This window comes from Pseudorca crassidens, chromosome 14, assembly GCF_039906515.1.
Source record: "Pseudorca crassidens isolate mPseCra1 chromosome 14, mPseCra1.hap1, whole genome shotgun sequence".
Lineage (NCBI taxonomy): Eukaryota > Metazoa > Chordata > Mammalia > Artiodactyla > Delphinidae > Pseudorca > Pseudorca crassidens.
The window spans coordinates 89,573,883-89,859,033 of record NC_090309.1 but is presented as its reverse complement, the minus strand read 5'-3'; the positions used below and the strand labels follow the sequence as shown (position 1 = coordinate 89,859,033).

The window sequence follows — 285,151 nt, the reverse complement described above, 5'->3', positions numbered from 1 at the left end:
CGGACCGGAGCAGGGCAGCCTTCGCTCGCTCGGAGCGGTGCCCGGCTTTTCAGTCCGGCCCTTGCCACGCGGTCACTGCTTTTACACCTCGTTTCTCTCCATGGTAGAACGAGGTTGACTTGGGTCACTTCCGAGGCCCCAACCCTGCCCTTTCGCGTGGCCTCCGCTGGTTTCCTGAAGGTGCCGTGTGTTCTGGCCACTGGAACCGGCTGCCCCCCCATGCCCCTCCCCCCGAGATGCCACGCCCTTCGCTGCTCCCCCGACACAGCTCCGCCGCCTGCTCCCCCTGCGCTCACAGCCTCCCTCCTCCTTCACCCCAGGCCCTGGATTCTGCTCTCCTTCCGGGAGGCGGTGTCCCTTTTCAAATCCGTTTTTGTAAACCTGTAATTATGCAAACGTGCCAAGAAAGAAAGTTAGTTTAGCTCTTGTTTTAATGTATTTGAAATCGAGCTCTAATATCAAATTAAAAGGGAATAGGAGTCTCTGACCCTGCGACACACAGATAACCGATTATTTCAATTATGTTTTGGTTTTTAGCTTTGGTTTGTGAGGCTGGCACTGCTGGTGAAGCTGGGCCTTTTCCAGAATGCCGAGATGGAGTTTGAGCCCTTCGGAAACCTGGATCAGCCAGATCTCTATTACGAGTACTACCCTCACGTGTACCCTGGGCGTAGGGGTAAGGCTGGGGTGAACGTCAGTGCTTCTGCATGTGCTATGCTTTGCCTGCACTTATATCCAGTCCTGGTCATCAGACAAGCGGCCCGCAGTGGGCCTTGACCTACAGGGTGACCTCACTCTGGCTCCTGAACACACTGAGCTGGACAGACCCACTGACGCATCCGTCTGCCCGTTCTCGGGCACCTGATGTGCCGTGGCGCTAAGATCTGGTATGAGGATTAGGTGGTGACATGCAGACTGTGCTCCAGAGTAAAAAATAATCCTGTATCGTGACCTAGTGCAAACGTACACACAGAAATGAAACACAGACAGACAGTCATGCAGCAATACTGTGCCAATGATTCTGTGCCATTTCCTCCTAATTTCCATTCTGATTTATTTAATTTATTTAAAAGTCTGGTTGCAGCCCACCAATGGGTCAGGACCATCATTTGGAGACACTGGGCTGCAGCATGGGGTAATTGTCGGAAGGTGGCCAGAAATAAGACTTGGGGAAGGGAGAGGGCCGGTTACAAAGAGCCTTCTGGAGTAGCCTTGAGGTAGAACCAGAATGAACATCTCCTGGTGGAGAACCTTGTAAATATGTTTGAAACCCATCGAATGTTTGTATTAAATGTAAAACAATTTGGGAGGGCCTCTGAGAGGCAGCATGAGCAGGGGTACTGAAAGCCCGGGCTCTGGAGCCGCACTCCCTGTTACATCCGGGCCCCTCCTCTTACTGCTGTGTGACCTTGGGCCAGTGGTTCGGCATCTCTGCCCTGGTGTCCTTATCGGTACAACAGGGGTGGCAATCGTGCTTCTTCCTGGAGAGTCATGAAGAGTGAATGAGGTCGTATGTGTAAGTTGCTTAGAAGTGGCCGCACGTAGTAATCACTGCACTGGCTGTTTTTCTCATCTGTTCTTGATTCACGAGTGACACACCGTAGCTCGCTGCCATCTTTTGTAAGATTGGCTGGTCGTCGTCTGTTGGAGGCAGCAGTGGAGCGACAAAGAAAGGTCCTGGTTGCCAGGAAATGCAGAGCCTGATTGGGGAAGAAAATATAAAAACAGAACAAGAGACTACAAAGGCCCAATTAATAATAAAGATGGTAATTTTTGTAGAAGTTTCAAAAAATCAAAAATCAACATCTTCCTTAACTTGGTAGGTAAATGATGAACTAAGAAGACTAGAAGTGAAAACACGTTTCTCAACTGCTTTTTGTGTTGTTTTTCCTTAAATCTCAGATCCTGTTTCTTTGGGGGACACAGGGAAGGTTGGGGGGTTAGGCTTTCTTAGTCCTCAGTGCTTCATCCTTCATCATCTTCACTTTTCACGTCATGGGAGTTGGTCTGTATTGCCCTGAGTTTTCCCAGGCTTGAAGGAGGATTTTCAGCATGAGGTACTGTTAGACTTTTAGCCTCACTAGTGTAAAAATTCTTTTTCTTCTTTTTGACTAAAGGAACTCACCCCTTGTAGAAAAGGGGGAAAAAAGGTAGGTTTTAAAACCTACCACAGGGCAGAAATCAGACTGGTTGTCTCAATGAGGTTGGCTCGACTGAGTGGAAGTGAACTAGCCGTGCTATACTGCTCGGAGTCAGGAAGGGGGTGGCAGGGCTCCCGCCCCAAATTTGTGAAACTTCTTACCAGCCAGTGGCCTATCGGGTCCAGCTAGTCTCCGGAGGACCATGCGAGAAGGGCCCAAAGCCAGGAGCCCTGGTGAGCAAGCATTCAGGGTGTGGCCCCAGCAGCAGTGGCGGCTCCACAGGTTAGAAGTGGGTGGGAGGCCCCCCGGCCTTGCTCTCCCGCCCACGCTTCCTGCTCTGGGGCCCCGTGGCGTCTGCACAGGGCAGGCAGACACGTCCGCCTCCTCTCTTGGAAGGTCACCCTCCCACACTTGTGCCAGGAAGCCCCCAGCACTGGGGAGCAGGGCTGTATCCGTCCTCTCGCTCCGTAAGGTTCATCCGTGCGCCTGGCGTTGTAGGGGGGGTCCACGTCCTCCCGTGCTCGTCTGGAGAGGCCCAGCATCCCCTGGTTGTCCGGGGGCTACTCCCCCAGCGTGGGAGGTCCTGCGTTCCTTTCTCACTGACACTTCCTAGCCATTTGTGGTCCATCCCTTCCGCAGAAGGCGATGAGCGGGCTTCTACCCCAAATGAGGATGTGTCTCTGTTGCCACTTCTTAATAGTGGAAAGGTGTTCGATGGAAAGGTTAAAGGCCTGTTACGTGGGGAAGTGTGGGGATATTTCTGTTCAATAAATTCTACCTGGCAGCCTTGATAATCAAGAGACGGCTGTTTCCATGCTTCTGGTTAGGAGCAGCTATGTTTCCCTTCAGCATAGGAAAAAAATGTTTCTTCCCACCGTGGCTGACTGTGGCCTGGCGGCTCCCGTACTGGCCTGCCCATGGCCTCCCCCGCACCCCTGGGCCTGGTCACGCTCACGGCAGAGCGCGGGACCCTCCGCTGGGTCCGGGGATTGGCAGCTGGTGCCGACAGGTGTTTTGTCTGCTGCTGACAAAAGCTCAGAACTCTGAGCGCGCAGGCCATCGCCCAGTGGCTCTGTCCTGTGGCCACTGCGGCCCTGCTGGTTCTCCTCACGGACAGAGGTTCACGGAGGCGACGCCGAGTTTCCTGTAAAATGAGGAATCAGGTCCTCGGGTCCAGGTGTAGAACTCTGTCATCCTTCCCCTCAGCTCTTAGAACATCTCGTCCTGAGGATGTGCACACTGAATGCAGGCTTCTGATTCTGCCTGGAATTACATTGCACTGGGATGGGGATAAAGAGGAGCTGGTGGCCCTGCGTCACTAAGCAGCTCAGGTAGATTATGGAATAGGCAGAAATCCTACGTATATTTGAGCTAAAGCGTGTGAACGTTCATCCATGATGACATGCTGAATGTTTACTCATTTTTCTTCTCATTTTGTGGTGTAACAAGCCTAAATGTGAGATTTTGATTCATTCATTTCATTTTAGCTTCCAGTATATAAGCAAAGCAGGTCATTAAAATGTGGTTTTAAAAGGAAGCTATAATGATATAAACAAATAAATAACATTTATGAATGAGCTTTAATATATTTTATTTAAATATTGGGCATAATTTTTACCCATTCAGAATATTCATAACAAGTCATAATGAGTCATAAGTAAAAATCATGAAATTTTCTTTTTTAATTTTCATCTAAGAAAGGAAGAGTATTGTGGTCTTATAAATCCTCTAACATTTCTAGCAGTTTTTTGTTTGTTTTTTGCGGTACGCGGGCCTCTCACTGTTGTGGCCTCTCCCGTTGCGAAGCACAGGCTCCGGACGCGCAGGCTCAGCGGCCGTGGCTCACGGGCCCAGCCGCTCCGCGGCATGTGGGATCCTCCCGGACCGGGGCACAAACCTGTGTCCGCTGCATTGGCAGGCGGACTCCCAACCACTGCACCACCAGGGAAGCCCTCTAGCAGTTTTCATGGAGTTACTTTCAGGGAGTGTGTGTTTTCACACACTCAGGCCGCCTTTTAATCAGTTGTTTGGAATTCTCACTCTTGTTCGCAAGAAAGAATGACGGCAGTGGTTGTTGAACAGGCCACCGGAGGCTGGATAAGCCCCCTTCCTTGAACTCTCCTTGCTCGTCCCTCACCTGTGTCCTCCCTCTTCGCGCTCTCCGTCGGTTGCTGCTCCCCTCTTTGCTGTATATGCAGCCCTGTAATTCCAGGCCCGAGAGGCTGGGCCAGAAGCTGCTCGCATCAAGCATCTCAGACTGCCCACAGCGTGGTGAGCAGAGCTCATTCTCAGGTGTGGGGTTTAGAAGCCCTGGCGGGGGGCTGTGAACAGACAGCTCGCGTCTCCTCCTTGACGTGTGGTCCCCATACCCCAGCAGGACACACCCAGATGTGATACGCTAGGGTGACACCCGGCCACCGAGCTTCTCCACCTGTAACTGTCACACAGCTCGGGAAACCCAGAGCTTCAGCGCCGGTCGTGCCAGTAGAAGATATCAAGACAGTGGCCTGAGCCCGGAGCCTCAGCGGCACCGTGAGAACCCGTCCCCTCTGCCGGGCAAGGCTGTCTTTCCTGTCGGCGTCCCGCTGCTTGAGGGATGGCAGGCCCCTGTCTAGAGCTCTGACTGTGCTTCCCGCAGGGTCCTCACACACAGTTTTGTGGAGCCAGATGTCACCGGGCTGCTGGAATGGTTCCCGCAGGTGGGGATGCTTGATTGTTCTGTCACGCACGTCCTGGGTACTCTTACCCACCCAGTTCTGTCCTTTTTGAGTGTCACTCACGTCCTGTGTACTCTTACCCATCCAGTTCTGTCCTTTTTGGGAAGTCCTATGTTGGGATGCCTCTTGGTTGAATCCACTCTTTACTCAACAAAAATTAAATTTTTTTAAATGTCAAAAAAGAGTTTTATTAAGCACTCAGATAGTTAACAAATATTAACATGTTTTTCATATTTACTTCAGACTTTTTTTGTCATAAGCTCAAGTATTATTGATTCAGCCTTTAAAGCTCCCCATTTCCATCCCCTCCTAAAGCAGCTTAGCGTGAATTTGTGTTTCCATGTCATGTTTTGACATTTCCACTGCATACACACACATACACACACACACAATACAGAGAGAACCGCAGGCTTTTGAAATGTACATGAGGAGCGTATCTTTCTTCATTTTGCCTCTTTGTCCCACGTAACATTATTTGTATCCATAAGGTGAGCAGGTAGGATCTTTCCAGTTCCAGACCCTAATGAACGATGCATTGTGGTGCGTGTTTCTCTTTGGCCACGTGTTCCTGCATTTCTCTATAAATTAAAAGTGTCAGTGCCAGGCTGTGTGGTGGTCGTATTTCCAATCTTACAAGAAATGGTCAAATTACTTTCCAAAGTAGTTATACTAATTTAGATTCCCAAAACCAGTGTATTCAAGTTTTTGTTTCCCCACCTGTGAATAAGTCTTATCAATAAGACTTCTATCTGGTGGGTCTGAAATTCTACCTCTCATTACATCTTCTAGGGTTAAGTGGCTTTTGTGTGTTACTGGCTGTTGCAGTTTCCTCTGAGGGGACCCACTCCTTCATAATCTTTGCCCACATTTCCATTGGGTTATTTTTTGTTATTGATTTGTTGTAGTTCTTTACATATTTTAGGTACTTAATCCTTTATTTGTTATGAATCTTGCAAATATCTTCTCCCATTCTGGGAAATATCATTTCTAACCCTAAAAAATACCAACATAACCTTTTTGTCAGCTTAGCAAGGGTTCCCCACGCTCCCTGCCCACATCGTCTTTGGCCCTGAAGACAGACACCCCTGTACCACCCTACACAGCCCGCGGAGCATCCACCCCTCCCTGGAAACCTGCTCCCACCTCAGCTCCCGGGGAGAAAACAAGAGTGTCACGGATGCCAGCCTTTTCCCAAATAAGTGTTTTGGGTTTTGTTTGTCTTTAATGTTGACAAGTTCAGGATTACTGTTCCTGTTAAGGCTTTAAAGTACCTTTTCAAAACCCTTCACATTGTTTCTCTTTTGAGAGCCATTCTTCATACGTTTATAATAGCCTTCTCCCTTTAATTTGCTTTTAATCAAATTATTTTTGCTATTGTAATTGTTACACTAACACAGATTGCTTCTCCTATTGGGTTTGTATTCTTGAGAACTGTTTAGAGGGATTGTATCCATGGATAATATTACGAGATCATTTACTGTGTTTTTTTATGAACGTCTTGCTCTGGTCTGGTGCCTTTGTTACAATTGATAACCAGTGTTGATACATTATTATTAACATTACATTTGGGTTCACTCTTTAAGTTATGCATATTCATTGAAATTTTATCTTCAAAACAGATGAAATGTCCATTCCTGATGTCGTTAACATACCCATTCCTGATGGAGTTCTTTTCAGCCTCTTGTAGGAAACTAAGGTTTCCCATCCCAGCACCATCTTTTCTGTCTTTTGTTGGAATTCTGTCTCCTGTTCGAAAGAAAGCATAATGTTGGAAGTGAGCTTCAGGCTGTCAAAGTGCACCTCTGCGTAGGACAGTTCACTCCAGCTTTCTGTGCACCTGGAGGAAAACTGTGAAGCCACAGATCTCTCTGTTAGAAATGAAAAACATTTTGATTGTTGTTTAAGAAACGCACAGATAGCAGTGCCTCTTCTGATACTAAATTCAAATCTATGTGTTTCGTTTAAGATAATAGAGCTATAATGATTTCATATGAAGTCTTATTTCAGAACTTAATCCTTATGAATTACCGAGTCAGACCAAAGCTGATGAGACATGCACTCTGACTGACCCTCTGGCTCCCATCAGCTCCCTCCCCGCCTGGGTCAGCAAAGGTGAACTGTCACTGGGTCCTCCGTCCTTTTCTGCCCTCCCTCCAGAATCATGCAACTCACGTTTCTAGTTCTCAGACTAAATTCAGAAACTTTTTATCAACACATAACCATACATGGTGGTTCAGAATTGTTCAGCACATTTCAGATGTCTTACTTTGTTTTCCATGAGAAAATTAACTCATGTCTCAGAGTTAACATCTGCTGCTTAGGTTAGATTTCCAGTTTACTTTCCTCTGTGCCAGAACTCCTCCGAGTTTATCACTTAAGCCTATTTTCCTCGGTCTGAGAAGGCTGGTTAGCAAATCCTACAGCTCTTCACGTTGCTCACTCTCCTAGTGAACTCTGGCACGTCCAGTGTTTACTGGAACAGATGGTTAAGAGAGACGAAAATGTGCAATTCGGGGCGCCACCTCTATCGTCAGGACACCCAAGCAAAGCCTCCTGTAACCCGTCTCACGTGAGAAACGTGGGAGACACGTGCGTTCCCAGCGCCACCTGCATCAGACTCAGCGTTTCAGGCTCATGCAGAGGCAGTATGGACCATCCTGAATTCCCCTTCCTGCCTCAGGGCTCTGGGGCAGCACCGAATTACCCCTTTACTAGTAAGTCGTCTAGGACTCACTCAGGCTGGTGTTCTGTTTTCAGATGCAGCCTTGAAGTTGGAAGTGTCTCGTTGAGGGTTGTTTCGTGGCAGGTGAGGGACTCTGTGCTCTCTGCCAGGCACGGGTGTCCCCCGACCTGTGTCCTCATGGCAGAGCAGAGGAAGCAGGGGCTCCACTCCTCGTGTGCCGCCGGGTCGCAGGGGTCGGGGAAGGACGGGGGTGGGTGCCGGGTCCAGGGAAGCAAGTGCAGAGCAGCAGTCGGGCACCGGGTCCTGCTTGCCTTGACAGCGAGAGGAACTGCCAGGCCCCAAGGGGGAGAGCTGAGCCTGCCGACCGTGGGCAGAGGGTCCACGGAGTCTGCGCTCTGCTGGGCGTCCACCAGGCACCATCGCGTCAGCACGCTCGGGCCTCCCAGCAGCCTGGCCATGTCCCAGTCCCCTGTCCGGCTGGGCGGGTGGCCAGGAAAGTGGAGAGAGGATGCCACCCACCCAGCACACAGGCGAGTGGGTGGCGGGAGGGCCAGACCGTCTCCACGCCAGGGAAGTCCCGTGCCTGTGTGCCCCGCTGGAGTCAAGCTGACATTCCTCCTTTTGCTTTTTCTTTCAAGTTCGCTGCCCAGCACGGGGCCTGTGTGATTTCTGGTGCATCCCGCTCTGATTCTGTGGCTGCCGAGTGGGTCTGCAGTACTGCAGGGGACTCGATAACATGAATTGTGTAGGAGTGTTTTCATTTAATGTTTTCTAAATGATTAATGAGAGCACTTCTACCGTATTTATACCGACCTAGATTTTGGCAGGCCATGACTATATGTGGGAACTTTCCAGAAAAACAGAGCCACTGGGAAATACGTTTCCTTCCAGATTCTGACTTGCCCTCTTTTTCAAGGCGTGCTCTCCATGCAGGGGAGACAGGCTTCTGGCTGCTGTGGAGCTGCTGCGTATTTCATGTTGCTGGATTCTTCTGGCATGAAGGGCTTCACCGATTCCCAGTGACTCTTCACACAGAGCAAGGCTGGGTTTGCTAGACTGAGAGAATCAGTTTAAAGGTACTTTTATTTGCATTTCTTTAAAACAAACAAACAAACAAAAGCAGGAAAGGCCTGAGTTACGTTGAAACAGTTTCTGTTGTGTTTTACTGGCGAGGTTGTGGGGTTTGCTTGGGAACAGTGGTCACATCCCCCGTGACCAGCGTACGTCCAGCGCCTGTGCCTGCATTGGCACCTGAAACCCACTGAGTGACTGGCTGTTAACCTGTTCAAGCTGGGATTAATAGACAGCGTTTCTGCAGCTGCTTTTCTTGTTTTGGCTGTATGAACAGTATATTTTTCTAGAGAGGGGCATTCCTCTTTCTGATGTGTCATGAGGCTGTGTGTGTGCTTCCCTCTCGATTTCTGCTCTATGAGATTTTTAAGCAGTATGAGACCTTCCCAGTGGTACCAAGAGAGAAGAGGGGGAAACTGCTTCCCACTTTAGCCCTGGCTTTCTCCCGGACACTCCCAGGAAAGCCACGGGCAAGGGTGACGTGGTTAAGGAGGATCGGTGCTGGCTCTTCTCTTCCTGCTCTCGGCCGTCTGGATAGAGTCCCAACTCCAGATGCGAGTCACAGGGAGGCACGTGGAGTGTCACCTGTCGCCGGCGTCTGCCTGCGTCCACCTCCCAGAGCTGCGGGAGTCCAGTCCAGCACAGACAGGCTCTGGTGGAAAGCTCGACAGTTTGGGACAGGGATGTCTGTTACTCCATAGAAGACGGTGCCTGGAGAGAAGACGGTGTGAGGGCCCAGAGAAGACAGAACTGCAGGCACGTTCTTCTGGTCTTCCAAAGGGTCTTTGTTCTGTCTGCGTTAGTTAGGACTTCCATCAGCATGTTCAGTAGGAGTGGTAAAAAGGGGAGGGGCATCTCAGCACGATTCAGGACCTTAGGGGGAGGCACCTGGCTTCTCACCGTAGGTGTTTATAGATGTTTTTAGCTGTAGGTGTTTATAGATGTTTTTAGCTGTAGGTGTTTATAGATGTTTTTAGCTGTAGGTGTTTATAGATGTTTTTAGCTGTAGGTGTTTATAGATGTTTTTAGCTGTAGGTGTTTATAGATGTTTTTAGCTGTAGGTGTTTATAGATGTTCTTTATCAAATTGAGGACGTTTCCCTCTATTCATAGTTTGCTGAGAGTTTTAGTCATGAATGGGTGGTATATTTTGTCAAATGCTTCTTCTGCTTCTCTTGATTTATTGTGTGATTTTTCTTGTTTAGCTTGTTTGATGTGATGGGTTACGTTAATTCATTTTTGAATGTTGAACCAATCTTGCATACCTGGAATAAATCCCAGTTGGTCATGGTGGATAATTTCTTTTATACACTGTTAGTTTTGATTTGCTAATTTTTTGTTGGATTTGATCTAGTTGGAGTTGACTTGCTAATTTTGTGGAGGATTTTTGTATCTATGTTCATTAGCTATGTTCATCTATAGTTTTCCTTTCTTATAATACTGATTTTTTCCTGATTTTTCTATAATGCTGGCCTCATAGAATAAATGAGGGAGCATCCCCTCCACTTCTGTTTTCTGGAAGAGGCTGTAGAGAATTGGTACCACTTCCTCCTTAAATGTTGTATAGAATTCACCAGTGAAACCATCTGGGCCTGGGCCTGGTGCCTTCTAGTTTTGGAAGGTTACTATTTATCGATTTCATTTCTTAAGTAGATATTGGCCTATTTAGGTTATCTATTTCTCCTTGTATGAGTTTTAGTAAGTAGGTTGTGTCTTTCAAGGAATTGGTGCATTTCATCTAGGTTATAAAATTTGTTGACATAGATTTGTTCATAATATTCCTTTATTTTCCTTTTAATGTCCACGTGATCAGTAGTGATGACCCCTTTTTCATTTCTGATATTAGTAATTCATGTCTTCTCTCTTCTTTCTTGGTTAGCCTGGCTAGAGTTTTATAAACTTTATTGATTTTTGTCAAAGAACTAGATTTGGATTTTGATGATTTTCTCTCTTGATTTCCTGTTTCCAATGTCATTGCTTTCTGCTCTAACTTTTCTTTCTTTTCTTCTGCTTTTATATTGCTTGTTTTTATCTCGTATCCTACAGTAGAAGCTTAGATGATTAATTTTAGGTCTTTTAAATATATGCATTTAACACTGTAAAATTCCCTCTTAGCACTGCTTTTGCTGCATCCCACGAATTTTGATAAATAGTATTTTCATTTTCATTTAGTTTGAAATATTTTCATACGTTCTTTTAAATGCAAAAACTTCCCCAGGTCCATGGGCAGTTTCCAGGGCAAAGAGCAAGTAACTCCCGACCACCTTGTCATATATTCAGCTCATTTATAAATTGGGCTTGGGAACTTCACAGATGTTTTGTTTCTGCAATTATCTTATAAAGCTTAAAGTGTTGTAGAGATTCTCTCCCTGCAGGTAAATTCTAAACCACGTGGGAACGACTACTGCCTGTTCTCTGATGTACAGGGATGACAGACACAACTTATGTGTGACTCACCATGTTAGCGCGATCCCATTTTAGTGATGCCAACGGTCAAGAAATGGTTTCTAGGAAGCTGAAATGACTGATGCCAGGATGTCAACTCAGTCATCCGTCTTCTTCAGACGTGGCAATTATTTAGTATCATCAAAAAAAAATTCTAACATTTAAATTGAATAATTGTCATCTTTCTTTTCTCTAGGCTCACAATCACAATAGAAACGATTTTCCATAGTATTCCTTAGTTTTGTTTGTCCTCTTGACCTTTCTTCTTCCTATCCTTACTGAAGACCATAGAGCATCATACAGTTTTTCAAGCTAAGAAGCACAAACATGAAGCCACCTCAGTGTGGCACATGGTAGGCCCTCGCTGATGGTTGCTGGATGGACGATGGACAGACTGAGGCACAGAGAGGCTGAGCAGCTTGCAGCTGTCACACAGCTTGCTTCTAACCATCTTTAAAGTGTAGTCCAGGGGCTTCCCTGGTGGCGCAGTGGTTAAGAATCCACCTGCCAATGCAGGGGACACGGGTTCAATCCCTGGTCCGGGAAGATCCCACATGCCGCGGAGCAACTAAGCCCCTGCGCCACAACTACTGAGCCTGTGCTCTAGAGCCCGCGAGCCCTAGAGCTCACACGCCGCAACTTCTGAGCCCTGTGTGCTGCACCTACTGAAGCCCGCATGCCTAGAGCCCGTGCTCCGCAACAAGCCACCACGATGAGAAGCCCACACATCGCAACGAAGAGTAGCCCCTACTCACCACAACTAGAGAAAGTGCACGCGCAGCAACGAGGACCCAACGCAGCCAAAAATAAAATAATAATAAAGTGTAGTCCAGATCTAAGTATTGAGAGGCCCCTTCTGAATCTGTGAGGTTGCCCTGTGCTGGCTTTGTCACACCCTTTGAGTCGTTCATAGTCAGCACAGGCTGTTTGATTATTTGACGGCATTTATGTACTTACATACTTACTAAATTACGATATATACTGATACAGATACACATCCAAGTCATGTCAGAGGGGAACGCGACACTAACAGAAAGATTCCCTCACCCTGAGAGAACACAGCCACGTTCAGACACTGTGCAAAAGCTCATTTCAACTGCAGTCCTTTTCGGATCACTGCTCTCATGCCCCCAGCACGCTGATGGAGGTGGCACTGCCCAGAACTCCCTCCCTCCGGGGCAGCCCTGGGCAGTGGAGTCTGCAAGGCCAGCTGCCATGCCTTCCTTCCGCTGGGACAGCTCTGAGTAGAACTTTCACTCCAGAGCCACACACACACACACACAGAACTTTCACTCCAGAGCCCCCCCCCCCCCCCCACACACACACACACACACACGTCCCGGAGTCAGGCTGACGCTCCGTCCTCAGGACCTGGGCCCGAGGCGCACCCTCTCTCATTTCCCTCCCAGATAACCCGACCTATGCAACCTTCTACAGGAGTTCGACATCCCAAAGGAGTACAGAGAATCCATGAGTGTTCTGTTTTTTTTTACTGGAGCAGGCAGTGGTCTCTACCATTCTACTCATTTTGTGATAATTTCTACACGATTGTGGCGTAACTCTGGAAAAGCAGTGACAGCCAGCTTTCTCCTTTGGTCATTGTCTAGAACATACAGCTGTAGAGAGAAAACCAAGACACGTTTTATAATTGGCATCATCGCATACTTTACCAAGACATAAGGGATTCCGTCATCCCTTCTGCTAGAACATCTGCAGATTCCCTGCTGCATGGGTGCTCACTCTGAGAGGGTGCTTAGTTGTGCTCAGTTACAGCAAACAGACTCACTCTGCTTTGACTTTGGTTCTAGGCTCCATGGTCCCCTTTTCGATGCGGATCCTACACGCGGAGCTTCAGCAGTACCTGGGGAACCCCCAGGAGTCGCTGGACCGGCTGCACAGGGTGAAGGCCGTCTGCAGCAAGGTAACTGTCGCACCAAGTTGGGCCGCTGACCCCTCCCCTCCTGATGGAGGGCTCACCCAGACTTTCCCGCCCTCACGAGAAGCACATCACGCCACCCTGTACCCTTCCCACCACTGTGCTTCCCCCTCCTGAAAGGCAGGCTGACCCGGTTCCTTGTGACCGTGCAATTCACTGTTCTTGCTGAATTATTCTGGGGGGGCGGTGGGTGGTTTTCGGCAAAGCTTGAAGCCTGAAATCTTTCTTCCCGGTATTATTAGTAAATGAAAAGCAGGAGCGTCCCCTCTTGTGTAGAAATCACACACGTGGACACGTGCCGGGCTGCCCGACCACTCACGCATCCTGCAAAAGGCTACGTGCACCTGCTTCATGTCAAACGGAGCATCAGAGCAGCATTTAAAGAGATAATGGTTTAAAATGTTCCAGAATCAAAGCAAATTATAGTGTATCATGACAAGTGTCACTCGTAATACCGACTCCAAAGGCAGACAAGGTTCCGAAGTGCTTCCCGAGTTATTCTGGGTTGTAAAGTAACAATTACGTGGAAGGCATCAAGTTGTATCAACAGAAGATGAGATTTACTGCACTGAGTGATGGGAAGGAGAGATGTGGGGTTCAGAGTCTCCCCATCTCCAGGCAGCGGGCAGCCGCGCCCCCGAGAGCCTCCGTCTTCAGACTGGAAGTGAGCCTGCCTTTCCTACCCTCCTGGCAGCCTTGCTGTGTAGCTTAGCTGCAGCGTCGTCTGTGGAAGGGCTTCCATAGCTGTAACAGCAAGCAGTTAGGAGCGGCAGCATGTGACAGGTTTTTAAACGAGGTTATTTGTACTTGTCGAGTTCCTGCTTCAGTCCCCAGCTGCTCTATGGTGGACGTTCCTGGAGCTCCTGGGGGGTCCTCTGTGTTCCCGGCAGGGAAGTGGCAGGGCTTCCGCCCTCGCAGAGTGGATGCCACAGCAGGCCACCTGACACTCTTAAGCTTTGCAGCGGTTTTTGGCTTTTATAGCTTAAAAGATAAAAAGAAAAACTTTGCTCTCTTATAATTTGATCCGTTGATGGGGGAAATTGTGTCATCAGTATTTTTTAGAGTCTAACACTCCTTTCCTTGACTCTTAAAACATGGTTAAAATAGTTATTTCCAGAAATAGGAAAACAAAACTTGTAATTGGTACTGAATCAGTGATGTTCTAAATCACACACAGATGATTGTTTTTATTGCTTTTCACTCACCTCCGTGTCACATGGGACGTGCATATGAATTCTAAGGCTTTAACCCTAAGGCTGTCTCCCAAGGCTTGCCCGGCGGGCTCCACGCTCTCCATGCGTCTCCGGGTGCCCGCCTGCCACGCCTGCTGCCACGTGGTGCTGCCCTTGACGCCACGGGCTCGGAGGTCGGACACGGGGGTGGCGGTGATGGCGGCGGTGGCCACGGGGCTGTGCTCAGTGCTCCCGCCTACACGATGGGTGCTGTGCTCCGTGCTTTATGCTGAAGCTCCGGAAGTGCTCACGACGGCTGTACAAGGCGGCGCCATGCCTGATGTACAGACAAGGAGCCTCCGAGGGTTAAGTACAGCTGAGGTCCGGCCGCGAGGGGCCTGAACGAGAGCAGGTTGCCGGCTGTGACCCGGCCGCCGCAGCCCTTTTCCCCGCACGTGCAGCGTGTGCCCAGAAGCCTTGGAATGCGGCTTCGGCCTCGTGCGTCACCCTCCGGTGCCAGAGAGCGCCAGCCGCGCTTCCTCTGCCAAGAGCTGCTTTCAGTGGGTCAGGGGGCGCTGGGCTCCTCGCTGGGGGCGGGGGGGCGAGTCCAGCAAGGAAGGAGATGAGTCAGCCTGTGAAATAGTCTCTCCCAGGGTGATGCTCGCACCCGGCCCCCCGCCTCAGCTTCCCCTCCCCAGCCTGCTCGCCGGGCCTGGCCTCCTGCCCGCCCCAGACCCAGGGGGCCCAGGCTCAGCCAGCGCCCACCAGGCCTCCCAGACGCAACTGCCAGCTGGGGTGCAGCTGCGGCATCGAGCAGGGCCCACCCGGGCCGCCCTGGGGTCGTCACGGGGGCTGGGGCGGACAGGAGGCCGCGCCGGGGCTACCCTCTGGAGCCGCCGACCGGCCAGCGCCTTGACGGCGATCGAGGGCTTCACTCCACGCAGGCAGCGAAACCAGGGCGTCATTTCCGGAAGGAAAGCAGCGGCGTGGTCCACACCCCCGAAACGCTCTGTGCCCGTCGGTTTCGTTGCGCGTGTGGCGTCTCTCATTGCTCTGGAGGTCAGGGGTGGGCGTGGAAGCCGCGCCTGGGAAGGGGGTAAAGAAGAGAGCACGAAGGTTTCCGTCCTTAGTGAGAAAGCCGGCCGAGGCCCCGCTCGGTGCTTGGGAAGTGCACACGCTTGTCGCGGGTGCAGGTGTGTGTGCAGATGTGCTCGGAGCCCGCTGTTGGTCGCTGCCTCTCTAGCACACGTCAGGTGTTCACAGGTTCAGCCCCAGCGCGGGTTTCCCAAGTGAAAGGGGACGACCCGGGGTGGCAGCTAGAGTGAGATGAGGGCGGGCCCGGGGCAGCCAGGGTGGGTGAGAAGCAGACACCTGCCACCCGGTGGCCCTCGGCCCGGGCAGCCAGTGTCCCCCCCTGCAAAGGGACACACTGGGATAGAGGTCTCCCACTGCTTCCAGTCTGTGCCGCCCCGACCAGAGCAGCAGGGCACAGAGCCGGATGTCCCAGGGCACCGGGCTGGGGTGTGGGGACACGACACGGGCTCCAGATGGGTGTCTCGTCTCCACAGCCGTCACGTGGGAAGTGTTTAGGATGTGACATCCGCTGTCCAAGCCAGTCTGCAGAATTACAATTACAGGACGGCCTCTGTGAAGGAAGTAATATGCCCTGAAGGAAGAACACTCCAGTACATTAGAGGTGTGGGTAATGGGCTTAATGGTCATTTTTATTCTCTGTCCAGGTCTTAACAATGCACGTGTTAGTTTTATAAGTAGAATATTTTTCTATTGAAAAAAAATTAAATGAGGACAACGGGGCAAAGGGAAGATAAAATTCAGACAGCAGTACGGTCGGTAACGTACAAGGTTTATGCCACACACAGGTTGGCGCTGAGGGTCCAGGTAAGCAGAGCAGAGAGGGACATAACACCAGTTATGGAATCCCCGGCATCGTTTGCTCAGAAGAAGCTGAGCTTTTCCTTATACAGAAGATTCACTGGAGAATGGTTAGAGCCTGTGTATTCAACCTGATGAGAGCACTGTCTCGATTTTTTAGGTGCGGCCCAGTTTTAGCAGAACATTACTCATGACCTTTACAAAACGGTCCAGGGTTTTCTCTGCTGTCTTTGAAATAGAAGGTGACAAGTAAGAACCACGTGGTGAAGTAGTAAATGTTTGGTTCAGATGTAGTGGTATTGATGAAGAACAAAATATACCTCGATTTAAAATAAGCATGCCCCGTGGCTTAGGAGAGCCATCCCTGTCACGCCACAGCAGCGGTACCTCTGCTCACCATCCCTGCCCCTCGGCTTCTCTGCGGGCCACTGCACCTCTGGGTCCCGTCGGCAAAGAGCCAGGGAACACGTTTCTAAGCCCGTTTGCATGCGTCATGATGCCAGATCAGCGTGGCGTTTGGGTCGCCGCTGATGGGGACGTGCCGCGTGGGTTTAAGTTCAGTGCTGCCCTGCCCTACAATTCGAGTTCTGCAGCCTCTGCCCGCCCCACCTTAGCCCGGCTCGGGGCACCAGGTAAGGAAGTGCCCCTTCAGAGACCCTCACTGCCGAAGGAGCCCCTCGGGAAGGGACGTCGGTTTGCTCTGTTCTTGGTTGGACACCCTAATTAGGCAGAGGTGAGAGGGGCGTTTCTAGGAAGGGTTCATATCTTTACTAAAAAGGAATTCCAACAGATGGACCTGCTCGGTTATACTGTTTTACTTGTAAACGAAGTTAAGAACGGAAGAGAGAACAGACATTGTCCGCCCTCCCCCTGCCAGCCGCTCTGGGAAGCACCCAGCTGGGCGGGCCATCCGGCGTGACCACGCCCGCCGATGCCCGGCTTCACCAGACGCCCATGGTCCCCACGCCCCTCTGTCCTGCCCGCTCCAGCAGAGAAAACATTGACGGTGGCTTCATCAGATAAGATGGGAGTGGCTGGCAAGTGAGGGCAGGTGGTGGAGAAGGGGAGGTGATGGCTCCTAATCCCTGGGCCCGGGTGTGCTCAGAGGGCCCAGAAGGAGGAGGTGACAGGAGCGTCCCTGTTGGCAGGGTCGTTGCAGATCCCAGAACAGAGACTTGGGAATGTCGACCTCACCCCTCAGCAGCCCCAGCCCCGTGTGAAATCTGATGTGCCAGAGGTGACCCACAGCGTGCCGTAAGGTCACCCGAGTTGGCAGGCGGTCCCGCCCGACACCTGCATGATAGCCCAGCAACAGGCAGCCCTCGGTGGAACAGAGAGGTCTGGAATCTCCATCCTGGCATTGTTTACCTTGGCATCGAAGGTTCTCACTCTCTGACCTGCATGGAAAGAGAGAGCATTGCGTCAAGGTGTGATGCCCTGCCGGGGGGTGTCCACAGGCCGCGGCTGGAGGGGCTTTGGAGTCAGGCAGACGGGTGTTTCCAGGTGTGACCCTGACTCTTCCTGGTGGGGTGACCAGCCTGTGGAAGCCTGGGGAGGAGTGGTGTCACCAGCCACCTCCAGGCTGCTGTGTGGGTTAGATGACCAGCAACCTGGCACAGTGCGTGGTCCACGGGAGTGTTTAATATTCCTGCAGTGGCTTGGAGCAACTCCGAGAAGCCTCTTTTCACTTTGAAAAGCCTTTTTTCCAGAAGGTCCCCTAGGAGACTGGTAGGGCTGAGAAGGTCCCAGAACTTTCCAGAGAAATCTAAGCCCCTCTAGGGAGACCTGCTCTCACCTCAGTCTGAACACCGCAGGTCATTAGTGAGTCCTTGGGTCCTTGAGTTAGGGCCGGCCCCCAGGGGTCCAAAGATTGGACGCTTTGTGCATAAACGCGGTCGCTACAGCCACAGCCCACCCACAGCCCCGTGACAGGCTGACAAAGGACAGGACCAGGGCTCCTTCCATGAGAGCTTTCCCACAAACCGAGGTCCCCAGACCACCCATACTGGTGCTGCCTGGAGCCCATCAGAAGGGCCGGGTTTGGGCTGCGCCCTGCATAGGACTCAGAACCTGGAGTTTAAAATACCGGAGTCCAGGGTCATGCGTATGCACCAGGGCCCACGAACCCAAAAATGTTTGTAAGTGATCTTCCAAACTCAGGGTAACTGCAGAGAAGTCAGGGCATGGGTTTGTTCCCTTTAAATATGAGTAGGTGACCACATTGCCTGTTTGAGATCAAGTGGTCCTTTATTTATCTATCTATCTATCTATCTATTTATTTATGGCTGCATTGGGTCTTCGTTGCTGCGCGCGGGTGTTCACCAGTTGCGGCGAGCGGGGGCTACTCTTCGTTGCGGGGCGTGGGCTTCTTGTTGCAGTGGCTTCTCTTATTGCGGATCACGGGCTGTAGGTACACAGGCTTCAGTAGTTGCGGCACTTGGGCTCAGTAGCTGCGGCTCGTGGGCTCTAGAGCGCAGGCTCAGTAGTTGTGGCGCACGGGCTTTGTTCCTCTGCAGCATGTGGGATCTTCCTGGACCAGGGCTCGAACCCGTGTCCCCTGCATTGGCAGGTGGATTCTTATCCACTGCGCCACCAGGGAAGCCCTGAGATCAAGTGGTCTTGGTTACATATGGAGTCAGGCAGCTGGGATATTCGTACGAGGCGTATAGTTTTCTCCTTGGACAAAACAACCGAGCCCAGGCCTTCTGAGTCCTTTGTCTTCCCTCCGCTGCTGTCCAGAGTGTTGATGGTGTCTACATTGCTGGAGTGATGCTGCCCGTCGCAGAACCAATCCAGGACAGCCCAGGACCCGCGGGTGGGGCAGGGGGTGTCGATGCAGCCTCTCAGCTCTGGTCACACCCACCTGCCGAAAGAACACCGGGTCCAGAACCGTCTCCCAGGCCCACATTTCCTCCTGGCTGCTCCCTATTCATGTCCAAGCAGCATCTTCACACACTCAAAACCACTGTCATTTCAGTATTGTAGTTACTTTCGGAAGTACGTGGCTTGCCCAGAGCCCAGCTGCTGCCGACCTGCCACCCCATGCTCGCGTTTCCGGAGCATCTTCCAGAATGGGTGCCGTGGGCGCGGCCCGTCTTGGTCGTTCTGGGAAGCAGACCCAGAACTGCTCACGGGCGTCCGACCTGCACCTGGACAGGAGGGACAGGAGGGGCATGCGGCCACGTTTGCCATCCGAGTAGCTCAGGCTTTGGGTGGGAGCGTTTCTACACTTTACGGAAACAACCTTCGGTAGATCAGCGTGCTGTTACTGTGACTGTGTGAAGTCATACGGGTGGGAACTCTCTCCCCCAGACACTGTTCTCCTGTGATTTAGCTCAGGCTGGAGGTAACTGGCCCCCCAGGTGGGTTGCCCAGATGTGTGGAGAGGCCCTGCAGGGGGCCAGGACCACTCCCCGACCCCGCCCTCCTGGAGTCTGTGCTTCTGATGATTCTCTCATGCTCTTTTGTTGTGGTTGGTTTTGCTGTCAGGCCTGCCCCTCCCCCCACGTCCCATCCGTCAGCCCGTGAGTCGTGAGTCGAGTCGGGGCCAGGCCTCGGGCCCTCTGCACTGTGCGTGGCCCCCGGGGCTGGGAAGAGCCAGGCCTCCCGCGTTTCTTCTTCAGAACCGCTTAGTCCTTCTCTTTGTTCCTGTCCCTCCTCAATGGTACCTTCGAGACCTTCTTTCCTGGTCAGTGTCTGTTTTTATGATTATTTATCAGAAGACCGATTGGCTGAAAAGTGTCATTTGACCTTGTTTGGACCAACTAGCTCACCTTTGAGGTTACAGTTTTGAAGCCCGGGTGTGTCCTGAGTGGTCACGGTAGGACAGGCCTTCGTGTTCACAGCGAACTGTCGTCCACCTTTCGTGAAGCGCTGACCCTTGGCGGCAGAGGAGGCCCAGCTGGCCCGTCTCTGTGTGGATGGGACGAGGCCAGTGAAAGCCCGGAGCAGCTGCTTCGCTGGTCGTGAGCTTCGGCTCTTGAGGGTGGGCCGTTTGGGGCAGTGCTGCCTTGCAGGGTGGCCCACTACACAAGGGGGTGTCTCCCCAAAGCACGTGGCCTGAAGTCGGCCGTCAGGGAAGCATGAGACCCCCGTTTTCACTTAGCACGTCTTTCTTTTCCTTCCCTGCAAACAGCCTTTACTATTAACACGTTTTTCTCCTCACCCTGCCCTCCAAAAGAACATAGGCTCTGCTCAGATCACCGTGGTAGCAACTTCTTTCCTTTCAGGGAAACCAAATCACAGAGGAAGCAATTCAAGGTTATTAGCCGAACAGTAAAAACTATGTAAAGTGACAGATGCTCAGAATTTATCTGATACATTTAAAAAGGCTGCACATCTCAGGTGCCCTCGAGGAGCGAGCCTGATGTTTTCACAGAAGTTAATAATCGTCCTCTTGTGTAACATTCCTGATGCTTTCCTGACAGACAGAGAATATCTGCCCCTCGTCTGGGGTCTCTGATGCTTTACGAGCGTCATAAACCCAAACCCCCCACCAGTCAGAGAGCAGCTCCCTGTTTGCCGTCATCTCCGTGCCTTGTGAGCAGCGAAGCTTAAAACGTGTCCCTGCGAAACGCTCCTTGACAAATGGGTTTCCATACAGAGAAATCTGCTTCTTCTGGAGTATATTGTGACAACGTCTAGAAGCAAATTCACTTCTGTTGTTCTTCCTTCCATTTCCCGCAGATCCTGACGAACTTGGAGCAGGGCCTGGCCGAGGATGGCGGCATGAACAGCATGGCCCCGGAGAACAGACAAGGTCAGTGCCGGACTCGCCTTCCTTAGACAGTCAGCCGGCATCGTCAGCGGGCTCGGCCCCAGAGGTTTCTCTGTCTCATTCTTTTCCTTCTCACTCCGTAATGCACTCATCCTCTCATGCATTCATCTCCTCGGTCCTTTCTTGGACCAAGCCAGGCACCGTGGTTGGTGCTGGCATAAGGCACGAACCCCACTCTCGGGGAGCCCCGTCAGGCCGAGACCCTCCTACAGCAAATAACCCCAGAAATCAACGTGAGCGTCCACAGCAAGGTGGGTGCCTGGCCCGCCCGCCCGTGGGGAGCCTGAGGCCTGGGCGGAGCTGGAGAGGAAAGGAAGACGGGGCCCTGCGTGTGGAGCCTCGGGGGCCAGGCCATGGAAATGGGTCATTATGTGAGTGCTGGGCGGGCAGGGGCCGAACTGCGTTTTGAAAAGATTATCCTGGCTGAGATTTCTTGAGAACGTTAGAGAGAAGAACTTCTAATCATGCTTCAAAACCCAGCTCAGATGGGACCTCCCTGAGAGGCTGGCACCTCTGCACGTGAGCCTGTGGGCTTATGTGGTCTCCAGGGGCTCAGTGGTCCCCCGCTCTGCGCCTGACTTGGAGCGGCTGTCGGTGACCACGGGCGAGCACGGATGATGTGGGCAAGGGGTGGGCTTCCTCTGAAGCCACGCTGTGAGGAGACGGATGTGCCAGAAGCAGGAGAGGTGGCCTGAGAGGAGAACCCCCCGGGGCAGAGACCTGTGCCCATGCCTCGGGCATGGCGGGGCCCCGGGCGCCGTGCACCCCAGACGCGCTCGTGACCGTGGGAAAGGGGGAAGCATCCCAGGCAGGAGATGTCCATCCTCGAGGACCAACAGCTCTGGCTGCGTTTGTGCTTTAAACACAGATCCCTTTCTTTGAGAAATCCCAGGAGACCAGGTCTGTAGGTGCGATGTTCGTGCGTCCTTCTCAGTGATGTAAGTGCCGGTAGATAACAGGGGTCTGACGTGGGCATCTCCGTGCCCTGGGACATCCGCCCTCAGCATCTTTCCCACTCTGGCCATGTCATCCCACGGGGGGTCCGTGTTCTGGTGGCAGAGAGCAGGTAGTTGTTGGAGCTCAGGAAGCAGTGCCCGGAAACCTGACAGCTCACAGCAGATCAACAGATTTATAGGCAAAGAGGGGAAGAAAGCACTAGGAAGTCCTCAAAGATAGTCAAAATCAAATTCAGTTCACTGAGAATCCACATTTTACATTGGTTAAGGAAAGATATTCAGAATTTTTCTTTTCACGAAAATGATGTCATAAGGGGAATGTAAGCAGCTAATGTATATTTAATTGCTGAAAGGCAAAGTGAGTTACGTTCTTAATTCTGACAATTAAGTTTTGTGTCCTTTTCTCAAGCACTCCAGGAATAAGCGTCATTTCTAGGAGACTGTTATCCCAAAATTGACCCTTGGTCCCGGCAGGGGAGGAAGGTCAGCTTAAGGCAAGCTCGCCCAGTGGTCACCATTCACATGTGTCTGGGACGTGCTTCTCCCTGGGCCTGAGCTGGATGGCAGATTCAGCATCTGACCAAGCACCGGCCTCTCCAGCCTCCCCGCCCCGCATCCGCTCCACTCCCCCTGCCCTCAGAGCCTGCTGAGGCAGATGGGTTAGGAATTGTTGCTTCCACTTAAAAGGTCACAACACCTAGGCCTTGGGCAGGCAGGCCGCTGTTACCAGGGCGCAGCTGCTGACACCGGGGTGTGACCGTCCACCAGCCCTGCATCCGGGAGGCCTTCAGCCCATCCAGGTCACACCAGGAGTGGCCCCGCTGCAGGGCGAGGGCTGTCGTCTTGGCCGGCTTTTCCCATCTTTTGGACGTGCCGACCTGGGGACATGGCCCTGGTCGGCTCGTGGGATCTGTCCTCCCCGAGGCTGAGCAGGTCGCCAAGAGCACAGCCCAAGGTGTGGGCTGAGCAGCACAGGGAGCGGTGGCCTAGCCGGGTGACGGGGGCGGGGCGTCCATCTGTCTGGGTCGGGCCGGCGGCAGGACCCGCTCCCCATGCACTCACCGTACTCCGCTCTTGCAGCCTCCGTGCAACTGTGGCGGTCCCGCCTGGGACGGGTGACGTGCTCCATGGCCAATTGTCTGCTGCTCATGAAGGTATGATGTTCTCAGGGCGTGGGGGGGGGGAACCGCTGGGACCTCGAGGTGGTGTGCATGCGGGGGCGGTTATCGAGCAGAGAGGCCAGCGAGACACTCAGGATAAACGTCCTTTAATTTCTACTGAAAGAAATGTCAATAGAATGTAGAATTTACACTGCCAAGTTTAATTGTTCAAACAGGGGTCGAGATGATTTAATTGAAATCCTCCTCATGCTCTCAATTCTCTCTCCCTCCTGTTTTTCTCTGGATTCAGTCCCAGAGTTGGCCTCTGTTCCCCCCATTAGAGGAGGTGGTTTCCCTCGTCCTGACCTGACTTGCGCTCAATGGCCATGGCATCTGGGGACAGGCTTCCCCGGGAGACCTGCTCCTTAGCCCCGCACCCCCACACACAATGCCAGCCCCCGGGGAGGCGGCTGGGGGACGAGGAGGCTGAACCGAGGGCGTCGCTCCTTTGTTCCTCCATCCGTGCCTCCCTGGCAGGGCCCAGCGGCAGGGGCTGGAGGCTGCTGCCCGAATCAGTGAGCCGCAGACACCCAGAGCAGCTCCGTTAACATCTTCTGGGCCATTAAGAGGCCAGATCGTGGCCCTCCCACGGGCCAGCCCAGGGTCACTCCTGAGCTTGGTTTTAGCAGAGCAGAGCAGGCAAATGGCCGAGGGGAGAAGCGGGCTCTGGGAGCTGGTGTCTAACCCTGACAGGGCAGCCCCTTGAGGGGACCGCGTCCCGGGCCAGCTGTGGGTCCCATGCAGAAGGCCACGCTGGGTGTGCATTCGGCTCCTGCTCCAGGGCCCTGCCTTCCGTGCGTCGCTGTGACCCTGGGGTGCAGACTGCCTCGCGTGCCCCTCCCACCCCCAAGCCCCGGGGACCTCCCCGGAAACGAAGGCCCAGAAGGGATGCACTTGCAGCCCCCCTTGGACAGCGCCTTGGGGTTAAGGCGCTCTGGTTCTCTCAGCTCCTCCCTTCCTGCCACCGTGACCCCTGACACGGCGCCCCGTCCCTCCCGCGGGTGGAGGGAGCCGCCCAGGGCCACTGCCGCCTTCCTTCCGTGGAGCTCGCCGGCTCACGCGCAGAAACAAAGGACACATCGTAAAGTCACGGGCCGATCGGTGTCTCCTTGGTCACGGGCTGGGACACCTCAGGAGGGTCTCCTGTTCCACTGGTGGCTTCCTGTGTGCATTTTTAAGGCACATTAACAGAAAATTGTGGGATAAGAACACCCTTTGTCTACTGCTGGAGTGATGATACCACCAGGCGCCAGACTAAGTCTTGTACCTACGTTGTCGGGACTCAGTACAGAACAGATCACTGTGCTTCAAAAATACTTTTACCACAAGTGCAGTTTAATTTGAGATTTTAGATTATGCTTTCATTTCCACGAGTTAAAAAAAGGAATGAAAAATTTTGCGGCTGAGGCGCCAGCACGCGTGCGCATCCTGTCGCCACCTAGTGAGCGAGCCCGGAATTACAGCAGCGTCGGCCTCACCGGCGCGTCCCGTCCCTTCCGTTCGCGTGTGGGCGACGCTGGGTTACTTCAGCAGCCGCTTCTTATTCTGAATAACATTTCTGCTACGGCGACGTGAACGCTGATTCACCTTTTTAACGATGAGCAGTCTGTCCACACGCTTCAGCCTGAACGTGTGCCTGAAACACTGTCGCAGCCTGGGCACCCCAGCCCATCTGGGAGACTCAGGGCGCCGCGCCGCCCGCCTCCGTGCCCCGCCAGACGGTGCAGCTGCTGAAAGAAGAGGGGGAAGACGGAGCTAGAGCAGTCGGTCCCTGCGAGCGGCCGCGCCCGCCTGACCGCGGCCTGGACGGCGCTCGCCCTCAAGAGCGCCCTTCAGCCGGGGCCGCATTTCCTCCTTTCCTCCGGTAAATAAACGATTTCGTTAAATGGTCGTCCGCTGACAAGCTCTGGGCCGCGCTCCGCTCTGGTTTACTGGAGGCCGGGCTCCTTGGAACCGCCAGGGCCTGGGCCCGAGGCTGCAGCCACCCGGGGCTGCCACCCGGGCCCGGCGCCTCGTCTGAAAGCCTCCGCACGGGGTCCCCACGGCTGTGTCCGCCCAGCCGTGCTCTCCCAGGAGCGCCGCTCCGGCGGGACAGCGGCCGCATGCCTCTCCGTAGCAGGCCGGGGCGCCGAGACGTGGAGGTGTCAGGCGGCGACGCCGGCCACAGAGCCACCCGGAGACGCGGGCCGGGATCGGGGCGTGTGCACTGGCCTGACCCGGTGACACTTGGGCGCCGCCGGACACGAACGGCGAGGTGGCCTTCCGTTCGCCCTAAGCCTGAAGTGAGGCGTAGACGTTCAGCACAGTGGGTGATTCTCAGATGCTCCGAGGTGCCCCCGTCTCCCCGCAGAAGTCCAGGGCTCAGCAGCGCCGGACCCCAAGCCGGGCCTCAGCGTCCCTCGGGCCCCAGGCACCGGGGGTCACTGCCGCCCCGAGAGCGGGCTCTCGGCACACCCTCACCCGCGCGCTCCCGCTGGGCAGGGCGCGGGCAGCGGTGCCAGGAGCCGAGGGGGACAGGCAGGTACTGCCGGCTCGCCACCTGCACCAGCAAGTCCAGTTCGTCGTGAAGAGCTGCTCTCGAAGCTGCCAGAGTCTTTCCATTTTTTTTTTCTCTGCTAAACTGGAACGTTTCTTGTCGTCTGTCTTCATAACATCCAGTTAGCGAACTAGTAACGCCTGTCCCAGTTTTCATGACATTGGAAACGTAGACGACGAAGGAAAGAAAAGTACCTTGTGGGGTTTTACGAAGACTCAGTGAGGAGAACACTGCCGCGCGGGCTGCTGTTTGCTGACCCGGGAGACGCAGGGAGCTGTTCACACGAGCCCGGGACAGTGCCCACCAGCAGGCGGGACGGCGACCCTGCCGTCTGAGCTCGGGGCTGTTGGGGATTTGTCCTTGTGCCCCTGGCAATACGGCCAGGTGCCCCGGATGGCCTCCTCCCGCCAGAGCCAGCGAGCTCTCCCGGCCCAGCTGTTTTACGGGGCTTATGTTTGTCTGCATTTAAGAACTTTACCTCGAGTTTTAGTAAAGAAAATGTTTAAGAGACGCTATTAATAAATTCAGTTTCTGTGTCTGGCAGATGGAGGCAAGACAAAATTCACCAATTAAGGATTTTGTCAGAAAAGAAAGAGTGAGTCCAGGTGAAATACTAGTTGCTACTCAGAAGCTGGAAGAAGAAAGCCCCTCTGCCCTCAGTGCACAGCCAGAGCCCCTCGGGGAGAGGAAGGCTCTCAGGACCGTGGTTACACACAGAACTCAGAGCCTGGTTTGCTGGGCCATCTGCCGCCCTCACGGCGGTGCCACGTCCCACCTGCCCACGCATTCGTGTTCCCGCTTCACGTGAGAGTCTGCAGGTACCTGCGCTCCTGTAACGTGTAAAACAGCGTGCTCCTCCTAACTCTGGGATGCTCTCTGGGTCCCCCGCAGGATTACGTGCTGGCCGTGGACGCGTACCGCTCGGTCGTCCAGTACTACCCCCACCAGGAGCCCCAGCTGCTGAGCTGCATTGGCCGGATCTTCCTCCAGGTGAGCCGCGCGGCTGGCAGGGTGGGCCGGGGGTCGCCTTAGCGTGGATGCGGTAGATTGCAGAAAGAGAACAGGAAGTACATCAAGTCAGACTTCTGTGGCTGTAGAAGGGGCAGTTTTCTTGGTCCTGGCTTGACTGTGCTCCGGGTTTTGACGTGATTAGGAAGCCAATTGCTAGACGTGCATTTTCGTAGATTTTCATCTGGGAAGCGCTGAGATGGATTCCTTGAGAAATTGCCCTGTTGCAGGTAGAAGTGTGTTGACAAAACCGTCAGTAATCTTATTTTAAGTGGCTGCTAACGTCGCCAAAGCGCGCTTGAATCCACGTGCGTGGACAAAGGAGGTCCCGCTTGGAACCACGGTCCCGACAGTGCGGGAAGCCGGGACGTACCCGCTTTGCCAGGGATGGCGCTGAAGCCGGGACGCATTTGGTGCCGGGGTGCCGGGCGCCCGTCCTCGCTCCTGTCCTCCCCACGACGGCAGGCCCACACTCGCAGGCCGAGCGCGGGTGCCTCAGCCCCGCACCCTCAGTCTCAAAGGGTGTCGACCGTAGCACCCGCAGCCTGGGCGGGAGCCTGATGGGGCCATCCGTGGTGGTCAAAGCAAGGGGGATGGATGTGGGGAGGCGCTGACCCTGAGCGGGTGCCCTGCTGGGCCATCCTCCTCCGCCGTGTAACCGGCCCACTTTACAGAGGAGCAGACTGAGGCTTCCCGGGGCTCAAGTGACCTGCCTGAGGTCCCAGAGGTCAGGCCCACAGGAGGGATTTGAACAAGGTCACCCAGAGCCCAGGTTCTCTTCACTGATGTTGGTCCTGTCCTCCTGCACCTCCTGGCCACTACACACACGAATGCGTGCACACACGCACCCCACCTCCACCCCGTCCTCCACGCCACGCACAGACGCAAGCGCGCACACACACAAGCGCACACACGCCGCTCCCCCAGGGGGGCATCCAGAGACAACCCAACAGTGATGGCCGCCTGTGTGTCGTCCAAGTCCCTCCCAGGATGCCCGGTTTCCCTGCCCCAGTCTCTGAAGCTTGACCTTCACTGAGTAACTCATGGATGTTGAAGAACGCGTGTTCTAGCATCTGAAAGACCCGGGTTTCTGTTTGTCCTTGGTGCTTACCTAGCCTTGACCCTGGGCTGGCCACCCTCCTGAGCTGCATCCTCTCCTCTGTGCACCAGGTACGCTCGTGGCTGCCTCTTGGGGTCCTTGTGCCGATGAAACGAGGCAGCCATGTAAAGAATGCCGTGCCCGGGATCTCGTGGTGCCCGGTTATTGTCCTGATTCTCGTACTAAAAGAATGCTCTGTATCTGCTCTAATTTCTCACTACTCAGGACGATCTCAGAAACTTCATTTCTGTCTTAATTTGCATAATTTGAGAAATGTATGCTGGAGGTCCATCTAGGAACCCTGAAATATGAAAGCACAGTCTTTCTGTGACAGTCATGGACCTGACGGCCCAGGGGAGGGACCCTGATGGTCAGACTGGGGCTTGGTCGGTGCTTCCGTGGAGACGTTTCTGGCCACAGAAGTATTCACATTTGCGCCTCCAATACGTTGGGCTCCCCGGGGAAGTGTCCCCAGATCTCTGCAGTTATCGTTATAAGTGAAATTGGTCTGGGTTTGTGCGTGCGTATGCGTGTGTGTGTGTGTGTGTGTGTGTGTGTGTGTGTGTGTGTGAGCGTGCCCTTCTCAAAGCATTTGGTAGCTGTGTTCTGTCTTCATAAACATAGCTGCTTGCTTGCTTTCTCTGTCCTCTGGGATATTTTGGACACTCTGGAATTACATGTTCCTGGGAGATTTGAATAACTGATCTCAAAGAGGCCTCAGCCACCCTCCTAGGATTTGTTGGGTAACTTAATACTGTTACTAATGGCTTTAGTGTTCCACGCGTGAGGTTTTTTCTCTCTGTTTCTGGCATCAATTTTGGCAATTTAGAGTGCCAAGAAAATCACCTGTTTGGTCTGTGTATTCACATATGTTTTTGCTTAGAGTTCTGTAAAATATAGTCTTCTTTCATAATTACTTCAATTTCACTTTAACTACAGTTATTTCTCCTTTTACATTTATAATTGTTTACTCATGCTTTCTTTTCCTTGATTAGTTCATCCACTTATTATCTGTTCTTCAAATAACTAGTTTGGGTTTGTTTATTTGCTTACTAGATACTTTGCAATATTTTTAATTGCCTTTTTATATTGTTTAATTTTTTACGCTGCCTCTAAGTCTTAGAAAATCAGTAGGATTTTAAATCCTAATTACGTTTTAATAATTATGAAGATGTGGACTTCCCTGGTGGCACGGTGGTTAAGAATCCGCCTGCCAATGCAGGGGACACGGGTTCGAGCCCTTGTCCGGGAAGATCCCACACACCGCGGAGCAGCTAAGCCTGTGTGCCACAAGTACTGAGCCTGCGCTCTAAAGCCCGCGAGCCACAACTACCAGAGCCCGCGTGCCTAGAGCCCGTGCTCCGCAACAAGAGAAGCCACCGCAGTGAGAAGCCTGCGCACCGCAACGAAGAGCAGCCCCCGCTTGCCTCAACTAGAGAAAGCCCGTGCACAGCAACGAAGACCCAATGCAGCCAAAAATAAATTAATTCTTTAAAAAAAAAAAAAAAGAAATACAAGGATGTGAACTTACCTTCTAATGACCAGAAAAATCAGTAGGTGGCAAAGAAAATTCTAAGATTCCTTCGTTATCCCCCACTAGAAAATAGTTTCAGCGCAAGTCCTGTACCAGCTCCTTGAGGCCGTGCGGTGCAGAGGGCCAGCACGTGGTCTGGGAGTTGGACAGTCCCATTCTGTTATGTTAGCTTTGTGACCTGAGGAAACCGCCCAGCCTTTCTGAGCCTCATCTTTTTAATCCAGAGAGTGAAGAAAGGAGTGGGACCAAGAGCACAGCTTGTTAGAAGTTGTGAGCGGTGGGAAGCACTTAGCACAGCACCCAGCAGACATTTAGGGCTTGGTGCACCTTTGTTATCAGCTGGTGAGCGTCAGTATCTCCATCAGTATGCCCCTGGGCCCTGGAGGATGCAGGGTAAGTGAGCGCACTGCGGGGGACGCAGATGTTCAGGCCTCTTTGGGGGACCGCGGGTGCTCCCACCGTGTGCGTGAGGGTGGGGCCAGTAGACGCGCGGATGGTGCCACTTTGTTTCCTCCTCCTGGCGGGGTGTTTTTCGGGGCAGCATTGACAACAGAGAGGGGCCGGAGACCGTGAGGGTAGCTTGATGGGCGCTGGCTGAGGACTCGAGATCCCCGGGTCGGCGACGAAGGGCACTCATTACTCACAGCAGCAGCAGTGCAGCCAGTGTCTTTGTGTCACCAAACACCAGGCCCTGGTTTCCCAGGGTACCGTGAAGGGGCCGGGTGCTGCCTGCAGGGGTCTCACTGTGGAGAGTAACCCAGACCCTTGGTGCTGGGTGGTGGGCACGCCTGCCCTCGGCTGCAGGGAGGTAGTACGGGGGCTTCCCTGGAAGGAAGGAGAAGGGAACAAGCGCTCCCGGCAGGTGGCTGGAGGACCCCGGGAATCGGGATGGGGGTGAGTGTGCAGAAGAGGGCGCTGACACTGCAGCTGCGATGCTGTCCCCTCGGCAGATGCAGAGACACCTCGTGGTGTGTTGTAAGGAGATGCCCTGGAGTCCGCTGCTCCAGAGCTGCTCCTTTAGGCCTGGAACACAGAGGCCTTTGTTCTTCCTTCACCCTGGTCGTAAGGTCTTTGTTGTCACAGGGTTTTCATTTTTCCTGTATTTTGCAGTCTAAGCCTTAGATCACTGATCTCCTTCCTCGTGCAGAAGGAGACCCGATTCCCTCTTAACCCCCCGCCCCCCAGGCTGTGGTCCGCAGCGATGGCAGGACGGGGGAGGGGGTTTAGCCATCAGGACCCCCAGTGGCTCTGGCTTCATTCTAGAGGGAGCTGAGGAGGTCTCCGCAACCGTTCGCTAAGAGCGCGGCCATTTGTTCGCACGATAGAATTCTGTATTATTGGGTCAGAATAGGACTGAAATTTGTTAGTTTGATGATCTCTGTCATTTTACTGGTCACAAATAACCCCCCAATAATTGACTGGGAGACTGTAATATTATACCAAAAGGTAAATGTTGTACTTTTTTAGTCATTCTTTTTTTTTTCTTTTTTTTTAACGAGAATATCAAGTTTAATTTGCCAAATATACAAGTTGGACTTGTGGAGCATGTTTTGCCTGGGTGCTACAAGGCAGAGGTTTCTTGAAATGATCCACGGGCAGGTTTAAGAACGGGCCCGGGGCCTGGCCGGAGTCGGGAGGTATTTTTAGTTTTCATAATGCTATGCCAGGATTCCTTTTGAAGGGTACAAATTAAAAACTGTAAGAGACTTGTTAACATGCAGGTGTATTAACCACTCACTTGCTGACGTAGAGATAGATGTTGACGTCCTGCTGTATCCTAAATGGCTCTTACTTTTTTTTGGTAACAAAAAGTGATCATCAGTAAATGGTTATACCAGAGTTTTACCCTGCCTGATACATAACATGAGGAAACTGTGTATGTGGGTTTAGATTTAACATTTGTCAGCTGAACTGACTACATAATTTCGTCAAAGCAGATTGGAGACATAAAGACAGCTGAAAAGTACTTTCAAGACGTAGAGAAAGTAACACAGAAACTGGATGGACTGCAGGGTGAAATAATGGTTTTAATGAACAGGTATGTATTTTTCCTTTATTTTTCCTTCCAGTTTTACTGAGATATAATTACCTTACAGCCGGTGTAAGTGTAAGGTGTGCAGCATGGTGATCTATCTGATTTCCATACTGACATCATGGAGTGAGGACCACAGTAAGTTCCCTGAACATCCATCATCTCACATGTAACGTACGGCCGTGTTAACTATGATCATCGTGTTGCACACTGCATCCCTAGTACTTATTTATAACTGGAAGTTTGTACCTTTTGACCACCTTCATCTAATCCCCCCTCCCCCCTCCCCTCCACGGGCAACCACAAATCTGATCTTTTTCTGTTTGTTTGAAGTATAATTGCCTTGCAACACTGTGTTAGTTTCTGTTATACAACATAGGGACTTGATATTTCTATAGCTTTCAACCTATCACCACCATTAGTCTAATTATGACGTGTCTCCACACACAGTTCTCACATTATCACTGACTGCATTCCTCACACTGTGCATTTCAGACCCGTGACATGTTTATTTTGCACCTGAAGTTTGTCCCTCTATATCCCCCTCCCTTAATCACCTGTTTCTGTCCTCCCCTCACCCACCCCACTTCTGGCAACCACCTGTTTGTTCTCTGTGTCTGTAACTCTGTTTCTGTTCTGTGTTTGTTCGTTTTTAGATTCCACATATAAGTGAAATCGTACAGTATTTGTTTTTCTCTGACTTATTTCACTTAGCATAATGCCCTCTAGGTCCATCCATGTTGTCACAAATGGTAAGATTTCATTCTTTTTTATGACCAAGTAATATTCCATGCACTGCACGCACACCCCTTTATCCATTCATCTGTTGATGGACACTTAGATTGCTTTCTGTATCTTGGCAATTGTAAATAATGCTGCAGTGAACGTAGGGGTGCATGTATTTTTTTCTAATTAGTGTTTTTATTTTCTTTGGATAAATACCCAGGAGTGGAATTGCTGGCTCATATGGCAGCTCTATTTCTAGTTTTTTGAGGACCCTCCATACTGTTCTCCACAGCGGCTGCACCAGTTTACATTCCCACCAACAGGGCACAAGGGTCCCCTTTCTCCACAGCCTCACCACCACTTGTTACTTGTTGTCGTTTTGATAACAGCCATTCTGTCAGGTGTGAGGTGATATCTCATTGTGGTTTTCATTTGCATTTCCCCGATGATTAGTGACATTGCGCATCTTTCCATGTGTCTGGCCATCTGTATGTCTTCCTTGGAAAATTGTGTATTCAGGTCCTCTGCCCATTTTTTAATCAGGTATTTTTGATGTTGAGTTGTTTGAGTTCTTTGTTAACCCCTATTTGATATATACCAGTTGCAAATATCTTCTCCCATTCGGTTGGCTGCGCTTTCATTTTGTTGAGTTTCCTTCACTGTGCAAAAGCTTCTTGGTTTGATGTAGTCCTGGCTGTTTGTTTGCTTTTGTTTCTCTTGCTTGAGGAGACAGATCCAAAAAACTATTGCTAAGACTGATGTCAAAGAATACTGCCTGTATCTTCCTCTAGACGTTGTATGGTTTCAGGTCTTACATTTAAGTTTTAAATTCATTTTGAATTTACTTTGGTGTGAGTTAGGAGTCTAGTCTGATTCTCTTGCATGTAGCTGTCCTGTTTATCCAACACCATTTATTGAAGAGTCTTTGCCTCATTGTATATTCTTGCCTCCTTTGTCACAGATTAATCGACCATGTAAGTAGGGGTTTATTCAGGTCTTCTGCCCAGGTTTTAATCTTTTTTTATGTTGAATTGAATGAGCTGTTTATTTTTTTTAGTATTTATTTATTTATTTGGCTGCATTGGGTCTTGGTTGTTGTGGCACACGGGATCTTCGTTGCAGCAAGTGGGCTCTTCGTTGCAGTGCACGGGCTCTCTAGTTGAGGCATCCCGTGGCATGTGGGATCTCAGTTCCCCAACCAGGGATCGAACCCGCATCCCCTGCATTGGAAGGCGGATTCTTAACCACTGGACCACCAGGGAAGTCCCTGAATGAGCTGTTTATATATGTTGGATATTAACTCCTTATAGGTCATATCACTTGCAAATATTTTCTCCCACTCAGTAGGCTGCCTTTTCATTTTATCGATGGTTTCCTTTGCTATACAAAAGCTTTTAAGTTTAATTAGGTCCCATTTGTTTATTTTTGCTTTTATTTCCTTTGCTTTAGGAGACGGATCCAAAAAAAATATTGCTACTATTTATGTCACAGAGTGTACTGCCTACGATTTCCTCTAGGAGTTTTTTGGTTTCTGGTCTTATATTTAGGTTTTTAATCCATTTTGAGTTTACTTATTTTTTTGTATGGCATGAAGGGATGTTGTAATTGCATTCTTTTTTGGGGGGGGGGGCGCCTGGGGCCATGCCACAGGGCACAGGGCTTGCAGGATCTTAGTTCCCTGATCAGGGGTCGAACCTGGGCCCCAGCAGTGAAAGAGCCGAGTCCTAACCACTGGACTGCCAGGGAATTCCCTCTAATTTCATTCTTTTACATGAGGCTGTCCAGTCTTCCCAACACCACTTGCTGAAGAGACTTTTCTCTGCTGTATATTCTTGCCTCCTTTGTCATAGATTAGTCGACCATAGGTGTGTGGGTTTGCCTCTGGGCTTTCTTTCCTGTTCCATTGATCTATGTCAGTTTTTGTGCCAGTACCATACCGTTTTGATCATTGTAGATTTGTAGTATAGTCGGAAGTCAGAAAGCGTGATTCCTCCAGCTCCAGTTTTCTTTCTCAAGATAGTTTTGGCTATTCGGGGTCTTTTGTGTTTCCCTACAAATTTAAAATTCTTTTGTCCCAGTTCTGTGAAAAATGCCATCGGTATTTTGATAGGGATTGAATTAAAACTAACAGACGTCAGACCCAGTGCAGTTTGCTCCCCAGAATGCCCTGTCCCCTGCCATATCTGGAAAGCACTGACACCACCTGGCTCGGGTGACGCCTGAGGGGCCAATGCTGCCTGGTCCTCCCTGTGGGGTTCCAGTTCTGGGAGCTGCCCCGTCAGTGCTGCTGCCACGCACCTGCCCGCATCCTGACTTTCCTGGTTAATCCTCTGTGCGTTGCTTATTTCCAGAGCTTTCCTTCACCTCGGTCAGAACAACTTTGCAGAAGCCCACCGATGCTTCACAGAGATTCTAAGGATTGACCCAGCAAATGCGGTGGTAAGACACCCGAGCAGAGGCGGCTCCCCCCACCCCGTGCCCCCCGCCCCTCCCAACAAGTCTGCCGGCATCAGGCACTCTCATGGGGGCCAGGGAGGTCCTCGGGCCCTGTGAGGCCGCATCCAGTCCCGCGTGTCCCCCTCCAGGCCAACAACAACGCGGCCGTGTGCCTGCTCTACCTGGGCCGACTCAAGGACTCGCTGCGGCAGCTGGAGGCCATGACCCAGCAGGACCCGCGGCACTGCCTGCACGAGAGCGCACTCTTCAACCTGACCACCATGTACGAGCTGGAGTCGTCCCGGAGTCTGCAGAAGAAGCAGGCTCTGCTCGAGGCCGTGGCCAGCAAGGAGGGGGACTGCTTCAACACACAGTGCCTCAAGCTGGCCTAGTTCCCACCTGACGCCCGAGCCAACAACCCCCGCCCCGGCGTCTGCGAGCCGGCCTTCTCCATCCAGCCGAGGCCCAGGCCGCTCCGGCCGTTTGCACACGCGGGGTGAACATAACCCAAGGGAGGGAGGGGGTCCAGGGCGCCTCGGCCCCTCCTGTGCATTCCTGGAAGCTGACCTGCTTCGTGTGCTAAGCTGAGCCACGTAACACAAACTGTTCTCGCTCCGAGCCTGAATGTTCTAGAGGATTCACAGGTAGATAGATAAGGGGGAAGAGAGACCATTCGTCCCCGCCGGCGGCCCAAAGCGAACCGCGTCCACTCAGCTCCTTTCCCAGCCCGTGCTGCTCACCTCGGGCGGCCTGGTGAAGGGTGAACGAACCCGTCCTTCCTCCTCCTGCATTTGCACATCAGAGGGAGCGGGGGCGGGGACGCCTGGGGGTGGGTTCTGGAGAACTCGGGGCCCTACTGCACAGAACGAGGGCGGGCCTCACAGCGCGGACACTGTCCTCTCAGGTCTGAGGGTCAGGGCGTCTGCGGTCCTGTTTACACGGTCACTCCTGCTTTCAAAGTCTCTGAAGTACCTGAGTGCTTCTTCACTAAAGAACTCTGGCCAGGGTCCTTTAAATATCCAGCTATTCTAATACACTTTAAAATGGAATTCACTTTAAAGACTCTGAGATAAACATCTATTGCGTAGAGCAGAGCGAAGCTGTATTTCTGGTCATTTTTGTAATAGAAAGTAAAAATACAAGTGCAGCGTCTACTGGGCAGATGGTCCCAATGCAATTGTTGAAGTACAGCTTCATTACACATTAAAATAGGAGAAAAAGATGAGACCACCAAGAGGACTGTGGGATGCCAAGGAGGTTCTAAAATCGTCTCTTTTCAAGAAGAAAAATCAGAACTCCTTATGTTTCAAAAGCCCCAAAATACGCCATTTTAGTTTCTTCACCTTGAGGGTTTTCCTTCAAGTCTGGCGGCGGGTGCGGGGGGCAGAGGTGCTGGTTTACAAGGCTCGGCCTCCACCTTGAACCTGCGCGGGGCGGGAGGCGTCCGCTCGGATCCCCTCGGATTCCGGAACCGTCCTTCCCGGGTCCGCCGTGTACAGAGCGGGTAACACCGCACAGGCTCCCGGGGGCGGAGGCCAAGCCAGTCAGAAACCGGACTCCAGGTTCCCCAGTAAATCAGTATTTGCATCCTGGACGCACCCTCCCCGACCCCCATTCCCTCCGGAGGCGTCGAGACAGGCAGGGAGAGCACTAAACCCCTGCCGTCTGGGGCTCGCTGAGGCTCCGCACGTTTGCAGATCCTCAGAGGCAGCGAGGGAAGCGTGCCCCGGGTGTCTGTAAGGTCTGGGGTAACAGCTGTACCTTATCTAGTTCGCACTCCGTTTTCCCTCCGCCCATCACAGACTCCTGGGAAGCGCCCAGAAAGCTCTTCCCGCACAGGCTCCCCAAAACTCACAGTTTGAAGCCCTCACCCCAGCGTGACCGTCTGTGGAGACGGGCCTTCGAGGAGGTGACGCAGGTGAGGTGAAGTCACAGGGTGGGGAGGAGAGGCCACGTGCGGACTCGGCCATGGAGCGAGGCCTGGGAGCGGCCAGCCCTGTGGCACCTGGAGCTCTGACGTCCAGGCCCCAGAGCTGCTATTGGTGGCATCTGTCACAGCAGCTGAGCTGGCAAGACACCCACTCCCCTTCCTGCGCTCCCTGCGCCAATGCTGTGGGCAGCCCGCAGGGGAGCAGGGCCCCTGCCACCGCTCGCCTCCGCCCTTCCATGACCTGTGTCCTGGACGGCGCGGGGCGGCCTGTCCGCTGTGGCACCCTCGGGCCTGGGACGGCCCTGCAGCCGGTGAGCCCAGGAGTGACTGAGCCAGCACGAGCCAGTCTGAGCCAGTCCAAGACGGGGCCAGCCCCCCCAACCCCCAGCCAAATGCTCACTAGGCGGGAGACCTGACAGCCATGAACCTCGTGGGGATGCACACCCAGACCTGGCTTGTAGGAGCAGAAAGAGATGAGCTTTTCTGGAAAAGAAGTTTGCAACCGAGTCAAAATTTTACAGTAGGGGAGTGGTTTCACTAATTGCCCCATATTCCTAAGACGCGTTTATGCAAGACCATGTTTAAAAAGTTAATGACATGGAAAAGTACTCAAAAGAAATGTATATTTACATAATACGTGCATATGTTAACGGAAGGGACTGAAAAGTAATACTAGATGTTAAATCAGTCACAGCAAAAGGATGAGCACAATGGCATTTTTATTTGCCCTTCTGTGACTCTGAACCTCACATTTTTCCACATTGTGTGTGTGTGTGTGTTGTTTTTATAACCAGAGGGGAAAAAATCATCAAAATTGGTAAATGTTTTGCCTTTAAAAAATAAAAAGTGATTTAAAAATTATAGTGATAGTGTGACATGCTCTATAATTGAACAGTATATACAGCAATTAAAAGGAATGGTCTGGACATGTATTCACATGGACATATCCCAAACCTGCTCAAATAATCAAGATTAGGATTGTATATACAATGAAATGCCATTTATTTTTAAAATACAAACATTGTTTGTAGGTACACGTCTGCAGAACTGGAGAAAAACAGGTGCAGGGACCACGTGGCTCAGTGAGTGTCCCAGGGGAGCGAGGAAGGGGCTGGGGGATGGTCCTGGGAGACTCACCAGTGTCTGCAGAGCGCCAGGCCTTTTTTTAGAATGGTGGTTTTTTAATGTCATCCTTTATGCTTTCTCTCGATTTCTGGAAATACAAAGTAATTGACACCTGGTTGCAGATGGTTCCCACTGCTGCCACGGAAGGCCAGCCGGTCCCTGCGGGTCGGGTGTCATGACACAGGGACACTCAGACAACCTCGTCATCCTGGGGCCTCAGCGGCCCACGGGGAACAGCGCTAGTGCCCTGGGAGGGGCGAGGCCTGACCTGGCAGTGGGAGCCGCAGTGCAGGGCTTTCCAGGCTCCACAACCCTCAGGGCCCGGGGAGGAGAGAGCACACAGGAGCGAGGGGAGCAGAGTGAGGAGGGTCGCTTCACCAACAGCCTTGGCGGGAGCGCTGATGCTGCTGGACCGCAGGCGCCCGAGACCCACGGCCCACAAGGGTGTGCGGCACCCTTCGCGATCACGGAAAGCAAAGCCAAACCAAAAACCGGGACACAGCGTTAAGTGTCGCCCCGTCCGGAATACAAATACTTCAACCCATACCGTATACTCGAGCCACAGAGAAAACGTCAGTCATTCCTTCCACGTGCTGACGCTAACAAGATGTGCCGTCCAGGAAAGCAGTGCTGGGGCCACACCCAAGGTCTGCAGTGCATTTTCCAGGGGCGTGGCTGGGGCCCATCGCGGGAAGGGGCTTCACACGCTGCCTCGGAATTGTTCGGGATAGCGACGCGTGTGTTCATGTTCTGTGACACTCACTTGCATGTGCACATGCACACACACGCACACACAGGACAGGCCGTGCAGGACGATTCCCTCAAATAGACCTGTGGAGCCCGGGACGGTCCCTCCGTCCCCGTGAGGCTCGCCCAGGGCCGGAGCGGCCACTCGCCCTGGACCCCACGCAGCGCACGCTGCCAGCTGCGCGTGAGGACCAGGCCCGGCCGGCACGGAGCTGGGCTGCGGCCCCGAGACCCCGGCCGCCACCTGGGGGAGAGGGCCGCTCATTCAGCGAGGTCCGCTGGGCCACCAGCGCTGTGATCCGGTGCAGCTTCCACGGCCTTGGGTCCCCTCGCCTGGTCCTCACGGCCAACCCCAGGCACTCCCAACAGCGGGGCATCTGGCGGGTGCCGGGCAAGGTGGGAGAAGGCGCGAGAGAGACTCGCTTCAGCCAGGAAGACGACGAAACAGCCCACGGAGGACGCCCCCTCGAGACGGCGCCGATGTGGCCAGCAGACAACACAGGCGCCCAGGGTGACTGCGATGCCAGGTGGCCACGTGCGGCCAGACAGCAGGGTGGACTCCGGCCACCAGTCAGGAGCCTTCAACTAAGGATCCCTCCGGGAGGATGTGACCCGGGTGCACCCATGCGGGGGGGGCCGGGGACCAGCGGAGCCGGGGGACAGCGACAGGGGCACCGACAGACACGTTCCTGGGGCAGGACCGGCAGGGCCGGCGGCGACAGGGAAAGGGTTTTGGTTTCAGAGACGGGCGCTGTCCACCAGGACGACAACCTGGGACACCTGCGAGCAGTGCGGACGGTGCCCAGGGCTCCATCCTGGCCCACGGGTGTGCCGGGTCCTCCCCACACCCAGCACTGGGGAGACGCCGGCCTGGGGCCAGCCCTTGCTCACCGCCTGCACGACTGTGGGTGGAAAGCTGAACCCTCCCAGCCCCAGGGTCTCATCTGAAAGACTGGGTTAGTTTCCCGAAGCTGCCGCAGCAAATCACCACGGACAGGGCAGCTGGACACCACCCGTGTCCCCCACCTCACATGCAGGCCAGCGGTGCGCACCCCAGGCGTCTGTGAGCCCGGCTCCTCTGGGGGCTCCGGCTGCAGCCCCCTCCTCGGTCCTCAGGGGTCCTCACACGTCTGCCTCCGTGGCTGCTCTTCTTGTAAGGGCCCCAGGCCTCGGTTCAGGGCCCGCCCTCACCCAGGAGGACCTCACCGAGAGCCCTGTCCAATCACATCTGCAAAGGCCCTATTTCCAAATAAAGTCACGCTCTGAGCTCCCAGCTGACGTGAATTTTCGGTGGTTAGTATCCAGCCCACGACCCCTGCTGGTAGCACTCTCGGGAGGATTAAAGCGGATTTGTTAGATACCCGGGAACAAACCACCTGCCGTGCTTCTGGGTCCGCGCGGGCAGCCCCTCTGCCTTACACCCTCTACAGCCCCCAGGGAGTGTGGCTCTGCCAGCGTGTCCTTGTGTGCCCCCTCCGTGCCCTGCAGGGGCCATCGATAACGTCGGGGCACCCCACGTCCTGCCTCACCTGACAGCCATCAGGGTTAATTAACGATGGGGCGGGCCCGAAAACATGGGTGCAAAAGCAAATCGCATTGATTTCATTGTATCCTTTGCTCGGCTCCTGTATCACTCAGATGAGATCCCCTTCGGGTTTTAGAACTGGGGATTTCTTGGAAAAGTTTGTGCAAAACAAACACAAGCATCTTAAACCTGGAAAATAAAAGGCATTAAAATACAATAACAAGACGAAGACAAAGGAGGGGGTCTGAGCGGAGGGCTTCTTTCCTTGGAAAATCAGACCTCATTCCACAACAGGTCGCTGTGCACACAGGCCCAGGGTGCTGAGCTGCAGGACGAGCCAGCCCCAGACCCACCGACCTGGGTGCCCTCCTCCCATCAGGACCCTGGCCGCTACCGCATTTCAGAGGGTGCTTCGAAAAATAACGACTTCCTAAGGCAGAGACGTGAGAACACCTGGGAACTCAGAGAAGCAGCACCTGCTCCCTGGGAAGCTGCCGAAGGTTCTCCCAAAGCAGCAGGGCGCGGCTACGCCAACAAGCGGCCCCAGCCCCCCAGGCTCCTCCCCTGCCTCCAGAAGAGCCCCTCCCGCCCCAGGGCCCCCAAGCACACCGGGAGGATGCACGCTGGGAGCTGCAGCACCCTTCTCCGGGGCTGGGGTGCGCGCGCGCCCACGCTCAAACATCTTTGGAGGCAGAGTTCCCATCTTCGTCAGCAGGATTAGGGCTGTGCGATTCAGTCCCGGTGCTGAGCTGCCTGGCGGCCTCGGCAGCCAGGGGAGCCCCCTCGGTCCGCGGAGGGCTCTCCACCGCTCCTGGATGCCGGAGGCCGGTGTTCTGCGCCAACACGAGGAGCCTGACTTCATTTTCCAAGGGAAAGCTCTTCAGCTTCCGCTGTCAGTGTGCCATGGACCGGGCGGCCGCAGTGGGAGGGGCCCGTCAGGAGGGGCCCACGAGGGGTCGGTGCCGCAGACCCCAGGGCTGGCTCTCCCGCTGCGCCAGGAAGGGGCCCCCCAGAACCCGACCTGCCGGCCCCTGCTCCTGGTCTGCAGCCCCTGAGCTGCGGGAACTCGGGGCCTGTGCTGCGTCCCGCGCTGGTGGCGGGGACGGACGGAGACACAGGGCTCGGCCCGCCGGCTCCGGAGCGGCTGTTCCCCGCGGCAAGGCTTGCGGCAGCCCTCACTTCTGAGGAGCTGCAACCCGCAAAGTAAGCGTGAACCCTGCTCTGATCCGCCTCCAGGGGCTGCCGCCCTCGCCCGCGGGCTGCCGGGGAGGTGTGTTAGAGCCCAGGGAGACGGGCTCCCTCCTCAAGCGACATAGGCCGCGGTTCCTCGCCCTGGCGTGGAGCCCGAGCGGCTCCGCCCCACATCCGGGAACCGCGCGGCTCCTTCCGCACGTGGGAGACGCCCGCCGCCTCTCCTCTGAGCTCACGACCCAGAACGCCAGCCCCGGGAAGCGTGCGGCGGGAGCTGGGCAGAGACCCACCCCTCCCGGGCAGTGGGCTGCGAGCAGCGAGGCCCCAAACCCGTCTGCACCGAGTTCCCCGGCGGGGCTGACCTGCGGAACTGAGGGGCAGGCACCTGCCCGTCACCCGGATGCACTCCCGCCAGCCCTGCGAGGCCTGAGCTCCAGGGAGCAGCACAGGATCGGGGTCCCCGGTGGGACGAGGCCCATCACCTGGGCTAAGCCTCGTTAGCAGCAGGCGTCAGCCCTCCCCTCAGCACCCGCCCACCAGCCTCCACGTGACCCCCCGCCAGCCGCGGGCACCACCTCCTCCTGTCCTGCTCGCGTGTCTGAGCTCTGGCTCTGCCTGCAGGGTCGGGGGGCTCTGCTCCTGACTTCCGGCCAATCAGCCCGCACCACCACCTGCTGCGGCTGGGCACCGCCCCCGCTCGCGTTCCTACCAGTCACCCCGTCAGTACCTCCTTAAAGAGACTGACTCCACCTCCACTCAGGATGACTCCTCCCAAGGAAACTGAAAAGCCGTCTGGGGCTTACCAGCAATTTGGTCCGAACGAACGCTTCCTCGCAGTTCACTAAGGACTGCCACCAGCTTCCGGGTGTGAACGTCTGGTTTTCCTGAGCCTGGTGGGAACCGGAGGGTGGGGGGTGAGAGGCGGCCGGTGAGCAGCCCCCGTAAGGGCGTCGGCCGAGTGGCAGGGAAGCCACACTAGACAGACAGGAGGCTGCACCCGGGCTTCGCACATGCGACTGCCTCGTTCTGGCAAGATCGGCATCCGACACTTCCATATTTTAAAGCGCTGCTTTGGTGCAAGAATTCAACCTAGCAGCCGTGTTTTCTCAACCAAAACACTTACGACACGGGGCCCGGGGACAAGACACGAGAAACAGGGACCCAGAAAGCAAACCGAGAGAGACGTGGGGTGGCTGCGCCCCAAGCCCCCCGCAGCCCTTCCTGCTTCACCCCGGTTCCAGTCCTGACGAGACCACCACACTCCCTTCTGTTAGAGACCGACTTAGGAGTCTTAATGTTGAGAGTTCAGACGAGTAGCTTACTGTGTTCTTTGTAGACAAATTATCAACTGTATATGGACAAAACTAAAAACGTAACCAGTAATCTATAATTTTACTATCCAGAGAAAGCTACTGAGAATATTTTTTTGGGTGTAATGTATGTATATTGTTACCGAAAGGAGACTGCATTTTTTCTCTCAATAGATTATAAATAGCTTACATTTCAAAACGTATACAGTAATATCATTGGTACGTGAGTGAACACAGATGAAAGTAAATATAGGGAAATTCGCTGTAATATACTTACAACTTCTCTGTGGGTGTGGACGGAACGAGTAGATGAGAACGCTTATCTGAAGGGCAGAAACAGCTGAACGCCCGCAGCGCTCTACCTGCTTCTAATTAGCGACAGTCAGTGGAGCACCTGGCCGGGAGGCTATCTGCAGCAGGGGCGGGGGCTGCCCTGCTCGCCCACCACCCTTCCTTCTGGATAAACGTCAGAGACGACGGAGCCACGCCCACTCAGGACACACGGACGAAGCACAAAGAGCGGAACACCCTAGGAAGGCAGGAGCCTTAAAGGCTGGATTTCAAGCACGGAAAGTACCGAGCGGCTAAAACGTCAGTTTGCTACATGTTTAACCTGGATCAAGGCAGGACAAGGTTGGCCGTTTCCTGGCTTGGCCACGCCTGCCTCTGGACGGAAACCACGGCACGGGCCCAAACCCGGCTGTCTCCTCACACGGTCGGGGTGCACGGCAGACACCCTCAGTAGGAACAAGGGGAAAGCGGGCATTGCTTTAAAGTGCCGACACGTGAACCAGTGTGAAGCTACCCCCAAGGGCAATTAATTCACGTTCTGGCTCATCACATCCCAGCCGTAGCCGCCCTCCAGTAAGTGCTACATGCCTTTCAAGAGAGGACACGTTTGTAAAATAACACACGTGGAGTCGTGTCTTACTCAACAAGCGGGTGCACCTGGCTCCAGACGGACAGCTCAGCTCACAGCCGTGTGCTCCTGGGAGACCCCGACGTAGCGTCCTGACGACTGTGAACGCACGAAGGACCGTGCTCTCTAGCGCTGTGCCAGGCCTGCAGGAGCCGCCCTTGCTCCGGGGCGTCCCTGGGGCCCCATCAAGGGAAGACCGAGGACAGTAGCACGCAAGGCCCTGGGGGGCTGGTGGTGTTATCATCGTGCTGCCAGCGCACACGTTAATCCTAAAATTCAGAATTTCCTCTGTGCCGTGGACACACGCCCCCAAGAACAACGTGGAAGTGATGACAGATCGCTTTTCTTTTTTTTTTTAATTTGGCCGCACTGCCCAGCATGTGGGATCTTAGCTCCCAGTTCGATCTTAGACCAGACCAGGGATCGAACCCGTGTCCCCTGCATTGGGAGCGCAGAGTCTTAACCACTGGACCACCAGGGAAGTCCCGACAGATCACTTTTAACATAAAGATTTTTAATCCAGTTTAAAAGAAATACTTAAAGCAAACTGCCCTTCAAATATGAGGTTAATGTAGGGTTTTTCTATGATTATAACGAATTAGGTATAATTGTATCTCAGAATTGTTAACTAAAAAAAAGGTACAAGTTTTTCTGTTAAAATTCAAAGGCTTGATTGTAAAAGAGATTTACTGTAGGGAGTTTAACCTAGAAATCTCACCTGGAACAAGTAATAACCCAGATAAAATAAAAATTAATTGTACACACATACAATCCCACAAAGGATCTAACTGGGGTGATTTTAAGGAACCACATGTACCAGAATATAAGGGAACTCCAAGCCACAAGCATAACGTTAAGGCAGCTACTTTATCTTGAACAAAAACGTGGCATAATCAAGCGAGGGTCCCTAACACGCCAGCGCATGCCCCATGGCACCCCCTACCCAGCTTCCCCCGTGTTTGGGGAGAACAGTGTCTTCTCTCTGCTCACTCCTGTCATCCACTGTCACTCCTTCGCACAGGGCAGGCGTGGCCTCGCCTGGTATCTGCTTAAAGTCCAAGAATCGGGTCCAGATGGGGCAGCTAAGTGGCTGCGTTTGGGGCGCTGAAACTCACTGGGTCGCAGCTGAAGGCATGAGCTGACACAGGGCCACTGACCACTGATCCTGAATCAGAGAAAATGAGCGGATTTGCCCAGGTCTCCACAGGTGCTTCCACGTGCAAACCGGTTCTATAGCTGCTCCCATTAAAACGTATTCTGATCCAACAGTCTCGCAGAGGAAAGCTCACCTAGCCTCAAGTCTACAACACAAAAGCAAAGAGAATACGACTGCTTTTCTGCTGCATCAGGCCTGAGACCTTCACAAGAGGGGCCGGGGTGCGCCAGACCCCAGGGCACCGCTAGGCCGTCTGCGCCAGAAACTCTAGGTACTGCCCGCGGGCCTCGAAGTGGTCAGCCGGCCGGTTGTACGCCGTCCACACTGGGTCTCCCACAAACAGCCGCATGGCCTTCACGTAGTTCTAGAAAACGAGCAAACACAGCAGCAACGGTTAGACCAGCTACGGAGGTTAACGCTCCTTGCTGTTTTATCCCTGGGTCTTAGCACTTTCTTCCATCTTCTGAGAGGCAGCGTCGGTGCCACGGCGAGAAGGCCTCGTGCTCGGGCGGCCAAAGCATCTGCGGCTCCAGCTCAGCGCTGACCCTGCACTCTCTCGGCAAACACCCCAGCCGTGAGCGCTGACCCCGCCTGGGCGTGTGCCCCTCCTCCCCTCCTGCTTCCTTTGGTACCGGTTTCCCACGAATTAGAAGGGAGGGCAGCCTGCGTCACAGTAGAAACGTGCACACCTGTCCATCCAGGGTTCACTTTCAGCAATTTATCCCTCAGGTACACTCACATAAGTACAAAATGACGAATGTGTGAGGTTACTTATTACGGCACCGTTTACAACAGCAAAAAACTGGAAACAGTTGGCGTACCCATCTTTAGGGGTCAGCCGTCAATGGGCTAAATCAGGGTACGTCCCACAGTGGACACCAGGCAGCTGTAAACAGGAACGAGGCCCTTTACATCCTGAAACGAAACGATCCCAAAGCACGGCGAGCAGAAAGAAGGAAAATGCAGCCCCGCCTGCAGCAGTCGGCTGCCTCCCGAGGAAAAGGGAAAGATACTGGCTCACGTTCGCCTGATATGCGTGACAGCGCGCTAAGGAGACTTTTAAGGACACAACAGTGGTTACTTTCAGGGAGAGATACTGGGCGCTGGGAACAGGGGTGACAAGGCGACCCTTCTTCACACACCGCCTCATAATCCTGAGTTCTAAACCTAGTGCGTTCAGTTCCTAGCCAAAAATCGTGCTTAAATCTCAGATTCGTCCGAATCACACCCAGAGACCCTCAGAGCCGCCCTAGTCCTGCTTCTGTGGCCGGTCTCGGTGGCTCTACTGCACGACTGTTAAGGCCCAACTGAAATGCTCTTAAAATGACGAGGGAGCAGTGACCCTGAGACCCGCACAAAGCCGGACCCCTGGACGGATGCCTCCCGCTGACCTGCGTGCACGGGCCCGGGCGGGCGAGGGGCCCTGTGGCGCCGGCCACTCGCTCAGAGGTAGGTAGCATCCTCGCCTCCCGCCGCAGGGCTGAGTGTCCACGTCTGTGCACAGACCAGGCCCCAGCAGAGAAGACGAAAGGCCCACCTTCTCGTCCAGCGTGAAGCGGTGGTATATCCCGGCGGGGAGAGTGATCATGTCTCCTTTCTCCATGAAGATCCGGATCCACCTGTCCTCTTTATCCCTTACGTCGAAGTACCCACTGCCGTCCAGGATGTAGCGGATCTCATCATCCAGGTGTAAATGCTCCTCATAAAACATCTTAATCTAGAGCAAGAGGGGTTCTCGTGAGCCCTGAACACCAGGACTGAGCTGCCAGACACGTGCTCCACAGATAGGCATATCATCCTACGTATGAGGGGCAGGAGCTACAATGCTCTGTGGAGCCGACCGGTGGACTAGCGGGAAAGGAAAGAAGGAACACACGGCGCTTACCGCGTGCCGGGCAACGCTCTCAGTGCTTTATATGAATAACTCACTCAGGTGCTCTCTGCACCCCCCTTGGACAGATGAGGGATGTGGCTCAGAGAGGCTAGGTCGCCAGCCCAACATCACACAGCCTGGGTGTGTAGAGCCTAGACTCCCACGCAGACATCCTGGCTCCTGCAGCACACACGGCAGGCACGCTGATCGCACGCACACACACATCACGTGATCACACACCCCATCATGCTGATCACACACGCACACACACATCACGTGATCACACACCCCATCATGCTGATCACACTCGCACACACACATCACGCGATCAAATGCACACACCATCACGCGATCAAATGCACACAGCAGTCGCGTTGATCACACGGGCAGATCAGAAGCCACGTGTGCACCTGAGGAAGGCAGTCACCGTCTCAACAAACACTTTCCACCTGTCCAAATGTACTTCTGTGTTTTTCAGATCTTTATCCCTCTAACGTTTATAATAAAAATATTCAAATACGAACAAAAGTTGAAAGAATTCTACAGTAAATGCCCATCTTGCCTCGTTATGATCTCCCATCTCTCCCCCTCCTGCGCAGGAGTTTTAAAGCTTTCCTTGAATAATGTCGGCATGTTTCTGGAAAATCCACAGATGTTTGGAAAATCACCACTGACAGTGAGAGCACAGCACATGAACACCTCCCTGTCAACCCCGTGGGCTGGTGAGGCTGTGCGGACGGGCCCCCTGCCACTCGGGGCCCAGAGCCCCCGGAAGGTCAGCACAACTGAGCATACGCTGACCCCGCACCCCTTATGGGGTTCACCCTGAAGAGACGCCCTGGCGACACACAATGTGCACACGTCACTCCCTGCCGTACTGGCCGTAGGACACTGGGAACAATTCACAGGCCCAAGCAGAGCGGGAGAATACACAGCGGACGGGAGACACCATCACGACAACCGGAGGCCAGCAGCGCGGGGCACAGCGGGGTCAGCGGTACGGTGTGGAGGAGGCGGGGACACGGATCTGCCCTGTTGCGTAATTTTGGCTTTAGAACCTAGTTATGTTTTACAGAGACATAAATAAAATGAAAACAGGCTTGGGGGCGGTGGCGGGGGGCCATACGTCTGAAATCAAGAGAGACGCTCATAACCAAAGAAGGAAGAGAAAACTCATCTAAGTACCTTCTGAACACATTACTTTGACTACATCCTCAGTCTGAGACAGGACCACAAACAAGCCTGGAACTCCAGGGACCGGTCTGCTGTTCGTAACAGCGTGGCTGCAGCTGCCACCCCGGAAGCACGGGGTGTGTAGAAGGGCCCGCGGGACTGGAGCCGGGTTCTTGCTGTGGGAGGACAGAGACCCGAGTCTCTCTCTACAGACTGAGGAGTCGTCCCAGGAGTGTGACTGGACTCAGAGGCATCAGTGTGAACCAAAGACTGCTCTCACACGGACACGCACACACACGGGGACACACACACACACACGGACACACGGGGACACACACGGACACACACATACACACACGGACACACACACGGGGACACGCACATGGACACACACAGGGACACACACACGGACATACACATACAAGCGGACAAACATATACACACGGATACATACATATACACATGGGCACACACATGCACAGACACACACACATACAGACACACACAAACACATACAGACACACGGACATACAGATATACATATGTGCACACACATATACACAGACACACGCACACACATACATACATATGGATACACACAGATGGACACAAACGCACAGACACACATACGTACACGGACACACACATATACGCACACACACAGACACAATACACACACGGACACACAAGTACACATACACACACGGACACACACACACTCTCTCTCTCTCTCTCTCTCTCTCTCTCCCCTCCCTCATCCAGTTGGCAGAAGGACCTGGGCACTGACCCCAGAGTAGCAATGAGGGCACCAAGCGCCCTGTCTGGGTTTCTAAGTCCCCGGAAGAACAGCCGATTCCAGGGCCGGGTGGGGGGAAAAGCCTGGAACACGCTGACCCAGAAAGCACGGAGGTGCTGATGAGCATGAGGGGACACGTCAGGAGGGCAGGGGCCACTGACAGGGGTGCCCACTTGCCGAGTCTGGAACAATCTGAACATCAAAGTGGATCATGGCAGGAATGGACTACAGAGCATGAGGAAAATAAGACTCCATAAGCCTGTGTGGATGTAAATCAACAGCAGAGAACGGAGAGGCCAGCTCAGTACAGGAGGATGACGGCTGGAAGGGCACCGTTTTCACCCTGACACTGACACTGTTTCAGGCAGGAACCATCAAGATTTACTAAAATCACCAAGTCAAAGTTTGATAGAAAACACGATATTCACAGTCGAAAAGTAACTCTCGACAAATTTCTTATTCGTTACACAGGGAAAAAAATGGTCACTTCACAACGCAGAAACTTGATGGGCACCAGCCTAACCAAGTTTAGCATCACCGGTGACACAACCCTGACAGCACGTGCCACCCGACAGGGTACCCTGGGCAGACACAACACCACTTCTGTAGAATTCCTGCCAAAAACGCACAACCTGAGTCTAACCACGAGGAAACCTAAGGCAAACACGAGATAATCAGATAACAAAGAAGTTTGTTTTACAAGAACAAGAGAGATATGCCTGTATTAGGGACAGGGTTTTATTTCAGGAGAGAAGCTATTCTACAAGATGGTAATGATGAAAATAATCTAACTACTAGCATTTACAATATATGAGCCCCTTCTGTGGAAGATGGGAAGTCTAAAATTCCAAGTAAGAAAACACCATTTAAATCTCAGAGGATCTCATGACTCAGTAGGGCACTTGGTGAAAACTTCCGTCATTTTGTAAGGTGTTATAATATTTGTGCTCTGAGTGACAAGAATAATTTGATATAGAACAAAGTAAGGAGATAAAAAACACAAAACACATCTATTTTAAACAATTTTGGTGTCGCTGCACCACTTTCATTCTTAGGTCAACGTGCTAAGTGTTGGTTCACCTACTTATATTTTCTTTTTCAGGAACACACACAGAAGACATCCAAGCTAATGGAAGGGAGCCTTCCTGGCGGGTTCAGCAGAAAGAGCCTGAGACCAGGGGGAGGACCTGGGTTCTGGGCCTGGCTTTACCAACATGACCATGGGAAGCGGTCCACACCCCCTCCAGGTGTCCAGTGATAAGACTAAGAGGCTAAAGCTCAGTGAGCCATTTATTTTCCTCAGAGCTTCACAGTTCATAGCTCAGCTCGATGAAAGAAAAAGTCTTGGGACCAACGCAACTGCCAACTTTTTTTTTTTTTTTTTTTGCGGTACACGGGCCTCTCCCGTTGCGGGGCACAGGCTCCGGACGCGCAGGCTCAGCGGCCATGGCTCACGGGCCCAGCCGCTCCGCGGCATGTGGGATCTTCCCGGAACGGGGCACGAACCCGTGTCCCCTGCATCGGCAGGCGGACTCTCAACCACTGCGCCACCAGGAAGCCCCTACACAGCTGCCAACTTTTGTCAAGAAAGAAAAATTCTAAGACAACTATTATTGTCGCTATTGTTTCATAACGGAGTCACCTTATTCCTGAGAAAGCAAAGATAACAATTCCAAAAACAAGGCAGTCATTTAACTTATTAAAAACTCTGCACGTCTGTTTTCTCATTTTGCCAAGGATCAGTGAGTTTCTTTATTAACGGGCACCCGGGAATTACCATAAAACTAACAACTTAAAACAACCCTGACTTCACTTCCATATGAGACGGGGTAACAGAAACTGGATTTCCCCTCCCACCTCCAACAGTCAAAACAAACACAATATAAGAAATAATGGTTTGCAAAACACCAGACACCAGGAAAGGGAAGAAAGTGACCCGTGAGGCAGAAACAAGAGAGGGGAACCCTACTCCTGCTCTAGCTCACACCTTGAGAGAGTTCTCAGGCGGTGGTGCAGGGAGCGGGGGACCCAGGCAGGGCACCCTGAGCTGAAGAGCAGAGCTGAGCATCTGGGGAGACCAAGGGAGCTAGTATGCAAGACGGGAGTGCCCAAGGAGAGAGCTTCACAGAGAAAATCCCAAAGACCCGCAAAGGAGCTCCCTCCAGTATTCTGAGAGCGCATCTGAACGGGCCTAGGAAGACTACCTGAGGCTGGGAGAGAACCACTCGGATTCTTCAGGATTGAAAGGAGCAGCTCCTGGCACTGACACCGACCCAGGAACAGTGCCCCTCCTACCAGTCAGACTGGGAAAACCTCACTGTTCACGGGGCTTTGTGTGGTGTACACAAAGGAACTGTGCTTCCTTAGTGGGGAATAATTAGCTATAGGTTGGTCTACCTAACAAGTCTTAAAGGAAAGACCCAAAAGGATCAAATTGTTTCCAATAAGCTTACATGCATTCCAGAACAAAACTCAAGAATATTTATACTGATACAACAATATCCAGCACCCAAGGGAACAAAATCACAGTGTCTGGCATCCAATCAAAAATTACCAAACACGCAAAGAAGTGAGAAAACATGACCTTTAACCAGAAGATAAATCAATCAACCAAGACCAACTCAGACTTGAGTTTCCAAATGGAAACGGGGACTCATGCAACAGAGTAAGGAGCATCAGAAATGCTAACTATACGGTAATTAAAGAGTATTTTTAAATAGGATTTAAACCTCTTCACAATATAATTTACTACTTAAAAATGAAAACAGGGCTTCCCTGGTGGCACAGTGGTTGAGAGTCCGCCTGCCAATGCAGGGGACATGGGTTCGAGCCCTGGTCTGGGAGGATCCCACATGCCGCGGAGCAACTAGGCCCGTGAGCCACAACTACCGAGCCTGCGCATCTGGAGCCTGTGCCCCACAATAAGAGAGGCCACAACAGTGAAAGGCCCGCGCACCGCGATGAAGAGTGGCCCCCACTCGCCGCAACTAGAGAAAGCCCTCGCACAGAACTGAAGACCCAACACAGCCAAAAATAAATTAATTAATTAATAAAAAATAAAATAAATAAAAAATAAATAAAACCCTAAGGCAATCACTAAAACATTTTTTTAAATGATAAGCTAAGAGGAAAGAAAACAGAATCACACAAAATGCTCAATTAAAATCAGACAAGGAAGAAAAAGAGGAGTACATTTTTTAAATAATAAAGAACAAGTATAATAAATTAAAAGTTACAAATATGGTATATATCAATCCAACCACATCAATAATCAATTTAATGTGAATGGTCTAAATCCATCAATTAAAAGACAGAGACTGTCAGAATAGATTAAAAGCAATAAACAAACAAACAAAAAACCCTCTAACTATATGCTGTCTATGGGAAATCCACTATAAATATAAATACACAAATAGGTTAAAAGCGAAGATCTGGAGAAAGAAACACCATGTTAACACTAATCAAAAGAAAGCTCAAGGAGCTACATTACTTTCAGACAAAGCAGACTTCAGTACAAGAAACTCACAAGGGATAAAGGTGTATACTATGTAATGACAAAAGGGCCAAATCTCCAGGAGGACATAACAGTCTTAAACAAGTATGCCTCTAACAACAGTAAGGATACAGTTGAACTGAACAGCACCATCAATCAACTGGAAATAATTGACATTCACAGAATACTTCAACCAACGACAGCAGAACACACATTCTTCTCAAGCTCACATGGCGCCTTCACCAAGATGGACTATATTCTGGCCCATAAAACAAGACTCCACATATTTACAAGGACTCACATCATACAAAACACACTCTCTCACTACAATGGAGCTAAATCAGAAACTAACAGAAGACAAAGCTCTGGAAAAGTCCCCAAATAACTGGAAACTAACATATGTCAAGAAACCTATATAGTTCAAAGAAGAAATCAAAAAGGAAGTTAATTCGGAGATATTCTAAATTGAATAAAAATGAAAATTTGTGTGATGCCACTCAAGCAGCACACAGGGGAACATTTACAGAACTAAACACCTATATTAAAAAAGAAGAGGGGTTTCCCTGGTGGCGCAGTGGCTGAGAGTCCGCCTGCCAATGCAGGGGACACGGGTTCGTGCCCCGGTCCGGGAGGATCCCACATGCCGCAGACCAGGTGGGCCCGTGAGCCATGGCCGCTGAGCCTGCATGTCCGGAGCCTGTGATCCGCAACGGGAGAGGCCAAAACAGTGAGAGGCCTGCGTACCGCAAAAAAAAAAAAAAGAAGGAAGGCTTCACGTCAATGACCTCAGCATCCACTTTAAAAAATTAGAAAAAGAAGAGTAATTAAACCCAAGGTGAGTAGAAGAAGGCAAATAAAGACAAGAGCAGAATTCAAGATAATAGAGAACAGAAAAATAATATTGAAAAATCAATGAAACCAAAAGCTGTTTGGTAAGATCAACAAAACTGATAAACTTCTAGCGGAACTTGGGCAAAGGAGAGAAGGGACACAAATTACCAATATCAGGAATGAAGGAGACAGCACTACAGATTCTACAGATATTGTGAGGATAATAAGGGAATAGTCTGAATAACTTCATGCCAATGAATCTGACAACTCAGATGGAATGGACAAATGCCTTGAAGGACACAAACTACTTAAGATTATTCAAGAAACAGATATTCTGGATAGCCCTATATCTGGTAAAGAAATTGAATTCGTAGCTAAAAACCTTCCTACAAAGAAAGCTCCAGGCCCATATGACTTCACTGGTTAATCTGCCAAACATTTAAGGAAAAATGAAACCCATTCTACACATACTCTTCCAGAAACCTGAAAAGCAGGGAGTATTTCGCAGCCTATTCTATGAGGCCAGCATTACTCTGATATAAAACCAAAATGAAGACATTAAAAAGGAAAGAGAAGCTTGTGTTTATTAGTAGCAAATATAATGATTCCCCTCTTCAAATACTTTACAGCTCCCTCACCTTTTCTTCGTAATTTGGTAGTCTGTCTTTGCATATGGTTATTATGTCCATCCAGGAGTAGTTTCTCTCCTTTCGGATCTTCTCTAATTCCGGATCATTCTCGTATTTGTCGGCATCCAGCTAAAAGAGTTTAAAACACAAACAGGAGGCCACATGAGTGCATCGAGACATTCTCTCTCTGGATCTCCAATATCATACTCCAAATTTATCATCCAGTCCTTTGTCCATACTAAACCAACCTTTCTCCCCCTCCTTTCCCTATTTCTTTTAATGGTTTTCCCACTCTCCATAACAGCTAAAAACTACGCAGTTGTGTTTAATTCCCACCTCCCTTCTCCGCAACGGTCCTGCCTGGGGGATTCCAGTCCCACCGTCAGGAGCCCAGGGGAAGCTCTCATCGCCTCAAGCCTGTCCACACCGCCATGCCCTGTTCCTCTGCCACCAATCCGCTCTGCAAGTCTAACTGATCTCTCGATAGCATCTCTTTGGTTACGTTGTTTCCCTGGGCCAAAACACCTGAAGCTGTCAGAGCCTACAAATAAAAGGCAAAATCCTTAGACAGAGACAAGAGGCCTTCTACCACCTGGCCCGGGCTGCCTTTTCTACTCCTCTGTCCCTATTCCCTGTTTTTAAAACACCTACATTCTAAACCAAATGCGATTATGGGCTGCTCTTCAAAAACACCCGATGCTTCACAGCCCCACACCCCTGCTCCTGACACCTTCCTACGCCTGGAACGGCCTTTCCCTGTTTCCACTTATCACAATCCCATCAACTGTTTAACGTCCATTTTTTTTTTTTTTTTTTTTTTTTTTTTTTTTATTTTGCGGTACGCGGGCCTCTCACTGCTGTGGCCTCTCCCGTTGCGGAGCACAGGCTCCGGACGCGCAGGCTCAGCGGCCATGGCTCACGGGCCCAGCCGCTCTGCGGCATGTGGGATCCTCCCGGACCCGGGCACGAACTCGTGTCCCCTGCATCGGCAGGCGGACTCTCAACCACTGCGCCACCAGGGAAGCCCTAACGTCCAATTTTAAGGTCATCTTCTTCATGAACCACACCCCTGGGCCCCAAACACCATTACTATGAACTCCTCCTTAAAACTACTGGCAAAGAATTTCACACATTTTGCCTTATGTTGCAATAAAATGCGCATGGTATCCCAACTACTGAACAGCAAACTCAGAATACCTCAAAGTACTAGTCGGCGATACGTTAGCTGCTAAAAGACGACTCCCCAAATGAGCAGATCCACACAGTACGCACTAGTGCACCATCCACCTTGAAACCCTGAGCGCGTGAGCGCTTCCTACCGCCCTGCGGCGGCACTAACAGAACAGGCAAAAAGGCTCCCCCTGCTGTCGCCGCTCAAGCGCGGTGATTATTAAGAAAGGTACGAAAATACAGAGTAAACGAAGTTTAATTTCGACAGCCCTTTGCCTCACCATCCAGAGCACAACGAGAAGGCAGGAGAAACTGGGTTTGATCTCCTGGAAAACCGCAAAGGTGACTTTTACAGCGTCTTACTGTATCCTTTGGGTACATTCAGAAGTTGGCCACCGTCTCACACCCGCTCTTAAACTGTCACATGTACCGCGAAATCCGAAGTGCAGGGATTTGCAGTAAAACTAACTTATTTTCTTCTCAGAACACACCCGATACTGCCCTGAAGACACCGCCTTCCAGGAGGTCGTGGGGGGCGCCCCGGCTCCTCCCCCGGAGACCCGCACTCGCCGCGGGCCCTCCAGGGACCCCAAGCCCTCCCGCCCCGCCCGTCCCGCCTTCAACCCGGACGGCCGACGACCCCGCCGGCACCGGACCCTCCGCCACGTTCCGACGGCTCACACCCTGCCCCCGCCTCGCCCTGGGCGCCAACACCCCATCCCCCCAACCCCCCAACCCCGCTACTGAGCCTGCGCAGTGCGCACCACGGCCTGGACGCCGACCCCCGGCCCCGCCGCCGGGCATGCGCAGGGCGCAGGGCGCACGGGGTCCCATCATGGCGGTGGCCCCCGTTCCCGGGGGCGCGGGGCGCGCGGGAACTTAGGGATGAGCGGAGGGCTCGCCCGCCCGCGACCCCGCCCCAGAGCCCCCGCCCCGCAGGACCCCGACCGCGCCCCCGGTCCCGCGTACCTTCCAGTAAAGGACCCCGAGCCCGCGCAGCTGCTCCAGGCCGACCGGGCGCGCGGGCTCCCCGCGGTGGGGGCGCCGCGGGTCGTCGGCCGACTTGTCCATGTACCAGGCCTGCACCATGGCCGGGCCCGGGGGCAGCGTCGCCGCCTGACCCCGGACCTGCTCGGGCCGGTCTGAGCCCGGGACCTGCACCCGGGACCCGCGCGGGCTGCCCCTCCCCCGAACCCTCCCCCGGGAGCCGCCGGGAGGGAGGGAGGGAAGGAAGGAAGGAAGGAGGGAGGGAGGGTGGCGCGGGAAAGGAAAGCGGGAGGGAGGGCGGCGCGGGAAGGGAAAGCGGGCGGGACGCGCTCCGAAGGCCCCGGGCCGAGGGCTTCCTTCCCGCGGGCCGGCGGATGGGCTCCGAGCGCGGGGCAGGTGTCCCCCGAGGGCTGTCTGCCGGCTCGGCTCAGGCCCGGTGACCACCCGGAGCCGAACCTGAGCGGGGCCAACCGCCCACCCGTGGCTGTCAATTAGCTCCTCGTGCAGGAGGCCGAGTGTGGCCCGGCCCTGCGTGAACTCAGTCGTCCGAGGGAGGGGCTGCTTGGCCGGCACTGTGTTCCCGCTGCACGGGATCGGGTATAATTCAGCGCCCTCGAGCACCGCGCACATGCCTCGCGGGGTGAGGGCTACAGTCTCCTTGAACATCCAGACGCCATCTTGTGAAGCAATTTATACCGCGATTAAATAGTTTGTATTTTACAGCGAAGAAAGCAAATGCCAAAAAAAAAGTGATTTTTGTTAAGCCCGTGCCGCTGAGATGGTGCACAGCTGTGGCTTGAGGCCAGATCAAGTCACCACAGAGGACCCCCGGCATCATTCCGGGTGGGATATTGTACTCTCCGTCCCCCCATGTTTACAGTATCAGCAGTCTGCAATACCACCCTATAATTTTAAATTGCTTCCTTTTTCCCTTTTTCATCTCATCTCCTTTCCCTATATAATGTCATGTCCTAGAATAAATACAAGCTTCCCAATCCTTGAATTTCTAATCAGTTTAGCTGACAAGGGGGGAAAAATCCAGCTGCTCAATCAGCCTAGGTTTATCTCTTCAAATCGATCAATCAAAGAGATCAGCTTATCTCAGCCATTCACCCCAGTGTCTGTAACAGGGAATCAAGTAACTAGAACACGTGTGGGACTCAGGCTGGACCGCTCTCAGACAGCACATCCCCAAAGCAGACAGCTGACTCTAGAACCTCCAGAAATACTGTGTGAAGAGCACACTTTTATTTCAATTCGGTTCCGTTGCACCCTGACTGCAAACACAGGATGCAACGTGTGGGCACGTGCCCACATCCTTCTTAGAGAGCCTGTCTCTCCAGTGCCTCACTTGACAATTACTGCTCATCCTTCAGGGTTCCACGTGAGACATCACTGCCCACTTTTTTTCTGCCCCTCACTGCTCTCCCCTTCCCTCCTCACCCTTCTCACCACTCCCTCAGGTTCCCAGATCCAACCACAGCCTCTGTTCTCATCAGCCAGTTCATTACAGCCGCCACTCCCTGTTCCTTCAGCCCGCTCCTTACCCCGCCCCCCCAGTTGTGGCTCCTCTCCGCATGCCCACAACATTGTGGAGTGTCCCAGGGCTAATAAGTACCGCAAAACTAACGTGGCCAAACCGAACTCGAGTCCCGCACATCCAAACATGCCTCTCTCTATCCTTTGCCAACTCCGTAAACAGCAGCTCCAACCACCCAGTGCCTTGATCCAAAAGCCTCGGGGTTTTCCTATTTCCTCTCCCTCACCCTCAACATCCAGTCCTATCTACAGCGAATCCTGTGGATTTGAGCTTCCAAACACACCACAAATCCCCTCACATCCCTGCGTCCTCCTCCTCCTGCCTGTCGTCTTGCCTGATGGAGCTGCTGACAACTGGAATCGACCGCCTGCTTCCATCTCTGCCCCACTGCAGTCCGTCCTATGCAGAGCGTATACTTAAAAACACAAACCAGGGGCTTCCCTGGTGGCGCAGTGGTTGGGAGTCCGCCTGCCGACGCAGGGGACACGGGTTCGTGCCCCGTTCCGGGAAGATCCTACATGCCGCGGAGCTGCTGGCCCCGTGAGCCATGGCCGCTGAGCTTGTGCTCCGCAACGGGAGAGGCCACAACAGTGAGAGGCCGCGTACCGCAAAAAAAAAAAAAAAAAAGGCGAACGAGCATAATTCCCCAGTCCCTGTGAGCATGCTTCACGAACTGATTTCCTTCAAAGAGTGAAAAAGAAGGAAAAATAAATAAAAACTAACTAAAAAAAAAAAAAAAAACCACAAACCAGATCATGTCACTGCTCGACTTTAACCCTCCTTGCTAACTCTGCCCTGGCTCCACGGCCCGTGTGGCTGGCGCCTGACCACCTCTCCCTCTTGTTCTCTGCCCTCCGCCTGCCCGGGCCTCCACCTGCATCTCCCGCCCCTCCTCGCTGCCAGGGCTTTGACATGCAGTTGTCCCACCTTCCTTCTTTGCTCTTCCTTTCTCCAAGCACTTTTCTCCTGCGTACTTCCATTTTTCAGCGTAAATATCCTTTTTTTTAAAATTTTTTTGGCCTCATGGTGCAGCTTGTGGGATTTTAGTTCCCCGACCAGGGATCAAACCCACGCCCCCTGCATTGGAAGCACATAGTCTTAACCACTGGACCGCCAGGGAAGTCCTGTCGGTTGTTTTCTTAAAAGACAGGCTCGGGACTTCCGTGGTGGTGCAGTGGTTAAGAATCTGCCTGCCTATGCAAGGGACACGAGCTGGATCCCTGGTCTGGGAAGATCCCACATGCCGCGGAGCAACTAAGCCCGTGTACCACGACTACTGAGCCCACACACCACAACTACTAAAGCCCGTGCTCCGCAACAAGAGAAGCCACCGCGGTGAGAAGCCCGCGCACCGCAACGAAGAGTAGCCCCCCCGCTCGCCGTAACTAGAGAAAGTCCGCACGCAGCAACAAAGACCCAATGCAGCCAAAAAATATATATATATATATATATATATATATATATATATATATATATATATATATATATATATATATATATATAAGGCTCAGTTCATTTTGGGGAAAATGTCTGCCAAACACCCTGGTTGGAATAACCATAGTTATTTGGTGGCAAGCTCAGCTTGCAGCTCAATCATACAGGAGCTTTTTCCCTCAAAACAACCAGGGAACTTTGGCAAACAGTAGAGATGCTTTCTGTATGCTTCCTGCTTTGCCCCAGAGGTATTACAAAGATGTCTACTGGGGGGGGGGGGGTCAAGATTAATAAAATTAATAATTTTTACTACTTCATCAGGACAGTCTTAAGAGAAACGGGGCTTTGTTTTGCTTTGTCTTGTGAGGGACATGATCAATGCTAGTAGTTTTGTGCTGCGGCCCAAGCCACCCTCAGGCAGCAACAACGTGACCCACCCGGCTTCACCCCGTTCCTGCAGCGCGCAGCCCCGGGAGAAGCGGGTACTGTCCTGGCATCCTCACCAAGCTGCTCTCGTCCGCTCACCTGCCCTTTAAGAACGCAGCTCTCTGGAACAGACCCAAACCACTACGTGTAAAATAGAGAAGCAACAAGGAATTACACCCATTGTCTTGTAATAACGTACAATGGAGTATAATCTGCGAAAATGCTGAGTCACTATGTTGTACACCTGAAACTAACACTGTAAATCAACTATACTTCACTGATTAAAAGAAAAAAAATGCAGCCCTCAGCTCTGTTGTTTAGGGTGCAGGTGACTGAAATCCAACAAGCTGCTTAAGCAGACAAAACAAAACAGAGGTCCTGGCTCACGTTACTGAGAAAGGTTAGAGCATCCCTTGCCTTGAGCGCAAGTGGATTTGGGGCTCGGAGGAACTTAATAGCTCTGTCTGTCTCTGCCTGTGTCCGTCTGTCTGTCTCTCTCTCCACATCCCAACTAGCTTTTCTCTGTGCTTTGGCTTAATTCTCATCCACCGGGATGAGCTTTTTGTACATGTCAGGAAACAGCCACCAGTAGCTCTGAAACTGCTTGTAATTCAGGGAAAAGGAGCTCTTGATGTAGTGTCTGGACATCCAGTCTCATGGAAGTTTCCAGGTGGCCAAGCAAGAGCCACGTGTCCACGCCGTGGGTCTCTGTGGGAGTCCGAGGCCCGGTTGTGGCCATGTGGGCAGCCGTCAGGGAAGCCCCGAGCCTGGCAGCCCCATCACGGCCTCAGGATGGACAGGGAGACAGCGTGGCCCCAGGAAAGAAGGAACAGCTGGGCAGACAGCACAACGGATGCTCACGACAAATGCAAACTGCCAAATCCTCCTACTTTTGGAGAGTTTCTAATAAAGAGAATAAAAGAGGTGAGCAAAACGGCTCTCGGCTTCTCATCCTTCTGTGTCTTCAGCTCAACACCCGTCCCTCCCGGGCCCTCAGGCTAACCCCAGTCCAGGCGATGCCAGAGCAAACCCAATTCCACGGCGGGAGGCTGTGTCTAAACTCCTCTCCCATTAGGGCCAAACTTGAGCGAATGTCTTTAAATGGAAGAAGCTGGAAGGCTTTCCGGAACATATAGAAAATGTTCAGGGAGATTGGGCGTAATAAATAATGGAGGACATGGCAATAGCTAGAAGCTACAAAAGACCACCTGGGCGAAAAGCACTGTTTCAGGAGCGTTTTAAAAGAGAGAGCTAGAAATAAAAGTTTTTTGTGAAACACAAGGGTCCATCCATCAATAAATGTAGAGTTAGCAGTAAGACCTACGGAATGAAACCAGTGGGACGGCCCCAGATCCCACAAGTCAAGAAGACCTGGCAAGTTCACTAACTCCGCACATAAAAGGACAAGAACTTTAATAGAATGGAGCTGGGTGACTGAGAATTGGATGCCTATGAAACTGTTCTTTTTTGTGTGTATATTTGAAAAATTCTGATACTAATTTTTACAAAAAGTTCTGGGATTTTGAACTGAGAAACAAGCCATCTGTGCATGTAAATTTTTTCAGCTGAAAAAGGGAGCACGAGTCTGGATTTCTTAACAAAGAAGGAATGTTCAGGACCAGCTGCCTAGAGGCCCCAGTCAGCAAAATTTTGTTCAAACTAATTAAAAGGAAAACGTTTCTCTTGATCTTAATGCATCTCTGAAATGAGGTCGAAGACATCCACACAACCTTAGCCTCCTTTTCCTGGGGGGGAAATGCAGGCATATTTACAGCATGTCAGTGAATCATCCCAAACCTTCGTGCCTCCAGGATGAAAATAAAACCGAATGTTTATTCCAGTGTGAGGTCACCTCTCCCATCTTCACTTGTCATCTTTGGGATCCTAGTGTCCCCCAAACCCTTGTTCCAATAAAGCCTTTCCCCAAATGTGTTCCAAGTCACATATGTTGAGGAAACTGACTCAAAAAAAGGGTTTTGAGGTCAAACACTGAGGAAACTGCTGATGTTATCTCTCTTCTGAAAACTGGTGATGTTTGTCATGGAGAAATTGTCTAATGGTGACAAAACTTGTCCCCATTCTAGAGTGGCAACCACTAATGCTAAATGTGTCCCACAGAACAGTCTCTGGTAAACACTGTCAAACGTTCAGAAATATCAGAAGTGGAGCCAATGCAGCACCAGAGTGGTAATTAGTAAGAATTTATTGTGCACACACCAAAAAGAGCTTGAAAACCAGGAGGACTCCAACCAAAACACAAAAGGTGGAGAGGGGTAAATTGGGAGATTGGGGTTGACATATACACACTACTATATATAAAACAGATGAATAAGACCTACTGTATAGCACAGGGAACTCTACTCAATACTCTGTAATGACACATATGGGAAAAGAACCTAAAAAAGAGTGGTTATATGTATAACTGATTCCCTTTGCTGTACACCTGAAACTAACACAACATTATAAATCAACTATACGCCAATAAAAATTTAAAAACAAACAAACAAAGAAACACAGAAGGAAGCTGGGGTGTACGGTTATAAAGCAGCAGGTGTAGCAAGGAGGCCGTGACTGCTGACTCTTCACAGTGATTGGCTACAATACTAGAAAATTTTTAAAAGGTAGGGAATTGGTCAGTGGTTACCTCATAACCAATTTGGGGGAAACCATTTGAGTTTTGCCCGTGATTTGCAGAGTCCTAAGCAAGAAATGACCCAGGTCAAGGTGGTCTTGCAAAATAAGCTAAATGAAGCTTTGTTTGTGTGGCCAAAGTGGTTTTGTCTGCTCAGGGAAATTTCAGGGCTGGTCTCCGTTTGTTTTTGATTTTAACCCCGCCCATGTTGGGGGCAGGAAGCAGAAACACGAGAAGGCCAACTGAGTAAAGTATTAGGACTAAATCTTCTTAGTAATAAAAACCACAAGACTGTATAAATAATAGATACTGAAATCTGAACTATAAGGATAATTTTTCAGAAAGCAAATCTCACTCTGATGAAAAGTAAAACTTTTGCCGAAGTGACAGATTCCCACCGGTCAAGTATGCAGTGACTCAGCACATCTGGGCCCATAAACAGCTGATCCCCTAAACGCTGGGCTGGGTCCAGCTGTCCCTGAAGGAGTCAGCGGGGCGCTGGTGTCCTCTCAGAGCCGGCCGAGCCCCGCCCCACCCCTTCCCCCATTCTCAGTCTGCCTGCTCCATCCAGTTCCGAATCTCCTACTTCCGGCCGAGAGCCTGCCCCTGGTTTTCTTTTTTTTAAAAAAATAATTTATTTATTTTTTTAATTTTTGGCTGCGTTGGGTGTTTGCTGCTGCGTTTGCTGCTGCGTGCGGGCTTTCTCTAGTTGCAGCGAGCGAGGGCTACTCTTCGTTGCGGTGCGTGGGCTTCTCTTGTTGCGGAGCACGGGCTCTAGGCACGTGGGCTTCAGTAGTTGCAGCACTTGGGCTCAGTAGCCGTGGCTCGCGGGCTCTAGAGCGCAGGCTCAGTAGCTGTGGCGCACGGGCTTAGCTGCTCCGCGGCCTGTGGGATCCTCCCGGACCAGGGCTCGAACCCGTGTCCCCTGCATTGGCAGGCGGATTCTGCACCACCAGGGAAGTCCCTGCTCCCGGGTTTCCTGCTCTGCTCAGACCCTTCAGATAAGGCTCTGTTTTGCAATTCATTCAACAAATATTTACCGGGTACGTGCTCTGTGCCAGGCGCTGTCCTAGGCCCTGGGATGCAACAGTAAGCAAACAGGAAAAAAAACTCCCTGGCTTCACAGAGTGTAAGTTCGAATAAGGGGGACAAGCGAAAAGCAACGGCCTGTGGGTCAGATGGTGGCAAGAACATGACACAGGTGAAGAGGAAGAAAAGTGCCAGCCCCGTGCATGTGTGTATGCGCACACGTGTGTGTGACAGTGACAGAGAGGGAGGCAGGGAGTTGGCACTGGGGACAGGGAAACAGAATTGCACTCGTCTGAGGCGTGGCCAGGAAGGCTCCAGGTTAAATGACCTTTGAGTAGGTCTGGGGAGGAGGCAACGGAGCAGGTCCGCGGGCTGGTGGAGCCAAAGTGCGCAGCTGAAGAACAGCAAGGGCAGGGCCTGAGGGCGGGGTCCCGGCGCCCGGAGGGGCTGCGGTGCGGGAGCGGCGGAGGAGAGGGCGGGGAGGAGGGAGTGGAGGGGGCGTGGAGGAGGGGGAGGGGACTGGGAGGAGGGGAGGGGACTGGGAGGAGGGGAGGGGACTGGGAGGAGGGGAGGGCGGGGCGGAGGTAGGAGGGGAAGGGCGGGGAGGAGGGAGGGGATCGCGGCCCCCGCGTGCGAGGGGGTTTGAGCATAGCCTGCGGGGAGCCAGGACCCGAGCTGGGTCCCGGGCTGGTGGGCCTGCTGTGGTTGAGGGGCGCTGGCCCGACTCTGCATCCGTCTTACATGAAGGCCAACAGGATGCGACGGGGAACGGACCAGGCGTGGGCGTCAGGGCAGTTCCCAGGGTTTCGGCCTGAGCGCCCGCCCGGAGGGAGGGGATGCGCTGCGTTGAGATGGGGAAGGCTTGGGCGCGGCGGGCTGGGTGCAGGCAAAGCCGACTGCCTGGCTGTGCGCACGTCTGACAGGTCGGCCAGGGGTCTGAGGGCAGATGCCGAGGAGAGTCGGCCCGGGCTTGGGGAGGGTCCAGGCTGGAAACCCCGTGCCCATCGGGCAGCTGTGTCTCACAGGCGCCGGAGCCAACAGGGTGAGCGCAGGCGGGAAGCGGGCCGCGTCCTGAGCCCGGGGCGGCTCCCTGCTGTGGTGGGGGACGGGTAGACGCCGCCTTCTGCTGGGGCCCGGCTTCCTCTAGGCTCCGCCCAGGTTTTGTTCACTGCTGGCTCTGGGGTCCCTCCCAGCTCCACCCAAAGCCCCGCCCAGGCCCAGCACAAGTTCCCAACTAAGAGCTGGCAAACTAGAGGCCGGGGCACAAAGCCCGGAATTCTAGCTCTACATATGGGAGCTCTGTTTTTAGTGTTTTGAGAAACCTCCATACTGTTCTCCACAGTGGCTGCATCAATTTACACTCCCACCAGCAGTGCAGGAGGGCTCCCTTTCCTCCACACCCTCGCCAACATTTTTTTTTTTTTTTTTTTGCGGTACACGGGCCTCTCACTGCTGTGGCCTCTCCCGTCGCGGAGCACAGGCTCCGGACATGCAGGCTCAGCAGCCATGGCTCACAGGCCTAGCCGCTCCACGGCATGTGGGTCTTCCCGGACCGGGGCACGAACCCGTGTCCCCTGCATTGGCAGGCGGACTCTCAACCACTGCGCCACCAGGGAAGCCCTCTCGCCAACATTTTTAAAAAATAAATTTATTATTATTTTTTATTTTTGGTTGCGTTGGGTCTTCGTTGCTGTGCATGGGCAGCGGGGGCTACTCTTCGTTGCGGTGCGCGGGCTTCTCATTGCGGTGGCTTCTCCTGTTGCGGAGCACGGGCTCTAGGCGCACGGGCTTCAGTAGTTGTGGCGCACGGGCTTCAGTAGTTGTGGCTCACAGGCTCAGTAGTTGTGGCTCACAGGCTCAGTAGTCATGGCTCATGGGCTCAGTAGTTGTGCCTCACAGGCTCTAGAGCACAGGCATAGTAGTCGTGGCGCACGGGCTCAGTTGCTCTGCGGCATGTGGGATCTTCCTGGACCAGGGCTCGAACCCATGTCCCCTGCATTGGCAGGCAGATTCTTAACCACTGTGCCACCAGGGAAGCCCTGAGAACATTTTTTATTTGTGGGGTTTTGTTTGTTTTCGGCCTGGGCTGCGCGGCATGCAGGATCTTAGTTCCCCGACCCGGGATCAAACCTGTGTCCCCTGAGGTAGACGCTTGGAGTCCTAACCACTGGACCGCCAGGGAAGTCCCCATTTTTGTTCTTTTTTATGACAGCCATTCTGACAGGTGTGAGGTGATTCTTCCTCAGTGTTTATGTTCAATTTGTATGTGTTTGTATTAAACACGTAACACAAGTTAGTTGAGAAACTTAGCAACAATAACTCAGTCAAAAATCTGCAGTCATCATGACCCCACCACCTGCGGTCGCCGTTTCTATTTTGGAATGGAATCCTCCAAACGTTCATGTATGTATCTGCACCCGTCTGCTCGGGCTGCCACAGCAGAACACCACAGCCCCCGGGCCTTAAGCAGAGAGGCTTCCCTGCCCTTAGTCGTGGAGGCTGGGGCTCCAAGATCAGGATGCCGGCAGGGCTGGTTTCTGGGAGGCCTCTCGCCTTGCCCTGCAGACGGCCGCCTGCTGGCTGTGTCCTCATGCGGCCCTCCCGCTGCAAGTGCATCTCGAGCCCTGTGCAACGAGGGCCACCCAAACAGCCTCGTTATAATGCAACCACCTCACTGAAGTCTCAGTCTCCAAATGCAGCCACATTCTGTGCTGGGACCAGCGCTCTGACATACAATTTTGGGGGCACAGTTCAGCCCATGGCGGCACCCGTGCAGCTCCATATCCTCCAGCCGGGCCCTGATTACTTGACGTTTGTCTGAGAAGTGCTGTTTGCCCCTGACCGAGCCGCTGCGGCCCCCGTCTTGTCTTCTCCCCAAGTGGGGGCGGTTCTTCCCGCGTGTCCTGTCCCCTGGCCCTAGCCCACTTTCCAGACTCAGACCACATGGCCTCTGCACCCGGGAGCTCTCAGAACCTGGACCCCTCCAGGAGATGCACGGCGGCTGGGTCTGTTTTCTACTTGAAGCTCCTAGGACCACACTCAGGGCAGGGTGGGCTGCGGGAGGACCCCAGCACCCAAACCCGAGACACTGCCTGTGGACTGAGTCACCTATTCCAACACATCTAAGACCCCCCCAACCATAATAGTGCAGTTATTTCACGGCCCCTAAGGAGTGAAGAGACGGATAAAGAGAGACACATCCCTGACCATAAGACACCCCAAATTCAGAGATGTTGAAACCTCAAATAACGAGCATCTTCAAGCTGCTGAACTGCGGTGCTGGGATCGCCCTCCCTGGGGTCTCTCAGTCTCCATGACCCTCAACCTGGCGACACTGGCAGGGCCCACGTGGCACTGGGATGTGACAGGACACGTCTAAACCCCAGAGGGAACAAAGGTGCGACGGAGGCCCTTGTTACAGACACAAAATTGTAAAATCTCCCCCCAACAGGAAACTCACATTCCAACTGGAAAGACAGACAAGCAGGAAATGGTTTATATAGAACAGTAAGAAAACTAACAGGGGAGTCCACAGCTTCTGGAACTCTCTCCATTCACTGCAACCTTAATGTCTCAGTAAATGTTTTCATGCCCCCCCGCCAGGCCAAAACAAATGCCTGACAGTTCCTGGATGAATAGTTAGGTCTAAACAACTAATATTTATGCCCAGCAACTTAGTCATTAGAAAAGAGAATCCACATATATCAAAAGAAATTTGTTCCACTCCTTAGCAAACACACCTGTGGACGACCGGGACGTGGGCCCGGCGGACCCTTCCCAGGGTGGACGCGTGGCCTTCGGTCGGTCCTGCCAAGTACTGGCTTCTTATGGCAGCAGCCACCCCAACACCCACTTCGCAAGGGGGCGAGTCACTGGAAGGCGCGGTCTGACGCTGAACGCGAGCTTCCCCAGGCTGGATTCTGGCTGTGTTTCCCTCCGAACCACAGACTGGGAAGCACAGCCATTCAGCCAGGGCCACCGTGGTGCACACCTCCGGGCCGGGTGGCTGAGGTAAAGGAGTCCTCTCGATGAGAAACAGTGAGAAAGGAGAAAGCAGGAACCGCGGCAGCATCTGAAAAGGCAGGGAGCAGAGGCGGGGGGCTGGCCGTGTGCAGAACCTGGGCACCAAGGGGGCGTGAAAGGCAGAGGTGGAGGCGGGGCAGGGGACACAGGCTGGGGGCCATGGCGTCCGTGGGACTATCCTTTGTAAAATCGACTACAGGAAATAAACTCGACAGTGTGCTTTTGGATGGTGGGATACGCCAAAGATAAGCGTGAGACACCATCACACACTTGACAAGGTTGAAAGCACACGTAACTGAACACGTTTGCTCCGATGCCCTCCTTCCCCACCGCTTCTCACCTGAACGGGAAACAGTCAGGGAGTGCCAGGAGAGGCAATCAGACAGGAGACTGTAATAAGTGACATAACGTACAGGAAAGAAGAAACGAGATGATTGTTAGATGACGGGACTGTACACCTGGACAACTCGAGGAAGTTAATGGGAGCAGTTTTAAACATAGTAAGAGCCTAGTAAGCTGGAATTACTAATGTTTCAAAAGACAGTGGCTTTTCTATACGTAAATGATAATGTCTTAATAACTGCATTGAAAAGATTAACCTGGAAAACTTACTAGCGATTTTGAAGATGCTGTGGGAATACTGTTTCTTTTCCGTTTTTCTTTATTCATCTAACACATTGTTTGCATTTCTTGCAGCTCCCCCTCCACAGGTATAATGGACAAATAAAATTGTATACATTTAAAGTGTACAAGCCTGCTTTTAGAGCAGCTGTGGGTTGGCAGTAAAGAGGAAGGTACAGAGAATTCTCATGCCCCTCCCCCCCACAGACCGGCCCACTATCCATACCCCCTCCCAGAGCGGGACGTTTTTTACAGTCGATGCACCTGCACTGACCCAGCACCATCGCCCGCAGCCCACAGTTCTCCTAGGCTTCACTTTGGTGCTGTACCATCTGTTGGTTTAGACAAAAGGATAACGACATGTATCATCATTATGGTTTTATAGAGAGTATTTCCACGGCCCTAAAAACCCTCTGGGCTCTGCCTATTCCACGATCCCCCAACCCCACCCCCATAACCACTGATCTTTTTACTGTCTCCATAGTTTTGCCTTTTCCAGAATGTCATAGTTGGAATCACACAGTCTTTAGCCTTTTCTGACTGGCTTCTTTCACTTAGTCACACGCATTTAAGGCTCGTCCATGGCTTTTCATGGCTCGATAGGTCATTTCTTTTTAGCTCTACATAATATCCCATTGCCTGGATGGACCAGTTTGTTTATTCATTCACGTATGAAAGGACATCTTGGTTGCTTCCGTTTTGGCAATTATGAATAAACCTACCATAAACATCCATGTGCAGGTTTTGTATGGACAGAAGTTTCCAACTCCTTTGGGTAAATACCAAGGAGCACAATTGCTGGATCATATGCTGAGTATGTTTAGTTTTGTAAGAATCTTCCTCCCAAATTGGCTGCACCATTTTGCATCCCCATTAACAATGGATGAGAGTTCCTGTTGCTCCACAACCTCAGCAGCGTTTGGTGCTATTGGTGTCTGGATTCCAGCCACTCTAACAGCTGTGTGGTGGCCTCTCACTGTTGTTTTAATTTCCCTCATGACATATGATGTGGAGCATCTTTTCATGTCCTCAGTTGCCATCTATGTATCTCCTTTAGTGAGGTGTCTGTGAAGTCTTTGGCTCATTTTTCAGTTGGGTTGTATGTTTTCTTACTGTGGAATTTTAAGAGTTCTTTCTCTATTTTGGTTAACAGTCCTTTATTGGATGTGTATTTTGCAAATATTTTCTTCCAGTCTGTGGCTTATCTTCCCATTCTCTTGACCTTGTCTTCTGCAGAGAACTTTTAAATCTTAGTGAAGCCTGTTTATCAATTATCTCTTTCATGGATCGTGCCTTGATTTTTTTAAAAAATAAATTTATTGATTGATTTTTGGCTGCATTGGGGCTTCATCCTGTGTGTGGGCTTTCTCTAGTTGTGGCGAGCAGGGACTACTTTTTATTGGGGGGGGGGACTACTTTTTGTTGCGGTGCACCAGCTCCTCATTGCAGTGGCTTCTCTCGTTGCAGACCACAGACTCTATGCACACGGGCTTCAGTAGTTGTGGCTCACGGGCTCTAGAGCAAAGGCTCAGTAGTTGTGGCGCACAGGCTTAGTTGCTCTGCGGCATGTGGGATCTTCCCGGCCCAGGGCTTGAACCCATGTCCCCTGCATTGGCAGGTGGATCCTTTTTTTTTTTTTTTTTGCGGTATGCGGGCCTCTCACTGCTGTGGCCTCTCCCGTTGCGGAGCACAGGCTCCGGACGCGCAGGTTCAGCAGCCATGGCCCACGGGCCCAGCCGGTCTGCGGCATATGGGATCCTCCCAGACAGGGGCACGAACCCGTGTACCCTGCATCGGCAGGTGGACCCCCAACCACTGCGCCACCAGGGAAGCCCTGGCAGGCGGATTCTTAACCACTGTACCACCAGGGGAGTCTCGTGCTTTGATTTTTTATCTAAAAAGTCATCACCATACCTAAGGTCATCTAGGTTTCCTCCTATGTTATCTTCTAGGAGTTTCATAGTTCTGCATAGTTTACATTTAGGGAGTGTGAAAAATGTTGAGTTAATTTTTGTGAGAAGCGTAGATCCACTTTTCTGCGTGTGGACGTCCAATGGTTCCAACACCATTTGTTGAAGACACTATCTTTGCTCCCATTGTATTTCCTTTGCTCCTTTGTCAAAGCTCACTTGACTATATTCATGGGGTTCTATTTTGGGGCCAATGTGATGATCTGATATATGTATACACATATGTAAAATGATTACCACAATCAAGTTAATCAACACACCCATCACCTCAGGTACCTTTTTAAATGTGTGTGTATGAGAGATTTACTGTCTTAGCAAATCCAAGTATACCATATGGTATTGTTAGCTAGAGTTACCATGCTCTGCATCTGCTTCTTCTGAAGTACCCTGTAGGAGGCCTGAATAAAGTGATATCACCTTCTTTAGATGGGAAATCATGTATGCAAACGGCTGATAAATTTATAAAAAGATGTCCAGCCTCACCCTGCATCTTGGTCAAACCTTAGGATGGGATGCATCATAGCTGGCGGTCTCTCTGTCTTTGTAGAAGAAATGTCCTCTTGCCCTCACCCTTTGTCTTGCGTGTGTCTGTGTGGGTTCGGGGGTGAATGCCAAGGGGGGTTAGCAGGAAGAGGGAAAGGATTGTGCTCCCAAACTCAAGCTAATTCGTGACTTTGTTCACAGAGAAGTCCTGGGGGAGGCCCAGCAGATTCACTGCTACTGACAACGAGCCCTGAACACAGGTCCTTTGGAGGGCGAAGCTACATGGCCTTATGAAAAGACCCGTCACATTGTGTCACGATAACGTGGTGGCCAAGGGGCTGTAACTGAATGATCCAAGATTTCCAGAGCCTTTTAAAAAACACCATAAAGGGTGCAGCTTCTCTGGGGTATAATGGGGAGAAGAACCAGACAACCTTTCTATCCTTTCTTGTTTTGAATCCAACTTCTTTTTACATTTCATCCTCTTGCTGCCCAATAATCTCAATACAGGACTTGCCCATCAGACTTTAATAAACACACAAGAACAAAACATAAGACAAGCACTCATAACAGAAAGAGACAAACATCCCCATCTCAAAGTAGGGCCATACTGGGGGTCAGGTCTTCAACACAGGAATCTGGGGACACTAACATTCACTTGGCCCCCGGGTTCTAAAGTGTTAGGTTGAAGCATGTCGCATACCTGAATGGGGCACCCTGTTCATCATATAGACCCCCGGTACAGAGGACACCGTGGTGTTGGAGAAGGTCCATGTTTGGCTATAGAGGACGTGGGCTGAGAGGACAGAGGGTGGGATTCAAAAGCCTCAGCTGAGCAAGGACCCTCCTGGACCCAGGGATTCTGCCAGGGGGAATCCATAGCTCAGCACACCCCTTCCGTTTAACTGCCCTCTTTGAAAACAGACCTCTAGAGATATGTGCACCCCTATGTTCATAGCAGCATTATTTACAGCAGCCAAGACGTGGAAGCAATCTAAGACAGATAAAAGATTCAAGATAAACTGGCAAATACTGAAGATGGGTAAATCAGATTTCAACAGATAACAGGGATCCCCCCAAAAAGAAAACCAAAGCAAAAAATAAAACAAAGCACTAGGCCACAATTCAAGGAAACTTTCTTGAAACAGTAGATTTGAAAATACACACAGAAAAAGCACACCACATACCTGCAAACACTGACCCAGGGCCACCAACACATGATACATTCTAATAAAACTGCTGACTTGAGAAAGAGGAAAAAGCCCTTTGGACATCTAAGCACAAAGAGTACGTGACGTGGAAAGAAAATAAGATTCATCAGGCTCTTCATGCATCACTTTATGCTGGAAGAAAACAGAATATTTAAGACACTCAAGGAAAGAAAACGTAGGCAAGGATTTCGTATTCTACAAAACTTCAAGTATAAAGGACACAAGCTGAATTCAACATACAGAAGCCCAGGGAGTATGGTTCCCAAGCTGACACTGACCTAAACACTGGTTATGAGCATTAAGTACATGGAAATAAGACTAAATGAGGGCAGCGGGGAGAGATTTTCCTAAGTAACAGTTGACGGTGCGGCTCCAGTGCTGTTTTCATTGTAATTAATGGTATGTTAGGGTTAGCATCCACGTAGTACATGTTAAAGTAGAACAAGCAGGTGTGTAATTAGGAATATTCTGCTCCGTAGTCCCACAGCCTGAGAGCCGGGATCTCAGTGTAGGAGACACAGCTGTAACATGGAAGAGGCTGAATGTCCTGGAATCCTGAGTTTGTTTTACGACTGTCAACATGAGCTCAGAAAACACTTTCTCTTTAAATGTGGGTGCGCACATGTGTGTATTTTTTAGCCCTAGAAACAACAACCAACCCTGTAGCAATGAGCACCAAGGATCTGAAATACCTCTTTTTCCCATTAAAAGAAACTACAGATCCTTAGAGAAAAAGCCAATTCCAGGTCTAGAGCAGGAAAGTACAAGATGGGTCTAGAACACCCTGACACATCAGACTGCAAGAAAGCTCTCTATGACCGTGTGCAGTCTGTGCGTGAGTGTGTCTGTGTGTGGTCAGTGTGTGTCTGTGCATGCATGTGTACATATATGAATATCAAAAGAAATCAAGACCCAACTTGAAGAGGCTTGCTCCTATGGGCCAAAGCCGCTGCAATTTGGGTTCAATAAAGAGGAAAATTGCGATGGACTGAAACCCATCTAACAGGCTTAAGTACATGAGTTCATGACATATACGTAGGTTTACATGTTATAAAAATATATAAATAAAACCCCCTAATTGGGCTACCTATTTAGGATGACCGGGAGCCAATCTTAGCATTTATCCCGCCTTTTGTACGTGAATTCTACACTGGGCGCCAGCATCAGGTGAGGGGAAGTATCTTCTAAAACTGTTCCAGCCAATAAACGTAAGCAAAATGACAGTGTATCAGTATTCTAGGCCCTGAGCACTGGCAGCTGCCAACAACAAAAGGATGAAAACCGCTCTGCCTTCTGATGAAAGCACGTAACACATGTGCCCAAGGGGTGGAGCCTGACCGTGATCAAGCCTCTGATCCAGCCGCCAATTTGCAGGAAATCCCGAGGAGAGAGTAAAACGCTGGACAGCACCTCGAGACCGTGAGAGCGACAAAACTGACAGTGGGAAACGACGGGACAAATGGCTCAGGCTCTTCAACAGATAAACTGTAAGGAGAACAGAGATTGAGGCGGAAGCTGTAAATTAAAGAAACTTAAGAAATATCAAGTTAAGGGCTTCCCTGGTGGCGCAGTGATTGAGAGTCCGCCTGCCGATGCAGGGGACACGGGTTCGTGCCCTGCTCCAGGAAGATCCCACATGCCGCAGAGAGGCTGGGCCCGTGAGCCACGGCCACTGAGCCTGCGCGTCCAGAGCCTGTGCTCCGCCACGGGAGAGGCCACAGCAGTCAGAGGCCCGCGTACCACAAAAAAAAAAAAAAAAAAGAAATATCAAGTTAAAAAAAAAATACCAAGTTAAAAAAAAGAGTAGACTAGACTAAAAACTGCCACAGGGCTTCCCTGGTGGCGCAGTGGTTGAGTCTGCCTGCTGATGCAGGGGACGCGGGTTCGTGCCCCAGTCCGGGAGGATCCCACATGCCGCGGAGCTGCTGGCCCCGTGAGCCATGGCCGCTGAGCCTGTGCTCCGCAATGGGAGAGGCCACAACAGTGAGAGACCCACGTACCGCAAAAAAAAAAAAAAAAAACTGCCACAAAGAAAAGCAAGGAAGTCGGGATTAGTTCTGGAGGGAGGGAGGGGCTGTGACTGGAGGAGCACGTGAAGAGCCTTCTGGGCATCTGGCAAAGTTCTACTTCTTGACCTGGGTGGTAGTTACAAAGGTACTCACCTTATAATAACAATAATAATTCAATAAGCTATACATTTGTATCGTTTTCTGCATGTTTTTATGACAAAAAGGTAATAAAAGGTAAAAATAATCACGTCAAACTTTTTTTTTTTTTAACTTGCATAGTGCTTTTAACAAAAATAGCCACCCCCACCCCGCCAATTTTAAAACATTTATTTACAATCTTGGTCTTTAGAAGTTATGACTGTTGCTACCTAACGGTCGGGCAGCCAGGGCTGCCTGTGTGCAGGCGGCCCTATCACAGTGCCCCGCCAGGTAAGACCAGCCCACCTTCCCTCTGCCAAGGCGTGGGCCCTGGCAAGACTGTTCCCAGCAAGGGAGCCGTGCCTTCCTCCAATCCGCCCGTAGGCACAAGCCCACCTAAAAATCATGACTCAGTGTTGCCAACTGTAGGGCAAATGAACTCTTAGAATACTTCTAGGCTTCTTGCCTGCATTTTTAAACCAATGTTTTACTCATCCTTATTAAATCAAAGCCCTAACACTTTTGTCTAGACTGCAATAAAACTAATGAGAACAGTATCAAGCCCAATAAAGCATACTTCTAACAAAACCTCAAATAAATCTCAAAGGATGTTCAGTTTATGACACATCTAACCACCTTTAAGGCACATGCCACGGACCACTACCCTGCTTTTCCGATTTAGTCTGAAAGCTGTGTCTGCCCATCGACTGCAGTGGTCCAGCCTATAGTTTTATTTTTCACACCAGTAAGTAAAGGTGACAAACAGCCACTGGCTCAGGTTGTTCCAAGGATTAAAGGACCTGGTCAGTCTTCAGGTTGCTTCGCGCCTTGTCTTGCTAATCTGTCAGCTTCTTCGTTGCCTATAAATCCCGAATGGCCAGGAACATGCATCTGTTAAATAAAACGTTTCCTTTTATTTTTACTAATTTTTTACACAAGCAACACATGACTACATCCTCACTGTAAAACACGTCAACCGTTCAGAGAAGACGAGTGTGAAGGCTCCCTTCACAGCTCCTCAGCACGACGCACTTGTGCGCTGGGTACACCGACAGAAACCCCGTTTTGTTTCTCCACAGATTGGATTTTACTGTTGTATTGCCTTTTTCCCACGTAACGGTGGGACCTGGCAAGCTTTCTGGACAGAGATGTGGGGAAGGATCTGTATACGACATACACACACACCTGATTCTCCCTCAGTGCTGTTACAAAGGGATGCGCTCATGTGATTTCACCACTGTTTGCACTTACGTTGCTGAAAGGCAAGTTTTGGTTTTTTGTTTGTTTGTTTGCTTTTTTTTGTTACACAGCATGGCCTGTGGGATCTTAGTTCCCCGACCAGGGATCGAACTCATGCCCTTGGCAGTGAAAGGGAGGAGTCCTAACCTCTGAACAACCAGGGAATTCCCTGAAAGGCATGTTTAAATGTCAGGTTGCCAAACGGTCATCAGGGGTCCTGGGCTGGGAGAGGATGGTAGGGTTAAGAAAATGGTTGCCGTTTAACTTGCTCTGTATTGTTTGAAAAGGTAATTTTAATAAAAGTGACCTAGTGTAAGAAAAATACGTCCATTTTGGGGAAAAAAATCATGTTACTAAGGTCTAATCACAGAACTATATTTTTAAGAGGATACATCATAAATTAGCCTGAACTGACATTATAGCTGCTTCCAAAGAAACCAGGAGGCTGACGATCACAGGTCACTCTAACAGTGCGAGGTATGGCGGCTGGGTGAGGACGACGCGGAGAGCCCGGAGCCCCTCAGTCTCAGTGCTGGGACCCAGAGCTCCGCACGGAGGACCCGCCTGTTAGAGCAGCATTACTCAGATGATGGTCAAAAGACTCCACTGTGCTCTAACACACGCTACGACAGCAACTCCATGGACCCTGCTATTTTAACTGAAGTCATCAAATCACTCACAGAAACCATTAAACTGTCTAGCTAGTTTATTTCATTTGGTCATAACGGCCACAAGCGGTGACCACCTAAGACAACACTCACCCACTGAATGTCCATGCCTTGGACAAGCCTGTCCAGCACCATGAAGTCCTCTTTGTTGATCACCTCCTTCCCTGTGCTGGTCCTCCATCCACTCTTCTTCCAGCTGTGCACCCAATTAGTGATGCCTACAAGGAACACTCACAGATCAGTATTCTCGAACGTTCTGGTATTCTTTCCTCCCTAGACTCCCCTCTGACCATTGCTCCATGTGTACCTGAGGGGCTTTCTGGACTTTTCCTTTCCTTACTGGGGCCATGCTCTGGCTCGCCCCGTCCCTTTACTCTCACGCGTGTCTGCCCTGAGGCCGTCGGGCTGAGGCACTGCCCCCTCCAGCCTCATCAGAGCCCCCCAGGCGCCCACCCCACGGGCCCTACACAGCGTACCCCCAGAGGGAACACACATCTTCTACCTCACGGCCACGCCCTCGGCGCCTGGCAAAGCATGCCTCCGCGGCACATACCGGAGCAGCACGGGCTTCCCTGGCACCAGCCACACCCAACGCAGCCCCTTCACCGTCTCAGTCCTGCCCTGATGCCGCACCTCTTCCAGGGGAAGGAAAGACCTATTTCCCTTCATATGTACTCGAGAAACCCTAAAAGAAGTCAAACGTAAACGCTTACCATTGATAGTAAACATGCTGTCTGTGTAGAGAACCAACTTATTGATGTTCTGAGCCTTTGCCTGTTCGATGGCTTTGCAGGCTGCCTTGAAGATACAAATCAGTTGTCATGCTGCAGAAATTGTTCAACTTTCGACACTGATGTTCAAAATTACCAAAAAATTTAAAATCTAAATTCCTTTTCCTGTGCTAACCATAATAATATTGTCTATGTGAAATAATGCTACACCTACAATTCTCCTGTTTAGACACCTATTTGAAACAAGTTTTATAATTTTTCTAGAAAACTCCTGCTCTTCAGAACTGTTACTAGCCCCAAACTAAGTTTCTTCTGGACTCTGAGTATCTTATACACACAGAGGGTAGAAAGTACATTGATACCGTTCTAGTCAATGGTAAAGAATGATAAATTTACATTTTTAGTGGAAAAATACCTCTGATAACTTACATGAATCTCTGCTCTTTGGTTTGTTTGTCGCCCAGGAAGTCTAATTCCTACATTTCTGGTTTCAAAACAGTACAAAAGAAAATAAAATTATAAGCTAATTCTCAAAGTGATTCCTTAAGTCTCTTAATTGAAAACAGGCTTGTATACTTTTTTATTTGAAATAGGAAATCATACAAAAATCAAACCAACAATACACACAGTCTACTGAAAAGTGCCATGGTGTGGTCTTGCAGGAGAACTCTGGACCAGAAGGCAAAAGCCAGGTTTGATTTCTGGACCTGAAATACCCTAGCACGTGGTCCTGGGCAGGCACTAAACCCGCGGACACTCATGCCACCCGAGCTTGCCACCCCTGGAGGGTTCCAGGCTAAGTGAGACATCGAAGTGAAGGCAGGACTTACAGGCCAGGAGGCTCAAGAAGCTGACCTTGCTGACCGTGCTCACGCCCAGGGCTGCTCAGGCGCCTGGACACTGGGGAGTGGCTACTTCACAGGGGTCCAAGCCCTCTTTCACACTGAATTCTGGGGCTGTCAGTTACTACTCAAGTTCTTGCATATTTGGGGGCAGGTATATTTGAATGATCTCACGTCGTATCACCTTGACTTTGTGCCTTTTGAAAAACACGGGTCACCTCTAAGCTCACTCATCTTCAAGACTCGCAGGGGCACGCAGGGTTCCCAGTATGGCGACCTGCCCCTCGCGCATCCTTGCCAAAGCCACCTCCCAGGGACGTGGGACTCTTCCACTACCCCTGCCAACGCTACCAAATAATCAAACAGTAAGCGGATCCTGCCTCAGTCTTTCCCAAGTTTTGGAATATGATTCGGTTAACTGTGAAGCTTAATAAAAGCCAGCTTTTCTGGTTTACTTACAAAGGATGGCCTGGCCCCCAGTAAACACCGATTCCTGCTCGAGCCCTCCTCCGCCCATTACTGGAGCAGCAGCCGTCCGTGTAGACGATGACAGAGTGCCCTGTAAGCGGGAAACGTAGTGAGCGCCACTGGATCGCCGTTACTGAGAGCTGAAATTCACCTAAACACTTACTACGATTGAGTTAGCGTTTTAAACTGAGAGAGCACCTATGCTCTGGAAGCTTTCCGCGCAGGACACATTACCAACGCCTTATATGGGGGCACTTGGCGCTTTTTGCTTGGAACCCACTATTTCGGTTCTGCTTGCCGGGGGGAATTAAAGGTGAAGGCAATCGCCCTGTAAACCCAGACCCCGCTGCTGTTTACATTCCCCTGTTACAGAGGCCAGCGAACAAAGCCACTGCCCCTCTCTTCACGTGCGTGTGGGGGGCAGTGCGGGGAGGCCACGTTCACCCCCAGGAGCTGCCCTTGCAGACAACAGTGCCTTGATGATGACCTGCCTGCCGGAAGGTCAAGTCCTCCGACAAATGTTGGCCTAATTTTTTTTCTTGGTCCTTTTGCAACTAGTGAACTGTGGTCCCGCCTTTGCTTCTTCCCATCAAGACAGAGAGTCTGATCAACACACCAACGCGGTAAAGAGCAAAGGCAGAGAAGGAGTGACACGAGGCCATCCTCAGGCTGCTGGCGAGCAGCAGAGCGCCCAGCAGGGCGGACGAGAACTCGGGTTGCCGGGTGTCAGCGAGCAGGGCTGTGGAGCAAACAGAGGCCGTGCTCCGGGAGGTACGTGTTAAAAGGAGGGCAGACTGAACAGGCAGAGGCAAAGCGGGGAGGCGGTGAGATGTCAGCGGAGCACATCCCCAACCGGAGTGGGGCTGGGGGTCCGAGAATGCGGGCACTGGGCAGGGCTCCTCTGTTCAACTCAACGTGATGCCCAACACGACCCCTTCCTGGTCCCTGACTCCGTGTGACTGCCAGTGCCCGTCAGGCACTGTGTCCGGTGCCCTGGTGCTTCAGGCAACTGTTAGTACATTGAAAACGGCTCATCTCCCAGTCGCCCCACCAACATCTGCTTCAATTACTATCAGTAAATAATCAGATCAAGAACATTTGGTTTTGCTTTTCACATAACTGCAAAAATTGATTTATACAGTTTTCATACAGTTTGACCAAACATTTTCTACTGGTTTCCCTTGAAAAACTTAGAACCTACAAATACACTGACTTATATAAAAAATGCTATTTATTCTCATCTTCTATTCATACATGTAGAAGACAAAAAGGAGACTCACGTACCATTAAGTTACTTAATATAAACACTGGATTCCTGGAGCTAAAGGCAGAGGAGAAATTCACAATTATCTTGTTTCTCAGGATAGGGTAGGATCACTTCAGCTTTGCAAAGATTACATGTAAAAGGTTAAGATGCTGGTGCCAACCAATTATATAAAGGAGCTCTGTCCAGGGCCTTTCTTATTTGAAGAGCTGAAGTTTTTGCATTTTCTTAGTGACCAGAAATACTGTGTGTACAGGGAACACTGGTGTTTACAGAGATCAAAGCGTTTTTCATGCATAGCCTATATAACGATTTTCCTATGAATGTCCAAAATTCTAATAATTCTACACCATTAGATCAATTATAAAATAGTGACCTTAGGACTCCCCTCGTGGACCAGCGGTAAAGAATCTGCCTTCTAATGCAGGGGACGCGGGTTCGATCCCTGGTCGCAGAACTGGGATCCCACATGCCTTGGGGCAACTGAGCCCACACCACAACTACTGAGCTCGCGCGCTTCAACTAGAGAGCCCGCGTGCCACAAACTACAGAGCCCACGCGCTCTGGAGCCTGCACACCACAACTAGAGAAGGGAAAACCTGCATGCCACAACTAGAGAGAAGCCCACGTGCCACAACGAAAGATCCCACACGCCGCAACGAAGACCCAACACAACCAAATAAATAAATATGTAAAAAGAAAGGGGGAAAAAAAGAATGTTATACATCAGTTCAAATTTCCCTCATTAAGAAAGTGGGAAAAGTTTTTACACATGAATATACTTATACGATTACTGTATTAAAAATTTAAAAATCCAAGAAAGACATACCCATATAAGAAAACGTGTCTTTGCTCACTGAAGGCAGCGGCTCTGCGCTCTGTTTCATGTGCTTTGCACACGGCTCTGTGGTTTCACCTTCACCTTCGTCCAAGGGCTCATGAAGTCGCTTGTTTGCCTTCACTTGTGATTCCTGTACATGTTTATTTTTCTGCCCTGAAAGGTAGAGTCTACTCAAAAGCCAGAAACAATGGACACAACATGAAATAACTGAGAATCCAGAACTTCACTAAGTCAGGCTTAAATACCCCCTGTATGTGGCTCTATAGAGGGAAAGACTTAAGACAGAGGCCACAACACCTCAGACACCGACATCCTGGGAAAGTAAATGTTCCATAATAAGCTCAGTGAGGGCAATACGAAGACCAGAGCAAAGCTGCTGTTAAAAAAGAAACCTGGTTTCGATGGAGACAGAACAGATACCAAGGGTGCTGAACCCTTTAGCGCTCACAGACAGTTTGAAAATCTGAGGGGCTCTTTCCCCAGAGAAAACAAGGGTCCAAATTTCTTATCTAAGGTGAGAACAGATAATGGGACTTATTAAAAAAGGGAAATAGAAACCAAAAGGTAACGGGATTGGGTCCCTGCAGGGACAGCACTGCTGGAGAGCTTCCCTCCAGTGGCCCAGGCTGGGTGTACCTGAGGGTAATCCCCAAGGGATTCTCACACCCACTCAGGTTGTGTCTCACTCACTCTTTCATACAATTATGGCAGCTGACGCAGAAGATGAATTAGACCAGGATTCAAAAAACTAGTTTCAATTTGAACTTTACCTTTTATCAGTTGTGAACTCGGTCAACTGACTTAACCCCCCTCAGCTGCTATAAAATGGGGCCCAGCACTAGGTGATCTGAAACAGCTTTTCCTACACTACCCTTTTATAGAGTGGAACTAGAAACACACAAGGAGCAACTCATTGTATGTCCAAAATAACAGCCTCAACACTGCAGAGTGCACTGTTTGCTCTAAAGCCCTAAACCAGGGGTGGAGAGATGGTGCTCCAGCACGTATCGAGCACCGACTAGACAGGCATAAGCTGGAACTTCTACTGAGCCTGGCATAGCTTCTCAGCCCACACCTCTCCGAAGAATGCTAAGGTTAGCCAGGCAGAGCTCGAGGGGAGCGCCACCATGTCCAGAGCAATGCTGACATGTCCACTCTGCTGTACCGGTGTTACCTCACACTGACCTTGAAAATACTCCTGCAGGTGCTCTGCAGAAGTACCCCCAGAGGTACAGGCTGAAGTGCAATTTTGCAGAATTTTAATATTGATATAAATAATCGGTTTTATTTACTATAACAGAGAAAGTTAAATTGAAATGAAAGTTGTTGAAAAACAGATATGACTCTGAAGGAAAAGGATACTATGGTTGTCAGATAATTTTTCCTTCACAAAATTGTGGTTTTTCTTTAAGTAAATTAACCTAAAATCAACTTATATAAACCACAATAACTAGCAAATAGCTCAGTAATCCCCAAATAAGGATACATGTAATATTAAGAGAAAAACTGGGAAAGAGGCTAACAGGTTTGCTCTGGTACGGCTCCCAAACATTCACGATGTTAACCCCATTTATATACATTATGTAAGTCACTAACCGGAGGTCTCTGTAAAGTTTTAAGTAAAGCAGATTCACAGATATAAAAAACTACCTTGCCTTAAGACTTGGAGAACTTAATAAACAGAAACATACTGATACTGGAAGAACTGAGATATGAATAAATTACTAATTGGTTAAAACGAAAAACCCGTGAAAAGAAGTATTAAGAACCCAACCAAGACAAGAGTCATACTTGCACACTAGCTTTCTATGCCAAGCCGATTTCTCACCTGGGTAGAAAACGGAACTGTCACATCACACCCCCTTTAAAAGCTGCTGGGAAACGGAGGGTGAAGCAGCCGCACAGGGAGTGAGTGTCTCCTCTGCCTCGGAAACTTGCCTTTCAAGGAAGATTCCTAGTGTGATCTGCCTCTCCCTGAATCCTGCTTTGTCCAGAAGTGTCATGACACCCCAGAGGAGCACCTGTTCAATGCTCGAGCATCTCAGTGGGCTCGAGAGACTGTTCAAAAGAAGCTGATTTAAAATATCCTCCTCTCGGGCTTCCCTGGTGGCGCAGTGGTTGAGAGTCCGCCTGCCAATGCAGGGGACACGGGTTCGTGCCCCGGTCCGGGAAGATCCCACATGCTGCGGAGCGGCTAGGCCTGTGAGCCATGGCCGCTGAGCCTGCGCGTCCGGAGCCTGTGCTCCGCAGCGGGAGAGGCCGCAACAGTGAGAGGCCCACATACCGCATAAAAAAAAAAAAAATCCTCCTCTCAGTCTTTATCCACTGTAGTAAAAAACGTCTGTGAGTAAAGTTAATGAAAAACACTTCTTCAAGGTAGGCTACATTTTAAACCTTTGTGCTCTAAGGCAGCCAGCCTCAGTCTTGCCTACCTGATGTCCCTTATATTGGGCCCGAAACTTCAATTAAGTCTACTTCCAGTAACATGTGAAACTGGAGGAAATTCCGACTGTGTGACTCTATCCTAGGTAAAAATGAAACACCATACAGGCGCATGCTGTGAAAAGAACTACACTCATCATTTTACAACTAGAGCCCATTCAATCCAATAACAAGAATAAGTATTTTTAAAAGATGGAACTAAGTACAGCGAGGACACTGAATGGAACAGGAGATCTGCGTCCTGGCTTGTCTCCAATACTTTACAACAGGAGTCACTACGCTAAACTGCTTTCAGCCTGTTTCCTAATCTGTAAAATGGAAAAATGGAGACAATCATACTCTTCTCTATCTGCTTAGAGAGCAGCTATATAGATCAAGTGACACTTGGGATATGAAAGGCTTTGAATAGGTTAAAATGTTACAATGATGTGAGTCGTGACTACCTTCTGAACCATCAGGGTTTGCGGAGCTTCTCACGAAGGCCCAGGCTTCCTCTTCTGTGGCAAACTTCTTAAACCTGGCTGCAGGAAACCGGTCCACCTGGGCTCTGCATTCATCCCTGAAACAAAGTGCAGTGTTAAGCTCCTCCCTCCCTGTCACCCTATTTTTTCACGGATCCTTGTCTTAGGCTGGGAACAGTGTGACAAGGGCTGGGGCTGTCAGCTCCTTGGGGGCAAAGGGTCACACCTTACAGTTTGTAGTCTTATCTTGCACGTCCAACCCTTCACCCTGTGTCATGCTATAGGTGCCAGCCAGACAATACACCTGCACCATAGGGCTTTCCTCAAAGCATACTAGAATTTGGGGGTCTTCAATCATTTCATTACAACAGAAGGGCCAGCTTCTGAGATGCTTCTTCCTCAGTAGCCTAGCTGCACAGGGAAACACTATGCACTCACGTACACACACAAAGACTGATAATAAACCTTGATATCATACAGTGGGAAGAGTCCTGGTTATGGAGTCGTAACACCTGGGTTCAAGTCCTACATCTGTCACTTACTGGCCCCAAGAATTTCTTGACCCCGGTAACTACACCCAAAAATGAGAATAATCCCACCTACCTCAAAGGGCTGTTATAGGGATACAAACATTAGTTTACAAGAATTTCTCTTTTTAGGACGTCCCTGGTGGTGCAGTGGTTAAGAATCCGCCTGCCAATGCAGGGGACACAGGTTCAAGCCCTGGTCCGAGAAGATCCCACATGCCGCGGAGCAACTAAGCATGTGCACCACAACTACTGAGCCTGCGAGCCACAACTACTGAGCCTGCGAGCCACAACTACTGAGCCTGCAAGCCACAACTACTGAGCCCGTGCACCTAGAGCCCATGCTCCGCAACGAAGAGCCACCGCAATGAGAAGCCCGCGCGCAGCAACGAAGGCCCAAAGCAGCCAAAATAAATAAATTAATTTTAAAAAACTTCCCTTTTTAAAAACACCCGTAAGATTAGATTAGGCATTGAGTTCCACCACGTGTAACCCTGTGGAAACTCTTTCATCGTAACAGATGGGAAAAAGGATTAAGTAGAGGCCTCTGGCCACCCCAGACTGTAAGTGGCGTTTCTGACACTCCCAGCAAAAACGAAGCGGAGTCGAGGCCCCCCATGTCGCGGCCCCCGCGCGCCGACTCCAGGCCGAGGGCCGTGCGCTCCGGGGGTGGCAGCCGCCTCCCCGCCGCGGAGCCGCCCACCGCCGCCCTAAACCCGCTCCCGGGGAGGCGCGGCTCCCTCACCAGGTCAGGAAGACCCCGGCCTTGCGGCCCCTCCTCACGGCATAAAACATGGCGAGCCCGCGGCAGCTGCGGCCACCGCAACGCAAGGCAGCCAAAGCCACTCTGTCCGCCAGGCCCAGAAGCCTGGTCATCGCTCACTGCCGTTCACCGGCACCCACGCCTCATCCCGGCCACAAGCCCTCATCACACATGCCGGCCTTCCGGCGGCGGCGCAGGGAGATGACGCAACTAGGGGGCGGGACCTGGGGCGGGGCCCAGACTCGAGCTTTTCTGACTCGTCAATTTCCTGGAAGTCAGTGAGACAGTGGGGTCTGGGCCGAGGTCACGGGGGCGGGGCCTAAGGAGGGGCAGAGGCGAGGATAGGGTCGCCTGGGCGGGGCCCAGGGTGGGGCGGGGTCTGGGCGGTGGGGGCGGGACCGGTCGGGCTGGGTGGGAAAGCGGTACTGCTCTCGCCCAGTCTCCGCCGCCTGCAGCAGTTCAGGCGGCACCCCGCGCTCGGTGGGCGCTGCAGGCTCTGTGCGGTGGGCATCTGGCTCCCGGCCACGGGCCCCTACGTCGGCCTCCCGTGGTTCTGGGGCGCTCCCGCGGTGCGGGGTGCACTCAGGACTGGCCAAGCACTCGGATGGGCTGGCTTACTGGCTCACTGTTGTCGTGGCCGGAAAGACATTGGGGTTCATAAAGGGAAAAGAGGGTGGGTGCCGCTGAGGGAGAGGATGAAGGGGGTGTGAGCGCTGCATACCGCCGCCGCCTCGGTGCTCTGCTCAAGGGGGTGGCCCTTTTCCCCACCCCACCCAGGCCGGTGTGTAACCAGTAGGATGTCCAATACTTAACGCACTACGACCCAAGGGGAAAATTTAGTTAGAAAGGCAATGTCTTAGAATTCTGCCCAGTATTTCACATTTTGCTCTGTAAGCAAACCGACTTCCAAGTCCTCTCCATTGACAAGTCTTGCTTTTCAAATTAACTTTACTTAATTTTCTTGAAGTCTTCAGTTCCACAAACGTTATCAAACACGCACTGTGTGCTACCCAAGCCCCGGGGGATGCAGAATTGACTAAGGCAGTCTGAGCACCAAGGAATCCCGTGAGAACAAACAGAGGACATCAGCAAAGTGTGTGCCAGGCAGGGGAGAGTGCTTGCCTGGAGGGCCAGGGAACACAATAGTGCCTGAGTAAGGCTTTGAAGGATAAAAGGAGAGTTCATTCAGGTGAGTTAGGCAGAGAGAAGGAAGTAGGATATTCCAGGAAGAAGGAACAGCAAAGGTGTGGTCAGTGTGTTCTTGCCTGTGAACTCAAGGAACATCCATTTTAAAGATTTCAACTTTCCTTATTTAAATTTAAATTGGCTCTAGTCCATTCCTCAACCCTATCTTTATTGCACTTCAAGGTAGCTTCTTTCAAAAAAGGTGTTCTTAAAAATCAATTAATGACAGATCATCTCATCTCTTCTGTAGATATATGATGAAAGCTAGGGATGCCCCGGTGACTGCTCTCAGGATGACCGCAGCCCCTCTTTTCACGGTCATTCATTCCCCCTCTGCCCAGGGCCTCTGGAGCTCCTGTAGCCTCTGGATGAGCACAGGCCAAGCCTTGGAAATTTTCTTTCTGGACCTACTTTTCTTTAGAAGCATCTCTAGCTCATGTTCTCCTGGTGACACAGGTTAAGTTACGGACACAGATGGCACCTGGAAGCACTGATTTCTGATTAGGAAGCTGAAGTGGAAGTAAGTCAGGGTAGTGGGCCAAAAGCAAACATCTTCACTTCAAAGCTCTGAAAGAATTGGGATCCTCAGCCAGATATGAAACAATGACAGTTGTGTAGGGTATAGACACAGCTGTCAACTGCAGTATTCTCTGGGGGAGGAGAGAGGCTGGGCCCATGGAAAAGTGCTGCCTGACCCTATCCCGCTGACCTTGGGGTCAGACCTACTTAGGACTTGCTTTTTCATGTAAATTAGCTGGCTGTGGTCCTTTATTTAATTTATTTTATTTTATTTTTTTTGGCCCCACTGCATGGCATGCAGGATCTTAGCTCCCCGACCAGGAATTGAACCCGTGCCCCCTGCAGGGGCAGCACAGAGTCTTAACCAGTGGACCACCAGGGAAGTCCCTGTGGTCCCTTATCACAGAATACTCACGGTCCCTACAAAGTTGTAGTTTGGAATTATCTGAGTATGTTCAGACAATCATCCATGCGGCTTTCTACAATTACAAAACTGTTTCTTCTGGCATTTCATTGACTGATTACTCATCTGAAAATGTTTTCTATCTTTATCTCTGGCTCGCAGTGTGTGATCTTACTTATCCTGGGCAAAAACTGGCCCATTCTCCATAAGGTACTGAGCTCTGGACCAGAGTCAGAAGATACCTACCATGGGATATGTGCCCTCAGTCACATCCTTAGCCCTTGGAGACTTAATTCCATCAACTGGAAAATGGGAATGACGGGAATGAAAATTCCCACTGCAAAAGGGTTTTCTTTAAATTGAGATATTAGGTGAAATAATAAATTTTGCAAAGTGGATAATTTACTGCCTGGCATATAACATACTCATATAGAAATAGCTATTGTCATTTTCCACTGTAATCTGTACATGAGGGGTAACGGAACCATCTGCTGTTTCTCAGGGCCCACTGAAAAACTCCATAGGCATTTACTGAGTGCCAACAATATACCAGGCGCTCTTCTAGACCTGGCCACATGTGGCTCCTGAGCATGTGAAAGGGGACTAATCCAAATTCCACTGGATTTTGAAGACTGTGAAAAATAAAAAGAAGGTAAAAGTCATTAATTTTTCATATTGATTCATACTGATTGCATGTTGAGCTGATAATATTTTGACTATCTTGGGTTAAACAAATATATTTAAAATTATGTTTTGTTTCATTTTACTTTTTATTTTTTTTTTTTGTTTTACTTTTTTTTTTTTTTTTTTTTTGCGGTACGTGGGCCTCTCACTGTTGTGGCCTCTCCCGTTGCGGAGCACAGGCTCCGGACGCGCAGGCTCAGTGGCCATGGCTCACGGGCCCAGCCACTCCACAGCATGTGGGATCTTCCCGGACGGGGGCACGAACCCGTGTCCCCTACATCAGCAGGCGGACTCTCAACCACTGCACCACCAGGGAAGCCCTGTTTTACTTTTTAAATGCGACAGCTAGAAAAGTTTAAATTGCTCTTGAGACTTGAGTTCGTGAAGGGCACTGTTGTAGACACGGGTGAGATGACATGGAGCTTCTGCTCTAGGGAGGGGAATGAATTACTAGACACATGAGACAGGTACTTGACCATTGTTGTAAGGGATAAAAAGAAATAACCTGGGCAATAGGAAAGAGGAGTATGCGGGTAAGAGATGTGGAAGAAAGTGCGTTATAACAGTAGTGGGGTTTTGTCGACCAGTCATCACAGGACGTGGTGTCGTTTTGCTTTGTTGACATCAGTCGTAATGTGGTAGGGAGCCCTCTTCCTCAAGTGGTCAATCAGGAAAAAGCTTTTAAAAGGTATCAATTCTCGATGTAATCAGAAGGGACTTAAGAAGTTGTGACACACTTTTGCAAAGTAGTTGTACCAATTTTTACTTTCAGCAGGAAATTCTCAGAGAGCCTGCAGAACCCTACTCTCCCCATAACTGAGTTTTTCAGACTTTTAATTTATGAAAGTGGGTGTCAACGGTGTCTCACTGTGGTCTTCATGTACATTTCTCTGATCACCAGTGACAATGGACAGTTCATCAAAAGCGTTTCCTCACCTGGGTTCTTTTTGTGACGTGTCTGCTCAATAAATCCCAGCTGCTGCTGCCGCTGCTGACCTGGGACCACACTTTTTTAATTTAATTTAATTTAATTTATTTATTTTTGGCTGCGTTGGGTCTTCCTTGCTGAGTGTGGCCTTTCTCTAGTTGCGGCGAGCGGGGGCTACTCTGTTGCAGTGCTCGGGCTTCTCACTGTGGTGGCTTCTCTTGTTGCAGAGCACGGGCTCTAGATGCGTGGGCTTCATTAGTTGCGGCACGCCAGCTCAGTAGTTGTGGTGCACAGGCTTAGTTGCTCTGTGGCATGTGGGATCTTCCCAGACCAGGGCTCGAACCCGTGTCCCCTGCATTGGCAGGTGCATTCTTAACCACTGCGCCACCAGGGAAGCCCCAGGGACCACACTTTGAGAACCACTGCCCATAAAAAAGATTCCCCTGTATGTTTCACCAAGAGTTTTAAAGTTTTGTTTTTGACCTTTATGTCCTTGACATCACCTCTGAAAGTTAAACATTTTTATACGTTGTTATCTCACCACACTTGGAATTTCCTGGGTGATAGGGACGTCTTTTGTTCTAAGCAGACAACTCTTGGTGGGTTCCTTGCTGGCTTCAAGTCACCAGAAAGACCAAGCCGTGGTCAGAGGGTTGGAACTTTCAACTTCATCCTCTGTCCTCTGGGGAGGGGAGGGGGCTGGAGACTGAGGTAATAATCAGTCATGCCCACATGAGGAAGCCTCCGTCAAATACTTAAACGATGGAGTTCGGAGAGCTGTCAGGTTGTTGAACACGTGGAGGTGCTGGGAGGGTGGTGTGCCCAGAGAGGGCATGAAAGTTCTGTATTTTATTTTTATATGGTAAATATCAATAGACATAACCCACGTAAATAAAAATTCTTCAAGGTCTTCAATCATTTTAAAAAGGGCAGAGTCCTGGGGCCAAAATCTTAAGAACTGCTGACCTAGCAAAAATTATAGATCAACATAGGAACACATGTAACATCATATATTCAAACTATGTGCTTGTAACTCCAATTTACATTTTCCTGCAAATTATATTTTTTGAATAAAAATTTCTACCAGTCTATATATCATGTTTCTGTAAAACATGGTAGGGTTTCCCAAAATGTTTGATTTTGAATAGATAACTCTCTGAAGCCATTTCTTGCTTCAGAAATGAAGTATTTGTTTATTAGTACCCAGGAGTGTACAGACGCCACAGAAATTGCTTTCACATTGTCAGAACTGACATTCAGGAAGCCTGTACTAAGTAGTGTACACACAGCCATGACCGATCCCAACACTAACATCCCGTTTACAGAGAAGGAAGCTGAGATTTCAAGTGATTACGTACCTTGGCCACAGCCATGCAGACAGAAAGGGTGCAGCCAGGGCTCAGACCCCAGTCCAATGCCCACCCTGGGAAACCTAAGGCATCGTTCTCAAAGAGCGGTCCTTGGCAACAGCATCACCTGGGAACTTGTCAGGACGGATGCACCTGCACCACATCTGCAGAATGAGAACTGTGTGGGCGGAGCCCAGCACTCTGGTTTAGCGAGCGCCAGGTGACGGTGACGCACGCTCAGGTTTGAGACCACTGCTGAATGACGCCCGTCTCCCCCTGGAGCCGGCCATGTGTCTCCATTTCTGCGGCTCTGCGAGCTTCTCACCTCACCCTGTGAGGTCAACAGGCAGATCTTATGTTTATTTAATAAACGAAGAAACGAGGCTCAGGGAGTTTTAATGACTTGCCCGAAGTCAGCTAGTTAGTTTCGGAACTGGAACTTGATCCCAAATCTTCGGTCTCTTAATCTGAAGCCACGAGTAGCACCAACAGGGAATCCAGGGGCAGTAAGGTCAGAGCAGTAGCCAGAGACCTCATTTTGCTGCCTTTAGTCAAGGGGGAGAGAACAAGCACGGGTCCCCTCCAGGGGTCTGGCCCATTGTAGCCAGACGCTCACTGTGATGGCAGCCCCTGGGGCTCCATGTCGTCTATAGGCCGTTCACGGTTTGCTAGGATCTGCAGGGCATTCAAGACCTTAGTGCTCACACCCTGAGACCGTGAGTTACACTCATCACCACAGGAGTTAGACACACACAAAATCTGGATGCAGGTGTGGTTTACCATAGTGTCACCTTCTGACTTCCACCTCGTCACAGTTCTCCGTCATCCCATAGCACACAACCCCCGCGCCCACCGTGACACCAATGCCTGGGTGGGGGAAGCCTCGCCCTGGTGCAGGCAGCACCCAGGCGCCTGTTCTGTAGAGCATTTTAAAATGATAATAAAACCCAACCAAAATTTCCAAACACTGTCAGCGACAGATACTCCTCCCAGAAGAAAACCTCTCTTGTTGGCCTAGAAACGGTGTAGTTTCCCATTTTCACTACTAACCTTTTGTGAAAATGAATAAACAGGAACCTCATTCAAAACAACTGCAGCCTGAACAGGAAGACAATTACCTTGCATCTCCAGCAGGAAGATGGTTGTGACTTTACTGCCCAGCAGAAGGGAGGAAGAATTCCTCCTCGCCTGGCAACAGCCCAGCCAATGAGAAGCCACTACACTTCAAACTCCCAGTTTCCTCCAATGGACTCTTAGTTCAGAAGAGCCCCTCCCAGTTCCCCTACTCCTCTATAAAACACGTTCCGCTCCTCTGTTCCTAGGGCTTGCCTCTAGTTCCCCACGGGTTGCAAGTTTTGAATTGCAATTCTTTACTGTTCCTAAATAAACGAGTTTTGCTGGTAAAATAACTGGCTGTTTTATTGTTTTAGGTCAACACGTTTCACAAACGTTATATTTTACATGGAAGTTAATTCCAAGACCTCCCAGTCATACAGTTGGTTCCAATGCAAACGCACTCAGCTATAAAAAGTTCACGTGGTTCAGAAGTATAGATCTTGCTTCAGGCATGGTTCTTGCTTCAGGCATGGTTCGGTCCAACCCCTGCGGCACTGTGTCCTCCTGCATTTAAAAAGTATATTGGAAGTAAAAAAAATATGGGCTTGCCTGGTGGCGCAGTGGTTGGGAGTCCGCCTGCTGATGCAGGGGACGCGGGTTCGTGCCCCGGTCCGGAAGGATCCTGCAGGCCGCAGAGCGGCTGGGCCCGCGTGTCCGGAGCCTGTGCTCCGCGGCGGGAGAGGCCGCAGCGGTGAGAGGCCAGCGTACCGCAAAAAAAAAAAAAAAAGAAAAAGAAAAAAAAATATAGTAAGCCATGACTGTAAACACAAAGCAGTAGGACTTGAACTTCCATTACTTCACTTGTCATTCTACGTCAGCACTTATGTTTAAAATTTAAAACAATGAAAGAGAGCAGTGAGAACTACAAGGTGAAGTATTTTTGTTAAAGTGCAGATTTTAGTTTGTACATTAAAAATTTTACTAAAGTTGATAAATATCATTAAAATTGAAATTTATTCATCTTTTTGAATGTTAATTATTAGTTTTAAAAGAGTGAATTAAGAAACTAATGATTACCGGGACTTCCCTGGTGGCGCAGTGGTTAAGAATCTGCCTGCCAGTGCAGGGGACACGGGTTCAATCTCTGGTCTGGGAAGATCCCACACGCCGCAGAGCAAGTAAGCCCGTGCACCACAACTACTGAGCCTGTGCTCTAGAGCCCGCGAACCACAGCTACTGAGCCCACATGCCACAACTACTGAAGCCTGTGCTCTAGAGCCCGTGTGCTGCAACTACTGAGCCTGTGTGCTGCAACTACTGAGCCTGCGCTCTAGAGCCCATGTGCCTCAACTACTGAAGCCCCCGTGCCTAGAGACTGCTCCGCAACAAGAGAAGCCGCCGCAATGACAAGCCCACGCTCGCCACTAGAAAAAGCCCGCGCGCAGCAAAAAAGACCCAACGCAGCCAAATAAGTAAATAAATAAATAAGAGTTTATGTTTTTTTTTTAAAAGAAGAAACTATTACTAATGATAATCACATGATTATAATCAGAAATACTTCCGTCGACTAGAGGAGGGTGTTAAGATAATAACCCACCCTGGGCATCAGATGCCCTTGGGAGCCCCTGCCCACCACACTACTGGGTTTCTACTAGCTGTAGAAACAGTCCACCAGCCTGTCCCTCAGCTTGAAGAGCAGTACAAAATGCGCCCCCCCACGTCACCCAGAAAACATAGATCAAGTACTGAGCTAATGGCTTTTTAGTTGCAATCTTCCTGAGACAATGGACTTTTGTTATTTATTTAACCCATTTGCATGATGCCCTTGAAGATGGTCACCAAGGTCCACCTAACAGGGACCTGTAGATGGACGTGAACAGTGGTAGCAACAGAGTGACACTGAGGATCATTTCTGCAAGGCTTCGTCAAGGTTTCCTGACCTCAGTCCCATGGCAAGTGGGGGTCAGATTCCCTGACCGTGGAATTGTGGGGGTCTTGTGGGGCGCTGGGTGTCAGCGCACTTGGCGGGGCCTGGGTGGTGGAAGTGAGGAATTGCCGGTGCAACTCAGTCCCCGAATCCTGCCGCTCTCCTGTCCCTGAGCTATGAAGTTCACATATGTTGACTTCAAATTCCAGCTGCACGATTTCTAGCTGTATAAATTTGTTGAGTTGCTTAACCTCTCTGTTCTGTGCTTTGAAAAATGGCGATGACGGGGACTTCCCTGGTGGTCCAGTGGTTAAGAATACGCCTTCCAATGCAGGGGACCCGGGTTCTGATCCCTGGTCGGGAAACTAAGATCCCACATGCCACAGGGCAACTAAGCCCTCACGCCCCAACTACTGAACCCATGTGCCACAACTAGAGAGCCCGTGCTCTGCAAAGAGCCCATGTGCCGCAACGAAAGATCCTGCATGCCGAAATGAGGATCGTGCATGCCTCAACTAAGACCCGACGCAGCCAAATAAGTAAGTAAATAAAATAAAAATTAAAAAAGAAATCCAAGGGCTTAGCAGATGAAGAATTCTCAACAGGGTGTCTGAGCTGAATGGTGAACCACAGGGGTACTTTCACAAACACAGCAGGCCATATTCTGCTAAGTGCTTAGAGGATGAAGAATGGCTACTAAAACTAGCCAAGTTAGCACAGATTAAAAAAAAAAAATTGAGATGATGCCGCTGTGCACGGTGGCTGTGCATATCCACTGACTGCACATGCTCCTCTAACATGGCTGACATACTCTAACATGTCCTCAACGGCACACCAATTCTTTTCATCCTGTGCATATTTCATGAAGGTTAATGGGAAGGATGATGTTGCTTTTGATGAAATATATTGAAGATGAGCAAATTATCAGTTTATGATAAAAGTCAAAAGTGTAAATATTTCTATAATTTAAATAGTAATATGTGAGCAATTACCTTCTGTCTACTGATAGGTCACCGATGTCTAAAGGTCACATATTGTTATATAGGAAGAGTGACCTTGAGACTTGCCAGAAGAAGCCAGTGACCTTGCTTCAATTAAATGCACAAGATTCTCACCTTCATTTCAGGCTTGCACATTTATTTCACTCACATGCTTCTTACACTAGCTGATAGATAATAATAATAAAAACCCTGCCAGCAATAAGTAGAGGGGAGAGAAAAACCTTCTGGTTAAACTCAATCCATTAATTCTTGATCAGACAGGCAGGTCAATAAATTCATTTTACCTTCAAGGACCCATTGGTAACTCTTCTTCTGTCACTTTATTATTAACATTGGGAAGTGTGATTTGGAGGGGAAAGAATGACTTTGAAGTCCAGGCTTTCTCACCCAAACAACCTCTAGGCTTTCTGCCTCACAGAGCTGAGATAAAGCATTCCCAACACAGCATCCTTTTTCATGGGGACTTTTATACAATATAGAAGTAACTTTTTAGGGACTTCCCTGGTGGCACAGTGGTTAAGAATCTGCCTGCCAATGCAGGGGACACAGGTTCTATCCCTGGTCCGGGAAGATCCCACATGACGCATGTGCCACAACTACTGAGTCTGCACTCTGGAGCCCGTAAGCCACAACTACTGAGCCTCCGTGCCTAGAGCCCGTGCACTGCAACAAAGAGTAGCCCCCGCTCGCCGCAACTAGAGAAAGCCTGTGTGCAGCAACGAAGACCCAAAGCAGCCATAAATAAATAAATAAATAAAATAAATTTTAAAAAAAAGAAGTAACTTTTTAAAGGAGAACAGATCTTGCTTGTTTAACCGTGCTCCCTGCCCTGGCGGTATTCTGTCCTGGACCAGAACTACCCAGTGTAAAAAATTAATGGGCAGAATTAAATAGAGTTGGGAGACCAGAACGGGGAGCTCGCCTGCCCTGCAACAATGGCAGAGCCCAACAGGAAGAAGGACTCCCCTTCCCTCCAGGCAAGGACTCAGCCAATGAAAAGCCACAGACTGCCTACCACAGCCCTCCCGCCTCGCTCTTCCTCTCCATAAAAGTGCTCTTCCCCTCACCATGCAGGGCTTCCACGCGGCTCACCACCTCTCTGCTGATCCTGAATAGACCCACCTTTGCTGGAGAAATACCTGGCAGTCTGTTTGTTTGAGGTCATCACTTTTCTTGACCTTACAGGGACTGGAGGAGACTCCCAGCACCTCCGGGTGAGCAGACAGGGGTGGTACCCTCATTGCCCCATTGGGCTCACTGCTTTTCTTGCTGCCCTGGAGTCTGAAGGTACACCTTTCTCCTGGATCCAAGATCACGGCGTCTTTGTGTTTGAATCTCTCCAGCTTCATTCAGGATCTATTTAAGGGCTTCACCTCTCCAGTTAAGGCCTCACTCTGTATAAGGGTTTTCATTTGGCACTTCGGTCTAATCTTGAGGTCAGACTGTTTCAACCAAAGCTGGCTGAAAATGCTGTTGGCCCAATTCCTTTGGGAAGGGACTGCTTCCGGGGAAGCAGTGCTGGGTTTTCAGCCTTTGGCCTGTCCCTTCAGAAGGGCGGCCTCCTGAAGACAGGCTGAAAAAGACCTCAGCCGGGCTCCTCCAGGACCACGCTGTCTCCTTATGACTGGCTGGGACTGGCTTGCAAGCTGTTTGAATTGAGCCGTTTGTGCTGTAAACCATTTAAGCTGTTTGAAAATTGTTCTTTACTGTAGAGGAAAACCTCTAGGAAATGGAATCCCAGTTATCTAACTGAGTATTTTGAGGAACCCCCTGTACAGGGGCTCCAACTGGTTTTATGTTTAAAAACTGCATGCCTCCCTCATGTGTGTTTCTAACTAAATGGACTGATCTGACCAAAGGCATTCTAGAATGTCAATGGCCCTTATGGGAAACTTTTGAAATCCCAAACCTAATTTCCTCACAACCAAATTGGACTAAAATAGCTCAAAGTTTTCCAAAACTGAGTGGAAAGCTTATTTTAATTGGTATTTTGTGGCTTCCCAACATTATCATGGGTCTAAAATTGTCTCTCTGCAAAATAAGATTTTATGATCAATTGAGGCAACAGTGATTCGAGGAAGAGAAAGTGGCCCAGAAGCCTCAGGCTCCTCTCCTTGGCTTCTTGGTCTCAGGCTCCTGTCTGGCACCATCTCGAGTCTCTCCCTCGGCCCTCCTCGGGGCCACACTGCCTGCCTCCACCTCCCTCCTTCCCTTCTGTGCCACCTACCCTCCTCTACACCCTCAGTTCCCTCACACTAGTTCTCTCCTCGAACTTTTCTTTTGCTCTGAAACTCTCCCCACCCCCTCTCCCCTGAACTTGTCAGAAAACGTCCTTTGAAATTAAGCCTTTTGAGGAACCAAAGTCTAAACCCTTAATTTCATATGCTCCCTGGACTGAGGCTGAGCTGGGAGCCAGAGTCAAAGCTTTCCCAGAGTCACCGAAGATTCTCACAGATTTGCTGAGGAATTCAATATTGTCGTTCAAATTTATCAACCTGGTTCCTCTGACTTATATCAGCTACTTCATAGGCTCATTGGTGAAGGCCAGCCCAGCATTGCATGAAAACTGCTGATTGGGAAAATCCTGACAGGTCTCTAGAAATACAACTGAGATATCAGCCCACTAACTTAGATGATCAGGCTCGAGCAATCACTAGGCGACTTCACTGAGCAATTCCTAGGGCTTTTCCAAAGCCTATTAATTGGAACAAAATTCAGGCCTGCACACAAAAATCTGATAAATCTGTTCATGAATATTACAATCAACTTCAGATTGTTTTATTTATTTATTTGCGTTGGGTCTTTGTTGCTGCGCGTGGGCTTTCTCTAGTTGTGGCAAGCAGGGGCTACTCTTTGTTACTGTGCGCAGGCTTCTCATTGCGGTGGCTTCTCTTGTTGTGGAGCACAGGCTCTAGGTGGATGGGCTTCAGTAGTTGTGGCACGCGGGCTCTAGAGCACAGGCTCAGTAGTTGTGGCGCACAGGCTTAGTTGCTCTGCAGCATGTGGGATCTTCCCGGACCAGGGCTCGAAACCGTGTCACCTGCATTGGCAGGCAGATTCTTAACCACTGCGCCACCAGGGAAGCCCCTCAGATGATTTTTTTTTTTTTTTTAATTCTGCTTTTCCTTCAGATCTTGATTCCACCTGGGTAGCTTTAGCTCTATGTTGATTAATGGGCTGAACTGGGATTTTCCCCTTCTAGTAAAAAGCACCAGGATGGGATGGGGAACCATGTCCACTCCAGACTGAGTTACTCTGCAGACCAGCTCTCTCACACTAGGTGAGTCAAGTCCAAGCAAGACCCCAAAATTCTTCACCTTCAACTTCAGCAAATGAAGGCTCCTTAACAAAACCAAATACTCGTAGTTTCTGCTGTTATTGCAAAGATCCAGGACATTGGAAAGGAGACTATTACAAATTTAAGCATTTTAGGTGTCTCCAGTCTTTCTGACATCTTCCCACTTCTCAGTGGTGGGCTCTGAGGAACTGCGGGGGCTCTTCCCATTCCTCCCTCTTAATCAGCTTGGAGAAACATTTCTGCAGATTTGGGATGAATTACTTCTAGTCCTAAAGGACACTGGACCCACACGCTCAGTGCTCAACTTCACTACTTAAACAGCCCCTGCCTCGGAGCACTAAAACAGTTCACATAGTGGAATCTCTAATGAACCTCAAGAGGTTCCTGTGTCTGAATCTATTCCCTTTTGTTTAGACCCTTTGAGAACTATGTACCCTTTCAACCTTAGTTTCCCCACTCCTATCTATTTATTATGTGGAGGCTTCTTAAAGAAGTATCATGCCAGAATTTCTTTCTCTCAAAAGGGGGGAATAATTCTAGAACTTGACAGTAGTCATCACAGTAACTAATCCAGAGAATTAACTGACACTTTGACATCTTTTATTTGTTCCTCTCTGATGATACTAGAGCTGACCCTGAAAACACTGATCGTTTGTCCTATTGAATCAGCTACCAACCTCATTATGGGCAAAATCTCCAACTGATGTTGGCAAAACTCACAGAGAATCTGTCATCAAAATAGATCCCTCAAAAAACTCTTCCCAGAATTGATCAGTATTCTAAGTAAAGAAGCCCTTCGAGGCATAAAGCGCGAAGTACATTACAAGTCTCAAGACTTCGTTATCCCTTGTACTGGTCCCTGGAACGCTCTCTAAGGCCCAGGGTGGAGGTTTGTCCAGGACCTCCAGGCAATAGACAACACTGTTATCCTTCCACATCCTGTTGTTACTAACCCTCATACATCCATTCCCACCAGAAGTAAATCCTTTATGTAACTGATTTATGCAGTGTGTCAACTAAAAAATTTCACATCCTAAAAATTGAGAGTTATGTTTTATTTGGAGGACATAATGAGGACTTCAAGCCCGGGAGGCAGCATCTCAAGTAACCCTGAGAGAACTGCTCCAAGGAGGTGAGGGGGGAGCTAGGATATATAGGAGTTTTGCAACAAAAGATTACTGATAATAAAAGAAAACGATATCTCAAGTTAAGGAATTCAGCACTTTTTCTATGCATGGGAAGATGCAAGAGTCTGGGCTCACTGACATCATTCCTTGGATATCCACCTCAGCTATCTCAGCTACCTGGGGCCAGTATCCTGTTTTCACATGCTGAGTTTCACCTTCCCGAGTGGCTGCAGTCTGATGGCTGCTAGATGGCAGGTATTCTTTATTTCCTCCCGAGGTCCCTCAGGGCTCACTGCTCGCCTTCAGAGGTGGCTGCAATCGCTGATGACTGTGACATCATTTGTTTACTGATACGGCAGTCAATATTTTATTTCTCACGTGCATTCTTTAGTATTCTGGTCAATGAAACAGGCCAATACCTTTTCCCCTTCACTTGGAAGAAGAACGACTCACCTGGACAGTAATGCCTCAGGGTTTTACTGAGAGCCCTTATTTCTCACAAACCCGAAGGCTGATCTGGATGATATAAAATAAAGTTCCCTAAAGGTTCTACTTCGTTGCTTCATGTAGATTTGCTTCTTTGCTCTCTTTTCAAGCCTCTTCACAGGAAGATAGACTCTACTTGCCATAAAGGGATAGAAGACTGCCAAAGAAAGTGGCAGTTTTCCCAATCCCAGGTTCGACCTTAGGGCATCTGACATCAGAGCAAGGACTACACGTAGATTCAGACAGGCTTCATGCTGTCATAAGTTAACCAGCTGAGAGGTTTTCTTGGGCCAGCTAGTTACAGCTGAAATTGGATTCCAAATTTCTCTCTTATGGCCAAACTTCTATATGTTTTACTGAACAATAACAACCCTGACCCAATTTTATGGGAAGAACCAGATGACATGGTCTTCAAGGCCATGAAGAAAACTTTGTAGAACCCACCTGCCCATGGGCATCCCAGATATCAGATCCGTCCACCCCCTTTCCTTTTTCTACATGAAAAGGAAGGGGAGAAACTAGCAGTGCGGCCAAGATGGTGGGGCCGGAAGGCCCTGAGCTCACCTCCTCCCAAAGGAGGAGCAAAATCACAATTATTTACAGAGAAACTGTCAACGAGAATGACATGAAGACTAGCACAAAAAATTTATTTTAAAGAAATAAAGAAGGAGCCAGAGCGAGACCGGTAGGAGCGGCAGAGATGTGTCACAGTCAAGACCCACACCCCTGGGTAGACAACTACAAAAAGGAGGATAATCCCAATCACAAAGGTTGTCTCCAAGGAGCGAGGGGTCCAAGCCTGGCATCAGCCTCCCCAGCCTGGGGCCCTGCAGCGGGACCCAGAACATCTGGCTTTGAAGGCCAGCAGGGCTCGTGTACAGGAGAGCCAGAGGGCTATAGGAAACAGAGGCTCCACTCTTAAAGGGCACACACAAAATCTCACATGCTACAAGTCCCAGAACAGAGGCAGTAGTTTGAAAGGAGTCTGGGTTAAAGCCACTTGCTGCTGATCTTGGAGAGCCCCCCAGAAAGGCAAGAGGCAATCGAGACTCCCCCTGCAGACAAAGATGCTGGTGGCAGCCATTTGGGGCGCCCATTCTACCACAAGGACACTAGTGCTGATAAGAGGCACTTTGGAGTCCTTCCTCTGGCCTATTAGCAACAGAGGCTTGTCCACCCGCCAGCGGGCCAGCATCAGTCCTGAGACCCTCTGAGCCCTACAAGCAGGAACCCCAGGACCTAGCCCCACCCACCAGTGGGATGGCACCAGCCTGAGGACCCCCAATCCCCAAAGTCAGCTGTGACAGGGCCAGGCCCCATCCACCAGCAGACCAGCAGCCTCTGCATGAGGCAGGGCTACGGGGCAGGGGTAGCCCTACCTACCAGTGTGCTGACAATGGTCAGCCCTGCTACAACAAAAGGGCCCACACAGCCCACAGAGGAGGCACCCCTCGAGCATATAGCTCTAGTGAACAGAGGGGAGGGTCCTATAGGAAGGGTCCCTATAGGACGTCTCCTTCATAAGGCTACTTTTCCAAGATTGGGAAATGTAACAGACCTACCGGCTACATGGAAATAAAAGTACAGAATTAGGCAAAATGAGGTGACAGAGGAATATGATCCAAACAAAGGAACAAGGTCAATCCCCAGAAGAAAAGCTAAGTGAAGTGGGGATAACCAATCTACCTGATAATGGTTCAGGTAATGATCATAAAGATCCTCAGAGAACTTGGGAGGAGAATGGATGAACACTGTGAGAAGTTTAACAAAGAGTTAAAAAGAGAGAATGAAACAGAGCTGAAGAATACGATATCTAAAATTAAAAATATGCTAGAAGGAAACAACAGTAGATTAGATGATACAGAGGAATGGCTCAGAAAACTGGAAGACAGAGTAGCGGAAACCAACCAAACTGAACATAAAAAAGAAAAAAGAATTTTAAAAAAATGAGGACGGTTTAAGAGACCCCTGGGACAACATCAAGCATATAACATTTGCATTACAGGGATGCCAGAAGACGGGGGCAGAGAGCTTATTTGAAGAGATAATAGCTGAAAACTTCCCTAGCTTGGGAAAAGAAATACAGGTCCAGGAAGTACAGAGACTTCCAAACAGGATCAACCCAAAGACGACCACATCAAGACACATGTGATTAAAATGGCAAAAAATAAAGACAAAAAGAGAATCTTAAAAGCAGAAAGGGAAAAGCAACTAGTTATGTACAAGGGAACTCTCATAAGACCATCAGCCGACCCTTCAGCAGAAACTTTGCAGGCAAGAAGGGGGTGGCATGATATATTTAAAGTGATGAAAGGAACAAAAACAAGAATATCAGGCAAAGTTATCATTAAGATTTGAAGAATAGATAAAGAGTCTAATAGACAAGAAAAAGCTGAAAGAGTTTAGCTTAACACCAAGCTGGCTTCACAAGAAATGTTAAAGGGACTTCACTATATATGGCTATACATAAATCTATTGGTAACAACAATCCAAAAATCTACAATAGATACACATGCAAGAAAAGAGAAAAGGAGCCAAACATAACACTAAAGATAGTTATTAAATCACAAAGAGAGCAAAAGAAGAGAAAAAGAACAAAAAATAACTACAAAACAAGAAAACAATAAAATGGCGATAAGTACATACTTATTAATAACTACTTTAAATGTAAATGGATTATATGCTCCAATCAAAAGAGATAGGGTGGCTGAATGGATACAAAAACAAGACTCATTTACATGAGTCTGCAAGAGACTCACTTCAGATCTAAAGACACATACAGACTGAAAGTGAGGGGATGGAAAAAGGTATTCCATGCAACTGGAAATAAAAGGAAAGCAGGAGAAACAACACTTCAAATCAGACAAAATAGTTTTTAACAAAGACTGTAACAGGAGTCAAAGAAGGACATTACATAACGACAAATGGATCAATCCAACGTGGGAGTACAACAAATGTAGATAAATGTGCACCCAACCTAGGAGCACCTAAATACATAAAGCAAATACTAACAGACATCAATGGAGAAACTAAGGGTGACACAATAATAGTAGGGTACTTTAACCCCACTTACATAAACGAACAAATTATCCAGACAGAACATCAACAGGGGAACACTGGCTATAAGCAACACATTAGACCAGGTGAAGATATATGTGTAGAATTTCATCCCAAAGCAGCAGAATACACATTCTTTTCAAGTGCACTTGGAACATTCTCCAGGATAGATCATGTGTAGGCCACAAAACTAGTCTCAATAAATTTAAGAGGACTGAAATCATATCAAGTATCTTTTCTGACCCAAATGGTATGAAACTAGAAATCAACCACAAGGAAAAACCTGGAAAAACACACAAACACACAGAGGCTACACAATATGCTATTAAGAACCAATTGTCACTGAAGAAATCAATGAGGACAAATGAAAATGTGAACTCAACAATCCAAAATCTATGGGATGCAGCAAAAGCAGTTCTAAGAGGGAAGTTTATAATGATACAAGCCTACCTCAAGAAACTAGAAAAATCTCAAATGAACAACCAGACCTTACATGTAAAGTAACTAGAAAAGGAAGAACAAACAAAACCCAAAGTTAGTAGAAGGAAAGAAATAATAAAGATCAGAGCAGAAATAAATGAAATAGAGACTAAAAAAATAGAAAAGGTTAATGAAACTAAGAGGTGGTTTCTTGAAAATAGAAGCAAAATTGATAAACCTTTGGACAGACTTATCAAGAAATAAAAAAGAGACCCCCCCCCCAAAATAAAATTAGAAATGAAAGAGGAGAGGTTACAACCAACACCACAGAAATGCAAAGGATCATGAGGTTACTGTGAACTATTATATGCCAATAAAATGGACAACCTAGAAGAAATTGATAAAATCCAAGAAACATATAATCTCCAAAGATAGAAGAAACAGAAAATATGAACAGACCAATGACTAGTAATGAAGTTGAATCAGTAATCAAAAAACTCCCAACAAACATAAGGCCAGGACCAGAGGGCTTCACAGATGAATTATACCAAACATTTAAATGAGTTAACACCTATCTTCTTGAAACCATTCAAAAAAATTGAAGAGGAAGGATGGCTTCCAAACTCATTTACAAGGCCAGCCTCACTCTGATAACAAAACCAGACAAAGATACCGCAAAAAAAGAAAATTACAGGTCAGTATCACTGACTAACATTGATTTTAAAAAAGCCCTTACAAAATATTAGCAAACCAAATTCAACAAAACATTAAAACAATCATATATCATGATCAAGCGGGATTTACCCCAGGGATGCAAGGATGGTTCAATATCTGCAAATTAATCAATATGATATGCCACATTAATGAATTGAAGAAAAATCACATGATTATCTCAATAGATGCATGAAAAGCTTTTGACAAAATCCACATCCATTTATGATAAAATTCTCAACAAAGTGGGCAGAGAGGGAACATACCTCAACATAATAAAGTCCATATATGATAAGCTCACAGCTAACATCATACTCAAGGGTGAAAAGCTGAAAGCATTTCCTCTAAGATCAGGAACAAGACAAGGATGCCCACTCTCACCACTTTTATCCAACATAATATTGGAAGTCCTAGCCACAGCCATCACAGAAGAAAAAGAAATAAAAGGATTTTAAATTGTAAAGGAAGAAGTAACTGTCACTGTTTGCAGATGACATCATATTATACATAGAAAATCCTAAAGACACCACCAAAAAACCACTAGAACTCATTAGTGAATTCAGTAAAGTTGCAGGATACAATATTAATATACAGAAATCTGTTGTGTTTCTATACAATAACAACAAACTATCAAATAAAATTAAGAAAACAATCTCATTTTACAATCTTATCAAAAAGTATAAAATACCTAGGAGTAAATCTAAGAAAGTAAATATCTGTGCTTGGAAAACTATAAGACATTGATGAAAGAAACTGAAGATGACACAAACAAATGGAAAGATACGCTGTGCTCATGGCTTGAAAGAATTAATATTGTTAAATTGTCCACACTACCCAAGGCAATCTACAGATTCATTGCAATCCCTATCAAAATACCACTGGCATTTGTCACGGAACTAGAAGAAACAATTCTAAAATTTGTATGGAAATACAAAGACGCTGAATAGCCAAAACAATCTTATGAAAGAAGAGCAAAACTAGAGGTATCATGCTCCCTGATTTCAAGCTATACCACAAAGATACAATCATCAAAATAGGATGCTACTGGCACAAATTCAAACACATAGATCAATGGAACAGAACAAAGAGCCCAGAAATAAACTCACACTTATATGGTCAATGACTCTATGACAGATGAGGCAAGAATATATAATGTGGAAAAGACAGCCTGAAGACCCAAGTTTGGTTCAGTAAAAGAAGCAACTTAATTGTCCACTGGTAGATGAATGAATAAAGAATATGTGGTATATATAAACTTGACTCTCTGGAAGCTACAGGAAAACACCTCGCTGGTATTTCTGCAACAAAGGCTGCCCTTAAAGGGGCCAACAGCAGCCAAACCTCTGTCATGGTCCAAAGTGCTATTTCCCCAAATGATAATTTAGAAAAACTTGCTAGAGAGGCCCAAAAATTGGCTTCAGAAAAGGAAAAACAAGATAGGAAATTCAAAAATTACTGATTTGATAAAAAGATACAGTTCTGGTTTGGAGCAAATAACAACCTAGTTCTACCAGAGACTCTAAAATTCCCATTCCTCGGACTTCCCTGGCAGTCCAGTGATTAAGACTCTGCACTTCCATGGCAGGACGCACAGGCTCCATCCCTGGTCAGGGAAACAATATCCCACATGCTGTGCGGCACAGCGGAAAAAAAAAAAAATTCCCTTTCCTCACTATTGTACATGCATTTAGCCATTGGTATACTGACAAAATGATAGATGTTAGGTGGAAGCTAAATGAACCCATTAAAGAATTTTGGAGACTGAGTTGTTGAAGTTCTTTCCATTAACTGGAGGTAAAATAAACTCTTGTGTCTTCTGTCTAGCTGAAAACTACCCTGTTCTATGACCTTAGAACTATTAGTTGTTAGGATGTCAAGATTCCCAAAGTGGGGACTTCCCTGGTGGTCCAGTGGGTAAGACTCTGCACTCCCAATGCATGGGGCCTGGGTTCGATCCCTGGTTGGGGAACTAGATCCCACATGCATGCTGCAACTAAGAGTCCACATGCCGCAACTAAAGACCCTGCATGCCATTACGAAGATCCCGCGTGCCACAACTAAGACCCGGCGCAGCTAAAATGCATAAACAAACAAATAAATAACTATTTTTTTAAAAGATCCTTAAAGTGAAAACAATCTCAAATGATTGACCTAAACTCTCTATCAGAGAAATTTCAATACACACCAGAATGAGACATAATGTGGAACAAAGCAAACAAACTTTAAATCCTACTAGAAAATTTTTGAGTTTCATTAAGCAATTGTGAAATTAAGTTCTCCCCAAACTGAGTTCCTGTGCTGAGTTTATGATTAACCTCTTTATTTAAAACTGTATTATCTTTCTTGTCCCATCCCCTGCTCCTCTCAGGATGGAAAAGAGTCAAAGAAAAGGGGGAACTGAAACTGAGCAGGCCCAGTAGAGGTCTTCCCAGTGACAGACCTGTTTGTGTCCTCGCTTATTATTAATTGGGAAAAGAGGCTATTGAAATACACTGTGACCTCCTAGGCTCCTACATGTGGAACAAAGAACAGGCCCTAGCAGTTAATATTTGGGGAAGTAAAGAATGCAGAAACAAAGATAGGACAGTCAGGCAGGAGAACATCCATAACTTAAAAAATATATCAGTCACAATAACTCCCAGTTCTGTTTCAAAAGTAAAGGTAAGTCTGACGCACATTCTTCAGTTGTTTTGCAGATACTAAAACCCCAACCAGGTGGAGGAAGTTGACTGCATGCTGACCACCGGCATGCATGCTGACTGCCGGCATGCCGCCCCAAGATTGAATGGAACCAGAAAGTTGATGATGTTGACTCCTAAAATGCCACCCTGTTACCTCACCACCGACCAATCAAAAGGACATGCATGAGTCAATTACGCATCCCTTAACCCTCTCCCTCACCCTGTCTTTAAAAACCTTTCCCTGAAAGCCATCAGGGAGTTTGGTTCTTTCGAGAATGAGCCATCCATTCTCCTTGCTTGGCGTCTGCAATAAATTCTGTACTTTCCTTCACCACAACCAGGGGTCAGTAAATTGGCTTTGCTGCATGCAGCTGAGCAGACCCACGTTTGGTTCAGTAACAATTGTATGATTTATATGAATATTAAATTGTTATTTTTAAAAAATGTATTTTATTTATTTTTGGCTGTGTTGGGTTTTCATTCTGTGCACAGGCTTTCTCTAGTTGTGGTGAGTGGGGGCTACTCTTCGTTGCAGTACACGGGCTTCTCATTGTGGTGGCTTCTCTTGTTGCGGAGCATGGGCTCTAGGTGTGTGGGCTTCAGTAGTTGTAGTACATGGGCTCAGTAGTTGTGGTTCATGGGCTCTAGAGCGCAGGCTCAGTAGTTGTGGCGCACATGGCATGTGGGATCTTCCCAGACCAGGGCTTGAACCCGTGTCCCCTGCATTGGCAGGTGGATTCTTAACCAGTGCACCACCAGGGAAGTCCTGAATTGTTATTTTGAATTTGTTCTCTCATACTGCCAGATAAAGGAAGTAAGTAATTGTATTTACATGTTTAGGTAAATTGTGCATTAATGTTTAAGTTGTTTATTATAAAAGGAGATACAATTATATAGTCAAGGATATTAAAAGGAACTGTTCTGTTAGAACTGGACTGGAAATATCAATATGAACTCATGGCTTTATATGAAAAAACTATTGTAAAAATGCATCTTTTCTAGCCCTGTCTACTGAAGTGGTGTAAGAGGACCTCCATGATGCACCCTAGTACTGAAATTCCAGCCTCCAATATCACTTTTTAATCAAAGGAATCAAGGCTTTTTGGAGAAAGGGCTAATCCCATGTCTGAGACAGAATAGTACAAAATGAGCCTGGAACACCTCCTTATGCCAGAAAGTGAGAAGATGCATAGAGATTAATGGCAATCACAGGACACAGGAACTGATTTAAAAGGGGCTCCTTCTGGCCCAAACTGAGTAAGACAACTTCAACATTGAAGGAGAATAGTGGCTGAGGTTTGTTGATATAAAGTGAATATGAGTCAGAGGTCCATGATGATACACCAGAAAAAGGTTAACAAATTATCTTACAAGCCAGAGAATAAGACAGATCATATTTCTCTTGAGGCTTGTTACTCAATCACCGTATTACTGACTTATTTATTGTACAGTTAAAGAATAAAGAAACTAGCAAATGCATAAAAACCAGTTAGCAGGTATTATCTAACATAAATATCAGTAGAATAAGTTGTGACTGTGAGACTAAAAGCACCTATTTTTTAATTTTTATTTTTTTATACAGCAGGTTCTTATAAGTTCTCTATTTTATACATATTAGTGTATATATGTCAATCCCAATCTCCCAATTAATCCCCCCCTGCCATGGCTTTCCCCCCTTGGTGTCCATACATTTGTTCTCTACATGTGTCTCTATTTCTGCCTTGCAAACTGACTCATCTGTACCATTTTTCTAGATTCTACATATATGCATTAATATACAATATTTGTTTTCTCTTTCTGATTTACTCCACAATGTATGACAGTCTCTAGGTCCAGCCACGTCTCTACAAATGACCCAATTTCATTCCTTCTTATGGCTGAGTAATATTCCATTATAATATGTACCACATCTTCTTTGTTCATTCGTCTGTTGATGGACACTTATGTTGCTTCCATGTCCTGGCTATTGTAAATAGTGCTGCAATGAACACTGGGGTGCATGTGTCTTTTTGAATTATGGTTTTCTCTGGGTATATGCCCAGTACTGGGATTGCTGGGTCATATGGTAATTCTTTTGTTAGTTTTTTTTTTTTTTTTTTTTTGCGGTACGTGGGCCTCTCATTGCCATGGCCTTCTCCCGTTGCGGAGCACAGGCTCCAGACGTGCAGGCTCAGCAGCCATGGCTCACGGGCCTAGCCGCTTCGCAGCATGTGGGATCTTCCTGGACCGGGGCACGAACCCGTGTCCCCTGCATCGGCAGGTGGACTCTCAACCACTGTGCCACCAGGGAAGCCCTGTTGGAAGATTTTTAATCACAGTTTCAATTTCATTACTTGTGATTGGTCTGTTCATATTTTCTATTTCTTCCTGGTTCAGTTTTGGAAGGTTATACCTTTCTAAGAATTTGTCCATTTTTTCCAGGTTGTCCATTTTATTGGCACAGAGTTGCCTGTAGTAGTCTCTTAGGATGCTTTGTATTTCTGTGGTGTCCATTGTAACTTCTCCTTTTTTGTTTCTAATTTTATTGATTTGAGTCCTCTCCCTCTTTTTTTGATGAGTCTGACTAAAGTTCTATCAATTTTGTTTATCTCCCCAAAGAACAAGCTTTTAGTTTTATTGGTCTTTGCTATTGTTTCCTTTGTTTCTATTTCACTTATTTCTGCTCTGATCTTTATGATTTCTTTCCTTTTACTAACTTTGGGTTTTGTTTTTTCTTCTTTCTCGCATTCCTTTAGATGTAAAGTTAGATTGTTTATTTGAGATCTTTCTTGTTTCTTGAGGTAGGCTTGTATACCTATAAACTTCCCTCTTAGAACTGCTTTGGCTGCATCCCATAGGTTTTGGATCATCGTGTTTTCATTGTCATTTGTCTCTAGGTATTTTTTGATTTCCTTTTTGATTTCTTCAGTGATCTCTTGGTTATTTAGTAACGTATTGTTTAGCCTCCATGTGTTTGTGTTTTTTACATTAAAAACACCTATTAAATGTACACATGCAACATTCTCTCAGGTTCCAAGTTTTAAAAGTTCAGCACATGCCATGAGGGTTATGAATAAGAATCTAGGAAGCCTGTGTCCTAAATCTGTTAGTAGATAAGTCAATCAACTGGTTTTCAGGTTGGTAAGTAGTTTTCAGTCTGGGAAGATCTAGAATTTTGTATAGAAATGTCTATGAGAATTAGACCCATTGTACAAATAACTTTTGGTCAAGGGAGAAAGAGTACATCCTTGGTCTTTCTCTCATAACCACATGTAAGGGATAGTTTGGTCTGTTTAGAGTGACAGCCCAGTGGCAGTTATTTGAAATATATATCTGAGTAATTGGTTTACACTAATGATTTTTAGGTGAAACCTAGTTTAATATTGGTATATCTAAAGAAAGCTTTAGGTTCTTTAATATATGTTAATTGGATTTACAAGAAGTTGTTAGTTTTTAAGAAAGTTTTGTTACACAATTGTTTCTTGAGATACTAAAAAAATGCTTGAAGTGATGAAGATGCTGCATCTGTTCCCTCGGAAAAAGGAGGAACAACCTGCAATATGGGCACTTGACTCTATTCCTCATCAGCTGTACACAGGCCACTGGACAGAGGCTGCCTTGACCTCTGCTCACAGCGTCCAGGGCAGCCTGGGTTGGTGTCCTGGGGCCCCTCAATTCTCCCTCATGCCCTTGTCCAGATGCTCACTCAGTAGCATTCTTGGGGGTAGGGAGAAAGGACAAAATACCTTTTTAACATTTGGGTTTGCAGCTGGATTTCCTAATATAGTCATTTTTCATTGCTTGCTTCACCTACTTGCACCAGTTTAAGGCTTTCCTGACCTTCCTGGTCAGCAGGCATGTTTTAGTTGTAATGTGCCTATTCTTCCCACAGCCAAGGCTTTCCCCTGCAGGAAAACTAATGCAGCCTGAGGCTAGGAGGGAAGAAAGGCATCATTATGTTGCATCTGTGACTGATGCCAGCAATTGAGCAGGGCCCTGAGTGTGCAGGAAAATGGCTGTCATTAAGCCTCTACATATGCTGTGCCTTTCAGAGTGGACATGGAGTTAACTTCATGCCTGGATGAACAATGTAGTACAATTACAACTAATACTGATGTAGCAAGCGGGGATGACCTCATCTCCCTTGGTCACCCTTTGGCTATTCCCATTTGCAAAGGGCTTACAAGACAATGGATTGAGGTACTTGTTAGAAGTCGATATATTGACAGTGATGCCAATTTAATAACCAACTGTAAGGTAGATGTGGGCTATTTACGCTCCATTAGCTAACGAAAGTGTTGCTGTATTCCAGTATGGCAAGGACTCTGTGTTCATAACGGCACCTCTCCTGAATAAACAACTTAGAACTGTATTTCAGTTAGGCAGAGGCCTAAGCAAAATTTGACTCCAGTGCCTCCAATCTATACTTTTTCTATATTTCTTTTCTCCTGTTGTAAAACCTCTCCTTTCTAGGTATGGAGTGACCTTCCTCTGATCTCTGGAAGGTCAAATCTTCCTAAAGAAGGGGTGCTTTTCTGTCCCCCCTAACAGACTCCACTCTCCCAATCACTGCCCAAATGTTCTCTTATACCTCTTTTATCATGTCCCTGCTCTTCTGCTAAACTAACCCTGGGGGTACATTCTCTGTTTCCAGGTAGTATTTTCATTCTTACAGGAACTGGAAATAATGTATTGACTTGAAGGTTCCCCATGAAACCTACTTAAAAAGGTATCTTTTACTGTTATGAACATTAAAAGGATAATAAGGGGATATTATGAACAATTCTACTCGCATAAATTCAACAGTTTAAATGAAATGAACCAATTCCTCTAAAAGCACAAACCGCCAAATCTCATCCAATATGAAAGAGATAATTCGAATAACCTTGTAACTATTAGGAAATTGAATTCATAATAGTAAAAAACCCTGGAAAAAGAAATCTCCAGGCCCTGATGATTTCATGGCAGAATTCAACCCAATGCTTGAAGAATTAACACTGATTCTACACAATTTTTTTTCTGAAAATAAAAGACGAGGGAGCACTTCCCAAGTTATTTTATGATGTTCGTATTAACCTAATACCAAAACCTGACAAAAACAGTACAAAAAAGAAAACTACAGACCAATGTCCCTTGTGAACACAGACATAAAAAATCCTCATAGGGCTTCCCTGGTGGCGCAGTGGTTGAGAGTCTGCCTGCCGATGCAGAGGACACGGGTTCGTGCCCCGGTCCGGGAAGATCCCACATGCCGCGGAGCGGCTGGGCCCGTGAGCCATGGCCGCTGAGCCTGCGCGTCCGGAGCCTGTGCTCCGCAACGGGAGAGGCCACAACAGTGAGAGGCCCGCGTGCCACAAAAAAAAAAAAAAAAAAAAAAAAATCCTCATAAAAAATGTTAGTAAATGGAACCCAGTAATATGAAAAAGAATTGTATCCTATTTCCAACTGGGGTTTATTCCAGACATTCAAGGTGGGTTCAATATGTGAATAACAATTAATGTAGTCTACAATATTAACAGGCTAAAAAGAGAAACTCACGTGATTAATCGATGCATAAAATGCATAACCCCATTTATGATAAAAACTCTTAGAAAATAGGGATAGGAGGGAACTTTCTCAATAAATAAAGATAAAGAATATCTATGGAAACCTAAGGTTAACGTCATATACTTACTGATGAAAGACAGAATGCTTTCCCCCAGGGTTGGGGAACAAGGCAAGGATGTCTTCTCTCACCACTCCTCTCATCAAAGTACTGGAAACCAGAAAGTACTTTACTGAAGGCACTTTTGGAGTGCTGCTTTGGTGGAGTGGCTGACACAGAAGCCAGATTGAAAAGGCATGTAGAGCATTGACATGGAAATGGTTCATCAAGAGGGTTCAGAATGGCTGCCCAGATAAGACTGCAGATGCAGCTATACTTTCTCTCTTGAACAAGTCCCAAGCTGACTCTTAATTTTCCAGTGAGATAGTTAGTTGCCCTTTTTTTTGAAACATTATTAGAGAAGCATATACAGCTTTAAAAATCTGAGATGAACACAATCTTAGCTTATTTAAAGTTGTTGGAAATCTTAGAGATCACCTAGTGTATTGTTTTCAGCATTTTCCACAGCGCCTGGCCCATGTAGATAATTGCTGTTAAATTTGACAAGTGAGGAAACTGAAGCTCAAGTAGACTAAGTTATCTCCCCTTTGCCAGATAATGTGGCACAAGTAGTTCCCTGCGTCAGAAATGCCCTTCTCCCTGGTGACTACTCTTCCACATTGCTGGTTAATTCCATCTCTTCCAAAGAATTCCATGACTTCTTAAAGCATGAATCCTCCTGGCCACCTTTACTCATTTTACTGTTATGTGTTATTACAATTCATCATTATATATTTAGCCATACAATTTATGGGATATTATGTTCTCTAACCTGCAATCTCGCGAGGGCAAGGATCCCGTGGGTTTCCCTTATAACTAGCACCTAGGGCAGTATTAGCACGGAACATTCGCATTAACAATTATTTGTGAATTGTATTTTTGGCTCCTGTCTAGGGCAGGTAGTGCTTTACACATGAGTTTCAAGTGACAGGACGGTAGGCACTTTTCCAACAAAACATTCTTCTGTTGACTTCTTGGTCCATTCTAAGGCAATTCGCCATCTCTCACCACACCTTGACCACATCCGTTTCTCCAGCTCGAGCCCCGACTCTTCCCAATCATCTTTCCCCCGCTCTGGCCCTCCTCCTGGAATCGCGCGTCCTGCATCTGGCCCCCAGGTCTTCACCCCTTGGGGTGGTTCTCCTCCAGCTTCAGGCTGCCCCACCACCGCCGTTCGCAGATGTCTCAGAATTGTCGGCCGCACCAAGCAGTCAACACGAGAGCCACGTGTGGCCTGAAAATCACATTTATTTGTAAAGCACTTCGTTTCCAAAGAGCTTTCACAAATGTCATCCTTTGGGTTCTCTACACACAGAACTGGCATCCAAGTCTGTGACTCCTTCCCATTGCTTCAGCAGGGACTTCAGCTTCCTCGTGTTTTTTGTTTTTTAATTAATTAATTAATTAATTTTTGGCTGCATTCGGTCTTCATTGCTGCGCGTGGGCTTTGTCTAGTTGTGGTGTGCGGGCTTCTCATTGTCGTGGCTTCTCTTGTGTGGAGCAAGGGCTCTAGGCACGCGGGCTTCAGTAGTTGTGGCGCGTGGGCTCTAGAGCGCAGGCTCAGTAGTTGTGGCGCACGGGCTTAGCTGCTCCGCGGCATGTGGGATCTTCCCTGACCAGGGCTCAAACCCATGTCCCCTGCATTGGCAGGTGGATTCCTAACCACTGCGCCACCAGGGAAGCCCCTTCCTCGTGTTAAGTTACGTCCTAACCTCAGGGGTAGCCCAGGTTGCTTTTCTCGGGCCCGGGGCTCCAGCCCAGACTCCGGCCCGGCCACCCGGCTACCTCCTCAAACTTCCAGGGAACGCAGAAAAACTCCCGCAAACCGCCCGGAAGAGGAGGCTCTCGCGGGCGAAAAGCGTAGCCAACGCACTGGTCCTCCGGAGCCTCTTCCTGGGACTCTCTAGGCTTCCACCTTTTCTCAGTGGTTCTTCCGGTTTGTTGACTCGCACTATTCCCGCCTCTTCCCCTCTGCCGCCGGGATTTAATGAACTCTCGCGAGATCTAGGCCTCTTCCCAAGCCTACTGGAGTCGGCGGCTGCAGAGAGCGTTGGCCGCTTGGTCAAGGTATGTTGCCGGACGCTGCTGTGCTGGCCCGATGGCTTTGAGGGGCACACGTCTGGGGTCCCCGGGTGGAGATGCGGCCGATTACCCGGCCCGCGGGCCCCGATGGCGTGTGCGGGGGGAGCTGGGGCTGGGACCGGGGCCGGGCTGTGCGGGTGGGTGGGCGGGCGGGGTCGCGGGCCGCCCGGCTTGAGCGCTCCGTGCTTCCAGGTGCCGGCCATGTTCAGTTCCAGCGCGAAAATCGTGAAGCCTAATGGCGAGAAGCCGGACGAGTTCGAGTCGGGCATCTCCCAGGTGAGGGGGCGGGCGGAGCGCAGAGGCCGCGACGGGGTCCGGGGTCCGGGGTCCGGGGTCCGGGCGCTGAGGGTGCCCTCCTGCCTCTTCTCCCGCAGGCCCTCCTGGAGCTGGAGATGAACTCGGACCTCAAGGCCCAGCTGCGGGAGCTGAACATCACGGCCGCCAAGGTACAGTGGGGCTTCGGGGCACGTGCTGTTGGCGGGACGCCCCAGCGACTCGGGTGTCGAGCGTGTGACGGTGTCGGCGCGGCGCGTTACCGCTTCAGCTGGGCCAGACCGGAGGGGCGGCGGTGGGGGCCTAAGCGAGAGTGCGCCTCTCTGCTCTCTCTTTCCCAGGAAATTGAGGTTGGTGGCGGTCGGAAAGCTATCATAATCTTCGTTCCTGTTCCTCAGCTGAAGTCTTTCCAGAAGATCCAGGTCCGGCTCGTGCGGGAGCTGGAGAAGAAGTTCAGCGGGAAGCACGTTGTTTTTATTGCGCAGGTAGCTGTGCTGCTGCTGAATGCGCGGTCTTGCGAGTCCCGTTATACGTCGCTCGCGAGTGTGAAGAAGCTGTTCCCGGAGCTTAGGGTGCTCGCACTGGGCTAAAGGGAGGCGGCGCACGGCTGCTGTTAAGGCGAAGGCGGCTCTGTGTGTGCAGCGCCGTCGGTGCACCGGGGGTGCACACAGGTGATCGCGGTGAGACGTGTGCTTGCAGTGAGCCTGAGTTTTCAGCCTGATGGAATTGCCTGTCTGAGGTTCAGCGAGGTTTTCCTGCCTGGTGCGTCAGACGTAGGTTTGGGGAGGAAAAGAGATGCAAAGAAATGGTATGTAGGGAAAGTGGAACACGGTCGAGAGGTTTTGTTTTGTTTTGTTTTTAAAGTTACCTGGCCTTCCTGCAAACAGAAATCTATAGAAATTAAGTGCCCGGCTGATGAGGAATTAACGGAGTGGTATCCTGGCTTAGTACTGAAGTGGGTAGTGGGCCAGATGGGACGTGAAAAGGGGTGTGATCTTTGGGAGATCAGTCATATCATGGAGCAGCCAACATTTTCCAGTTGCATTTTAATGTAAGCCACGGATTCTGGAAGAATTACCGAGAAATCGGGGAGTACGTAAGAGGGTTTCTCAGTACCTTGTTGGGTCTATAGGTTGTTCGGCTTTGTGGAGCTTTGCATTTATTCAGCTGTGGAGTCCTTTGGTTTTTAAAGCAGGTTGACAGTGCTTTGTTTTCTGCCGACTTACTTACGGTCTTTTTTTTTGTTGTTGCGTGATAATTTTTACTTTACAGAGGAGAATTCTGCCTAAGCCAACTCGAAAAAGCCGTACAAAAAATAAGCAAAAACGTCCCAGGAGGTAAGTTTTAGCAGCATGAAAAACGCACCACTCTTGTCAACAATTCTTGACTGGCGTGTGTTGTTTATAGTCAGCTGGAGTAGGCTCCTAAAATTAAATGTTGTTAACGTAGGAAATCCATTCGCACGGGGACTTCTATCAAGTGACTTAGCTTTTTCTGTAATTATATGCGAAATGTTTTAAAAGTAACTCTGGAGGTAAGAATTACGTATGTTCACATAGGTGGTATAATAGGTTACTGTTATCACAAAAGATGAGATTGTTTCCTCCAGTTCTTTGGGCAAAGGGTAAGGAACAGTGGGGAGGAATCTTGAGTTGAGTGCCGTGGGGTAAAGCACACCAGATGTGCAGGTGGGCTGCGACCTGTCATCCTCATTGTTGACTTCTGCTGTGGATTAAGGCTGAAAGATGAGATTTTTCTGTTGCTCACATCACGGGTTGAAGGTGTCAGTGCAGTTGTAGTTGCTGGTGGACGAGGCTTTGTAAATTTGATCGAACTGCAGGTTATCTGACAGAAACTTAGATATTGCAAGTTGGCTCTTTGGGCCTTCTGGTATTTTGTTGAAGTCTCTGGTTTCATAGACTTGGATTATTGGATCGCTGCAGATCCTGCCCTTGGACCAGTTTGAGAAAACAATACTCAGGCATCCCTCTAACTGCCAGAGAGGCCAACCTTGTGAATTTGTAGTATTAGCATCCCTGCTTATGGGATGAGGAGACTCCCCCATCGTTTGCTCATTACAGCTAGCATTAGTGACGCTGGAATTTACAGTCAGTCTTGTTTCTAAAGTTCCTACAAAATAGGAAGTGATGGGTCTCCAGTGTTGTGGGTGGATGTGTTGTACCATATGCTGTGGTGGAGGGGGGAGAGGGAGTAGTGGTGAGCCTACAAAGGCCGGTTCCAGGTTTTCTGGAACTCGGAGTGTTGGTCAGTACCTTGAACTTGTTTTTTTTTTTTTTTTTTTTTTAAATATAAATTTTATTTATTCTTGGCTGCGTTGGGTCTTTGTTGCTGCGCACGGGCTTTCTCTAGTTGCGGCGAGCAGGGGCTACTCTTCGTGTTGGTGCGCAGGCTTCTCATTGCAGTGGCTTCTCTTGTTGCAGAGCACGGGCTCTAGGCACGTGGGCTCAGTAGTTGTGGCTCGCGGGCTCTAGAGCGCAGGCTCAGTTGTTGTGGCACACGGGCTTAATTGCTCCGCAGCATGTGGGACCTTCCCAGACCGGGGCTCGAACCCGTGTCCCCTGCATTGGCAGGTGGATTCTTAACCACTGCGCCACCAGGGAAGCCCCTGAGCTTGTTTTAAGTTGGAGTAGCTGGCAGTTGGAGTAGCTGGAGTAGCGTAAGAATTTAGCTTTTTTTTTTTATTCTGGACAGTTTGCAAGAGATCAAATACAGGGGATAATCAAGAACGTTTAGTTTGTTAATTATGATACTTAAAAAGTGGTTTTATAATCTCAGTTCTGACAACCCCAGTTAGTACTTGAGTATAAAGACAGATCCTTCGCTTCGCACCCAACTAAGGCACTGACTCCCAGATCTACAGCCTTAATTATCCTTCACCCCAAACCTGTTTGCACATTTTCTCAGGTAATGACTTCAGCCCATTCCTAGTGACCTGGTCTAGACATGGGAGTCTTCATTCTCCTGCAGTGAGGTCTAGTTGGGAGGCCAGAGTGAATCCACCCCTTTCCAATCTGGTTTCTTGCCTTCAGATTCATTTTCCTTCTCAGTCGTTATCTCTCTCCTACAGCAGATTAAATGCTGAGGTTTATGTTTTCTTTGGCTTCTCATCTGTAGCGGGGTTTCAGTTATTTTTCTTCTGAAGCAGATTAGTTCCTATGCTTTGTGATTATTAAAGTTGCGTTGCCACTGCTCCCCCTTAAAAAGTCTTTAGACTGGGTTGGAATTTGAGTTTGAGGCTAGCTTTGATTCCGTCCTAATTTATGTTTTGAAGGAAGTAATTAGCAAGTTTCCATATGTGTGCCTACCTAGTCCTGTAAGAGTAAGAAGTGCTTAATCGGTGGTTAGCAGCCATTTATCGATTGGGCCATCTATCTCATTTGCTTTTGGAGAGGTGATAAAGGCTTTGGAAAGTGGGTCCGCCATGGGGCAGTGAGGCCTTTGCAGTTATTTAGGAGCCCCTTCTGTGTGCGTGGGAGCTGCCAGACAGGAAATAGAAATGAGTAGAACATAGTGTCTGATCCACTGAGGGGTGAACAAGACCTAGACACGTTCCATGATACAGGGTAGCTGCATAAACATTGAGAATGAGAGCTGTCTTTTCGTTTGCTCATTCCTGATATCCTGTGGTACAAAGCTGATACTCTGAAGGTTTGGAATTAATTGAACCTTCTCATCAGGCAGCCAGATGGGTTGTGAACTTGAAGTGATACTCAGGAGAGGAGCATGGTTCCCTTGGCAGTTCGTGTGATGGGATGGGCTGGAAACCGGGGACCCTCATAGGAGGGGCCACATCCTAGAGCTGGTGATAGAGCTGTGTCTTTTGGGATGGGATGTCACCTCATTCCATCGCAGGGAACAAGGGGGGTTTGGTGCATTTTGGAGGCCAAGGGGAGCCCTCAAAGGGTCTTTAGTAGGTGAAGTGTGTAATGACATCAGTGATTATTTTGACAGCAACGGATGGGATAGTTTTGGAGAGAGGAAAGAGGTTACTGCAGTGGTTTAGTCGAGAAATCATACGACTGACAATAAACCTAAAGATAATGTGTAAAAATAAAAGTCATCGTCAATCTCCATCCCCTGGAGAAAATCAGTCATAATAGCTGGTGTATGTGTACTTTACAAGATAACACGTTTAAAATACTCTAAGCTTTTGAAATAAAATAATAGGGTGTCGGGAATTCTCTGGCAGCCCAGTGGTTAGGCCTGGCTTCAGTTCCTGGTCAGGGAACTAAAATCCCCCAAGATGTGCCGTGTAGCCAAAAAAAATGGGGTGTTTGTTAACCTGTTCTAGTTTGGTAATGGCACGTGGTGTGATACATTAAATGAAAGTAGATTACTTGAAAGCTAGTGTTAATCTGGTTTCAGGAACCTGGAGTTTGCCATTTATGTTTTTGACTTCAAGAGGTGCCCTTGGGGCTCCCAGGACGGCAGACCTTGCTAGGTTTCTCACTTTTGTCACTGTATTCTGTTCTTCAAGCCGCACTCTGACAGCCGTGCACGACGCCATCCTGGAGGACTTGGTTTTCCCAAGTGAGATTGTGGGCAAGAGGATCCGCGTGAAGCTGGACGGCAGCCGACTCATAAAGGTTCATTTGGATAAAGCACAGCAGAACAATGTGGAACACAAGGTAATAGGCCTTGTTTATTATGGAAAGATCCAGAACAGATAAGGGTAGAATGCAGCCTAACCCATCCCCATGTGGCAGCAGAACCAATCTTTGTGAACTGAGGGCCCACTTCCTCTTGGATTATATGTCAGGTTTTAAATTGGGGTGTTTTTTTTTTTTTTTTTTTTTTTTTTGGCTGTGTTGGGTCTATGTCGCTGCGTGCGGGATTTCTCTAGTTGTGGTGAGCGGGGGCTACTCTTTGTTGTGATGCGCAGGCTTCTCATTGCGGTGGCTTCTCTTGTTGCAGAGCATGGGCTCTAGGCTCATGGTCTCAGTAGCTGTGGCTTGCGGGCTGTAGAGCGCAGGCTCAGTAGTTGTGGCGCACGGGCTTAGCTGCTCCGCAGCATGTGGGATCTTCCCAGACCAGGGCTCGAACCCGTGTCCCCTGCATCGGCAGGCGGATTCTTAACCACTGCGCCACCAGGGAAGTCCTGGGGGATGTTTTAAAAAATGGAGTTCTCTACCTTTTAAGTTATTAGAGAAATTGAAGTAAAGTAATTCCATGGTGTGACTTTTAGTAAAGCTGTTTTTATGGACGGGGTGGTGGTCGTGTTAGAATCTGGGGAGAACTGTCACTTTGCTTCATTCCTGGTAGAGCATTAACCTCTGGGGTCCCCCGGGGTCTGCCGAGTGGCCTAGAGGAGCCAGCCCTCGGGTGCAGTGCTGTGGAGGCCTGTCCCACGACACGAGAGGAGCTTGCCCCCAGCTTGGGACTATAGAGGCATGTCTGGTATATTCCTTCTCTGCCTGGTTGCTGAGGAGAAAAACCATACAGGGCACAATTTCACAGACTTTAGGCTTTAAGACGAATGTGTATTGAAATGTTTTGTGATGAGTTATTTCTTTTCTCGTAGGTTGAAACGTTTTCTGGTGTCTATAAGAAGCTCACGGGCAAAGATGTTAATTTTGAGTTCCCAGAGTTTCAGTTGTAAACAAAAATGACTAAATAAAATATTATTCACAATATTGTTTTGGGTCTGTTTTCCCAAGGAGAGAGCGGTGGGTGCGGAGCTGTGAGCATTATCAAGTAGCCTCCTGCACAGGCTGGAAGGCCTTGAACAGAGGGTCCTTGCAGTTTGCGTCCATGTGTTGGCTTTCAGGTGTACGGCACCGGGATTCAGTTATACATATATATGTTCTTTTTTCAGATTCTTTTCCCTTAGGTTATTATAAAATATTGAGTACAACTTCGTGTGCTCTACAGTAGGTCCTTGTTGGTTATCCGTCTTCTACATTAGAGCCGGATTGTCTTGGGGAGCATGAGAGGCCAAGGGCTGCCCTAGCCTGGCGTCCGCTGTCTGATTTGCCGCCTTCACACGAGCCGCCCTTGCTGCCCCTCCCCATCCTGCCTTCCGCTGGCCTTGGGCCTGTGCGCTGCTGACCTTGCCACACCCTGCAGGCCTGTCCCTTCAGGCAGGGGACAGTTGTTGACCTGGAGTCTCAGGATGTGCGGCCTAGTGGGCAGGAGCCGGGCCGGGCAGCAAGCGGGGCGGAGGCAGGTCAGCTCGCCCTCCACGGCTGCGCTCACTGGGCCTTGGGAGCGGGGTCCCTGCACCAGCAGCAGCCAGCAGCTCGGGGCTCGGTGGAATGAAGACACCTGGGCCCGCCCCGCCTCCTGAATCAAGCTCCAGGGGTGCCCACCATCGAGGTTTTCAGGAGTCCTCCAGCCGATTCTGAGCGTATCCTCCAGTACTACATTCCCTGATGATCTCTGGTGATGTAACATCATTGGACGTTGTAATATGTGGTGTCTCTGAGGGGTGAAGCCAGAACCTACCTCTCGTCACGACGGGGTGCCGTGCACTCCAGATTAGGGCCCTTGGCTGTGCCGGCTGGGCTCCTGGACCACGTCTGCTCTGTGTCCACCAGCGAGCAGGCTTAGCGGATGGGTGGGGGGGTCCTCACACTTGGGGCAGGGGGCCTGGCCTTGCTCTGGGCTGTCGTGGGCTCTGGAGAAATGAAGCCTTCAGGCGGAAGCAGGCCGTGGTTAACGTCCTCGTGGACAAAGTGGTGAAGAGATACGGCTGCACGGTGCTGTGACCCCGGGGAACATTCCCAGCCAGAGACACATGGGTTTGATCTGGCTCCTGTGTCCAGATTTCTCAGTTATGTCTGAGAAATGTAAATAATAACTGGGAGATGAGCCAGATTCTTGTCCCAGTCCCCTGGAAGTGGCCCGTCTCTTTGGAGGTCAGAGTTCCTGAGGGAAAAGCCTGTTCCTGGTGGCCATGACTTTCGCGCGTTCCAGAACAAGCCGAGGGGAAGGAGGAAAAAGGGAGGAGGGAGACAGGGAAGCCCAGAGGAGAAGCACTTAGTGATTCTGATGGCTTTTGGTACTTGTTTGCAAAGCAGGTGTAAACATGGTTTATGATCTAAAAATGGTTCTAATTTGCAATCTACTGGAAATAGGCAAGTTAGTCTAAAATTATCACTTGTTTTTGTAACAGAGTAATTCTCAGGTTATTGGCGCTTTTTATAAAAAGTGCTTAACATTTCAGGGCTCAGAAGCAGAAGGTAAGTACCCCCCGTCTATCAGCTGTGAGACAAGAAAGGGGGCTGGGAGGAGGGAGGGTGGCCTTGGGACGGCCGTGTGTGATCTGCTGTCCTTGAGGTCTGGTCGGCATGTCCCCTGCCTGTGTGAGCACGGGCCAGTGCTCTAATTCTCTGCCCTGTCTCCTGAGCTGTAAATGGAGCGGTGATGCCTTGCTCGGGGGCTGGTTGTGAGGACTGAGTAGTGATGCTGATCCTAGCCAGGCCCCCGGGAGCTGAGCCTTCACCCCATGTGCATCAAACACAGCCCAGCGACTGCGTCTCAGTGGCGTGGGTGTGCAGCGCAGCCGCCGTCCCAGTCCTCTGGTCGGGGGTGTCCCAGTGGCCGTGGGCATCTTTGGGGTCTGGCCACGGGGTTCTCACTTCTGCACTCTTGGCATTTGGGGCTTAGTTATTCTTTGTGGTGGAAACTCCTGGGCGTTGTTGGATGTTTAGCAGTGTCCTGGAAGCCAGTGCCCCTCGCCCCCTCCACGGTGTGACTACTGAGACTGTCCTCAGAACATTGCCAGATGTCCCCTGGCGGGGAGTTGGGGCAAGGCTGAAGCTGGGCTAGGGTTGCATTATTTTGGATTTAAGTTGGTTGAGTGGTTCACAGTGATTTCCACGTACAAAGAGCTCATCAGTTACAGCCTGGACAATGGTGTGGTCAGTTCAAAAACTCAGATTATTCTCTGCACAAAACAAACTCAAAATGCCTGAGATCAAACACCTCATATGAAAGAAATGAGTTTCTTCCAAATGTAACTACCAACCTAAAGAAGTACATGACATACCAATAATGGCTTAGGAAGTTGAAATAAATGTTTTAAAAGCTACCAGGAATAAATTCAGATAACCATGCTAGGGAAAATACTGAGTTACTGTCTATTCTTTCAATAGAAAAGCATTGTCATGGCAGGAGGCGAGGACAGAGTATGCAGCCTAATAATATAGAACAAAAGAAAGGTAGTGTCAGGCAGCTTTTTTTTTTTTTTTTTTTTTGCGGCACGCAGGCCTCTCACTGCTGTGGCCTCTCCCGTTGTGGAGCACAGGCTCCGGACGTGCAGGCTCAGTGGCCATGGCTCACGGGCCCAGCCGCTCTGCGGCCTGTGGGATCTTCCCAGACTGGGGCACGAACCCATGTCCCCTGCATCGGCAGGCAGACTCTCAACCACTGCGCCACCAGGGAAGCCCCAGGCAGCTTTTTTTAAGTGCAAGTTTTAATTTTGACACAGTTGTAGCTTCACGTGCAGCTGTAAGAAGTAAACCAGAGGAGTCCGTGTACCCTGTCTCCCCAGTGGTAACAGGTCCTGCGGGAGCAGGGCCCACATCACGGGTCACAGACGTCCCTCTGTCCCTCTCTTACACCACGCCCACCTCCTCAGGCCCTGGCCACCACTGGTCCGTTCATTTTGTAGTTTCATCATTTCAGTACCATTCTATAAACGGAAGCAGGCAGTGCAGAACCTTTGTAGGACTGGCTCTTTTCATTCAGAATTCTCTGGAGACCCTCCCAGTTGGTGCTGTGTCTGTAGTTGGTTCCTTTACCACCGAGCGGTGCTCCCTGGTATTGAGGACCAGAGTTTCTTTAACCAGCCGCCATTGAAGGACGTCTGAGTTGTTCTCAGTTTGGGGCTGTTAGGGATTCAGCTGCTATAAACCGCCGTGGATGTTCAGGTTTTCATGTGAAGGTAAGTCTTGGCTCCTGGGGTAAACGCCCAGGAGTGCAATCGCCGGGTTGTAGGGTAGTTGCATGTTCAGTGTCTTAAGAAAGTGCCCAACTGTTCCCAGAGCGGCTGCACCATTACATCCCCCCCAGCTTGTCATCCTCGACAGCATTTGGGGTCCTTGCTCCTTTCAGTGGCAGCCATTGTGACAGGTGTGCGGTGTGCCTCACTGTGGGTGTGAGGGGCGTTTCCCTGGTGGCCAGTGATGTTGGGACATCTTTCATGTGCTTCTTTGCCATCCGCACAGACTCTTGGTTGTAATAGCTTTTCATGTTGTGGCCCAATTTTTTAACTGGATTGTTATTTTCCTGTTGAGTTTTGAGAGTACTTTATAATTCTAGATAAAAGACCTTTGGTAGATATATAGTTTGTGAATATTTTTCCCCCTCCTATAGCATGTTTTTGCATTTTAATAGGGTTTTCATTTTGATGAAGTACAATTTATCAATTTTTGCTTCTGGGGATTGTACTTTTGGTGTTTTATGTCTAAGAGCTATTTGCCTATCCCTAGATCCTGAAGATTTTTCTCCTGTGTTTTTTCTAAAAGTTTTATAATTTTACACTTAAGTTCGTGATCTATTTTGAGTTAATATTTGTATAAGGTTCACCTGTTGCCTCTGGATGTTGAGCTGCTCCAGCACCATTTATTAAAAAGACCATCCTCGGGCTTCCCTGGTGGCGCAGTGGTTGAGAGTCCACCTGCCGATGCAGGGGACGCGGGTTCGTGTCCCGGTCCGGGAAGATCCCACATGCTGCGGAGCCTGCGCATCTGGAGCCTGTGCTCCGCAATGGGAGAGTCCACAGTGGTGAGAGGCCCGCGTACCGCCAAAAAAAAAAAAAAAAAAGACCATCCTCCTTCCACTGAGTTACTTTTGCTCCTTTGTCAAAAATCAGTTGGGTCTAGGGAATTCCCTGGCAGTCCAGTGGTTAGGACCCGGTGCTTTCACTGCGTGGCCCAGGTTCAATCCCTGGTCGGGGAACTAAAATCCCGCAAGCCACGCTGAGTGCCGCGTAGGCCAGTTAGCACATGAAAAGATGCACTGGTCAGGAGGGAAATGAAAGTCAAAACTACAAAGAGAGCGACCTCACACCTTTTGGGATGGCTGCTATCAAAGCAAAACAAAACCAAACCCAGAAAATAGCAAGTGCTGGTGAGGCTGTGGAGAAATTGGAACCCTTGTTGGTGGGAATGTAAAGTGGTACAGCCACTTCGGAAGACAGTATGGCAGCTCCTCAAAAAAGTAAAAATAGAGCTACCATACGGTCCAGCAACTTCACTTCTGGGTATAACCAAAAGAATTAAAAGCAAGGTCTGGAAGAGATATTTGTACACCCACGTTCATAGCATTATTCACAGGAGCTAAAATGTAAAAGCAACCCCAGTGTCCACCAGTGGATAAATAGATAAGCAAAACATGGTCTGTACATACAGTGGGACATTACTCAGCCTTAAAAAGCAGGGGAGGGACTTCCTTGGTGGTCCAGTGGGTAAGAGTCCACGCTCCCAGTGTAGGGGGCCCGGGTGTGATCCCTGGTTGGGGAACTAGATCCTGCACGTGTGCCGCAACTAAAGATCCCCTGTGCTGCAACTAAGACCTGATGCAGCCAAAGTAAATAAATAAATATATATATAAAAAAATTGGACTTCCCTGGTGGTGCAGTGGTTAAGAATCCACCTGCCAATGCAGGGGACACGGGTTTGATCCCTGGTCCGGGAAGATCCCACAAGTCGCGGAGCGACTAAGCCCGCGTGCCGCAACTACTGAATCCCACGCACCTAGAGCCCGTGCTCCGCAACAAGAGAAGCCACCGCAGTGAGAAGCCTGCGCACTGCAACCAAGAGTAGCCCCCGCTCGCCGCCAACTGGAGAAAGCCCACACACAGCAATGAGGACCCAATGCAGCCAAAAATAAAATTAAAACAAAACAAAGCAAAATAAATTTAAAAAAAAGGAAGGGGATTCTGACAACTGCTATCACGTGGATGAACCTTGAGGACATTAGATTAAGTGAAATAAGCCAGTTACACAAATACTCTGTGATTCCACTTACCTGAGATGCTTAGAATAGTCAGTTCATAGAAATGAAAAGTCGAATGGTGGTGGCCAGGGGCTGAGATGGGGGGACAGTGGAGAGTTATGTTTAATGGGGACAGAGGTTCAGTTTTACAAGGTGGAAAGAAATATGGAGCCGGATGGTAGTGATGGTTGCGTGACATTATGAATGTATTTAATACCATTGAACTCTACAGTTAAAGAGATTAAGAGGATAAATTTTATGTTATGTGCATTTTATTTAAAAAAACTTAACAAAATCAGTTGGGTACATTTGTGTGGGTTCTCTGTTCTGTTCCATTGTATAATAAGTCTTGAAACTGGGTAGACTGATTCCTCTTTATTCTTTTTCAAAATTATTTTAGCTATTCTGGTTCCTTTGTCTTTCATATACATTTTAGAATAGTATTGTCTGTATCTGTAAAAACTCTTGCTGAGATTTCAATAAGAATTGTGTTAAGCTTGTAGATCGGTTTTGGGGGAAATGACATCCTATGCGGAGCCTTCTGGTCATGAACATGACATGTCTCTCCGTTTGTTTAGATCGTCTGTGATTTTCTCACCAGCATGTTGTGTTTCAGCATATAGGTCCTATACATGTTTTGTTAGATTTATACCTACAAATTTCATTTTATTGAGCAATTGTAAATTGTATTGCTTTTAATTTCAGTGTCCATACGTTCACTGCTAGCTTATAGAAATACAACTGATTTTTGTATGTTTATCTTGTATTCTGAGACCTTGCTGAACTCACTTAATAGTTCTAGAAGTTTTTTGTAGACTCCTTGGGATTTTCTCAGCAGACAGTCGTGTCATCTGCAACAAGGGACTGTTTTACTTTTCCCTTTCTGATCCCTGTGGCTTTTGTTTCCTTTCCATGCCTTCTGCATGGGCTGGAACTTCCAGCATGTTGCTAAATAAGAAGTAAGATTGCTGTCCTGATTTTCCTGATCTCAGGAGGGGACACTCAGCCTTCACCTGAGGATGATGTTAGTGTTGGTTTTTAAAAATAGATGCTCTTTGATGAAACAGGAAGACATTTTTCCAAAGGACATGCAAATGGCCGACAGACACATGAAGCGATGTTCAACATCGCTAATCATCAGGGAAATGCACATCAAAACCGCGCGCTATCACCTCACACCTGCCAGAATGCCGGGCATCAAGAAGATGAAAGGTAATGAGTGTTGCCGAGAGTGTGGAGAAAACACTGTTGGTGGGAATGTACATTGGTGCAGCCACTATGGAAAACATCATGGAGGCTCCTCAAAAAAGTAAAAATGGAATTACCATATGGTTGTGCAATTCCACTTCTGGGTATTTATGCAAAGGTAAGAAAACATTATCAAAGGGATGTCTGCCCTCCCAGGTTTATTGGAGCATTATTCACAATAGCCAAGGTACAGAAACCTAAGTGCCTGTCAAAGGATGAATGATAAAAGTGTGAGATAAATATATATATACACACACAATCGAATATTATTCAGCCATTAGGAGAAATGTCCTTCCATTTGTGATGGCGTGGTTGGCCCTTGAGGTCATTATGCTAAGTGAGATAATCCAGACAGAGAAAGACAAATATTGTATGATATAACTTACATGTGGGTCAGAGGAAGCCAAACTCGTAGAAACGGAGGGGAGTGTTGGTTGCCAGGGTTAGGGTTGGGGAATAGGAGAGATGTTTCAGGGTACAAATGTGCAACTAATAGATAAATAAGTCCTGGAGATCTGATGCACAGTATAGTGAATATAGACAACAATATTTTACTTAAATCATCAAAACTTCTGAGAGACTAGATCTTAATTATTCCCACCACAAAAGAAGCAATGACAACTATATGGTGTAATGGAGTGCTAAATAATTTTACAATTGTAGGCAGCCATATTACCAGGCACAGGTGTATCAGATCAACACGTTATATACCTTGGACTTGCACATTGTATGTCAAATATATTTCAGTAAAAAAATATATCTTCTATCCAAATAAATGGATGCTCTTTGTCAAGGTGAGGAAGTTCCCTGTCTATTCTTATTTTTCTGAGAGTTTTTATCATGAAAGGGTGTTGGATTTTGTCAAATGCTTTCACTGCCTCGATTGATATGATCATGTGATTTTCCTCTGTTGGCTTGTTAGTATGGTGGATTACTCTGGTTGACTTTTTTTTTTTGTGGTACGCGGGCCTCTCACTGTCGTGGCCTCTCCCGTTGCGGAGCACAGGCTCCGGACGCGCAGGCTCAGCGGCCATGGCTCACGGGCCCAGCCGCTCCGCGGCATGTGGGATCCTCCTGGACTGGGGCACGAACCCGTGTCCCCTGCATCGGCAGGTGGACTCTCAACCACTGCGCCACCAGGGAAGCCCCTGGTTGACTTTTTTTATATCCTCCTTGTTCTGTTTAATTCTTTATCATTCCATCGTGAACATTTCTCCAGGTCATTAAAATTCTTCAAACACTGCATTCTTTTTTTTTGTTTTTTACACATCTTTATTGGAGTATAATTGCTTTACAATGGTGTGTTAGTTTCTGCTTTATAACAAAGTGAATCAGTTATACATACACATATGTTCGCATATCTCTTCCGTCTTGCGTCTCCAAACACTGCATTCTTTTTTTTTTTTTTGCGGTATGCAGGCCTCTCACTGTTGTGGCCTCTCCTGTTGCGGAGCACAGGCTCCGGACGTGCAGGCTCAGTGGCCATGGCTCACGGACCCAGCAGCTCCGTGGCATGTGGGATCTTCCTGGACCGGGACACAAACCTGTGTCCCCTGCATCGGCAGGCAGACTCTCAACCACTGCGCCACCAGGGAAGCCCCCAAACACTGCATTCTTAATGACTGGTTGATTTTTGAATATTGACCCAGCCTTGCATCCCCAAAATACCCCACTTGTTTATAAATAGCTTGCAAATCCTTTTATATATTGCTCAATCCTCTTTCCTGATATTTTGTTAAAGATTTTTGCATCTATATCCTTCCGGGTTATTGGTCTGTAGTTTTCTTCTTTGGTATTGTCTTTGTCTGGTTTCAGTGTCAGGGTAACACTAACTTCATAAAATGAATTGGTAAGTGTTCCCTCCTCTTCTATTTTCTGGTAGAAGTGTGTAGAATTGGTGTTAATTTTTCTTTAAACGTTTGGTAGAATCCTCCTGTGAAACCATCTGGCCTAGAGGTTTCCTTTTAGGGAGTTTTAAAATTACAAATGCAATCCCCTTAATTGCTATAGGGCTGTTAAATTCTCTGTTTCATATTGGGTCCATTGTGGTAGTTTGTGTTTTCCAGGAAGTGGTCTGTTTTCATCTAAGTTGTCAAATTTTCTTATGCTATCAGGTGGTTTTAATAAAGAATCCATTCTTTTTCATGGATTTTGTGGTGTGTGTGGAATTTGTCAGTTCTAAAATTTGTAATTTGTTATGACTTCTCTTGTCAGTCTTAATAAGTATTCACTTTTGGACCTCACTTTTTATGATCATAATTTGATATGTGTCTTTTTCTTAAAGGACCCCCATCCGCCCCTTCGCGTATAAGTCAGGCCACACAGGAGCTGGACCTGCCCAGCCCCCTCCAAAGACGTGGATTTGGCATGTGTTTGTTGCCTTAAATGACACTCCTGTGAGCCGAGGGAGTTTGGGGCCTCACCACCGGTTAGGTCTCGACACGCAGCAGACGAGTACTTTATGCTTTTGGAGTGAAACCTATATGGAAAAACTGCAAAATATGCCAGCCTGTATTTAGTCCTGTCCGTGTGATACCAGGTGACAGTTGTTGCTCTTCTTTCTACTTTCCTAAATTTCCACGATACACATGCTTATTTTTTCAAAAAATGAGAGGAACAGAAAAGGTGGATAAAAAGGGACTGACTGGGGAGTTTGGGGTGCAGAGTTAGGGAGGCGTCTCCAGGAGGGGCCCCAAGACCCCGACATCTCACATGTTTCCAAGTTCCCACACTCCCTTCTCCGCCTCATGCATTTCAAACAGGAAGCTGTTTGCAGATAATACCGCAGCCCCAGCCTGAGTTGCCGGGCAGTCTGACAGCCAGGCCTCTTGCCCGACGTGTGGGACCGCGGCCCGAAAACAGCAGCCTGGTCTGGCGCACGCCTCAGGTAGGGACGCTCTGCTGGCCACTCTGCAGCCTTGGGAGCGGGACGGGGTTGGGGAACCCGCGGGAGATGCTCAGGCGGGAAGGCGAGGCTCCTGACGGGGCACAGGTAGGAACTGGGTGCAGGGCCGAGGGATTTGCTCTCAGATCAGGTGTGTCGCAGGGATCAGGCCAGAATTCTGAGGCTTGATTGATTCGGTAGCTCACGGTGGAAACTTCCTGGAGCCGAGCGCCGGGCACCAGAGCTACCAGTTACTAGGAGATGATCAGGTTTCCATAGGTTCAAAGGGGTGACGCAGTTTTTCCTGCATCCCAGCCGGGGTACAAGCGGCCGCAGAACCCCCGTCCCAGCCCCTGGCACACACGCCTTCCTGAGCAGCTAGCTCAGGCTCCTGGGGCCTGGTGGATCCCCCAGCGGGGGCGACGGGGCGACCAGCTCCTCTCTGCTCAGTGGCCAGCCTCTCTGTTTCGGGCTCAGTGGTGGGAGTCCCAGATGTGGGGCGAAAGGCGGGGCTGGAGAAGGCAACTTTCAAGGGCACATAGGGTCACCCTGTACGGGGTGGGGTCATCCTGCCTCCAAAATTGGATTCCACAGCGTCCCAGGGGCCCTCCTGCCTTGGCCCTGGCTGTCCCGCCGAAGTTAGGCAGTGGTTCTGAAGTTAAGAGGTAAAGTTTGGAAGCCACTGAGTGTGCATAACTGGATTTTTCTGTTTGATGGGAAGCACGTTGCCCGGGTAGCAAGCAGAGCGGCGCCCCAAACGTTCACAGCTGTTCAGTTCTATTTACGAATTTGAAAAATCTATATGCCAAATAAAAGAACAGACAGATGATTTGCATAAGGCTTGGGGAGGTAATAGGGAAAAGGCCTCTTCTTGCTTCATGGTCTTGGTAAAAAGATAGGAAAAATGTGTGCCCTTGGGGTGAAACTCTGTCAGTGCCATAGTCGCTGGGGAAGGCCCAGTGTCACTGTAGGGGTGGGGGTGGGGTGTCTGCCTGCCAGTGAGACCCGCGACGCTTCTAGGGACGTGCTTCTCTGCAGGCATTCACGGTGCCCGTAAGACGGTGGGCCCTGCTGTAGACATTTAATGAAAACGTACAGTTGCACGTTTGGCCCATTAAGCCGCACTTTTTTCCCTATTTCATTGTTATATCATGTTTCTACCAAGAATTCCAAATTGAATTTCCTTTCTTCTCGGCCAAGCTGGCCTCCTTCACGGAGGGGTGGGCCCCAGCTGGGAGATAAGGATGTTTTTCTTGAAGAGACCCAGGAGGAGCTGCAGCCTCCCCGTTTATAAAACAAAATTCCTCTTGTAAGAGGGCAGGAAGGAGCCCGAAGTCTGGGAAAGAGGCTCCCACCAGGGCTGCCCGCACTGATTCCTGCTGCAGGACCCGAGGTGGGCCCAGACGCGTGAGCGGGCCAAGGGCCGAGGGCCAGCGGGAGGGCAGCCCCGGCTTCCCTGCACTCCGGGCCCTCTGCCCCTCGCTCCCCCTCCTTGGGAGGTGGCATCTGATCTTCTGCAGTGTGAGAGCAGCGAGTCTTGCTGAACAAGGTGGCTGTCTTCTGACCCAGTTGTCTCTAGCTAGAGAGGAAATTCCCATGCAGTTCCCGAGACATTTAAAACAATCTAAACACAGCTGGCCTCCCACACATACCAAGAGGCAAGCATCCATTGGCCTGAGCACAAAAGTCAGGGGAGCAAGTGTTTATCGTGGCTTTTTAAAAACCGCCAGCTAGTTGACACGTAACATTCTATTATCATCGCATTCAAGAAGTACCTCCTTGAAAGGAACAGGCGACTTGCCGCTAAAGCAGCAGCTACGCTCTTCATGGTTAAGAACACAGTGTGATCACCCGGGCTGGCCGCACACTTGGCGGTGCTGCTTTGTTCAAAGACCATTAGGAATCCAGGCCCCAATCCCATTGTCCGGCCCTCTACGTGGGTCCGCACAGGCCGCGTGTCCGAGGCGCTGGCCCTGGGAACACCATGGGAACGTGGAAAGCCATCAGCAGAAGAGTGTCACGTCCTATGTGAGTTGCCGCTGGGAACCTCTGGGCGTTCATTCATTCATGTGCCCATCCTTCCATTCACTCGCTCAGCTTAGCGCCTGCAAACCCCAGGCCTGAGTGCTCCAAGCTCTTCCAGTTACGGCTGCAGGTGCTCACGGCGGCCGATGTCCGGGATGAGCTGCTCGCTTGGGGGTCAAGGCTTAGCTGACAAAGGAGACGGAGAGAGCCAGCTCACCGGGGCCCGCACGCCTGAAGGGCCCTGCAGCCTCTCACTGCCTCCTATTCACTGTCTTTAAAACCAGGGGCCATATACGTCACCAGGGGGTCCGGGGACTAAATAAGGCGTGTGTGTCCACGTTTGGTGTGCAGTAAACGTTAGCTCCTTTTCTCTCCACCAAACGTGAATGTTAGAAAAGTAGATAAAATAAAAGCCCACTACTGCTGTGACTGAGGGGGGAGGGTGGGCCCTTACTTTGATTCGGGGAAGCTGACAGTTGGGCCGAGTGAGCAACGGTGCTGACAGGACAGCGTTAGGAAGTCCCAGGCCAGCCCATCGTCACCACTTCTTAGTTGTCACTGAGGTCTCTGCCTCTGGCCTCCTGGCCCGTGAGGCTGGAATGACGTGCCCATCCCTGTGCAGGGTTACATGAGCACCATGTTGTCCCCGATCTGGTGAGCAGTCCTCCCCCTGCCTTGTCCCTACAGGATCAGATCTGTGACCACACGTGGGGAGCCGGGGCCTCACTGCAGGACGGCACGGATGACTGTCACCTCTGTCCCCTTCGTGGAAGATCTGGCTAACGCACAGGCTCTTCACGGGGGGCACAGAACGCTCTCACTCAGCAGCTCTGCTTCCAGCCCTTCATTTGTCTGGAAGCCAGGGCCGGCTGTGGGACTCCTTCCCAGGGTGTGGTGGCCAGGATGTCAAAAGCTGCTGTCCAGTGGGGCCGGCCTGGTGCTGAGCTGCGTGCACCGCTGCCTGTTCTTCCTCAGGGTGACCCCAGGACGCTTGCCTCGCTGTAAGGTGAGGGAACAAGCTGACAGGAGATGCAGTCTAGCCAGGGCGCTGGTCCAGGTGCAGCCGGATGCACAGCTGTCTCCCAGCATTGTGACATCCAGACACCAAGGTCCCGGGGGGCAGACCTCAAAGTCTGCGTGCTTCCTCACTGGCCCATGGCGAGGGGACCAGCACAGGGACGGGGGGGCAGCTGTGTCCTTCCAACCTCTGTCCCTGTCCCACACCCTTTGGTGACGGGGGCTTCCTCATTGACGTGAGGACATAGTAAGCTACAGGAGTGTGCGGCAGCATAACGTTGATGAATCCTGGAGCACGATGTTGAGTCAAGTAGGTAAGACGACACACAGCGTGACCCAGTATCTCATGAAACTCAGAACCTGGCACACTAGACACGGCGTTGTCTAAGAATGCATGCACTGAGGCTGTTTTGGAAACAGCAGGAGAAGGTGGGCTCAGGTGAGGAGAGCGGCTCCTCCGAGGGGAGGCCGGGGGCGGGATGGGCAGCAGGGACTCGGGTCAGGGGCCCGGACGTGTGAAGCGGATGCTCACCAATGTTTGTTTTATGGCTGAGCGTCCGAGTTTTCACGTAACGGTAAACATGCCTCTGTGTGTATCAGGTATCAGTTATAAGGAATCAGAAGAAGAATCTGGAGTAACGCATCCGGAGTGGTGACTGTTGTCACTGCTGGGCGAAGGGGATGTCTCGGTGGAGGTTTCAGTCGGCACCCGAGTGAGAGAGACAGAGTGACAGAGAGGGAGACAGACAGAGCGACAGGGAGAGAAAGAGGCACCAAAGCACTGACAGCCGCTCCAGGGCAGCTGCCACCGCAGCCCCCGAGCGGGGCGAGTGTGGTGGCCGGCGCGCCTGCACACTGTCTCTTGCTGTCCCGGTTCCCGGAATTCCCGTCACTGTTTACTGCTTCTCCCTCCCTTCAGGAGTCAACGTGCTGCGAGGCTCACCATGAAGCAGGCTCTGGCTCTCATTGGCCTGGCCTTCCTGTCGGTGCTCCGGGCTGGGGGCGCTCAGCAGACGGTGGACGACACCTGCTCCGTGCAGATTCTCGTCCCCGGCCTCAAAGGTAACTTCCGCCGGGCCTCCCGGAGGTCAGGGCCTCCCGGGCAGCGGCCGGAGTGCAGGCGGGAGCTGCGTGCGAGCGGCGGATGCAGAGCTCATCCCGCGTCCCCGGGCCGCTCGGGGCCCGGCCGTGGGAAAATCTGCCCCGTCGATGGCCCTGGTCCCCCCTTCTGTAAAGTCCAGGGTCAGACTGTACGTGGCGTCCACACTGTCTTCAGGCGAGGGATCCTGTAATTCTGAAACCAGACGTTCGTGTGCAGCTCGGTCCTCTCTTCAGGGACCCTGTAAGGCGTCCGAGGTGTGTTCCAGGCACTGCACACGTCACCTGCAGCGCCTCTCAGGGTGAAATGCTCTCATTGTGCAGATGAGGCCGGTCCAGGCTCAGGGAAACTTAGCAGTTTGGCTAAGTGGGTTGCGTAGCTCTGAAGCCTGGGCTCCTGTTACGGTTCCTGAGAGCTCTTTATTCCTTCTTCGAAAAATCAAGAAAACTTCTCCTGCGCTTTGTCTGTAATTCACCTCCAGGGGGAGCTGCCTCTGCAGACCAGGGATGGGTGGGCACCAGCACAGGGGGAGGACCTTCACTCAAAAAGTCACCGGGTTCTACCATGCACGGGCAGGAGATCCCAAACCTCGTGGCTCCCAAGCAGGACCAGCTCCGTAATTCGAGGGGCCCCATGCAGATGAAAATGTGGGATCTTTTGTTCAAAAGTTAGAAAGAATTTCAAGACGGGGACAGGGCACCTCCACCACGTGGGGCGAGCATGCCCCTTGGGCCTTGTGCTCCTAGGAGCAGCGGGCAGGGTCCCGCATCCCCAGATTCCACTCTGCCCCTCCTGCCCCTAAAGGGCTGTGTGTGCTCTTAGTAATGAAGTTACACGGCCGTTTGTTTTCTGCTCTAAAATTGCTCGGGGCCTCTGAAGCACACAGCTCCTGACTCAGCGAACCTCCGATAACCTGGGAAACATACACCGGGAGGAGGCCCTAAAGAACGGTTTAAGCGTATATTCATTGTTATAGAAAGAGTCAGTCATTTTTATTTATTTATTTATTATTATTGTTACTTTTTTGGCTGCACTGCAGCTTGTGGGATCTTAGTTCCCTGACCAGGGATTGAACCCGGGCCCCCTGCATTGGGAGTGTGGAGTCTTAACCACTGGACTGCCAGGGAAGTCCCAGAGTCAGTGACTTTAAACAGTCTCTTCCTAACCCCATTAAAAATATACAAATACACAGAAATAGGAAAAAATCTAGACGGAGATATACTGGCATGCTAGCAGCAGTGCTTCTCTCTGAGCACGGAGTTGTGGGTGTCTGGGAAAGCTCGGTCCAGATATTCTACTGTATAGCCACATTCGCCATTTAAATATAAAACTGGGACACTATCAATATTCAGATGTCCCTGGGTTTTCAAGCACATCTTGAGGGTACTCTGAGACAGATGCTTTTTGACATCTGCGTCGGTGACCATTTCTGCTGCATCCATGTTAAGGGCGTTCCAACCCGCGTGCTCGGCGGGTCCCCTGCAGTGCTTCCTTCTCCGAGGGTGGCCCGCTCCAGGGACACCTCACCTCCTCTAAGCAATGATTTCTCACCACCCAACACCATGCTGTGGTCGGTGATGAGCCACTGTATTGCCAGGTGGAGGCATGGTCCACAGTGATGAGCCACTGTATTGCCAGGTGGAGACATGGTCCACAGAGAGCCGACTTGCTGTCACTCTCCTGCTCCTCCCCCGTTCGCAGACTGAGTGTCTGCAGCGAGCAGACACGGTGTGGGTCCTCCAGCGGAGGGGTCTGCCAGGGAATCTGCGGGGCCCCTGCTCTCCAAGGCTCATCTTCTGGCAGGTGGTCAGACAGGCTCCCGAGTGGTGCTGAAGCTGTGTGGGATGTTTGGGGCCATGGGCAACATGCAGACCACGTGCTACCCACAGTGTGTGTTCCGGATCCAGCATTTCAGTGGCAGCATCGTTTCACACGTCCGGTTTCACGCTAGTCTGTCAGCACCAAAGCAGCGATTTTGGTGGAGAAACTTAGTATATTTATGAAAGCCTCTAGAAACTGGATATCTTGTTCTTTTCTAAATTTCCAGCTTTGCTGGGGGTGGAACTGACAGATGGAAGCTCTGTCTATTCAAGGTGTGCATCGTGATGCTCGAATAGGCAGGTACCTTGTGGACGGATCGCTGTCACGCTGATGACCACACCCACCTCACCTTGTTACCCTCTGTGCGTGTCTTGTTGTGACGCAGAAGCGTGGGTCAGTGAGAGTTCCTTCTTTGTGATGCGAGGGTGCTGAGCCGAAACAGAGGAGGGGTTTCATGCTCTGACTTGGGCAGCAGGGGTGAGAGTGGAGGAGAGAAATCTATGGCAGCAAAGCAAGTCTGGGGCTTCTAAGCAGCAAACGTTCAGGCCCATGTGGATGTGCGTCCCCTGCAAAGTGAAGATTGGCATCACGGCAGAGCTCCTTCCCCGGATCCGCGTCTCGTGCAGCGTGGGGCAGCGGCGGGCCGGCCGCCCTCTGCCCGGCGCCTGGTCCCACCCAGCTCCTCCTCAGACCAAGCTCCGACCTCGAGGACATTCTATGCTGCTCTCAGGGCACAGAGAGCAGGATGCGCCGGAGAGCCAGGGCAGTCTGTGAAAGATCTGATTACAGCACATGTGCCAGGGCCTGCCTTGGTCGGTGGAGATAAACATAATTCAGGCCCCGCCCTTAAGATGAAAGAGGCAGGTGAGGGGTCTCCGTTCGTTCATCAGCCGCGTCTGTGTTACAGGCCCCACCAGGCCAGGCTTAGCCTGCGAGCGTGGAGCCAGTGCCCGTTTCCTTGGAGACGGAGCCTGGAGGTGGCAGGAGGTCTCTGGGGACATGGTGCCCGGCTGCTTCCGGCCCGTCCCGGTGCTTCCTCCTGCGAATCCACACTGGGCTTCAGAATCCTTCTCAAGGACTCCAGGCGGCCTTCTCCTTGAGAAGAAAGTCATGTGCTATTACAGACCTAAACGTAGCACATTATCTTTGTATCTGGAGAGAGTAACAACTCATTCTGATGGAAGAGCAGTCTTTCCTTGATGGCTGGAAAAATGGGTTGTAGGTAGGAAAACACTGGTGTGTATTAGCAAGCCTGCTGCTCAGAGATTTTAAAAGGGCATCGTTATTCTTACAGGTTTTATCAAATTAACTGAAAGAAGGTTGATAAAGCCAATAATGTGACTAACACGTGCACGTGGGGATTTCACGCTTCTGAAATGCTGCTCTGGGCCAGTTCCCTCCTCAGCTCTGGTCTCCCTGCCTCTTTCCTGTCCTGACTGCTTTCTCTCCCAGAGGAGGGTCCAGTCGGGGACGTGGCCTGCTTGTTCTCTGATTAGGGTTTTGCTGCCCGGAGCTGGAGAGCTGGCTTGTCGCCTGTCTCTGGCCTGGCTCTTCATCATAAAGTGGACGTGATCCCTGCCTCACGGGGCAGGGCGGGGGCAGGTTAAATTAATGGAACTAAGCGAATGGCTGTGTGTGAATGCTAGGAGTTCATCTTAATCTATAGAAGAAGCTGGTGGGTTTGCTTGGTGTTAATTTTCCACGATTATCCACAGAGCCGCTGTGCGGCCCAGGGCTCTCCCGGCTGCTCCAGGAGACGCAGGCGGGCACGACGTGGACCCTCCGTCCACGGGGGGCAGTGGGACGTGGGCACTGATAATGCTCGCGTCTGGCCTGGACCCTGGAACCATTAATCTCACTGTCCTCCCCTGACGCAGGCATGGGACCACGGTATTTTCCTCCTTAAAGCCTGGCGGGGGCGTCCGGTGGGCCGTACGTGTGAGGTCTGAGCGCTGTCTGTGCCCGGCCCTCCCGGCTCGTCCCACCTCACCTGTGCAGTGTCCTTTTGTCTCCTCAATCTCTGCCTGGCTGCATCTTCCTGGTTCAGCAGGTCTGCATTAAAAGCCACTTCATCAGAGAGGCCTCTTCTGATCTCAGTCTAAATTACAGCCCTTCTGTTCAAGTTCCTGCTTCATTTTATTCTCGTACCCTGTGTTGCTAATGACAATTCTGTGTCAATCTAATTCTCATTCACGTGCGTGCAGTCTTTAAACATTCCTTCTCCTCGTGGCGCTCATAGAATTTTCTCCTGATTCTTGATGTTCTGCGTGTCACTCTGACACATCTGAGTTATTTTCCCCTCATTTCTTTCCTGCTGGCACTCTGTGGGCACACGCATTGTGCTATTCGGTGATTTTCCTTAGTGCCGGGAAGTCATAGCTATTAAATCTTCACAGCTGTTAAGGCTTCGAATGTCTCTTCTCCTTTTCTGGAATTCCTGTATGATGCGTATTGGGATCTGTGGGGTTTTTTCTTCAACGCTCGACGCGATAACTTCAAAACCGAAACAAAACTTTCCATCTCCTTCTCTCTCAGTGTTGCCTTGTAGACAAGTTCTTCATCCTCATTATTTGTCTCATGAATTAGCTTTTATCATTGGCCATTCTGTTACTCAGCCTGCCTGTAGAGTAACTTGTTTCAAAAATGTGTTTCATGCACGAGATTCCCTAGTTGGTCCCCTTTCATTGCCGCTTGTTCTAGTTCGTAGCTGCCTCTTCTGTCTCATCTTTATGAGGATATTCAGTGTCTTTCACAGTCAGATTCTGGCTGCCCCGCGGAGTCCTGTTTCCTGGGTTGTTATTTCTTTTTTCACGATGTTGGTGCCCCTCCAATGTCTGCTGATTCTTGATGGTGAGATCAGTCTGTTAGTCGGTATTTCTTGGTAGACTATCAGTTCTTCTCCAAATATTACTACTGTAATGATTTCCTTTCTTTTTAAAAGATAAGAAAAAACCCGAGAACTACCCAGAGATTCAGGGGCCCGTGTGTGCCAAGTGTGTCAACCGCCCTTTAGCAGCGGTTCATGGAGCTGTCACAGCTGTGCTGGGGTGGCAGTAACGTGCCAGCCCTGCATTCCACGTTTAAATGGGATGCCCCCTCCCCTTAAGGCCAGATTATCAGTTTGGGGGATTTCACTGTGGAATCTGTAATCTCAGGGGAGCGTCTTACCAAATGAAGGCACGTGTAGAGAATTTACGGAGAATGAAAGTTCACTTGAATGTTGGCCTGCTGTTTGCACAGCTGGGCAGGTGCACGTCAGCACCCACACCCACCCGTGGGAGGCAGATACATCAGGGAAGTAGATGAGGCCACGAGACAGTGACTGTGGTACAGAGCAGGGTCCTCATCACGGGAGAACGGAGATCCAGTGAGGGGCTGAGGAACAGCTTCCTGGACAGTCAGGTGAGCAGGTGAAACCCGCACAGGTGGGTTGATGGTCACGGCCGACTAGGCAGAGGCAGCAGTGTAACCGGACCCCTGGGCTCCAGGTGCAGGCCTGTGGGGAGGAGCTTAAAAATGGGACATTATTTATAACTACATTTGGCTGTTGGTGGTTTTGAATCTCCTTTGAGAAGGGAAGTATCATAACGGACTCTGTGTTTTAGGAAGATGGTTCTGGGGTGGATTGGAGTGGGGGGCGGCGGGGGGGCACCGGGAGGGGCCTTGATGTCCCATCCGCACTCCGTCCTCTGCTCCCCCCGTGCACTGTGCTGCTCAGACAGGGTGTCTCCACGGTTGTTTGCGACCTGTCTCCTGCCCTGAGCCGCATGAGGGCGGGCTGGTGGTCCCGTCACCTCCAGAACTGCAGAGACGTGGCTGAGCGTGGAGCCCCCATGGGCATCGGGAGGGAGCGGCCGGTTGGGCTTCGCAGAGCTGGGCGATGCTTGCACTTATCCGATGAGGGAGACAGAAAAGCAGAGATGACCGTGGGGCTTGGAGCCTGGAGTCTGGGAGACTCGGTGTCTCAACGGCAGGAGCAGGAAAGTCCACAGAAGAGACTCACTTCTGGGGAAAACCACCAGGTCGACTTGGGACGTGCTAAGTGCGGGGTACCAGGGAGGCTCCACAAACAGCCCGTTTCCCTGTTTCGGTTCTGAACAAAACAGGAAATAAAGGAAAATGTGCCAAAACATGGTCAGGATCTGTGAGGAAGGCTGGGGGCGTGTGTAGCTTAGGCTGAGAGCAGGACGCACCTGGCCAGCGAACCTGAACCGGGTGATGTGCTCACCTGGTCACAGGTATCCCCGTGTGGGAGGACCCTGCCCCTGAGCAGTAGTGTACCCTCTGGGGGGTGCTCACACTGAAGGGACAAGGGGACGCCGACTCGTGTGCCCAAGTTTATTCTTCCCGAGAGTACCGGCCAGACAAGGGAAGAGAGAGGCCAGCGCGGGTGGTAAGGGGCAGCAGAGCAGCCATGGTGGGTCCTGGGGAGCCCTGTGCACCAGAAGGCAGACTGGGGCCAGCCCAGGGGGATGGATGGAGAGAGGGACAGATGCATTCCCAGAGGGAGTGGGGAGGCAAGGCAGCAGAATCCTGAGAAGAGACTTGGGGAGGGAGACCTAGAGCCAAAGCTGGGAGCAGGTTGGGAGGAAGGGGTGAAACCCCCCGGGGGTGGGATGGGAAGAGGGAGGCCAAGGGGCCTGGCTGGCGGCACACAGACACTGGACCCTGGCGCTTAGAGCAAGGTCCTAAAGGCATGTGACTTTTTCCACAGGGGATGCTGGAGAGAAGGGGGACAAAGGCGCACCAGGACGGCCTGGAAGAGTCGGCCCCACGGGAGAGAAAGGTACCTGCTGCCCCTGGGCCCCAAGGGCACAGCTGGGGCACCGGCTCCTGGAGAGCTGTTGGTGGGGAGAAGGGGGGTGCGTTCGAGAGGAACCCGGCACCTGTGTAGGTCTCGGGACTGAAGCAGGGCACAGAGAGGGCTCTTTAAACAGTGCTCCCTGGCTCTGGCCTGCCCGGCACCGAGAAACAAAGTGCCTTCTGGGAGGTGTGCCTCATCGGGTGGTTACGTGTATGGAAACTCGGCGCTCGCTTGGCCTCACGTGCAAATTGGGGATCACTTGTGATCGTTACACGTATAAGTGCAATTATGAGGGTGTGCAAACAGTGATGGAGGCGTGTGAACAGTGATGGAAACAGTCATGTAGGTGTGCAAAGGAGAGAGAGCACAGATTTGGGTGGGGCATGCGGGGTTACACCGTGGCCTCCCAGTTTTGGCTAACGGACCCTAGTCACCTTGAATCTGTTTCCTCATTAGGAAAAAAAATAGTGTCGTTCAGCCTGCCTCCTGGGGTTGTGCTGGGGCTTACAGAAAATAGATCCTACCTAAAAAAGAAGCTACATGGTGCACGGTGATGTCAGTAAATGCCACCATTAGGATATACTTCCTTTTGCTGCTTTAAAGTTTGTGAAATCCGTAAAAGCTGTGTTTGGAAGTGCTTTGTCAACGCCTGCACACTATTCTATGAGAACACGTGCTGGGATTATCCAGCCGGTCCCCACCCCGCCTCATAGCATCGGAGTTAGGTGGTTCTTGTAACAACACAGATAAAGGTTGTTATGTTTTTAAGTCCATGCACTGTTTTTTCATTCTTAAATTTTTTTAAATGTTGGTTTTTTCTTTTTTGTTTAATTAATTAATTTATTTATTTTGGCCCCGCTGTGAGGCATATGGGATCTTAGTTCCCAGACCAGGGATCGAACCCGCACCCCCTGCATTGGGAGCACTGAATCTTAACCACTGGACCACCAGGGTCCCAGTTTTTTCGTGTTTTGAGGTGTGATTTACGTAGCGTCAGTGAGTTTGGCAGCTGCAAATGCCTGTGAAACCCGGGTCACAGTCTAGATCCCGAGCACTTGTGTCACCACCATCCCTCCATCAAGCCCACGTGCTGATTTTTATTTCTTACTTTCCCTTTACTCATAACAAATTAATTAAAAAAATAAAAGAACTGTTGTCCTGGTTCAAAGTTCAAAACATACAGAAATTATTCACAGCCACTAGTCTCCTTCCCATCCCCACCAGCAGCCCTCGCCACTGACAACCACTGTTAGGTTTCTTTCTCTTCACAGAGATATTTTGTAATGGCCGAGTGAACACTATTCCTTCCTGCTTCTGTACAAACAGTTGCAAAATGTATGTAATGTTCTGCATTTTCACTTAACCGCGTTCTTGGCGATCATTCGTTCTGCAGGAGGACGCGCAGGTTGTGCTCGCTCTCGCCTGGAGACATTGTGTCCGCTCTTTGTCTAACTGGCCTCCTATCCCTGCAGATTTACAGTTCCCTAGGGCCTTGCTGCAGTGAGTGAGTAATCTTGTAAATGTCATTTTTAATGTGGACGAGTACAGCCTGAAGATAAATTCCGGACAGAGAAATTGTTGATCAAAATGCACGTGCATTTGAAATGTTGGTGGATATGGCCTTCCAAAAGGATCGAATCCATTTACCCTCTGTTTATTGAAGCACAAGACGGCCGACCCCTTCACCCTCCCTGCCTCAGAAAGCTGCCAGTCTGGTAGCTGTGGAAGGCCACGTCAGCGGGGCTTTAACTTAGCCTCTCTTATCATAAATGAAGCCAGCTTATTTTTCAGGTGTTTAAAAGTCATTTGTATTTCTTTTCTTTTTTTTCCTTTTTGAGGATTGTCTTTTCCTGTCTTTTAAAAAACCTTCTTGGGTTCTTCTTTTTTTTTAATTTATTTTTCGGCTGCATTGGGTCTTCATTGCGGTGTGCGGGCTTCTCATTGCAGTGGCTTCTCTTGTTACGGAGCCTGGGCTCTAGGCGTGTGGGCTTCAGCAGTTGTGGCGCATGGGCTTAGTTGCTCCGCGGCATATGGGATCTTCCCAGACCAGGGATCGAACCCGTGTCCCCTGCGTTGGCAGGTGGATTCTTAACCACTGCGCCACCAGGGAAGTCCCCCTCTATTGTCTTGTGAGGACAATGTCACATTTCACAGTTAGGAAGTGAATATGCCTCTATTCTGGATGGTCACAAATTCATTTTCATGACGCCATTTCATTGATTTTTTTTTTTTCCCCTTTGGCCGAGCTGTGCAGCATGTGGAATCTTAGTTTCCTGACCAGGGATTGAACCCACGCCCCCTGCCGTGGAAGCGCGGGGTTTTTGCATTGATGTTTTTTCAAAGTAACGATGTTTGAGCTCAACGCACGTGCAGCAGGCAATGCCTAATTTCATGCCAATGTGGACCCGTGGCTGCTCTCTCATCTCTGTCACTAGTGTCACCAACATGTAGCTCTCTCATCGCTCTGTCATCATCATCATTCTCTCTTATTCTCACTCTTGAAAAGGCAGGACAAGCACGCAGAAACTATAAATGCTGTTATTATAGCGTCCGAATCTTCTGATGAGGATGAACGTTGCTGGGAAGGCAACAGCCTAATTCACTGCGTTTTCCTGTCATTAACCACTAAGTTGAGTGCTGTTACGTGCTGAGATCTCGGGGAGGCCACCTGAGCCCCAGAGTCAGAGGGGGAGAACAGATATGTGGACCCTGGAGAATAAATTGAGGCAGAAAGCTGCGGGGCAGTGTGGAGGGGAATTTGGGCTGGATCGAGAATCTGTCTTGTTTCAAGTTTTTCTAACATGTAACAGTAAGGTGTGCTCATGATAGAAAATTTATATATATCTATAAAAGTGAGGAAAATCAGGCATAATAAAATCATCCAGAGATAACCACTTATTTTGGTATATTTCCTTTTTTGGGGTGACTTTTCTTGCTTTGTTGTAATTATATTGTGTATATAAGTTTCAACCTGTTTCTTAAATTTAATGCCAAATTTTAGTGTAAGGATTTCTCATGTATGAAATCATTTTGATGAATGTCTCCTACCCATGGGTAACTTAAAACTCCACTGGGAGCGGTATGTTCGAGAGCAGAGTCCTGTGTGTGATTCGGGCAGGAGAGGGGAGCCTGGACCTGCCCTTTACAGTCCCATTGACCTGCCTGACAAGGAACCTGCCAGGCTAGGAGGCGATGGGGCAGTGATCACCGGGCTTGCCAGGGGTCTGGCTTCGCCACTGACAAAATGAGCAGGTTTGGTCTGGGGTCTTTGCTACTTTGTAGAGCACAGAGAACAAGTCAACCCAAGTGGGATATATTTGGATTATTGAATAGTGGGATAGTTACGTAGAAATCTAGGAAATATCCATTTTTGGATGACCTTTAAAAAGAGGACTGGCCGTGGCATGATAGAATATAAGAGAATAAAATAGGATACAAGAACAGACATGTGATCGACTAAGATATTTACAAAAAGGCGAAGAAAAAGGATGGAGAAGAAATCAATCAGAATACTAGTAGTAGTAGACATTTCTGGGTTATAGGATTATGGACCTTTAAATTCTCTTCTTTAAATTCTTCTTTACATTTTCTCCTGTCTCTATCGTTGGTGTTCCCAGCAACGTGCATGAACTATACTTTGGATGTTAACAGGTATTTTGAAAGGTTGCTGTGGCCGTGGCCCTGGCCTGTTGGCGATGTAGGCTCACCTGGAGGCCCAGGTGAGGGTTCGTGAGCTCTGGCGGTCTCCCACACACTGACGGCCATGCTCACGGGGTCAGCATGGCTGCACCTGGGCTCGTCGGAGCCCGGAAACTGAGAGCTGCGGCCAACCTCAGAAGCGCTAGCGCAGGTTCAGTGTGGCGAAGCTCGAGGCGGGCCGTGCTCGGAGACTCAGGTGTGCTGGGAGGCGACCTCAGCTCCAGGACGCCCCAAGGCTCCTCACTGGAACCGCTCTCCCGCCGGGATGCGGGATTCTCCCGGCCACCTTCCCATCCTCCTGCATCCTGCTTTCGTGGAGGCGTTCCCACCAGTGCCCTGCTCTTAGCGGATTGCAGCTACTGCCCGGGGGCCCTGTCCCCTACGGAGAGCAGTGACCACTGCAGGGCGGGGCGCTGGGGAGACTTGCCTGATTTCTGCATCAGCTTGGTTTCTACGAAGAATGGCAGTGGGCTGGATCTGGGTACCTGTCCAGAGGCTTCCGAAAGGGGCTTCTAGGATGAGGGCTCCGGGGCGGGAAGGGCAGGGTGTGGGCGGGGCACACCCGCTCAACGCCAACCGTGCTGCTTACCAGCTGTGCTGGCTTCACACCCTCGCTTCCAACCCGTGAAGGCAAAATAATAACGTAGTCGCTATCAGTCCCTATTGTTTAGTAAAGGATGAAAGCTGGGAACTCGGGAGCAGCAAGCCTGGTGCACCGTGGGCCCTCGTGCAGCTGCCTTGTTCCGACTTCCGAGCTGTTCCAGCCCCACGCCCACCGGCACTGAACCCAAGGTGGTCCTCGCTCATCCCGGACAGCGGCCCCTTCAGAGTCGGCTGGGACCTTTCAAAAACGGTTATTTCCACTTGAGGCTGTGTTGATATTTCCCCAGGCACTGCATTAAGCCAACTTAAATCCTCAGTTGTGTTTATGCAGTGCACTTACATCATTCACACTTGATTTTCATTGTTTAGAAATTATTTTCACTGGAATTACTTTTCCCCTGTGAATTTTCACGGACTCCTTGAACAGTTTTTTTTTTTTTTTAAGAATCAATTTTATTTATTTATTTATTTATTGGCTGCGTTGGGTCTTTGCTGCTGCGCGTGGACTTTTCTCTAGTTGTGACGAGCAGGGGCTACTCTTTGTTGTGGTGCACAGGCTTCTCATTGTGGTGGCTTCTCTTGTTGTGGACCATGGGCTCTAGGCACGCGGGCTTCCATAGTTGCAGCACACTGGCTCAGTAGTTTTGGCTCGCGGGCTCTAGAGCGCAGGCTCAGTAGTTGTGGTGCATGGGCTTAGTTGCTCCGCGGCACGTGGGATCTTCCCGGACCAGGGCTCGAACCTGTGTCCCCTGCATTGGCAGGCAGATTCTTAACCACTGTGCCCCCAGGGAAGTCCTCCTTGAACAGTTTTAACGTTTTAGTTTTTTACCTACCTCACATCTTCCCAACTCTCACCTCTGCCATCCTGAGCTCTTCTGAGAGTGTCATTATTTGCACCTGGTTGAAAATTTCAGCTCTAAATTGTATAGACAGGACTCTCCCATCAATGTTTAGTTAATGACAATTTTCCTCTGTGTAGTTTTAGCCAGCGTCGGTTTTATTTGGTGATGGTTATTTCTACCAGTAACATTCTCTATGAAATTGTCAGAAGACTAAACACTCTTATTTACTTTCTTGCTAGTTTATGAAAAAGCGTGAGTAATTCCCTGTGGGTAGTCCAGAATTCCTCAGTGGTGTCCCATCTCCCTGGGTTTTTGCACATTTCCATTTCCCCCGCGGGACCCTTTCCTTCACTTACCACCTCGTTCCTGACTGGACTGTTCACGTGCCATCAAGGACCTGGCCCTTGGAAGGCTCTCAATCAATTGTTTGTAAAATATCTTGACATTCAATGTCTTGAAATATCTTTGAAATCTGCGGGTGACCTGTCTGTGGCTGAGGGCCTCAGGTGTGCGTGCACCTGCTCGCCCCAGGTTCTAGAGAAGTCTGCGGGCCGAGGCTTCAGAACACGCTGAGCTGGGTCCATTCCCTGCTGCCTACTGAGCAGACAGCCCTGCTCTGAGGACGCTTCCCAAACCGTGGGGACCAGCTGGGCCTGGAGGTAAGACGCAGCTTCAGCTTTGGTCTGGGGGGCGGCCTGAGATGGGGCGAGTCCGTTGGCCCGCGCTGGGGCTGCCGGTCGCCCGGGGCTGTGTGGGGTGGGATTGCAGGTTGATCGCGAGGATCGGGACGCCCTCCACCTGGCGCCCTTCTCACGCCAGCTTCCGCGAAATGCAAGCTGCGTGGACGTGGGGCTGCTGCAGGGCGGCTTCCTCTTCCGCTGATTTGCCTTGTGTTGGGGGTGGCCTCTGGTCACACACTGAGCAGCCCCCCTGTTGAGAACTCAAAACAGCTGTAGGAGAAAGCGCCAGAAAGCTGACGGCTGCCTTTTCTGGAATAACAAAGACAAGCCCAAGGGCCGGCAGAGCCTCCTGCTGTCGCTGTCCATTGTCCTTTATTGAAATGAGAGCTGTCCCCACACTGTCAGAGTGCGCGCTGTGGCACACAGCATGGAGCTGGCTCTGCCACACGACCTGCTAAAAGCGTGTCGTCCCAGCTGTCAAAGCTCCTAGCCCCCAGACACGCAGCTAAGAGGCCGCCGGGCCCCTGGGCGCAGAAGCTGGGGACCCACCTGGCCTGCGATGGGGGAGGGCGACCCTACGTCAGCGACGGACTTTCTGGGCGCTGTAATGTGCACATTATCTCCGTTGAAAATCTCAGAGGCAGCTGGATGCCAAGTGCTCTTTCTGCCCTGTCTCCTTTTCAAAGGACGGTGTGAGATCTTCATTAAAATTAATAAGAATTAGCAGCCCACTGCGAGCTGCCCCCGTTCCTCGTGCACGTCCAGAGGACAAACATGCGCTGGCACACTTCTCATAAGCGGGATGGGATGGGAAGGGCTGGCACCGCAGTCACTGCTCCCTGGTGAGCCACCACCGCCAGCTCTGGAGACTTAAAGGGACCGGATCTGAGTGTGTCTGGTGCGTTTCCAGTCATCCCACACCACCAGGGTGGGGGGATTTGTTTGGTTTTTGCAAAAAGCTCCTTGTCATTTGGAGAGGCAAGAGGAGGCGGGATGAAGCCAGCAGGGCTCTTGTTCAGATCCAGTCTCCTCTAGGCTGGCAACCACACTGCTTTTCTGCTGCTTTCCAAGGAGTGTCTGCGAGTTAAGGCAAGTCAGCATCGCAGACGACCTTGGGTTGCCCTCAAGTGGACAGTGTGTGGACATCTCGGGGAACTCAATGGTTCTTGCTTTTTCTTCTTCTCCAACACACCCCAAAGAGAGAATATTCCTATGAGGAATGGCAGCCCACACCCTTGACCTTGTGTGCAGGGTCACGGTGCAGGGGCCTGCTGTAGGCTACTGCTTCCAGCTTTCAGCCCGAGTGCTGTGAGGATGAAAGGCTTGCTTGGTGTGTGTTTGTATGTTTGAACATGCTGTTTGTGTGTATGTGTGCATGTATTGTGAATGTAGATATGTGTGCATGTGTACATGCATGTATACACACACGCACGTGTATGTATATATGTATATGCACGCGCATATTTGGAATGCATGTGTGTGCACGTATGGGTTCACATATGTATCTGTGTGCATATGCGTATGTATGTGTATATGCATGTGAATGCATGCATGTGTGCATGCATGTGTATGTATGAGTATATGTGCATGTGCATATGCATGCATGTGAATGTGTGTGCGTTGTGTATATGCAGCACATGTATGTGAATGCATGCACAGTGCATGTGCGCACATATATGTGAATGCGTGTGTATGCACACGTGTATATGCATGCGCATATAGGTGCATGTGTGTGTGTGTGTGTGTGCACGTGTGTGTGTGCATGCGTTGCCCAGCAGGCACCCACAGGTGGTGGCTGTTGTTACTCTGACACCCCTCTTGGGGCGGGACTGATGGCTGGGAGCTGTGCACGGCAGGGCGCTGGTCGTGCTGGCTGGGGTGACCGTCCGCATCAGGCCCAGCTGCCCCCAGCGCCTAGCCTTCTGCACAGAGGCCCTCTTGTGAGGTCATCAGGGGGTGTCGCGAACCAGGTCTCCTCTGGTCCGAGGGCCTGGGCCGTGGGCCCCGAGGATGCAGGGCTGAACAGGGACAGGTGAGGCCTGGCCCCTGAGCGGCTCCTCACAGGTGAGCCGGCACCACGGGAGGCTGGGTGTCGGCTCTGCTCTCTCTGGTTTCCTAGTTCCCACCTTCTGGGCCCTGGGGAGGGTTGTTTGTCTCCCACGAGCCTGCAGCATGCCCTCAGGCCCAGTCCCTGGAAGTGCAGCCTTGGCTTGTGGCTGGGTCTGTGGGGACCAGGCCGCTGCCCCACAGCTGAGGTGAGGGCTCGGGGCCCTGGGTGTGGCCAGGAGACCTGGGCCGATGTCCTGTGCTCAGTGGCCTGAGGGTAATGCCACCTTGCAGGTGAGGAGGCCGAGGCTCTGAGGGCTGTGACCCGCCCCAGGCTGCACGGGTTGGGGGCCGGGACCCGGGCCTGGTCTGCCCGATTGCAGGCTGCGCCCTGGATCACTGGACACCAGTTGCACTAGCGGCATCTGGTGGTGGGTGGCGCTACCCATCTGATTCCACTTTCGCTTCTGGGGCAGAGGGAAAGCGTACCAGTCAGCTGCGGCTGCTGTAGCAAACGCGGCAGATGTTTATTCTCTCAGCCCTGGAGGCTGGAAGTCAGAGACCGTGGTGTCTGCAGGGCTGGCTTCCCTGAGGCCTCTCTCCGTGGGGCGCAGATGGCCGCCTTCTCCCTGTGTCCTCACGAGGCCTTTCCTCTGTGTGTGGCTCGCTGGGTGTGTCTTCTTCTTCCAGGGACACCAGTCCTATCGGATTAGGCCCTCACCTTTCTGACCCCATTTAACCTTAATCACCTCTTGAAAGGCCATCTCCAAATATGGTCACATTGGGGGTTAGGGCTTCAACATATGAATTTTGGAGGACACACAATTCTGCCCATGCCAGGTGCCAATTAACACTGTGAGGTTGAGATCCATCAGTACATGTGGACAGGCTTTCCTGGCACACAGTGTACCTGGAAGTATTCTAATTTATCTCTGAAAGTTGGAGAAACGAGCAGAACTGCCCCAGATTGCAAGCACCTCTATTGCTAGCTCCAGTTTGCTCCTGGCAGCAGCAAGCAGTGGGTTACCATGGAATCTCAACCAGCCTCCAAAGAGGGCTGCCCGCGGGGTCTGGTCCAGCCCTGCTCCAGCTTTGGGGCCCCTGGAATCACCCAGGGATGTGTTAAAATGCAGATTTCGGTGCTTGAGCTGGTGGGGCCTGAGGCTCTGCTTGTGCAGATCCAGGGGGTCATGGGGGATATGGGTCGCTCTTGAGGAAGCAGTGTCCCAGCTCGGAGCTTCTGCCTCCAAATGACAGTTATAGTGGCCAACACTTAGGCCCACCTGCTGCGTGCCAGATGCCGTACCCGACGGTGCTCGCCTTTCCCTCAGCCCCGTGAGATGGCTCTAGTATGGCTGTTATTAGCCCCATTATGTAGGTCAGAAACGCACAGAGATGGCACAGCTGAGTGATGGGGAGAATCAGCTGGGCCGCAGGGCCCGAGCTCCAAGCCTTGTGCACACGGCGCGCTGCGGGCCTGGAGTCTCACACACAAGAGGAGCTGTTATTACAGGACACCACTCTGCAGAGAGAAAACTGAGGCGCAGGGAGACTCAGCCTCGAAGGTAGAGCACAGACCTGGGGCTGCCTGACCCCCAGCCTTGGCCTGCACGGGCGACCTCCTGCAGCTCTAGCCTTCTCACGTCACCGCAAACCGCAGGGGTCTCCAAGCCCGGTTCAGGAAGCAGCGGCATCCGCAACATTTGGGAGCTCGATGGGGATGCCCCACCCGGACCTGTGGAATGCCCCCGGGGCGGGCCCGGCCGTCAGCGGTGACGAGCCCCCGGGGGACTCCCACCCTGAGGTTTGCAGACCTGCAGCGCCTTCATTCCCCGCCTTGGGCTTGGGCTCGCCGCCTGCCCCCATCCCCCTGCCCCGTGAGCTGCTGGCATCCGATTGATTTTCTATACGTGTGCCTGGTTTCTCAGAGCCCCCTACGGCAGGGGCCGGGTCCCACACCCCTCCAAGGGCGGGAGCTGGGCTCAGTACCTGCTGGGGGCAGGTGCCACGTGTCAGCGGCAAGCTTGAATTAGTGGTGAAGTTCGGCTGTGCAGTTGAGAGACGGGCTGAAAGCCGAGGGCTCTCCAGTCACCCTCAGGTTGGCTCATTTACCACAGCAGGATGTGCGCTAGACCCTGACGGCATCCTTCAGCAGGTGCCGTGGATCATGAGTTAATCGTCTGCTAAGCCCAGAGGTTTCGTGCAGGGTCGGGGGGGAGGGGGCAGCGCTTTCGCCATTGTTCTTGATCGCAGGTGTTTCCCCCTCCAGTGTGCTCGTCCAAGCCTCCTTACCCTCTCCCTGTCTGCTTGGGGCAGCAGGAGCCGTCTGGGCGGGAGCAGAGGGGTGGGCAGGTGTTGTTTTGAGTTCCCCTCTGCAGGGAGGGGTCTCGGGAAGAAGTGACCCCAAGGTTGGCAGGAGGCCCACACTCTGTCCTCACCTTTTCTAGGTGGAATCTTAGCAAACAGCAGACTCTTCAGGGGATGGGTTTGCACTCACACCCAGTCTGCCCCAATCTGCCCATTAAAACGTGGACCAGACTCCTCTGCGGTGTCGGGTCTTCTGAACGAGGAGGCGTGTTCCCCAGGCAGGAAGCCGCTCTCCAGACTCTGGCGACCCTGCCCCTCTCCAGTGGGAGTTCAGTGGGATGTACGTGCTGGGGACCGTCCACCCGACTCATGACTGTAGGTGCATTACTGTAGGTGCCTTCCTGCCTGAAGATATGGTTGGGTTGGGGTCTCCGAGACCTCCTCCTGCCCTGGGCACTCTCTTCGTGGGACTGCCCGATGGAGCCCGAGCTTAATCCAGTCTATCAGGCCTGCGTGTCCCCGTAAGGACGCCACGGCAAGTGTCCCAGCAGACCCTGCTGAGACAGCGTGAAAACGAGCCAAACCACCCCATGATCTGGCGAGACGTGAAAGTAAAAAGCATGAGCGCGGAGGTCATCTCGACACTTATCCTGCTCAGCCCAGCTTCCCCAGGGCTCACGTTGACCCCAGGACCTCAGGAGGGGCACAACGGAGAGTTATAGGGAAGGGAACGTTGGCCTTTTGAAGAAAAGGTGTCCGGAAGGAGGGTGGCGGCCGAGGCCCTGGAACAACGGCAGTAGCTGAGTGCGCACTCCACAGGGGCTTTCCTCTGGAACACTTTGCAGGAGGCTGAGCAGGGTGTCAGTGGTCATCTTTGAGCTCAGACCACACTAATGGACTAGAGGGTCCAGACAAGGGACCAGGGTGTCCAGACAAGTGGCTCGGGGGCCATAGCCAAACACCACAGACACAGGGGCTTAACCCCCTGACCCTGATCGCGCACGGGTCTGGAGGCAGGGGTCCCGGAACAGGCTGTCTGCATGGTTGGGGTCTGGGGAGGATCCGTTTCCTGGCCTGCAGACGGCCGACTTCTGGCCGTGTCCACAGATGGTGGAGAGAGAGGATTCCAGGCTGTTCATCCTCTCATCAGGGGACGCATCCCACCCCGTGACCTCCTCTGACCCTGACCCCCTCCAGATGCATCACATGGGGGTCAGGCTTCAGCATATGAATCTGGGGGGCACTTCAGTCCCCAGCAGGAGGGGACAGTGGTCAGGCCTGCTTGGGGGCTGGTGCTCCTGTATGGGAGCACAGACAGGGTGGGGAAGCTGAGGGGAAGATTTCAGGGAGAAAACAGTTTAGACGTTGAAGGACTGTCTGTGGACGGCGGATTAGACTAGCCGTGCATCTCTCTGGCTGCAAAACCAGGACTGCTGGGTGGAAGGAGCAGGTGGCGCCTTTCGAGCTCCTGCAGGTCAACAAAGGAACACTTTTCTGTGGCTGGAGCTGCCTTAGGACGGCTGTGCTGGGGGGTTCGCTTAGAGCCCCAGGGGCGTGGCTGTCGAGGCCGCCGTGGCCCTGTCTGGCCCAAGAGCTGAGTAGCTTGTTCCTCTTCCAGCAATAAAGTGAAGCCCTCACCATATCCTCAGAGTGAATATTTACTAAGTGTCTGCCTCCCAGACATTTCTCAGTCGGAATTTCTCCCTACCCTCCTGACACCACTCCCCTGGGCCGCCTCCTGCGGTGCCTGCCTCGTCCCTGTCCGGGCCTCGTCCACGTGTGACCAGAGGCATGGTGACGTGGTCCTGGCTGGTGGCTCTCTTCTCCCCAGCTCCCGGATGCCTCCTCGGAGCCCTGGGCATCTCCTGTTACAATACTAGTTGTGTGAGTTACCACTGGCCGCTTATCTCCCCGACCCCCCCGCAGACCCGGAGCCCTGTCACTCCTGTGTCCCCAGCATCACACACTGTACACGGTGTCTGGGGCAGGAGTCACCTCGTGGCGGGACCAGGTACTTGACCCGGGCAAGCGCTGAACCCCCGTGAACCCCATCTGCGCGATGAATCCCTCCTGTAACCAAATAAGAGAACGTGTGCGCATGCTCTGTGCCAGACACTCCACCCTTGTGCGAACGTGAGCCGGCTTTGGTGGGGTGTCTGCATCTCTGCTGTGGTTCACCCCTCAGCCTGTGTTCTGCCCTCTGACCTCGACCTGGCCTGAGCTGTGGGGACATCACAGAACTAGGACTTGCTTGCTGGCCGGAAGCGCTCAGTCTAAGGCGCTCGGTTGAGTTGAGGACATGGGGATGTACCGTGTGGCCTCCTCTGTTCCGTAGTGTGTGTGACTTTAGGGGTGTGTGTCTTCCTTCGGGAAATACATCAGCAGGTGACATGTAGAGCCTTCTGGGGTCAGTCGGATACACGACCTTGGAGAGGTTAAACAAGAGTCGTAACGTGTTCGGTCTCCTCGTGTGTGTGTGTGTGTGCATGCGTGTTCACGTGGGCTGATACACAGGAGGTGTACTGCATTACCTGTGCCTCGACCAACTGTGATCTCATTGTTTTCCACAGGAGACGTGGGTGACAAAGGACAGAAAGGCGGCGTGGGGCGCCATGGAAAAATCGGTCCCATTGGTTCTAAAGGTACTTCCGACACCTCTGCTCACGTTCCCTCGCAGGCTCACCTCCCGGGCACTTAGAGAGTAGCTGGTGGTCGTGTTTATTTTGTGCGCTTTATACACGATAAGCTGTATTCCAGCGTTTGCGTTTTGGGATCGATCAGACTTGACTGGGTGCCACGAGGTGGGGAGAGCTCCCTGCCCCTCAGGGTTCACATGCTGCCTGGGGGAGAATCAGGAGCCCCATTTAGGCAGCAGAAGGACCGCGTTCCCGACACACTGTCCGTCCACCTGCAGCTCGGGTGACTCAGACTCTCTGAGACTGGGGGGTGGCTCCCCATAAGCACGGGGGGCAGGAGGGTGACAGCAGCGTGGGAGCAGCGCCAGTGCCCACGCGACCCCGTTTGACCTGCACAACCCTGGAGGGTGGGCAGCTCGGGAGACTGTCCCCAGGGCAGTTAAGGGGTCGCTCAGCATCGCCCGGCTCTTCTGCGCCCCCCGCCCCCCATTCCGCACTCAGTCAGCAAATGCTTTCTGAGCCCCTGGCTTGTCCTGCGCCCGTGCTAGACCCCAGAGGGCTCGGGGTGGAGGAGGCGAGGCCCCCCAGCCCCGTGAAGGGCTCCCCCAGGTCCTGTCATGGGTGCTGGCAGCAGGAGACAGAGGCTGGGGGGCTTGGGGCTGGGAGGGAGTTTGGCTGTGGTCTCCTCTGCCCAGCGCGGTGCCCGCAGTCCTGTGCTCCATCACCCTGCCTGGGGCTTTGAGCTGTGATGGGTCCAGGTGGTCAGTTCCGATCGAATGGCACCGGCCCAGCCTGTCCCTGGTGGGAAGGGTCCCTCAGCCAGGACCGAGCTCGGCGAGCTGCGTCTCTCCTCCCGGCAAATCCGTGGGCAACACCCGCCCCGTGGATTCATTACGGAGCACACAGATCGATATGCGTGATACAGAGAGGGATGCGGAAGCTTTGAAGAAGCTTAAAAAAATTGTGGTAAAATATTTGTCACTTTAACTATTTTCAGTGTAATTCAGGGACACTAAGCACGACTGCAATGTTGTAGGACCACCACCGCTATACGTTTCCAAAACGTTTTCATTCCCCCAGAGAGAGACTCTGTCCTCATGAGGTAATAACGCCCCACCCCTGCAGCCCCTAGCAGCCTCTGATCTGCTTTCTGTCTCTATGAACGTGCCTGTGTAGATATTCCATATAAATGGAATCGCACAGTACTTGTCCTCTTGTGTCTTATTTCACTGGGTATAATGTTCCCAGGGTTCATCTGTGTTGCAGCAGGTGTCAGAATTTCTGTCCTTTATATAAGGCTGGATAATATTCTGTTGCATGGGTGGACCACGTTTTATTTATCCCTTCGTCTGCTGACGGCCACTGGGGTTGTTTCCACCTTTTAGCTGCTGTGAAGAGCGCAGTGGATACTGGCTACAAGTAGGGATGTGTGTGCTTTTAACATACAGCATACGCTCTGGGTAAATGTCAGAGTCTCACCAGGGGACAGCTTGCCAAGAAGGCCCTTACTGGGCTTAGCTTACCTGATCTGCTCCATCTCTGAGACTCTGCCGTCCTGGGTCCTTGTCGAGCTGATCCTTGAGTCATTTCCAAGCTCCTGGTGTTGATAAAAGAAAAAAAAAGGAATCACTTGGACGGAGACTGCCGAGCTCTCTCCATCCCCATCAAACGGAACATGACTCTCCAAGGATGTAGAAGTCGCTGCCCCTTCACTGTCCCAGGTCAGCCGAGAAGCTTAAGTTCTCTCAGGGGGAAGAAAGGTAGTGCTTTAGGAATATCCTGTGATTTAAAAATAAATAGCCATTGTCTAATTTCTAGAAAGCTTTGTTGCCATGATTTCCTCCTATCCCTTTGTTTCGTAAGTTGGAAGAAACGGAGGGGCAGAGTGGCTGAGTCGTCTGTCCTGTCCACAGAAGGCTGGCGCCCAGGTGTCCTGGTGGCTGTGCCCCTGGGACACCTTGCTGCCTCTCAGAGAGGGACAGGGAGGACCGCTCTCATCTTGACTCTGTTTGGATGAGGGAACCTCTGCGGTCCATCCGTCTCTGACGTTACCTGTTCTACCTGAATTTTCTTGCTGTGACGTGGGACGTGGAGAGAACTGGCACTGGGTGTTATGGATTTCCAAGGTAATGGCGTGTTCTAGGAAACATGCTGGGTTTTCCAGAATTGACTTAAAGAACGCTCATCTGATAATCTCTGAAGTCCCATGATATGTGGATGTCCCACGTCACATAAACAGAGCCTGAAGAATCAGTCATCTACAGACCATTCCTCCCTCCAGTTCACCGCAGAAGGAGGGTCTGGGAGGAACCGCAGGGCACTGCACATGGAAGAAAGAACATTGCTACCTGGACATTTGAACTCAGGGGACACGTCCCACCCCTGCTTTGTGACATTGGCCTTGCTTCTCTTTTCCAGGTGAGAAAGGAGATTCTGGTGACATAGGACCCCCTGGCCCTAATGGAGAACCAGGTATGGCATAAGGGGTCCAAGGATTTTTTAGAAATGTATCAAAATTGCACTTTTAGAAAGTATAAATCATGACATAAAACTTAATAGGCTGGAAAAAGCGCGTGTAACTGACACGCCTTCCTCGTGCATCACACCCTCCTGTGGACTATTTCAGTATTTGCTTTCCTGCTACCTGAATGTTTTCGTTCCCGTTCAGGGCTGTGGTCTGCACGCCAGCTGTGTATTATCACCTCATCGATCCAGCTTAGATACGCGCGCCCTAAAGCGCACTTTCCTCCTTTCCTGCTGTTCTCTGGGAGCATCAGGACCCCCTCCTGACCACCAGCTTCTCTGAGAAGCGCGCCCGTACTTTCCGGTTCATCTTCCTCATTCTGGGTGTCCTTGCAGCCGACTCCCCACGACCCTCCTGTCACCGCGGACCCCGGCCCAGCTCAGTGGACTTAACCGACTTCCCTTAACTTCTCCCTGGTGCCAGGAGACCGGGCCGCGGGCAGCCCCCGTCCTCTCTGCCTGCCGCCCTGTGGCCCCTGCTTCTTCCTCTCTTCTCAGAGGAGCTCTGCCCGCTACCCTTTCTTCTTTCTCCATGTGACACAGCCTGCTGCCCGCTCCAACCCCACCGCTGTTCCCTGGACTTCGGCTGCACCCGCACCCCTGCCCAGCACGCACCTCCACCCCGATGTCACTCAGCCCCTGTCCCTGCCAGGTTCAGGCCGTCTATGCGCAGTGTCCCCCAACCCCTGCCGGACTGTTCCCACCACCATCACTCAGGCTCTTGTGGCCTCTCAGCCCCATTACTGAAACGCCATCCTAACAGGTGTGCACCCTCTGGTCCTCGTCCCCCACACGTGTGACCGCAGGAGACACTGCACAGATACTAGATTGAGGGGGAAGATACAGTGTCTGCGTCCCTTGGGTAGGCCCTTCCTGCCAGCTGAGGGTACCTGTCAGCTTGATACCGGTCCCATCTCTCCAGAAAACATCAGTGCCTCAAACCTCAGCGAACTCAAAGACAACGTGTGTCTCAGAAAAAGTTCCATTAAAGAAAAAAACCCCAATCACACCAGCATCATTCCAGGTGCCCATGTGTTGGGGAGTGTTTGGGTTCTAAGTGGTAGAGGGGGGCTGAGAGTTCGGAAGACCGGGCCAAACACCAAAGAGTGTGTTCAGACTGGAAAGGCAGGCTGAGAGCTTCGCACGATGAAATTTCTGAGGAAAAGGTGAGAAGTCCTGCCCCTGTGCTCACAGAGTCAGAGCAGAGGGTGGGCGGGAGCCGGCGGCCCCTCCTGGTCTGGTGGAGAAGCTGAAGCCAGCAGTGCCACCATGGGCGACGGGCCCCCCAAGCGCTGTGCCGGCCGAGTGACATTCTGAGAAGGTTCCTGACCACGTGGAGCTCTTCACAGCTGGAAGGTTAGGGTCCTCCTGAGAGGCCCAGGAGGAAACACCTGAGCTGAGGCAGGGTTGGCCATGCTGGGATGACTGAACATCACCCCACGGTTCCAGCTCCACCACTTTGCTCAAACGTCCTGTCGTCTCTCCTGCCGCGCTGTCACTGCCCGCAGTCTTCCCGAGGTGACTGTCCTAACCCCCTGCTCTCGCCCACCCGTCTCGCCGCCAAACCTCCACTGACCTCCTCCTAAGCGACCAGAGCGAGATTGTGAAACGTGCATCCGACCTTGGTGCCCCTGTGGAAACCCTTCCACTGCTCCCTGCCTTTAGGGTCAAGTCTGAAGTCTCCATTGCAGCCTCAAAGGCTTTCGTGTTTTGAATCGCCTAGCATGCTGGGGAGGGGGTACCCCCCCCCGAGCCCGCCCCTGGGTCAGTCCCATCACACGCCGGGCGCGGTCTCCGCAGGCATCCCGTGTGAGTGCGGCCAGCTGAGGAAGGCCGTCGGGGAGACAGACAACCAGGTCGCGCAGATCACAGCGGAGCTGAAGTTCATCAAACACGGTACGTGCTTCTCGGGGCTTCCCTGCTCCCGTGTCCCCCCGACCCCTGCCCGGAGGCAGAGCGGCCCTGGGTCTGCTCCCCGTGCGCGCGTGCTGGGTTGGCGCCCCGGGTTTGCTGGGGACCCGCGAGCGCTCGCCCTCCAGCCCTGTCCCCGCAGCCGTCGCCGGCGTGCGCGAGACGGAGCAGAAGATCTACCTGCTGGTGAAGGAGGAGAAGCGGTACGTGGATGCACAGCTGGCCTGCCAGGGCCGGGGCGGCACGCTGGGCATGCCCAAGGATGAGGCCGCCAACGGGCTGCTGGCCGCCTACATCGCGCAGGCCGGCCTGGCCCGCGTCTTCATCGGCATCAACGACCTGGAGCGGGAGGGCACCTTTGTCTACGCGGACCGCTCGCCCATGCAGACCTTCAGCCAGTGGCGCAGCGGGGAGCCCAACAACGCCTATGACGACGAGGATTGCGTGGAGCTGGTGGCTTCCGGGGGCTGGAACGACGTGGCCTGCCACCTCACCATGCACTTCCTCTGCGAGTTCGACAAGGAGCACGTGTAGCGGGGGCCCTGCTGCTCCAGCATCGGCGGCCCCTCCGCCACCGGGTGGCTGCTGGCTGCCACCACGGGTGGGAGGCTCTGCCCGCCACGTGGTCCCCAAGCAGGAGTGCGGGGTCCCCGGTAAAGGCTCCTTTTCTGAATCTTAGAGAATGGTGCATGCTTGGGCAAAAAAGAAGAAAAAAAAAAAACGTGTTTCTGGGTATTATGTCTGAAGAACTAGAGTTTTATTATTTGTAGTGTAGACAAAATGTTCGTTATGTAATTATTACTCAGAATCACTCTTGGCTTTGTGCAAAGTATGAAACGAGATATTTAAATGTTGTAACAGTTAAGTACAAACAATGGTAGAGGGGTCTTAAATGACTACCTTCCTTTTAATTTCTATATGGAAAAGAATCCTCTTAGCTTAGATCAATGCTTCTGTAAAAGTAGAAACAATTTTGCTTTGCTGCGGATTTCAGGAAAAAGAAAAGTAAATGCTCCGAATCTGACAACTGAATGTTGTTCTCTCAGTGTCTTCTCTAGCGGTATGCGTTATCTATTCCTGTATCGCGGTCACCCCCAAACAGCGACTCACGACAAAGCATCAATGTCCCCGCAGGTCCTGTGGGGCGGGACTTCACCCAGAGCTCGGCTGTGGGGGCGGGGGCTCTGTTTCACCAGCCACACTTGACCGTGAGGTTGCTGGTGGCATTCAGTGCCAAACGGGTGGCTGGATGGAGGCCTGGGTTCCTTGCCGGGCACCTCTGCCCTGGGCACCTCCCCAAGGACCGCTGGCCACCTCAGAGCAGTGCGAACGTGCGCCCATCCTGGGAAGCGACCCCCCCCATCACTGTCTGCGTTCTGGTCTCAGAAGCCTGTCCCCAGGTCCAGCCTGAACTTGGGGAGGGGACTCCTGGAGACGGGACCGCTGGGGGCCATCCCAGAAGCTGCCTGCCCGTCACCCACGGTTCTTCCTTTTGTACATCAGAATCCCCAGTAAAACATAATAAACATCTTCATTTTTCAAAGAAAACAGGCAGACACGCACCCACAAAGGAAAACAGCTGGGGCTGGGAGCCAGAAGGGGGCTCCGGGGACACCGCTCTCCAGGGCCTCTTGTGTGTCTGCGTGTCTTGGGAGCGAGGCCCCGGCTGCCCGACGTTCTGGACCGCGCCTGCAGGGTGTTTGTGTAGCGACTGTTTTGGAGGAAGGGGAGCGTCTGCCTAGAGCTGCTGGCGCGGTGAGAGCCCAGCGCAGTAAAGGTGCCGCTGGCTTCTTCCCCAGGGGCTGGTCCTTTGTGCCCTGCAGACTGGAGCTCAGGCCCCGGTGCTATTGCTGTAGGTGCCACAGGGGCCAAGGCAGCGGCTCTGCTTCGGGTATCTGCGGGACCCCCGCTGCACCCACGGGCCTGTGGGGCAGCCAGGCACCCCTGCTCACAGCCCAGGGCCCATGACCTTGAGCTGGCCCAGGTGCCTGTCCTGTGAGGGGGCCTGTGCAAGGGAACTGACCAGGTGGTGACTGCGGTTGGGCAGGGTGTCCTGAAGCTGGAGCTTCCCCAGCATCACCACGACGGCCTCGGCCCATGCGACTGCCCTCGGTCACCTGGACAGAGCTGCCCTGGCTCTAGGGTGGGTCAGGTGTGCCCCACCCCTCCGGGCTCTTCACCGGGGTCAAGGGCAGCCCAGGGCAAGCCGGCGCCTCCCTGGGTCTGGATTCGTCCCTGGTAGGGGAGGAGTTGGGATGGGGCCACTTTTGTGCTCTCGTGTCGCCTCGGCTCTCAGGTGAAACCAGAGGGAGCCGATCCACGTCCCCTCCTGTCGCCACCTCCGATGAGCCCGCCTCCGAGGTTCTGTGCCAGCACGAAGCGCAGGAAAGCACGCCGGCCTTTGTCTGTGCCCGGGTCACACACCTCTACAGGGCTGTGACGGTTTCAAAGACAATTTGATAGGACAGGCGCAGCCGGCAGGAGGCCAGAAGCACAGCCGCTAATTGAATCCCCCAGCTCGGCAGGAAGGGCCCGCGGGGTGGGCCGCGGCCCCTGATTTGCAGCGCAGGAGGGAGGCGGTCTGGTTGAGGGGAGAACCGGGATTTATTAGGTGCTGCATCGAGGCGTGACCGGAAAGCGGGTGCGCGGGCAGCTCTCTGAGCCCCGGGTGCAGCGTGGGCGGAGAGGATGGGCGGCGGCGGCGGCGTACCCGCGCGTCCACACTGCCACCCAGCGGCCGCGGGGGGACGTGCACCCGCGAGACGATGCTGCAGGGGTCCCGGGCCCCCTAGGCTGCCCGCCACACTGAGGCTCTGGGGGTTCGTGTGTGTGTGTGTGTGTGTGTGTGTGTGTATATATATATATGCATGCGCGCGTGTCTGTATGTGTGTGTGTGAGAGACAGAGGTATTGAGAGAGTGGGGATCAGTCAGAAACGGAGAAGGGAGACATATGCAGAAGAACAAAGGGACAAAGGGCAGCAGGGAGGGGAGGAGGGCCCCCCAGACCCAGCAGTGCCAGACCCTTCAGGGAACACTCAGCCGTGCTCCGTGTGGCTTTTCATCGAGGCCTGAGTGTGACCCCAGGTGGCGGCAGCCATGGAGACCTGACAAACAGAGGAGTCGGGAAAAGCATTGGTCTTCTGACCGTAGGGGTCACGGCGAGCTCTAGCATGGGTTTCCACTCCTCGCCCTGGGCCCGGTGCCCCTGCAGCACGGGGGACGAGCGGGGTTTCGGGGGGCTGCAGCGAGAATGGCAAGAGGGTGTCTCCTCTCGGGCGGGGACCCGCGGCTCAACGCCTTCTTGTCCCCGGGGCAGCCTCTGTCTGTCGGTTCCTGCCTCACCCAGACTTGACAAACTGGCTTCCGCGTCTGCCGCCCTGGGGGTCTGGACGGCGCCCACCTGCTTCCTTGGGGGTGGGTGGCAGGCGAGGGCCCAGGAGTGGTCACCAGGGGTAACCCCGTTTAATCTAGCAGATCAGAACCAAGGGCATGTGGCGTTTCTTAGCTGTAAGCAAAAAAATCTGAGTCTGGCTAATTTAAGCAGAAAGGGAATTGTTGAAAGCTTTTTGGCAGTTCAAAGGAATTTTGGAAAGACTGGAGAATGTCTTGGGTGCTACACGGAAGGGAGAAAAGCCCATACACCATGCAGGGCCTGCAGGGTCTCTCTGCCGGTAGCCGGCTGCAGACAGGAGCAACTGCCCTGCACGCCCACGCCGAGCTCCACATTCAGCATTGGGATTGAGCCTGTCTGGGTACCTAGATCTCCAGGCCAATTATGTGTGTCTGCCCAGGTTGTGCACTGCACAGATCCAGAGGCACCACACCGAGAACATTCCGCACACAGTGGCTTTGTATGTGTCTGTGCCCTAGATATGAGGAAGGCTGGGAAAGCTTGCCGTTCGCAGTGTTGATGGAGGGAGGGAAACTCTGCTTCACAAGGATGGGGTATCCCATGCAGACCATATCAGGTAGCTTAAACCACCGCCAAACTTAGGGACTTTAAACAGTAACGGACAAGTTTTGTTCTTAAGAATTTCATCTGGAAGGGGAGACATGTGCCCCCTGAGACCAGAGGGTCCAGTGGGAGCCGAATGGAGGAGGGCCAGGCAGGTTCTGGAAGGGGATGGAGGCAGCCTCTCCCTCCTCTGCACCGGAGGACTGGAGGTGCAGGGGGGAGCAGGGCAGGCCAACACCCGGTAAAGAGAACCCAGGAAGGAAAGTGGGAGGGGTTCCCGAGGCAGGAAACCCCTCCAGGCATCAGAGGACCCCTCGCTCCGGCACACCTGCTGCTCTGAATCCCTGCTCGGTTCAGCCGCTTACGACTTAGGCTCCCTGGAATAACCTTGGGCCTCAGTTTCTCCATCTGTGATAACAGCGCTCTGCAGGGTGGTGTGATGATGAGTGTGATCACCTGTGCCCCTCGTGTGTCAGGTGTGGCCATGTGTGTCAGGTGTGATCATGTGTGTCAGGTGTGGCCACGTGTGTCAGGCAGGTGCTCAGCTGTGCCCGTCTCACCGGAAGCCCTTCCCCAGACCCCAGGCTCCCAGGGCTGGGACATGTGTCTTTCTTGCGCCACGAGGCACAGGTGTGCTTTCTCAAGGTCCGCGAGCCCCTTTAACCCCCATGGAAGCTCTGTGTGCGTCTGCACTTTCCCGGCTGAGGGTCCTTCCCGTTCTCAGCCCCCCTGGCTCTCTTCTCTGCCTGGAACCACTGCTGGGTGTGCTGAACACATGCTCTCACGGAGGCCTCCTAGAGACAAAGCCCAGGGGACCCAGGAACCAGGGAGGAGGGGCTTCAGGCCAGGTTGCTGTTAGGGATGGGGGCGGACAGTGGCAGGGTCAGCGACAGTGGGGGGCCCAGGTCTGCCTTGGCCTCGCACAGGGGTCTTGCAGGGGCGCCCTTGGCTTCTGCAGGGAGGGGCTGCTCAGCTTGGAGCTCTAGCTCCCTGCAGCCCTTGTGACATCACACAGGTGAGGCCCGTCCCCGGGAAACTCTGACTCCCCGGCTCGGGCCCCTATAAATTTTCTCCTGCTGGCACCTGAGTACCATGGGACCTTGGCTGGCTAGTGGGAAGCAAGAAACCCGATTCTGAACACCGAACGTCAGGACTCCTGGTGAGCTTGGAGGGCTGTTTATAAACAATTTGCTATTTTAAAGTTGTTATTGCAGAAAGAACAGGGCGACAGAGAGGAATTTATCAGCACAGCAAGCGTGTGACCCTTTGAGAGGTGAGGGTGGGACGGATCTCCGCAGACGTTTGGTGTTGGGGGTGGCTGAATGCCGGGAATGGTGTTTGCGGAGCTGGGAACAGCCTGAGTGTGCTGAGTGGCTCTGGGCTCTGGTCCTGCTCTGCTGGGGTTTTAGCCACTTTGGTCTGTACAAAAACACTAAAGAACTAAGCCCACAGGTGAAATGAAACTTTGTCCCAAAGAAGAGCCACGCATCCGAGGGAAACTTGAACAAATCCCCAAGCACGTCCACCAGGGATCTCAGTGCTGACCTCGGGCTCCCCCACATCGCTACCTGTACGCGCTCTAGCTTTGTCCCACACTTGAATAAACTGCTTTTATTTCACTATAAGTCTCAGCCTTTTGCCCAGAGGCTTTTTTATTAGGCCCCATCGGCAGTGATAACAGAAGCCTCTGTTCTTGAATGGGAATTGTCGGGACAGCCTGGCTTGCTCCTCAGAGGGAGACCACCCTCCCACATTTCTTAGACTCACCCCGTTGCACCTTCCTATTTTAAGGCAAATCCCAGAGGAAAACAGCTTTTGACTGTGAAATGTCAAGATTATGCTTTTTTCCACCAAGAGAGACTAACGGCCTCACTGCATTGGAACAGCACATTATAATGCTCCTCATTTCTGATGACGGCCTCACTGCATTGGAACAACCCATTATAATGTTCCTCATTTCTGATGACGGCCTCACTGCATTGGAACAACCCATTATAATGTTCCTCATTTCTGATGACGGCCTCACTGCATTGGAACAACCCATTATAATGTTCCTCATTTCTGATGATGGCCTCACTGCATTGGAACAACCCATTATAATGTTCCTCATTTCTGATGACGGCCTCACTGCATTGGAATAACCCATTATAATGTTCCTCATTTCTGATGACGGCCTCACTGAATTGGAACAACCCATTATAATGTTCCTCATTTCTGATGACGGCCTCACTGCATTGGAACAACCCATTATAATGCTCCTCATTTCTGATGACGGCCTCACTGCATTGGAACAACCCATTATAATGCTCCTCATTTCTGATGACGGCCTCACTGCATTGGAACAACCCATTATAATGTTCCTCATTTCTGATGACGGCCTCACTGCATTGGAACAACCCATTATAATGCTCCTCATTTCTGATGACGGCCTCACTGCATTGGAACAACCCATTATAATGCTCCTCATTTCTGATGACGGCCTCACTGCATTGGAACAACCCATTATAATGCTCCTCATTTCTGATGACGGCCTCACTGCATTGGAACAACCCATTATAATGCTCCTCATTTCTGGTGACGGCCTCACTGCACTGGAACAACCCACTGTAATGCTCCTCATTTCTGGTGACGGCCTCACTGCACTGGAACAACCCACTGTAATGCTCCTCATTTCTGATGACGGCCTCACTGCACTGGAACAACCCACTGTAATGCTCCTCATTTCTGGTGACGGCCTCACTGCACTGGAACAACCCACTGTAATGCTCCTCATTTCTGGTGACGGCCTCACTGCACTGGAACAACCCACTGTAATGCTCCTCATTTCTGGTGACGGCCTCACTGCACTGGAACAACCCACTGTAATGCTCCTCATTTCTGGTGACGGCCTCACTGCACTGGAACAACCCACTGTAATGCTCCTCATTTCTGGTGACGGCCTCACTGCACTGGAACAACCCACTGTAATGCTCCTCATTTCTGGTGACGGCCTCACTGCACTGGAACAACCCACTGTAATGCTCCTCATTTCTGGTGACGGCCTCACTGCACTGGAACAACCCACTGTAATGCTCCTCATTTCTGGTGACGGCCTCACTGCACTGGAACAACCCACTGTAGTGCTCCTCATTTCTGGTGACGGCCTCACTGCACTGGAACAACCCACTGTAGTGCTCCTCATTTCTGATGACGGCCTCACTGCATTGGAACAACCCACTGTAATGCTCCTCATTTCTGGTGACGGCCTCACTGCACTGGAACAACCCACTGTAATGCTCCTCATTTCTGGTGACGGCCTCACTGCATTGGAACAACCCACTGTAATGCTCCTCATTTCTGGTGACTAAGTTGCAGTTTGCATGAAAAGCGTTAGCATGTTCATTAAACATCACAGCCTGGCCTCAGCCACAGCCCCTTTTAGAGGTGATCTTGCTCTTTGCCTACAATTATTTAAACGCTAATTTTATTCTATTTAAAAAAATAAATTTATTTATTTATTATTTTTATTCTTGGCTGCATTGGGTCTTCGTTGCTGCGCGTGGGCTTTCTCTAGTCGCAGCGAGCAGGGGCCACTGTTCGTTGTGGTGCGTGGGCTTCTCATTGTGGTGGCTTCTCTTGTTGCGGAGCACGGGCTCTAGGCGCCTGGGCTTCAGTAGTTGTGGCTTGCGGGCTCTAGAGCGCAGGCTCAGTAGTTGTGGCACACGGGCTTAGTTGCTCCACGGCCTGTGGCATCTTCCCGGACCAGGGCTTGAACCCGTGTCCCCTGCATTGGCAGGCGGATTTTTAACCACTACGCCACCAGGGAAGCCCCTAAAAGCTACTTTTTTTTTTTTTTTTTTTTTTTGCGGTACGCGGGCCACTCACTGTTGTGGCCTCTCCCGCCGCGGAGCACAGGCTCCGGACGTGCAGGCTCAGTGGCCATGGCTCACAGGCCCAGCCGCTACGCGTCATGTGGGATCCTCCCTGACCGGGGCCCGAACCCGCGTCCCCGGCATCGGCAGGCGGACTCTCAACCACTGCGCCACCAGGGAAGCCCTAAAAGCTACTTTTAAATGAACTAGTAAGGGATTCCAGATTTAGACGGATTTAGAAGTAGATGCCATAGGTGGTCTGAGCAGGTGGTCGGGTCTGGCTGCTCCATCAGTAGAGGTGGGGGGGGGGCCGTGAGCAGAGGGTTTGGTGAGCCCGCAGCCCCCGGGTCCCAGAGCTGTGGACCCCCCACTGGCTTCCCTGAGACACCGCAGGTGATGAGACTAAACCCACTGGATCAGCCAGAACTGCCTCCCTCTCACAGGGTCTATAACCTTGGTCACAGCTGCAAACTCTCCTTGCCGTGTGAGGTGATGCAGGCACAGGTTTCCGGGACTGGGGAGCAACATTGCTGGGGGGCCTTCTGCCCACCACAGGGTGGACAGGCGGTGCCGACACCCAGGCCCTCCGTGCATGTCTCTGTTGTTGGGATCAGTGGTGTGCCCTGGCTGCTCTCTCCTCCTGGACTCGTTCCTTGCAGTGAGGAAGTGTGTGTTTATGGGTCGCCTTATTGAACTCAGACCCAATCAACCAAGGGAGTCTGCCTATGGGCAAAGTCTGACTGGACACCAGTACAGAGTCCCCGGGCCCTGTGTTTGCTTCTCCAGAGAAGATGCAGCACACCCGTCTGTTTCTGGGGAACCTCAGCCGGCCTCCCGTTTGTTCCCTCAGCGCCCACACAGCAGCCCCCCTCCAGAGGCCTCTCTGCCCCTCCCACGCTCCAGCTCCGCCCACCCACGCTCCAGCCCCGCCCACCTCATCCTGCCCACTCTTCTCCTTGGATAGCCTTGGATGGGGCCTCTCTGCCCCGCCCACGCTCCAGCCCCGCCCACCTCATCCTGCCCACTCTTCTCCTTGGATAGCCTTGGATGGGGCCTCTCTGCCCCGCCCACGCTCCAGCCCCGCCCACCTCACCCTGCCCACTCTTCTCCTTGGATGGCCTCGGATGGGTGTGGCACCTGAGTTCGTAGGAGGAAAGTCGGTGGGTCTCTCAGGGTGAGAAGAAGCACTTAAAGCACCCAGGCCGAGGTTCCAGCTCACTTACCACTGCAGGGACCCCGACTAGAAGATCACGAATCAGACCCAAGGGCGGCCTCCTTGAGAAAGCCCATTATTGCAAAAGGCTTCCGAGAACTTCTCTTCAATTGGCGACAGTTATGAGCAAAGGCAGCATTGCCTGAGGTTTAAACAAAAAGACATTTTGCACCTGTGAAAAGAATTCCCCGGCCCTCTGTGTTTTCTTACAGTAGAGATGAGTGGTCCTCAGACTTTAGTAGGAGAATCACGTGGAGAGCTTAACGTGGTGTGCGAGGCGCCAGGTAAGGCACAGAGGGAAAGACCCAGGCCTGCCCTCCAGAGCCTACACTCTGCCCGGAGACGTCTAGACCAGCGCTGGCAACAAGGCAGGCCAGGGCGCGGCGTGGGGTGGGGAAGCACGGAGGACCACGTAGGTAAGTGATGCTCAAAGGACTCCTCAGGAGGGGAGGGAGCTGGCCAGACAGAGGATGCAGCAAAGGGAGTTGACGGGGGGCCTGAGGGGCAGGACCCTGGAGGGTAGGTGAGGGCCCCTGTGTCCCAGGGTTTAGGCCCTGGGGCAGGGGAGGGACTCCCAGGTCAGCTCCCTGTGCTTCGCTCGCTCTGCTACATTCTCAGGGGCAGGTGTCAACCAAAACAACCCCTGCACAACCTCAAAGTTGAGAGTTATGTTTTATTTGGCGGACAAAACCGAGGACGTAAGCCCAGGACGCAGCCTGTCAGTAGCGCTGAGGGACCGCTGTGCAGAGGTCGGGGAGGAACCAGGATCTACAGGGGTTTTTGCCACAGAGACCAGGCAGTCGCAACATCAAAGATGACTGTTCATTAAAGAAAACCAGACATCTCAGGTTAATGAATTCAGCCCTTTTCTATGCATGGGAAGATGCAAGAGTCTGGGCTCACCGGAATCGTTCCTTTGATCCGCACCTCAGCTACCTGGGGCCAGGATCCTGTGCTTTTTCATCCTGAGTCCCCGCAGGGGGCCCCCTGTCTTCAGGGGGTGGCTGCAGGGGCTGAGGGCTTGGTGGCGGGCATCCTGTTTCCATCCTGAGCTCCCTCAGGGCTCACCATCTGGGCGGCTGCAATGTGATGGCTCGATGGCCCAACATCCTTTGTTTACTGATACGGCAGCAGCATTTTTTTCATTGATGCAGGTCGCACATAGCAACAGCCCCACAAGCTAGGTCACCCAAACCGCTGGCAGCTCCAGAACAGCCAGGTCCTCCCCTGCCTTTTGGGTTCTGGCTGGCGTCAGAGGCCAGGACACTGCATCCTTTCCAGACCACAGGTGTCCCTGGGCCCCAGGTTCAGTAGGGTGGCCAGCAGCCACTTTACACCTTACTCTCAGAAATGGTCTGCTTTGGGAGTTTCCTGGCGGTCCAGTGTTTAGGACTTGGTGCTTTCACTGCCATGGCCTGGGTTCAATTCCTGGTCCGGGAACTAAGATCCTGCTAGCCTAGCAGCGTGGCCAAAAGAAAAAAGAAGTTCTGCTTTGGTTAACAAATCACCAGGCCAGACTACCTGCAGGGCTAAGACACAGGGGTGACCTTGTGCCCCCCCCCCTTTTTAAATTTTTTGCCCTTGCTCTGTGAAAGATTCACAAAGCCCAATGTCCTTTGTTCTGGAAAATAAGTTGGTTTCTTTTCTTTCCAAGTGTAAGAAGTTAGCACTTTTGCATCCAGATGGTAAAGGGGATTAAGAAAGAAGCGTGGGAAGGAAAGATTAAGGGGGAAGCAGGCAATGAATCGAAACGTGAAAAGCACATTGTGACTTAATTGCACATTGTCTGTCTCCCCCCAGGCAGTTTCACGTTTCCTTTTTACTGCAGCTCCTAATGTTTCACTAGGGAATGAAATAAAATGGTTTGTAATTTATGGTTATTTTATCCTTACTTCTTTCTTTCTTTGGTTAGATTTTATTTGCAACAGATGACTTTTTTGCTCCTGCAGAAAACCTTATAAAGGTACTGTAAATTGGCCTCTGTGAAGTGCTGGGGTGGGGTAATCCACGAAGCCCTGCTAATTAAAATCTCCCCAGTGTACTTGGGCTGGGAGTCACATGACGCCAATCAGTGAATTAGCAAACAGAACAGCAGAAAAGTGTAGAAATCAGCCTCCACTCATGCTAAGACACGGCAGAGACAGACGGGGACCTGACACAGGAATTTGGGACCACTTTGCTCTACGGGGGAAATCACTGAGATCCTCCTGTATTTCTCTCTGCCCCACGTGGTGTTCATAATCCGTGATGGGAAGAAAAGTGGGGCAGATCTTGAATTTTTTTGAAAATGTTTTACCTGCCTAATTATAAAAATGTAGGACATGTTTATTAAAAAGAGAAAATACTGATAAATATGGGGAAGAACCGGAACTCTGCTGGAAAACTGCCACCCTGTCCCACCAGTGAGAGCAGCGAGAGTTCTCTCGCGAGGGATGATGGACGCAGAGGCCCGGCAGCGGGTGTGACTGCCGTCGGGTGGGGTGTGGACTCTGGCCTGGTGATGTGATTTCTGGCCATCTGGCCACTCTGGTGGCACAGCTGCTCCTTCTGGGCAGGACCCGGCCAGGTCCAGAGCACGCTGAAGTCTGACCCTCTGAGGACACCTTGCATATGCTAACTTACCCGTCGGAGAAAATGATCGTAAAATGAGGAACAGAGATGTTGATTAGCTTGCTCTAGGTCACACAGCCGTCATTGTCAGAGCTCTTACGATTTACCATATGTCTATCTTTGAAAAAATTGAGATGCATCCACACCTTGACTTTGCTATTCCACAGACTTACCTTAGTTGCACAAGTACACAAAGGTATGTAGAAAATATTCATTCCAGTGTTGCTTGAAGGGGAAAAAGCCAACTTCAATGTCCCCTAGTGGGGAGCTAGTTAAAGAACCCTGGGGTCTTTCAGATATGGAATGATGTGGCCATCAGAACCTGAGCAGGCTGCCCACGCGCTGGGACAGAGGTCCAGGCAGGCCATGTGTGCAGGAGACATGCTGGAAAGGGTTCACGCCAACCGTAAGGCGGGGTGTCTGTGGGGAACCGGGCTTGGGGAAGTTGGCGAGAGAGAGAATGGGCCTTATTTCCTACACTCCACTCTAGTGTGTGTATATATATATATATATATATATTCTCTCTATATATACACACTTACATATGTTCACACTTACAGACCACTTAAGATGTGTATGTATGTATATATATATATATACACACACACACACATTCTCTTATTTGAAAAGAAAAAGGATATTACAGGTAAAGCTAAAGTCCCTTTCACCACCAATTCAATGCCGATTGGCTCCTTCCCTTTGTAGAATTAACACTGTGATAAGACTGGCATATTCTTCTAATATATTATGTACTTTTAAACACACAATATGTGCAAGGGGCTTCCCAAGTGTTACTTCAACTTGGAAACAGTCTTCGGGGAACGTGCTCACCATTGCTGTCCTCCGGTTAAGCGGTGGGACGCAGCCGTTTGTCTAAGGCTCCACGAGGGGCCGAGCTGAGCCTCCCCTGGGCCCGCCGCCGGCTTCCGTGATGTCAGAGTGTTCGCTTTCACACGTGGCCACGGAGCAGCTCAGAGCGCGGGGCGCTGGGTGCTCAGCTGGACCCCAGCATCGAGCCTACTTTTCCTCTGACGTCGGCTGAATTCCTGGTTACGTGGTCTTTTCGGGGTTGCTTTGGGAATCCGACTGCCCTTTCTCGCTTTGCTCGACAGCCTTTTGGGAGGCACCTAGGTTGCAGTCGGGAGTGGCACCAGTGACGGGGCTCGTGGAATGAATCCTATGTGGTCTTACCTTTTGCTGTCAGTGGCTAATTCTGTGAATAAAGGCCCACAGAGAAGTAGGACTTCTTTCTCTGAAGGCAATACAGAGATAAGGAGGCACCCCGTGATTTGGAGCAGGTTCCCTGGGCGTGAAGGTGGGGCAGACACCACTGCGCCTGCTAAGGTCTCGCCTAGAGCCCCTGTCTGCACTGCCCATCTGTCCCTTTAGCCTGGGCTCTCGCATGGAAGTTAGCGATCCTCTGTCACACGTCTTTGCTTTCCACGAGCACACGGAGTTTAGGAAGTGGATGTCTGGGTGGCAGACCAGAGGGAAAAGGATCCCAGGTAAGACGATGATGACTGTTCATTCACGCTTGTGAGGTTTAAAACCAGGGGCTGTTGGAAAGCAGTGTACGTTTGGGGTCGATTTCAACCTGGGGCCCTTGGAATGCTCTGTCGCCTCTGATGTCCCTTCTGACCATCAGGCTCTAAGAATTCAGGAGAGGTCGTGCGCGCCCTGGTCATCTGTGCAAATAGGAGGGTGTAAACGCTTCGTTAGGAAAAGGAAAGGATGATGAGGGCTGTGATGAAGGAGCCGAGCTGCGCAAACATCATTTGGTACATGCGCTGCATTCGGCTTCAGAATCCCTCTCTGAAGCAGGTGTTCTTGTCCCACCTGGTTGCCATGGAAACAGCCTCATTCACTTAGCCCAGGCCACATCACTGGTGACATAAACTGGGAACTGAGCCAAGATCCATCCTGTCTTTTATGTAACCCGAAGATGCTACTGTCGCTCATCGCTGCTCATCAATGAAAATACAGTGAAAGAAATGCCTGTAAGAGGAAACCAATCCAGCATTGGGCTAATGGGGTTCTTTTCGCTATCATCTCAAGCATTACACAAATATTGGATATTTCTAATTTTCTGTATTTCTGTGGTCCTCCAGACCTTATGAGGTTCTAATACGTCTGGACGTTTTAAGGTGGGTCTGTATCTGACGGCCAGAAACCAAGAACAACACAGCGACACACTGATCAAGAGTTCTTAGACTTAGCTGATGCCAAGGAAGGCGCCTGGCTGGGGCTGTAGGAAACCCCTGAAGCTTGAGATGGCAAAGAGCACGATGTTTCTAGGAGACCCAGCTCGATACCGAGCGCCGGCGAGCTGGGCTGCGTGTTCCCTACGCCAGAGTCACAGCTAAACTTTTTGTTAGTTTGTTTTGGCCATGCAGCTTGTGGGATATTAGTTCCCGGAACAGGGACCGCACCCGGGCCCTCAGCAGTGAAAGCGCGGAGTCTTAACCACTGGACCGCCCGGGAATTCCCACAGCTGAACCTTTTGGAAGCCAATCTCATCCTTGATTCACAGTTGAAGACCTGAGACTCAGAGAGGTCAATTTGCCAAAGACACACACAACTCAGGAAATGATGAGTTTGGAATCAGAATTGCTCTCAGAATCCAAGGCCTGTTCACGTTCTGGTCTGATCAGAGTTGAGGACTCACGCGGGAACGGCGGTCATGTACGGCCACGTCAGGAGAGATCTTGAAGTCACGGTCAAGAAGGAACCCACACACGTTTTTCTGTGATGGGAGGAGTGCGTTTCTGGTGTTTTATTTTCATTGTCGTTTTGTTCACTCATGTGCTTCGTCTGCCGAATTCAGTCTGAGGCGGGTGTTGCTGTTGTCTCCAGGTCACGACTGGTGTATTGTCCAGCTGGGAGTACAGGGGTCATCCGGGGCTTCTATGTGGACACCTCTCACTTCACACGAGGAGATTATGCTCCTCGAGCGTCGATTCAAGTGGCAAACTGTGAAGAAGGTGCCTCGGGAACCAGTGGCCCTACCCCGGGAAGGAGCACTGTGGGGTGGTGAGGCCCATCTGCCCCCGACCGCACACTTCCCACTCAGACAGGCTCAGCAACTTGTCTAGAGGCCCCTTTGTTGCCACGGGAGCTTTACAGTGAGATTCCCACTCACGTGCTCTGTGAGTTTTGATTTTTAGCTTAACAGTGTTCTTCAACCTGATTTAGATTTCATTATTCCCACGCTCTGCAAGCCACCCCTCCCCACCCCACGGTGCCCCTGCACGTCACTGTGAGCTTTGGTGAGCAGGTGCTGGGGCAGGTGGCAGGAGTGGGCTGCCCGGACCACCTGGACGATGTGAAGCCAGGTCTGAGCCACCTGTGGGACCAGCGTACCTGCCCCCTTTTGGCTGCCCTGGTCTGCGTAATGACACGGCAGCCGTGGGCTTTCCAGAAAGGGTTCCTTTCCACACCCTGGAATAATGGGCCATGTGACTCATAAGGCTCTTTAATTGGCATCCTCCAAGGTTGGTCCCAGAGTTAATTTTTTGGCAACATGTACCATTAAGTGCATGTCTATACATGTACTTGGGAAAGAGAAATCATGTCAGTTAGCAAACGTATTTTGGAAGCACTCTGTGCACAGCACTGTATGAGGCTCCTTGGACATGAATGGGCTCACCTCCTGGAATACAGCTGGGGAACCCGAAAAGTCACATGATGATAGGAGGGATGCTCCTTTACAAGCAGGAACGACTAGCAGACAATGACTAAGATGCCTTCAGCAAGCCCTTCAACTGTCCACGAGTGCTTCTATTTCTGAATCGCCCATGTATCAATTCTAAGGATGCCTTTGGGGGAAGTAGTGTCTCTGGAATTGACTTACAATATTCCAAAACTTTACTAATCAAGCTTTCTGAAAACTCTACTCATGTGATAAATTTGTTGAAGTTTGAACTTGGAGACGATATTTATTATTTAATGAACAGACGTACCACCATATGTTCTGCACCTCTTTTTGAAGTTACCATCGGTAATTTAAATACTGAGGAACTTTAACATGTGTGTCTGTTACTTTGATCATCTGATACATTGATCAAACACTAGAAACACTAGAAACAATGTCTCTAGTGTTATTTGGCAAAATGAAAATGACCACACAATCCGCTAAGAGGGTATATATATCCTCTGATTTTGAACACAAACCGTAACCCTAACGGTCACTCTAACTTCAGATAAACAACCAGAAATCCCACAACGAGAAGTCAGGACATGAGCCACAGCCAGCCCTGAGGAGTCTGAAGCCATTGCTAAGGTATGTCTCCCCAAGGAACGGGGTCTTGTCACGGGCTGTTACGACAGCAAGGGAGCAGCCCTCCTCGCCCGGCCATGCACTCAACCTGGCACAGCTCGTGCATGTGTACTTGCCCTGTGTGACCCTGAAGATGTATCTGGAGAGGTTTGTGCAACCCCTGTACCACGGCCTCTGTGAGGCCTAGGGCTCTGCTTCCCACAGGGCGGTCTGCTCACAGGGGCCCCGCTGCAAAATGATGCGCAATGAGGTAAATACAGAAATTGGCGCCTTAAATGCTTTTGATAGCAACTGGGCAGAGCAGCGCGATGCCTGATAATTTAATACAATAAACAATTCGGCTTGTGTTTCAGTACATTCTTGTTTTTCCCAGTTCGTCTAGTAATTGATTTATATTGCGTTTTACAGAAGCGTCGATCCAGCGCTGGCTGGGAAATACATAATGGTAACAACAAATGGGCCCTTCCAGTTGAGGAGCACTGATCTAGGGAAACTGTTGAGAGGTTCAGGCTGACCCATTTAAGCCATGGTCCACGGGAAGAGCCCGGGTTTTATGTGAACATTCACAGCACATTCCGGCTGCTCCTTTCTGTGAGCCCTCAAGGTGAAGGCCTTTGGAGGCTCTTTCCCAGACCTCCCTGTCCATCCCCTTTCACCACCACCCAGTGGCTATTTTGACCAGGGTGAAAAAAAAAGCAGGCCTTTATTCTGTTTATTAAAACTGACACTTGATCCTTATTAGTATTTTTATTAAAGTGTTCCATTAGGCATCCATCATTAATTTTTATTACAAAATGTCCTGCCCTGTAAGCCCCATACGGGCATTAGAATGAGAGAATTTATTGTTGCCTAGAGCCATCACTAACATTTTTATATTTACTGCTAGCTGAAGTCCAATGACTGGAATTGTTTGGTTCCCATGACAGAGCTTAAACCGGGAAATCCTGCTTCCAGCTACAGTTGTTTCCTGTCAACTCGCGGCAGAGGTGAGGTCACATACGACTCAACCTTTCCCTGGTAAATATGATGTGGACCCCTCTCCAGCGCTGTGGCTTCTTTAGTTAATGTTGGCAGGTTTTAAAAATACAAAATGAAGTCACCCTTTCCTTCTTGCTCTAGCATTTCAGGGTTATAATTTGCCCTTTTAGTGCGCTAGGAAATTCTTGTCTTAGCGTCCCCATCCATAGGGAGTTAGGAAAAACTATCAATTAAACTAGGATGTGATGGAACTAAGTTGTGTTGGGCTAGATATCTCCTAACAATGTCTGTTTCACAGGTCCATTAGTTGAAGTGCTATGTACAAACAACCATCAGCTTTATTGTAATTCACATAACATGCGATTCACCCATTTAAGTGTACGATTTAAAGTCTATGTAAATGATATATATGTGCAACCACCACTGCAGTGCACTTTGGAACAGTTTTTATCACCTCAGAAACAAATCTGATACTCTCGGCTATCAACCTTCCTCTCCCCCAGCCCTAAGCAGCCACTAAGCAACTTTCTGTCTCGATACATTTGACTGCTCTGGACGTTTCATATACATGGTCTTTTGTGACTGTCTTCTTTTACTTCGCATAATGTTTCCCAGGCTCATCCATGTTGTAGCACGTGTCAGTACTTTATTCCTTTTCGTGGCCGAATAATGTTCCGTTGTATGGATAGAGTGCTCATTCATTCATCAGCTGATAGACATTTGGGTTGTTTCCACCTGTTGAATACTTATGAATAATGCTGGTAACATTCCTGTACAAGTTTTTGTGTGGACATATGGTTTGCATTTGGGTATACACCTAGGGTTGGAATTGCTGGATCATATAATAACTCTATGTTTTTAATTGTTTGAGGAATTATCAGACTGTTTTCCAAAATGGCCGCACCACTTTACATTCCCACTAGCATCGTGTGAGGGTTCCAACGTCCCCACATCCTCCCAACACTTGTCATTTTCTGAATTTTTGATTACAGCCATCCTAGAGGATGTGAAGTGGTATCTCACTGTGTTTTTGTTTTTGTGTTTTTTTTTTTTTGAGGTACGCGGGCCTCTCATTGTTGCGGCCTCTCCCGTCGTGGAGCACAAGCTCCGGACGCGCAGGCTCAGCGGCCATGGCTCACAGGCTCAGCCGCTCCACGGCATGTGGGACCTTCCCGGACCGGGGCACGAACCCGTGTCCCCTGCATCGGCAGGCAGACTCTCAACCACTGCGCCACCAGGGAAGCCCCTCACTGTGGTTTGGATTTGTATTTCCCTCATGACTAATTATGATGAACATCTTTTCAGTTGCTTACCTGGCCATTTGCATATTTCTTTGGAAAAATGCTTCTTCAGATCTTTTGCCCATTCTTAAACTGGGTAAAAATCCAATGTTATTATTTTATTAGTAGTCTTTTATTACTGAGTTGAAGAGTTTTTCATATATTCTAGGTACAAACCCTTTATCAGATATATACTTGCAGGTACTTTTTCCCTTTCTGTGGGTGTCTTTTCACTTTCTCTAGAAAGCACAGACAGTTTCACTGTCTCTTGAAGCACAGCAGTCCTCAATTTTGATGAAGTTCCACTATGTGTTTCTGTTGCTCATGCTTTTGGAGTCATACTTAGAAAATCATTGTCAAATTCGAGGTCATGAAGAATTACCCCTAGATTTTTTTCTAAGAGATTTATCATTTTAACTCTTAGATTTAGGTTTTTGATCAATTTTGCATTAATTCTTGTATATGGTGTAAGGTAAGGTTTCAACTTCATTCTTTTGCATGTGGATATCAGTTGTCCAAGAACCATTTTTTTTGGAAAAGACTCTTCTTTCCCAGTTGAATGATTTGGGCACACTTGTGAAAAATTAGTTGACCCATACATACATGGGTTTATTTCTGGTCTCTCAATATTATGTGTTTATCTTTATGCCAGTCCCACACTGTTTCGACTAATGTTGCTTTGTAGTATGTTTGGAAATCAGAAAGTTCGTCTTCCAAATTTGTTCTTTTGGAAGATTGTTTTGGTTATTTGGAATCACGTACAATTCCATACGCAATTCTGTATTTCAGAATCAGCTTGTGAATTTCCAAAGAAGTCAGTTGGGATTCTCATAGAGATTTTTGCATTGGATCTGTAGATCAATTTGGGGAGTATTGCCAGCTTAAAAATACTAACTCTTGGGCTTCCCTGGTGGCGCAGTGGTTGAGAGTCCGCCTGCCGATGCAGGGGACACGGGTTCGTTCCCCGGTCCGGGAAAATCCCACATGCCGCGGAGCGGCTGGGCCCGTGAGCCATGGCCGCTGAGCCTGCGCATCCGGAGCCTGTGCTCCGCAGTGGGAGAGGCCACAACAGTGAAAGGCCCGCGTACCGCAAAAAAACAAAACAAAACGAACTCTTCCAATCCACGAACGTGCGATGTTTTCCCATTTGTTTACATTTCCTTAATTACTTTCAACAACATTCTGTAGTTTTCAAAGTATACATTTTGCACTTCTTTGTTAAATTAACTCCTACATCTTTTATTCTTTCTGAATACTATTGTAAATGGAATTGTTTTCTTAATTTCATTTTTGGATTGCTCATCATAAGTGTATAGAAATACAATTGATTTTTGAATATTAATCTTGTGTCCTATGACTCTGCTGAACTTGTTTATTAGTACTAATGGATTTTTAGTGGAATCCTTAGGATTTCTACAGACAAGATCACATGATCTGTTAATAGAGATCGTTTTACTTCTCCCTTTCCAATATGAATGCCAGCTTCCTTCCTTCTTTCCTTCCTTCCTTTCTTCCCCCTCCTCTCTCTCTCTGTTTCTTAAAATCTCCAGTGCAAAGTTGAAAAGAAGTGGCAAGAGCAGAATCCTTGCCTTTTTCCTGGTCTTGGAGGGAAATCATTCAGTCCTTCACAATTAGATATGTTGTTAGCTGTGGGTTTCACAGATGCCCTTTATTAGATTATGAAAGTTCCCTTCTACTCCTTCTTTGTTGAGTGTGTTTATCATGAAAGGGTGTTGGATTTTGTTAAGTACTTTTTCTTTGTCTATGAGATTATCATATGGCTTAATAAAATGTCTTTTGTTCTGTTAGTACAGTGTATTACATAATTGATCTTCAGATGTTAAACTTGCGTTCCTGCGGTAAATCCCACTTGGTCATGGTGTCTACTTTTTTGTAATGTGTTGCTGGATTTGGTTTGCTAGTGTTTTGTTGAGGATTTCCATGTCCCTGTTCATAAGAGCCATTTGCCTGTAGTTTTCTTTTCTTGTGATATCTTTGTCTGGTTTCAGTATCAGGGTAATACTGGCCTCATGAAATGAGTTGGGAAGTGTTCCCTCCTGTTTTATATTTTGGGAAGATTTTGTGAAGAATTGATATATATTTTTTGTTTACTAATTCAGTCTATTTACTTGACATTGGTCTATTCAGATTGTCTGTTCTTGAGTCATTTTCGGTAGTTTGTGTCTTGTGAGAATTTGTGCATTTCATCTAAGTTATCTGATTTATTGGTATATAATTCCTCTTTTATAATTCTTCTTACTTCTGTAGGTCAGTAGTAATGTCCTCTCTTACATTTCTGATTTTAATAATTTGAGTCTTTTCTCTCTTTTTTCTTAGTCAATCTACCTAAACGTTTGTTAATGTTTTCAAAGAACTGGATTTCAGTTTCATTGATACTCTCTATTTCATTAATTTCTACTCTAATCTTTATTATTTCCTTCCTTCCGCTTGCTCTAGGTTTAGTTTGCTTTTTTCCCAGTGTCCCAAGGTGAAGGTTCTAATTTTTTAATATGGGTGTTTATAGCTGCAAATTTCCCTTCAATCACTGCTTATTGGACACCATAAGTTCTGGCATGTTGTATCTTCATTTTCATTCATCTAAAAGTATTTTCTATTTTACTTTTTGATTTCTTCTTTGACCCAATGGTTTAGAGAGTGTTGTTTACTTTTCACATATTTGTGAGTTTTCCAAATTTCATTCTCACTGATTTCTACTTTCATTTCATTGTGATTGGAGAACACACTTTGTATTATTTCAACCCATTTGTTTATAACCACATATAGGGCCTATTTTGGAGGATGTTCCATGTGTACTTGAGAAGAATGTGTATTATGCTGTTGTTGGGTGAAGCGTTTTATAAGTCAATTAGGTATAGTTGGTTTATAGTGTGGTTCTGTTTCCTTGTTGATCTTTTTTCCAGTTTTTCTATCCGTTATTGAAAGTGGAGTACTGAAGTCTCCAACTATTATTGTTGAGTTGTCTATTTCTCCTTTCATTTCTGTCAGTTTGTTTCCTTTATGATTTGGGTATATGTTATTAGGTGCATATATGTTTATAATCATTATAGTTTCCTGAAGGATTGACCCTTTTACCATTATAAAATGTTCCTCTTTATTTCTAGTAACATTTTTTTTTGTTGTTGTTTCAAAGTCTATTATGTCTGTTATCAGTAAAACCACTCCAGTTTGTTTGTGGTTGCTGTTTGCATGATCTAATTTTTCCATCCTGTTACTTTCAGTATATTTGTATCTTTGATTATATAGTGTGTCTCCTGTAGGCAGTATATAGTTAAGTTTTGTTTTTCCATGCAGTGGGACTATTTTTGCCTTTTGATTGTTTAATACATATTTTGTTATTGTTTGTTATTATATAGTTGGAGTTACAGCTACCATTTAACATTTTGCTTTCTGTGTCTCATGTCTTATTTTATTCCTCTTTTCCTCCTTTACCACTCTTTTGATTTAACTGAAATTTTATAAACAGCATTTTAATTTATTTAGTAATTTTTCCCACTATTTTATTTTTACTTTCTTTCAGAAACGTTACTCTTATATAGCTCTATTTCCATTCCCCCCTTGGTGGCATTGTTGTTTTACAAAGCACACCTATAAATGTTACAAATCCAACAATACACTGTTACAATTATTTACATAATTTTATGTCTTCTGAAGAAGCTGAGAGAAGAAAGGACAGCAAGTTTATTTACATTTACTTAAGGTTTTTTATATTCACCTTCCTATTTATCATTTCTGGTTGTCTTCACTTGTTCCTGTGGATTTAAGTTACCATATGTAGTCATTTTCTTTAGCCCAATACAGCTGTGCTCCCAACAACCTCCTTTGTGCAGCTACTGGTAAATATATTACACATAGATCACATTTTTATTTATCAAAAGCCCAACATACAGTATATACATATTATTTTATACTATTGTTTTTTAAATCACTTAACAGAAGAAGGGACAGGAGCTGTGTATTTATACTGTCTCATAATAATTATATAATCACCTTTACAGGTGCTCTTTGCTTTTCCATGTTTAGCTGCTGGCCGTGTTACTTCAGTGAAGTCAATTTCACCCTCACAGTGTGAGCTTCTGGTGCTGCCCCTTGGGGGGCACAACCCTGGGGATGCCCACAGTGGCCCTGAGAGGACAGCTTGGGTAGAGCTCTCTTTGACTATCTCTTTCCTTAACCACATGCACAGTTAGCTCCACTAATTGCCGTCCAATTGCTCTATTTTTTCAACAACGCCCTGGGCATAAATTGCTCCACATACCAATCCAATTAAATTTGGGTTTCTTTGAAGTGATAGTTTTTGAGGTCAGAGTTTTTTTTTGTTTTGTGGTACGCGGGCCTCTCACTGCTGTGGCCTCTCCCGTTGCGGAGCACAGGCTCCGGACGCGCAGGCTCAGCGGCCGTGGCTCACGGGCCCAGCCGCTCCGCGGCATGTGGGATCCTCCTGGACCGGGGCACGAACCCGTGTCCCCTGCGTCGGCAGGCGGACTCTCAACCACTGCGCCACCAGGGAAGCCCGAGGTCAGTGTTTGAGATTTTTTCTGATCCCAGAAAGGCTTCTTTGAGCTCTTTCCCTGTTCTTTCCAGCCAACTGTCTCGCCTACAGTTTGTACTGCAGTTGTATATATATATATATATATATATATATGTATATCTGATGAATGTATTAGTCTCAGTCTCCTCTTATAGCTTTTCACCATCACCGCCATTGTTTTTGAGAGCACCTTAGGCTTGAACTTCTCCATACTCTGTTCCACGTGAAGCCCATTTACTGGGAAGAGATTTGGAGCTCTCTGTTCTAGGACCCGCTTCTCCCTTATCTCTGAGCCCTGGCTCTGGAGCTGGGGGGTGGGGACAATGGTGCACTTCTCTCTGACTGACGGCCCTGCTTTGGGAGCTGGGTGCTCAGTGGACGGGGGCAGTAGCCTCAGGTCTTCTTGGCTTGTCTCTCTCAATGTGGACCCCCTGCCTTGTGAACTGAGACACAGGCGATCATGGCTCCAGTATCTCAGTGGGGCTGTGTGCAGGGTAGAGCCCCATCTCCTGAGTGGGGGCTGGGTGGAAGGAAGGTGCCCCCCTCTTCTCAGCCACACTCACCTGGAACTTAGCCTCACAACAGGTAGATGGGGCAGAATGAGAACCCTCCTGGGAAGAAAGCCCCCAACTGAGACCTGGGGACCAGCCCTGCGTTCGTGGCTGCACCTGTGTGGAGGGGAGACTCCACTTCATTGTAGTGGGAGGAGGGAGCAAAGGTGCTGGCCTGGTTCACATACCATAGACTCTCCCTGGTCTTGCTGAGTTTTAGGAGATTTTTGGAATACATGTGGCTTCATTTTCTGTGTGCCCTTAGGACTATTCCCAGAGACTTTAAGTGGTTGCTTTTTTTTGTGGTACACGGGCCTCTCACTGTTGTGGGCTCTCCCGTTGCGGAGCACAGGCTCCGGACACGCAGGCCCAGCGGCCATGGCTCACGGGCCCAGCCGCTCCGCGGCATGTGGGATCCTCCCGGACAGGGGCACGAACCCGCATCCCCTGCAGGCGGACTCTCAACCACTGCGCCACCAGGGAAGCCCTAAGTGGTTGCTTTTTTCCTAATTTTCACAAACTTCCCTGGGGAATGGGTCAGCAGAGGTCCATGTGCCATCATGCTAGAAGTGGATCTCTTGACCCTCACTTTAGATGCAACACGTTTCTGGTTATCATGCTTTAAAGTAAGACACCAACATGTAGAGACTTGAACACGTTTAGTGATATTGATTGCTCATGGAAACCATCTGTTCTAAAATCAATGGAAGCAACTCAAAGAGCAAAGCCAACAGGAGAGGTTTAGGACTTTTCACGTTCGCTAATTCAACAAACACTTATGGTATCGCTGTGTTGAGCTAGGGGCTAAGCGTCGGCCGTATAATCACTTCCCAGATGATGAGTAGGGCTGAGGCAACAGAACACAAGCTTCCTGAAGACAGGGGTCATGTGTCTGGGCTGTCCTTTGCTCACGCCCACTTCCTAGCACAGGCTGGGGGGACAGAGTAGATGCTCAGTAGCCATTTGTTGTTAAGACTGAACCGACAGGGTCCTCGCCCTTACAAAGTGAGCCACCCAGGTGGGAGATGCACAAGAAAAATCCTGCAAAAATAGTGATAAGTGTCACAGCAAAAGCACTTAGTAGAGCCCTGAGAAATTTCTATTTGGCAACTTTTGATAACTGAAATAGCAACTTCCTATGTTCAACCCAGTGTGTACAGAGCTTAGGCGTTGAGGGAGCGTCTGAAAAGGTATTGGTGGGAGCGCTGCTTTGTGGTGTTGGTCCTTGGAGTTTCCTGCACACGTTAAGTCTCGTTCTTGACTGGCAGCCTCCACGGATAGAAGGTGAGGGGTGGGCATGTCTGTATGCGGAGTTCTCCTCCCCACCTCCCCCGCTTCACCTTTAACTGCTCCATGAGGATTCCACCCGGATCCAAGTTTAAAAGGGAGCGGAAGCAGTAGGAGAACCCAGTGGGACACCTGGGGTGGGCATGGAGTGGCTTTATTGAGTCTCCCTCAAAGGTACCAAGAGGCATATCTAATATTCCAGGACACTTTTGATAAAAGGGAGGCTGGATATTAATTCTGTAAAGAAGAACCTCATTTTTTTAAAATGTAAAACCAGCTTTATGTTAACAGACATTAACATTCTACACCATTAAAGCAGATCATAATGTTCAATGAACCAGAAGAGTGTTGTGAATTAGTCCTGCTAGTGTATTTTCCTGGGTTTTACGCCAACACAGTCTGGTTTCATTTACTGTAAATATCAAGGCTCCCACGGTTCCACTGAAAGTTTTTCAGATCACTCAATTTCACCAAATCGTTCATGTACAGATATATAGGGCTGGCTTCAGCAGAATACTCTGATGAATGATTTTGAGCTTCTGTATAAAAAAGCTTGGCTTCCACCTTCTAGGAAATAATCAAACAAATAAAAAGCATTCATTTTATTAGAATCAGATAATGTGAATGGATCTTCGTAGCTATTTTCTGCTCTGCAGACCTAATCTCAGGCTGCTGTGGTTCTCAGCAGCTATTTGATTTTGAGAATATTAGCTTTAGTATTCTCAATTGCATTGCAAAGCAATGTGTTGTAAAAATAAAAATGTGAGGCTCTCGTGTGAGTCGGTGTAGGATGTAGCAATGCTGATTTCTGACACCAAACATTTATCTGTGGTGAATTTCCCAATTGCTTTTTGGCCTTCCTGGAGTTATTAGTTCAACAACAACAAAACAATGCAAGCACCTACTACGCGCCATACAAAAAGCAAGCAAGGGCTTCCCTGGTGGCGCAGTGGTTAAGAATCTGCCTGCCAGTGCGGGGGACAAGGGTTCGATCCCTGATCTGGGAAGATCCCACATGCTGTGCAGTAACTAAGCCCGTGCACCACAGCTACCGAGCCTGCGCTCTAGAGCCCACGAGCCACAACCACTGAGCCCACACGCTTAGAGCCCATGCTCCACAACGAGAGAAGCCACCACAATGACACGACGGCACGCAGCAACGAAGGCCCAATGCAGCCAAAAGAAAAGAATAGGGCACGACTCTCCCAAGGACATACAGGCCCTTGACTTGTTCTTCCCCCAAATGAAGGTGCGTCCCGAACGCTGCACCTTTGCGATACCACGTGACAGCTGCGCCTCGTATTCCAGTTTCTCCCACGCTCTGCACGGTTCTTGACAATTCCTCCCTGACGCAGTTTAATTTTCAAGACGGTGCTGCTACCCGCCATCTCCCCACGTCTTGCGCGTCGGAGGGCGGAGGAGTAGTGGGAGGGGTCGCGGTGGGTGCCCAGTGCCTCGCCCCCTGCCCTCCCGCCGCCTTCGGGGGAGCCGCGCCCCGTCCCTTTCTCCAGCTCTGCCGTCCTCATCTGTCCGGACTCTGATGCCCCGTCACCCGCCCCGGCTCTGCTTCCCCCTCACGTGTCCTCTCCCGGGCGGCAGCGCGCTGCGGTCGCAATCGCCGGTGGCGTCACCGCGGGCGGTGGCGGCCGTGGCCCAGGCAGCCCGGCTGTCCGGCGGCGGAGCGAATGGGCGGTGCGGGCCGTGAGCTCGCGCGCGCCGCACGTGCTGGTGGACCCCGCGCCCGCCAGAACCATCGTGGTGTACCGCAACGGGGACCGGTTCTACGTGGGCCGCAAGTTCGCGCTGTCGCGGCGCCCCGTGGCCACCTTCGAGGCGCTGCTGGAGCAGCTGACGGAGCAGGTGGCGGTGCCCTGCGGTGCGCGGCGCCTCTTCACGCCGACGCGCGGGCGCCCGGTGAGCGAGCTGGACGCGCTGCAGGCCGGCGGCAAGTACGTGGCGGCCGGGCGCGAGCGCTTCAGGAAGCTGGAGTAAGTGCCGCCGCGCCCCCCGGCCTCTGCGCCCGCCCCCCGGCTCCATCGCCTCGCCCCGCGGGGCTGTGGACCGCGACCGGGTCTGCCGCGGCCTGGCGGCCCGTCCTGTCCCCGCGGGGCTGTGGACCGCGACCGGGTCTGCCGCGGCCTGGTGGCCCGTCCTGTCCCCGCGGGGCTGGGAACCGCGACCCGGGTCTGCCGCGGCCTGGCGGCCCGTCCTGTCCCCGCGGGGCCAGGGACCGCGACCCGGGCCTGCCGCGGCCTGGTGGCCCGTCCTGTCCCCGCGGGGCCGGGGACCGCGACCCGGGTCTGCCCCGGCCTGGTGGCCCGTCCTGTCCCCGCGGTGCCAGGGAACACGACCCGGGTCTCCTCAGGTCTGGTGGCCCGTCCTGTCCTCGCGAGGCTGGGGAACGCGTCCCACTTCTGCCCCCGCCCAGCGCCGCCGTCCTGTATGGACTTTGTCTGAGAGGCCTTCTCGGGCCGCAGTGCACCCTGCATGCCCCCGGAAATCGCCCCTGCTCGCCCTGTGGGGAGGGCAGACCAGCTACTATCTCCCGACCCATCAGTATTGTAGAGAATTAGAAAGAGGGTGGGGAGAGGGGGCGGCGGGTGTGGCAGTGAAAATAGGGTGCCCAGGGTCGCCTCTTTGAAAAGGTGACCTCTTCGCGAAGGTCTGCAGGAAGAAAGGGAGTGGCCACCGGAGGGAGCACGCTGGCAGGCAGAACGCCGAGCTGGGTTACAGCTTGTCCAGGCTGGTGTCCCCGGGACCTGGGCACGCCTCCTTCCCTGAGAGCACTTACCGAGCTGTGCTGTCGGCCCAGCTCGCTGCTCTCTATCCTGCTGGTTAAGACCCTACAGAGGACAGGCACCCGTGATTTCTGAAATCCTGGCAACTGACGCAATGCCGGCCTACAGTACAGCCTCTGAATGCTGGCCTGGGAGCAAGGACACCCGCCCCAGCGTCTGCTGCCATCAAGACAGCAGCCGCGGACAGATGGCAGCTGTCCTGGTGGAACAGGCCTGTGTATCAACGTCAGGGCCACTCAGAAAGCCATAATGGAGACTGGCCACATTCAGGCTGTCCGTTGTACTTGTGGGTACCCACTCAAAGCGTCGATTTAATTCTTTTTTGTTTAGCCTGGGATTGGTATTGCATTCTCTTTGAGATCTTACTGCAAATGGGGTTATAGTACACTCTCTTACTTTTCTTCCCAAGAGTACCTCAGTCTTTTGTGCACTTATAATCCTTGTAACTTCTCTAAGCTTTCTTGGTAACTGTCATTATACAAATGTCATTGCAAACCAAAGGTGTCTTGCAGGTCCTTAACAAAAGCTATTGTGCGCGTCTCCCTGTAGGGCAGCCTCGGGGCTGCTGCAGAGGGCCTTACAGTGTATGTTTTGGGAAGATAAGAGACAAACAGAAGTCACCACAAAAGAGACAGTGGTAACGGCTAGGACAGAAGCACAGGGTTAATTCTGTCTAGGTGAAGGACCTCAGAAAAGGCTTCCTTTGCCAAATGGAAGGGAGAACATTGTTTTGTTTCTTAATCCTCTGTGCATTCCTGGGCTGCCTTGGCCTCACTCATTTCTTGTGTCTGCCCCTAAAGATGTTATGACCGTTCCTTACATTGTTGTTAACTCTTGTTTCTTTCATTGTGAGATGTATCGTATATACGGAAGAGTGTATACAGTTTTATGTACAGTTTAAAGAATAGTAATAAAGCCAGCCTCTGTGTAAACTACAGCCCAGATTACGCAAAAGAGCATTACCAGCGTTTTAAAAACCTCCTACCTCCACTCCCATCCTTTGCCCACAGGTAACCACTACTTTGGCTTTTGGAATAATCATCTTTTCATATTAATCTATCCCTGAAGGGTAGATTTTTTTCAATGTTTTATGTACTTTATGTAAATGCAATTATATTGCATATATTTTGTTACTTGCTTTTTCACACAATAATATGCTTTGGAGACTCATCCGTGTTAAAAGCATGTAGCTGTAGTCATTCTTTTTTACTGTTATGTATTATTTCATTGACTGATATACCAGTTTATTTATCCAATCAGTTGATGGATAATTCGGGTCACTTTAAATTTTATGCTAAAGTAAGCAACGTTGCTGTAAACATCCTTTTACCTGTCTCCTGGTGCACACGTGGGTAAGACTTTCTCTGGGAGAGCATGTGAGTTATCAGTTGGTGCATATCCTATCAGTGCAAGCTTATTGGCGTAAAAGAGCATTTATTATCTCATAGTTCCTGTGACCAGGAAGTCCAGAGCGGTTCTGGCTCAGAGACTCTTGTGAGTTTGCAGTCAAGATGCTGGCTGCAGTCATATCTGAAGGCCTGACCCGGGTAGGTGCTTGCAGGCTCACTCACGTGGCCATGGCAGGAAGCTTCATTCCTGCCGTGAGCCTGTGCATGGGAGATCTAGCAGCTGGCTCTCCCTAGCATGAGTGATCCAGGCTGAAGCCACAGTGTCTGTTGTTACAGCTGGTTCTCTGTTGCGCTGTCTTCGCTTCTCCTCTGCCTAGTTACCTCTGTGTGCTGGACATTTTTACTCTTAAAACTTATTTGCAGGGCCTCCCGGGTGGCACAGTGGTTGAGAGTCCGCCTGCCGATGCAGGGGACGCGGGTTCGTGCCCCGGTCCGGGAAGATCCCACATGCCGCGGAGCGGCTGGGCCCGTGAGCCATGGCTGCTGAGCCTGCGCGTCCGGAGCCTGTGCTCTGCAACGGGAGAGGCCGCAACAGTGAGAGGCCCGCGTACCCCCCCACCCCCCCAAAAAAAGTTAAAAACAAAAAACTTATTTGTGGAAATCATTTGAGGCCTGAGGTGATATTAGCTTTTGCCAAAGTGGCAGCTTTGCTTGGCCAGCTGCCTGTTCATCCCAGTTCACGATCACCTGATACAGCTTCAGCGCCCAGTTCACGATCACCTGATACAGCTTCGGCGTGTGGGATGGTTCGGACTGACCAGGTGTCTGGAAGCCAGGATGCTGCTCACGCCTCAGGTGCGGCCAGTGAGGTCCCAGTTCACTAGGAGGGTGGTTCACAAGGGCCCCCGTTGGTGGGTCCTGAACCAGTGCTTTTCCTGTGGCCACAAAGGCTGTCGGAACCATGGTTCACCCTCTCAGCTCTCTGTTCCCTGGACCAAAGTGGCCCCAGATGTCGGCCTCATGGCTTCGGACTGCCTTTCTTTCCTGGAGTGTGGGAATTCCTCACCATCTTGATAGGTGTCTTATGTTTCAAAGACATGTTTTTCAGTGTGTCCGGTTTTGTGTTTTAGTGGAAAGGTTGACTGGGGTTACTTCGTCCATGGTTCCCAGAGCAGAGGTCTCTTGCCCTTTTCCTTCACGTATGTTTTTGTTATGACTCTGTGGATGGCAGTGTCCTTTAGACCATGAGGGGTATTTTTCACTGTCTTCTAACTTGGTGGTTGCTGATGAGATATCAGCTATCATCGTTCACTTCTCTGAAAGTAATGTTTTATCTCTTTTAGCTTCTTAAAATGTGTGCTGTTTGATTCTGGGTGCTGTGCTTCAGACGATACGTCTCAGTGCAGATTTATTGAATTATCTTGAGTCTTTGGTGTGGTGACTCAGCCATTGTCTCTTCAGGTGATGCCTCTGTCTTATGTTCTCTCTCTTTGCTTTCTGTGTCTGGGTTGATGTGGGTTAGCATATTTCATTAGCTCTAACCTCCAAGAGTCCCCCTCTTTTTCACATCTCTCTCTCTCTCTCTCCTTTATCTTTGTGCTATAATCTGGGTACTTCTGCCTCATGTATTTCTCTCTCTCTCTTATCTTTGTGCTATAATCTGGGTACTTCTGCCTCATGTATTTCTCTCTCTCTCTTATCTTTGTGCTATAATCTGGGTACTTCTGCCTCATGTATTTCTCTCTCTCTCTTATCTTTGTGCTATAATCTGGGTACTTTAGATTTGATTAATTTTTTTCTGCAGTGTATACTAGGCTTCACACCAATTTATTGAATTTTAAATTTAAATCATTCAGTTTTTCATTTCCACACATTCTATCTGGCTCTTTTCAAATCCTCCATGTTATTCTCTCGAGTCTCTGTATTGCATGTATTTTCAAGCTTGTCTTCCGTTGAAATATTGTCTTTCTGTGGTCTGTGCCTGTAATCCCAGTATTTGAAACTCATCTCTGTTTTCTCTTATTTCACCTGGTTTTCTCTCATGATCCTTTCTGTCCTTGTTAGTTTACTTATTTTTTTGACTGCAAATGACTCCCTTTCTATGGGTTTTTTTTTTTTTTTTGAGGAAATTCTTTAAGGGCTGAGATAAAGGTGAGATTCTCCAGAGAGGATTTCTGTTTTCTTCTCCCAAATGCCAGGAATGATTCCTCTCAAGATACTCCAAATTAAATCAGTAGCTTGAGTTTTTTTGGACCACCCAGATAGTGTCATTTTGTGAGTTAGCTGGCTTGTGATTCAGATTCTTAATGGCATCTGCAAGGATGCAAACTTGACATCTTATTGTTTTTGAAGAAAAATCATAAGTCACAGACATCACAGTTGCTAAGAGGTAGAGAGTTTGGATTAATGCCGTAACATTTTAGATTTACATTTATTACTGTGCTAATCCTGGTATGTATGAGAATTCACTGACAAGAATGTAGTCCTTTGTGGATGTTTGATTTTGTTATTATGTTTTCAGGGTTAGTTGCTGCATGCTACACAGTGACTGTGTCCCCCTGAAATTCGTATGTTGAAACTGAATCCCTCATGTGGTGGTGTCGACTTGAAAAAAATGCACAGTGTAAGAGCTGTGAGTTAAGTTTATTCAGTGTCGCACTGAGGACTGTCGCTGGGAGACAGCCTCTCAGACAGCCCCAGGGAACTGCTCTGGAGAGGGTGGGAGAAGACAGTGTTCCCGTGATTTTGGTGAAGGAGTATGTGCACTCAGGCACCCGTCACAGGAGAAGGTTGCTGCTAGTAGCGAGGAACAGATATCTCAGTTAATGATTTTAGTGCTTTTCTAAGTATGGAAAGTTGCAAGAATCCAGGTTCATAAAAAATTTCTTTTTTTTAAAAAAAATTAATTTAAAATTTATTTTTGGCTGCGTTGGGTCTTCGTTGCTGCGTGTGGGCTCTCTCTAGTTGTGGCGAGCGGGGGCTACTCTTTGTTGTAGTGCGCGGGCTTCTCATTGCAGGGATTTGTCTTGTTGCGGAGCACGGGCTCTAGGCACATGGGCTTCAGTAGTTGTGGTGCCGGGCTCAGTAGGTGTGGCTTACAGGCTCAGTAGGTGTGGCTCACAGGCTTCTCGTTTCGGTGGCTTTTCTTGTTGCGGAGCATGGGCTCTAGAGCGCAGGCTCAGTAGTTGTGGCACTGGGCTCAGTAGTTGTGGCTCGTGGGCTCTAGAGTGCAGCCTCAGTAGTTGTGGTGTGTGGGCTCAGTCGTTGTGGCTTATGGGCTCTAGAGCGCAGGCTCAGTGGCTGTGGCACATGGGCTTACCCCTTCCTCCAGGTGAGGACACAGCGAGAACATACTGTCTATGAACCAGGAAGGGGGTCCTCAGCAGACACTGACTATATCAGTGCCTTGATCTCAGACTTCCAGCCTCCAGAACCGTGAGAAACGAATGTGTGCTGTTTAAGCTCCCCCTACCCCAGTCTGTGGTACTTTTGTTAGGGCAGCCTGAATAGACTCAGACATTGCGTATGCTGGATTCCGATTTCCTACCAGAATCCGGTCTTCACTGTTGTTTTATGACCACAAAAGGTTTCAACAGAAATTGACTTTAAAATTCTTTTCAACTTAAGTGTGATGAAAAGTTTAATTTTACCCCCAAAACGTTTCCTCGTAAAATTGACATGTGTGATGTCTGCGAGCAGGTGAGGAAGGAAGCTTGTGAAGCACCGACTGTCAGGCCTGAACCAAGATCAGGAAATTCTTTCCTCTTTCTGTGGGTTGAGGCACTTTCTAATAGATCCTGTGAGACTTCTAATTTGGTAGGGAGATTTTCAGTGTTTATTTAAAAAGTTTTGGACATGTGGCAGAGATACTGAGAAAGACTTTGAGGTGTTTCTCTTCCCAGATTTCTTAATGTTGATTATTATTTTCTGTAGGGAGAGGAATGTGATCCAGTTCACTGAGCAGGAGGGGAGGTGGGATTCCCACGTGGTCGAGACCCTCTGTTATTTTGCATTTTCCATGTACCCTCATTGCTATCAAACGGATGGGAGAGATTTGCTTATGGAGTTCAACGTGGAGAGGCATTTGGATTTCGTTTTCTCCACTACCTTTTAGATCAATGAAGTATGAAATCGGAACCCAGATGTTGATGAATAAAGCTCTGATTTTAATTTTGGCTTGATTTATACTGGTATCAGTGAGCTAGCACTTGTTGGAATGTATGTTCTGTACTTACTGAGCCATTGAACGGTTAAAACTAATTTTCACCAGCAAATAATCTTCTAATTGTGCCACCAGCAGATGAACTTTGAAGTGCAACCTGATGATATATTAACCGTCCTGGAGGGTTTCTCATGGTTGTAAAATGGTACATTGAGAAGACAAACACCATAACATCTTCCCCAATCTAATCATCATTTAAACATTTCCTACATTTTCTGGAATAAATTAATTTGAGAAGAGAAACATCATTTTTTCTCTATAAAACAAAATATTATAGGCTAATAATCACTTTAAAAATGTGTCCCGTAAAGCCTGGAATTAATGATTTCTTTTGTAGAGAAAGTCATATTCACCACAAAATTTATATCAGGGCATTGTGTGTGTGTGTGTGTGTGTGTGTGTGTGTATGTGTGTGTGTATGTATGTGTGCATGCGTGTGTATGCATGTGTATTTGTATATATTGTGTGTATGTGTGTGTGTGTGTGTGTTTCGAGAGACCCCAAGGAATTTGAATTATAGTAGGAATTTTTCCTATTTACCTTAGGAGTTTGCTGTTGAGATTCAAAGTGAAAATGCTATTTAAATCAAACTATGGCAGCTCCTTGACACCCCAACCTGTACTTTGACTCTCCTTACCACCCACTTGTACCTGAGGACTAGTGTGTAACCGGGAAAGGGGCAAAGTGTGTGGACAGACAGCCACGCCCGAGGAAGAGGAATGTGGTCTCAGAGCCAGAAGACCTGGGGTGAACAGAATCCTGGCTTTTCCCATCTGGGTAGCACTTAGCAAACCAAATCACCTCGCTGAGACTCAGCTTCCTCATCAATAAACCAGGGCCTGGTTAGTGTCTGCTCCAATAGGGTGTTGTCAGAGTGAAATGAGCACAGTGCTTTGAAATGCCTGCCTTGATCTGGTGGTTGGCTTCTTCCTTTCCTTTAATCTTGGGAAGCAGCAGGAGGAACACTGCACATTAACATCTAGTCTCTGCTTCCAGTTCCTGCCCCCCACACCCCCAGGGAGACCCAGGTGCAGCCAGGAACCTCCTGCAGACACCCGGCTTAAAGACTTGGGGCCACTGGCTCTCTGAGGAATTACTCGTTCCCTCTTTCCATTCTATTTCTGTATTTTTTGGAAGGCAACATTGAAACAGCAAATAACATTTTGTGGGTCTTTTGTGATCTTTTTATGCCTTAATTTCTGTATTTATTTATGCCTTTCGTTTCCATTTAATGAGAGTAAGTTGTCTCATTTGGGGGATTAATGTGCGTCATCAAATATGGAATTCGGGAGCTTAAGACTAAAATACCCATTTGAAGATGAGCACAGGGGGGTGGAGGGGAGCTGTAAGCCGAGGGGGTGATTTGGAGATTTGCAGGCGCTTTGGTTCACGTAGTTTTCGAAGGTTTGAATTGGCTGCCACATTTTATAATGGGGGTGTTCATGTAATATGAAATTTTGGTTTCCATTTAAAAAAAACAGAGGATTTTTGGGACTTCCCTGGTTGCACAGTGGTTAAGAATCTGCCTGCCAATGCAGGGCACACGGGTTCGATCCCTGGTCTGGGAAGATCCCACATGCTGCGGAGCAACTAAGCCCGTGCGCCACAACTTCTGAAGCCCGTGCGCCTAGAGCCCATGCTCTGCAACGAGAGAAGCCACCGCGATGAGAAGCCTGCCCACTACAACAAAGAGTAGGCCCCACTCGCAGCAACTAAAGAAAGCCTGTGCTTAGCAACAGAGATCCAATGCAGCCAAAAATAAATAAATTAAACAAAACAAAACAAAACCAGTGTAGTTTAAAAAAAATAATGAAAAATAGAGGATTTTTATTGTTTAAAAGGACTTAGTTTTATTTATTTATTTATTATTATTATTTTTTGGCTGTGTCAGGTCTTAGCTGCAGCATGCGGGATCTTCCATTGTGGTGTGCGAGCTCAGTAGTTGTGGTGCGAGGGCTTAGTTGTCCCGCAGCATGTAGGATCTTAGTTCCCTGACCAGGGATCGAACCTACGTGCCCTGCATTGGAAGGCAGATTCTTTACCACTGGACCACCAGGGAAGTCCCAAGGACTTAGTTTTTAGTAGCCTGCATTTCCACAGGAAAACAGTGCTCTGCAATTATGAGCACTCCCACTAGCCACAGTCCCCACCATTCCCTAATACCACCCTTTGCGAGCATCATCATTTACTTGCCCAGCCTCTGTAGGCATCTGAGCTTGTGACTCTTGACTGTATATTAAGTACTTAAAAATGTCTTTTTCCTTTCATCTACCGACTCTTAGTCAATCCTTCTCTGACTGTTGCTAAAACCATTGTCAAGAACAATCTCAAATACATGAAAAAATTGTTTTAAATCAGGAAGAAACCCTAACACATATAAATCTTAGCATACTATTTATTATCATTAGAAATATCTGTTCTGTTTCTGAGGCACATGGAAGGCTCTCCAGAAGTCCCCAGGGGTCACGAGTTCTGCTGGCGGGGCTCATACACATTTATTCCAGTGGCTCTTTCCCAGCATTCAGTGTTGGCAGAATGGGCACAGTGATGGCATTCTGTGAGGCAGGAAGGGACAGCGCAGGTGAGAGGGAGCTGGGCGAGGTGTCTGGGACTCTGCTCCGCCTTTGGCCAGTGGTGGGCCCTGGAGCCGTTAGTGATCCAGTAAAGTTCTCTTCGATTGGTCTCCAAGGTTCCTCTTTGATTAATAGTGTTGTATGAGGAAAAGCAATGCCACTGAAGGACAGTTTTCCTGGGTGATGCCCACGGTAGCCAGTATGAACATTTTCCTGCGATGACATTGCTATTGTATATTGATGTGAGCATTTATGGTGCTCTAGGTTTTAGTTTTAAGTTGCTGTGGAGTGGAGTCATCTCTAAAGAGGCTCAAATTTTCTATCTAAATATTTACCTTCTAGTTAGGTTTTTCTTTCTTTTGCAGTTATTTTAATGTAGTTCCCAGCAGACCTGCAAGGATGAGAAAGTTGAAGGAAGTAAGTGTTCACTACTAACTACTAAAGGTGGGATATATTGGATGATTTGGTAAAAATTAAAATGTCAATATTGAATAACTGAAGTTTGATGAAAGCAGCATTTGGTAGGGAATGCCTGTAAAGGCGTGCTGCTCTTGAAGCCAGAAGTGGCCGTGCAAACTCGTTCTGTTTGTCAGAGCACTTAAGTCACTAAGATGATGGAAGTCGGTAAGAACGTTTGAAGACCACGGTTAGGGAGAGATTCATCTTTGAGGTGCAGAGTGCTAGCATTTATTAAGACTTTTTCCTCCTCTTTTGTTTTGGGGATTTGGAAAGACAGGTGACAGGAAAAGTTATTTTAAGTTACACGATGTTGAAGCTAATTATAATGTTAAATTTAAAGATTTGCTCTGTGTTCTCAACATTTTTGTCCTTGATAGACATTTGAAAGACTACAAGATGGAACCTTCCATCACTCTGTTCACATCACTTGAGTCTTAGCAAAACAACAACAACAACAACAAAACAACCCAAATTTCCTATGTAAGTTAAAAGAGAGCCACCTTTTAAATAAGCGACAAAAATCAGGTTTGAGCGAGATAGCCTGATGATGGTATTTAGAATGCAAGATGATTTCTACTTTTTTATTTTGTAAATGGACTTTTTGTGGAGTGCTTCGAAGGTGAGCTGTTTTTAGGGTATCTACGTCTCTAAGTGGTAGTTTTGCTATTAAGTTCTCTCCTCTATGGAAAGGAGATGAGAATGTGTCTTAGAGGATGGTTGTGAGGATTACATGATAAACTAGACATAACGTACCAGCACTAGGTAAGTGTCGGTTCTCGTCCCCCATGTCTTAAAGAAGCAGGGCCTCTTTGTGTCCTTGGACTCCCCGGTGCTCCAGTAAAGGGCAGTCTAGCAGCTCTTGCATCGCCCACAGGCACCAGCCTGCAGAAGCATTTAGCTGCTTCCTTGCCTCTGCACTTTAAGGCTGTGTGATGAACCAAATCAAATTTATTACCTACCCACCTTAGACTGTAACTTGCCAGGGGCAGGAGGGCGAGTTTCCAACAAGAAAGCAATTCTGGCAGTCGTTGAATTTCAGGGCTACTACCTTAATAAATAGAGAGGAAATGGTATATGATTATCCTTAACATCTAAGTCCCTGCATCCCCCTGTCCTGGTGGGGCGGGAGTGGGATTGAACAACAATTCTGAAGCGTACCCCTCGAGAGACTCTGTTCAAGTTTGAGTCTGTTTATCCTTTGTACATGTCAATGATTTAAAAACATTAGACATGATTATAAGGTAACATTTAGCATTTTAGGACAGGAAGGGAACTTCTAGATTATCTTATCAAAACTCCCTGTTTTCTAGTTGAGGATGCGGTGATGGGAGAGGTTACGAGGGTACCAGCATTGAAATGCCCACAGGAGCCTCAGCCTCCCAGGGCCGGTACTAGATTGCCGTGCACTCATACTAATGAGACTGTAGTTGCCCAAAGAGTTTTGTAATTGTTCTTTTGAAATTTACACTCTTTTCATTAAAAAAAATCTGATTGTACAGTCGTTCTTGCTGAGAAAAATGTCAAAAATGCTGTGCAGAAAAGCTCAGTGAGGAAAGTGAAGATCGCTTACAATCCTACCTCCCAAAGATCAGCGCACTCTGCCTTTTGTCATGTCCATTTCCAGTTGTTTTCTCTGCACAAGTCGCAAATATCTGTCTGTCTATCTATCTATCATCTTCACAGATACACACATATATACAATGCATGCATTGATATGTATATATTTACAGAAATGGAATCCATCAATACGTACTATTTTCTTTTTCTTTTTTTTAAACTTTTTATTTTATATTGGAGCGCAGCTGCTTAACAATGTTGTGAGTTTCAGGTATACAGCAAAGTGATTTACATAGTATTTTCTTTTCTGCTTTTTATTAACTATGTATCATGACAGTTTAACATAGTAAAGGATCTTCTGCCACATGATTTTTAGTGGCTGCAAAATGTTCCATCACGTGACTCTAGCATAATTATTTAACCCATTCCCTGTCAACAGACCTTACATCCTTCTTCTTTCTCATTATTGTAACTAGGCATTGGGATGGACCCTGATCGAGCCATCATGATTGTTTATAGAGAAGAGGAGTTACACGCACAATTTTTACCTCTTTAATATTCACTTCCAGAAAGTTTCTCAGAACATGTATTGCTTCCAGCGGTGCCTGGGAATGCCATCACTGCCCGCGGGTGCCGTGGGGTACTGCACGGTGTGGAGGCCTGCGAGGTGCTTGACGGTCACCACCCCGGCCCCCTCTTCTTTGGTGGCAGAAGGGACTCCCTAAAAGTGGCTTGTGATTATTGCTGCTTGCTATGTAGTATCTTCGTGGACATTCATCTGTGATGTAGCCAAGACCTCTGCTGGTCCCGTGAGGAGCCCATGAGAGCAGCCGGCAGTTTACATCTGTGTCCTGCTGTCCCATATGAGGATGTAGAGTTGCCAGTCACGGGGCTGAAGTTCCTCAGTCACTTAGTGGGTACCTCTCTTTTGTCCTCCGTACTGCTCACGTAACTACTAACTTAAACTCTCTTTGTCACCTCTCACTACTCACTACCACTTACTAAACCACATTTTAGCTGCTTTGTGGTTTGTGGGGACGTACCCATGATTCGGGAGATAATATAATACTTAATGAGCTAAAAGACTTGTCTTTTTTTAAATAAATGTATTTATTTATTTATTTTTGGCTGCATTGGGTCTTCGTTGCTGCGCGTGGGCTTTTCTCTAGTTGTGGCGAGCGGGGGCTACTCTTTGTTGCGGTGCGCGGGCTTCTCATTGCGGTGGCTTCTCTTGTTGCGGAGCACGGGCTCTAGGTGCGCAGGCTTCAGTAGTTGTGGTTCACGGGCTCAGTAGTTGTGGCTCATGGGCTCTAGAGTGCGATCTCAGTAGTTGTGGCTCACGGGCTTAGCTGCTCCGCGGCATGTGGGATCTTCCCGGACCAGGGCTTGAACCCGTGTCCCCTGCATTGGCAGGTGGATTCTTAACCACTGCACCCTCAGGGAAGTCCGGGGGAGGAGGTCTTAATATCTGCCACTTAAAAGATGAATCAAGAGTTCAAGACAGGTTAAGTGACGTGTACAGAGTTAGGCAACCAGTTAGTAACAGAACTTGGTGTGAAACTAGAGGTGAATCCGGGGTCCCCCCACCCCCTTCCTTGCGGAAAGCCTCATTACTGCACTGTACAACCTGTGCATATTAAATGGGTTTCTTCTGTTTCGTTCACAGAATTAAATTCCGTGAATTATTTCTGGTGGATACATGAGCGCTCACCTTACAGAAAGAGCCGCACTTTGTGCACTGGGGTGGGACAGACCGGATGGTGCTACGCTGCGTCGGCGCAGTGCAGGCTCTGCTGGGGGACCGGAAGCAGAGGGTCAGCGCCACGGGGCACTGGTTCTCCAGGATCTGTGCAGAGGGCTGTGGGAACCGATGCCCCGTAGGATGCGCTGCAGAAGGAGGACCTGGCCCTCCGCAGCGCCACCTCATTCTAGGACAGTGGAGAACAGCTTTGCAAGGACTAAAATCTCCCCAGGCCTTGTGGGGTGTTGCGGCCACGGGCAGCCCCTGCTGCATCTGCTCCAGCCGGCTGGTTCAGTTCACACACTGGGCCTTAAGGATGTTTATAGCAGCATGTTCTTTTTTTTAGTAATTACAAAAACCTGGGAAACACGTGAATGTCCATCAGTGGAGGAATGGTTGAATGATTCATGACTTGTCATACTATGATTAGATCTATAGGTATTGATCTGAAATAATACCTCTCAGAATGTTGCTGGGATTAAATGAGATGGTGCTGGGCATATTGCAAGAGCTCAGTAAATAGTTGAAATTAATACTCATAATGCCTTTAAGTCTGGGTAGCTCACCCTATCAGAATTTGAGATCCATGAATGCTACCGATTTGAATACCAGTGCAAACTCTTAGAAACACTAAATATACTATACTGTAAGCTTTGGCCAAGTTCAAATATTCAATGTTTAAGTGTTTTACTAAGTTATTCCGCCTTGTTTTGTGATAGCGACACAGAGTAGAAGTACCTAGCTTTTTGTAGAGTATTCTTTCACAGAATTCCCGTTTTGGTCAAAATATATTAGTGGGAAAATTGAAGACACTTCTCAAGAGACCTTGATTCAGTAAAGAAATTTACTTAAAATTAATTAGAATACCATAATAATATACTTCATATAACCATAGAAATGACTTATAAAATGCTTCAATATAATGAATTTGGAATTACGTGTCATTAAACGGAGGAGCAAAGGGAGAATCAGACTCGAAAACAGTGCTCTTGGGATTTTGAGTTTCCATGACTGTGTCTCGTTGACTTAATGAGAAAAATGTCCTTGGTCTCAGTTTAATTCAAGGAGTTCTGTTGCTGCATCTTAGAGTTTGGGTGTGTAATGTCAAATTGTATAAATTTAGGCAGAATTTAGAAGACTTCCCCTGTCCTTTTCTTACAGTTCTAAGAACAAATGAGCCCCAATGCAATATTCTTTTTTGCCCATGAGGATGGTTTTCTGATTCTGTCCTTCCAGTGCATTCATCCTGGTAAATAGCGTACTAATGGTAAAACAATTAAACCACTAATTTAGACCTTAGTTATCTCAAGTTGTCATGGAAGAGAAGGGAGTGAGTCCCTGAGGTGAATTTTCGAATAACGGCGGTTACTGATGATTCTAACAAAAAAGAATTTTAAAATTAACTTTTAATATAAATGTCTGTAACGTGTTTTATGTGATTCCCTATCTGACTGAAAAGCAAGGGGAATGAAACTTAACTGTGTTTTGACTCAAGAGTTGGCTGAGGTACTTTGCGCTGACTGAGCCGAGACCCAAGTGCATCGTATTCTCTCAGTGGCCTTGACATTGGCTCTCCTTTTGAACGGTCCTGAACACATTTTTGGAAGCTTCTGTTTCTGTTAAAAAAACTACTATATAATTCATGCTCGTTGTAGAGAAATGAGAAAATATATGTAATTTAAAAGGAAACACACACATAATCCTATCAGCCAGAAATTAGCCACCATGTTTTTCTAGATGCTTCTAACCTATGTGGACATATATGCGTATATATACAGTTGACCCTTGAACAATGCAGAGGTTAGGAGCACTGACCCCCTGCACAGTTGAAAATCCATGTATAACTTTTCACTCTTTTAAAACTCAACTGCTAGTAGCCTCCTGTTGACTGGAAGCCTTACAGATAACAGAAACAGTTGATAACATACTTTGTGTGTTACTTGTATTACACACTGTATTCTTGCAGTAAAGTAAGACAGAGAAAAGGAAATGCTGTTAAGAAAATCATAAGGAAGAGAAAATACATTTAGAGTACTGTGCTGTATTTATTGATACTGTATGCTTTTGTCACCTGTTTGCATGAATCGTCTGTCAGTACAGTCAATATTATATGATGCAAAACACCGTAGGTGTTATACATGTTACTAACACCAGCCGTCAAAATGAAAAGATAACATGAGAAGGAAATTCATATTTATTTACATGTGTAACGATTCGTGCATTGATAATGAAGAAGCAGCAATACGATTGCTTTATGGTAGCCTGGCTTATACACCAATGAATAAATTGTTATAAAAATTTTATGGCACACATTAGTCATATTCATAATACAGTATTGGAAATATTGTTGCACTAAAAAACCCACTTCCCTGTGATGATAGGCTGATGTGCAATTTCTCCAATTATGAGAGAGAAAGGCCTATGTACGGTAATGTAACTTTTTGAAAGCAAAGTTGTATCAATAAAAACAGAAAGAAAGCTAACACATTATTAATTTTATATTAAATACCACACACCTTGTGCCTATATAAGGATAGACTAGTACCTACATATATTTTATGCATTTGTGACATACCTTTTTATTGTTTTGATATTTCTAGGCTATGAAGTTTATGAGCTTTTTGAAAATGTCACAAATGTCCAAAAAATTCTCCAATATATTTATTAAAAAATTTGTATATAAATGACCCATGCAGTTCAGACCTGTGTTGTTCAATGGTCACATGTATATACTTCTTACTTTACAAATGTATTAATTTAAGCACAAATGAGAGCATATCTATGTATTATTTTTTACAAATCCCCTTTTACTTAACAATGCATCATGAAATCTTAATGTGTCAACAAATATGTTCCTATAATAATTTGTAGTGGATTCAGAGTATTCTATTAAGTGATATATACCATATTTTTTAGCTTTATTGAGGTGTAATTGACAAAAGTGTAAGATATTTAAAGTGCACGGTGTGATGATTTGATGTACGTATACGGTGTGATGATTTGATGTACGTATACATTGTGAAAGGATTCCCTCCACCCATCAAGTTAATTGACACATCACCTCACATATTTATCTCTCTCTCTTTTCCTGTCTTTTGTGAGAACACTTAAGTTCTACTCTCTTAGCAAATTTCAATTATGCAATGTGATGTTATCAATTACAGTCACCATGTTATCCATTCGATCCTCAGACCTTATTCATCTTGTAACTGAAAGTTGGTACCTTTGTACCAATCTCTTCCTATTTCCCCCACCCCCAGCCCTGGCAGTCATTTTTCTATTCTGTTTCCACTTTCTGCCACCTGCCCCCCAGATTCCACATATAAGTGACACCGTGCAGTATTTGTCTTTCTTTGGTTTATTTTACTTAGTATAATGTCCTCCAGTTTGACCCATGTATTGCAAATGGCAGACTTTTCTTCTTTTCTATGGCTGAATAATATTCCGCTGTATGGATATAACATATTTTCTTTATCCATCCATCCATTGGTAGACACTTAGGTTGTTTCCACACCTTAACCATTGTGAATAATGCATCAGTGAATACTAACTGGAGTACATACATCTCTTCAAGAAAACGGTTTCATTTCCTTCTGGTATATACCCATAAGTGGGAATGCTGGGTCATATGGTAGTTCCAGTTTTAAGTTTTTGAGGAGTCGCCATACTGTTCTCCACAGTGGCTGCACCAGTCTACATTCCCACCAGCAGCGCAGGAGGGCTCCCTTTTCTCCACACCCTCACCAGCACTCGTTATTTGTTGTCTTTTTGGTGATAGCCATTCTGACAGGTGTGAGGTGATGTCTCACAGTGGTTTTGATTGGCGTTTCCCTGATGACGAGTGATGTTGAGCACCTCTTCTTGTACCTTTTGGCAAGTTGTATGTCTTCTTTGGACAAATGTCTATTCAGGTCCTTTGCCCGTTTTTAAACGAGGTTGTTTTTGTTTTTTGCCATTGAGTTGTATGAATTCCTTGTATATTTCAGATATTGACCCCTTATCAGATACAAGGTTTGCAAGTACTTTCTTTCAGCAGGTTTTGCCTTTTCATTTTGTTGCTGGTTTCCTTGGCTGGGTGGAAGCTTTTCATGTATTAAGTTTGATGTGGTCCCACTTGCTTATTTTTGCTTTTGTTACATCTGCTTTTGGTGTCAAATCCAAAAAATTGTTGCAAAGATCAATGTCAAGAAGCTGACTTACTCCCTCTATTTTCTAGGAGTTTTATGGTTTCAGGTCTTATGTGCAAGTCTTTAATCCATTTTGAGTTGATTTTTGTGTTTAGTGTAAGACAGGGGTCCAGTTTCTTTCTTTTGCATGTGGCTGTCCAGTTTTTCCAGCATCGTTTATTGAAGAGACTGTTCTCTCCTCATTGTATATTCTTGGATCCTTTGTGGAATATTAATTGACTGTATACACACGGGTTTATTTCCGGGCTTTCTATTCTGTCCCACTGGTCTATTGGTTTGTTTTTATGCCAACACCATACTATTTTGATTATATAAAAATATGTTGACAGATTATATTTATAGATGATAAACGCCTCCATCTTTGTTCTTTGTGTTAAAGATAGCTTTGGCTATTCAGGATCTTTTGTGGGTAAGCTGATAATGGGGAGAGAATAGGGAGAATTGCTCAGAACGATCTTAAGTGGATGAGAAAAGACAATAAGAGTAATAAGAGCTGCCTCTGGACCTGCCTGTTCTGGACATTTCATACAAATAGAATCATACAATATAGTGACTTCTTAGACTTAGCATGTTTTTACGGTTTATCTGTGTTGTAGTGTGTATTGATTTTTCATTCCTTCCTATGGCTGAAGAGTATTCCATTGTATGAATAGACCACGTTTTATTTATCTATTCCACATCTGACGGACATTTGGGCCTTTTTGTTTACAGCTGCGCTGGGGGGTGGGAACTGGTCCTTTTTCTCATTCTTGGAGTGATTTCTCTCCTTGTCATCTGAAACCCTGCCCTCTTCTTATTCCCTCCGGTTGTTTCTCCTAAATTTTTCTTGCGGTGTTAGTGTCATTGTCTGTCCTTGGAGTCCCCACTTCCCTCCAGGTGTTACCCCGGTTCCTTCCCTCTTCTCATTCGGGCAGTGTACCTGCCTCATCCTCCACCATCATCCCTGCGCCCAGGGCACCCAGGCCTCTCTCTAGCGCAGGATCCACGTCACTGTCTACAGGGCACTGTCACTTGGATGTCCCAAGGATACCTCAGATTCAGTATGTCCACGTTTGAACTCACTGGCCTCTCCCCGCAAACCCAGTTTTTATTTTGTGTTCCTTTTTTCAGAGAATGGAGCTGTATACTCAACTCCTAAAACCAGAAACCTAGATAATCGTCTTAGCTTTTACTTCTCCCAGCCCCGCTCCCGCCCTGTCCCTCCTGTGCCTTCTCTCAAGCCCATTCAGTTATGGGCCCCCATTCTTGCTGAGGACACCCAGAGCTGCTCCTAGAAAGAGTCGTGTGCCTTCCATCTGGACTTCCTGCATATCCAGCCCATCCCTTTCCAGTTGGATCTCACCAGCTCCCTGGTTCAAACACTTCAAGGCCTGCCTCTTTTCTCCAAGGGGGTGGAGTCTACACCGCTAACCGCGGATGTGAAGGCCCTCCTTGATCTGGCCCTGGCTTTCTTCTTCAGCCCCGCCTCTCACCACTCCTCCCTCTGTGTCCAGTGTCTAGTCTAGACTTTTCCATTTCCCAAAGACCTTGTATCCACGAGGATGTATCCAAAGTCCTCTAACAGGATTTTGTGTATGCTGTTTCTCCTGCCTCATTTAGCATTTCTTCCCATTCTCAACGGACCGACTCCTGCTTATAAATCAGGTCTCAACCTAGAGGCCGCTTCCACCAGGAAGCCTGCTTTGTGTCGCTGTGAGGATGGAGTGCGCCCCGTGCTGGCCACCAGAGAGCCCTCATCACAGAGCTGCACGTGCTTGTCTCCTTGTTTACGGATCGCTTGTCAAGTGGTCTGTGTCTCCATGCCTCGCAGCCCTCCGAGGCCAGGTGTGATGACGGTCTCGCTCACCTTTGCGTCTCTAACACTTAGCACAGTTCCTCCCATGGAGGGGTGTCCTCCACAAACAGGGCTTAAATAAATGAATGGAACGATGACCGAGCGCCTTCCGGGAGTCTGTAGCCGGGCAGAATTTGGGGCAGGTACTCTCCTCTCCTTGGGTTGGTTTTATTTGTGACCCTGCTTCCGAGTAGGGACTTCCTGGGATGGCCAGTAGGCTCCATAAGTCGCGTGGCTGTCTGTTGCTGTGGGATGGTTCCTCTGGGGGGTCAGCAAATTTGGAGTCATTCAGAGCATCAGTTCCAACCTATAAATCCATCGTCAGCGGGGAGCTGACATCCATTCTATACGGGGCACATAAATCAGCTATGGGCCTTTTTTATTTGATGTTTCGTGTGGAAAAGGCCGTGAGGATGTTCACGGAGGGCTGTCGGAGAAGGATGACGGGGCAGAAGGAGCAATGGCACGAATAACGACCACTGCTGTCAGCTGAGCTCTTAACTCACTGCAGGCACCTTGCTGAGCACTGGAGAGCGAGTTCTCTCACTTTGAGTTACTCATATCGCGAGCAAACCTATAGCATAGGCACTACTTTTTTGTTTGTTTTTTTTACCTTTTCCCTTTAGCCAAATTTTAGGTTATATCTGTATTTTTTTACTGAAGTATAGTTGATTTACAATATTGTGTTAGTTTCAGGTGTACAGAAAAGTGATTCAGTTATACATATTTTCTTCAGATTGTTTTCCATTATAAGTTATTACAAGATATTGAATATTGTTCCCTGTGTTATACGGTAAATCCTTGTTGCTTATCTGTTCTACGTATGGTAGTTTGTACCTGTTAATCCCAAACTCCTAATTTATCCTCCCCCTGCTTTCCCCTTTGGTAACCGTAGTTTGTTTTCTACGTCTGAGTCTGTTTCTGTGCTGTGTATAGATTCATTTGTATATTTCTTTTTGAGATTCCACATACAAGTAACATCATGTAATATTTGTCTTTCTCTGTCTGACTTACTACCTATACACCACTTGGATCTGCGTTGCATGCACGGAGAAACAGGTTTAGGGAAGCGAGACAACTTGACCAAGGTCACACAGGGAGAAAGTGACGGAGCCAGTCCTGGAATCGTGGATGACTCAGAATAGGCTCCTAGATGGTGTACTGTTGTAGGTTCAAACCTCCGTTTTGCTAAAAACTATCATACACTATTTTTTGATGGCTTAGCCTGGCCAGGACGCTTGATAGCTGTGTGTTCTTGGGAAGGTGACATAACGTCTCTGATTCTTTGTTACCTGGATATTGTGCCTGGTGATTTTGAGGATTGGGTGTGAGTGCTTATAAGGGTCTGAGTGCAGTGCCTGACACACAGCAGGCATCCAGTGAACCGTTGGTGCTACTGGGGGAAACACACCTTTGGCAGCCTTGAGTGTCTTCCGTCACTGAGGCAGATTTGGTTCAATTACCCTGGACCCTTGTTAAAGAGCTCTAAAGCCCGTTAACGTCCTGCCTCTCAGGGCAGGTGAATGACACGAGTCTTGAAACTGTCATCACCATCAGACAGTAACAGCAAAGCACGTTTGCTTGGTACTTCCTCGGAGATTGTTATGTGGAGTGCAGGGGGAAAAGCCCAGAAGCGTATATGCATTTAATTGCTGGGGTCATTTAATTAGGCAGGTGATATCAGGGTTAATGAATCATTAACATGTAAGAAAGCAGTTAGTTCATTGTTTCCATAAATTTATGCAGTCAAGAAAACTGCCTCTTAGGGTAGCTGTGCCCTAATAGAATTTTGCAGAGGATAATTTCTGTTGTTTTGTTTTCAAACCAGGTCTGCAAATTCACGGTCGTCGTTGATATTCATGGCATTGATTTTGTCACTATTAGTACGCAAGTATATATAATTTTATATATAGCATGACAGTAGGGTAACAATGGATGTAGGTGTGCATTGCCACAATCCTCAGCGGACTCACTTTTTCTGGGATTCTTTCCAGAGTATCAGAGCTGTTTCTCACTTGTCATTCATTTGTTCATTCTTCATTCATATTCATGAAATACTTATCAAACTCCTACCATGGGCCGCCCATTGTTCAGGCTGTGTACGGCCCCGGGCGTCCCCGGGAGTCCCGACCAGCAGGACAAATCCTTGTGAGTCTGAGGAGGAACCCGTGGGGGTTGAAAAAAGGGGGAAGGGCAGGAGACGCGAAAGAATGGAGGCAAGACAGAATCCTGATCAAGCCTCAAACTTTTATTGCTGCGGTAGCTGTATTTATACACTGCAGAGAAAGGGGGGCGGGATTCAGAATGAGGGAAGTACTTGGCTAATCATCATTGGTGCTGCGTGCGCGGGCTTTCATTTTAGGCGCGAACTTCTATCTCATAAATCAGGAAGAGAAGCAGGGTGTCGGCCATCTTCTAATGGCGAAAACTTCTTGGCTCCCAACATTTCCTCCCTTTTTATTTCTTTTAAGGAGGTGGGCATTAACCGAGTGAGGGAGTAGTGACCTGAATCCTCCCGTGGACAAGGTATGTGTGTCCACACTCATCGGCTCTTGGTATCTTTTGGGGAGGAGAGGCAGAGCCAAAGATAATCTTAGCTACTAAAAGCCAAAAACAATGTTTAGATACCAACCTCTATCATAATTCAGGTATACTCACAGGGAATAACAGAGATTACCTTGTATATACATATATACACGTTTTCCCTTGTGCATGCTTTGCTGCCACACTCAACTCGGTACCCATACCCTCCATCAAAGAGGGGGGTAGGCATGTCTCTGTTTCATGCCGCTCCAGTGGAGGGGCAGCCAGAATCATCCTTTGGTTCTGCTTCTGTAATGGCGAGGCGATGGTAATGTATCAGGTTAAATTTTGAGGCAAGTGGGGAGTGCTTTCAGCCTGTCCAACAACCAGCAAAGATGACAGGATCAGGGTCACAACGGATAACTCATGTCGTCTCTGCCGCTCTTTCAATATTAGGAGGGTCTCCATCTTTTTCTGAAAAAGAAAAAGAAATACAATCTCAGGGAAAAGGGCCCTGGATAAAATTTATTACTTTATAGAACTTATAGGTTTAATAAGGCGCTCAGGCAACCAGCGTGCTCCACCTTCTTTGGTATTATATACACATGCGGATCCCCTCCCCCAGATGAGGAGTGGATCGGGTCCATGCCATTTAAAGGTCAAAGGGTCTTTCCACATAACTTGTGCATATTGATTTTTAGTTTCTTGATGCCAAAGGCGATCGGCGGCAGATCTACCATTATTATCTAATTGTAAAAAATTAATTACAAACAGGGCATGACTAAGAATATTTTTTGGGGAATTTTTTGTAGCAGTTAAATCATTATTTTTAAGCTTGGAAATGGTATTTTTAAGGGTTTGATGGGCTCTTTCTACTATGCCTTGACCCTGGGGGTTATATGGAATTCCCGTAAGATGTTTTATTTGAAGCCGGGTGCAAAAATCTTGGAAAGCCTGGGAGGTATACCCAGGCCCATTATCTGTTTTAATTATTTGAGGCTTGCCTAAAACTGTAAAACATTGGAGCACATGTGAAATAATGTTTTTTGTGGCTTCTCCTCCCTGAAGGGAGGCATATATAAAGCCGCTAAAGGTATCAATGGACACATGAATAAATTTTAATTTTCCAAATTCAGCAAGATGGGTAACATCCATCTGCCAGATTTCATTAGGTAATAGACCTCTTGGGTTTACCCCAAGATGTGGAAGAGGTAAAAATGTAACGCACCCTGGACAATTTTTTACAATTTGTCTTGATTGTTCTCGAGTAAGCTTAAACATTAAGCGAAGAGTATGTGCATTAACATGATGTAGCTGATGAAATTGAGTAGCTTGAGAAACAGAATCAGAGGTTACGGTGCACATCAGGCGGGCATTTTTATCAGCTAAATCATTGCCCTGAGAGAGGGGTCCAGGAAGATCTGTATGAGCCCTAAGATGATCAATAAAAAAAGGCGCTTGTCTTCGAAGTATAAGACTTTGAAGTTGTTGAAAAAGGGGAACAGCATTGGAAGAGGGTTTAATATATGGAACAGTTTCTAAAAGGGGGACGGACAAAGCTATATATGAGCTGTCCGTATATAAATTAAAGGGGATATTCTGTAACATCTCAAAAACCTGAAGAATGGCAAAAAGCTCAACAAGTTGTGCTGATAAAAAGGGGGACTGTACCCTATAGGGCTGATTATTTATAACAAATACAGCAACACCGGATGATGATCCATCAGTGAATACTAGGGCAGCATCTCCCAGAGGAACAGCAGAAGTGATTTTGGGAAATATAAACAGATGTTTTCTAGCAAACTGAAGGAGCTTATCAGGTGGATAATGATTATCAATATTACCCTGAAAGGAGGATAAGGAAACAAGTCATTTATCATCAGTTTGTAATAACCAATTAAGCTCTTCTTTGGTATAGGGGAGAATCAAATGATCAGGATCTCTGCCAAAAAATTGACGGCTTTTTTCTCTGCCCAAAGTAAGAACCTGTGCTACTAAGGAAGGGTAGGTCTTAAGCACTTTATTAGGAGATACGGACAAATGTATCCACAAGAGGGGATGATCTTGCCATAGGACTCCAGTGGGTGTATGTGCAGTGGCACAAATAATCAAACTAAAGGGACGACCATAATCTAAAAAGGTAATCTGTTGACATCTAATGGCCTTTTCTACTAATTGAAGAGAATTTTTAGCCTCCTTAGTCAGCCTACGGGGTGACAAGGGATCTGATGGCCCTTGTAAAATCTCGAATAAGGGTTTTAACTCTCCCGTAGTAAGTTTAAGATACGGTCGTAGCCAATTAATATCTCCCCAAAATTTTTGAAAATCATTGAGGGTTTGCAAATGTGATACTTGTATGTGTATCTTTTGAGTGGTAATTATTTTTTTGTTTAATTCGAAACCAAGATAATAGTATGGATCTTTTAATTGTACCTTATTTGAAGCAATTTGAAGGCCAGAGGAAGCAAGATTATCTTTTAAATCTTGATAACACTTAAGGAGTTCATCAGTTGATTTTCCAGCCAAAAGAATATCATCCATATAATGAATGATATAGATACCAGGCCAACGAGCCCTAAGAGGGTCTACAGCTTGTGCAACAAATTTTTGACATAAGGTGGGGCTATTGGCCATACCCTGCGGGAGGACCTTCCATTGAAAACGTGGCATTGGGCCTTTAAAATTAATTACTGGGAGACTAAATGCAAAACGCTCTCTATCCTGAGGATGGAGAGGGATAGTAAAAAAGCAATCTTTAAGATCAATAATGATTTTAAAATAGCCAGCTGGAATGGCAATAGGAGAAGGCAAGCCAGGCTGTAAAGCTCCCATAGTAAACATTGTTTTATTAATTTCCCTAAGATCTTGGAGAAGTCGCCATGAGCCAGATCTCTTTTTTATCACAAATATAGGGGTATTCCATGGCGAAGTAGTGGCTTCTAAATGTCCAGCGGCCAATTGTTCCTGCACTAACTTTGTGGCAGCTGTAAGTTTTTCTTCTGTTAGAGGCCATTGGTCCACCCAAACGGGATCATTAGTTTTCCATCGTATTTTGTCCGCATGGGGCACAGGAAGGTCAATGGCCGCTAAGAAAAAGGCGAACTGCCTAGGCCCTGGCGATTTATGTTAGATGCCAGGGAAATAGGTCGTGTAATACCCTGATTATTTTTTCCTAAGCCTAAGCCTGGTAGAAACCTTTGGTTTAGCATTTGTTGGGTCACCACCTCATTGGGGCTGGCCATGATTAACTTTAATTGTGACAGGATGTCATGTCCCCAAAGATTCAAGGGGATATGTGGCAAAATATAAGGTTGTACCTGTCCGGTATTACCTTCAGTATCTATCCATGTAAGAACTTTAGAGCTCCGTTTAGGATTGGCAGAATGTCCTATGCCTTGTAAATGAGTTATAGACACTGTACAAGGCCAAGAGGAGGGCCAATATTTTTCCGAAATAACTGTTGCATCGGCTCCTGTATCGACTAAACCCTCAAATTTCTTTCCATCTAACCACAGGGTTAGGAGTGGCCTTTCAGGAGTAATTTGTTGGACCCAATAAACATCTGAGGAGCCAAAAGCAGCATCTGCTCTAGGACAATTAGTATGGCTCTTATTTAAAGAATTTAGGGGCAACAATACTAACTGTGCTATCCTTTGACCTTTAGGGATTGATATAGGGCCTTGTAAAGCAGATGCCAAAAGGGTAATTTGACCTGAATAATCATTATCAATAACACCAGGTATAATTTGGAGGCCAGCCAAAGCGGAACTACCTCTTCCTAAAATTAAACCAAAAGTATTTGGGGGCAGGGGGCCATAAACTTCTGTGGGAATTGGTTGTACTCCTTGTTCTGGGACTAATATTGAGTCGGTGGAGGCACAGAGGTCCAATCCTGCGCTTCCGGGTGTGGCTCGACAGAGGGAGGCAACATCCGGGTGCAGGGAACTTGTCCAGATTTTTGAGGAACAAACCGAATTGCCCCTTGGTTTGGTTCCAAGGAAGGGGCCAGGGGCTGGCCCCGTGAAAAGTTTCCCTGTTTTTTGGGGAGCAATTGGCCATTTATATCCGTTTTTGAAAAACATTCTGAAGACCAATGTTTGCCTCTTTTACAACGAGGGCAAACGGTGGTGGGAGGAGCCCGGGATTGATATCGGGGTTGTTGTGGGTTAGCCTTTAATGACTGTCCTTGTCTATGTAATGAACAATCCCGGGCAAAATGTCCAGGTTGTTTGCAATTATAGCAAGTTTTTTGTTGTTTATCTAGGACGGATGTATCTTTAATAAAATCTTTTAGAGCAGCTCCAATCGCAAGACCAACAGAATGGGAGGGACCAATTCCGGAGCACAACTTAATGTAATCAGCCAGGCTACCACCACGATGAGCCCGAAGGGCAGCTTGGCAGGCCGGATTGGCATTTTCATAAGCTAAATGTTTAACAAAGGCATTATCAGTTTCACTATCACCCACTACACGCTCGGCGGCGTCCGTGAGGCGGCTAATAAACTCACAATAAGGCTCTTCTGGTCCCTGGCGAATTTTTGCCAAGGAAGTTGTGGGCGAACCCTTAGGCGGAAGACGGCGCCAGGCCTTAAGGCCAGCATTTTGTATTTGAGCCAACAAACCAGGGGGAAAAGCAGCCTGAGACTCATTGGATTCATAGGGGGGACGGCCAAGTAATTTATCTCGGGTCCATGATCGGGAAGTTCTGTTTTCAGCATTTCTTTGGGCAGTTTCTCTACAATTTTCTGCAAATTCAGTGCGCCATAAAACAAAATCTCCCCCAGAAAGGGTGGCCCGAGCCAGGGTAAGCCAATCATTTGGGGTCAGCCAGCGATCGCTTAATCCCTCCAAGATTGCCAATGTATAAGGGGCTGTGGGCCCATAATTATTGACAGCAGATTTTAAATCTTTTATATGTTTTAAATTGAGGCGGTGATATTTATGTTCAAAAGGGCCGCCCCCAGAAGAATTATGAATATCTGGTCCCTCATCAGGTTCAGGAGATTCTTCTCCCTCTTCCTCTTCCCCTTCCTCACTATCTTCAGCTTGAATTTCACCTTGAGTGGGTAAATTTTGACTGCGAGTAACAGGGGAGGCTAACTTAATGGATCCTGGTTTTTGTCGAAGCGGGGGTTTATTGGGACCGTTCGAGACATTAAAAGAAGTAAGCTCCACCTCAAGGGCCTTAAGCTCCTTTAGGAGATCCAAGCGTTCCCGTTTTTGTTGTAAAACATCTCTCAAAGAGGAAATTTCCTGGGTTAAGGCCATCTTAGCCTGTCGAAGGGGATCAATCAGGGGGGCAATGGGAGCAGGGGCGCTAAAGGCAGGCATCTGATGAGGAGTATTATAGGATGGTGGAGGCTTCAAAAGGGGGAATCCCCAGGGATCATCATTGCGATGATAACGAGCAGCCTGCTCATCGAGAGTTTCCTGATCTTGGGGGGAAAGCTGGTCATCATTGGGATCACCCTTAATAGCAGTAAGGGAAGGATAAATCTTTGGGATAACTTTATCATCTGTGGGATAATGATGACCGGTTTCTGGAATTTTTGGGAACTCTTCATTTGAACCCATATCAATGGTAACGGATGGACAAGCTGAATGGAGACGAGAGGCTGCTTTAAGAATTGTTTCCCCGGTCTCTACAACCTTTTGGACATCGGGGTCAAAAAATGACCCATGAGAATCTCCCTAATTAAATTCCAATACGAAAATGCAGTCACAGGCACTTTAGAAGGCCCAAAGGTTTGATAATAATCATTTAAACAATTTCCTACACGATTCCAGCATTTTTTATCTATTGTCCCTTCCTGTGGGAACCATGGGCAAACATCAGACAAGAACATAAAAAATTCACGCAAATCTTTTTTTCTAGCCTTAATCTTCCGCATCTTGAGGGAATCCTCGATCCCCTGAAGAAAGAGTTCATGGGAACTCAATTCCTGTCCCATATTTATAGCTCCGCTTACCTTATCCTCAGGTCACGACTGCCGAAGGGCGGCCAGTCCTCCGGGGACCTAATCAAGCTGCACTTTCGAGTAAGTCTCGCGGCGGCTCAGTGGGTGCCTGGCCAGGCGTTCGTAAGCGTGCTACCTCCGTCAGGATCCGTTCCTCAGGCCCCACGTTGGGCGCCAATTGTGTACGGCCCCGGGCGTCCCCGGGAGTCCCGACCAGCAGGACAAATCCTTGTGAGTCTGAGGAGGAACCTGTGGGGGTTGAAAAAAGGGGGAAGGGCAGGAGACGCGAAAGAATGGAGGCAAGACAGAATCCTGATCAAGCCTCAAACTTTTATTGCTGCGGTAGCTGTATTTATACACTGCAGAGAAAGGGGGGCGGGATTCAGAATGAGGGAAGTACTTGGCTAATCATCATTGGTGCTGCGTGCGCGGGCTTTCATTTTAGGCGCGAACTTCTATCTCATAAATCAGGAAGAGAAGCAGGGTGTCGGCCATCTTCTAATGGCGAAAACTTCTTGGCTCCCAACATCAGGCAATGGGAGTACTTTGTTGAACATGACAAACAAGGTCCCTGCTTTCAGGAGGCTTACACTCCACAAGGAGGAATCAATAATAAGCAAGCAAAGAAACACACAAATATTAGGCAATATCGAGTGCTGTGGTGAACATACATCAAGGTGCGTGATCATCAGGGAAGTCCTCTCTGAGGAGCTGGCATCCACGTTGACTTCTTAATGCAAGAGGGAGCAAACCGTGCAAAGATCTGGGAGAACATTCCAGGGTCCAGGTCTTGTGCTTGTGGGAACAAGCTCGGTGCTTAAAGAGCTGGAAGAAAGCAGGCATGGGAGGTGCTGTGGGAGGGACGAGGGCACAGAGGCAGCGGTGCGAGCCACGTGGCCGTGTGGGCTAGCTGAGGAGTGGGGACCTACTGGAAGTGTGGGTCTTTCCACCACTGGGGCTTTAAGTCAGACAGTGATGGCGTCCTGGTTTGTGTTTACAGAGGCTCCTCCGCTTGCTGTGAAGAAAGGGCTATGGGGGTGGGGAGATGAGTTAGGGGAGGGATGGGGAGGCTTGGCCAGCGGGGTGGCAGGAACAGGGTGGCCCAGGGTGCAGTTTTGAGGTAGAACTGAGAGATGGGCTGATGGCTTAGTTGTGGGTGTCAGGGAAGAGAGGACCCACCAGTGTCTCCCAGGCTTGGTAGTTGAACAAGTGGGTCTAGGGTAGTGCCGTGTTCTGAGATGGGGCGTCTGGGGACGAGCAGTTGGCTGTGGGTAAAATCAGCAATTGTCTTTGGGCTGTAATCCAACTGAGATGCCGAAATGGTCTCTCTCTCCCTCCCCTCCCCCCCGGCCCGGATTCTGCGTGTCTGTGTGTGTTGGGAGACTCTCGTATTTACTAGACTGTGTATTTATCGTATGTGATAATAGGTATGGCATTGTGCCTTTTATAAAATGTTATCTCATAAAAACCCTGCAAGGTATATCATCCCCATTCCCAAATTAATAAATTGTAGCTCAAAGGTGAAATGCTTCTCCAAAGTCACACGGGTAGTAAGGGGTTGAGCTGGAGTTTGAACCCTGGTCTGTCCGATCCCAGAGGCTGTGGTTTCTCCTCTCCCAGGCTGCCCCCAGATTTGCTCTGCTCCCTCCATGACTGAGGCGCTCCATGCTTACAGCGAGATGCCGGGGCAGGCTTCTCCACAGCACCTCCGTCTTCCCCTCTTACCCGCGTCGTTCCTTTCAGAAGACAAGGTAACACCGCTCCCAGCTCCTCATTTAAAACACAGCGCTGGGGGCTTCCCTGGTGGCGCAGTGGTTGGGAGTCCGCCTGCCGATGAGGGTGACACGGGTTCGTGCCCCGGTCCGGGAGGATCCCACATGCCGCGGAGCGGCTGGGCCCGTGAGCCATGGCCGCTGGGCCTGCGGGTCCGGAGCCTGTGCTCCGCAACGGGAGAGGCCACAACAGTGAGAGGCCCGCGTAATGCAAAAAACAAACAAACAAAACACAGCGCTGGGAAAGCGTGAGCTGCCCACGTCTGCCTGCGCTGATGGTGGGCCGCGTAGCTTACCCCTGCTCCCGTGGGGAACCCCGAGGATGCTGCTTGGGTGTTATTCTCGGGAAGGGAACTGCTGTAGGTGACTTTTACTCAACTTGGGATAATTCAGTGGCACTGCGCCAACATTAGAGGTTGGCTGGCCTGTCTGTATGTGACCGGGCGGCCTGGCGGGTCAGGGAGGTGCAGGGAGACGGGCGGGTGGGAGGCCTGGGTGGAAACCCTCTGCCGCGGGGCCCTCCCTTCCGGGCCAGGGGCCAGGAGGCAGGCCAGCTCTGACGAGAGGAGGGGGTCCGGGGCTGGCGGGGGGCAGGTCTTGGGGACTCTTGCCTGCCTGGGTGTCTGGGCCCCGGTGGGCGTGAGGCCAAAGTTGAATGGGGCCCCAGAGCTGGCTCAGCCCCTCAGGTTGGATTCACAGAAAAGAGAAGAGAAGGGTCAGGACACGCTGGGAAGGCGTTCTCACCTGCCAGGACATCCTGGCTTGAACCCCATGGCCTGAATTAGAAGCCCCTGTCCCGTCTCGGGGCCCCAGCGGAGCTCACCAGGCTGTGGGGTGAGCTGCTGTGGAAGCATCCTCAGCGGGAACCGCACAGCCCCTTGCTGGGCACCTTCAGCGGGGACCTTGCCGCCCCCTGGACTGCACGGCCCCTCAGCACAGCCGCCTGCATCGCCCCGGCTGGACTCCTGGCCACCGCCCGGCACGGAGCCCAGCGCTGCCCGGGCCCCTCCCAGGTCCTGCCCTGCGGTCTCTTAGCGAGGCTGCCCCACCTTTACCTTAGGTTTGGGGTCGAATGCTGTGCCTACTGTTGGTATTTAACAAGCGTTTTTTTAGCTTGAACTGAATTCTGAGGCTTCTTTTTTCTTTTTTTCAGATCAAGCCGGTGGTACATTGTGACATAGACGTGCCTCCCAGGTGGCAAACATCCCATCGTTTACCCCGACAAATCAAGTGAGTACAGTGGGGTGCGGGGGGGGGGGTGGAGCTCCTTAAAGACGTTGCGCCGCCTTCGCCCCGCCTCTGCTCGTCCCCTCCCTTCTCTCTCTGACGCTCACCCTTCTCCCCGCCTCCCCCCCCGCCCCCCCCCCCCCCGGAGCCTTCTGTATGGTTCAGCTGCATGTTCTTCTCTCGTGAACCTTGATTTTGGAGAAGCAATGCCGTTGCCCTGCCGCGGCTGCCGGTTCACGTGGGCTGGAAGTGCAGGGCTTAGTCTTAGCTTTTTGTTTATTTTTGGTAACCTAGCCCTTGCAGCTGCTGGATGGTGAAAGGACATGTAGAAGTTACGTTCCCACCAAAGCCCCTTGGCGGGGGAGACGGGCTGTCTGATGCTCAACGCGCCCTGGTCAAGGTTGCCTGAGGGCTGGCCGCCTCGGGAAGCGGCTGATGGGGCAGGTGTAGAGGTGCCGGGGGACTCAGTCCCGGTTAATCGGGACCCCCCTGTGGGCCGGCCCGCGTTATGCTTGGGGCTGTAGAAGGAGAACACACTTGACTCAAGTCAAACGTTGGTTCAAATCCCGCTTTTCACCTGTCGGCTTTGTGACCTGCACACGCTTCCTCTCTCTGAATTGCCTCCTCATTTGTAAACAGGGTGGTGACGTGCACCTGCAAAGTCCCAGGAAAGCCCACCCAGTGCTCGTTAAGGGGCAGGAATTCTCCAGATGGCAGCCATTTCCTCCCAATCCTGCATATATTTTGCCGCTTTGATATTATAGGGATGAAAATCCCTGACTTGAAGTTCCAGGGGGCACCTTCCCTCTTACCTGGTTCTGTTCCCAGCGGAAGGAATTTCAGTGAGTTTCCAGGGTCCTGGCTCTATGTCTGAGGCGCGGCAGCAGCAGGCCAGTCCCAGCCTTGGGTAGCAGAGAGCCCACACTCCGACGAGTCATCCTTCACGCCCCTGCTGACCAGCAAAGGGCTGGGGGCCCAGGAGGCTGGGAACCCCCTGCCAGACACAGTGGAGGCCCCGGCTGGGAAGCCCAAGGATGGAGCAAGCATGACCTGCTTATTAGCTAAGCTGTCCCTTTCACTTACCTTCCAGAACCCAACCATCGTTTCTTTAAAATACTTTTCCTTAGGCCTCTGCAAGGGAGCCACTCAACACACCTGAGATCTCCACTGTGCCTTTTGTACGTCTGAGAGCTGTTCTGAAATGATGAGAGACACCTCATAAATTTTACGAAGGACACCTCTTTCTGAAGAATGGATAGAAATCCCAGGGAACATTATTGGCTTATGGGTCCTTTCTGGCAAAGACACATATCACTAGACATACATTTTTGGGGGGAGCCTCACCCACACTGTCCATGGTTCTCACTTATTTTGACAGACTTTTTTTTTCTGTTATAAACCAGTTATTCTTAAGGCATGTGCTCTATTCTTTATATGGTGTGCTAAAAACTCCACTAGATGGACCCAAATACCCGTCCAAATGCAAGGCCTTTTCTCCCAAGGGAAGGCCTGATCATGTTTGCTTGGAGACCTTGTAACTTGAAAACAAACGGAAAATAGTTACGATGGCTTTCAGAGTTTTTGATGTTCGAGGTGACAGGTGTTTTGACCCTTCCTGGTAAGCCGGGAGCTGGGGTAGAGGGAGTGGGGGGCTGCTGAGTGTGAGTTCTGTAGCAGCTGGATGGTGGAGAGAGAAGCTATTCCCCCTGACTGTCTGCGTGTCCTCAGAATTCAGCTGGTCGAGTCCACGTTCAGGAGAAGCCGCCAGCCTGGAGGCGGAGGCTCAGGTCTGTGTCCTGGTCTGTCATTAACTAAGCTGTGTGCTACGGTAAGTGGCGTCCACTGCCACTACCACTACCACCACCGTCACCGCGTCACCTGGCAAAATCCATTCCTAGATCCAAGTGCTGTTCCCTACTTTGAAAAATTCAAAACATTTCCTATGTAAAAAATTTAAAGTATGTCTCACTTAAAATATTTAAAATATTACCTATTAAAAATTAATGAGCACATCGGGAGGTGTATTGGCAAAGCTGTTTTATGCCTTTAACCTCTCTTATTTCAAAGTAATTTTTAAAAATTAACTATTTTTTATGGCCAGAGTAACTTACACCCATGGTAAATATATCGTTTTAAAAGGTATACATTAAAAGTAAATCTTCTGCCCACTTTATATCCCCAGAGGCGACTGTTAAAAGTTTCTGGAGTGTCCTTGTAAGACAGGCTTCGCATGTTCAAGGATTTAGAGGCGTGTGTATGCTGCAAGCGTTGCTGTGTATCTTCCTTCTTCTTTCACAGAATTTAATATGGCTTCTTATTAGCACATATAGATACGTTGTGCTTTTAAAAATGGCTGCCTAGTATTACAGAAGCGGTCTGTACGTAATTAACAATGATGGGCTTTCACTGTGTGTCCAGGGGCTGTGCCTGTCCATTACCTCTCTGTCACAGACTTTCTAGGGAAACAATCTTTGGGTGTATTTCTTGGGGTTGGTCATCCGTCTACCTGGATCGTTAGGTGGAAGACGGGCCGTCTGATGCTCAAACGGCACAGACCTAACATCTGGCAGAGCGAGAAGGGTCTAGTTCATTCTCCAGCTCAGTCGGAAAGCTTCTGGGGATGTGTTAAGTCCATCACTTCCTCTAAACTTGAAATTTCCTAATTTCTTTATTGTTAACATTTCTTTCTTGATCGTTAACAATTTAAGAAATCCTTTTCTCCGTATTTACATGCTTCGTATAAAAAAGTGGACATCTGGAAATGTGTTAAGAATAAAATCAAAATCGCTCGTTATCCTTCTCCTCAGAGACGGCCCCTGTTAACTTTGAGGGCCACTTACTTTTAGTTCTCTCTGTACTTGCTGGTGTGTTTTCTTACAGCATTAATTGTATTTGATCATTTTCCCCCTAAATACAAATTCTGCATAAACAGTTTTAAATGGCTGCATTAGTTATTATTGTATCCTGTGCTATGATTTGTTTCACCATTCCTCTGCACTTGGACATTTAGGTTGTTTTTATATTTTAGTTTTTGTAAATACAGGCAAACTTTCTACTTTGTTTTATCGCGCTCTGCTTTCTTGTGTTTCGCAGATAATGCTTTTCTTCTTTTACAAATTGAAGGTTTGTGGCCACCCTCTGTTGTCAGATGATAGTAAACATTTTTTTTTTAGCAATAAAGTATTCTAAATTAACGTACGTACATTGTTTTTATAGACTACAGTATAGTGTAAACATAACTTCTCTATGCACTGAGAAACCAAAAACTTCGTGTGACTCGCTTTGTTGGTGAGGTCAGGGGCCAAACCTGCGATGTCTCTGAGGTTTGCCTGTGACCCTGCGAGAGACGTTTCTACAGGTTCACGTATACGTGCCCACATTGCCGTGGGTTGGATTTCAGGGAGTGGACAGACTGTGTCAGTGATTCCTGGTCCCACGCGTCTCCATGTCTGTGTCCCCAAGTCGCCCTTCAGGAAGATCGTGCTCACTTTTACCCACGTCAACAGAGTATATGTGTGTGTATCAGCCTGCGAGGGCTGCCAGAACCTGTGGGGGACACAGTTCAGTCCATAACAGCGTGCTTATTTCCCCGCACTCAGCGTGAGAATCTGTGTTAAATATCTTAAAAATGTAGACAAAAACACAACATGGACTTGTCTCAACACTTATTTCTTGTATTATTAGCCGTCTGTGTTTGGAGAGACTTTTGGCGTGCACCATTTAGGAGCACGGATGGGTGGAAACCTTGCAGCAAATCTTCAGGGTAGCAGTAACGTCACAGATGGGCTACGACTTGCACAGAATGCCCCTTTCGAGGTTTGTTTTGGGGCAGAGGCTTTAAGTACGGAAAAAGGTGGCCTCTGGGGTGACGGCAAGCCTCTTTCCACAGAGCCTTAGCTGATCCTTTTTGTTGTGCACAAACGTGTTAACTTAAAATTTATATTTACTCTGAAACAAGAGATGTATTTCTCCAGTTTTAAATTATTTACATTTAAGGAAAAACAACAACAGGAATCATAAATAACAAAGTAATAGATTGAAAGTCAGCCCCGTGAAGTTGAGCTCCTGTATTGTTAAATGCTCTCCGTAACTTTTAGACTTAAAGAAATAGCCTCACGTTTTACAATATTTTAATAAGAGTTTGAAACTGTTGCTAAGTGGCTTGGACTGTAACACCAGGGAACTAGTAGCTTTGCACTGGGTTTTGTGCGGACCCCAGCCGTGTTCCCAGCCCCAGCCCATAGAAATAAGAAAACAAACCCACCAGGACCACAGGGAAGCTGCCTTAAACTGTGAGAGTGAAACCAGTGGTTTCTATTATCTTTCCAGAGGATTGCACGTTATTTCCTCCGGGACACTCTCTTGGCGCCACGGAGGGGACAGCAGCTGCATTTTTAACGCCAAATTTCCCCGTTGGTTTTCCAAATGGACACAGTTTTCTTCCATGTTCCCTGTTGTCACGGAGGCCTATTTTTTAAAGAGTAGAGTTTAGTCCTGTTCATCGGGGTGTCTTCTATCCCATGAGGCCGTGTCGCCAGCGTTTCTGGCCCCTCCCTGGTTCTGAGCACTATGGGGCTTGGGGACTGTGCTCCATGCGGTGGCGTGTGGGCCACCAGGGGCTGCTCAGGGCTCCGTGTGCTTTCCATGCTTCTGTAATTGGGTATCTTTCGTGAATTCCCAGCGTTTTCCCCCAAAGTGTGAGGCCCTAATGGAGGCTTTTCCTCTGGTTCCTGCAGTGTTTTCACAAATGGAAGATTATTTATTCCACCTGTAAAGATTATTATACCCAAATTCAGCCTGACGGAGTGAAACTGCGTGCTGGCCATGATCGGAGAGAAGGTCTTTCCTCTGGGAGGCGTTCGAAAGTAAGGCTCTGGCCCAGCTCTGGGGACCCGGAAGGAGGGACTCGTTCTGTGCCTTTCAGTGAGAATTTCCTGCCCGTCCAGCAAGGTCTGAAATGATTTCTCGTGAACTCTGATTTTAATTCTTCAGGCAGACAATAGTTCTGCAGTCTTTGGGCCATACTTATTTTTAACAGTTTCATTCATTCATTCCAAAAAGTTTAGCGAGCATCTGCCTCACCCTCGGCGTGGTGAATACAGCTAACAAGGCTGAGATGTGGTCGCCCCAATCCCCCGGGTCCCCCGTGCCCCTGCTGGGTGGCCAGTGATTAACATTCAGTTAGATGCTCAGGTGATGTAATGAGGCCTCTTGGGCAGGAGAATTCGGGGAGCCACGCAGGGGAGCTGGTGTCCAAGTGGTGACGGGGCCCGTCACGGGGGGATGGAACCCTTGGATGGAGGAGATGGTGTGCTGCACTGGCCGAGCAGTGTTGGGGGCCCCACTGGCCTGGACCCCGAATTTGCAGTGGGACACGCTGCAGGGCTGTGGTTTCCTCCGACGCTCGGCAGCCTGGGACTAGGGAGGGGAAGATAGACAGACTCGTCCATGGCCGAGGGTGGGAAGGACCAGCAGAGGAGGGGTTCGGTGTGTGCAGGTGACTCTAGGGATGGCCCGGTGGTCTCAGACCCCGGCCTGGCGGTTGGAGGAGGGCGGGAGGGAGGGAGTGGAGAGCCGCGAGGCTACAGGCTGTAGTGGGAGGTGAAGAAGACCTGGCCTTGGGAACACACGGGGTGATGAGAAGGCCCGGGTCTCGCCACGGGAGTGGGTGGGAAAGCGCAGGAGGACACAGACCTTTAACGCTGGGAAGTCGGGTGATGTGGAGTGAAGGCCGAAGGACCATTAGAAGCGTCATCCTCATGGACAGTTATGGTTCCGGGTGGCTGGCGTTGGAGAGGAAGAGCAAAAACATTCAGTCCCTTTTCACGTTTGTGTCCATTAACTCTTTCTCGGGGGGTGAATTAAAACATAGAAGATCTATTGACAGTCAAGAGTTGTGATACCAACAATGACAACTGTTGTGTCTACTAGTGAGCAGGACATAACTGTTGGGACATTTAGAGCAATGGGATACTCGCTAGCCTAGTGAGGGTGGTGAACAACAGTGAACACCAATGTTCCAGGAAGACTGCTGTTCACATAATAAAAAGTCCTGTAAGTGCCCAGGTGACTTCAGGATGCAGTTATAAGTATTCGTGTTTTATCCTTAAAGAAATAGGGACAGTTGTCTGGAGCAGATAGGCTTCTGCATATTTTTGGAAGAAGCCAGAAACAGTAGTGGGATTAATCGTAAGTATCACGTCTAAAATCACAAGTATCACATAGTGGTGAAAGGAAGAGGTAAAATCTTTGTGAGGGAGAAGCAAGCAAGGAAGTAGCATATCTAGAGGGAAAATAGGACACGAGATCAATACGCTCCTTTCTTTTCTTCCCTGGGCTTAAATTAGTTCTCTGTGGCTGAGTTTAGAAAAAGTACAGAGCTTGGAAATAAAGGAAATGCTTAGAAAGTACAAATATTCAATAGTAAGCTTGAAAGGATGATGTAATAGGCACATTACAGGGTTTTTTTTATTATCAACCTACATGTTATCTTTGAACGGAACCGACAGCTAATAGTCAACATACGTTTGAGAAGTCGTTTGTATCTATCTGTATTTATCATTCCTTAGATAATGTTAATATGGTTCAGTGGAGGTTTCTACTGTACCTTTTTCTTGTGTCCGTTAGAGACTTAGCCAAGTTCTCAGTGGTATTAAAATTGGTTGATTTATTGGATAGTTTTGAACTTTCTGGGATATATATATATTCCAGAGAAACCGTTAAGATTGTGTGTGGGTCTCTGTGTGAGAGATTATTGCTGATCTCGGTGTTAGAAAAATGTGCTTTTCGCAGACGTGTGTTGCGTGCTGATTGCACGGTGGGCACCACGCTGTACGCGGGAGGCCCAGCCTGGTCCGCTCACCCCTGTTGAGCTTGTGGCCCCGCAGAGAAGGCAGAATCAAAAAGCATCACAGTGGAGGGCAGAGTGTGTAGGAGAGGAGCACACCCAGGTGTGCAGCGCAGTCTAGGAATAGCCCAGAAGAGGTTCGCCTTGAGGACGGCAGACGAGTAGAGGTCGGGGTGTGCTGGGCTTGGGAGGAGATGCTGGTGCACCCGTGAAAGCGGGCACCCCTCAGATCTGCACCCCGGGTACTTCTCTCGCCTCACCCTGGTCCAGCCCTGGTTGGGAAATGCAGTGTTATGGGTGATGCCTGGCCGTGAGGCTGGCCAGACGCGGTTCCGGAAAGAAGAGTCGTTAGCACGGGGAGGAACTGAAGAGGAAAGAGGCTGAATTTCCCACGTCCCGCAGCCCTGGGCTCTGTGCACCTGGCAGAGCTCTCTACCTGCTGGAAGAAAAGGGTGGTGAGTGGTCCCTGCCAAGTTCTGAGACTCTGAGATACGACCGTTTCCACCCTCAATGCTTGATTCAATCCGCGTTTGTCGGGCACAGGTTGGGCAGTGTTGGTGAACTCTTCTGTCTGCTTTTTCACCATCTGTGGACTCTTCCAGTTGGAGGTCTTCCCTCTTTCATTCTGTGACATGAATCTTCATTATTTCTACCCGTATTTCTTCCTTTCTGCTCCTAATTGAACTTATTTTGGGGATTCTTACTGTCTGGTTGATGGTACTTCTGCTCATTTTATTTCTTAACTTCTATATGTTCTATTATCATTCCCTGCTGCTTCCTGGGAGAGTGCCTCTATTTTATCTTCCAAACAAGAATTTGTGCTTCTTTCTTTATTTCATATTTCCCTTATTTCTTTTGTAACGTTTTCCACGTTTGTGTTAAGTGCCTGGTCCATGTGTCCCAGCACTTCTGCTTCTGGTGGAGTCTCCCAAGGAAGGCCCCACCCCCAGCGCCTTGCGGTCCAGCCTCCAGCACCTGAGCTCTGGGGGGAGGCTGTCCTCGCGGCCGCAGCCAGTCAGTCCTGCCGCCTCCCTGGGCCCCTCACTGCCGAGGGCATCTGCAGCTCCCTGGCTTGCTCCTGGGGACACTCGTGCCAGCTGTGAGCCCTCCAGGGATGGGCACCGATTGTCCCAAGGTGACAACAGGAGAGGAAGGAAGTTCCAAGCCCTGCTTCTCACCTGGAAGCCCTGTGTTCCACTCCCTGGGGCGTCTCACAGTTGCCCCCTGTCTGGAAGTTCTTCATCTTGGTCCTACAGGGTGACCCGAGGCAGCAGGTCCAGGAGCTGCCCTTGTTAGAAACAGATGCTCAGGCCTCATGTTAGACTCACTGAATCACAAACTCCAGGGCGGGGGCCCGGCGCTGTGCGTGAGCCGGCCATCTGGTGGTTCCCTGCTCGCTGAGGTTGGGGGGTGCTCAGGGGAGGGAAGTTTGAGTCCTGTGGGTCCCACCTGTTCCAGGTGCCCTGCATCCTTCTCTCCTCTCCCTTCCTGTGCTCACTGCTGTCATTCGTGAACATGTCATACGCCCTGCGAGAGCTCTGCGTCTCCTCCCCCAGGTGAGGTGCTTTTCCTCCATCACATCCCACCCACGATGGCCAGCCGCCTGTTGCTAAAACACTGTGCTTACCCCACACTTCCATGCAAATCCCCACTCACTCCGACTAAATTGATGATAAGCTCCTCCCCCTAGAATTCCAGGCTCTGGGATTCAACGTTCAAGTTCCATTTCACCCAAGGGTGCATTTCACCCTTCGGTGACAGTCAGTCCCCTGTGTTCTGGCTTTTTGCAGAGGCCCCTTCTGCTGCCCCAAAGGCTTCATCCCATCTTCACGTGAGGAACTCCTACCTACCCTTGCACATTTCACCTTAGTGAAGCCTACAGTTGCCTTTACTCTTTCTCCTCTTAGAACGCCGACGTTTTGCCCTTCTCTGGTCATACTTGCCTCTATAGGCTTTTATACACTGCTTGACTTTGGGAAAGCAGTGGCTTTCTTATTTCATATGTTTTACACAAGGCCTACCTCATTGGATGGTGCCTAACAGATGCTCAGCATTGAATGAATTGAACATTTTCTTAAATAAATGAATTATGAATTAATACATGCCAAAAAAGAGTGCAGAATAAAACATAGACAAATATTAGTCTTTTAGTGCTTACAAAAAGGCATATTATTTGCTAATAAATGTCAGGTTGTTTTCCAAGTATTGTTATAACAATATAAGCCAATTTGTATTCATTTTAACTGTTATTAGTTAAAATTAATTGAATACCAACCAACAGCTTAAATGTTCTCAGGGCCCTCTGAATACTTGTAGATAATTAAAGATACACTTTAATTAAAAAATCTAAGAATGGAAAGCGAGCCTAACCCTGGCAGAGCCGCTCCCACAGGGCTCCGTTAGCCCGTTTTGGTTACGTTTGCTCTCAGCGCATCAGCTCTCCTGTGGTGCACATACCAGTCGCATTACGTACCGGGTGCCCCCAGCCTGATGTCATGGCTCTTAAGTCTCCGGCTCATTTTTTCTTTCTTTACTCACAGATTATTTACAATGAATGGGCATCTTCCGGACATGTACACACGAGCCCGAGTGTTCCTTCACACGACCGTCGGTACGGTGTTTTTGTTTTGTTTTGTTTTCTGTTTTGTTTTTTTTAATTTTTGAATTTTATTTATTTATTTTTATGTATTTATTTTTTAACATCTCTATTGGAGTAGAATTGCTTTACAATGGCGTGTTAGTTTCTGCTTTATAAAAAAGTGAATCAGTTATACACATACATATGTTCCCATATCTCTTCCCCCTTGCGTCTCCCTTCGGTACGGTTTGTAAGGCGGGCACCGAGCACTGCTCCCCGTCTCCAGGTCTTGCTGAGACAGCCAGTCTGGGGGATTTCGGCCCCGTGGCAGCGTAGCCCCCGGGGGTGCGTTTCACCCGCACTAATGTCGGGACTATTTGAGGGCTTGCAGGAGCCCTCCCCGTCGGGCTTCTCTGTCGTGCTCTTATGGTCACTGTGCTGAGAACGAGGTGTCAGTTTTCATCTCGCTGTGGGGCAGGCAGGTGGCCTCAGCCTCGCAGGTGGTAGGCCTTCACCCCACCCCGAGGTGCCCTGCAGGAGCTCTGGGTGCGTTTGGGAGACTTGAGACGCCACCGGGGGAGCAGTGTCTGGGGGCCCTTATGCCTGTTTTGGCTCCTGTGCTCTTAGGTTTTCTACTTTAAGGCTCCCTTCGCCCTGTTGACGGATGGTGACCCCCCAGCAGTGTGATATGCAGGCAGGTGCTTAGGTTAGGGTCCTGCCCGCGCGCCTGGTGAGCGTGGATATTTCCTGACTTTGTCGACACCTTAGTCCGTTGCTGACGGTCCTGACAGCATGGCGGGTGGAGATATGGTGGGGCTGTCGGACTGAGTTGAACGGTTCTCTCTACTCTGTGTCTGCTGCTCCCTGCACGAGTTCCTCTGCCTTTCAGTGTGTTTTGTTTCTTCCCATCTTCTGTTCATGTGTTGAACCCTGACCTGAATCTGCTGGTGGCTTAAATAGCTTTCTCCCTCGCCAAAGAGGTTGGGCTTGGGGTGAGCAGAGTCTATAAGAGACTGAGGTCCAGTCACCACACGGGAAGTAGACCAAGCAGGTGCTGGTCTGCTGGAGACCCACGTTGGGGAGACCTTTCCAAACGTGCACGGCAGAGGTTGGAGTCGGTGAAGAATCAGAAACAGCACGTGGCTCTGCATGGCTGTCAGGCACGGAAGGAGAACGAGAGCTCTGCGGTGGGGTAGAAAGAGGATGGACTGGGTTTTGGATCGGATTTTGGTCTCAGTCCTTCTGCTGATCAGCTGTGGGGCATTAAGTAAACCCTCATGTTTGGAGCCCGGGTTCTTCACCAGCCCAGGGGGAGCAGTAACGCTTGTTCTGCATGTCATCGTGAGGGCTGTGTGATGAAACTGTGTTCACAAACGTGATTAATCCACCGTCAAAAACTTAAAAATGTTAGGGTTCCCCTCCTCGCCGCCCCAAGATCATATAGAAGCTTTGGGGCAGAGGTGCCTGTAAACGCATGGCCTTAGGTCAGACGCCCGCCTGCCTCCCGCCCCCCGTAAGTGAGGAGCCATTGGATTTTCAAGGGTTTCAGGGAAGAACCAGGACCCAGGAGGCTCCAGTTGGGAGCCCTTGGGGACCAGTCCAGTCTGGCCAAAGGGGCAGATGCTCGTGGCACAAGCATGGCTTCCCAGGCATCGGGGGTGTGTTCAAGGGCCATCTGGGGTCCACTTCACCTCCCCCCCCCCACCTACCGGCCCCAGACCTGCCTTCCAGCACCTACACTTGAACCTCTTCCCATTGTCACAGTCTTTGCCATTTGCACAGCACAGTCACACACACCGGATTACCTCTCCTTTTCTTAAGAAATGCACTTTTTAAACCTTATTGTAGGTTTGATCTGTGAGAAATGTTTTCATAATGCAAAAGCACGTGTCAGCTACACTGGAGCCTGAGGCAAAAGGAAAGATCGATAACACTCATCCTGCTTTCATTTAAAGTTTTTATATTTTGTTCATCGTGCATTGCTTTTTGCATTTTGATTTTTCAAGGGCTGCATTCAAGTCGTGTTGATCTTGATGACCGGCTTGTTTGGTGTCCCCTTAAATTTTGTACCCAAGGCCAGTGTCTCACCTACCTCTCTTAGCCCCTTCCCTGCATCATTTAAATAAAGTTTTAAAATACTAAAGAAAAAAAAGAAGAAAGATTTCAGGGAAGTAAAGTGAACAGACTTCCTTGGGGCCCTTTCTCCTGAGCCTGGGAGCCGCTGTTGATGTGGGCTTGTGTCCTCTGGGGACAGAAAGCGCCTTCCTCGTGGTCGGTGCCTCCTGAGGCTGACGCAGCAGTCGACGTTTTTGTTCAGATGTTTCTGGCTGGGCTTCACACATTTCAAACTTGACTCTCTTTTGTTTTTCAGAAAGTACTCAGACATTGAGAAGTATTCGCAAAGAAAGAAAAAAGTGAGTCCTTGTTAAAAAGGGCCGATGACAGCCGTGGCCGACCCTGGTGTCTTTTGTATGGCTGACTCATTTTGCTGTGCAGTGGAGGCTAACACAACATTGTAAAGCAACCATACTCCAATAAAAATTAATTAAAAAAAAAAAAGGACACACGACAGGCCGGCCCCGCCATTGTAGAACGAGCTTCTCAGCACAGGCTGACTCCTGTGAATGGGCCGAGCAAGGCATCAGGTGTAGCCCTGGAGCTGGGAGTCTCCAGGGCTGGGAGGCACACCCAGGTGTTAGCGATGCCGCACAGTGAGCGTGGGGATGAAGAGACACACAGGTCTTCTGGCAGTGGTGGGAGCAAAAGGCCTGGCAGGAGCCGGGAGGAGATGTCAGGCAGACGTGGCAACTGGAGGAAGGCACAGAGGGGTGTGCTTGTGTTCATCTGCACGCACAGTCCGACACTGCAGCCCAGAGCGCAGGCCGAGCAAGACAGGTAGAAACCAGACCTTGGCGGCTCCGAAGGGCCCTCCTCACCTGTTTACATGATGAAAACATCCCAGACCAGCTTATGGAGTCAGTACTTTAGCGGCTCTACTGCGAGAACGTTCATTCAACAAAGCTGTTGAATGTGTACCATGTCCTTCCCGGCTTTCTAGGCCCGTCCTTCAGAACTCGCCGGCCTCCAGGCTCTCCAGGCACTCTCTGTTATTTTCCAATATCTGGCAAACAGCCTTTGGGTTTGCTTTCCTCCAGTTGCAGCCCAGATTTCTTACCCACCATTTATCACCTTCCTGCAAGGAGCTTTGGCTTCCTTACCCCTAGGGGACACCTTGCATTTGCCTGGTGAAAGCCTGGTCTTGGAGCCCAGCCCCACGCTCTGTCTGCACTTGCCCTGAAGGAGCTCAGAGTCCCTGCAGGGAATAACACAGCTGACCTGACCCTCTTCACACCGAGTTCATGGCCACAATCCTCACCCAGCCGGCCTGCACCTAAAAAGCCTCACTACTAAAAAAAATACTTTTCTGAATAAGTTTTGCTAAATGTTGTTAGGGATTTTTGCACGTCTCTTTATAAGTGAGACTGCTTAGAATACCTCTTTCTCTTGTTGTCTGGCTTTTGGTGTCAAGGTTTTCCTGAACTGATTCTGTTGTTATTTTGGTAGCTTCTTGAGCTCAATGATCATTTTATTTATTTTCGATTTTCTCTAAGGATTGCGTTTAGTGTTAAGTGTTTGTTGGATGAATGAATGAGAATCACTGAGAACACAAAAATGATAGACATGATCCTGCCCTTGGGGTGCGCTCCATCTGGTGGGGACAGACACGTGGACTTACGTCATGACACAAATTGTGTATGAATGAGTCACGTGCATAGGATGATGGTTTGTAGGCTGGGGAGTGATCCACACGTGGAGCTCAGCAAAAAGGTGCAGGTCGTGAAGTGTGATTCAGAGAAGGGGGCAGACAATCCCGGAAGGGAAAACGCCCGCATGAACGCACAGGGTTCTAGTCCCGCAGTTATTCTTTTCTGCCCTCTCCAGTGTTTTCATGTATGACGTGGGCACCGAAGTTTGAATGATGACTTATTTAGGAAAACGCCTGCATGAACGCACAGGGTTCTAGTCCCGCAGAGTTATTCTTTTCTGCCTTCCCCAGTGTTTTCATGTATAGTGTGGGCACCGAATTTTGAATGATGACTTATTTAGCGTGAAGAGTACAAGCTTGAAATCCCATACTTTCCTGGTTTTGGAAGCCTCTGAGCACACAGGTAATTGAATCCGTCTGCTGAACCTGTAGTGCGGGTTTATCGCTACCTGCTTGTGTTCTGTCCTCATTTCGTGGTGGTGGGGTTTTGACTTTGGCTCCTTAGAGGTAGGGATGTAATTTTCTTTTCATTATAAGTTTAAAATTGGTCTAAAATGTGAGCGTGTTTGTTCCGATATTGTCTGCATTCCCTTTTCTCTTCTGGAAATGGATCACTGGAAAATTAATGGGTTTTGATGATGATATTTAATACTTTGGAGCCTTTAACAGAATGATCACAAACATGGCATAAACTGTAGTGTAAAGATGTGTTATTTTAGGAAGGTTAGATCTATCGCTGAGATTCTCCTATGAAGTCAGTGTGACAAGAGCATATAGCAGGTACAGCAAGCACATTTGTTCTAGAAAACGGAAAGCCCTAGAAGAAAACAGAGGGCATTGACTTAACAAAGGTTGGTGTTCAGATACCTGTCAAGGGTTTTACGGTGTCCGTTGTCCCTTATGTACGGCTCGTGGATCTCAGAACTGAGCACTGGACGAATCCTTGCTCCATTTGAGGACTGGGCTGCATTGCTGAGAACGGAAACTGCTCCACAGGCCGGGCTCCTTTGTTTGGCTGCAGAAGCCTGGATTTTAGGATTAGTCACGGCAACTATATTACGACAAATATATTTGTTCCTTTATTTACTTGTTCCCAATTTTCCACGTCTAACTTACTAGACTTTCATCTGTTTTCTGCATGAAGTACCTCAATATCCTTTTGGAAAGTGGGGGGAGGAAATTTAAAAATCAACCTGGAAACCCAGGACTGCCCCTCGAGGGGGACATTGCCCTGCAGCACGTGAGGGGCTGTCGTGGACCCTTGGTCATCTTCCCATTCTAAGGCTGTTAGGTGGGCAGAGTAGCAGCTCTCTGTAAGATCGAGTGCTGAGTTTTCTTTTAAAAAATAAGTAGTTTTTTAAAACATTGTTAAAATTGAAGTATAGTTGATTTACAGTGTTGTGTTGCTTTCGTGTATATAGCAAAGTGATTCAGTTATACACATATGTGGACATGTATATTCTTTTTCAGATTATTTTCCGTTATAGGTTATTACAGGATATTGAGTATAATTCCCTGTGCTGCACACCAGGTCCTTGTTGTGTACCTATCGTGTATATAGCAGTGTGTATATGTTAATCCCAAACCCCTAATTTATCTCCGCTGCCCACTCACTATCCTCTTTGGTAACCATAAGTTTGTTTTCTGTGTCTGTGGGCCTATTTCTGTTTTGTAAATACATTGTATCATTTTTTAGATTCCACATATAAATAATATCATACGATACTTGTCTTTCTCTTTCTGACTTACTTTGCCTAGTATGATAATCTCTAGGTCCATCCGTGTTGCTGCAAATGGCAGTATTTCATTCTTTTTTATGGCTGAGTAGTATTCCATTGTATATATGTACCACATCTTCTATCCATTCACCTATCAGTGGACACTTAGTTTGCTTCCTTGTCTTGGCTGTTGTGAATAGTGCTGAATGTATCTTTTTGGATTAGAGTTTTGTCTGGATATATGCCCAGGAGTGGGACTGCAGGATCACACGGTCTAAATCTGCAAGTGTTTTCTTAAATGTACTGACAGTATGAAGCAGAGACTCTGTCCTGACTCTTCTATGAACTGAACACAAATACACACAGAGCTTTTGACCTGCAGACTATCAGACTTGAATGGAGGCATCTGTTGATGTGTCTGGTGGTCCAGGAAACCTTCATGTGCTGGAGATACAGAGATGAGCTGAGCGTGAGTTTCTGCGAGTGGCGAAGGCAGACGTGCCAGTGAACAGGATACAGTGACTCTAACAGTCCTCACCGGGAAAATGGAATCTGTTCCCTGGCTCAGCCCAAGCCCCCATGTCATCCTGGATTCCACCGGCATCAACCCCTCCTGCTTGCATAATTCCAGTAGGGCAGCAATCCCTCTGCTATTAAACTGCCCAACTTTCAGGCGCACCTGTATCTCTCCATCAGCACTGTGCGAAGAGTCAGGAAAACCACAATACCTGAGATGGGAAAGTGGGATGCAGGTGACAGCCTGGGAAGGCAGGCTGGGACCGTCATGAGGGCTGGAAGGGCAGGTGAGACACTTGTATTCGTAGGGATCCTGACCTCAGCAAGGGAGTGAAATGAACAGATATGCACTTGAGACTCACTGCTAGCGATGGAATAAAATGTATGGACTGAAAACGGAGCTGGAATAGCAATAGCGGAGGAGAGGCCCGTCCTGAGGCCACTGCAACGCTCCCAGCGAGGGGCAGGTGGGGCACAATTGGGTTCAAGAGCTGCTGTGTGTCACTGATTCTGTGACAGGCATTTTCCCCATCTTTGAGGCTCTGAAGTACGGGCACATCTTAGGCCGATGGCATCTTGGCTGTTGTGCTGCAGGTTCATCTGTTGTCACGGTGAACTTGGCCACAGCTGCTCACGTTACTGTCTCTCCAGTTGAGGAGGTGCATGGCTGACACTGCACATGGTGAGTTTACTTGCTGTGTAAATGTCCTCGAAAGGATTTTGCTGTGATTAGGATTGAAATGAAAGTTATTATATACGTATGGAAATTCATAAAGATAGAAACAGAAAGATGTGCTGTTATTTGTTATTAGTGGGGTATATTCTCCTTCAATTCCATATGTTTTTGCAGAAGAACAGCCAATTCTTTTATGGACCCAGGAAAGGGAGATACCCACACATAGCGGAGCTATCAGCTTCAGTAACCTGTTACTGTGTAAAGAGCCATCCTGGGGACTTTCCTGGTGGCACAGTGGTTGAGAGTCCGCCTGCCGATGCAGGGGACACGGGTTCATGCCCTGGGCCGGGAAGATCCCATGTGCTGCGGAGCGGCTGGGCCCGTGAGCCATGGCCGCTGAGCCTGCGCGTCCGGAGCCTGTGCTCCACAACAGGAGAGGCCATGACAGTGAGAGGCCCGCGTACCTCAAAAAAAAAAAAATAATAATCCACCTGCCGATGCAGGGGACATGGGTTCAAGCCCTGGTCCGGGAAGATCCCACGTGCCATGGAGCAACTAAGCCCGTGTGCCACAACTACTGAGCCTGTGCTGTAGAGCCTGGGAGCCACAGCTACTGAGCCCGCGTGCCACAACTACTGAGCCTGAGTGCCTATAGCCTGTGCTCCGCAACAAGAGAAGCCCCTGATCACCGCAGCTAGAGAAAGCCTGCGTGCAACAATGAAGACCCAACGCAACCAAAAATAAATAAAATTAAAAAAAAAAAGAGCCATCCTCAAACCTAGGGCTGTAAAACAACAATGATTTGTTATTTCTCTAGGTTCTGTGGGTTCTGTGGGTTGGCTGGGTGGCTTGAGCCAGTTCCCCGGGTTACTTATGCAGCTGCATCTAGCTGGAGGATCCGCTGGGCTGGGTTGTGTAAGGCCATATCACCACGTCTGGAAGCTGGTGCTGGTGGTCGGCACCTCTGCTTTCCTCCAAGTGGGGGTGGAGAAATAGGCTGTCCCTCGGTGGAGAAGTGCGGCCGGGTATTCACTTTTCACACTGCCTGTGCATCGGGGGAGGGGCTTTGCGGCCAGGGGCAGCCCACCACGCTTGTTTGCGTTTTGTTGCTGAGATTGGTGCAGAGGGTTGCCTCCCGTGCTCCAGGCAAGAAAGCACCAGCTTCAAGATGTGCAGAGCAGCTCGGAAGAGAATTCCAGGGGTAATGGAGGAGCCCTCTTTCTGTCCCGTGGAAAAGCACAGGTGGCTTTGAGGCGGGAATGGCTCAGAAGAGCCAGACTCAAGATGTAAAACCTTGGGAGGATGCAAGTCATTTATTTATTAACTGTCTCCCCTTCCTTTTTGCACAGGTGTGATATTGATAAATATCTATGTCTAAGTAGTTCCAAAAGGCCTTTTTCAGGAAGTATAGATAGAAGAAAGAACTTCTAGGTAATAAGGAAGCACCATGACATGGTTTAAAGGGCAGGTTGATTTCTTTATTAGCGACACAGGTCATGACCACGTGTCTTACGATTCTTGGCATCTTGATTCGGTGAAATGGGAAGGAAAACAATGGGAAGGAACACGGGTGCGTCTAGATGGCCGTGGAGTGTGCGAAAGTGGAAAAGTCAGGGAGGACTCCGGGTTCCCCGGGGCAACACTGGTGGATTGTGGCGTCAGCAGCAGAGACCTGGGCCCCCGGGGAAGGTGGAGGAGGGTTTAGGTGTTGGTCCGTGTGTGCTAGCTTAGCACACTCACCAAATGAGAGGCAAAGGGAGATGTGCGAGATGATGTTCATGCAGGAAGGTTTTTGTTTTTGTTTTTGTTTTTTTGGAGCAGAGAAAGGTTCACCGCAGGGCCAAGCAAGGAGAATGGGTGGCCTGTGCTCAGAACCCCCCGAACTCCCAGAAAAGTGTTGTTGATGTCAAATAGAATCCCGTATAATGTGTAGTAGAGGACAGACCTGCTCCTGTATTTGTGTGGGATTATCATTGTGGATTCTTTAATAGAGTAAAAAGACGAACTTTCTCTGGATCAAACTGGATGCCAGTGGGCGAATCTTATCTACATATTATGATAACAGATTTTTTTTTTTTCTTAGTAAACCAGTGGCTCCCACCCAGGGAAAGCCCAGGCCTTAATAGTAAGCGTTCTGGACTCTGACTTCCTTGGTTGGAATCCTGCCTCTGCTGAAGCTCTCAGGGTCTCTGTCAGTGAAACCTGGTTCCCCCCTTTTGCTTCCTGTTTACCCCCCACCAGGATTTCTGTCATCAGACTTGCCTCAGTGGGCATGAATTTCTAATTTAAGCTAATATAGACACCCTAACAGACTTCTAAAAAAATTGAAGAGTGAAGCTGTTTGCTCCTTACATCTAGATTTCCACTGAGCACAGAATGAAAGATTTAATCTTGATTTAGCAGAACTTTAAATCACACTTATGAAAATGCCCGTTTCCAAGAAAATGGCAAAGAAATCATATGGGTGCATTTTAACTGATTAGCACGCTTGAACCATGTTTGGGATGTAGTCTGCCTTATTTGATTGGCTCAGTTCACTTTATGGGTTGATTCAAGTATTTGAATGTTGGAAAACACGTCATTAGGAGGCTGCCAATGCCTTAAATGGTCCAATTAACAGAAGCCATGACTCTCTGAGTCCAATGAAAGTAACTAAATGCAGCTACTCTTATTTGTTACATCAAATTCAGTTTTATAGCAACTGCATTTATGGTGCAGTTACCTTCCGAAGAGGGTATCTGTTACCTTCCAGAGAAGTTAAGGTTAATTTAATAAGTGCTTAAAATTGCATTCGTATATTAAAATGAACATTTTAGGGTGCAAGCCTCTGTAAAATGTCAGTAAGTAGTTACTAAGCATTGTCTTTATATCATACCCGCAGTCAGAATGTTAATATCACCTACCTCTCTTTGGCTATAAAGCCCAAGTGTTGGTGGCAGACAGCAATGAACTGAGATCAAGCATCGGCACCCTAAGTGTGAGGGCGTGTGGGGTCTGACACCCACGCTTTAGTAACCGGGTTGAGACTGTGAAGTTCAGTGTGAGGTGTAAATACTTTGGAACTGACGTTTGCAGGCTGGTGATGTCAAGTCCACACCACATCGCACAGCAGTCAGGTGGTGTTTGTCATCATCTTCCAGCAGCCTGGAGATGCAACAGTCAGGTTTAAGTGTTAGCAAGTCTTCTATGTTAATAATTCTCAAAGCAGGGACTGGTTCATTGGTGGAAGACTTTGACCCACTTTGGGGCCAGGCCGCTCCCTTGGGAGCCGGGGAAGTGCCTTTTGCCAGCAGGCCTGTTGTTTTCTACCTGAGGATGGATTGACTCTGAACTGCCTTGTTACGGTCATCAATTAGACGCTGTCTGATTCATCCCGGGTTACCTTGGGAGGCTGCCTTTCATGTGCCGGAGCCAGATGACCTGTTACAGTGACATTAAAACAGCTAGATTGATTGACGGGGGCTCTGGAGAAAAATAATATTTCTTAAAGCACCACAGAGAAATAAACCCAGTGTGCCTCAGGTATATTTTCCAAAAATACTTTTAACAGGAAGAAAGATGAAGGAAATTGAAAGGAAGTACTGTGGCCTTGTAACTAGAGGCCACGATGATGTCAGCGGGGCTGGGATGTGAGGACGGAGAGGAGGGGTCGGAGGCGTGACGCTCATTTCCTCGTGTTGGGAAGCAGGGGATTCTGATTCCCGCTTATCTGCTGTTTTCCAAGAATGGCTGTAAATCTGTGTGGCTCTGACAATGAAAAGACACCAGAGTGTCCACACGTGCCAAGTGCCGGGCGTGTGAAGATGCAGGCCGCCCTGCCTCGGTCCTTGGGGAGCTTTCGGGCAGAGAGAGAGTTACGTAGTGGAAACTGCAGGCCTGTGGCCGTGGAGCTGTGGACAGAGCGGGCTGGGAGTGGGGCTGGGTTTCTCTCTAGGGACAAGATGACACTGGAGTTAGGATCCGCAGGTGAGTTTGCCAGACCCCAGAGGAGGGAGCCCTTCTGGAGAAACACAAGGATTTGGAAGCGCTGGCCTGTCGGGGAATAGCAAGGCGTGTGGGCCCGCAGGTAGGGGCCCCTGTGCCTGGGTGCAGTGCTGGGAGTTTGGGCTTCGTCCCGAGGGAAACAGACCTGGAGGGCCTGCAGAAGAGGTGTGCATGCCGTCCCCTCCCGGACCTGTGCCCCTTCCCTGGAGACCCCCTCCTTGCCTCCCACTGGTCCACCACCATTTCCCCACGGCTCTCAGGACGCAGACCTGCCCACCCATCACACTCACCTCCAGCATTTCATGGAGTGCTTCTGTCTGCCCCGCCAGGTTCTAAAACCTTTACTGGAGTGAAGCTCTGCAGACCTCATGACCACCCCAAAGAGGCAGTATTATCAGTCCCACGTCATCGAGACGCCTGGGGACAGCGTGGTGGGGTGACGTGCTAGGTGCAGAGCTGCTGAGTGAGGGAGGGGACGGCGCTCAGTGTTGAGCACCTACTGTGTGCCAGGTCCAGGGTGGCTGGAGGGATTGTCTAAGAAAGTCTGAGACACCGGGCCTTTGGGCAAGGCTGCTTCTTCCCCACCGCCAAGTCCAGGATCCGAGCTCCACCCAGGCTCTTACGTCCCTTTCCAGTTCCCGTCACACCTGTGCTGGGGACGCGCTGGGCGTGGGCCTGCATACACTTCAGGTCCTGTGTGTCTCGTCCACTCTGCTAGGTGTGGGTGGTCACACTTGCGAGGTATGTGGGTCTAGTCTTACACTTTGTAGGGTCTTGATGTATTTCTCAGGAGTTTATTTACACGTTTTCAAGTGGAATTGGTGTAAATATTTTGTTTTCTTTCTATACTTTTTCCAACTTATGTTACAGTTTGCTCTGTTTAAATAATTAAGATCATCTACTTAAATGTGAGACATTTACAGCTGGTTTCAAAGGTGAGCAGGTCAAGATTCATGCAGGAATGAAAGGGCAGTGCAGGGAGTTTGCTCAGAGCTGTCAGTTTGCTGGTCCTGCCGGTGGCCTTGGCTGGACGGACGAGGAGAGGCTGGTGGTCCCCGTCCCCAACCAGGCAGACAGTTGTCCTGGGATCCGGCTGTGACACCTGAGATGGGACACGAGTGTGTAGGATCCAGTCAGGGACACGTAGCCTTCACCTAATTATGCAGAAACACCAAGCCAACCTCAGATTCTTCCTATAAAACAAAAGAAAACAGGCCTGTGTTCTTCAAAAATTCAGTGTCACGTAAGACGAAGGAAGTCTGAGGACTGGGTCCAGGTAAAAGGGGACGAAGGGGACACGACGCCTAGACACGGTGTGTGACCCTGGACTAGACTGTGCTCGAGGGAAGGTCCGCAAAGGATGTCGTTGCATGGAGACCAGATGGAGTATGGATGGCGGATTAGCTAGAAAGCCTGCGTCAAGGCCGACTTCTTGAATGGGGTGACCGTCCTGTGGTTCTGCAGGGGCGTCTGTCTCTGTTGTCGGGAAACCACCCGACAGTGTAAATAGATCATGTGTCCTCAGTACTCAGTCTAAGGGACTTAGCCGTAAATGTGTGTGATTCACGCAACTTCCTCCTAAGTAGTTTAGAGAAGATACGTGTTTAATACAAACATGAATGGAAGCCACTCCTAGCAGCCCCTCACCTTTCCTTGTCTGGAGAATGCCAGATTTTCAACTGTTCTTCTCCTCCTCTGTCTGCATCTTCCTGCTCAGAGCATTGAATTGGCAGACATTTACTGAGCCACTGTTACGATCACTTAATTGAACACACGTACATATCGAGAGCCTGCTGTTCTTTTAGGGCCAGGAATGTGCGGACGGTGGGCCTGGGTCCGGGAACTGCGTGTGGAGGTGTTACGGGACCCGGCAGGGGGGCCCTGGAGGTCAGGCGTGGACGGGGATTTGAAGGATGAGTCTTAGGTCAGGAGGCAGTGCGGGGCGGGGGGGGGAGTTCCAGGTGCAGCTGAGCTGTGTAGGAAGGCGTGGGATGTGCAAAGCCTGCGGTGAAAGGGTGTGAGGAGTGGGCTATGCAGGCAGGTAGGCTTAGAGCTTGAAGGGCTTTGGAACATCCTCATAAAGTTGGGACCACTCCCTGAAGTGTTTGAAAGGTGGGCGTGATCAGATTCACAGCAGCCCTGTTCACTTATGCATTCAGCAGGTACTTACTGAGTGCCTACTGTGTGCCAGGCACTGTCCCAGGCTCTGGGATCCATGATGAGAAAAGCAGACACACACACATAACCCCTTCCCTCATGGAGAGTCTAATGCCTCATGGAGACAGGTGAACAATGAACGTATAAATAAATTATCTGTAGATTGAGTTAAGTGCTGGGGAAAATATGGAGAAGGGTAAGGAAGGGAACTTTTGTTTTTTTTAAGAAGGGGAGTCCAAGGTATTTTATGCTTCCATATTTTTTTTGTTGTCCTGTCGGCATACGATTCCTCTTGTCTGATGGATTGCTGAGGTCCGTGGTAGGGAAGTGCCCCATTGTGAAAGGGGGACAGAGCACTGGCGGGAGAGAGAACTGCTGCAAAGTGTCCCAGGGAACCAGTGAGTTAGTGCATCCTGCCAGGTCTAACTCTTGAAGGATGGTACCTTCTTTGTTAATTCAGAGACATTTAAAATGGGGGGAAATAGGGAGGGAGCCGTCAGGGTGGCTCTCGCCGAGAAGGAGAGGTTTGAGCCAACGCTTGACAAGAGGCCAAACCCATGCCACTCTGATTTCCCTGGATTTCACAGGAATGAGGTGTTTTAGAATCTTGCATTCCCTTCATGTGCTTGTTAGGCAAAGTATGAGCTTAAACAATAAAACTGGCTTAATGACGCGACGCCCGCCTTCACCTGCCGTCCTGCTCCCCCGGGAGTTCTTGTTTCCACAGCTCCTGGGGTGGTCAAACCGCGATGGGTGTGGTTTGCTCTGTGCTCTCTGCACAGCATCCTCGCTGCTTTTGTGTCCTCGTAACGAGGCTGGGTAATATTTCCTTGTCACTGTCCTCTGAGTGCTGTTTCAGGGATAATAAAATAAATATATGGCCTCTTTATCTTAGAGGCCAAAGATACGGAAAATGCTTGTGACAAGGAGATGTGAGTAACACCGAGAAGAATCTAGTAGGTTTCCCGAATCCCAGCCCCAAGCTGCCTCTAAGGCACGAGCACCATATATCATCTTCTGTTTCTAAAACCAGTCCTGCAAAGATCTTGTTTCCTATGTTCACGAGCATGATTTCAACTTGCAGGAAAGCCTCCTAAAATAGGTAGAAAGATTTTGCTCGGCTCCTATATATGTGGTTGAAGGACTATTTTCACACTTTAATTTCTACAAGGAAAAAAAACCCCTAGTAGTTTGCATAATACACTATAATGCCATATATAAATGGCACAAGGTAGGTGTTTTTAGTTTGACATTTTCTTAAGTGACACAGAGAGCTCACAAGAAATATCTATTTATATAGTTTTGCCTGTATTCATTTCCAAATACTTCAGTAAAGATGGAAAAAGGGAGAACTAAAAAAGATGGCTTGTATATAAAGATGGGATATATCTGGGATAGAATTGGAATAGAATTGGGATGGTGCTAAGAATTAGTTCATCTTACACTGTGATCTAGTTATGCTTTGTTATTATAGTTTATAGATTTCTTTAGAAATCTAAGTTCCCCTCAGGTGTAACCCAAACACACCTGCCATGCATCAGTTTTTTAATCAGAGACGCTCCATCCTGCTCTGTGGTTCCAGCAGTGATAGTTTGGTGGTTGTTATGGAAGCGATTTTTATTAGGCTGTAAGGAGTATCTCTAAAGCCCCAGCGACCTCTGCAGACCTGCCTGTCCCCCTTCTAATGCAGACCCTCCTTTCTCAGGCACCACGCGGCCACCTTCATTTGGGAAGAGAATAGCTTCCCTTCCTGGTGAGCTGCTGCCCCCTGGGAGGAGGGAGGGGAGTATTTTTGCCACTTTACAGAAGAGAAATGGAGGCGACAGCCTGGTCCAGATGGTGCGAGAAGGGGGGCCTCTTGGAGGCACCTGGGTCCCATCCCACTGTTCACTTGAGGAGCGTGTGCTTTCCCTGGGCCTTCTCAAAATAACCGATTAGACTCACTGTACGCCTCCGTCCCAACACGCTCTTTATTCTTTGTTTGTACCTTAAGAGGATCCCAAGGTGAAAGAAACTCATAAATACGACAGCGTTCCACCCAAAGCACTGGATTCTATTTTTTACGCCGAAGAAGGAAAGAAGAAACCAAAGGCAGAACCTTTAATCCACAGCGGGGCAGGTAATGTGAAGTTCTGTGTCGCTGTCGGCAATTCGAAATGCTGCCGGGTCACGAATCTGCTTTTCCAGACCAATTTCATCCTGCAAAGACATGACTTGTAACAATCTGATTTAAAAACCCGACTCGTGACTGTCTGACTTGTTAATAAATTGTCCGGCATGTAGGGCCATGGTAGGGGGAGTAGAAAAGTAAAATTTCAGGGCTGAGGGCAATGGGATTCTCCTACTAGGAAGCCCTCCAAGATAAACGCAGGATTTAAAAGTAATTCTGGGGGCTTCCCTGGTGGCGCAGTGGTTGAGAGTCCGCCTGCCGATGCAGGGGACACGGGTTCGTGCCCCGGTCAGGGAAGATCCCACATGCCGCGGAGCGGCTGGGCCTGTGAGCCATGGCTGCTGAGCCTGCGCGTCCGGAGCCTGTGCTCCGCAACGGGAGAGGCCACAGCAGTGAGAGGCCCGCGTACCGCAAAAAAAAAAAAAAAAAAAAAAAAAAAAAGTAATTCTGTCATCTCTGTGGACCTCTGGGAAGGCATATTGTCCTTTAAGGACCAACGACACTGAAAACAACCAACAAACATATCAACCTTTTGAGGGAAACATGAACATAAAAACCATCAGAACCCACTGTTTGGGTTTACTTTTTGAGTATGAGAGACATTTAAAAGATTGAACTTCAGAAGTGATTTTAAAACGAAATAATTTAAAATACACTCCTTTCAGTCCTACTCCTATTCTTACTACTACTGCTACTACCAGTAGTATTACTGTTACTACCATTATCAGTACTACTGTTACTACTACAGTTAGTGCTACTGTTCCTACTATTATGAGCTCTGACTGGGGGCCAGGCTCTGAAGGAGGTGCTTTCTGTGACTGTGTCATCTGCAGGTGTGATGGATACCTACAAGACTTAAGTCCCCTGGTTGGTTGTGGAGAAGAGAGGGAGATGGCGGGAAGGAGGGCTTCCCTTGCCTTCTCCGCAGCATTGACAAGTTTGCAAGTCATTTCTCTTAAGCTGTCTTCTCCCTCGGCTCTCAGTACCACACAGAACGACTCAGGTTTTCTTCTCTTTGCTCCCCGTTTCTTAGCTTCCTGTGTTTGCTTCAGGCTACAGAGTGGGGCGTTTCCCTAACGCTTTTCTCTGGCTTCTCCCCCTCTCCTGGCTCTCCCCATCCCATGACAGATGCGTCATCCTGCTGTGCACCAGGCGCTGGTCCGGACACGCAGGTGTTCAGGCATGTTCCTTTCATCCTCGGAGCTCATGTCCTGGCAGGCGAGGCAGATGCGTGAGCACAGAGGCCACGCTGTTCTACTCCACCCTCGCGGGGCTCATCACGGAGCCTACTGAAACTATACTACCTGAAATTCTGTAAGATATTAACAGTAATAGAAAATTTAATCACCGAGTAAAATGTCTTTCTTGGGAAAACATACCCTCCAGGAGTGGCCTGGGCTGCCGGGGAGAGCGTGGCCTGCTGGGACTCAGATTCCAGCTGTGGCCCTCGTGAGCCTGTGACCTGGGCACATTCCTTACCTGAAAACGGATGTCGTAGGTGTGTCTGAGGATTGCCATGAGTATTAATATCAAAGGCATAGGTAGAGGAGCCCCTGGGACACAGTGGGTGCCCGCCCTCTCCTCTCCTCTTCCATCCCTTATCCTCCAGCCCAGGGCTCGGGGGATGGTTCTTCCAGAACCGGGGCCAGGAAGGGCCAGAATGGACCCTGTGAGGGGTGGGGAGGTCCAGGACTCTTGACTGAGGAATGGGATGGGCTGTGATCACATCTGTCTCCTTTTGGATGTTGAAGGAACTGGCTAGCCCACTTCTTTTTCCTCTGCTGTCACCTGTTGCTTCTGATCGGGGTGAGGATAAACTTTTCAGGAACCGTGGGATTTTATAAGCATTTGCTATTGATACATCCAGTTGTCGTGCTAATTAGATGATTTTGTCCGTCAGCCACGTTGAGTGGCTTACAGTGTACAGATTCAACCCCTGTGTCGTTAAAGCCCGGTTCTTGAATATATTTTGAAGTACCGCATCTGTGTGTCCTTAAAATCTGATGTTGGTGTCCCGTGGTTGCTTTGCGTTTATTTCTAACTGAATGAACCGAGCGCACACTTGTCAAACATTCACTGTATTTTGTCTCTGGCCTGAGTCCCATGGGGTTGGGACACAGGGATGACGGTGACTCCTGGGGTCTGGGACCTTTGTGGAGACAGTGCAGGTGTTGAGGGCCACTGAACCCAGCACCTCGAATGAAGCAAAATCAAGGGTGGTCGGGAAATGCAGGGGAGGGGATGTATGGGTCCCGGGGTCCCTTGGCCAGGCCGCCTGACAGTGACACAGGAAGCTCCGGGGATGCTGAGTTGTAACTCTGGTTTGGCTCAGAAAAGGTATAACGAACATCGGTTTGAAAACCCTGCCTGCATTATTTTTCTCCAGATGGTGACGTGTATGAAGCCCAGACTCCTAACAAGGAAACCCAAGGAGCACCAGAAGTTACGGGGGCCCCGGACGTGCATGTGGAGGTGCCTGTGGCCAGGTGGGTGGCGGGCACCGCAGGACTGTGCCCACTCCTTCTTACTGCCGCTCCGTCAGCCCAGCCTGCATCTCATCCCCAGCCCCTCCCCAGAGCTCTCCCTGGCCTCTAGAATGTTCTTTGTCCCCTGCAGTTAGCTACTGCTCATCTTTTAGATCCTATGCCGTGCATTTTCTTGTCTGCCCATCTTTCCCCCAAGGCTCTTCCGCTACCAGGACCCTTCTTAGCACACGTCACAGTTCGTGACGGCACTTCAGCCTTAATTTGGTTACTGTCCCTTTTCCGCGCTAAGCTGTAAGCTCCACAAGAAGGCCATGGTCTGCGCTGCTCACTTGTGTAGCCCCTGTTCCTAGCAGAGGTCCCGGCACGTAGAAGGCTCTTAGGAATCATCGGTGGAAGGGTGGGATGATGGTATAATCAGACCATGTGGTCGGGAATCATGCATCTGCCCCTTCCTAACTTCCCGACCTCAGGCCTCAGTCTCCTTGTGCATGTGGCGGAGATGATGTCACCGTGCAGGTCAGCCTGGGCGCCAAGTGAAGTGTTAGTGCCCAGTCCAGGGCCTGGCGCGCCGTGGACCCTCTCCCTCTGTGTCCCTCCTCCTGGCCTCTTGGAGGAGAGAGGTGGAGTCCTGCGTGGGACAGGACGACTGGAGGGGAGAGGTGATGGGGAGAGGGGCTCACTTTGAGGCCTGGTGCCTCCTGGACAGGAGCAGAAGCAAAGGGCCCCAGGCCCGAGTCGGAGGCCTGGGTTCCAGCTGGCTCTGCCCCCCCACCCCCAGTGCACCCAGCAGGTGTCCAGGGCCTCCGGGCCCCAATCCTGGGCCTCAAAGGGGAGTCTGTGCCGAAATGCATGACCTTGCCTCTGGTATCTACCTGGGGGCATTAAAGGTCCCTTTCCAAGTATAGGCTTTTGAGAAAATAATTTGTATTCTGTATAAGGTCAGTACTAGCATTTGAGTCCCATTTTTGTTCCTCTTAAATAAAGTGGGTCCCAGCCCTGCGCTTGCCCCGAATCACAGGAACCAGCGAGCTTTCCTGCTCCGCTTTCAGTACTAATCACTTTTAACCTTGTCGTTTATTTTTAACTTCTGCAATTTTTTCCCTGTGATATATTTTTAAAATGTCATAACTCTGTCTTAATGTAGCAGTAGCCTTCCACTTCCTCTTGACATGTTGAACACTTTTCTCATATGTCCTGTTGTATTCCCTAAATTACTAGTAATATTATTCTTTTCCTCGACATGACAAAAAAATGACCCAAAGATTTGGTCTTCTCTTAAAACCCAAACTAACAGTTTAAATATTTTTATGGCATACTTAAGAATTTTATAGTAATAATATTAAGACATTTTAGGCAGTTACTTTTTTATACCGAATTTATCATCCACACTTCCACGTCCATCATGAATTATTGTTATTGATCTATTATTGTGTGTTTTCTGGGCTGTACGCTGAGAGTGTTTGGCACAGTTTTAAATGGAGGTAAAGTCCTAGTGTGTCAAAGAGTGTTTCCATACTGTTTGGGAACAGTAAACGTAGATTTCCGTTGCTCGCATATTTGAGTTCCATTGCGTTCGAGGCTGTGGAGTGAGATGGATTTCCCCAGACTGGTGTGTAGTCTGATGGGGGGAAGCGGTGTCCACACCACACGGCAGGGGCTGCGCACCTGGAGAGCCGCCCGAGAGGCGTTGGCCTTCATTTGTGTTCTGGTGCTAAGCTCTTGGAGCCACTGGTCTCCTTGTGGAAGGAGGGGAGGGTACTTGTTTTCATGCCCTTAGGACTTCCTGGTTCATAATGAAGAACGGTTGGCCTTTATATTAAACGATTGGATTATGGTGGTGCCTTTTATCATAACCTGGAGTGCTTTTCTCATGCTTTTGAGTGACTCGCTTTAAGCTGTGGACGTCTCATCATTCCCTGAATGGCTGGTGGCTGTAGCATTGCGCTTTCTCCACTTCTGTGTTGCCGGAAGGATAAAATGTTACAAAATATAACATCCCAACTAGTCAATTTATGAATTTGGAGTCAAACTGAGATGGACGAAGGGAGCCTCAAGAATGAGGACCCCTCCGGGTCCAAGGGGGCAGGTGTGGTTTGTTCAGTCTGTTGGTAGCTGATGACGCCTGTGAATAACAGGGTCGCAGGTCAGGGTTGAGGCCACTCAGACCGTCCTGCAGCAGCATCGGCCTGCGACACCGCACTCCCGCTGCTGAGTGAAGGTTGAAGCTGAGGTTCGGGTGAGTGTGGAAGGCGGGCTGTCCCTTGTTCTTGCCGGGTGCTGTCGTGTAACATCCGCTTTTTTCGTGATGGTGAGCGAGGCTGACTGTGGCCTCTTAACCTTTCCTTCACTCCAGTGCCTAGAAGCTTCCCCCCAGGACTTCTGAGTCGGTCAGGAACTCCTTGGAGCTGTGCAGAGAGGGCAGGGCAGCTGCGTTGGAGCGCGGGGCAGGGGTGTCGGGTGCTCAGTGGTAAGCAGAAGTCATCAGCTGTTTAGAGTGTTGGTCTTCCTGACAGTCCAGGAGGGCTGTTAATGCTGCCTTTAGACCTGCGCTCTGATTCCTAAGATGCTCCCACCCTTCTGGCTCTGCCTCCCGATCGTTTTCTCTTTAATTTACCCACAGAGCGATACGTGCTTCCAACCAGACGTGTCACCTTTTCTGTCCTCCTACGTCAGCCACTTGGTTTTCCACCACCTGACACCTTTGCAGTTGATTTCAAAGAGCCGCTCATTTTCCTGCGTATGTTGGAAGGTGCGTGCTTACATTCCAGGGCCTCTGGTCGTAAAAGCTTATTCTGGAGAACAAACTTGACATTGAGACCCTTGTAGAATTCTGTTGACATCCATCTTTGGCTCATGAGAGAATCAAGATCGAGGTGCCGGGTGAGAGAAGCTGTGCTCTGAGTTAATGGAGTGATTTCAGTGCCTGTATCATGAATGGTGAAGCTCAAGCCACTGAACCCTGTTTGTCCTGAACCAAGTGGTTCCTGAACAGGACGAAAGGCTAAGCTGTGGAAAATATAATGAAAGTGAAAGGGAGAGAATGCTAGGGATTGGGACTCTGGCTGTGGCAAGACATCAGAAAGCGTTTTACTGATGGTCAACCATGGTGACAGGGACTATGGTCCATGGGTGTTAGTCACCTTTTTCCTCTTCTATGCTGCACTGTCTCCTTTTGAGTTTTCACTTTTAAGAAATTATGATTTACTTTCAGTGCCTCGTTTCTCATTGGCTTTAGTAGCGGTTAATGTATCCCCTTGCCATCCACCGCCCCCTCCAAGCTTTGTTTATCCGAGCTTGAGTGGAGGACAAGGGTGATTGAGTTAACTGTCTGCTTCATCAGTCTCGATTCTCCCAGAGTGCTGACTTCTTACACCAGCTTCTATTTTAAAGTCCTGAGTTATTATACCTCAATGTTAAGGAAATGATTGTTAGCACTTGTAATATGCACAAAAGTGACATCCAGATATTAAGACATTGATGTTGAAGTTCTGTCTGATTTAAGGACTACATTTGTCACAAAGTAATATCTTCTGCCAGATTTAAGATTATATTTATTTATTTAATATTTTAAAATTAATTAATTTATTTATTTTTGGCTGTGTTGGGTCTCCATTGTTGTATGCGGGCTTTCTCTAGTTGCGCCGAGCGGGGGCTGCTCTTCGTTGCGGTGCGCAGGCTTCTCATTGCAGTGGCTTCTCTTGTTGCGGAGCACGGGCTCTAGGCGTGCAGGCTTCAGTAGTTGTGGCGCGCGGGCTTAGTTGCTCCGCGGCACGTGGGATCTTCCCGGACCAGGGCTCGAACCCGTGTCCCCTGCATTGGCAGGTGGATTCTTAACCACTGCACCACCAGGGAAGCTCCCTATATTTATTTTTATAAGTACTTTAAAAAGAGAAAAATGCCCAGAATTGCAGTCTCTGTTTAGCCGGGACCCTGACCTTTGATTCCTTTTTGGGGGAAATAGTTCAGCATCTCTCCGCACATGCTCAGCTCTATTTCAGCAGAGTAGCTCTACGATATCATTTTGCATCAGGCAATAAGCAGGTGTATAAACCCCAGGTCTGCAGTTGATGCATGAGAAGGCTTGACTGAAATCACAGTGGGCTGAGTCCAGGTCTGACCTCTGCTGAAATTCACTTATTTTCAGGGAGTCCCAGAGAGTCTGGCAGGAAGAGAGAGGACTTTTCCTTAGATTCTCCAGCAGCTACCAGAGTGGTCACCCTCCACTGCACTTGCCGTAGTTCACTTCACTCCAGAGATAAGCTAAGAATAAGACACTAACTGCAGTAAAACCAAAATAATGTGGACTAATTAGGAGAAAGTCTGTCTGAATTTGTGTAATCTCTGAATTGTTTAATTAGAAAAAACATAACGCAGCTTTAAAGCTTGTTACTTTCAGCTGCAGAGTGGCTCAGACTAAGCTCATATCTGTCCTTGGGGTTCCCACATTAATGAATAAATTAAAAAGTGTAATTAGCACTATTAGGATGCCTTTAGCTGTAAAGAACAGAAAACCTAAGGAGAAGTGGCTTAAACAATAGGAGACACTTACCACGCATGTACTAGAGGTCTAGAGGCTCCCGGCAAAGGTTCAAAGGTTCCAGAGTTGCAGCCCAGCAGCTTGTGGGGTCACTGAGGGCTCGTCTTCCCAGGGCTCCACTGCCTTCCGCGGCACGTTGACTTTCGGCCTCGGGCTTGTTTCCTTAAGACATTACTTAGGCTCCGGGCGGTACATGGAGACGCGTGAACATCCACAGGAAGGAGAGAGAGACCGTTTCCTTCCCTGAGACTTTTGCAAATAGTGAGAAAAGTCTTTACTACCTATTGCTGAATCAGTGAACGAGTCAGCGATCCGCATCACATCAATTATTCTGTGAAAGAAAGTGCTTTGAACTTCTTGAAGTGCAGTTTGATCAGCCCCAGCGAGCTTCCTTCGTCACGGCTCCTTCTCTGTGTAGACCATAGAGAGAACGCTCATGTAGTCAGGGTCTGAGTTCTCAGAAGGTTTGGGTGACTGAGGTCTGGGCTAATGGGATCGACTGTATTGAGCGCACTTGTCTACACAGCCGCAGAGCTCAGCGCTGCACGTTCAGGGGTCAGCTGGCAGGAGCCGTCGGGTCCTTGGGGCCTGTCGCTAACATCAATTCTGGTCACTCGGTAAGAGCTGGCTTCTCCACCCACTTTAGCTCAGGTGTAGCTACGCGACCTGCCGTCACCGATGACGGGTGACACTTCCAGGCAGAGGCATTAAGAGCCAGCGTGGACTTGGCCACGTGCCTTCTTTGACTCTGAGGTCGAGGAAACAGCAGGACTCGGAGTCTCCTGGGTGACTGATGAACGGGGGGCCTTCACCAGCCCACCTGTTCCCACTGACACAGACACATAATTGAAGGAGCCCCCGTGGGCACCTTTATTTTGGCCCCAGGACCACACGATTTTCCCCCGGTGTGGAGAAAGGTTCCAGGACACCAAGTATGGTAGGCTGCTGCCTTTTGCCAGCAAGTTATGACAACCGGGAGATTATCCACAGGGGGCGTGTGCACACGGCCGGGGGCAGCGGGACCAGGAGGCCGTGGTGGTGCCCCTTGGGCCCAGAGGAAGAGGGTGCTGCTCAGGTCCCCAGGGGTGTGCTGAGAAGTACACAGGTGTCTGCAGTGACCACTCTCTCTGTTTTACACAAAAGGGATTTATAGTGTCTCAAAGTTTTCTCCAACAGTTTTATTAAACAGGTTCGTTACCAAAAGTGGCGTCTGGCTGTCTGCTGCTCAAAAGCCAGTACTCGAGGGCAAAGTTTGTGGAAAGGAAAGTTTGCTTTATTCTGGAGGCCGGCAACTGGGGGTGGGCGGTGGGAGGCTGGGCTCGTGTCTAAAGGCCGATTCCCGCACCGCTCATCATCAGGGGGCAAGAGCTTTCACAGGCGGAGGGAGGGGGCTTCATGCGGGAACAGCACAGTCGGCTCTGACGGTCGTCTTGAAATTGGTCATTGGTGCTCTGACCAGCATCATCTTGATTGTTTTAAGTACAGTTAGTCTTCAGTTCCAGGTCGGTTTGTTCCCATTTCTTTGAGGCCAAGTCTCGGAATTGTGGCAGCTTGTGTCATGGCTACAGTCTGGTCATCATGGAGTTCACTTCTCCCACCTGGTGGGGTTTTCAGTGTCTACAAGACGGCTCCCAGGACATGCCTCAGATTATTATCTATAGCCCTTGAGGAGGGACTAAAGGTCCTTGCCTCTGCTAATGACTGAACTATTATTATTTTGTCCTGTTTGTTTTCCTTTGCTTTGCATTTTCTCACTTCTCTGGTTAAAGTTATTCTTTGGCTAGAGTTTTCCTGCAGACAAGGCAGCTGGAGGATGCGGATGGGGAAAGACTATAGGTCCCGCTCCGTTTCAGGCTGGCCCTTGGTTGGAGGAGCCAAAGGTAAAAATGCAGAGCAGACGCAGCCTTGGACTTGAAGTAACCACTGTGGAAACACTGGTGACCTTTCAGCTTTACCTGTAGAAATGGTCAGAAAGTCACGTGGCTTCACGCGCTCTTTGCTTCTTTAAAGGACTTTGACACAGGTTGACTGCGACTAAATCTAACACGTGGCGCATTTTCTCCCCAGAAACCAGCCGAGATAGTGAAAGAAGAGACACACAGTCACATGCCTAATTTTGAAAGCAACGAGGTGAGTGAATTCTACTTTTATTTTGTACTTGAGGGCTTCAGGCTAAGGCGCCCTTTTATCCTTTTAACACGTTGGGTGGAGCTCTTGTTTGATGGAGAAGGGGTCAGAGAGACAAGTCATTCCAGGATACGAATCAGCACAGGGTTGGACCAGAATGTTCCTCTTCTGCAGGCTGCACCTCACATCAGGGCTCTTGTGTGTCAGAAATTACGGTAGTTTTCATGGCTTCTACACTAGTCTTTGCCACCTTTTACTATACTTCCAGTCACAGACTGAAAAGCTCTTTTTTCCAACATCTTTCAAGACATATTTTTAGAGGGGGAGGAAGGAGAGGAAGGAAGGACAGGGGAACCATGGCAGCAGGCGTGGGGAGGCTCCGTTGTCCCGGATACCTTGGACATTGGTTTTGTGGGTAGTCAGTGTTGTGTAGACGGCACGTCTGGGCTGCGGACATGTGCAGCACACGCTCTATAGATGGCAGCATGAGCTAGCGCAGAACGCGCTGTGTGGTTTGTGTTTGTCCAGTTGCTTTACATGTGCCGTCAACGCGGGAAGCATGTCTTTCCGTGGTACGTGATGAGATTACGTGACTAATCTGTGTAAAATATGTGTATTGGGAAAACAAAATTTACTTTAAATTCTTTAGTCGAGGGATATTTCACAACTAAAACTTGTATATTTTTAAGGTGCACAATTTGATATATGTATCCATTGTGAGATAAGCGCCGTAATCAAGCTAATTAACATAGCCGTGTGTGTGTGTGTGTGTGTGTGTGTGTGTGTGTGTGTGGTGAAAACATTCAAGACAAAATTTACTTTAAATATACAATTCATGTAGCTAAGAAGCAGACTTTTGGGAGCTTGTTTTTAAAATTCTGTCTCTGGATTTTCTTTTCAAGGTGGTTTCTTGCTTTTAGATTTTTGGCTCCAGGCAGGAGGTCATGTAACAAATCTGGGCTATTGAATCTGTTCTGATGACAGACTATGAAGAAATCTGTGGATGTGATGGCGTTGCAAGTGAGCCTCTCCTGCTCTGAGACGTGCCCCGCAGCATCCTGGCTCCGCGTTTAAAAAGAGGGAGCCCAGTCGGCTCCTGGGTCTTGCCCACCTTGGAAAGGGGGTTTGTGGGAAAGGACCTGGGTCCTTAGGAAGTTTGTTCGGGTCTTTCAACATGAAAGGAGTTTATGATCTGAAACAGACAGTTAGAGGAAATAATCTTTCAAACGATTCTCTTTCCTTCCTTATAGTCTTAAATATTTCTGACCAGGAGGAAGTGTTCAGGGAGAGGTACACTCTCTGTGTCTGGATGGTTAGGGAAGCCTTTCAAATGTGGAGGGACAAAAGGATGCTCACGGCGGCTGACGAGTGTAAGACCGTGTCTGCGGGTGGGAAGGCGGTGGTCCCGGGGCACTGGGTGTCAGGGGCCAAAGGTCACCTGCTTGCTTCGGGGCCGTGGACGAAAGGGTGCTGTTATGACTCAGGCATGGAGTAGCCGAGTGCCGCGTTTTAATGGACATATGGCACTGGTGTCTTTTGCCTGCACTGAGTTTTTACTGTCACTTGGATATCTGTGCACACTGGCTGTGGACATTCATCATCTATGCTTTGCTGACTTGTTCTGTAAATATAGCTCCTCGGGCCTCTGGGAGCATCTTGTGCATTAGCAGCTGACATCAGTCAGTAGACTTAACTTCTTAGCGTGAATCAAATGTCAGCAGTATCATTGGAATAATGGCAAATCCAAGCGCCTCGTTTGCAGATATCTGGGTTAAGAACCTAAGGTTTTGGGGAAGGAAGGTGATAAGGAGCAACTGGGCCTCCTTCTCTTGCCCAAACACGGATGACTTACATCAGGCAGAAGGGCTGGATCGAGCAGACGCATCTTCACGGAGCCTTTGCTGTGGGCTGGGCACGTGCTGGCCCCTGTCACTCACGTCCCAGCTCACCCACACATCACTCTTCCAGGTGGTATCAATCCCCGCTTTATAGACTCAAGACCAGTGAGGTGGAGAGATCTGAGAGGGAATCTGCCGCACGAGCAGTTAGGAGGCAGGGTGCTTGGCTTTGAACCCAGTTTTGAACGATTCCAAAGTTTGTGTTTCCTCCCCAGAGAACCACGTGTCTGATTCCTCAGAGGAGACATCCCCTGCGTCATGCTTCCTGGTCTGCCCCTCCCGAGACAGGTGCTCTGTGATGTTCAGGACTGGGTTCATGGTGTGTGACTCTCCAGGATGTTTCAGTTCTGTCAGGTCCACAGGACTCCGTCTCTGCTTCAGCAGGAGCTGAACAAAAACTTGGCTGGTGTGAAACACCCCGTGGAGTTGAAGGTCGTCAGCCCTAAAATCTAGCCCATGCTTTATGGGCTCAGAAAGAGAGCAAGCATTGTATAAGCACGGCAGTAGCTAGTAATACAAATAAAAAGAAACAGTACTCAATTAACACTGCCTGGCCGATAGGCCACAGTGATCTGTGTCTCTCAGCGAACTGTGGTTTTATTTGGCATTTCATTTGTCTGTTCACTTGAAAAATTGATTCTGTGATATTTATTTGACATTGAATATATCGATTTCTCAGGTATGTGGCTTCTGGCTTGACCACCTCTCCCAGACAGATCGTGAAATCCTTAAGGGGCAGATATACATCCTTACGGTGTCTAGGACAGTGTCTTATATGCAGTAGGTGCTTCATAAATTTTGTGGACTTGCTTCACGGTACCTGTGACTAAGTTGCTTAAACTGAAGTAGATGATCCTGGGGTAAGATGGTAATGACCTTGCGAAGCTGTAAGACAGCATATTGTTATGAACATTATTTAAAAATACATATTTTATTTCTGATGTTGGGTCACAAGGGTTTCTGTTTCATTTTGTTAGGATTTTTTAATGGTAAACTCTATACAGCATAAAATTTGCCATTTTGACTGTTTTTAAGTGTACTTTAAAAAATTCAGTAGTGCCATTACATTCAGGGACATTAGGTACATTTTCAGTGTTGTACAAGCACCACCACAATCTACAGCCAAACTTTTTCATCTCCCAGACAGAACCTCTGTGAGCATTAAGCACTGTTTCCCCGCTTCCCCTCCTCCAGACCTGACTCTGCTGTCATTTATGCATTTCAAACAACCTCCGACCAAAGGCGCTATGTAGATGCAGGTATTAGGAGCAGATCCCACTCACCCCGGCCCAGGGAATTTCAGACAAGTGCATTTATTTGGTCATTATGTATGTCACGGGCACAGAACTGGGTGAGATCAATATCAAACACCAAAGTGGACCCGTGCTGTGACATTCCTTCATTCTCAGAGCGCTTTAAATGTGTTAATTACACAGTCAGGACAACTCTGCCGATATCTGACACTTCAATAATGTTTTCCTTCTTAAAAAATGGAATGTTACCGACATCAATTAACTAATTTGAAACTTTATGTGAACTTATAAAGATGACATGTGTGCTTTTCCCCTTTACCTATTTCAGACTGCGTTCCTGACACACATTTTTAATTAAATTGGGTGAAAACTGTCTGCATTGAGGTAGACTGCAATTTCTCCAGTCCTTTTAGTGCCTGATTTGTTTAGATCCATTGATTGTACGGCAGTTTATGAGCAAGCAGCACTTTTTAATTAAAGCTGCCTGCTAAGTTTGTAAAACAACGTGTAAAAATTTTGAAAAGATTCAGTCCCTTTCCAAAGGGCCGTGAAGATGATTCTGCGGCCCATGTGTTTAGGGCTGTCCAAGCCTGGCAGGGATTCCCGTCTGCAGGCAGGTTTGCGCAGGAGTGGTCCGGCCTCTGGGACTCTAAGCCTTTTAATCTGACTCTGAGATCTGGGTTATCAACATTTGAATCGGTTTTTAGCTTTTCCTACCTTCAAAAAGGTTATACATATAAAACTTTCGTGGGTAATTTTATGTATTCACGAAGCGAAGAGGGAGAGAGATTGACTTTAATATTTTGGGTGCTTGAGTCTTTCTTCTGTGGAGATTATCTCGGCCCTTTCTACCTCCTTTTGTGCTGTTTCCTGTGATGGATTAAGTTTCGTGAAGGAAGAGTTCATTTTACTGTCTTCTGAGCACCTTTCACATCGCCTGGCACGCAGGAGTATGTGGTCTTGAATCTGATCAAGCACCTTGAGCACAGGAGGTAACTATCGTGTAGTTGTGGCGGCAGCTTCAGGGGCAGCGTGAAGAACTCTGGCCCAGAGGTGGGCTTGTGGCAAAGCCAGGACCGCGAAGTGATTCCCGGTAGAGAGGACTAAAACCGCAGCTGAACAGTCAGTGAATCGCCAGAGACTGTGTCTTAAGAAGTAATCAAAGCCTCGACCTTTCTCTACAGGCAAGTTAAACTCTCTTTGGAAAATACCATAAAGTCAAAAGACAATCAAAGTATGGAAGAAACTATTTGCAACACAAATTAAATTTTCTTAATTTATAAAGCGCTCCCTAAGCCATTAATAAAACCCTATAAAAGAAAGGCAAATGAGACAAATAGGAAATCCACAGGGAAGAATACAAATCTCCAAAAGATGTAAGAAAATATATCCATGTTATTCCTAATTATAGAAATGCAAATATAAACAATGAGTTTATTTTAAAACTTAGATTGACGATGTCCAGCGCTGGGAAGATGCAGGAAGGCAGTGATGCTTCTCAACAGGGCCAAAGTGTAAATTGGTGCAGCCTTTTGGGAAGAGAATTTTGCTCTTTCTATTAAAAGTAAATCTGCACATATTTTTTAAACCATTTCCATGGCTGGGAATAGTCCACAAATGTACTCATAAATAACAAAAACTAGAAACAAATGAGATATTCACCCTTTGGGGTTGGTTGATTAATATATGCTCCATCCACACAATGGAAAACACTGCAGCTGGTTAAACAGTAAGGTAGACCCATGTGGACTGAGGGTCAGGGCTCCATAATATTATATCAGCTGAAAAAAATCAAGCTGCAACCGAGGATGTAATACGCTGTATTTGGTATAAAATACGGAGCAAGACGCACATAGAAAACAAAGAGTTTAGAAGGGGAAAGGGGCAGTGCTCGATGAAATGGAAGGGAAAGAGGAGGCACGAGACCGCAGACACGGCAGCAAGGATGGGGGTCAAGGCTTGAGACCCAAGTCCTGAGTGCTATTTACAATAAGAAAGAACTTGACCCAACCAGGAAGGTGAGAGGAGATAGGGAAGGTTGGGAATTTATTTGACAATATCCTTCTTGCAGATAGTTGATTACTATATATTTTTTTAATAATAGGAAAAAGAAGATGAAAGGCTTTATGAAGATAATGAAAGGAAGGTTGGTATCAACAGATTCTGTAGGTTTCTGTTTCCTCTTCTGAAGACAGACCTTATAAGATAATCAGAGGATTCCAAAACCTTGTCAGGTGCTTTTGGAAGTAGAACATCATCTCCATCGTACACCATCGCTCTGTTCCCCAGAGGCAGAAAACGGACTCAGAGGAAAAGAAACGCTAAGGCACTTCAAGCAGGTGGATGGATCCACTGTAAGGGCAGATAATAAACAGGGCAGGGAAGACTCCTTTACGGTCCTGTATCAGGTGACTGCCCCCCAAGTCATCTGCCATCAGGCACCCGAGACACTCACCTGGGCTGTCCAGGAAGTCAGGGAACCCACACCCTCCCTGCCATGGGGCTCAGGATGGAACGTGTCCCCAGGGTGAGGGCACCGGAGGAGGGCAGGCTCCCCGTGGCCACGAGGCTCATGGCCCCCTGGGAAGGCAGGGCTCTGGCCAGGCAGCTGGCCCCCCGTGGCCGGTGGAGGCGCATCTGGCTCTGTGGTGTTGCGCTCTAGGAGCTGTGTCCTAGGTAGAGTCAAGATCTCTCTGTTACTTGTTAAATGATTAAGTGGTCATAATGATTTTTGTCTGAGTACATCAGATTTTATTTATTTATTCCTAATTTCACTTAGACTCCTCACCACCCCATAAAAATAAAACAAAACAAAACAAACAAAAAAATCTTGGGCCATAAGTACTAATATTTGGGAAGGTTACCTAATCAAAACCAGCCTATGGAAGCCACTTGGGATTTGACGTCAGCTGGGCCTAGAGCTGTACGCTCATCTGTCACTCACCCTGTGTGACCTTGGGAAAACCCCTTAATGTTTCAGAGCCTCAGTTTCCTCTGCTGCAAGTTTGTTGTGCGATAGTGTATAACCAAATCAATATTTTATCCATATTAGCTCCAGGATTAGAGCTAATATGGATAAAATATTCTCGATGCTATGCTTTTTATTTATGTTATTAGAAATAACGAATCGGAGGAGAATCCTGACAGTGTCTGGGGAGAGAGCACACACGTGAGCTACAGTTCTGTTTGTGAATATATTTCTAACATGCAGATGTGCATGCAGCCACATAAAAGAGCACAAAGTCCAGTTTTAGCGCCTCTATTCATATGCAGGTGTCCTTTGTTAAGTAATTTTACCTCTGCACCTCATTCATTCAATCAACAATTATTTTACACATTTACAGGGTTACTTACCTCGGAAGAATCAGTTGAGACAATGGATTTGAAAGTTCTCGAAAAGTATATCTATGTTTAAAACGATGTTTATATTATTTATATTTAAGCTAAATAATGAAAGTACATGTTTTCCAATTGGAAAGTAGACACTGGGTTGTTCCCACTCTTAACTCTCGTTGAAATCAGTGTAAGCAATTTTACCTGGCATTCCATCCTTTGGAAGGCACTCTCAGTGACCAGCCTGTGCTGGAAACATAGTGTGTGTTCCCCGTGATGTCCCTGTAAATTTAAGTAACATCCACTTGGCTTTTAGTGTCCAGTGATTCTCTGGAAAATTTATCATTTGTTTGGTGTAGGTGTTACTTGCTCTTTTAATGGGAATGTTTTACCAAACACAGTGGATGAAGAGTGTAGACTTTGCACACATGTCAACCGTGTTGTGAATGCAGTTTCTCTTCCCTGAGCCTCAGTTTCTTCCTTTGGAAAACTGGGATAATTTCTAACTTGTGAAGTCAGTATAAAGTCGTAAAGTGACATATACAGTGCGTTGAGAGTTAATTATAGCTACTATTATTACTGTTATTCTCCAGTCTCATCATGGTTTCTAGCAGAGGTTTCAGGTCCTGGGAAGCAGGAGTTTGAATTTATATTTTCATTTTTCTCGGCATCAGGCACATATAGTTGGCATTAATTGTATTTTTTAAGTTGAATTTTCTTCTATGATATCTCATGTTTTAACATTAAAAATACATTATCAAACTGTGAACAATTCATATTCATGTAGAATTATTAGCAAATACAGACAAGAAAAAAGTAAAAACATGGAATTCCTGTTTAGAATCTGATTTCACTTTTGTGTATATTCTTCAACACTGTTTTCCTTTTATTATTTTATGTAGCATATTAAAGGGATCGTGACTTTGCTGATAATAGAAGTTTATTTGAACAAACACCATGAATCAATATTGAAGATATTTTTAACATTTAACACTCGGAATGCTGATTTTATTCATTTGAAATAAATTTAAACATTTTGAACAAAGCTGCCATTCACATTAAAAAAAAAAAACGAAACACCAAAAAAACCGACTTATGAATCAGGCGCTTGCATTGAATTCTTTCAGAGCAACGTTACTAGTTTCCCTTCTTGGGTGTCATCTGTTTTGACCATTTAATCTCATGCCAGCATTAAAAAAGACAGTTTTATTTCTCTTTTACTGGAATATTGAATTTGATTTCTCATTGGTTAGATTTTTGTGATTGTAGTGAAAAATTGAGAGCCTTAAGAAGAGTACAGTTGGGCTTCCCTGGTGGCGCAGCGGTTGAGAGTCCGCCTGCCGATGCAGGGGACACGGGTTCGTGCCCCAGTCCGGGAAGATCCCACATGCCGCAGAGCGGCTGGGCCCGTGAGCCATGGCCGCTGAGCCTGCGTGTCCGGAGCCTGTGTCCGCAATGGGAGAGGCCACAGCAGTGAGAGGCCTGCGTACCGCAAAAAAAAAAAAAAAAAAAAAGAAGAGTACAGTTGACCCTTGAACTGCACGGGTCCACTTACGTGCAGCTTTTTCAATAGTAAATATTACGCTACTGCACAACCCCACCGTGGTTGTTTGAGTCCATGGATGTGGAACCTCGGATCGGGAGGATTGGCAACCCTACCCCACAAGTTGTCCAAGCGTCAACTGTAAACAGTGGGCATAATTTAGCCAGTAATACATTTAAAAATGTAAACTAAAGTTTAAGTCATGAAACTAGTTGTGGAATTACTCTGTGTCTATCCTGCATTGGCTGATAATAACTGAAACCCAACGTCAACAAAGGACTCTCAGACAGCCTGGTGTGCAGGTTGGTGGTTTGATTTTATTCTGCGTTGTAGGACGTAATCAGAACATGTGGACCACTCTTGACTGAGGGGGCATCCAGACAGGTTGCCATAGTGATAGGTTCTGGGTACAAAGTGTGTAAGAAGATGAAATGATAATAGTGAAATTTTTTTTCAAAGCCTTCAAAAATCAAGTATAATTTGATTCATAAGTGTACTATCAGTGAAAAAACATTTCTTAGATAAGGTTTTTAGCGCGTATATTCTTTGATGGATCAGATGTTCTGTCACCTTGTAGAGGTGCATTTTGTGCGTTGTACGACAACGTTATGTATGATTAGATCAAGTTGAAGTCCCTTCAAATGCATGTTGAAGGCAACATTAGGCCAAACCCAAAACCTGTTGAGCATTATGTATTAAATGCTGTCAATGGGATGGAAAAATAGTAGATAGCGTCTGCCTTTGAAGCATTTATAATTTAGCCCACTGGAAAAGCAAGAGAGAAAATGTACCCAGCAACACATGAATAGAGCTTACCTCTGTTTAAATTTATTCCTTGGGACATATGTAAACTTAAAAAGATGTATACCGAGTGCCACTTGTTCTGTTAAAATCTTGATGGTTATAAATTGAAACATTGAGAACATAAGCATAAATGGAGAATCTGCTCTCCAGTGTTCGATTTGACAGTGGAGCACTGAGGGTCATTTTGTCTGTAGGTTATTGCCCTAGGCTAGCATTAATGTAAGGCATCCTTCAAGGCCAAGGCTTGTGTTCTGCACATGCGGTGGACTTCATAGTTTAATCTTCTTGTCCAAGAACGCCTTTTAATAGTGCTGGGCTGTTGAACCAGAAGTAGCAGTGCCCAGGTGAGAAGAAGTGGCCAGGGTATCTTCAGATGATGGCTGGCCTTGCTGTGAGTGAGCGCGTAGCCTCAGCCTCAAGTAGGATGCTGGTGGTGGCTTTCCTCCCTGAGTCCACACTTCCTTTGAGCTGGGGTGGGGCCCGGCCCCCCATCCTTCTCCTGAAGAAACGCGACTTCTAAGTTTTCACTTCCGGCCCGATCTTCCGCTCTTTTCCTAATGCTGTGTCTCTAATTAGTTCTCGAGTCACCTCTTCCAAGAAAATCTTAAATTACCCTTTCTGGTCATTTCTTTTTGCGGTACGCAGGCCTCTCACTGTTGTGGCCTCTCCTGTTGCGGAGCACAGGCTCCGGACGCGCAGGCTCAGCGGCCATGGCTCATGGGCCCAGCCGCTCTGCGGCATGTGGGATCCTCCCGGACCGGGGCACGAACCCGTGTCCCCTGCATCGGCAGGCGGACTCTCAACCACTGCTCTCAACCACTGCACCAGCAGAGAAGCCCCCCTTTTCTGGTCATTTCTTAATGCTCTCTTCTTTTGGCAGTCATGCACACTATTTTAATCACGTCATTTTTTCTGATTACCCTCCAAGTTATTGTGTGTGTGCTTTCAAGTTTTTCAACAACTCTCTCTTGCATGCCTGCTGTGTATTTTTCCTATGAGGCGGCAGCGCCTTCTGTAGGGGCGTGTCTTCTGCTCAGACGCTCCCCCTCCTTCTCTGCCAAAGAGCAGGAATTGTTCAAAAAATTCTTAACTGAACAAATCTGGGCCTCCTAGGACTAGAATTTGGCATGAGAAGGAGATCTTGTCCCCTCATAGCTTTTAGTCTTCAGTGTTTCATGTGGTTGAAAAATTGGAAATTTCAAAGCATTATGACTTTGGGTGGAGTCATAATAACAAGAAAATTGGAAAACAAAATAGGACAATGGGTAATTTTGGTGCAATAGAGAACAGGAGTTATCTATCATTGATGAATGCTGTGTGCTTATTTTCTTATAAAAAAGTCATGTTCTGTTTTGCATTTTGGTTTTCTTGTCATTATGACTCAACTTCAAATCAAAACCTCATAAGATGAGGGGTTTTGAAAAAAAAGAGCTCTTCCTATCGTGTGTACCTCTGCTTCAAGTTGGCTGCCTAGGCTAGGAAATGGTGTACTTCGTCCCAGATAAGATCAGATAAGAAAAGTGACTTGCTGATATGTTTCTAGCTGTAAAATGAATGATAAGACAGTGAAACCTTTTTTTTTTTTGGGGGGGGTACGCGAGCCTCTCACTGTTGTGGCCTCTCCCGTTGCGGAGCAACAGGCTCCGGACGCGCAGGCTCAGCGGCCATGGATCACGGGCACAGCTGCTCCGCGGCATGTGGGATCTTCCCGGACCGGGGCACGAACCCGTGTCCCCTGCATCGGCAGGCGGACTCTCAACCACTGCGCCACCAGGGAAGCCCAAGACAGTGAAACCTTTTAAAAAATAATCAAAGTAATGGTTTCTATCAAATGACATAAATCATATTTAAGTGAGTTAACATACTTAACAAATGCTGGGCTCAGGACATGAGGCATTTTCCATTGCCTGCAGCTACTGATGAAAACACCATTAAGCATCTTGCTGAAATAAAACGCATACCAAATCCCAAACAGCGATTTACTCTTGCTGTTATCAGGCAATCAGTAGAGGGATTTCATTTAATTACCTTTGTCAGAAATGCCAATAAAGCCAGGGAGTTTTTGATCTCACGTTGTCTCTCACTCAGGATTTTTGTGACAAAATGAAAACGGCATTGATTCTTTAATTGATTTTTGAAATTCATTGCCTGCCCGGTATCTTTACTATTTTTTTCTTTTTATTATCTTTATACCACTTTGTCACTACAGCTAAGTGTTTTATGGCTTCCCTAAGAGACAAGGTTAATATTGAGCAGCACTGGAGTTTCAAAAGCCAAGTGTAAGTCATCAGTAATGCTAAGTGGGATATGGTGAATTAAATGTTAAGAAACAAAATTTTTAGAGAATTACATGGCTTCAGAAAAATATAATGCTTGGATTCCTCTATACATAGGAGATTCATCTGGAGTCAAGCAAAAAGAGAAACATTCACTGTTGAATAGAAGAGGTGCTTTATCTTCAACACAACTGTAGGTATATATTCTGTCTAACACTCTTCGTTAATAAAACAGAAGGCATTGACTTGATGTTTGATAATAGAACAGACACGAATAAACAAATCTAACTTTTCGTACGGTGGGCTCCATCCAAACACTTTTGTTGAATTCATGCCAATTTTAGAAGCGGCGTTTAGGGACCTGAAGAAGGAGATGAGGGGCTGCCGTCTGGCCTAGAGAAGTAGCAAGTGAAAAAATACCAGCAAGTTATAAGAGGAACGTGCTCTGGGGACCTGCTGCCCAGCATGGCGATTATAGCTAATATCTGTGTCGTATCCTTGGAATTTGCTGAGAGCGTAGCTCTGAGGTGTTCTCACCCCACGCAGAACAAGGTGATGATGTGACGTGATGGATGTATTCATCACCTCGAGTGGGGGAATCATTTCATAATCCATACATCCATTAAATCATCCTTAGAAAACATGATGCTGTGCAAACTAAATATATACAATTTTTACTTGTCAATCACACCTCAGTTAAGCTGGGGGAAAAGATTAGCAAGTGTGGGCCAGTTTCCACCACCACAAGCTTCGGTGCCTTTGCCCCTGGTTATAGGCTAAGGACTCACGAGGCCCTCCGAGCGCCCCTTTTCCAGGGGACTCAGAATCCCTTTCAGCGTCCGTGGGGCTGGTTCTCCCTGACGCTATGCCAGCAGCGGCCTGGGCTCCCTTCCCGCCACCCTCCCAGCGGACCCCCTGCCCTCTGAGCCACTGCCTCTGGGCAGAGGGCAGAATCAAGGCAGCGCTCGTAGGATGTGCTGTCACTGGGCTCGCTCTCTCAGATGGGCTCCCAATTTGTTTGTTGACCTTGGCACTGTAAAAAGGAAGGAGGGAAAATGAAGCCAGATTCTCAGGTAGGTTCACTGCTCCACACCAGCCTGTGTTTGCCCTTCCATTTATTAGTTTATTTTTCTCATTCACCAGTTGTCCACAGTATTATGTGTTACAGAAAACTGATTTTAAGCAGAAGAACAAAACTCTTACTTTGGGCCATCTGCTAGGACCCAGATGAGGACAGCACTGAGATTTTGCTGTGAGCAGACTCTTAATTAAAAGTGTCAGTAGAGGTACCTTCACGGGGTGGGAGCGAGGAACTTTACGGAACTTCTGCCCAAGTAGCAGGAACAGGGCACAGAGCAAGGAGAAATGATCCTTCTTAGAGCAGCACGTTGTCCTTTTAGCTGTGAGTCTGGCCCTGGAATATGGGGCACCGTCATCCATTTCTGTTCTCCGTGTGTGGGCATCTCATCACACTTCTGTTGGCCTCAGGTGGAGGTTTTATATTAAAATAGGACCACATAATATACAAACCATTGCAGTAACAAAAGGAAAGCGTTCTATTCGTATTTACTTGGTTTTCCACATGTGTTGTAGAGATGCTGTCTATGACTTTTAAAACATATGAATTATTTTTAATTATGAGAATTATGTGGCCCATCTACAATGTTTTTGTAAGGTACCAAACAACCTAAGGTTTAGGTCTATATAATGTAGTCAGGGCCATAAATATAATTTTTGGAAACAAAAAGTAACGTTTTAAATTTTCATTTCTGGGAACGCTTAATGAGAAACCTTCATTGGCTGCCTGCACCACATTCTGGAAAGGTACTTTTAGGCGAATTTATTACTTAGCTACCCGAAATTGATAGCCATATTTTGGAGGAAAAAAATATCTTTTCCCATGAGGCGTTTAGTGGAGAGAAAATCAGATACGTGAAGAGGAAAGGGGCTGCGAGGCCCATGGGCACTTTGAACTGACAAGTGAGATTGTTCAGGGCCCCTTTTATTGATTCTACATATCTTCTGTGAACCTGGCAGCTTTTCCCCAAGAGAGACCTAAAATGAGAAATAGCAGGGTCCTTGGGCTTCCCTGCTGGCGCAGTGGTTGAGAGTCCGCCTGCCGATGCAGGGGACGCGGGTTCGTGCCCCGGTCCGGGAGGATCCCACGTGCTGTGGAGCGGCTGGGCCCGTGAGCCATGGCCACTGGGCCTGCGCGTCCGGAGCCTGTGCTCTGCAACGGGAGAAGCCACAGCAGTGAGAGGCCCGCGTACCGCAAAAAAAAAAAAGAAAGAAATAGCAGGGTTCTTGGGACTCAGAGCTGAGGTCTGCTGCTGAGACTGCGTGGAGGTACCATCCCCAAGACCGTGTGATAGTGATTCAAGTCAAGGAGTGTTTCTTATTTATTCATCTTCAGGGTTTGTCTGTGTTGATATTTGAAGGGGGGGAATCCATGGCAGTGCAAAAAATAGTTCTATCAATAAAATTCACATTTCTGCTGTAAATAGAATGAGTAGGAAGGGACAAGCTTTTCTGAAGTTGTAATATATCGAAAAGCAGTTTACACCCTGCGTTGAAATGCGTTCAATAATGCATTTCACAGATTGGTAAATATTGTAGGCACAGAACGTGTATGAATTTTAGCAAGCTGTGCGTTTATTTGGGGTGCAGCAAAATGATCCCAAACATCCTTCAGTTCCATCCTCTGTGTCAGAAGCCTGTGTGACATTCAGCATTCTCTGTCACTACCGTCCAAACATGTATCACAAAGTCTACACACCTATACCTGGTAAATAAGCCTGCATTAGACCAGCCGTTGACTCCCTGACCCTGCCGTCTGTCTGTGGAATATATTGGGTCTCTGGGATCTTCAAACGCTGTGCCAGAAGCACTCCGAGCAATGACTCTTCTCCAATCCTTTCCTACTACGGAGGAAGAAATGGAAACGTCTCTTTGCTTCTTTCAATACTGTAATCTTTGGTAATTTCCCTATCGCAACAGAAGTATTTTAAACCAACTCCAAATCTCCGGTGAGGGTATACTCCACATTCAGTATCTATTCAGGTGCAAAAGACTCTGCAAAGTTCAGACACAGAAAGATGCAGTAAGATGCAGACTTATCACCCGATTCGTGAATTGCTGCTCTCCTGAGTCTGGCAGAAAGGCTGCAGGCATGGGGAGGGGGAGGCTAGCAAATGGGAAGGGGGTTAGGACTGTATTTTTAATGCAAAGTTTCTCTTCTTTCTTGCTATATATAAAAATATGCAATTAAAAAATAAAAAATCAGATTGAAAATTAAAGTAATAAAAAGCTATCTTCATAGGTGAAGCTGGTGACTCCTTTTTCCTAATTCTTGTTCAGAAATTCTCCTTGCAAACGGTGAGCTTGGAAGTTGTGACTGAGTTTAGTTTAGGTCTTGGAGGTTTGATGTGTAAAGTGATAATGGACTCAGGGTACCGCTATTAGAATTAATGCACAAGCATCTATTTTTTATAATATGCTTGGCGAATTAAATGGTACTCTATCAAATTTTGATAAATACCTTAGTGTGGTTCTCAAACTTCTTATTCTCAGAACTCCTTTATACACTTCAGTATAACTGCAGATCGCAAAGAGCTTGTGCTTACGTGAGTGATATCTATCGGTAGTTACTGTATTAGGTATTAAAGCTGAGAAATTTAAAGCCATTCATTTATTCATTTAAAACTAGCTACAATAAATCAATTTTGCCAGATCCAGGCAGCTGGATTTCACATTTGCTTCTGCATCACTTTGCTGCTATGTGATATTTTGATAGAAGTAGGTGGAGAATATGTACTTGGAAAAGAGAAGAATGTTTTAAGAGCTTTTTTCAGATAAGTGTGGATACTCTTTGATACTCCACCAAAACTCGACAAGGGATGATTTCTTTTTTTTCTTTTATTAAAGCATAGTTGATTTACAGTGTTGTGTTAATTTCTGCTGCACAGCAAAGTGATTCAGTTATACATATATATACATTCTTTTTTAAATGTTCTTTTCCATTATGATTTATCATAAGATACTGAATATAGATCTCTGTGCTCTACAGTAGGACCTTGGTGTTTATCCATTCCATATATAATAGCTTACCTCTGCTCACCCCAACTTCCCACTCCATCCCTCCCCCAACCCCCTCCCCCTCGGCAACCACCAGTCTGTTCTCTGTGTCGGTGACCCTGTTTATGTTTTGTAGATAAGTTCACGTGTGTCATATTTTAGATTCCACATATAAGTGATATAATATGGTATTTGTCTTTCTCTTTCTGACTTACTTCACTTAGTATGATAATGTCTAGGTCCATCCATGTTGCTGCAAATGGCATTATTTCATTCTTTTTTCATGGCTGAGTAGTATTCCATTGTATATGTGTACCACATCTTCTTTATCCATTCATCTGTCAATGGACACTTAGGTTGTTTCCAAGCCTTGGCTGTTGTGAATAGTGCTGCTATGAACATAGGGGTGCATGTATCTTTTTGAATTAGAGTTTTGTCTGGATATGTGCCCAGGAGTGGGATTGCTGGATCATAGGGCAACTCTATTTTTACTTTTTTGAGGAACCTCCGTACTGTTTTCCATAGTGGCTGCACCAACTTACATTCCCACCAACAGTGTAGGAGGGTTCCTTTTTGACAAGGGATGATTTCTTAAGGGTTAGCTGCAATTTGGAATCAGAAACCGTATCAGTGAACAGTTTATCCTTTGTTACATTAAAATCCATTGTAATAATCTTGCACTTTGAATGGATTTTTATTCATGCATGATTTTGCAAGATGATGCATTGGTGATTTGGGAAATATTGGTTCAGTAAGTTATGCAAACATTGACACGGTTAATTATATAATATTTAAAAAAAGATCATTTGCAGTAGTATTTCCAGGAATATCTTTAGAAGATACTTTCAGTACTGGGAAGCTGTGAAACACTGTGAATTGTTTTCACTGAAGTCATATCCTTGTTTTGTTCAAGAAAGCATCTGCCCGGTACCCATGACTGAATAACTAGTTTGTCTGTTGTCGGTCCTTTCAAGGGAAGCAGTGTTCCATGAATCTCAGTCTTTCTGGGGATGAAACAACCTTTGAACATTGTTCCTGGCCCTTCCAGCACATGTGGCTGCCACCTGTCACCTCACCTGCGTTCATTTACTGACCTAGAATGCTTACTGTCCTTTGCTTTGTGAATAGCTGCACGTGAAGATCTCTGCATTGCCTTTCACATCAGGTTTTCCACACCAGTAACCAATACGCACTAATTCCACCCCCTCCCCTCTACTGTCTCATCAGCCCCTGGAGATGTGGCTTGACCCCTGGTAGCCTAGCATTACCTGTCTCATAACCACTCACCCTCAAATTCACCGCTCAGTTCTTCATCTACTCTATCCTTGAAATCATTGGGAGGTTGTTTTTTTTGTTTTTGTTTTTTTTGACACTGCCTGTCAACCCGTAAGACTCCTCTGTCCCACAGGAAGACCCTGGTTCTGACCAGCTCGCTCACATCTCCATCCTGGCACTGCCCTTGGGCAGGGCCTTCACCTGTCCTCCCCCCCGGTTCTCCTCCTGGCCCCTCACTTTGTAGGGAGTTTACCTTGATGACTCTGGAAATCACTTCCATTGTGTTGACTCCCATTTGAGTCCCACCTCTGTTTCCAGTCCCTTGTCTGTGATGGGATCTCTGGTGGCTTCAGTTCTTCCAGATCTTCCGGAGCAGGGAGAGGCTCATGGTGTTTGTGAGCCCCTGCCTTTCCACCTGGATGTGCTGCTTCCTCTCCAGCAAGTCCCGTCCCAACCCCTACGTTCATCCTCATCTCTGTCCACGGCACCTTTGCGCTTCCTGTTGCCCAGGCAGAGTCTCATCCCTTGCTCTTCCTTTGCTTCACACCCGTTTCCAACGGGTCCTTCAGGAAGTCCTTTCCACGCCCCTTGCTCGGTCTCTCTCTCCTGGGGGACGTGGGTCAACTCCTAGCCTCACACTGCTCTTCTGACTCTGTTTATGCCCCTTGAATTGTGTCACTGCTCTGTTCAAAAACCTTATCATCCCCTCCCAGTAAGTCTTATGGCTTCTGTGAAACCAACCTTGTCCACTCCGAACTTTGGTCATTTCTGAAATCCTGCAAAACTTGCCCTGTATTACCAGTTGTACATGTAGTTATGTGCCGTCTCATTTGGTGTGCATTGGAAGTTTATTAATCAGCCCCTCAGGATAACCACAAATTCCTTGAGTATAAAGGCCACGTCTTACATTTCCCTGGAGCAGTGGCGGTAGAGCCCTGGGCACACAGTAGGTGCTAAATAGGTAATTGGTGATTGGCTAATATTTGACATGTCCAGGAAACAGACAATGAAACAGGGATTAAAATCTCTTTTGTTTTCAGTCTCTGCAACTGGAATTTCCTCTATTTTAAAAAAGGAGCTATACTGTATTTCCCCCATTCTTTCTTTGTGCTTCCTATATTGAAGGACTATTTTCTTTCTTTTCCCCACAACTAAGTTTTGTCATTCTGCTTTTATTTTTATTTTTAAAAAATTTTGTTGAAGGGCTTCCCTGGTGGCGCAGTGGTTGGGAGTCCACCTGCCGATGCAGGGGACATGGGTTCGTGCCCTGGTCTGGGAAGATCCCACATGCCGTGGAGCGGCTGGGCCCGTGAGCCATGGCCACTGGGCCTGCGTGTCTGGAGGCTGTGCTCCACAATGGGAGAGGCCACAACAGTGAGAGGCCCACGTACCACAAAAAAAAAAAAAAAATTTAATTGGAGTATAGTTACTTTACAGTGCTGTGTTAATTTCTGATGTACAGCAAAGTGATTCAGTTATATCTTTTGTTTGTTTGTTTTTGTTTTTTGATGTTGGGGGCAGGAGTTTTTTATTAATTTATTTTTGCTGTGTTGGGTCTTCGTTTCTGTGCGAGGGCTATCTCTTGTCGTGGCAAGACATCTTCATTGCGGTGCGCGGGCCTCTCACTATTGTGGCCTCTCCTGTTGCGGAGCACAGGCTCCAGACGCACAGGCTCAGTAGTTGTGGCTCATGGGCCTAGTTGCTCCGCGGCATGTGGAATCTTCCCAGACCAGGGCTCGAACCAGTGTCCCCTGCATTAGCAGGCAGATTCTTAACCACTGCGCCACCAGGGAAGCCCAATTATATCTTTTTATATATTCTTTTTCATATTCTTTTCCATTATAGTTTATCTCAGGGTATTGAATATAGTTCCCTGTGCTCTACAGTAGGACCCTGTTGCTTGTCCATCCTGTATATAATAGTTTTTGCACCTGCTAATCATGAACTCTGACTCCACCCCTTCCCCAGCCCCCTCCACCCCTGGCAACCACAAGTCTGTTCTCTGTACTGAGAACTGTTTTCTGTTTTGCTTCAGGCGTTGCCCCTTATTTTATTTCCTTCCTTTTCCCCCTCATTTCCGATTTTTAAAAGCTCTACTTTAAGGATGATGATAAATCCATGAAGGAAGGACTCAGTAGGAGCAGATATATTTTTAACTGAAGAAAGTTTTATTTCAGTGGGAATTTTCCCTTTTGCCCTCATTCTGGTCTCTTAGAGAATTGTAATGTAGTTGAGGAAAAGTCTACCTTCTATTGAATCATCAGTGACATTTCCTTTCTAGGTCTATTTTGACAAGACTAGATTGTTTTTTAAAAGTTGGGAATATAAACTAAAGTAGAGATGAATATACCCACCAACATGTTTAGGAGTTAATCTGTACTTTTTCCCCTTTTCAACAATGTGGATAACTGAAAATCAAGGAAATCCCAAATAACTCCACCTAAGCGAACTGTCCTTACCTCCAACCCCAAGAAATCATGTACAGAGCGGATTACAAGTAATACACCTTTTATTCTTCCTGCTTGCTCTCTGAAGGCATTCTGGGTGGGCAGGTTAGCCCAGGAGCGGCGTAAATAGAATCAGAGTAATCCAGGGTGAGCCCTGGAGAGGTGCCACTTGCGTGCTGTGGCAGGGTTGACCCAGGTTTTTCTGGGTATGAGCTGGGATGAGTCAAATCCCTCCTGGTGGAGGAGGTATCAGGGCATTAATAAGAATGGTTGTGAAGAAAACCCCAATATCTCTGTTATCTCCATTCTTAGTCCTGGGCCTGAGGTGGGCATTTTGGGGAATCTGTTTCTTCAGTGGTTGTGGGAGCAAAGTCAAAAGAGGAGCTTCATGAGTGCTGCCTTGTCTCAGCGGCCAGGGATCCCTGGAAAATGGCACAGAAAGACTGTGTCATCTCATGTCTGTGTTTTCAGCCCAGTGCTTCTGTGAAATGTTTTAGAAAGTATTTTATGACATTTTAAAGGAAGTGATGAGGCTTCTGCAAATAGCTTTTTAGTGTTTAATCTTAGAGATGGTGGTAAAGATGCATAGATTGCTTACCACACGCTTTCAGTGATGCCGCAGGCCAAACTGAGCAGTTTTGAGAACAGTTCGGTAAAATGCAAATACAGCCATACCCCATTTACCTCTCATTTTAAAGCAATGATGAGCTTTGTAAAAGTGATTTTCCATATATGTGATGGCTCTCCTGATAAGCCATGCTTTCTTCACTTTTAAAACCCGTCTCCTGACGCATGGCCATCACTTTGCACACGGAAAGTCTCCGTGCTGTGCCGCTTGGCGTTCTCCGAGATGACCGAGTCCGCAGGCTTCTGTCCCTGCACAGTGGCTTCTGCTTGCCCACTTCTCGAGTTCTCCTGTTTACTCTGCTCATTTTGCTCTCCGTGTGCACCTAGCAGCTTCCCTCGTTCCTTCTGACACGTGGCTTCTGCTCGGTGGCAGGGAGAGCCCGGAGCTCCGCTTTCTGGAACCGTGCTCCTGGGCTCCAGGCGAGACCCTGAAGGCTTTCCTGCCGACAGAGAGTGTAAACGTCACCACGTGGATTTGGGACACCTCTTTTGTTTTTGTTTTTTTTTTGCTTTTAGCTCTTTTCTGGCTGAGTGATGCTTGGAGCATTACACATCCCAGATGAAGCGACTTTGGGGGCTGTCTTCTCTTTCTCATGCTGTAAAGAAAACTGGCGGTGCAGCTTCTCAGAGGCTCGGCTGACCAAAGCCAGAAACTGTTGAGTGGGCTGGCTCCCGAGTGTCTAGTCTTGGGATGTTTTCTTCGAAAGCTAATTTGTTTTTAACAGCGTTACTGGGGTATAACTTACATGCACTGGAACTTGAGGAGTTTTGGCAAACATATACAAATATGCAGTTCGTGGTGAGTGAGAGAGCTGGGCAGGCTTTGGCTCTCAGACCTTCTGCAACTCTCTCACTTCCGACATCCCCGTAAATTTCCAGGTGCTCAGCGGCTCTGAGCTTCATCATTCCTCTGAGGTCAGCCACCTCCCCGTTCTCCCCCCATGACCCGGCAGAGACTGATCTGTTTTCTGTTCTAAGGTGTTGCCTTTTCCAGAGTGTCACATAACTGGACTTGTATAGTATGTATGCTTTGGAAGCTGTCTTCTTTTATTTACTGTGATATGTATGGGTTTCATCCCCCTTGTATGTCCCACCCAGTCATCCCTTTTAATTGCTGAGTAGTTTCCATTTTATGGACGGCCAGCAGTTTGTTTATCCACCTAACAGTTGAAGGGCATTTGGGTTGTTTCCAGTGTTTGGCAATTTTGGAAAAAATCTTCTATGAACATTTATGTTCAGATTAGGTAAGTATCTAGGGGTGGGATTGTTGGGAAATATGGTAAATGCATATTTACCTGTGTAAGAAACTGGCAGACTTTCCCCAAGCAGCAGTACAATTTTGCAGTCCTACCTGCAGTGAATGAGAGTTTCAGGTGATCTGTGGCTTCACCTGGAGTTTGTATTTTCAATTAGAAAAACAATTTTAGTCATTTTATACTTGTATTTCATTTGTGATTTTATCTTGCATTTCCCTAATGGCTAGCAGTGTTGAACATCTTTTCATGTGCTTATTTGCCACCCACATATCTTCTTCTGGCCATGTCTATTCAGATCTTTTGCCTCCATTTTTATTATTGGGTTGTTTGCTTTTTTTTTCATTGAGTGTTGAGAGTGAGTTCTTTATGTACTCTAGATACAAATGATTTACCAGATATGTGTTTTGCAAATTTTTTTTTCCTACTGTGGCTCGTCTTTTCATTCTCTTAACATTGTATTTTGAAAAGCAGAAGTTTTAATTTTGATGAAGTCCAATTTACTGATTTTTCTTTTCTAAATTGTGCTTTTCATGTCATAGCTAAGAGTTCTGTGCCTAATTCAAAGTCTTAAAGATTTTCCCCTATGTTTATTCTAGAAACTTGATGGTTTTATGGTTCACATTGATGTCCAGGACCCATTTTGAGTGGATTTTTATATGTAGTTCAGTGTGTGGAGTGAGGTTCATTTTTTGGTTTTGCATGTGGATGTCTAGCTGTTCCTGCACCATTTGTTGAAAAGACTGTCCTTTCTGCATTTCATTTCTTCTCGCATTTTTCATAACCAACTGACCGTATTTGTGTTGGGCTGTTTCTGGACTCAGTAGATCTTCTGTTGATCTCTGTACCTTTCCTTCCACCAATATTGAACGTCCTTGATTACTGGAGCTTTGAACACAGATTATGTGTGACCTCTACTTTTATTCTTCGTTTTCAACATTGTTTTGAGCTATTCTAGATCTTTTGCCCTTCCAAATAAATATTAGACTCAACTTGTCAATTTCTGCAGAAATCCTGGTGAGATTGATTGGGATTATACTGATCGAGAGATCAGGGAGAATCTACATGTTAACAATATTGAATTTGATATACCATGGACATACTCTATCTCTCCATTTATTTAGTCTGTGATTTTTTTTTTTTTTTGCGTTATGCGGGCCTCTCACTGTTGTGGCATCACCCGTTGCGGAGCACAGGCTCCGGACGTGCAGGCTCAGCAGCCATGGCTCACGGGCCCAGCCGCTCTGCGGCATGTGGGATCTTCCCAGACCAGGGCACGAACCCATGTCCCATGCATGGGCAGGCAGACTCTCAACCATTGAGCCAGCAGGGAAGCCCTAGGTCTGTGATTTTTTTTTTTTTTTTCGGTATGCGGGCCTCTCACTGTTGTGGCCTCTCCCGTTGCAGAGCACAGGCTCCGGACGCACAGGCTCAGCGGCCATGGCTCACGGGCCCAGCCGCTCTGTGGCATGTGGGATCCTCCCGGACCGGGGCACGAACCCGTGTCCCCTGCATCGGCAGGCGGACTCTCAACCACTGCGCCACCAGCGAAGCCCGGTCTGTGATTTTTTAATCAATGGTTTTTAGGATTCAGCATACAGATCTTGCACATATTTTGTTAGATTTATGCATTAGTGTTTGTTTTTGGAGCTATTGTACATGACATTTTAAATTTTAATTTCCAATTGTTTGTTACAAATATATAGAAAAACAATTGACTTTTATATTTTGACCTCAATCCTGAGATCTTGGTAAACTCATTAGCTCAAGCTTTTTGTAGATTCTTTGGGATTTTCTACTTAGACAGTCATATTGTCTGTGAATTAAGACCATATTATTTCTTCCTTTCCTAACCATATGTCTTTATTTCTCATTCTTACTTTATTGCACTGGCTAGTGCCTCTAGTATGATATTGAATGGGAGCGGAGAAGGCAGACCTGCCTGACTTCTTCCTGATCTTAAGGGGAAAACATTCAGACTTTTATTACTAAGTGTGATGTTAGCTGTGTGTATGTGTATGTATATGTTTACGTTCATTTATATGTAATGTTTCTGTATATATGTTTGTATTGATCTATATCTATATATATCTGTTATAGAGGTCATTTATCAGATTGAGAAAACTACTTTGTATTCCTAATTTGCTGAGAGATTTACCGTGAATGGATGCTGGATTTTGTCAAATGGTTTTTCTGCATCTGTTGAGACAAACATGTCATTTCCTTTTTTTTTTTTTTTGTGGCACGCGGGCCTCTCACTGTTGTGGCCTCTCCCGTTGCGGAGCACAGGCTCTGGACGCGCAGGCTCAGTGGCCATGTCTTACGGGCCCAGCCACTCTGTGGCATGTGGGATCTTCCCAGACTGGGGCATGAACCCATGTCCCCTACATCAGCAGGCGGACTTTCAACCACTGTGCCACCAGGGAAGCCCCTCATTTCCTTTTTTAGTCTGTTGAGATGTGGAGTTGAGTTGATTGATTTTCAAATGTTGAACTAGATTTGACTTCCTGGGATAAACCCCACTTGTTCATCGTGTATTATATTTACTTACATGTAGCTGGATTCAATGTGTTAATATTTTATGAAGGAGCCTTGTGTTTGTTTTCAAGAGGCTTATCCATTTGCAGTTTTCTTTACTCATAATGTCTTTGTTTGGTTTTGATATCAGGCCTCATAAAGGTCCCCCAGTGATGTTTTTCTCATGATCAGACTGGAGTTATGGGGTTTTGGAAAGAATACCACAGGGGTGGAGAGCTCTTCTTGTCACAGGGGATATCCATGTGACATCCCTAATGAAATTAACCTTCATTACTTGTTTACTATATTGTTTATCAGAATTCTTTATTGTAGACTTTCTCTTTATCCGTTTCCCTACTCTATTTGTAGAAAGCAAGTCACTAAAGCCTCCAAAAGGAGGTGGGGTGAGAATTAACCATTGTCTCCAGTGGGGGGGGATCTTGATCTGTATGTATCTGTTCTTTGGAATTCTCCTGTAAGGAATATTTGTTTATTATCTCCAATTTATTTATTTCTTCAACCATTTATTCACATAATTATGGACTCCTGTGTGTATATTTTCTACTCTCGTTTATAATCCAATATTATTTATTTTATTGTTCCAATTTTTTCCCCTTCCTCTATATTGCCCCTCCCCCCATCTCTCTTCCCACTGGTAACCACTAGTTTGTTTTCTATATCTGTGAGTCTGCTTCTTTTTTGTTTTATTCACTAGTTTGTTGTATTTTTTAGATTCCACACATAAGTGATATCATACAGTATTTGTCTTACTCTGCCTGAATTATTTCACTTAGCACAATGCCCTCCAAGTCCATCCATGTTGCTGCAAATGGCAAAATTTCATTCTTTTTTATGTCTGAGTAGTATTCCAGTGTGTGTGTGTGTGTGTGTGTGTGTGTGTGTTTGTGTGTGTGTGTATGTATGTACATCTTCTTTATCCATTCATCTGTTGATGGACATTTAGGTTGTTTCCATACCTTGGCAATTGTAAATAATGCTGCTGTGAACATTGGGGTGCATGTGTCTTTTCAAATTAGAGTTTTTGTTTTTTTCAGATATATACCCAGGAGTGGAATTGCTGGGTCATATGGTAGTTCTGTTTTTAGTTTTTTGAGAAACCTCTGTACTGCATCAATTAACACTCCCACCAACAGTGCACGAGGGCTTCCTTTTCTCCACATCCTCACCAACACTTGTTATTTGTTGTCTTTTTGCTGATGGCCATTCTGACAGGTGTGAGGCGAGATCTCACTGTGATTTTGATTTGCATTTCCGTGATGATTAGTGATGTTGAGCATCTTTTCATGTGTCTGTTGGCAGTTGTTCCTGTTTTGGTCATTGGTGTTCTTTCATCTTGGCTCCTGTGTTCCTTTGGCATGTCCCTTTGAAATGTTTTGTTATTTTAAGAACTTCCTTTGTTTCTATTACTACAAGTTTCTCCAGGCTCATCGTGCACTTTCTCTGCCATGGAATCAGCCATTTATCTAAGGAGCCTTGGTGGTATGCTCTCACACTCGCCTACACTCACCAAAACTTTTGGCTGAAATCCTCTTACACCTTTGGTTGGCGGTCTTTTCCTCCCGTGCTCTGCCCCAGGGAAGCTAGCGCTCTGCCCTGCCTCTTCTTGGAGGAGTCTGTCTGCCCCTAGATTCCAGGCTAGTTGGTTGCCCTATGATCCCAACTCTCTGATGAGTTCAGGAAGGTTATAATTTTCTAGATTATCTGGCTTTTTCTTGTTGTTAGGATGGGTGTGATTCTCTTTGTAGCTCTTTACATTCCAAGGTGAAGCTGGGTCATTTTTGTTATGGGAAATGTTTGGGAGGACAAGATGGTGGTAGAAAACTTGGAATGACCCTTGGGAATCAGTGTGAACTGGGTCCATAAGTCTTGGTCTCCAGCTTGGCCACTGAACCGCCCTGAGTTAAGAGTTCAACAGAGAAGGACTGGACCCTGAAGCCTGACTAGGGGAGCTTATCTGGTCCATGGTGATCTGTGGGCTTTCTTGATCTTGGTCTGGACTCCCAGGCCAGGCCACAGTAAGGCTGTCCCTGGCTGGACCAAGGAGAGGTGGGTGGCCTTCCAGCACAGGCTGTGTGGTTTGGCACATCATTGTTGAGTGCGTTATAATCTCCAGTGGGCTAACCTTTGTTGCAAACATCAGTTCTCAGGGTCTAGTTGTAGCTGAGTGTTCCAGTCCTGAGGGCTCTTGTTTATATTCAGAGAAAAAAGTATCAGCTGCTAACACTGATGGTTTCTATTTCAGGAAGACAATTCACGAATGTCTTTTAAGAAAAAGTTTCCCTTAAGGCACAACACAAATATAAAAGGTGTGTCATGTAGATGCTGAAGAAATAGAAATGTATATATTTTGTAATAATTCAGCCATGGGTGAGGATACATGTAAGATCAATTATAAACAGCTAGTCAAATTTGTCTCCTGAAATATAGTTAAAATATGCATAGAACATTTGATAGAGAAAAGGTCTTATTTCCTGCCCCCCATAAAACCCCATAATAATAACACCACCAAATTAGAAATTCCTTTCCTAAATTTTTCCATAGCTATTTATTTATAATCACAGTTGTTTAGATTTGTAGTTTTAAAAGCGGTTTACAAAGGGCTTTTTGGTGTAGCATATTACCCATGAGGATTAGGAAAATGATATATTACAGTATTAAATGACACAGTGCGTTGCAAACTGTAAAAATGGACATGTTAACCATTTGTCTTTTTATTACATAAGTTGGCTATTTTACAGATGAGGAAACTGAGGCATAGAGAGGGTGAGCATCCTTCCCAAGGTCACAGGGTGATTTCCTACATTACTGAGCTTGTAACGTTGGCCAGAACTCACTCCAGGGTGTGTCTTTCCATCTCAGGGCCTTGAACTGTGGCTCAGATCTCTGTCAATAACCTGTATGCTCTTTGGACGTAGTTTAGTCCTCCAAAGCACCTGCAGCCCTCTGTTCTTTGAAGTCTGGTGATCACAGTCCTGTGAGATAGTCGTGTCCCGTGAGATTAGCTGGTGGTAAGGATTATCTAACACTGTGTGGCTGTCTCCCCTCTCTTCTTCTGTGGGCTCTATGTGTGAGGACCTGCGATTGTTCCCCTTGAAGAAAGTAGAGGAGTGTTGGCCATGGGAGAGGCTGAAGGCGTCCCTGGTAGCTTGGACGGAGGTAGATGAGCCCCGACTCCCCAGTCCTGTGGGCAGGGGATCACCCATCACATCTCAATAGCTGACTTCTGTTAGCATTTATACGTGATTAAAATTAGATTAAACCAACCCCAAGGGGAGCCTTGAAGGGAAAAGAGATCTGAAAGAACATCTCTAAGGTTTCCTTTGGAAGAGGTGAGCACAGGCATCTTTTTGGACCCCAGGAAGTAGAGCTACCAGGAGCCGGGAAGGATGGCATCTGGGGACCAGCGAGGCTGGGTCAGGGGAGGGTCGGTCGCTTTCAGGCTCCAAGAGGGTAGAGAGTTCTTTGTGTGACGCGACCTTTCATGCTGTTTTTCATCTCTGGCTTGGGAGGAAAGATCCAGGAAGACGGGCTTCCTCGGACCCACCCTGCGTTATGACATTTTGGGTTTCAATTTTAAAGTTGAATTACAATTGTCAGTGTCCCACAGTCAAAATCTTTCAACAACAATTTCCATTGAATGTGAGGGAAATAGAATTTCCATTGAATTTCGGGAGAATGTGTACCTTTTGATTTTCTACTCTTCTTGGTAACTTAAGAGAAAACTCACCATCTATAAATGCCAGTAAGATGATCAGAGATTTTTTTGTTTTCAAGAAAAGAGGTTTAAAAAGTAGACCCCCAGGTATTTAAACATGAAGGTGGTGTTTGCTCCCAGCCACTTGAGCCCCAGGTCGCCACCTACTGACCAGAAATAAACCTGCTGGGGGTCACACATAAGTCTGACATGCGTGTCTGTTCGGTTTAGGGTGTGGTCTAAACCCCCTGCTTCTCTTTTCCTTTTTGTTATTTGATTTTTTTGGTATTTGATTTCCCTTTTGTTATTTGCTCTTGAGGTGACAGTTCACCCCAGAGAGCAATCTCCGAGGGCAGAGCCGACCTTCCCTTTCAGCCTCTCTGTGCCCTTCCCTGCAGTCAAGGTCCTGAGTACTTAAAAAATCCCATTAAGTGCTGTCGGCTTTTATTGAGCCTTAAGTATATAAAACATATATTGAACCATCTGCTGTAACAATAATTTAAAAACACGCACGGATTCCACAGTTCCTCCATAGACATTTCCTTCTGAATTTTATTTTCATTTTAGCACCCTTGCCAGGTGACAATCCTCATTTCACAGGGGAGGAAACAGAAGGATTACCCGTCTTGTCCTTGGTGGCAGAGGTGACTGAAGAAACAGCAGAAGCTCAAGCAAAACCAGCTCTCTTCCCTCTCTCCCCTGTTGCCAGCGAGGCACTGTGCTGGCGCTGGGCGTCAGGGTCAGCTCGGCTGTGGCCCTGGAAGCGTGGGCTTGCGGCGGGTTCGACAGTAACACCGGCGCTTGAGCGCCTGGTGAGCGGGCTGTGAGTGATGTCAGGACCCCTCTGGTTTTTCCCCCAAGTGGCCAGGCTGCCTTTCGGCTCTACCGGACAGCTCTGAGGTTCAGTTACAGCCTCCAAGGCCTCCGGGCGGTGTTTCACTCAAGCACGTTACCCCGAGCTGTTGGAGTTAAGCAGCCAATCCGAGGCTGCCGGAAGCTGTGGCCCAACACAAACATTTATCTGGTGGAAGGGGATGAGCCTATTTCACACCTGCTTAAAACGTGTTACCTTCCCTACTGAATACTCATGGCTGTTAGCAGCCATCCATCCTATCAACTTCTACAGGATCAGGTGCTTAAAAAATCTCAGAATTCTTAGCAGGAGCAACACTGTTTCCAAAACACTGCGGTATCTTATGTTTTGTGAGAGTTTGCAAGTTTCATTTTTCTAGGAGAATGAGGCAGTTTTAAGTCCCTGAAGTTTAATTCAAGTCCGTAATACTTTTTTTTTCCTCACTGGGAATAATTTTTGGCGGTGTTCTAGTGCAGTTATTTTTGTTTGTTTTTGGGAATTGGGAAGTGGAGGGATACTCAAAGAGAAGGAACCAAAGAATCAGAAAAACAAATCAATTTTTTTTCCACTGTGATTTCCACCTGCTTTTCTTTGCTTCAGAGCGTTTTTCATTCACAGCTCCAGGGGCAAAATCCCAGGAACAGCATGATGCTGCCCAGTGCCCAGCCTGCCTGGCTGATAAATCCCTTTTTGCAGTGTAGACACAAGTAGGTCTCCTGGCCGTTTGATTCCCCTGGGTGCTGTGAGCCCAAGAACCATGAACTATAGCTTGACCAGGCCAGATGCTCATTCTAAAAGACCTCATTAGAGGTCTCTCTCTCTCTCTCTTTTTTTTTTTTTTTGGCTATGATTTTAGTCAATCTGACAACTTAGGAATTGTTAAAAATGAATTTTTAACACTTTTTTATGGTCATAAATTAGCTTGGCTCTCTGATGACCTGTTATTGTCATTCAAAGAGCTGCTAACAGCTGGTGATGATTTGGGTCCAGGAGGCAAGACAGGAGCCTCTCGAGAGCGGGGAACACAGACCCAGTGGTGGCCTGGCCTTTCTGCTCAACCTGTTTTTAGTTCAAAGCACATCATGGCTTTGCGGTGAGTTTCCTGAGTGCTGTCTGTTTTGACAGTCTCTTTTTCTTTCTTTTTTTTTTTTTTTGGCCGTACTCGGGCCTCTCACTGTTGTGGCCTCTCCCGTTGCGGAGCACAGGCTCCGGACGCGCAGGCTCAGCGGCCATGGCTCACGGGCCCAGCCGCTCCGCGGCATGTGGGATCTTCCCGGACCGGGGCACGAACCTGCGTCCCCTGCATCAGCAGACGGACTCCCAACCACTGTGCCACCAGGGAAGCCCTGACAGCTTCTTTTGACCCGTGGTAACAGTTCGTTCTAACAAAATGAATCATGAGGGTTTATTTTTTAATTCTCATTTTATTTAAACCTTTGGGTAAAGCCGGGAGACTGACTCGCCTGAGCCAGGCTTCTGCTCATCTCCCTGCTGTTGGTATGGTTTTCACCAGAGTGGCCCTGAGCAGAGTGGTGACTCTGGGTCTCAGGGCCCTCAGCCCTCCCCATCTCCCCCGCCAAGGGAATCTTTCCCCCTTCGCTTCTCTTCCTGTCAGGCGGCCAGTGGATAAAGCCTCTGCTCTTGGGAGTTGTTACCAGTTCTTTACATCCCGCAGTGAGATGAAGCCAGTGACTCAGCTTCCCTTGTAAATGGAAGCCACCTTTTCTCTGAGGAAGTTGACTGTTAGTAAGTAGGTGTGGGAGACCGTAACTGAGTTCTAAATCCAGATGCTCTGACAGTCACACCATGTAGGCTTGTGAGAGCCTCCCTGCTCTGTAGGTCAGGACGTTAGCCATGCAGGAAATTAGTCCACTGAATATGCATCTTGTTACCCCCAAGGATGAGGAAAACTGAAAGAAAACCAAACAGTTACTGTTGGCTTGGTGGTCCGGGCCCTGGTCTCGCGCTGTGAGTGCTCACACATCCATCAGCACGTCTGAATGCGTCTGTGCACCCTCACAGGTGTGCGGTAGGCAGTCACTAGCTAGTTGGTGTTTCTTTTGATTGTGTAAATTATGAGTGCTGTTATCTGAGAGGCTCGTGTTTTGGCAAGTCCCTTTAGAGATATTCTGTGATCCTCGACTTAGATGTCAAATAATGCTTGGGTTTGCCACGTGGGACAAAGCAGAGTAAGAACTGAGCCTGCATCCCACGCCTACTAATAGCCCTGGACCTGCTGCGTCAACCCAGACCGGGTGCAGGGCCCAGAGGCTCATTGATAAGAGGAGGTGGTGGAGTCAGATGCTCCTGTAGGTTCTGAGTCGCGCTGAATCTGTGAAACCCACTTGGGGTCTGCTCTTCCCGTTATCTTTTCTGGACTGATTAGTGTGAGCGGAGAGCTGCCCATCCCTCTGTGCTGTCGCCCGTGCTGAGGCTGGGCAGAGAGTCCGGGAGGTCCACCTTGGGGATAGCAGCCATGGGGACGAGAGCTCAGTGGTCACTCGGGCTGATGGTGGGACTGACTTTAATTTGCTGGAGGTTGTTTGAGTTTTGAATCCAGAGTCTTTGCCTTTAGACAGAATGAGTTCCAAATAATTCTAGAGAAAAGTGTTCGCGTACTTTTTTTTCCTTGGATTATTTCCTTACAACTGAAACACAAGTCGTTTATGATCATCTAAAACCTCTCTCTCTTTCTTGTGCTAGTGGAGCTAACTCATTTCCTGTGTAGCATTTGATCTATATGAAGCGCCTCTCCAGTCTTCTAGGCTAAACAATCTTAGCCTGATTAAATGACCTTTTGAGTTTTATAAATATTGTTTCTTAGTGATTATAAAACAAGTTAGATTTACACCGCAGCTTTCCTCTTTAGAGGTTGAAGACGACGTGCTGTATTCATAGGGTGCATGAAGAGGGGTCATTTCCTTTGCCTTCCTGGTAGCCAGAGGGCGTGTGGGCTTTCTCCTGTTTGTAGACAGCCCTCCTCCAAAACGGTCCTGGAGAAGCTGTCATAGGATAAATTAAAATTGCTGGGAAGATGCTAATATATAATTATTTAAAAATTGTTTTAAAAATATTTTAGAATCGAAAAGAAGCAAAAAGGAGGAACTGAGCATTAAAATGAACCTTAATAGTTTAACTATTTATAATAGTTAAACTAATAGTTTAACTATTAGTTTAACTCACCCATAACAGTTTAACTTACCCATGTGTGCCGTGGACAGTGTAGTAGACCCAGGGCTCTAGGGACACGTACCAGCCTCGCCCCGTTATCTGTGGTGTCCAAAGCTAGTCATTTCACCTCTCTGAACGTTATTTCTCTCATCTTCAGATTCGACAGCACGTGTTGTGATGCTAGATGAGAAAAGGAGTCTGAAAGTCTGTTGAAAACTCTAGAACTGTATACAAACGCAACGTACTTCTTTGTTCTCCACTTCGCTCTTTTGAAACATCCCAGGTCCCCCACATCTGTTTTACTGTGTTGTGTAGTGGAATCTTGGCTGGGGGAGGGCCCTTCTCTGTGTGTGCTGCACCTTCATCACTGCCCCACTTTAATTTCCAGCCATTTCTGTTCGCCTGATTTTTTAAAAAAAATATTTACTTAATTTATTTATTTTTGGCTGCATTGGGTCGTTGTTGCTACGCACAGGCTTTCTCTAGTTGTGGCGAGCCGGGGCTACTCTTCGTTGTGGAGCACGGGCTCTAGGTGCGTGGGCTTCAGTAGTTGTGGCACGTGGGCTTCAGTAGTTGTGGCTCACGGGCTCTAGAGCACAGGCTCAGTAGTTGTAGCGCACGGGCTTAGTTGCTCCATGGCACGTGGGATCTTCCCGGACCAGGCCTTGAGCCCAATCCCCTGCGTTGGCAGGCGGATTTTTAACCATTGTGCCACCAGGGGATTCCTGCTTACCTGATTTTGGCTCGTCCTCTAGTTGGCATTTTACTGTTACTCTGCGCTAAACAAGTGTTCAGCTTGAAACATCTGCCAACATTGAATGGTCCAAGAACACATCTTACCTGCTTTTACCATATACTTTTGTTGCATTTCTGGGCAAATTTTATAGGAATAGTACCTGTAGCATAGTGAGTTCTCATTTCTTTCAAATGAGTCTCTGATATGGTTTTATCAATATGAATAAAAGAAGGGTAAATAGCTTACAACATGATTGAAATTTAGACTAGGGAAGGACCTTAAAGACCCAGTAGCCAATCTCTCCTTTACAATTTTTCTTCTTTTGGGATTCTAGTCCCACTAATATTAATACACAGTGTGACTGTGAACATGACTTATTTGAAGCCTTATCTGAATCTTATTTTTTCATGTGCAAAATAAAAGGTAAGCACAAGGTCATTGGTTTTCAGTCTTTGAAAGAAGACATCAGAAAACTTTATAGTAGAGAAAGCTGACAGGCACCACCTACCCGAGTGATCAAGGTTCCTATCACCAGTGATAAAGTGATGTTGATATAATATACCTCTTGGTGTGATGCAGTGAGAGGGCTCTGGTGTTACTCCCCCAAATCCATAACTCCAGTCCAAAATGAGAAAGTATCAGCTACACCGGAATTGGGGGACATTCTCCAAAATACCCAACCAGCACTCTTCAGAAGTGTCAAGTCATGAGAAATAAAGACTGAGAAACTGTCACAGTTTGGAGGAGATTAGGAGAGAATATGAATTAAGTGCAAGGTGCTATCTTGAATTGGATCCTGGAGCAGAAAAAGGACATTAGTGGAAAAACTAGTGAAATCCAAATAAGTCAGTTAAATAGTATTGTCCGAATGTTAGTTTCAGTTTTTACAAATGTACCATTGTTATGTAAGATGTTCACAGCAGGGGAATCTGGGTGAACAGTGTATTGGAACGCTCTGCACTATCTTTGCAGCATTCCTGTAAATCTAAAATTGTTTTAAAACAAAAAGGTAAAAGAAACACCAGAACTTCTTTTTCCCCAGGTGGAAAGAGAAAAAAGGAACTGTTTGGTGGAAGAGGATGTGGGCGGGTTGAAATCCACAAATTCAGCCTCTTCCCTTTGCTTCTTGCTGACGTTCTCCCACCGGTCTCTGAGACATCTCTGAGGAGGGCTCCAGGGCACACAGTGGGAATACAGTTTATTGACCAACCTCTTAAGGGCCTTTCAGCTTAAAAAACTATGGCTCCGAGCCTTCCAAGGAGTAATATTTGAGCAGTAATAGAACTCAATCAAGTTAAATTTTTCTGATCGACTGACCCTTGGGTTTGATAACATGGAAGTCATTTGCAGCATTAACAATAGATTATTCCTATAGAAAGATAACCTCGAAGCCGGATAGGAGTTAATCCAAAAAATGGGAGGAGTGGAAATGGAGATGTCCAGCACAGGCAACACTTCCTGGGTGTTCAGGCTGGAAAGGGCAGCACAGACTGGGGCAGTAGGTAGAGGTGGACACGTGGTCAAGGTTGGATCCCTTTTTTAAAGGTAGTGGGTGTTCTAGCACGTTTGTCCTGATCTAAAGGGGAACACACTGCTGGTGCAGGAGAGAGAAGGGATAATTGCCAGGAGGATGTGCTTGGGTAGGTAAGAGACGTGAAATCAGTGTACAGTTTAGAAATAGGACAGTCTATCCAGAGTGATGTGCAAAGTAACAGAGTGTATGGATACAGATGCTGGTGGCTTGAGAAGTGCAGGGGCGGGAGCCTGTGGGAGGTCTGTCTGATCGCTTCCGTCTTCACACATAGACACAAGGTCATCAGCTGTGAATGCAGAGGGAGGGAGTGGAGTTTTGAAGAGAAAGATCATGAGACAGCTGCTTGGAAGAGTGAGCTACTGAATGGACCCAGGGATCATATTAGGGTTATGCTGTAAAGCTAAGGGATCCTGGGAAGTTAGTGATCATGAATCAAAGGAATGAGTCCGGTGATGGACCGTAATCTCTGGGTGGGATGAGGAAGGAAGCATGCACAAGGTGGGAGAGGGCCAGAGGGATGGCGGCAGGGTAGGTGGGGCGGGGCGGGTGGTGACCAGGTAGAGGAATCGGAGTTGGGGCAGTAAAGGGAGAGAGAGGGCTGTAAGGACTGGAGGGTGAAGCTGAGAGGGGTTAGCATTCTTGGTAAGGACAAGGTCTAGGGTGTGATCGTGGGAGTGGGTAGAGTGCAGTATCCTTGGATGAGAAGCCGTGATTGGAAGGTGGCCACTGAGCTCCCCCAGGATGATGACAGGGGTTATGGCAGAGGGAGACACGGGAACCACGAGCTAGGGTGGCCCAGAAGAGGAGGGCGTGGCTACTCCAAGGACAGGGAGTGGGCGGTAGAGAGGCTGCGGGGTTTTAGGGCTGAGGAAGGGATAAAGCCTGGAAATGCCCACTTCCAAGCACATGAAGAGTGAGTGAGCAGCCTTCGCTCAAGAGGGCTACTGGGGAGATGGTGTCCTCAGGCGGGTGTGACTTGGGTAACCTCTCCTGTAGGGCACTTTGAAGTACGCATAACTCCGAACCAGCAATCTACATCTAGGAGTTTATCTTGAGGCTATAATATCAGAGATAAATGCTGGTTTTATACTCCAGACTTCATTTAGGTTACAACTTACAGCAAGTGGTGGGTCTATGACTTAAATTTATTTCCATTTGGGGAGGTGCTATTCTCTATTTTCCAAATTTTCTATGATGAGCAGCACATTTGAATACAGAAAATTAGAATTATTTTAAGAATAAAAAAACTACACTGGTTGCAGGAGAACTCATTAGGTTAATCTGTGATTCTAGGACTCCGGTTGGGATCTTCAAACCACTGTCAAAGATTTTGTGAATTCAAACTACTTTTTGATTTGATATGTAATCCCCTGAAAGGACTTGGTCTTTGCTGATTTATCTAAAAACATGCCTAGCTCACAGAGAAATCAGATGCCTACATAATTGTTACCAAATACAAAAATTAAATGCTATCTAACTTTGGGTTTCTGACTTTCACAAAGTAATTACACCTTAAACCAAAACGCTGGATTTGTTTTCACGAATTTGAGCCTGACATCTTAATTCATAACTAGCAGCTGCTGTAGATTCTGACAGTCACAAAAATAAGTGACAGTGAGGACGAGGTTTCAAAGCAAGTATTGAGTACAGTACTCAACAATATGCTCAAATCACATTATACTTCAAAATGGGCAAAGGCAGTGGTTTTTCTGATGTCATCCAGCTGTTGTGATTCTTGGTGGCTTCTGACCTCCCACTATTGTCATCAAAACCAGTCTTCTCCTGAAACTGTGAGTTCTTGTTGGTTTTTTCTCCGATCCAGCTTTCAGTTCCTCCAGCTGCTGCTGCTGGCAGTCTAATCTCTCCAATCAACTCTGCTAACAGCTTCTCGCGTTTCTTCTTCTGTGACTGGCAGCCCCCCGCCCCCCAGCTTCTCTTGCTTGTCCTTTTCGTCTCACTTGCCAACATAACGGGTCTTCAGAACAGCTTCAGTCTAGTTATTTGGCTCCTGGGTTCGTTTTAACTGAAGTGCATTTTAACAAAAGTATTTCTGTGTTAATTATGTCAGTGGAAACGACACACGCATGTGCTTAGGAGCATATATCTGCAATAGAACAGCTATTTTCATGCCATGTTGGTGAATCGGCAGAGACTCCCACAAGCTTTAAAAGACCTGAAATCAAAGCAGAATTGTCAGATAAGAGGTGAAATGGGTGGATCTGCAGAAGTTTTATTGCATTATTTATGTTGTGCTTGTGTGTACTAGTGTCTTGTATCTTGCAAGTACTGATGTAAATTACACATTTCTAGGTTTAGTAGTTTTCATTGTAGGCTGAATATTATATTTTCACTGCTCTTCAGTGTTGAGGTTTTTGACGAGCAGCTGCCATGGAAACTGAGCAACATTTTCTGGTTGTTGGTGGGGTTCACCCAACACCTGCACTTTACAGTTTGCTGGTCAAACTGGAGAGCCCCCGTTACCTATTAAACCTTGTCATGCAGCAAAGGAAATGCCACAATATTCCCCCGACTTCGCACTGGGAAACTGAATGAGGGAGGAGTTTAAAAAAAAGCTTAACTAAAATATGCTTTTTTTTCTTAGAGGAGGAAAAACAAGAAGATCAAAATTCTGTTGCCCCATAATCTCAGAGACTAACTGGCATAACGTTGGCCTGACTTCCTGTGTAATAAATGCAGGACCATACTTTTACCAAAATGGCCCTAAATGCTGTCTGCACTCCTCAACGTGCTGACATTCTGCTAATTCTTTTAGCTGTAGATCTCACATCACAATCTCATGGTATGTAAACCCTTTGGTCAGTGTATTAATATTAATATCTGGGTTTTTCTTTCTTTTTTGTTAGCATCTCTCAAGAAGCTCAGCAAGAATAAGAAAGTGGTTCCGTTTCCTGGTAAGAGAGCAATTGTCATGACCGTTTATGGGGTGTGTGTGAGACAGGCACACGCCTGCTGTGCTCACTCTGTCCTTGTCAGTTACCCCCGAAAACGTGTGCAGCGCCTCCACTGGGCCACCACCGGAACTTCCATTTTGGGGGCAGATGGCTACACGGACTGTCTGGCTTTGACCTTTCATAACTGTGCCCTGACCTCTTCAAACCCTCTTGTGTGGCACTGTTTTTAGGTGGGTTGACAAAGGAAGATTTTTACTCAGCACAGGTGACACTGTCCGTCAGCTAGCAGTTCAGTCCAGGCAGAATTTGCATTGTTCAACTATACAAGTATTTTAAGATTTTACTGCATTTGTCTTTATTAACATTTTGTAAGAAAAAAGGGGAGAAGAGAAAAAAAAAACCCTTGAACTTGGGGTAAGAAGGTGCAGGTTTCAGACAGGAGACTTCAGACAAATATGGTAATTCTTAGGTGCCTTGAAGTGACACATTTTTAGCCATATTTAGGGGCTTATTGGATTATGGGTTCAATTCTGAAAGGAAACAATACAGAACAAGTATACAATGCCAGAGACATCTCATCGGCCGTTGCATTTAAAAGGCAAAGTGAACTCAGGGATGTTTGAAATACACTTTATTACATACCAATGCAGCAATATATTATTTTATATTAATGTTTAATGCAATTTTATATTAAATAGTAGGGTGCTCTGTTATTCATATAAACACACTTTAATATCTTAATACCATTTTTAATTTTGCACAGTCTAATTTTGTATGTCTTTAGCGATGCTTCATGTGTGGGACTAGGGACTGCTGGTCCATTTATTATTTATTCCCTTTGTTTCATTTATCGGACATTTTCTGAGTACCTTCCACGTGCCAGGCTGAGCTGGGTGCTTGGGAAACAAAGATGAGTAAGGCACAGCCCCTGCCCTCAAGCAGCTCGAGGTCTAGTAGGCGAGACAGACTAAGCAGAGGGTCAGCCTGCGTGTGGAGGGAGCCTGTAGGAGGCGCTAGGCCGGCACGTGAGCCGTGAGCAGCTTCAGATCTTCCTGGGGGTTTGCAAAGGCAGTTTCAACCCCTCTTTTGCCTCTCACCATCTCGGCCTTTCATTTTCATATAATCATATAATACCTTGTGACAGTTCTCAGTTTTTCTTCTATAATCCCCTTTTTGGGCTCTTGAAACTTTTTGTGATAATAATAAGTGTCATACCACGTGCACAGCTTGCCTTCTGTATTGATGGATTCAACCGACGGCAGATCAACAATATTTGAAAAGACATTCCAGAAATTTCCGAAAAGAAAAACTTTAATCTGCCACGTGCAGATGACTATTCACATAGTATCTAACCGTATCTACAACTGTTCACGTAGCATTTACATTGTCTTAGGTATCATAAGTAGTCTAGAGGTGATTTCACGTTTACAGGAGAATGTGCCTAGGTTGTATGCAAACACTACGTCATTTTATATAAAGCACTTGCTATCCGTGGGGCTCCCGGAACCGGTACCCGCAGACAGTGAGGGACAACTGTGCATCAGTGTTTACAGTCCACCATAATCCTGCATTTCTGAAGATCCACACTTTCACCCGTATTTTTTGAGAAAGAAATAACTGAAACCCAGGAAGGGAAGGTGATTTGTCCAGGATTATTCTGAAAGTAGGTAGGGGAGCCAGGGCTCAAGTGTCATTTTACCGTTCTTTAAAAATGAAACAAAATGGTGTGGAGCTGCCGACGCTGAGCTCGGCCTTGACTGTGGAGAGAATACATAGGAGTTAGACTCAGCTTTGCTGTTCTCAAGAAGCTTGTTTCTCTCGGGGCTGGGACCCAGGTGTGTAAACGGACGGAGGTGTGTATTGGATACCCTGGAAGTGTCCCGAAGAGAGAATGGCTGAGTGTCCGGGGCCAGGAGAGCGGCTGCAGGGGATGATAGAAGGTGTTACAAAGGAGAGGGTTGCTCAAATGACTCGTGCCTTCACAACTCGGGAGGAGCTTGCCAAGGAGGCAGTGCTGAGAAGGGATGCGGGGCGAGGGGTCTGCATGTGCAAATGTGTGGAAGAGCGATGGCACGTTGGGGGGTGAGGCTGGAACAAAAAACGAGTGTCAGGGAACAGTGCGAGGGGAAGATGGAGACACAGATGAGGCTTGGCGCCCAAGGTCTGCTGTATCAGTGACAGGAGGTGAGGCCAAGTTGTCGTAAAGGTGTCCACCCCAAGTCTCATTGACTCGACACAATAAATGTTTATTTCTCGACCACACAAAGGCTGCTTCGGGGTGGAGGCTGTCCTGGGTGTCTCCCCTCCCAGCAGTGACTCAGGGATCTGGATCCTTTGTGATGCTGCCGTCTTCCAGAGGAGAGGAGAGACAGGAGGTTCCATCAGACACTTAGCAGCTCAGCCCAGAGGAGGACTTCACGTCCACAGCCCTGTGGTCGGGCGAGACATTTGGCCCTGCCTGGGTGCTAGTTGGCTGGGAGCTGTCTGGCAGCTCGACACTAGGGCAGGGGGCACAGTCCTGGTCTGCTTGTCATCACTGCCACGCCCTTGTGTGTCACTCTAAAGGTTTGGTCTTTATCCTGTAGATAATGTTAAAGCAGGGAGATGATGTGATCAAACTTATGTTTTAAAATCATCACTCTGACAGCGGGAGGGGGAAGGGAGAGGTAAGAGCGTTACATGCACCCGCCATTCCACCTATTAGATGGTGGCATCGGGACCATGGCAGTGGGGCTGCGTAGGGAGAGACAGCTTTCTGGAAGTAGACTCAATTGACCAGACTTAGCCGCAAAAGGGACGTGAGAGATGAGGAGGAAATTGGAGCTGGGGTTTCTGGATTGGGGTCTGGTGTTACTCCTGAGAACAAGAGGAAGAGCAGATTTGGAGTGAAGGGAAGAACCTTGTCTCAGGTTCTGTGAAGCTCCAGCTGAGGATGTCTTTCCATGTGTTGTTTCAAACAGCGGTGTTTTCAGTTTTTAGGAGTATCCTCTGATTTCCTACAACAGATGGCATTTATCTCTGTAGGAATCGCGTTGGCATTGGCGAACATGGTTTGGCTGGTGGAAGGTCCATAAGTACATGATAATCTTCCTGCACTTGGTGGGTTGTTCTTCATCTTGTTGGTGCCTCTTCTGGAAGACAGTGGCTCTGGATTCTCCTGCACTGATTCTTTCTTATTTTAATAAAAGTGCCTTCCCTACCTCAGTGACTCATAGAAAAAGTTTCCAGTGGTTTTTAAATATGTAAACAACGAATGGACTGTATTTCTAAATGAGAGTAAAAGTGATAAGACAAGTGAAAGCACATCGTAAGTGTAATATCCTATGTGAAAGCTATTTTATTAATATTATTACTGTCATTTTGAAATCAATGATACAGTAGCATGCTTATCATTTTATGATTTATTTCACCTGGTTTAGATGGCTACTATGTTTATTGGTGATTTTGGTTTATTTTGTTTTCTGAAAACAAGAAAAAGAACCATATGATATTCTAGAGGAAAAAAATACACCTGTAGTACTGGACAGCCCAGTAAAAATAGAAGACCAAAGAGAACCACCAGTGGGACAGCAATCACAGGAAGAGTCATCACCAAGACAACCGGAAGTAAAACTTGACAAACAAGAATTGCTGAAACGGTCATACTTGGGACAGTCATCTGATGGACAGATACCTGAGAAGCAAGAATCATTTGAACAGCCATCCCTGGGACAAGCATCCCAAGAACAGATACCTGATAAACAAGGACCCCCTGCACAGCCG

General features: G+C 48.7%; 6 protein-coding genes and 2 long non-coding RNA genes across 19 annotated transcripts in view; 5 read left to right on the top strand and 3 right to left on the bottom strand.

The window, feature by feature from the left end:
• TRAPPC12 (trafficking protein particle complex subunit 12) overlaps window positions 1–37,114 on the top strand; it is a 64,646-nt gene extending 27,532 nt beyond the window's left edge. For both annotated transcript variants that reach the window (XM_067703781.1, XM_067703782.1), the window contains 8 exons: window positions 538–676; window positions 12,865–12,977; window positions 20,744–20,816; window positions 22,871–22,944; window positions 26,378–26,476; window positions 31,065–31,165; window positions 34,237–34,324; window positions 34,471–37,114. In XM_067703781.1, the coding sequence (XP_067559882.1) occupies window positions 538–676; window positions 12,865–12,977; window positions 20,744–20,816; window positions 22,871–22,944; window positions 26,378–26,476; window positions 31,065–31,165; window positions 34,237–34,324; window positions 34,471–34,713 (930 nt within the window). In that variant the 3' untranslated portion in view covers window positions 34,714–37,114. The remainder of the gene's footprint in view (window positions 1–537; window positions 677–12,864; window positions 12,978–20,743; window positions 20,817–22,870; window positions 22,945–26,377; window positions 26,477–31,064; window positions 31,166–34,236; window positions 34,325–34,470) is intronic.
• Window positions 35,497–40,246, bottom strand: LOC137205507 (uncharacterized). The gene is made up of 2 exons (XR_010934197.1): window positions 37,389–40,246; window positions 35,497–36,734 (listed from the first exon to the last, which is right to left on the bottom strand). It is a non-coding gene; the product is annotated as an uncharacterized lncRNA (long non-coding RNA).
• A 3,163-nt stretch (window positions 40,247–43,409) lies between these two features.
• ADI1 (acireductone dioxygenase 1) lies at window positions 43,410–55,823 on the bottom strand. 2 transcript variants are annotated; one of them, XM_067703783.1, is made up of 4 exons: window positions 55,159–55,715; window positions 53,029–53,148; window positions 45,762–45,941; window positions 43,562–44,588 (listed from the first exon to the last, which is right to left on the bottom strand). In XM_067703783.1, the coding sequence occupies exons 1-4, from the start codon at window positions 55,276–55,278 to the stop codon at window positions 44,469–44,471; spliced, it is 540 nt and encodes a 179-aa protein (XP_067559884.1). In that variant the 5' UTR covers window positions 55,279–55,715; the 3' UTR covers window positions 43,562–44,468. The 2 variants fall into 2 exon arrangements, with proteins under 2 accessions (XP_067559886.1, XP_067559884.1); XM_067703785.1 differs by lacking the exon at window positions 45,762–45,941 and having other exon boundaries at window positions 43,410–44,588; window positions 55,159–55,823.
• Window positions 55,824–63,869: 8,046 nt separating this feature from the next.
• RNASEH1 (ribonuclease H1) lies at window positions 63,870–83,148 on the bottom strand. Of its 10 annotated transcripts, XR_010934193.1 has the most exons (11): window positions 82,921–83,146; window positions 81,631–81,746; window positions 78,734–78,898; window positions 76,632–76,731; window positions 75,760–75,814; window positions 75,313–75,397; window positions 74,693–74,817; window positions 73,493–73,583; window positions 66,601–66,650; window positions 65,978–66,309; window positions 63,870–65,612 (listed from the first exon to the last, which is right to left on the bottom strand). XR_010934193.1 is itself a non-coding variant. In XM_067703786.1 (9 exons), the coding sequence occupies exons 1-8, from the start codon at window positions 83,049–83,051 to the stop codon at window positions 73,497–73,499; spliced, it is 864 nt and encodes a 287-aa protein (XP_067559887.1). In that variant the 5' UTR covers window positions 83,052–83,146; the 3' UTR covers window positions 69,848–72,030; window positions 73,493–73,496. The 10 variants fall into 10 exon arrangements, 3 of the variants coding, with proteins under 3 accessions (XP_067559887.1, XP_067559888.1, XP_067559889.1); XR_010934192.1 differs by having other exon boundaries at window positions 65,978–66,650; XR_010934194.1 differs by having other exon boundaries at window positions 63,870–64,230; window positions 65,978–66,650.
• Window positions 83,149–83,172: 24 nt separating this feature from the next.
• LOC137205508 (uncharacterized) lies at window positions 83,173–89,850 on the top strand. The gene is made up of 3 exons (XR_010934198.1): window positions 83,173–83,216; window positions 85,548–85,697; window positions 89,080–89,850. It is a non-coding gene; the product is annotated as an uncharacterized lncRNA (long non-coding RNA).
• A 21,468-nt stretch (window positions 89,851–111,318) lies between these two features.
• Window positions 111,319–117,402, top strand: RPS7 (ribosomal protein S7). Its single transcript, XM_067703780.1, has 7 exons — window positions 111,319–111,460; window positions 111,668–111,751; window positions 111,850–111,921; window positions 112,090–112,233; window positions 113,021–113,085; window positions 116,247–116,397; window positions 117,291–117,402. The coding sequence occupies exons 2-7, from the start codon at window positions 111,677–111,679 to the stop codon at window positions 117,366–117,368; spliced, it is 585 nt and encodes a 194-aa protein (XP_067559881.1). The 5' UTR covers window positions 111,319–111,460; window positions 111,668–111,676; the 3' UTR covers window positions 117,369–117,402.
• Window positions 117,403–121,533: 4,131 nt separating this feature from the next.
• On the top strand, window positions 121,534–155,880 carry COLEC11 (collectin subfamily member 11). Its single transcript, XM_067703779.1, has 9 exons — window positions 121,534–123,922; window positions 126,243–126,497; window positions 126,721–126,845; window positions 130,804–130,946; window positions 137,519–137,590; window positions 150,356–150,427; window positions 152,840–152,893; window positions 154,745–154,840; window positions 154,998–155,880. The coding sequence occupies exons 4-9, from the start codon at window positions 130,829–130,831 to the stop codon at window positions 155,387–155,389; spliced, it is 804 nt and encodes a 267-aa protein (XP_067559880.1). The 5' UTR covers window positions 121,534–123,922; window positions 126,243–126,497; window positions 126,721–126,845; window positions 130,804–130,828; the 3' UTR covers window positions 155,390–155,880.
• Window positions 155,881–171,006: 15,126 nt separating this feature from the next.
• Window positions 171,007–247,519, top strand: DCDC2C (doublecortin domain containing 2C). Its single transcript, XM_067703873.1, is given in 11 exon segments — window positions 171,007–171,011; window positions 180,918–181,394; window positions 190,714–190,765; window positions 211,533–211,609; window positions 216,343–216,471; window positions 223,403–223,449; window positions 235,842–235,967; window positions 238,405–238,504; window positions 243,927–243,978; window positions 245,109–245,171; window positions 247,448–247,519. Coding segments are annotated over 11 exon segments (1,200 nt in total).
• Window positions 247,520–285,151: the final 37,632 nt, after the last annotated feature.

Excerpts from the sequence above, each read along its gene's own strand:
- ADI1 (XM_067703785.1), bottom strand. The coding sequence starts at position 55,806 with ATGTGCGCGGTGCTCGAGGGCGCTGAATTATACCCGATCCCGTGCAGC. Across the intron at positions 53,149-55,158 it reads TCGGGGTCCTTTACTGGAAG|CTGGATGCCGACAAATACGA; the intron begins GTACGCGGGACC and ends AAACTCTTTTAG. Across the intron at positions 44,589-53,028 it reads TACCAAATTACGAAGAAAAG|AACTACGTGAAGGCCATGCG; the intron begins GTGAGGGAGCTG and ends CTCGTTTTCTAG.
- RNASEH1 (XM_067703786.1), bottom strand. The coding sequence starts at position 83,051 with ATGACCAGGCTTCTGGGCCTGGCGGACAGAGTGGCTTTGGCTGCCTTG. Across the intron at positions 76,732-78,733 it reads AGACACGTTTTCTTATATGG|GGCACTCTGTCATCGTCTAC; the intron begins GTATGTCTTTCT and ends TCCCGCTTACAG. Across the intron at positions 75,815-76,631 it reads TGGGGGCCAGGCCATCCTTT|AAATGTAGGAATTAGACTTC; the intron begins GTAAGTAAACCA and ends TTTTGAAACCAG.
- COLEC11 (XM_067703779.1), top strand. The coding sequence starts at position 130,829 with ATGAAGCAGGCTCTGGCTCTCATTGGCCTGGCCTTCCTGTCGGTGCTC. Across the intron at positions 137,591-150,355 it reads CGGCCCCACGGGAGAGAAAG|GAGACGTGGGTGACAAAGGA; the intron begins GTACCTGCTGCC and ends TGTTTTCCACAG. Across the intron at positions 150,428-152,839 it reads CGGTCCCATTGGTTCTAAAG|GTGAGAAAGGAGATTCTGGT; the intron begins GTACTTCCGACA and ends TCTCTTTTCCAG.
- RPS7 (XM_067703780.1), top strand. The coding sequence starts at position 111,677 with ATGTTCAGTTCCAGCGCGAAAATCGTGAAGCCTAATGGCGAGAAGCCG. Across the intron at positions 111,752-111,849 it reads TCGAGTCGGGCATCTCCCAG|GCCCTCCTGGAGCTGGAGAT; the intron begins GTGAGGGGGCGG and ends CTTCTCCCGCAG. Across the intron at positions 116,398-117,290 it reads AGAACAATGTGGAACACAAG|GTTGAAACGTTTTCTGGTGT; the intron begins GTAATAGGCCTT and ends CTTTTCTCGTAG.